This window comes from Rhineura floridana, chromosome 5 (genome assembly GCF_030035675.1).
Source record: "Rhineura floridana isolate rRhiFlo1 chromosome 5, rRhiFlo1.hap2, whole genome shotgun sequence".
NCBI lineage: Eukaryota > Metazoa > Chordata > Lepidosauria > Squamata > Rhineuridae > Rhineura > Rhineura floridana.
The window spans coordinates 96,269,120-96,518,555 of NC_084484.1; the positions used below are offsets into that span (position 1 = coordinate 96,269,120).

Here is a 249,436-nt window from a genome sequence, read left to right on the forward strand (position 1 = left end):
CCCCTGCTCAATGCAGGAATCCAAATCAAAGCATTCCTGACAGATGGCTGTCCAGCTGCCTCTTGAATGCCTCCAGTGACGGAGAGCCCATTACCTCTCTAGGTAATTGGTTCCATTGTCATATGGCTCTTTTTCCAGATGTTCAATCGAAATCTGGCTTCCTGTAACTTGAGCCATTTATTCCGTGTCCTGCACTCTGGGATGATCAAGAAGAGATCCCGGCCCTCCTCTATGTGACAACCTTTCATGTACTTGAAGAGTGGCTGGATGGGAAGGAATAAGCTGAAGCTTATATGTAACTTGTCCCTCGGGTCCTCCTCCGTGCCTGAGGACTGGAAAGTGGCAAATGTAACGCCAATCTTCAAAAAGGGATCCAGAGGGGATCCTGGAAATTACAGGCCAGTTAGCTTAACTTCTGTCCCTGGAAAACTGGTAGAAAGTATTATTAAAGCTAGATTAACCAAGCACATAGAAGAACAAGCCTTGCTGAAGCAGAGCCAGCATGGCTTCTGCAAGGGAAAGTCCTGTCTCAGTAACCTATTAGAATTCTTTGAGAGTGTCAACAAGCATATAGATAGAGGTGATCCAGTGGACATAGTGTACTTAGACTTTCAAAAAGCGTTTGACAAGGTACCTCACCAAAGGCTTCTGAGGAAGCTTAGCAGTCATGGAATAAGAGGAGAGGTCCTCTTGTGGATAAGGAATTGGTTAAGAAGCAGAAAGCAGAGAGTAGGAATAAACGGACAGTTCTCCCAATGGAGGGCTGTAGAAAGTGGAGTCCCTCAAGGATCGGTATTGGGACCTGTACTTTTCAACTTGTTCATTAATGACCTAGAATTAGGAGTGAGCAGTGAAGTGGCCAAGTTTGCTGACGACACTCAATTGTTCAGGGTTGTTAAAACAAAAAGCGATTGCGAAGAGCTCCAAAAAGACCTCTCCAAACTGAGTGAATGGGCGGAAAAATGGCAAATGCAATTCAATATAAACAAGTGTAAAATTATGCATATTGGAGCAAAAAATCTGAATTTCACATATACGCTCATGGGGTCTGAACTGGCGGTGACCGACCAGGAGAGAGACCTCGGGGTTGTAGTGGACAGCACGATGAAAATGTCGACCCAGTGTGCGGCAGCTGTGAAAAAGGCAAATTCCATGCTAGCAATAATTAGGAAAGGTATTGAAAATAAAACAGCCGATATCATAATGCCGTTGTATAAATCTATGGTGCGGCCCCATTTGGAATACTGTGTACAGTTCTGGTCGCCTCATCTCAAAAAGGATATTATAGAGTTGGAAAAGGTTCAGAAGAGGGCAACCAGAATGATCAAGGGGATGGAGCGACTCCCTTACGAGGAAAGGTTGCAGCATTTGGGGCTTTTTAGTTTAGAGAAAAGGCGGGTCAGAGGAGACATGATAGAAGTGTATAAAATTATGCATGGCATTGAGAAAGTGGATAGAGAAAAGTTCTTCTCCCTCTCTCATAATACTAGAACTCGTGGACATTCAAAGAAGCTGAATGTTGGAAGATTCAGGACAGACAAAAGGAAGTACTTCTTTACTCAGCGCATAGTTAAACTATGGAATTTGCTCCCACAAGATGCAGTAATGGCCACCAGCTTGGATGGCTTTAAAAGAAGATTAGACAAATTCATGGAGGACAGGGCTATCAATGGCTACTAGCCATGATGGCTGTGCTGTGCCAGCCTAGTCAGAGGCAGCATGCTTCTGAAAACCAGTTGGCGGAAGCCTCAGGAGGGGAGAGTGTTCTTGCACTCGGGTCCTGCTTGCGGGCTTCCCCCAGGCACCTGGTTGGCCACTGTGAGAACAGGATGCTGGACTAGATGGGCCACTGGCCTGATCCAGCAGGCTCTTCTTATGTTCTTATGTTCTTATGTTCTTAACCCTAACAAAACCGAGGTACTGTTTGTGGGAGACAAGGCAAGGTTGGCTGCTACTGTGGGACCACCATCTCCACCACCCTTCCCTGAGGGACTTCTGCCTGGCAGGACCAGGCCCCAGGTACCCAGCCAGCCAGGACTGATTCTTACCACCTGTCCCTCTTTGGAGGGATACATAAGCCGGCTGGCTGAGGTGGCCTGGGAGACCCAGGCCCTGCAGGAGAAAGAAAGCATCGCCCCAAGGGAAGGAGAGGCTGCTGCTGCTGTGCTGCTCCTTTCTTTTTCTTTTTTTTTCTTTTTTTCTTTTTTCTTTTCTTTTTTTTTTACTTTTTTGTTGGTGTGTTGATGCAATTTGAGATGAATGGGTGCCTGATTATATGAATGTATGTCTGAGTGAGTGTGTATGTTTATATGCTGTATATATGGCTGTATATATACCTGTTTTTATACGTTTAATTGTTGTATATTTTAGTTGTATTATGTGCTTCGGAGAGAGTTTTATCCATCAGGCGGGGAGACTTGAGGGGGCCCCAATTGCCGTAGTGACGGGCAAAGGAAGGTATGGCGCTGTGAGAAGGATGTGCCAGGTAAGGGGAACGCGGTCCAGACATGTTGTGGCTGTGCCTTGTTCCGGTCCTTCCCACACCCGCAAGGTCGTTGGTAGTCCTATCAGCCAATTCTCAGATCTCCAGTTGCTGTTATTAAATGCCAGATCGGTATATAATAAAACCTCCCTCGTCCACGATTTGATTGTGGATGAGGCAGCCGATCTGGCATGTATAACCGAGACCTGGGTGGGTGAGCAGGGAGGAGTTGGTCTCTCTCAGCTCTGCCCACCGGGGTACTTGGTTCAGCATCAAGGTAGATCTGAGGGTCGGGGAGGTGGGGTTGCTGTCATCTATAAGAGTTCCATCTCACTCACCAAGCACCATGTTCATTCAGTTACTGGCCTGGAGTGTTTGCACCTTGTGTTGGGCCAGAGGGACAGGCTGGGAATCCTTTTGGTGTACCGCCCACCTTGCTGCCCAATGGCTTCCCTAACTGAGCTGGCGGAAGTGGTCTCGGATATATTGTTGAGGTCCCCCAGACTAATAGTACTGGGGGATTTCAACATTCATGCCGAGACCACTTTGTCTGGCGCGGCTCAGGACTTCATGGCTTCCATGACAGCCATGGGGCTGTCTCAATATGTTAGTGGTCCAACACATGTATCGGGGCACACTCTAGACCTTGTTTTTGCTACTGAGCATGGGGAAAGTGATCTGGATGTGGGGAGTTTTACAACACTCCCTTTGTCATGGACAGACCACTGCTTGCTGAAGTTTAGACTTTCAGTAACCTCTTCCCTCTGCAAGGGTGGGGGACTTATTAAAATGGTCCGCCCCCGGAGACTAATGGATCCTGAAGGTTTTCAAAGGGCTCTGGGGGATTTTCCAGCTGATAGGACTGGCGCTCCTGCTGAAGCCCTGGTCGCTCTGTGGAATACGGAGATGACCCGGGCTGTAAACACGATCACTCCTGCACGCCCTCTCCTGTGTAGAGCTCATACAGCTCCATGGTATACTCCGGAGCTGAGAGCGATGAAGCAAGATAGGAGGAGGCTTGAGCGGAAATGGAGACGAACTCCCGACGGATACAATTATGCGCTGGTTAGTGCTTCGACTAAGCTCCATGTAGGAGCAGTGAAGGCAGCTAAAAAACATCATTTTGCTGCCACTATTAAATCATCTCTTTGTCGCCCAGCGGAGCTCTTTCGAGTTGTCCGGGGGCTTCTCCATTCAAACCCTCCAGACACGGTGGAATCATCGGAGGCCCGCTGTAATCAGTTTGCCGATCACTTCCAGAATAAGATCTCATGTATCCGCCAGGACCTAGACTCTCAAGTTATAGCAGTAGATCCTAGTAAGATGTCCGGAGCACAGTCTTGTCCTGTTTTGTTGGATGAGCTTCAGTTGGTTCAACTCGAGGACGTGGACAAGGTGCTTGGACAGGTACGTGCAACCACTTTGGTACTGGATCCTTGCCCCTCCTGGCTGATAAAAACTAGCAGGAATGGAACAGGTAGCTGGGCCAAGGAAGTGATAAATGCCTCTTTACGAGAGGGAGTGGTCCCGGGCTGTCTGAAAGAGGCAGTGGTGAGACCACTCCTGAAAAAGCCTTCCTTGGACCCAGACAATTTTAACAGCTACAGGCCAGTGGCGAATGTTCCATTCCTGGGCAAGGTCTTGGAACGGGTGGTTGCTGGCCAGCTCCAGGCGCTATTGGATGAAACTGATTATCTAGATCCATTTCAATCGGGTTTTAGGCCCGGTTTTGGCACTGAGACAGCCTTGGTCGCCCTGTACGATGACCTATGTCGGGAAAGAGACAGAGGGAGTGTAACTCTGTTGATTCTCCTTGATCTCTCAGCGGCTTTTGATACCATCGACCATGGTATCCTTCTGGAGAGGCTCGCGGAGTTGGGAGTTGGAGGTACTGCTTGGCAGTGGTTCCGCTCCTACTTGGCGGGTCGTCTCCAGAAGGTAGTGCTTGGGGAACATTGCTCGACACCGCGGGCTCTCCAATATGGGGTCCCGCAGGGGTCAGTTTTGTCCCCCCTGCTTTTTAATATCTACATGAAGCCGTTGGGAGAGGTCATCAGGAGTTTTGGAGTGTGTTGTCATCAGTATGCTGATGACACGCAGCTCTACTTCTCCTTTTCATCTTCTTCAGGTGAGGCTGTCGATTTGCTGAACCGTTGCCTGGCCTCGACAATGGACTGGATGAGAGTTAACAAACTGAAGCTCAATCCAGACAAGACTGAGATGCTGTTGGTGGACGGGTTCTCTGATCGGATGGTGGATATATACCCTGTCCTGGACGGGGTTACACTCCCCCTAAAGGACCGGGTTCGTAGTCTGGGAGTCTTTTTAGACTTTTCCCTCTCACTTGAGGCTCAAGTAGCCTCGGTGGTTAGGAATGTGTTTTACCAACTTCGGTTGGTAGCCCAGCTACGTCCCTATTTGAGTAAAGAGGACCTTACATCAGTGGTACATGCTCTGGTAACCTCACGTTTGGATTACTGTAATGCGCTTTACGTAGGGCTACCTTTGAAGACAGTTCGGAAGCTACAACTAGTGCAAAATGCGGCGGCCAGATTGCTGACAAGGACCAAGCGGTCCGAGCATATAACACCTGTTCTGGCCAGCTTGCACTGGTTGCCAATATGTTTCCGGGCTAGATTCAAAGTGTTGGTATTAACCTATAAAGCCTTATACGGTGCGGGACCACGATACCTTGCGGAACGCCTCTTCCGATATGAACCGGCCCGTGCACTACGTTCTGCTACGAAGGCCCTCCTCCGGGTTCCAACTCACAGGGAGGCCCGGAGGGTGATGACAAGATCTAGGGCCTTCTCAGTGGTGGCCCCCGAACTATGGAACAGTCTCCCTGAGGAAGTACGCCTGGCGCCGACTCTGCTCTCCTTCCGGCGCCAGGTCAAAACCTTCCTATTCTCTGAAGCATTTTAAGTTACACTGATTTAATTTTAAAAATGTTTATTGTGTTGGATTGTTGCTTGTATTTTAGTATTGTTTTGTTATTTATTGTATTTTTATGCTGTTTTATGTTCACCGCCCAGACAGCTATTGCTAGTCGGGCGGTATATAAATTTAATAAATAAATAAATAAAAAATAAATAAAATTGATCTGGTGCTCAATGGGGTACAATTGCCCCTGAAAGACCAGGTCCACAGCCTGAGATTCATTCTTGACTCCCAGCTGTTCATGGAGGCTCAGGTCTTGGCTGTGAGCCAGGCGGTGCTGTATCGACTCCATCTGATACGGAGGCTGCGCCCCTACCTTCCCAACCATCTGCTCCCATCGGTGGTACATGCCCTGGTCTCCTCTCGCCTAGACTACTGTAATGCGCTCTACATGGGGTTACCCTTGAAAATGGTCTGGCAGCTGCAACTGGTACAGAATGCGGCGCCTCACCTGATTAAAGGCAGCCGACGACGAGATCACATCACTCCAGTGCTGAAGGAGTTGCACTGGTTACTGGTTGTTTTCCAGGCCCAATTCAAGGTGTTGGTTCTGACCTTTAAAACCCTATACGGTTTCGGCCCAGTCTATCTGAAGGAGCACCTCCAACATCGTCAGAGATGCCGCTCAACAAGATCAGCCTCAAAAGGCCTTCTCTCTATCCCACCAGTTAAAACAGCTAGACTGGTGAGAACTAGGGAGAGGGCTTTTTCAATTGTGGCCCTCACTTTGTGGAATTCCCTCCCAAATGATCTCCGCCATGCCCCCTCTATGATGAGCTTCCACCAGGCCTTGAAGACCTGGCTGTTCAGGCAAGCTTTTGGGGTGGGTTAGGTTTTATTATTATTGTTGAGATTTTTAATGTATTTGTATGTTTTTATTTTGCACATTGCCCGGAGTGGCTGGACAGCCAGCCAGATGGGCAACTAATAAATTTAATAAATAAATAAAATAAATAAATGATTACTTCTCCCCTTCTCCTTTCACCCTTAACTTCTTTCTCATTTCTCCCCTGCCCCAAACTGCCATTTTCCCTCCTTTCACATGCACATCTCCCTGTAACAGCCTCCCTTTTTTGCCCTGTTCCTTTCCATTCCCAGTTTATTTATTTATTTAAATTAACCTTTTATCTCTCTTTCTAATTTACTGCAGCATCTCCTCCATCCCTTTCTCTTAGAGGAGGGAGTCCTCCCTTTCTTTGCCCTCTCCGCCCCAAAGTTCTCTTACTCTTAACCAACAATGTATACACACACCATACATTTAAAGCACTTTTCTCTCTCTCAATGATTGGTAGGAACTGAAGTTTACCCCATCACAGAGCTACAATTCCCAGCACCCTTAACAAACTACATTTCCCAGGATTCTTTGGGAGAAGTAATATGCTGTAAATGTATGAGGTATGTGCACAGCCCACCTTTACTCACCATGCAGGGAGTTTCTGATGCTAGGAAAATGCTACAGCACAGCTAGGGGGATGAAGGGATTGTGGCATTGAGGTCCACCTGAAAGTGGACTAAGGTCCACTAGTTTGAGAAATGCTGGTTTAAAGGAGGCAATTTCCAATGGTGGTACCCAGAAAAGTATAGAGGAGTTTGGGGAAGGGCTACAGCTCAATGGTAGAACATGTTGTGCCACCCCAATCTCCAACTGGTGCGAGACTTCCAGAGGTTCCTGTGCTTACGTTTGGTTTCCTTGGAAAGAAGGTCAGCGAAGACTATGGTGTCTTATAGGATATATGGTTTTATTTACACACACTCCAACCTGAGCTTAGGATGGAGGGGTTCACAGCATTAACAGTCCATCAGATCTTGCTTCCCATTGCCCATAGCTTTGGGGGTACAGAAAGTAAGAAAGCTTCTCTGTCTGTCTCCAGTTCCCAGCTTCTGCCCAGCCTAGAATAAAAATCACAGTCCCATAAGCACAACCCCCACCCCCAAACAATGCAGTTGACTGCATGGCTCCTTGTCTTGGGGCTTCATGAAGTTCTCAGTCCAAGCTGATCCCTGTTGCTCCATGAAGGATCTTAACTCTCCAGGAGCACATCTGTTTTCTCATCAACATTCAGCAGACTGTAGCCAATTTCTTCCCACTCTCTGCCCTGGATAGTCTTTAAGCCAGTCTACTTCACCCCTTGCCCCAAACTGCAAATCATAGTCCTGCCACAAGTCCTTATTTGGGCTTCTGCTGGGAGGAAGGGTGGGATATAAACAAATAATAAGTAAATAAATAAATAGAATCTTCTTCAGGACTAGCTGGCCTAATCCACCCAGGTTGGTAGAAAGGTATCTTCCTCTCTGTTACCCCTCACCATCTCCAGGATAAATGATGGGCCCAAACCGAGGTAGGTAACCCTTCCAATGTCTCTTGCTCTCAAAATTCATGGGACTCTGGATAACCGTTCTTGCTGGAGTTTGATTAAAAGCTACACCCACCATAGGAGTTGGACCCCACTTTTAGGCCATCTAATGGCACCCAAGGGGCAAAGTCACTTGGGGATTTTATCTCACTCATTTCTCCAGGCACTGGGAGCTCCTCTTGGACTTGTACTTCCACCTCAGACTTGCACTTCTACCTCCTGCACTTTTCCTTGCACAGCCATTTCTTCAGGTGCTGGCAGCTCCTCTTCCACATGGTTCCTCCTGCACTTTCTCTTCCATAGCTGGTACACACCGGGTGAAGAAATCTATCAACAGCTGCTCTTCTCCAGCCTGTAGTTCATCTTCTTCCAAGGCATATTCCTCTTCATTTACTAACCTGTCCTCCTCCAATTATTGGGGATTTTTTCCCAGCTTTCTGGCATCTGCTCTGCTGGCAGGCTCCTGGACAATCAAGACTTCATCTTCCTCCTCCAGTACTGACTGCAACTCCTCACAGTCCAAGCCCTCCAGCTGTGCATCCACTTTCTGGATCTTTTTAGCCACCCCAGACTAGGTGCTCTGCAACTAGGCTTCCAGCACACTTTTCAACCCCTTGTAGTGGCTGATCAGGCAGGGCTCTCACCTCCTCACAAGGGACCTCCCTTTTCTCTCCAAAGAGGCTTTCCATTCTCTCTGAAAATCATTGCTGGTCTTCCTGTTGCTCTCGCTGCCTTTGCTGCTGGTCCTCCTGGCGCCACAATTTCATCTACTTCAGGAATGCTGCTAGTTCTTCCTCCATTTTGACTCAGGCACACCTCACTCCCAATACTTTCTCCAGGAAACTCAATCCTACTCCTGACACCAGTGTTGTGTGCCACCCTAATCTCCGAGCGGTAAGAGATCTCCAGGGGTCCCTGCACTTACCCAGGATTTGGTTTCCTTGGAAAGAAAGTCAGCGGAGACTATGGTGTCTTATACGATATATGGTTTTTATTTACACACACTCCAACCTGAGCTTATTTATTTATTTAAAATATTTCTATCCCTCCTTTCTACTCTACAATAGGGCACTCAGGGTGGCTTACAAAAATAAAATCAAGACATGTACATAATAAAATTGTAAGCAGTAAAATCACAAAAACATTAAAATAAATTAAAATACATAAAATACAATTAACATACATAAAATACTATCTATCTATCTATACACACACACACACACACACACACACACACACATACACACATACTGGTACTAAAGGGACTACAAAGGTAAAATTTAATGTAAAAGACATAATATCAGTGTCAGGCTCTACTTTCAGTCCCTCCCAAAGGGTCTCTGGAGCAAGATCGTTTTCAGTTTAGGATGGTGGGATTAACAGATTAACAGTCCATTGGATCTTGTTCCCCATTGCCCATGGATTTGGGGGTACAAACAGCAAGCAAGCCTCTCTGTCTATCTCCAGTTCCCAGCTTCTTCCCAGCCTAGAATAAAACACACACAAGCCTCTCCTTGGCTCCAGGAATGGGGGCCTCCAGCCAGGTGATGGGGGGAAGAGGGCCCCCGCTTCTGAAAAGATTTCCAATAGCCACAGGATCTCCTTGGCCACACCCCTTTGGATATGCAGATTTACCATAAATTAATTAACTCACAGGCTACCTTATCAATGGAAACTAGTCTGACCAGTAGAGCAGGTTTCTTGCTTGCATATCCGATATAGTAACTTCAGATACAAGATCATAGGCTGGAAAGGGACTCATAGAAATCATCTATTTCAACCCTCAATCTCTTACCAGTATGCTTTGCATGCAGAAGGTCCTAGGTTCAAGCCCTGGTATCTCCAAGTAGGGTTGGAAGAGACATATGTTTGAAACCCCTGAGAACTGCTGCCAGTTATTGTCAACAATACTGAGCTAAGTGGAGCAATGGTCTGACTCAGTATACAGGCAGCTTCCTAAATTCCTAAAACAGCACTATTCCACCTGTCCACTGGGTTAGTGAGAGCTCAGCCCGGCTTTGAATATCGCAATTTACCTGCCTGCAGTTATTCGTCCCACCCAGCCTGCCTGCTTTAGGATTGCAGCCTTAAAGTCTCATTGATAATAATGGCAAAATTTAGTACGTACTGAACTGGATCATGCTCCTTCCATGAAAGTTAAGTCCAGTTTATTTCCAGTGACTTACCTTCACAGCATTATTGCAGTAATATTTATTGCTAGCATTGCAAGAAAAACATAGACTGATTTCCAAGATTATGTATCTTGGCCCTGTTCCAAGCAGCGTTGGCCTAGCAATTTTTTTCAGGAGATCTGTATGTTGGGGGATGGGGAGGGGGGAGAGATTACAATGGTGTGCAAGTTTCAGCAATATGTTTCATAGGCTGGTGTGTATAGTAAAAGGATGTACAAAGTGTGGTATTGATGCCAAACTAAACAGAGAACCAAGTTCAAAACAAGACCCAAAAGCAACAGTGCAGCCAAAACACAGAAAATAGGATAGGGTGCATGCTTTGAAAAAATGGAAATGGACTGCCTTCCTGACTCATGGCTACCCTCTGAATAGGTTTTCATGGTAAGGGGTATTCAGAGGGGGTTTACCATTGCCTCCCTCTGAGGCTAATCCTCCCCAGCTGGCTAGGGCCTGCTCAGCTTGCCACAGCTGCACAAGCCAGCCACTTCTTTGTCCGCAACTGCCAGCTGGGAGGCAACTGGGCTCCTTGAGACTATGCAGCTTGCCCACAACTGTACAGGTGGTAGGGCACATAACCCCTGAACCACTCACTGTGGGGGTGATCTTTAGCTGGCTCTTGACACCCAGGAGACACGAGCGGGGATTTGAACTCATAGACTCTGAACTCCCAGCCAGGCTCTCCTCCCCACTTTGCTTTAGGCACAACAATTCTCATCGCTATCTCAGAGGCAGACTTATCTCCAAAGAAGGTGTCAATGGCCTCTGTGGCCTTTGGGATGAATAAAAAATGTCCCTTTTATAGAGATACAGAATATGCAACATGCTATCATGTGTGTTACTTGATTCTGTATTTTTGTGGGAGGGGGGTAAATTGCTTTGAGGCCCCTGGGCTGTAAAACAGGATTAAAGTGTGTATGTAAATTATTGCTTAGTGTTCACTGTGACCTCTGTCCTTCTGAAAACATTCATGTCCTTTGGGGGGAGGGTGAAATTTATGCCCGAATGAAAGGATTCTTTTGTTCCGTCATAGCACACAACTTCCAGATAACCAAATCACATGCTACCTTTAGATAATTTTATCAGCCTTCAAACATGGATAATTCTCAATATTTTAAACAATGAGTGACTAATTCTCTAGAGAAACAAGAAGGCAACGGAAGGGGAGAAAAAGCAACTTCTTAGAGAGCCATAGGGCAGTATTCAATTAACTCATATCATCATCGCAAAGATTTCTGTTTGTGCAATGAGACTTCCACCCTCCCCCCCTCACCCTCCCAAAATCTGCTCCAGAGGTTTGGGGGAACCTCTAGAATAGATTTAGAAGCCGCATGGGGGACGTACAGGGAAGAAGTCCTGTTGTGCTAGCAGTAATCTTTGCACTGACAAGATCCTGACATAGTGCCACCTTGGATGCAGCCCATAGTGTTCATATGGCGTTTGTGACCCATTTGTTACACTTCGGAAGAGCAATCCTATCCCCCTTATGGCCATTGTATGGGGATAGAATTGCTTCTACGTCCCCGTTAAGCTTGTGGAAGTCAAAGACATGGTGGCATGCCACCCTGGACTCTTTTAGGAAGAAGGGTGGAATTGAAGTTTAATAAAAATAAATGAATCTACCATTTATGGGACACCTCCAGCATAAGAAGAAAAACTGCAGGGATTAGAAATTAATCAGAACTGTCTGCCTGCTCTCATGCATCAACATTAGTATAATAATGAGCCTGCAAAACAGAATATAAATCAAAATATCCCAACTGGAGCCAATGAGGAGTCCAAATTGACTGCCCCTCCCCAAAAAAGCTTCTGTTTTTACACTAATAGTTCTTTTACAACAGACACTTTTTTGAGATCAGTTTGTTAAGAAACAAGAAAATAAGCCCTTGATAAAGGCATTTTTGGCCAAAACACATTGCACATATTGTACAAATAAAGAACACATCCTTCTTTCTGGCATCTTTGAGATACAGTTTTCTGTTTTTTGCATGTCACTTTTTAGGGTATGAAGAGCTTCACACATCTTATTTATGTCTTCATTGAAGACATAAGTTTCCATTTCCACTTCATTTTCTATTTCCTCCCTTTCTGTAATAGAAGCTTCTCCAGGACTTTGATTTCTTTGGATTCGGCCCCCCTCCATACTAGTGTTTTTTTATGGGTGTATTCTGCAACATTTCATTAATGCAATGATCAATGACCTCAGTGGCTAGGAGTGCCTTTTACCAGCTTCGGCTGGTGAGACAGCTGCGGACGTTTCTGGACTGGGATAGCCTGACCACTGTTGTCTACACACTGGTAACCTCTAGGCTGGATTACTGTAATGCGCTCTATGTGGGGCTGCCCTTGAGGTTGGTCCGGAAGCTGCAGCTGGTGCAAAATGTGGCGGCGAGACTGCTCACTGGGGCAGGGTATCGCCAACATGTCACCCTGCTGCTGAAAGAATTGCACTGGCTGCCCATTAGCTACCGGGCCAAGTTCAAGGTTCTAGTTTTGACGTACAAAGCCCTATACAGCTCAGGACCAGGATATCTGAAAGACCGTCTTACCCCTTACATACCCAGTCAGTCACTGCGCTCTGCAGGTGGGGGCCTCCTGCAGATACTATCTTATCAGGAGGTTCATTCTGCACAATATAGGAAACGGACCTTTAGTGTGGCAGCACCTACCCTGTGGAATTCCGTCCCTTTGAATATTAGGCAGGCGTCATCTCTGCTATCTTATTGGCACCTTTTGAAGACTTTCCTCTTCCAACAAGCCTTTTAAGTTGAGACCTATCTGAGTCTACATCTGTGTCAGAATTGTTTAATATGTTTTTTAATAATGTTTTTAACCCTTTTTTAAAGTTGTTTTTTAAAAAATGTTTTTAACGCTGTTTTGTTTTAATGTATTTTAAGATCTGTTTTTATGATGTTTTAAAGTGTTTTAGTGCTTTGTTTGCCGCCCTGGGCTCCTGCTGGGAGGAAGGGCGGGATACAAATTAAACAAATAAATAAATAAATAAATGATAACTAATTTGAAAATGACATATGCCCAGGTGAAACTAAATGTTTCAGTTAACATGTGAAATTGTGCAGATTTTTGTGAAGTTGCAATAGTTAACAGCACGTGGCACAAAAAGACAGCAGTGGGCCAGACTCAGCTCTATGGCATCTGTAGGGGACATTCCCATGCTGGTCATTTGGGGCGGCCTAATGCTTATTTTGAGGTGCACAGCTATTGTTCCCTTATTCATAACTGCAGACTGCAGTCATTGCGCTTTGAGGTGCTTTGCGCAAAAACACCTTATGCCGCAGGGAATTATGATGCATCTCAAAGGGGATAGTTTCTTAGCGACAGAGATTATTTATTTATTACATTTATACCCTGCCTTTCTTTTTATGATAGAAACTCAAGGTGGCTTACATATGGTTACCAGGCGATCTCCCATCCAGGCACTGGCCAGACCTGACCCTGCTTAACTTCAGCAGGGTGCTGGTCTCATGTGCCTTCAGACCATAGCCTGGGACCAATGTGTGATATTGGGTATTATAACTCACATTTTGTGGTGTAGGGTCAAATAAACTATCTAATTTACTACTCATGCAGCCATTTGTTGAAAAAGGAACTGGGAACTGGGCACCAAATTCAGGATCATAAAAACACATAAGACAGTGATAACGGCAAGGTCACTACCTATTTCCCTACTACTGAGGTATAGATCTTGCAAAAAAAAATCACATTCAACCATATTCAGCACGCTTGATCCCAATTTTGGTCCTGGCTCGTGTACTATGAAAGGCTTGCCTGATGTTAGGTGGAATTATAATATGTAAATACTTGCTTAAAGCGGTGGGAGTGTTCATTTTGACACTCATTAAATTAGGAAGGTGGTGGGTGGATGAATGAAAGAACAAAGAGTTGCCTAACAGAATGGTACTAAGGAATGCTTCTTATATTACAACTCTACAATCACATCCTCATAGGCTAATAATGTGAGAATGGCCACACAGGTATTCTTCTTTTGGCTCAGCATCTGGAAATGAAAGGAAGCAACAGCCAGTTTCCAAGTAGTCTTTTCCACACTTTTTCACTTGTGCTGCAACAACTGATCTGGAGGGCGATATCTGCTTCTGTACAAAGATCACCTTTTGCTAGATTGGGACAAGTGTATTTACTGCCTGCAGTGCACCCCCATTCCTGAAGCAAGCACACACAATCCAGTGAAGTCTGTTAGATGTGCTTTGTTAATAAATACAGGGTTCATCCTCCAAAATGTGCAATTTGTCCTTTTATTTATTTAAATGTAAATGCTTCCTTTTTGTAACTAGGGACTCAAAGCAGATAAAAATAGCAATTTGTACAATAGTAATGCATAAATACAAAAAAACCCACCAATATCTAAAACACGTACATGCCATATTCCCTTTGCATTAATTTGATAGTACACACAACATTTTGTTCTAGAATCAATGGAGACTGAGTACTTGTTTTTTCTATGTAGTCCTCAAACAATCTAGATCTATTGCATATTTTTTGCCCTGAAAAGTGCTTCTTGACAAACTAGTTTCATTCTGAAAAGAAAAGCTCCTTGCAGATTGATTCTGCATTACCCCACAGTGTGTCCATTTAAAAACAGATGAAAACAGATGTGGGCAGCCCTGGCAATGGGAGTGTATCCACACCTGTCCAATTATGTTGGGCATATACCACTTCCTTCTTCATTCACTCAGGCATGTGAAGGGAGAAAAATGGGTGGATTACCTAATCAAGGGGAAGGTTTTCAAATGCATATCAAGTAACCACACCCAGCCTTGTAGACAGCAGGATCTAGAACCAATCAAGATTGAAAGCGGTATGTTGAGGATAAACAATTCCAGATTGAGAAACACTACATTTTTGTAGTGTACATGCAGCCATAGGGAAGGGCAAGATGTTTGCTGGATTTTGAAACTAGAAAGTTGGAAACTTTCTAACCCCGTGCAACTATTGTGGTTAGAGACTGCCATGCAATTACATAATCTGTTACCAGCATCTGGTGTATCTTGGTTTTTGCTTTGTAAAAAAAGCAAGATTGGGCTCTCTTATAACTGCGCAGAAAGACTGAGAACATGTAGTCCATCTGCCTAGGAAAACAAACTCAGAGGTCAAAGGAAGTCTGTAGGACTGCCAAAAGCCAAGGGGAAGGGTTTCAGTGCCTTGCACTGCTCACAGTACAATCCTATACATGTCTACTCAGAAGTGAGTTCACTGGGGCTTACTTCCAGACAAGAAAGCATAGAACTGTAGCCTCGTTGCTCTGTTCCTGTGGCTGCTGTTCTCTAGGCCTTACCACTATGTTTAATCTGTCCACAATCTTTGTTCCTTTTTTGTGTCTGGCAAAAAAAATTGGAAACACTTTGTAAATGTAGATGTTGGAAAGTTCTCCAAAATTAGAAAACATATGCAAATGTTCTTAACATGCACCCTTTATTCTGGTAAGTAGAGTTGATTGATTGATTGATTGACTGATTGCCTGGAAGCTTTAATATAGTCCTGAAAAAATGTAAGGATCTTAGACAAAATAGTTGCCCTACTAGAATGACTTGACAAATTGAGTGCTTGTGCCTGAGAAAAGTTTTCACTGATTGCCTGGAAATGCCTTAAATCTGAGATGGGCCCAGAGGCGGTGACCAGTATGGTGTGATCTTGCCATTGTGCCATGTGATGGGAGTGGACTATTCTGTATATTACCCTTGCGAAGCTAGAAGCTTCTGCAGAATGTGTTATTCATGCCAGTGAGAGGAAACAGCACAGCACCAAAAACCAAAGAAAAGAAAAGAGAGAGACAAGCTTTAATATAGTCCTGAAAAAATGTAAGGATCTTAGACAAAATAGTTGCCCTACTAGAATGACTTGACAAATTGAGTGCTTGTGCCTGAGAAAAGTTTTCACCAAAAAGTGTCGGGCAATTTACTAAGTTCCCCACATTTTTCAGGATAATTTTATTTATTTATTTAACTTACAGACCCACCCTTCCTCCCAAAGAAATCCAAGGTGGCAAACATACAAAGGATAAAACAATTAAAACATCTAAAAAGAATTCCAATACAAATGCAGATGATGAAAGATCTCTACTTGAAAGGCTTGTTGAAAATGGAAGGGTCTTCAGTAGGTGCTGAAAAGACAACAGAGACAGCACCTGGCTAATATTTAAGGGGAGAGAATTCCAAAGGCCGTGACATTAAAAGCCCCATTCCTATATTGTACAGAATTTTAGGCTTGCCCCTTTTTTCCTTTGCTCAGCTCTTCTTCATGGGGCCATGCCATGACATGTATTGCAACACATTTTTCTGCCATTCCTGGTGACAAGTGGTGTGGTGCTGGTATCTAAATGTCATCTTCTCCTCCAGCCCCACTTGATGGGGAAGGGCATGTTCTATATTTGTAGTAGAAGTGTGAAGAAGCCATCCTACAGTTGCCATTTTCCTCTGCCATATAATGAAGATCTTGTGCAGAATATTCGCCATATGTCATCTTCTTCACCTGAGCACACTCAAATAGGCAGAGATTATAAATACAAAGGAACACAAAAATGGGCTTATACTGAGTCAGACCATTGGTCCATCTAGCTCAGTACTGTCTACACTGACTGGCAGTGGCTCTCCAGGGTTTCAGGCAGGAGACATTCAGTGTTTCAGGAAGGATTATAGTTTCCATATTGTGTGAAGTACTAGTTCTCTGTTCGACATTGGTTAGGCCTCATCTTGAGTCCTGCATCTAGTTCTGGACACCGCAATTTAAGAAGGATGCAGACAAACTGGAACATGCTCAGAGGAGGGCAACAAGAATGATCAGGGACCTGGAAACAAAGCCCTATGAGGACAGACCAAAAGAACTGGGCATGTTTAGCCTTGAGAAGAGAAGACTGAGGGGACATATGATAGGACTTTTCAAGTACTTGGAAGGTTGTTACACAGAGGAGGGCCAGGATCTCTTCTTGATCATCTCAGAGTGCAGGACATGGAATAATGAGCTCAAATTACAGGAAGCCTGATTTCAACTGAACATCAGGAAAAAATTCCTAACTGTTAGAGCGGTATGACAATTGAACCAATTATCTAGGGAGGTGGTCGGCTCTCCAACACTAGAGGCATTCAAGAGGCAGCAGGACAGCCACCTGTTGGGTATGCTTTAATTTGGATTTCTGCATTGAGCAGGAGGTTGGACTCGATGGCCTTATAGGCCTCTTCCAACTCTACAATTCTATGATTCCCAATCCTAGGACCTTCAGCATGGAAAGCAGATGCTCTGCCACTGACTTTCACCTCCATCCCCCAAATAAGTAACCGTGTTATATGAAGTTCTCTGATTGGGTATAGGCATGATGGAGATGCAGAGGGAACAAGAAGCAGAAATGTCTCACCTTGTTTCCATATATCTCTATAATGTCCAAGATGGAACTTTCACATCTCTTCTTCACTCTCACACTCAGATGTAAAAGCTCTCTATGTGGGATGGGCTTGCAGATGAGAGTTCAGGTGGGGGTGGGGTGCGAAACTTAACTTAGATGCTATTATTATGAATTGTCACCACAACAAATAGAAGGAATGAACCCCATGAGCTAAAACAAGTGCCAACCTGAGCAGTATTTCTCCCTAAACTAGAAAGAAAGCTGCTCTGAGCTTTTTCCTAAGGTCTTTTTTGTTAACTTGGCAATTTTGTTGTTCTTTCACTCTCTTGTATCTTCATGGGGTAGAGGAATGTAGATGCTGATCCTCACCAGAAGCTGGATTCTCCTCAGATCTCCTGATAAAAATCTTATAGGGATTCCAGCTCTGATCTGAAGATCCAGGGGATTTGTATCATTTTGAAAATATGTAGATAAACTTAAGGCTTGGTTGCTTCCAAAGGCAAACCAACTAGTACTCTTAAGGCTGCAATCCTAACCATGTCTACTCAGAAGTAAGTTCCACTGGATTCAGCAGGACTTAATCCTCGATAAATGGGATTAGGATTGCAGCCTACCACACAAATATCCTACAAAAAAATCCAAATTGTTTTGTCCTTATATAAAATGCATATCAACATATCTTAGGGTAGAGACACTTACTGTTGTGCCAGTTCCAGTGTGTCTCTACCTCTTTTCACAAAACTGGGGCACACAATGCTAATCAAACTCTGCCCCTTTTTACTCTTTGGATCAGCTCCAGTGCATTTTTTTAAAAAAAATCAGTTTAAGGAAGATTTCACAACTAATTGGTAGACTGATACCATTGTGGCCAATGGAAATGCTTTGGTGCAGGCTCAGGCAAAGACAGTCATTGGTCCAATGCTTTGCTGTGGACATTCCTGAAATATCTGAAGGCAGCAGTGGGGAAAGGAGGTGTGGTAAGCAGAGGTCAGAGTTGCTTCAAAACACAGCCAGAAAAACCATTCTGGCTGTTTTTAAAGTGACTAGTGTGCCCATAGCCCTAAACAGAGAAGATTTGTTCCTGTAAAATTAGTGGTTATGGTGAGCAGAGATTGATAGGTTTGGAAGAAAAGCAAAAACTCTGAAACCTGTAGCAAGCATTTCCTCCACATTTTTCACTGAACTTTTTATAGTTCCAGTGAAATGTTATTGGAGTTTGAGAGGAATTTATAGTGCATTTTCATTACCATGTAAAACCTGGACCAATGTTGATGCAAATATTCAGGAAGATGTCCTTCAAAACTTTCTATATCATCACATATTAATTTAATATGTGAAGGATTGTTGTATTCTAGTCCATTGAAACCATTATGGAAATGTTCATCATTAAGTAGCCATATTCCTTGCTAAGATTCTATAGAACTATGGTTTTGCAGGGAAATGTGAGGTGGAATCCACTGAACTTATGTCCCAGAGAGGCTGTAAAATCTTATGTAGGAATGGACAAATCTGTCAATTTCAGTTTCTCTGTTTCTGATCTCAAGTTCTATTTTGCCTAATATGCATATCTGGCAAGTAATTTTACATACTATAATAAATGTTTGTATATTATTTTCATGAATACACACATTATTATGCACAATTTCCCCTAATATAGCATTTTGGTTGGTTTTGGTTGGAGAACTGCATCACAAAATTTGGAGAAGTGTGGATTTTGAAGGATGGCTACTTCTTGATTTATTCACCAAAAACTAACCAAACCAAATTACTGTGAAGGCAGTGAAATGGAGTTTAGGCTTGCTAAGTTTGGAAACCTGGTATCTGAATCAATAACTGCTTGAAATATAAACAGTTTAAGTCTCTTCTTATTTCTGCTTATCAAAGTGAAGTCTCTTCTTATTTCTGCTTTATCAGATGAAGCACTAAATGTTTGCATGGGCTGTAGAAATATGAAGGAAAAATGGAAAAAGCTTGAAAATGTGTATCAGAGAAAATCTAACAATCATGTGATGTTTATAAATTGCTGTACACACTGAGACAATCTGATAGAGAGGATCTGAGTCAACATCTAGAGAGATTTACAATGCTCTGAGAATTAGAAAGAGGTGGAAGATAGTTGGACGAAGATTTACAAAAGGTCATACTCCTGGCCTCTCTAAATCAACGTCATTATATAACGGCTTGCATTCTTCAACAGACAGAACAGAATTTGGATCAGATTATGGCATATTTGAAGGATCAGGACTATAAAGAAAGACAGGAATAAGCTCTGTCTGAAAAAGCAAATTTTACTGTGGGCAGAAACAACAAACAAAGGCAGGATAGAGAGATGAGTCGTGTCCTGAAGCCACAGCAGGACACAGACAAACAAAGGAAGAATTGCTTCAAATGCAAATCTCCTAATCACCTTCAAAGAGATGGTCCTAGAAGGGAAAAAGAAGAAAGAGTTGATTTTAAACAGAAGCATGCTGGGGAGGAAATCAAATAGCCAAACTAAAGCAAAGCATTCCAGTTACTATATATCTGATGGAAAGAATGATGATTATAAAACCAGCAACAGTGGGGCTACCACACATTTAATAAATAATGTTGTTTAAGAACTTTAGGCCACATACACAGAATGTAATTACAGCATCAGGAGACGTTTTCTGTTCTCAAGGAATAGGCTTGGCGGAGCTACTTTGCAAAATACCAGAGGGCGCCAGAGAGCTTGAACTGAAAAATTGCCTATTTGTTCCAGCATTTAAAGATAATTTAATAAGTGCCACTAAAATAATGGAGCTTGGAGGTGAACTGCATTTGTATGACAAAATTTGCCAAGTTTTAGATGAAGGAGCAGTATGTTGTACTGCAAAACTGACAAATGGACTGTTTTGAAACTATGCATGCAAATACAGCCAAAGAAACCTGTGATTCTGCGTGTTTACATGTTTGGCATAGAAGAGTGGGACATGCGAGCTTAGCCAGAATCAATGCTCTAGAGAAGGAAAATTTGGCTAGAGGCATTAAAATTGGACAATGTTTACAGAAAAATGTAAATGTTGTATAAGACAAAAAGTGTGAAACCAAAATTTCCTAAGAAAGGTGGAAGTAAAACTACAAAACCTCTAGAATTAATTCACACTGACCTTTGTGGATCCATCAGAATGCCATCACAGGGTGGAAATTTATACATGCTTACTTTCATAGATCATTACTCAAGGTATACTACAATGTACCTACTGAGAGAGAAAAGTCAAGTACTTCAAAAATTGAAGAACTATGTCAGAATTGTGTCCAACAAATTTGGCAGAAAGCCACAGATTATAAGATCTGACAGTGGAGGAAAGTTTGTGTCCAGAGCTATGCAAGACTTTTTACTTGAAGAAGGCATAGACCACCAGACTACTGTTGTTTATACGCCAGAACAAAATGGGGTCATGGAATGCATGAACCAGTCTCTTGGACAGATGATTTGTTCCTTATTGGAAGATGCACAGTTACCACAAAAGTACTGGGGGAATGCAACTGTTACTGCCACCTATCTATAGAAATGACTTCTGGCAGCTACAACCTACAAAATACCTTTCAAGCTATGGCATGATCGGACACCAAGCACGTCTCATCTTCATGTATTTGGCTGCAAGGCCTTTGTACACATGCCGAAACCAAAGAGGTCAAAATTTGACAACACTGCCAAGGAAGGAATATTCACTGGATATTCTTCAACACAGAAGGAATAACTGAGTCATAGATCCCAAAACTGGCAAAATTGGAGTATACAGAGCTGTCCACTTTGATGAAGGAAAGTGTGCACACCAACCAGAATGGGTGCCACACCAAACAGATGACAGTGAAATGGAAGAAGAAACTGAGCTATTCTTCCACAGCAGAAGAGATCACAATAGTACACCAGCAGAGGAAGATGAGGAGTCTGAGCCAGAAGAGACATCTGAGCCAGAAGGGGAAGTTGTGCCAGCACCTAGATGCTCTGAATGCACCAACAAAGGTGTACCACCAGACAGATTTGCTTACATTGTAAGAGATGACCTTCCAGAGCAAGATACCTGGAAAAAGATTGAAGCCTTACCCAAAGCTGAAGCTGAGAGGTGGAAGCAGCCAGCCAAGGAAAAGCTGGAAGCTCTACATAATAATAATAAAAAAACTTAGACACTGACCAAGCTTCCTCAAGGAAGAAAAGCTGTAGACTGCAAGTGGATATACAAGAAAAAGCCAGATGCTGAAGGAAAAGCTGAGACATACAAGTAAGTCATCAAGAAACGTCTATATATCAGCACCATTACCAGGCTAGATGTGGCGGAAGCAGTGGAATACTTGTGCAGAAAAACCATCTTGCCAACCAAGAAGGACTGGGAAGCAATCCAGAGAGTGGTGAGATATCTGAAGGGCACTGCTACAATGAAACTGAAGTTAGCTGCTACCCGAGATCACAAACTAGTGGGATATGCAGATGCTGACTGGGCTGAAGACTCTACAGATCAAAAATCCACCAGTGGAAACATCTTCTACTATGGAGATTCAGTGTTCAGCTGGGCAAGTAAGAAACAAGAGACTGTAGCACTCTCTTCTACAGAAGCAGAGTATGTGACAGCTTCTGAAGCAAGCAGACAGCTGACATGGCTACTTGAACTGTTCAAAGATTTAGGCATCTCTATTCCTGGGCCTGTCATGATGCATGAAGACAAACAAGGATGCATCAGACTCATGGAGTCAGAAGGGGTCACGAACCAAGCCCATAGACATGAAGCACCATTTCATTAGAGATACCTAGTGCAAGTATTGCCCAACAGAAGACAACTGCAGATCCTCTGGCAAAGGCACTGGGCAAAGTCAGATACTGCAAGCTGAGAGACAAGGTGAACCTCGTGGGCTGAACCAAACACTCGTTGAGAAGGGGAAGTGGAACAAGAGCAACTCCTGTTGGGGTTCTTTTGTTTGTATTCCAGAAGGAAGATAGAGTTAGGGTCCTCCAGCTGGCAGGGCTTGCCTACCTTTACCTTTGCTTTTCTCTACCTAACTTCCTTCCATTGTAAACTGATATGCTCAGGGAAGCTGAGCTGCCCCTCCTTCCTTTATCTTCATCTTCGACTGTCTGAGGAAAGAGGAGACATCTTTGTCTCCTGAGCCATGAGGGCAATACCCAAGTCTGGGCATTGCACCTCCAACTTAGTTGTATGCCTTTCCTGTCTACTATGTATTTCTATAAATAAAGTAGCTTTTCTTATTTTACTAAGTCTTAAGTCTCAGTGATCTAAATGCAGGGTAAAAGCCTGCTACTTTGGTAAATACACACAGGCATACACGCAGCTCAGATGCTGAGTATCTCCCCATCTTTCCATAATACTTCTGATGTCATATGTCAGGTGTGAGACGCATAAGGGCAGGACTTGGCGGAAAGGGCTTTCCAGGCACTCATTGGCAGTGCCTTCAAAGCCCCTTGCTCAGCATTTCCCAAGCATCCAACAACCATCTGAATGGTGGGCTCTTTGGAAGTGCTGTGCAAAATGCTTTGCAATCCTTCTGCTCTATGCTTGGGAAGCACCAAGCACAGGGGTTGTAAAGCACTTTGTGCAGAAATTCCCAAGCACCCCAAAATCAGCTAGTTGTTGGGTGTTTGTGAAGTGCTACATAAAATGTTGCTTTGACAGATGTCAATCACCAGATGTCATTATGACATGAGATGATTGACTGCTGGGTGGTCTCACCCACCAGGCCGGCGCCAGATGGCAGCCAGGTCGGGCCCTTTAAAGGCCACTCCTTAGGGTGGGTGGGTAGTGCTCCCTTCCACAATCTGCAGCAGTGTTGGCTCCCAACCCTGCTGCAGATCACAGAGAGGGAGCTGCCAGGTATCCCCCCGCCTCCAACACCTATTTAGAATCCAATCTGCTTTTGTGATCTTGGTTCATTGATTAAATTTTATGTCCATTTGTGTCCACTGGGTGTCCAAAAGCTAGGATTAGGTGTCCATTTGGACACAGATCTATTACTTTAAAATGCCTTTGTTTATTGCTGGCTGGTATGTACTGCCATGATTGATTGTAATCCAACCTTAACCCCAAACTAGTCAGACCTAAGCAGCACCCAGTCTGAAACCTCACACGCAACAGCGTCATCACATTTACTATGACATGACAACTTTACAGGACTAGAGCGGCTAACAGAGGACAACTTGTGGCATGTTATTTCCATGGATTAATGTTCTAAAATGGTACTTTCATATTACATTCCTTGTATTTGCTATTCTCATACAGCATTTTCCATTCCTTTTGTGTAGTTCATTGTTGGTTTCCCTGTAACTTTTTTTTTAGGGTAGCAAGTCTTGATGCCTGTTTGCAGTATTAGCTGGCAACTGTAAAATTATGACATAACAAATAGTTTCAGTTTACCAAGGGCAGCCAGCTAGGGCCCCCCACAATGTTGAACTGCAATTTCCATCATCCCTGACCATTTGATAGGCTGGCTGGAGCTGATGGGAGTTGTGTCCAATAACATCTGGAGGGTACCACATTGGCTACATTTGCTCTTTACCCTCAGAGACAATCTAGGTTTTTCCATACTGTAGTAAACAATGGAAGATCCTCCATGGCACAAAGTGGTAAGTGGTGGTAACGCAGTCGAAGCTCTGCTCACGGCTGGAGTTCGATTCCAACGAAAGGAGGAAGTCGAATCTCTGGTAAAAGGGGTCGAGGTCCACTCAGCCTTCCATCCATCCGTGGTCAGTAAAATGAGTACCCGGCATATGCTGGGGGGTAAAGAAAGGACGGGGATGGAACTTGCAATCCCACCCCATATATATGGTCTGCCTAGTAAACGTCGTAAGACGTCACCCTAAGAGTCGGAAACGACTCTTACTACAAGTGCGGGGATACCTTTACCTTTACTTTAGTAAACAATGGTGTGTTATTAGATTAGATATACTGTTTATTTACTGGTTTTCTTTTTAATAATAATTTTAGAATCTTAACACTGAAGCACAACACTACCACCACCACCATGTAGACTAGATGTCTCTCATACCAGCTGGATATGCCATTTGGTGGAAATTCATGTCATATATAAATGAAAATGATTTACGTGGACCTCTATCAGTTGCTGCCAGAAACATTTGGTTTTCATAATGAATTGATATAACAACTTGCTGTGATATGTTCTGATTTATAAGATATACTTGCTGTGTATGTTATTGTGATTATAATATGGATAATTAAAATAAAATTTATTTTTTAAAAAATCATACCAGCTGGGTACAATAAAATGCTACATGTCCCTTGCATTAATATGTTGTTGTAAACCGATTTTGTCCAATGTAAAAAGGACGATGTATGGGTGCTTACAGACAGAGCTTGGAAGATTACTTTTAAAAAGTAATAAATTACAGTTACAGTTACATGGCCCCCAAAAGTAGTAATTACCGTTACAATTACAACTGCTCTGAAAGTAACTGATTACTTTACTTTTACTGAAACGTAATTGCTACAATTACATTTTAGCTACTTTTTTTTTAATTGCCTACAAGGTGCTGGCCTTGGCCGCTGCACATCTAAGTAGCCTAAAACAACATTAAAAATGAGCAAGCACACACAGAGGGTAGTAGAATATTTTTTTTATCTGTAAGATTAACAGAATGGCATAACAGCATCTCACATCCCCTCACCCCACCCCCAGCAATGATGATACCTCAACACACATATTTTTGTATATATATATTGCCTCCAGCTCTTTTCTCCTTCCACTCCTGTCAATTTTTAAACAATTGTTTTCTCCATCCCGTCTCGCTATCCACCTCCTCCCTTGTTGCCTTCTGAGCACCCATAGAGCATGAAGGAAGAACAACGCTGCGCAGAAGGCCAATTTGAAGCACATGATTTTTATTCACAAATCAGAGGAGCAGAAGACTTCCCCTGCTCCCCCCAAGTAATGTGCAAAGGTAATGCTGGAAACATTACAATTACTCCTCAAAAGTAATGAAGTTACTACTTGTTCTATTATCAGCAAAATGTAATGAAGTTACCCACTCGTTACTCAAAAAAGTAATAAATTACTTGTAACTAGTTACTTGTAGCTAGTTACTTCCAAGCTCTGCTTCCAGATGAGTGTTTATTGTGGGATTGGGGCTCCTCATGCATGCAAGGTTTTTGTTTTGCAACATTCACATGACATTATTCTTCCCCATTTAATCTAGATTGACCCTTTCAGCAGAAAATTCAGTAAGTTTGAAAATTCAGTAAATTCAGTAAGTAAGAAGTTCAGTAAACTTGAGAGCCAGTGTGATGCCATGGTTAGAGTGCTCACCTAAGATCTGGGAGATTAGGGTTCAAATCCACTTAGCCAAGAAGCTCACCTTGGGCCATCCACTGCGTCTCAGTCAAACCTACCTGTGGGGATCAAATGAGGATGGAGAGAACCATGTACACCAACTTGATCTCCTTGGAGAAAAGATGGGATATAAATGCATTATTATTATTATTATTGTTGTTGTTGTTGTAATAATAAGTAGTAGTAGTAGTAGTAGTAGTAGTAGTAGTAGTAGTAGTAGTAGTAGTAGTAGTAATAGTAATAGTAATAGTAATAGTAATAATTTAAAACAAAACACTCTTGATTTGTTACTAATGCTGTGCAAGTGGTGTTCCAGTAGCACAATAGAACTACCCCCTTCTCTCCCCACACACCCCAGAAATCTTCTCCAGTGGGTCTCACAACCCTGGGGACCAGATTTTGAGGATGTCTGGGGAGTTGCATGGGAGGAGAAGTGGTTGGAGAAGTTTCATTGAGCAAGCAGAAGTCTGTGGTGCCCTTCAGATGTTGTTGGACTACAACTCCCACCATCCCTGACTATTGTTCATGTTGGCTGGGGCTGACAGGAGTTGGCCAACAACATCTGGAGGGCACTATGTTGGGCAGCGCTGTGCTGAGATGTGTGATAAAAACGAACTACCCATATTGACTGGTTCACTGTTTCTAACTATCTGAATAAAATGTAAGTCAGGTTATCTATCTGCATTTTGAACATTTTATTGTAGGAATGGGGTAACTATCTAAAGGCAATCTCATGACCTAGAATCATACCTGCAGTCTATACTTGCTAAAATATCTATTGAGGTACATATAACATCCTGAAATATGTTTCCATAGCATTATACACTTCCAATGCTATAGTTTCACTAGGTATGCATGTGCCAGTTAAACATTGTGTATAGAAATATAATATGTGAACATCAAATTGGTCCTTGGAGGCAACCTAAGAACTACGGAATGGGACCTCAGTGCACTGTAGGAGGGCAAAATTCTTACTTTTGTGTAATTCTGAAAATCTTAGCTTTGTTTTCTCGTCAGTACAATTCTTTCAGAATGAGGTTTAAAATGGCCTGAAATATAGTAGAAGAATCCTGAAATAATTTGAAGCTGCCCTATGTATCTAAACTGTGTGTGTGCTGTGAATATCAGTTGCCTTCATAATAGAACAGATGTCTGATTCTTGTGTTATGAGATGCCTTGTACAACTTCATATACACAACTAGCAATGACTGAGGAGCAGGGTGTGTTACAGGAAGCCCATCTGATTCATAGCTTTGCTGTCTGTGAAATATGGAAAAACCCCACAGCCAAGACACGTCACCAGAGCAGATGTTATTTAGAAGTATATATCTTAACTTCACAGCTTGGAAAAGTTACTTTTTTGAACTACAACTCCCATCAGCCCCAGCCAGCATGGCCACTGGATTGGGCTGATGGGAGTTGTAGTTCAAAAAAGTAACTTTTCCAAGCTCTGCTTAACTTTGCAGAAAGTCTTATTGCATAAGGAAACCTGAGAGACCACAATGCACTGCAAAGACAGGTTGTAAGTCAGGAAAGGTTGACAGAAAAAGGATACTCAGGGCTCATCTACACAAGGTTTGCTGTGTGTCTAGCAGTGGTGTCACTAGCGGGGTGGGGGGAGTGCGGACCGCACCCGGGTGACACCATGAGGGAGGTGACACCCAGAGCCGCCCCATCGCGGGGCAGGGCGCCCACGCCGTTGCCCGGCAAAGGAGCCGAGAAGCGCTCCGGGTTGGCTTTGGAGCAGCCAACTCCTCCTCAGAGGCAGGCAGGCAGATGGGCAAGACCAGGAGCAGCGTCGGTGGGGCGAGGGAGGCACGCCGGCATTCCCAGGCCTGCTTCTCCGGCTGGGTGCCCCTCCAGCACGCACTGTCCCAGGGGCATGGGTGGCTGGCCTTGTATGCACACTCGCTCAGCAGGACATTTGGGGGCTCGCCAAGGAGTTACCGCACCGGGTGACACCAACCCTAGTGATGCCACTGGTGTCTAGTGCTACTTACATCCCCTTTTAATTTGCATAGTTCACATGATGTTACTGGCAAACAGAAGCTATCCCCCCTGTAAATCCGTAGTAACCCAATCTTTGGATAATCCGAAAAGGGTAGGAAAAAACATCTCCACTCTGTATCACTAGGCTTTCAGACACTGTGCTCCTATGCTTTTAGATTTCATTTCATTTCCTGAGGGCTGCTTTCATTTCTTCTGCTGCTTTCTCCCATTCTGCTGGCATTTTTAAGTTGCTGCAAACAACTTTATTTTCTCCCCCCCAACTTATTTATTATTTATTTGTTACATTTACATCCCACCTTTCTTTCACCATGGAACCCAAGGAGTCATACATATGGTTCCCAGGCAGTCTCCCATCCAGACACTGACCAGATCCAGACCTGCTTAGCTTCAGCAAGGTGGCGGCCTCATGTGCCTTCAGACCATAGCCTGGGAACTTGTGCACAAAAGCATAACACTGCTCAAACAAAGATTTGTATTTCAGCAGTATTGTACCAGTGAAAATACAAACAATCACACTTCCAGGTTGTTTTTTTTTTAATGAAACTTACTGGTAGAACAACCTGAGCATGCTCCGTTGCCAGGTAACGAGAGGGAGCGGAAATGTTAAATTAGAGGGCAAGGTCTTTAGAAAACTGTGTGATTGATGCTCCCCCTAGAAAACACCATGTTTGCTGCTGGCATTGAGCCCTTACTCTGGATGGTGCAAACAGAAAACAGATGTAAAACCAGCTTCTTTAGCACAAAGTTATGCTTCTGTGTAGATAAGCCCTCAGTTAAACTGCACAGCAAGTAATGCACACATCTTGACTTGCCACCGAGCACTATTCCCCTGTTCTTCACTCCTGGTGCTCCTAATTCAGTCTTAAAAGCCTCTCTCTCTTTTTGCAATACTGTATGAGTGCACAATAGCAAATACAGGCCCAGCAACAAATGACGTGTCTTGGATTGAGACATTTATTTATTGCCTCAACCTTATGCTCAGGGACCCAGATAATATGTGGTGTTGTGTATGGCAGGCAGGGCTGGCGCCAAAGGGTGGCCAGGCGGGGCCCTGGCAGAGGGCCCCTTGGCCCACAGGGGCCCCTGAAGGGCCCCTCATTAGGGTGGGGGAGTAGCACCCCTTTCGTGATCCACGGCAGAGTCCCTGTCGCGGATCGCAGGGAGGGAGCTGCCCGCCAGCTCGCTCGCTCGCTTGCCAGCCAGCCCGCACTTGCTCACTGGCTTGCCCCCTGTTGTTCGCTTGCCCTCCGCCCACCTGCTTGCCCCACGTGCTCGCCTGCTGGTTCGCCCACTTGCCCTCCCCCTGCCTGCTCACTCACTTGCTGACATCCTGCTCCCTGGCCCGCTCGCTTGCTTGCCCGCCTTCCCTTCCCCCCGCTCGGTAGGTAGGTACATGGGGCGTGCATGTGTACATGCAGGTGCCAGGGCCCAGGGAAGACTGGTGCCCAAGCGCCCCGGCATGCCTGGTGCTGGCCCTGGTGGCAGGCACCAGGAAAGACATCCCATGGCTCTTATTTGAAGCAGCAATAAAATGGGTGCCAGATTGTCTCTGACTCATCTGGGCCTTGCACTGCCAGATGACAGCCTTCCCTGCTATGTGCCTAACATGGACTTATCAACACTATTGTGTAAAGATGTGCATCCATCTTGGAAGAGCAGGATGAGGTTTGTCTGGCACTTTCCTTGTATAGCTTTCATCATATGCTAAAGATGCACCTCTTTACCCTGCCTTTTGGTACCTGAGATATATGTCTTTAGGACCCACCCTATTCTTTTAATTGTAAATTGTTTTAAATGAATTTAATATTATATTTTTATTTAATCTTATTTTTTTATATTGTTGTAAGCTGCCTGGGTGCCTTATGGTGAATGACAAGTAGTAGTAAGTAAATAAGTAAGTAAATGTTTAACAATGGAGCCTATGTTTAACTCTAATCATGATTTATTCTTATTAGATTACGCTTGATTTTTGTTCAAGGCAAATAGAAGGGTTACATCTTGGTTCAGTGGTGGGGAGTGTTTCTCTTTCTGTGTAGTATTTTCATGGTTTAGTATAACCATTATATTTATCTTTCCTTGTTTTGGGAATAATAATAATTTTATTTCAATAATTCCTTTTGTGAAAGTTGAAAGTTTTGTAAAATAATGGGGTTTTATACCCTTGGGAGGCCCACTGTGAACTGTTTACAAGGCACTTTGAGGGTAAAGTTGCTCCCCTCCATAGAAATCTTGATGCCCTATCCACATCTACTGTAGTCCCCAGAGAGATGTCCAGTGCAACATCCACTGCAATTTCTTGGGAACAGTTTTAGTTGATGCGGCCCGATGATGTGGACAAAGTGCTTGTGATGATGCGGCCAGCAATGTATCCTCTTGACTGTTGCCCTTCTTGGCTTATTAAAGCTCGCCCAGGGAGTTTGACCAAATAGATCCAGGGTGTGGTCGAAGTGTTGTTGAAGGAGGGAGTAGCTCCAGCGCCCTAAAAGAGGCAGTCATCTGACTGCTCCTGAAAAAGCCCACCCTATACCCAGAGCTTGGAAAAGTTACTTTTTTGAACTACAACTCCCATCAGCCCAATCCACTGGCCATGCTGGCTGGGGCTGATTGGAGTTGTAGTTCAAAAAAGTAACTATCCCAATCTCTGCCTGTACCCATTGGTTTGTGACAACTACCACCTGGTTGCAAATACCCCCTTTTTAGAGAAGGGGATTGAGATGGTTGTAGCACATTCCAGTCTGGAATCAGGCCTGCTTATGGGACTGAATCAGCCTTGGTCTCCCTTTATCGAGAGAAGGACAGAGGGAGTCTGAACCTTGATATTCTTACTTGATCTCTCTGCACCTTTTGATACTATTGACTATGGTATCCTTCTGAGCCAACTTAGTGAGATGGGTATTGGAGGCACTGTTTTACAGTGGCTCTAATCCTACTTCCAAGGTCATTTTTAGACAATAGCATTGAGTGATTGTCTTTAGCCCCATGGCAGTTGTGCTGTGGGGTGCTGCAGAATACAACTTGTCCCTCATGCTGTTTAACATCTATATGAAGCCCTTGGGAGCGGTCATCAGGAGATATGGGGCAAAATGTCAGCAGTACACTGATTATACCCAGTTATATTTCTCTGTCACATGTGAATTGGGAGAGGCTGTGCAAGCTCTGGACCAGTGCCTGAACTTGGTAGTGGGCTGAATGAATGCCAATAAACTGAGCAAGACAGAGGCGCTGTGGTTTGGCGGTTCCCAAGTTCAGATAATTGGTCAGTTGCCTGCTTTGGATGGGGTCGTACTTCCTCTGAAAGAGCTGGTTCATAGTCTGGAGGTGCTCCTGGATCCATCTTTGTCACTAGAGGCCCAGGTGACCTCAGTGGCTAGGAGTGCCTTTTACCAGCATTGGCTGATAAGACACCTGCAGCCATTTCTGGACCAGGATAGCCTGACCGCTGTTGTCCATGCACTGGTCACCTCCAGGCTAGATTACTGTAAGGCACTCTATGTGGGGCTGCCCTTGAGGTTGATCTGGAAGCTGCAGCTGGTGCAAAATGCGGTGGCATGACTGCTCACTGGGGCAGGGAATTGCCAACATGTCATTCCGCTGTTGAAAGAATTGCACTGGCTGCCCATTAGCTACCGGGCTAAGGTCAAGGTTCTGGTTTTGGTGTACAAAATCCTGTACATCTTGGGACCAGGATACCTGGAAGATCATCTTATTTATTTATTGTATTTATATACCGACCCATAGCTGAAGCTCTCTGGGCGGTTTACAGTAACTAAAAACATTAAAAACAAATATACAAATTTAAAACACATATTTTAAAAACAATTTAAAACACAATTTAAAATTTTTAAACAATTTAAAAACACATGCTAAAATGCCTGGGAGAAGAGGAAAGTCTTGACCTGGTGCCAAAAAGGTAACAGTGTTGGCGCCAAGCGCATCTCGTCAGAGGGATCATTCCATAATTTGGGGGCCACCACTGAGAAGGCCCTCTCCCTTGTTGCCATCCTCCGAGCTTCCCTCGGAGTAGGCACCTGGAGGAGGGCCTTTGATGTTGAGCGTAGTGTATGGGTGGGTTCGTATCGGGAGAGGCATTCCATGAGGTATTGTGGTGTTGTGTTCCCAAGCCGTGTAAGGCTTTATAGGTTAAAACCAGCACCTTGAATCTTGCCCCTTATATACCCAGGAGATTACTATGTTCTGCAGGTGAGGGCCTCTGCAAATACCATCTTATCAGGAGGTCCGTTCTGCACAACATAGGAAGCGGACCTTTAATGTAATGGCACCAACCCTTTGGAATTGCCTCCCCTTAAATATTAGACGGGTGCTATCTCTGTTATGTTTTTGGAGGCTACTGAAGACCTTCCTCTTTCAATAAGCCTTTTAAGTAGAGACCTTATCCCAGTCTGCATCTGTGTTGGAATTTCTTTTTAAGATGTTTTAAAAACTTTTTTAAAAATATATTTTTAAAGATGTTTGGTTTTAACATATTTCAAAGTCTGTTTTTATGATATTTTAGAGCAGTGTTTCCCAACCTGGGGGATAAGACTGGGGAAATGCCACAAATGGAGCTGGGTTGCTCTCTGCAAGATTGTGAGGGTGCTGGGCCTGCCAGGTCTGATGTGGAAGCAGTAAACTGTTGGGGTGTGTTGGGACATTTAATGCTGTACTTCCACTTACGCTAATCTTGTATATCATGTTCATGAAAGCAAATATTACAAAACACCAAAAAGGCTCCAGTGACGTCATTTCAAAGGAAACCAAACAAGGTCAACCCTGAGACACCCCCCCAACATCTCACTGCTTGGAGAAGTGGGGTACCCTTAACAAAATGTAGGCAGTGGTTACCTAACTGCACAGTAAGAAACAATCGGTTTGACACTTTCATTTTTTAAAATGATATTTCATTTCCTGTTACAATTATTGAAATAAAAAAACTTTTTAAACATGCTACACTACTTTTCTTTTTAGTTTCTGCCAATTTGCATTGTAGTGTGTCCCTTAAGTCCTCCTACTGTCAAAATTCTGGTTAAAATACATCTCAGGGCCAAAGCAGATATGCCATTAACAGTGCAACCCTGTGCACGTTTACACTGAAGTAAATCCCACAATAATCAATGGGCTTTGCTTCTTGGAAATAACGTGTAGGATTGCAGGCCTAAATGTGTTACTGCACTGAATGTGCACATAAGAAAAAATGTGAATAGCTGCCATGTGGGGGAGTTGCGAGAAGGATTGGGACCAAATTGGGTGGAAAGGGTAGTTTGTTCTTTTCACCCCTGCTGTGATAAGAATGAAAGTCCTCCACCCAGGGCTGCTATTTGCATTGGAAGGAAAGCTGGTACCATTGGAACTAATAGGGGTTTTCCTCCCAATGCAAATAGCTGCACAGGGAGGGATTTTTGTTAGCATTGGGTGGGGGAGAGAGAGAGAGAGAATCCTTCCTTGCATGCTGTGGTCGTGATCCAGATCAGACCCTCCCCCATAGCAGATATCTATGCTGAAGATTACATCTGTGTTTAGATTAGTCCACCACAGGCAGTTTCATTTTTACTCTAGGATGGAGTGTTTTAAGTAGCAAACAGCTTTCTTTTTTGGGGGTGTGTGTGTCTCAGGTGACCTCTGTATTGAGCATTCATCTTGATTTGCTTATACAACACTATGTCTGGTCTTTATTAAGCATTTGTTCCAATTTGTTCATGTGGAGGCTATATAACAATGTGCATTCGTCCTGATTTGTTTGCGCAGTTTTCATACATCTTACCATTAATCATTCATTCTTCTTGCACTTCTCTGTGCCTTTCTCCATCACTTTCCTAATTGCAAAAAATCTATTTCTTTTTTTAAAGTGGATGAGTTGTGCTAGGTTGACAGAGCACTTTAATCCACTTTAATTCTGCAAAACTAAATTTCTGGTATGCACTTCAATCTCTCCTGCAACATATGGACAGTCTGGAGGTGACCTTAGATGGGTTTCTTTTATGTAGCAGCTTCCCTGGCATAGTCTTTCCAGATTGCACTCTCTCTTGTTCTCCATCATGTTATACTGCCCTTTTTATGTAAAACTTCCATATTTATGAACATCATATGCATTAATAGCAAATTCAGGTGTGAGTTTATGATGACTATGTAGCCAAAATGGGGCTGATGAGAAACAAGACAGAGGCATCCGCCTGATCAGGTGGAATCCTAAGGGCCATAGGGAAGGGCCATGGCTCAGTGACAGAGCATCTACTTTGCACACAGAAGGTCCCAGGTTCGATCCCCAGCATCTCTAGTTAGGGCTAGGAATGTCTCCTGCGTGAAACCCTGGGGAGCTACTACCGGTCAGTGTTAACAGTATTGAGCTAAATGGACCAGTAGCCTGACTCAGTATAAGGCAGCTTCCTATGTTCCTAGGAAATGGGGGAGGAGGACACCAACATTCCAGTGAGGGCTGAAGTTGCTCAGTGGCTAAAGGATGCTAAATGTCTGTTTGGAAGCGGAAGCATGGAAGAATGAAGCGGAGGGGAATGGAGCATCCTGAAAGATGATATGACTAGAACACAGAACAGGAAGCACTCCACACTGCAACATTCTGTTGCAAGGTGTCACTTATCTGTTTTAAATTGACAATGGAATGCAGCACTCTAGGGAGAGGAGATCCTCGTGTCTTCTAATTTCAGCTAGGTTCTTTACAGACCATGCTTACTGAGCTTCTGCTTCTTGTTCTTCTGCTGCAACTTTCCACATCAGAAAAAGTTTTGAAATTAATGCACTCATTTTAATAGTCCAGTATCCTTGCTTGTTGTGGGGCAATGTCAGGATTTTGTGTGTGTGACAAGAACCTTACAATGCAGGAGTGAAACAAATGTGAGGAACAGGTGGCCATCTCTCTCTCTGTGTCTCTGTGTGTGTGTGTGTGTAAGTGAAAGACCCCTTTCTTGGAAAAATTCAAAGTATCCTACTGGAGAAATTGCTTGAACGCTGGCTCCTTTTTCTAATGTGGGTAATAAAGCCATCATGTCAAGATCACATCACAGACACAAATAATGTGAGATTTGGCCTTCAGAAGCGAGCCTTTCAGCACAAAAATTCTCCTTTCGATCCTGGCGCCCTCTGGTGTCTCTTCTGAATATCATTCTTTAATATAACACCTGCTTTATGCATATTATGTTTCCTATTCATGTAGCAACAGTATTAAAATGAGGATTGCAGCTGGGTACAAACAAAAAGGAGAACAGAATTTGAATCTAAAAAACATGAATGTGGGAATCTATTGACCAAAGTGGAGTCTAGCAACATTAGATTCCTTAGCTTCAGGTGCCCCCTAGTGTATGTATAAAAATGTGAAAATGGGCGTTAGGAATTATTAGTGAAGTTCCCATGAAATGATAGGAATCTGAATGGAAATGTAATCATAAAGGTGGATGATAGCTGAGTAGACAGGTAATTCTGTCCCTGGCTTTATTATGCTAATATTTTAGCACTGAAATGCATTGGAATGTGTTGCAATTCTATACACAGCCCTAGAAGGTTCAAAATAAAGCTATGTGAACATAGGGATTTTCCAAATGGTAATTGCATTAGAATGGATTGCAGTTTTGCAGACTACAAGTCTCAGAATAAAATTAGATTTATTGAATAATATTTATAAGCTGCCCAATAACAGCATTTCCAAATGGCCATAGGAAAGCACTGAGACAGTTTGCATTCTGCTAAATGCCTGACCAGCCCGGCACCCCTTCATTCCATTTGTTACAAGACCTTTAAGCTGCCTTTCTCTTCACTAGGTTTGTACAATATCAGAACTTGCTGTCTTAAGCAAGACATTTTCTGGGCACCTTCATACCTCAGTTGGCTGATCTGTATTTCCTTCCCCACATCTGTCAGTCAGTACCCCATAATCTGCAATAAGAGGAATATCTGTTTCTATTCCTGTAGACAGGAAGGAAGTGTTGGGCATATCATACTATTTAGGTAACCCTGAAACTTTGGTGTCTAAGGTGATGCATAAATGTAATAGCAGTTGCTAATGGGCATGTAACAGTAAATGTATTAGACTTTGTAGTCCTGTGCCCATTTACCTGGGAGTTGACCCTATAAAACATAATTGGATGTACTACTGAGTGGCACAAACAGTTGTGTTATGAATTTCATGGGTCTTTATGCCTTTAATCTATATTCAATAATAACAATCAATCTCTGTAAGCTTATTTATTTGTAGACCATCCTTTCTCCAATGGATTGTAGAGTAGTATATTTCAAGTATATTGTGGTGGACAATGATACTGAGAACCTCAGACATTTTTCGTCTCTTAGGGAGCAATCCAAACCCAAGATCCACTGGGATGAGTGGAGTTTGGAATAGGCGGATATCTGTTGAGCCAGCTGAAGTCCCTCATCCTGGCTCAGCTGGGGTTCAACCAAAGCTAGCTGAGTCAAGGGTGGGGTAAGTCCCCCCAAAAGGGGTGTTCTGGGGGTGTGGCAGTAGTGTGGTAGGGGCAGACTTACCCTGATTCCAAACTCTGTTCAGTCCAGTCACATGACTAAAGAGACAAGTAGAAGTTATACTGGCAAAAAAGGTGATATGTCAAACTCTGGCTGTGTACACACTAGTTGCATTTCCATTGGCCACACCTAGAGGGGGAATGGGTTGATCTGCCAATCAGTTGCAAAATCTATTTGAAGCATTTTTTTTTTAAAAAAAAGAAAAATGCTTGAGCTGATCCCACCAGGTTTTACAGCAAAAACAGGCAGGGTTTGACTAGCGTTATGTGTCCCCATTTTCAGAAAAGAGAGGTGGAGATGTACTGGAACCTGCAGAACAGTGAGTCCTTCTATTTTAAAGACTTGTTTTCCCTCTGACATACTTAAGGCAGTTCCAAGGTGACCAAAGCAGTTTCAGTGCCATGGCCAGGCCTGACGCCAGACTGAAACAGACCCAAGCAATCAGTTTCCTCCAAGTATGCTTGAAGCAGAACTGCCACCACCTTCTCAAGCACACTGCCCAAAAAGGGGATACTTGCCACCAGGAGATAGTTGTTTAACTCCTATGTCCAAGGAGGTCTTCTTAATGAGGAGATGCACCACTGCCTTCTTCAGCAAAGCATTAACCACTCCCTGGACACACCCAGTCAGTCCCCTATGGCTAGTTCTCAGCAGCCAGGATGGACAAGGGTCAAGGGGGTAGGTGGTCAGCCACATTTGTTCAAGCAGCTTGTCCATATCCTCAGGCCGCAATAATTGAAACCGATCCAATACAGGTGGAACAGACAGTGTTCTGCACCCCTCCGTCGGACTTGCTCTAACTGTGACATCCAACTCAGTCTGAATCTGATCGATTTTGTCCCTAAAGTGCCTTGCAAAGTTATTACAGCAGGCCTGCAAGGGTGTCAGAACAACACTCTGTTGGCCAGATGACAAAAGCCCATTCACCATTTCTCTGTATAGTTCCAATTTTAGTATATGTGCTGCCAAAACTTGGAAAAGCTCTGCCAGCTGGCTACTTGCAGACACAGTGGTGGCAGAGAAGTCAGCTTTCTTTGCTGCCACCACTGCCATGTGGCAGGCATGACAGTGCAACATGTGACATGTTACCCGTGTTCACTCAGGTTCGGACTGAAGTTTGCACTACCTGCGCTCCAGCCGCTGAGCCTCCTGTTTCATTACATTCAGATCATTGGAATACCAAGGTGATCTACATACTCCAGAGCAATGGTGGGAGCACTCATGAGCGATCATGTTGATGGACCTACACATCTCACCATTCCACAGTGAGACAAGAGCCTCTGCTGGAGCACCAGCCATTCCAGTTGCAAAATCCCCCAGAGCATTCAGGAATCCATTCAACACAAACCTTACCGGGGAATGGTCCATCCATAATAAAAAGGGGTGTGGTCATCCAGGGTCTTGAGGGGTTTCAGACCCTTTACCTTTTTGAAAGCACGGTCCCAGCAGAGTCCCTTTGTCTCCAGCATCCTATGAGCCAGTAAGCAGGAAAAGGGAGTGTGTTGGTCACTGAGAAGTGTCTTTTAACATGCTTCCTTGTCACTTTCTGCTGATTGGAGCTAATCAGAGTGAAAGGAGGTGAGTCAGCCACTGAGAAGGCTCTTCTCAGTAGCTAATACACTCCCCTTTCATGCTCATAGAAGGTTGTATAATCTTAGAATGGGGTGTGACTATGAGGGGGCATGGTTGTGACTATCATAAAGGAATCCTGCACTTCTGAATTTGCCACTACATTTCTGATGACAACGGACTCATAGTGAGTCCCCCAATCAATGGAGTAGTACCAATCCTTTTGGTGGTAAAGACCAGACCTCAAATGGGGAGGAAATGAATCACATCACATGAAGGGAGGAGTCAGAGTTTATTCTGACCATTTTTCCCCCTACTGCACAAGCAGCCAGCACACTGCTTGCCCCCAAACTAATTAGAGCCATAATATACTGTTCTTGTAAGGTCATGAAGATATGAAAGGAACCAGTATTTACCTTCATTTTCTATTTCTTTTTCATTTCTCATCTATTTCATTTTTAGAAACTATCTTGTTGTTGTGATGTGCCTTCAAGTCGTTTACGACTTATGGCGACGCTATGAATCAGTGACCTCCAAGAGCATCTGTCATGAACCACCCTGTTCAGATCTTGTAAGTTCAGGTCTGTGGCTTCCTCTATGGAATCAATCCATCTCTTGTTTGGCCCTCTTTTTCTAATCCCTTCTGTTTTCCCCAGCATTATTATCTTTTCTAATGAATCATTTCTCATTATGTGCCCACAGTATGGTAATCTCAGTTTCATCATTTTAACTTCTAGTGATAGTTCTGGTTTAATCTGTTCTAACACCCAATGATTTGTCTTTTTTGCAGTCCACGGTATGCACAAAGCTCTCTTCCAACACCACATTTCAAATGAGTTGATTTTTCTCTTATCCGCCTTTTTCACTGTCCAGCTTTCACATCCATACATAGAGATCGGGAATACCATAGTCTGAATGATCCTGACTTTGGTGTTCAGTGATACATCTTTGCATTTGAGGACCTTTTCTAGTTCTCTCATAGTGGCCCTCCCCAGTCCTAGCCTTCTTCTGATTTCTTGACTATTGTCTCCATTTTGGTTAATGACTGTATCGAGGTATTGATAATCCTTGACAAGTTCAATGTCCTCATTGTCAACTGTAAAGTTACATAAATCTTCTGTTGTCATTACTGTAGTCTTTTTGATGTTCAGCTGTAGTCCTGCTTTTGTGCTTTCCTCTTTAACTTTCATCAGCATTCGTTTCAAATCATTACTGGTTTTTGCTAGTAGTATGGTATCATCTGCATATCTCAGATTATTGATATTTCTCCCTCCAGTTTTCACACCTCCTTCATCTTGGTCCAATCCTGCTTTCCGTATGGTATGTTCTGTGTACAGATTAAACAAATAGGGTGATAAAATACACTCCTGTCTCACACCCTTTTCTATTGGGAACCAATCGGTTTCTCCATATTCTGTCCTTACAGTAGCCTCTTGTGCAGAGTATAGGTTGCACAATCAGAACAATCAGATGCTGTGGCACCCCCATTTCTTTTAAAGCATTCCATAGTTTTTCATGATCTACACAGTCAAAAGCTTTGCTGTAATCTATAAAGCACAGGGTGATTTTCTTCTGAAATTCCTTCCTTTATTATCCAATGTATGTTTACGATATGATCTCTGGTGCTTCTTCCCTTTCTAAATCCAGCTTGGACGTCTGGCATTTCTCGCTCCATATATGGTAAGAGCCTTTGTTGTAGAATTTTGAACATTCCTTTACTTGCATGGGATATTAAGGCAATAGTCTGATAATTACTGCATTCTCTGGGATCCCCTTTCTTTGGAAGTGGGATATATATTGAACACTTCCAATCTGTGTGCCATTGTTTAGTTTTCCATATTTCTTGAAAAAAAATTGTCAAAATTTAGACAGATTTGGTCTCAGTAGCTTGGAGCTACTCTAATGGTATGACATCTATTCTTGGTGATTTGTTTCTTCCAAGTATTTTAAGAGCAGCTTTCACCTCACATTCTAAAATTTCTGGTCCTTCATCATATGGTTCCTCCATGAATGAATCTGTCATCCTGGTATCTCTTTTATAGAATTCTTCAGTGTATTGCTTTCATCTTCCTTTTATTTCATCTTGGTCAGTCAGTGTGTTCCCCTGTTGATTATTCAACATCCCTACTCTTGGTTTAAATTTCCCTTTCATTTCTCTAATCTTTTGGAATAGGGCTCTTGTTCTTCCCTTTTTGTTGTCCTATTTCTATACAATAACTATAGTAATAGTTTTCTTTGTCCCTACATATTAGTCATTGTATAGTTGCATTTTGGGTTCTGACCGTGTTTCTATCTCCTTTTGCTTTTGCTTTCCTTCTCTCTTTAACAATTTTAAGAGTTTCTTCAGTCATCCATTGAGGTCTTTCTCTCTTTTTAACTAGAGGTATTGTCTTTTTGCATTCTTCCCTGATAATGTCTCTGACTTCAGTCCATAGTTCTTCTGGTTCTCTGTCAACTAAGTTAAAGCCTCAGATCTGTTGCTTATTTGATCTTTATATTCTTCTGGGATGTTATTTAAATTGTATTTTGGCATTATGATTGCTCTGCTGTTCTTCTTTAGCTTTACTCTGATTTTTGATATTGCCAGTTCATGATCTGTACCGCAGTCTGCTCCTGGTCTTGTTTTTGCAGAAAGTATGGAACTTTTCCATCTTCTGTTTCCAATTATATAATCAATTTGATTCCTATTATGATCATCTGGTGATGTCCATGTGTACAGTTGTCTTTTTGGTTGCTCAAAAAATGTGTTGGCAAGAAACAAATTATTGTCTTCACAGAATTCAATAAGTCTTTCTCCTGCTTCATTTAAGTCTCCTAAGCCCCATTTCCCCACAATTCCTAGTTCTTCTCTGCTCCCTACTTTTGCATTCCAGTCCCCCATGATTATCATCATATCTTGTTTTGGTGTGTATCTAGCTTCTTATTAAATCTCATATGAACATCTGCACAAAACTGACTTCACACTGCACAAATGTGTCTAGCTGCACATTAGAATGAACTTTGGGAGGAGGTAGGGGCCGACAAAATGCATTGAACCTAAAGGTTCTTAAAGGTTCATTCACATAACAGTAAACATGGGTTAGGCAGCACCTACCCTGTGCAACTCCCTCCCTTTGAATATTAGGCAGGTGCCATCTCTGCTATCTTTTTGGCGCCTTTTGAAGACTTTTCTTTTTCAACAAGCCTTTTAAGTTGAGAGCTATCCCAGTCTGTGTCTGTGTCAGAATTGCTTAATATGTTTTTAATAATGTTTTAACCCTTTAAAAAAAGTTTTTAAAATGTTTTTAATGCTGTTTTGTCTTAATGTATTTTAAGATTTGTTTTTATGATGTTTTAAAGTGTTTTTAGTGCCTTGTTTGCCACCCTGGGCTCCTGCTGGGAGGAAGGGCGGGATACAATAATAATAATAATAATAATAACAACAACAACAACAACAACAACAATAATAATAACAATAATAATAAAACTGAGCCCATCTATGGTGCTAGAATTGCCATCATTAATGACAGTGTCACAATATTTATCCCATGCCTCACAAACATTAAAGAGAGGTTTGCAGTTATGATCTACTTGAGATCATTCCTGGAACAAAGACAGAACATTTTGCCTGTGTAAAGTTTCATTTACTAAAGCAGGAATCTGTGGCCCTGCTATGCTGGCTGGGGCTGATGGGAGTTGGAGTCCAACGCCTGGAGGACACAGGTCCCCAATTCCTGATTTAAAGTAAGCCCCATGGAATTCAATGGGTCTTGCCCACAAGTAGGGGTGAATAAAATTACTCCAGCCTCCCTCCTCCACCAGCCTGCTGCCTTCCAGATGTTTTGGACTCCAACTCCCATCAGACCCAGCCAGTATGAAGGTTGTATTTACACCCTTATTGTGTTAATTTTATTATGCAATGACTGTACAATGTTACTTCTTCCTTAAAGGTTAATATGTTGCTTAACATAAACATGTGACCTGTCACTTACTGTTAAGGGTTACTTGTTAGGTAAGTTGTCATTGCAGCATTTTAAAAGTTAAAATATGCAGCAGGCCAGCAGGCGTATGACCAAACGGAAATAATATTGCTCAGAGTTTTAGTCTGTTCACCTTTCAAGCTCAATAAACGAAGTCAGCTTTCCTTTTCACGTCAGAACAAACAAACCAATCTCTGTAAACTTTAATCAACTCCCATTTTCATCACTCCTTGAAGCAACTGGAACAGTGTCCTTGTTCACATGCAACTGTGAAATTAAATAACTTTACATTAGCTGCTGAGTAAAATGAAGTCTAAATGCAAAATACTTGTGCAGTTCAAATGTGACATTTTGTATTCTCCTGCAAAGTCATTATCGATTGAAAGGCAGCACACAAGATGGAATAGCCTGTGATCCTCACCCTTAGTTCTCTGCCAAGATAACACAGGTAAAGTGGGGGAAGGTGGCACAAGGAAGTGAGAAGCGCTCTTCCTGCACCTCCAATCCTCTTCTGGATATGACCCTCCCAGCTGTTCTGTCCCATGCCTCCTGCCAGCCTTTTATAGCTATGTAGAATTTTAGTAGATGCCTTATGCTATTCTTCTGCACCCTGTTTAAGAGGCAAAAGACCGTTGATCCATGTTAAATTTAGTGTACCATCTTCATCAAGTCACCTTCCGCACTTGTCTCAATGAACAAAATACAATAAAACAGCTAAAAAACAGTTAGAAACAACACAGAAAGAAGCATCAGACAAATGTAAGAATAATACAAAGTTGAAATGGCAGTGATCTATTCATCCAGCTGAGAAAATTGTGCAATTGGGAAATGTCTACAACTGTGCAGGAGTTTAGAAGATTTATTAGGTGAGGGTTTTCTCCCTTGTGCAGTAGATTTTATTCTGATTCATTCATAAAACTCCACATTTGCAAGATTTCTAGGATTTAAGTCTACAGATAAGCACACATGTAAAAGTCCACTGTGTGTTGGCCATGCTTCATTGTACTCTCAAGGATGCCCTGCAATGGCGGAAGCCATGGGTGACATTGAAGTCAACAGTATCAGAGCAAAGTACAGACTTAGCCACATCGCCATTGTGCCTCCAAATGCAACTTTTAAACAAACAATATGCCTTTCACCCATAGAAATAGGGAATCACTCAGTTTTCTGGAGCAACTGTGCTGTTCAGTAGCATGGGTCCATGTTATTTAAGGCATGTATCACCTTTACATGTGAATCCTCGTATTTATTTCCATCAATTTTAAACATAATTATTATCACATATAGGTGGACCCTCTAGTGTAGTTGTGTTTTTCGTCTGAATTCTGTTGCTTCTTTTACTGCCGCTATAGCAAGCTACCTTAAACAGAGTCAGACCAATCATCCATCTAGCTCAGTGGGTTGTTCCACTACTGGTATATTCATGTGTGGGTTTTTTTTACTTTTTATTTTGTTTAAGTTTTTATACTGGTTTTAACTTTTTATAGATTTTAAGTTGCTTTGATTCACTTTTGTGAAGAAAAGCGACTAACAAATTTAATAAAGAAATAAATCAATTATTTTATACACTGACTGATGAAGGTTTTCAGGCAGGAGTCTTTCCCAGCCCTATCTGGATATGCCAGGGATTGAATATGTGGTCTTCTGCAAATTCTGTGTTACCAGTGATGGCTGATGCCCATTGGGACTGGGAGAGCAGAAAGCAGAGGTGTCAAAAGGACCAGAGCCAATGACAGGCAGAGCAAACTCATTCTAGTTTTGTCCCCATCATCCTACCTGCTAAGTCCTATGAGGGCAACACTGTGACTTAAGGGGGAGAAAGCTGCCAGCCAGGGCCACAGCCATCCCAACAACTGATTGTAAGTAAGAGGTCAGGCAAGTGGGGGCTAGATGAGAACAGATTGAGGTTGGTGGGCAGTGCCCCATTTGCCCTAATAGACCAGCATCCATTGTCTGTCACTAAGCACAACTAATGTGGCAATTCCAAAGCAACAATAAAAGTTAAACTAGAACTCTGACAAACAAAGCTTGCTCCATGATGATAGTCCAACTAACAGAGAATAACTCAACCAGGTATGTGTTTCCAGGATAGAACCATGATAGAGAAGGTGACTCTACATGCTGCTTCTTGTGGCAGCAATGCAGGATTGGATGGTACTGGGCCTAGGAATGGAAACCATTGGCCGGTGCCACTTCAAAAGCATTCTGCCAACTTAACAGGCAGTATTGATTGGAGTTTGTTCTTTGTCCACTATCCACTACTTTTATGGGTCCATTTTTTTCCTCTCAAAAATATTAATATTAATACTGACATTTTGAAAGGAAATACTGAAAAATGAAAGCAGCTTCACCACCTCTGCCGCTTCCACTGTGACTAAGACTGGTCAGTTTTCACATTAGCAAACAGACTGGTGGTTTTCCTTTTGGAAAGGAAGAGAAAAGCAGTTTTCAGTGCCCACCATCCCCCACCTCCTTCTTCGCAAGCCTAGAGTCTTTAACATGGGTGAAACTCCCGAGAACTAGGCTTGGATTTTAATCTCTATTAGAGGCTTGGCTTGCTTCATTCCACTTGGAGCTTGGATTTTTAGTGTGTGTGGGGAGAGAGAGAGACCTGTATTTCTGATTAAAATCAATAAAAGAACAATATATTTGAGGGACTATTGGAGGGGGGAAATCCAGTGTCAAGAGAAAACCATTGAAATTCGGAGCAAACAGGATTGTTCCACAAAGAGAATATGTAGACCATTGAAAAATCAAAAATCAAATCAAATCAAATTAAATCAAAATTCAGCAGAATTCTCACCCATCTTGAAATGAAGAGTAGTGCTGCCAAATTTCATTTATTTCAACCATTTATATACTGCTTAATACCATAGTTGCTACGCAGGGTAGAGTAAGGTTAAACAGATATCATAAAGATAAAATCAGTTAACTATAACATCAGAAAAGTTCCTTAAAATGCCTGCTGAAATAAAAAGATATTCACTAGATTGCAACCCAGACATCTGTCTGATACTTTTAAACCAGCCAACAAAACTAGGAAGTTGATTGCACCCTTATATATGGGCCACCGTATATAGTTGGTGTGATGCAGGCAATTTGGTGGGTAACGAGTTGTGCGGGCCAGCTTTAAAATCCCCACTGAATCCAAGGTGAGGTAGCTGCTTTTTCTCCTGCCTGTTCTGCCTGTCCTCCATCTGCTACAGTGAGCAGGACACCAGGTGTGACACGCTGCAGATGGGGAGGGTGCAGATGAAAGAACAAGGAGAAAAACAAGCTGGAGAACTCATGGCTGTCTCATCTCTCCATTCAGTGGGGAATTGAAAGATGCAGGGCTGTTTCCCAGTAGCAATGTGGCAAACCTAATCATGGGGCTATCTTTAAAAGTAAGATAACGAATAAAGAAAAGTAATAGTCTCTTTTATACACACACACAGAGATTGTGGCTGAATACTAGGAAGGATTTCTGTGGACCAAGTTACATTTTCCTAATCAATAACCTTTGCTAAGAAGTGAAGGTAGTATCAAGAGAACAATCCCGTATCAAAACGATATTCTACCTTCCAAAAATGTTTTGTTTATTCATTCATCTCATTTATACCCTCCTTTCTATAAAAATGTTCATGGCAGCATTATAAACATTTGAAACTCCATTTGAAAAATCACTATACCCCAGCAAAAAATAGAAAACTATTTTGTGTGGGTCAGGGACTACAATGAATCATTCTTTAATAAACTATTTCTGTCCTTACTGTCTTCTCTGGCTTTTCATTTTTTAAAAAAAATCCTTTTTATTAAATAAAAGCCGGTTTGTTTTCACAAAATGTTTGAATAAGCCACATTAGTTATCTCAAAAGCATATAGAGGTCCAAACAGGAAAAGAAACACCAATTTCACATGCAAAAAATTATAGACCAGATTTTTAAAGCATTTATGCATATAGAATATATACTGATTCCTCTTCTTAGTTGTCAAATTGATTGGGTCACCAACAGAAAATCATTGAACTGAATTCTAATACTAGTAACAGGCATCCTCCTTGCTGTACAGCTTTGAAACTATGTATATTGAGGTAAGGGCAAACCTCTGGCAGGCCATAAATTAGCACAGGAAGTGCCATAGTTCGTCCATGGCTCATACATTGTGCAGGCTCTTAACAGTAAGATGAATCCCTTGAGGTGATCCATGGCAACCTGTGAATCAGGTTCTCCGTAAGATGCATGAGTATGAAGCAGACCCTCTCCTTCTATTTCCTCTGTTGCACCTCTTCAGCTAAATTGTTTTGTAGCATACCTGTCTGTTCTTACATACATGTTTTGATTTATCTCAGAGGAGCCTCAAGAGAAGGGAATGCTATCTTTTCAGCTCTGTTGATACTACAAACAATATATGTAAGAGCATGTTATCAGTTTCTAACAACTGTAGCTTGAAAGGTATGCCCTGAAATACATCAAAGCAATTGTTACAATGTTGCATTCTTTGATGATGTTACAAGCTCCTGATTTCGTCAAGTGGTGAGAAGTTCCAGGGGCATTGCTCACCTGGGATTAGTTTCTTCTAGAAGAAGAGATCCATGGAGACATATTGCATTTAGGGGGTAATATCTGAGTTTGTTTTACAAGTATACAGTTTGAGCATAAGTGGAGATAGAGAGTTTAGGTACTTCTACAATCAGCAAATCCACTGCCTCACATCAGATCTTTAGAAAGAGGAATCTCTGTACCCCCAGATACCTTCAGTCTTTTGGCTCAAAGTTCTCTCTTTTACTCTTTTACAGTCTGTTGCAAACTGCAGTTTCTCTGTTTCATTGTAAAAACTGTAAAGATGGAGGAATACAGTTGCTAAATGCACAGAGGTAGGGCCAATGTACATTAATCATTCCACTCCACTTCCATGAATTCAGTATGCAAGGGGGAGATGGGGAGAACACACCTGAGTGAACAAGGCTATGACATGTTGATCCAGCTGGTCCACTAATCATTGGAGCTAGCTTTTTCATGGGTGCTGGGGCTGCAATAGAAAGGCCCTACCCTCCCTGAAAACCTCCTGAGCACACAATGAACATCATGTATGGCCATTTGGAACTTGAACTATTTTGTTTGTATTTACTCTGTTATGGATCCAGTATTACAATATTGCTTTGATTAGATCATGAGTCCTATGATTACAGGAAAATCCAGCTTTCATGGTATTTTCAGAAAACAGGCACCCAGGAAAGCTGCAGAGTACAGACTACAGGAGAGGTGGTTTTCAAAATGAAAGAAAGGACATTCAGCCCTTGACCATCTTGAAAGCAATGTAAGCACACCAAAAAGCTGCACTTCACCCATGAGAAATTCGCTGGCATTGTCTTTCCCATTTCATGATTTTCCAAATGCAGTGTCTTTTCTCATAAAATGGTGGAGAATGGTAAAAAAATCCCACAAAGATGCAGGATAAATTTTTAGCACAACACTAGCATATTCTATCCTATTCAGGAGTTATTTGAATGTACTTTTAGAGAGGAGCTTAAAGTTCTTTATTGGGTAAGGTTTTTTTATTAAAGGTTTTCGGCCCGGTTTTGGCACCGAAACAGCCTTGGTCGCCCTGTATGATGACCTATGTCGGGAGAGGGACAGGGGGAGTGTAACTCTGTTGATTCTCCTTGATCTCTCAGCTGCTTTTGATACCATCGACCATGGTATCCTTCTGGGGAGACTCACGGAGTTGGGAGTTGGAGGTACTGCTTGGCAGTGGCTCCGCTCCTACTTGGTGGACCGCCTCCAGAAGGCAGGGCTTGGGGAGCATTGTTCGATACCCTGGACTCTCCATTGTGGAGTCCCGCAGGGATCGGTTCTGTCCCCTATGCTTTTTAACATCTACATGAAGCCGCTGAGTGTGGTCATCAGGAGTTTTGGAGTGCGTTGTCACCAGTATGCTGATGACACGCAACTCTATTTCTCCTTTTCATCTTCATCAGGTGAGGCTGTTAATGTGCTGAACCATTGCCTGGCCGCGATAATGGACTGGATGAGAGCTAATAAGATGAGGCTCAATCCTGACAAGACTGAGACGCTGTTGGTGAGTGCCTTCTCCGCCCAGATGGTGGATGTTCAACCTGTTCTGGATGGGGTTACACTCCCCCTGAAGGAACAGGTTCGTAGCTTGGGGGTTCTTTTCGATCCATTCCTGTCTCTCGAGGCTCAGGTGGCCTCGGTGGCACGGAATGCGTTCTACCACCTTCGTTTGGTAGCCCAGCTACGCCCCTATCTGGAAAGCGATGACCTCACTTCAGTCGTGCATGCTCTGGTAACCTCTAGATTGGATTACTGCAATGCGCTCTATGTGGGGCTGCCTTTGAAGACAGTTCGGAAACTACAGCTAGTGCAAAACGCAGCTGCTAGACTGTTGACGAGGACCAGGCGGTCCGCACATATAACACCTGTCCTGGCTCGTTTGCACTGGCTACCTATTTGTTTCCGGGCTAAATTCAAAGTGCTAGTTTTGACTTATAAAGCCTTACACGGCGCGGGACCACAATACCTAGCGGAACGCCTCTCCCGATATGAACCTACCTGTTCACTACGTTCAACATCAGAGGCCCTCCTCCGAGTCCCGACCCACAGAGAGGCTCGGAGGGTTGTAACAAGATCCAGGGCCTTTTCAGTAGTGGCCCCCGAATTATGGAACAGTCTCCCCGATGAGGTACGCCTGGCACCTACACTTTTATCTTTTCGGCGCCAGGTTAAAACCTTTTTATTCTCCCAGGCATTTTAACTTAATTTATTTTTTAGCTTTCAATTTATACCAGGCTGTTTTACTGTTTAATATGTATGCTTTTTACTGACCTTTGTAATTTTATTGTATTTTACTCTATGTTGTGCACCGCCCTGAGAGCCTTTTAGCTGTGGGTGGTATAGAAATCGAAATAAATAAAATAAATAAAAATAAATTAATTGTAACAACTTTGTTATAAGAATATTTCAGTAATGTAGTAAGTTGTATTTACAGCTAGAAACCATCTATTGGAAGCACCCTTGTATATTAATTGTTACAGTGATCTAATATTTGCAAAACAAATCACCATATAGAATCTAGAGTTCAAAGTGTAAAACAAGAGAAAAGAAATCCAGACCCCTCTTGGACTTTTTCTCTGATAGTAGTCTCATAATTTGTTGAAAGTAATTAAAAATCAGCCATGTTCACAGAGTACCTGTAAACATGTTATTGACCTTCCCCCAATCTCTGACCTTCATCTTCTGCATTTTAAAAGTAAACAAATGCCTAGCTGACTTTTAATTAACATTGAAAGTCGATTATAATGTCAGGCATGCTCAGAAAGAACCAACTGTCAGTGTTCTAAAAGCCAGACTCACAGCTGTTTGACTTGGCTAATCAGGTGGCCACACCCACACCAGACCTTTATTTCACTTTAGATAGTCATGGCTTCCCCCCAAGACTTCTGGGAAGTGTAGTATGTGAAGGGTACTGAGAGTTGCTAGGAGACTCCTATTCCCCTGACAGAGCTCCAGTGGCCAGAGTGGTTTAACAGTCAGCCGCTCTTCTGGGGATTGTACCTCTGTGAGGGGAATAGGGCCTGTCCTAGCAACTCTTAGCACCCTTCACAAACTACACTTCCCAGGATTCTTTGGGAGAAGCCATGACTATCTAAAGTGAAATAAAGGTCTGGTGTAGATGTGATGAGGGACAGCTTTGGTTTGAATTTGGGTGGGAGACTACATGTGCCTGCTGTAGAATAAAAAGGTGGGGAAAATCCCGAAAAACAGTTATAATATTCACAGTGTTTTCCTCTTGGAAAGGAAAGGGACTTCCCTCTGCCCAGTGCCCACCCACCCATTTTCCTCCCCTTCCCCCTCCTCCACCCTCCCTGCCCCTCCTCCAGGTGGCAACACCTACAATCGGCCCAAGTAACAGAAACAAGACATGTGCTGCACTGATCTTGTTTTAGCAGGGAGGAAGCAACAATATTAAGACAGTTGATATCATTCAGATAATCACCTTAAATATGTTTGATTTACTTTGCAATTTTAGTGACGTTTTCTATAGTAAATCATTTTCTTTTGCTTCTGTTTCTGTGAATATGTGAAGCACAGCAATACTATGCAACATTTACACTAAAAAAACTCCAAAAACAATTGTGGAATAATGGCACTGACTGTTCTACAGAATAGTTTCCAATGGACATGAGGAGCGTCTCAGTTTGCACAAGATAAAACAGTGGGAGGTGAAATATATTCTAGCAAATTTCTAGGTGTGCTCTATGTTTTTAATTGACCATGCCCAGCTTTCCTTTAGTGGAGTATTTTAAGCAGAACAGGGTGAAAACATGCATCTTGGGCAAGCCAAATTTGTTTTTTCCAACAGCTAGATTCATTGCTTAAGTAGCAACAAATTGTTATCAGTCTGATTTTACATCATATGACATTGACCAATAGAAAGGCTTTGAAATGAATAAAAATAAATTTGACACAAATTTCTAGGATACATAATGAGAGAAATATAATTTTCTAGGTTAGATTCTCTGTAGAAACAGTAGCAACGCAGGAAAGAAGCAAAGTAAGAAGAACACCAACAAACATACAAAAATGTAATTCTCCATCTTTGGAGATGGCAGGTGTTGCCACACCATATGCTCAGAGGCACATTTTACTAAATTCTTCCAAGCTACACAGTATTTGTAGGGCAGTACAATATCTCAGAGAGAAGGTCAGGTCTCCTGCTCCTCTGGTGCATTCACTATAGCTGCCCAATTTCCCTGCTTTTGAAAGTTTGATAGAAGTATCTGTTGGCTGTAGATACATTCTTAAACTGCAAGGGGTTTTTTGCCTATTAGTGAATAGACTTTATTTCTTTTTGACTTCTTTGTATTTTGTATCTTTATATTATTATTATTATTATAGAGTCCAATACATATTGTGCATATTGTGGGTCTTTATTATTCTTATAGCTCAGAATTGACAATTCTGTGTGGTGCAATAGCCAGGTGAGGTGAAGTGATGAGCAAGCTATCTGAAGAGCTAGACATTGGCAGAGTGCTGGGGCTGTCTGGACAGCCAGAAGTTCAGATGTACAGGACCTCAACTATATGCCACTCTGAAATGTTCAAATTCCATGCCTGAGTTTGTAGTTTCACTTTGCCTCACTGTTAGGCCAGGCCTGGGATGGTTCTACAAGATCAGCATCCCTAAATAGCCAGTCACTATCAACTCCTGTTGTAGATGCAGCTGCTGCCTCAGGACATTCTACTCTTGTATGTCTAAGCCAGGAGTGGGGAACTGTTTTCAGCTCGAGGGCCACATCTCCTTGTGGGGAACCTTCTGGGGGCCACATGGCAATAATGCATAAGCCAGAGGCAAAAGTGGGCCAAGCAACTGATGTGTCTCTTACCCTTGCAATATAGGCTACATTCGGCAATTCAAAAACTAGTGGTTTCTGTACATACAAATCTCTCTATCCAGGCAAGCAAGAGGCATTATCACAGTTCAAGGACAGATTCTAGCCAGAGAGAAACATTTGAGGAAGGCACAGAGCAAGGCTGACAAGGGTGTAGCCTAGGATGGGGGGAATGGACTAGGGAGAGTCCCGAGGTCAAACAGAGGAGCCTGGAGGGTCTAACCCTTAACATTGTTTTAATACCCTTTGTGGCTTTGTGACAAGAAAGAACTTGAGGATGGCAAAACATGAAGACTGGCTTCACCAGGATGTACAAATTGTTCCAATAGCATCTGCATTCTCTTGAAGAAAAAGCCCCAACAAGGAAGAGTTTTTCCAAGATAAAAGGGATTACATATAACTCCCCTTGACAAAAGAGCTGTGTACTTTATATGCCACATGAATGATATATTTCTTTGAAAAATTCTCTTTCCACCATATTGTGTGTTGGAAAAAAGAGGGAAGGGGAGTTTAAATTCAAAATGAATTTAGTTCAAAATGAGGAAAGGGAAGTTTAAATCTAGAAGCTGTTGAAGGGGAAAAACAATTTTAGATAGTGCCAAGATATACTCCACTGATTTTATTCATTAACCCTTGATATTAGCCTTGGTTTTATATTTCCAGATGTTAAGCAGTCAAAATCCAAAGCCTGTATGAAAGTGTAAGGGCAGTGAGGTGCTGGATCTAAAGTTGGAAGGAAACCAGTTTGGTAGTCTCCTCTCAGGGAGACAGCAGAAATAATAATATACAGTACCCTTTTTTGTGACAGTACTCACCAGTACAATGTACTGGCATCTCTTTTTTTTTGCTGTCCATGCCAGCCATTTTGTGCTGGCACCCATGGTACTTTAATCAAAATATGGGTACCAACATCCTATTTTCTTTTTTTTACCAAAAAAGCACTTATGGTACCTATATGTAATATTTTGCTCAGGTTCTGCTTGCAGGTTTCGCATAGGCCTCTAGTTGGCCACTGAGAGAACAGGATGTTGGACTAGATGGGCCTCTGGTCTGATATACCAGGCTCTTCTTCTGTTCTTGTCACATGTGGCAGGGCATAGATCAGCTTTGGGAGTGGGATTGACTTTCATCTGTAAAATGGTGTTGGAGGAAAGAGTTAATGCCCCCTCCCTTGCAGAGTAGTCCCAATTGCAAGCCCCGCCCCTGTAGCTTCTAAGAGGGATAGCCAAAATCAACCGAGTGTTGTGGCCCTTTAACAATTAACATATTAGTTTTCAAGGTGCCACAAGTTTCTTTTGTTGATTAAGCTTTTTAGAGCTATGAGGGATCAGTCTCTCCACACATATACTGTAGTTTGGCCAGATTCAGTGCCACAAAAGCCATGAACAGGTTTGGGCACTATTGGAATATGAAATTTTAAAAGGGGTAGGCCTAGAACTAGGCATTGTGAGAGCAGGGGCACAGGATATAAATTCAGAAGAGCAAAATTACCACAGGCCAAACCACAAGTGCCAAAGACACTTAAAGAGAGACACTGCTTACAAGTGCCTGTACGCTAATGCTAGGAGCCTCCGAACCAAGATGGGAGAACTGGAGTGCTTGGTCTTAGAGGAGAGCATTGATATAGTGAGCATAATGGAGACCTGGTGGAATGGAGAAAACCAGTGGGATACGGTTATCCCTGGATATAAACTATATTGGAAGGACAGGGAAGGACGTATTGGTGGCGGAGTCGCTCTATACGTGAAAGAAGGCATTGAATCCAGCAAGCTCGAAACCCCAAAAGAGGTGGACTCCTCCCAATGGCGTCACTAGCGGGAGTGCGGGGGGGTGTGGACCTCCGATGCGTGCCCTCCCAGGGGCATGAACGAGGTGGCTGGGTGCACGCACTCGAGGCCAGCCGCCCTGTCAATGCCCCTGGGAGGACGCGTGCCGGAGGGGCACCCAGCCGCAGAAGGCCTGGGGATGCTGGCACGCCTCCCTCACCCCGCCGACGCTACTCTGGCTCCAGCTCTCATCCGCCCGCCCGCCCCCAAGGAGGAGTCGGCGCAGCCTTGCCGGGCAACGGCATGGGGCGGGGTGGCTCTGGGTGTCACCCCCCTCATGGTGACACCCGGGTGCGGGCTGCACCCTCCGCACCCCGGTAGGGACGCCCCTGACTCCTCCACAGAATCGTTGTGGGTGGTGATACCATGCCCCAGGAGGGACTTAATACTGGGAACAATCTATCGTCCCCCTGATCAAAATGCTCAGGGAGACCTTGAGATGAGATATGAAATTGAGGAAGCATCCAAACTAGGAAAGGTGGTAGTAATGGGTGACTTCAACTACCCAGACATAGAATGGCTGCATATGTGTTCCAGTCATGACAAAGAAGCAAAATTTCTAGATATTCTAAATGACTATGCCCTAGACCAGTTGGTCATGGAACCGACCAGAGGGACGGCAACCCTGGACTTAATCCTCAGTGGGGACCGGGACCTGGTACGAGATGTAAGTGTTGTTGAACCGATTGGGAGCAGTGACCACAGTGCTATTAAATTAAACATACATGTAAATGGCCAATTGCCAAGAAAATCCAACACGGTCACATTTGACTTCAAAAGAGGAAACTTCACAAAAATGAGGGGATTGGTAAAAACAAAGCTGAAAAACAAAGTCCAGAGGGTCACATCACTCAAGAATGCTTGGAAGTTGTTTAAAAACACTATATTAGAAGCTCAACTGAAGTGCATACCGCAGATCAGAAAAGGTACCGCCAGGGCCAAGAAGATGCCAGCATGGTGAACGAGCAAAGTCAAGGAAGCTCTTAGAGGCAAAAAGTCTTCCTTCAGAAAATGGAAGTCTCGTCCGAATGAAGAAAATAAAAAGGAACACAAACTCTGGCAAAAGAAATGCAAGGAGACAATAAGGGATGCTAAAAAAGAATTTGAGGAGCACATTGCTAAGAACATAAAAACCAACAACAAAAAATTCTATAAATACATTCAAAGCAGGAGACCATCTAGGGAGGCGATTGGACCCTTGGATGATAAGGGAGTCAACGGTGTACTAAAGAACGATAAGGAGATTGCAGAGAAGCTAAATGAAATCTTTGCATCTGTCTTCACAGTGGAAGATATAGGGCAGATCCCTGAACCTGAACTAACATTTGCAGGAAGGGATTCTGAGGAACTGAGACAAATAGTGGTAACGAGAGAGGAAGTTCTAGGCTTAATGGACAATATAAAAACTGACAAATCACAGGGCCCGGATGGCATCCACCCGAGAGTTCTCAAAGAACTCAAAGGTGAAATTGCTGATCTGCTAACTAAAATATGTAACTTGTCCCTCGGGTCCTCCTCCGTGCCTGAGGACTGGAAAGTGGCAAATGTAACACCAATCTTCAAAAAGGGATCCAGAGGGGATCCCGGAAATTACAGGCCAGTTAGCTTAACTTCTGTCCCTGGAAAACTGGTAGAAAGTATTATTAAAGCTAGATTAACGAAGCACATAGAAGAACAAACCTTGCTGAAGCAGAGCCAGCATGGCTTCTGCAAGGGAAAGTCCTGTCTCAGTAACCTATTAGAATTCTTTGAGAGTGTCAACAAGCATATAGACAGAGGGGATCCAGTGGACATAGTGTACTTAGACTTTCAAAAAGGGTTTGACAAGGTACCTCACCAAAGACTTCTGAGGAAGCTTAGCAGTCATGGAATAAGAGGAGAGGTCCTCTTGTGGATAAGGAATTGGTTAAGAAGCAGAAAGCAGAGAGTAGGAATAAACGGACAGTTCTCCCAATGGAGGGCTGTAGAAAGTGGAGTCCCTCAAGGATCGGTATTGGGACCTGTACTTTTCAACTTGTTCATTAATGACCTAGAATTAGGAGTGAGCAGTGAAGTGGCCAAGTTTGCTGACGACACTAAATTGTTCAGGGTTGTTAAAACAAAGAGGGATTGCGAAGAGCTCCAAAAAGACCTCTCCAAACTGAGTGAATGGGCGGAAAAACGGCAAATGCAATTCAATATAAACAAGTGTAAAATTATGCATATTGGAGCAAAAAATCTTAATTTCACATATATGCTCATGGGGTCTGAACTGGCGGTGACTGACCAGGAGAGAGACCTCGGGGTTGTAGTGGACAGCACGATGAAAATGTCGACCCAGTGTGCGGCAGCTGTGAAAAAGGCAAATTCCATGCTAGCGATAATTAGGAAAGGTATTGAAAATAAAACAGCCGATATCATAATGCCGTTGTATAAATCTATGGTGCGGCCGCATTTGGAATACTGTGTACAGTTCTGGTCGCCTCATCTCAAAAAGGATATTCTAGAGTTGGAAAAGGTTCAGAAGAGGGCAACCAGAATGATCAAGGAGATGGAGCGACTTCCTTACGAGGAAAGGTTGCAGCATTTGGGGCTTTTTAGTTTAGAGAAAAGGTGGGTCAGAGGAGACATGATAGAAGTGTATAAAATTATGCATGGCATTGAGAAAGTGGATAGAGAAAAGTTCTTCTCCCTCTCTCATAATACTAGAACTCGTGGACATTCAAAGAAGCTGAATGTTGGAAGATTCAGGACAGACAAAAGGAAGTACTTCTTTACTCAGCGCATAGTTAAACTATGGAATTTGCTCCCACAAGATGCAGTAATGGCCACCAGCTTGGACGGCTTTAAAAGAAGATTAGACAAATTCATGGAGGACAGGGCTATCAGTGGCTACTAGCCGTGATGGCTGTGCTCTGCCACCCTAGTCAGAGGCAGCATGCTTCTGAAAACCAGTTGGCGGAAGCCTCAGGAGGGGAGAGTGTTCTTGCACTCGGGTCCTGCTTGCGGGCTTCCCCCAGGCACCTGGTTGGCCACTGTGAGAACAGGATGCTGGACTAGATGGGCCACTGGCCTGATCCAGCAGGCTCTTCTTATGTTTTTATGTTCTTATGGGGTTAGTCTGTGTGCTGTGCTGCTATTTATGAACCTGCAGCCCACCCATCTCTCTCACAGCAAAATGCCTCACACTTAGCTAATAGGCACACACACTCCATTACGTGTGGAAGCAGAGATCATTTTCAAAGAGAAGACACTCCTGAATCTACAATGTGATATGCAGGGGGAAACAGCACCACTTTAAAGATTAACAAATATATTAATGGTACAGGACAGAGGTGGCTATCCCTTGGCCCTCCAGGTGTTGTTGGACTCCAGCTCTCATCAGCCCCAGCCAGCATGACCAATGGTCATTTGGTCATGGCCTTTGGAACTCCTTCCATTATATATCAGACAGGCTCCATCTCTCTTGTCTTTTAGGCCCTCGTTGAAGACTTTCCTCTTTCAACAAGCCTTCTGGGTGGAGATTATTATCCTAGTTGGCATCTGGGATAATTCTTGGCGATCACTCGTGACCAGGTAAGATTGTCTTCCAAAATATAGTCTTTAACAGTGGATCCGTCTGAATCTGTATCCACCACTGATGTACCAGACCATGACTAGGGGCTTCTGGATTTCACAGTCCTGCCCCCGTCGCCGTTTGCCAATCGCCATGGGACTTTTGTTATGGAAGATGCCTGTGTGTGAATTTGTTTTATGTGGGAAGATCGGTGCACCACGATCAACACACAATCTTGACAGAAAAAGGCTTTGATCCAATGGCATGGGTACCATGACAATTGGCAGTCCTTTATCTGCTGCAGCCTTCATCTGCCTTCACAGCCGTTGTAACATACATATTGTTATCCTCCGCCTGTTCTGCTGTTGAGGACTTTCTTGGATCGTTCTTTGTCTGGTTCCTCTCCCATGACCTTAACCCCATGGGTGACCCTGCTGGGAGTATGTGACTCCCGACGGCATCACTCACAGGGTTCATTGGAACACGCAAGCCCACTCACCACTACAAGGTGATGATCCAGCGAGAAAATCATTTCGAGATGCCTCATAGGAAGCAATTCATAAAAATAGTAAACAAATAAGGGTAATAATACAGGCATACCCCGCTTAACGTCGCTTCACTTAATGTTGCCTCGCTATAATGTACATGCTCCATACTCCACCATATCCCACTTTAACGTATGTGCTTTGCAATAATGGACACTTAATGGCATGACGCCACTGCCATCTAGTGGCGATTGCAGTGCAGTACATGCATAGATAATTGCTTCACTTTAAGTACATTTTCACTTTACATACACGCTCTGGTCCCATTGCGTATGTTAAAGTGGGGTATGCCTGTAATTGTCTGGGACGATGGGAGTTGTAATCTAACAACATCCACAGGGGGGCACTCTTCCCTACCCTGTCACAGGGTGAGAGCTAACTATGTCCTACTTAGAGTAGGTCTATTGAAATCAATGGACAGGTCCAGTAGGCACATTGAAATAAAAGGTCTTAAATATGACTAACACTGGGTATCACCCATAAGCTTTTGTGAGCTAGAGTCCATTTCATTGGATGCATAAAGAGTTATCCTCAGTGGGCAGAAATATATACATGGGTGATGAAATGCAAGAAGCACAAACTGAAAATTCAATTAAAGCCTAAATGTATGCAAAGTAAGCATTGTGACCATTCATAAAAGCAGTTATGATAATACAATGATCCTACTATTGCTGTGCTAATTGACTTTGATTGGGCATGAATAGGGGCAATGGTTTCCAGTCACAGAATCAAGAAACAAATGATTGTCCTCATTCATGCCTAAAGCCACTCTTTGAGATTCCTCTGTAGGAGAATGGCAGCTTTCAAGTCCTCAGCAGAGTGTCCAGCAAAATGTTCTCTCATTATATTTCCTCTGGGGATGGAAGCTATGAACATAGAGATTCCCCACCAGACACTTCAGTGAAGTAAGGTCTTCCATCATACATGCCTTTACGTGTGTGAGAGTGAGAGAAAGCATCTGTCTGAGACAATGAGTTATCCATACCTTATAATTTTTTACAAGAGTGTGGGCACTTCCAGATTCACTATTTTGTGGTGGGATTCAATCACATACCAGCAAATTCAGATTGCACAGTCAAAGCTGATTTGGAGGTCTTCCACAATAAACCCTTTCCCCCCCAAAACCAGACTTTTTGTGATAAGGAAAGTGAAGGAAAAATGACTGGAAAGTGTGGGATAACATTTCCTTGATGCAACATCATTTAACCTCCCTGCAAACAAATTGGAATGAATATTCAGTAAATAATTGATGATGTTGAATCTCCTCACAAACAAATAAGAATGAATGCTCAATAACAGGTAATCTGGAAGTGACCCATACCTAGTTTCTTGCTTTCACCATGCTGTTATGCTTGCTGTGTACTGTTCCCTAGTGCAGACACTGTTTTGTCCCTTTGCCCTGACCTAGATCAAGAAATACTCTGCACATGCACTATTCGTGGGTGATTTCCAATCAGATGGCTGAGTCTGGTATATTCCTGTCTATATGTTTGGTGTGGGGACAGAGAAGGAACTATAGGCAAGTGCTTGCTAAACTACATGCATCTCCTAGGAAACCATAACTAAGCTATACAAAGTTGCTAATTCAGGAACAGCTTGGAGAGAGTGAGTCATTGTTTGTGCGCAATGGACAACCAAGCAGTCAAACAAGAAATTAACCATCAATAATATCTGTAGGCAAAACAGAGAGTTATATCAGCAGCCTGAAAGAGAATCAAGCCCATAGCTAGATGGTCCCAGTGGGTACACTGACCCACCTGCAGCATTGATTTGTCCCACCTAAGGCACTAAATGCAAACATCAAGCTTTAAAATTTATGATATGAGTGGTATATGAGTGCTTCTATTTCAATAACTAGTTGTTGTCATGTTTTAGACTAGGAAAAACGGGGGGATCATTGGGAGATGGTACCCCTATAGAAGAGAGTCAATCATTGGCAATCACTCATGGCCGAGTAAGATTGTCTTCCAATAGAAGAGAGTGTACTGCTTCCTCAGGTAGATTTTACAAGATTACTGTCACCATAAGAATGCATAAGAGATAATTGAGGCAGTCTGCAAGAGGACCTTTGACTCCATTAACCCTCTCCTAGGGTGGCCACTTACACATGTCCCCCAAAAGAGGACAAAAATTACATATTTAGAAATAATAACTATAATTTAATTAGAAATATAATACATCTCACCATAATGGGGAAGACTATGACCACATGAGCACTGTTACCAGTCAGTCTGCAGTTCAGGTATTGACAGGCAACTTCAAGGCCTCTGCTCTCCCTTCATAGGGTTCTTTATCTGTAAACTTCAAATAGAGGCCTGCCATCTGACAGCCCTTCAAACAGAGGACACTCCTCTGTAAATTAGAGCATGCAGCCACCCTCTCCTCTCTTCTGTTTTCCTGTCCTGTCCAGGCTTCCAATCTTACAGCAGTATTAAGGCTGCAATCCAATACACACCTACTTGGGGGCAAGCCCAGTTGTGTTCAGTGAGACTTAATTCTGAATAGGCATGAGTATATAGGAAGCTGCCTTCTACTGAGGCAGACCATTGGTTCATCTATCTCATTACTGCTGGCAGTTGTTCTCCAGGGTTTCAGACAGGAGTCTCTGCTAGCCGTACCTGGAGATGCCAGGGATTGAACATGGGACCGTAAGCTTGCAAAGCAGATGCTTTATCACTGAGCTCACCTACAACCTTTCCCCTCTCATAGCTCAAGCTGTAGGAACAAGCTGTAAAAAAATCTAATGTAATTCAAATATTTGTGTAAGGCTAACAGCCAATAAGAAACATTCTGTTTTTTTATGAAAAGCCAGATTTACTTTGGCTGCTGTAGGTACACATGTATTGAAATGACCTGTTGAGCTGGATTTACAGCTCATTGTTCCCAATGTGAAGCAAACCTGGTAGACCGTATCAGTGACATTGGCTTCAAGTCTTAGACTAAAATTCCAGTGAAACGGAGTTAGATGAGAACTTGCATCCTCTTGGGCTACCTTTGTCCAGCACTGCTTTAGTTCTGCTATCAATGGTTAGTACTTTTTTGTTCAGTTGACGAGATCAATAATCTAAAGTTGCCTTGCTTTTGAGTGAATAGGGATTTACTTAAGATGGATAAGTTTCTAAAGCAAATAAGAACTGTGTATGACTCATTGTAGCTACGTAAAGCATTCTTAAGCATTTGAGTATGAAAGACACAAGGAGAATGACTCTGCATATCACAGTGATGCTTGCTGTAATAGAGCTTTCTAATAATGGCAGGTCTTTCATGGAGTGAAACATTAATAAGGATAGGTGTTTCTGGTGATCTCTATTCCAGTGATCCCAGTCTGTAAGGTCACCTTGCTGAGAAATCAACTTTTCACAAGAAAATGTGAGTTGCCATTTTATGCAGTGATTTTTCAATTTTTTTGTACACCTGAAAATATATTTTAAAAAGCAAGGAAACAGCAGCATTACTGCTGTATGCATAAATGTGTGTTTAATATGGGTAGGGCTGCTACCTTTTTATGAGTCAGTATTTTTCAACAAATTAATTGTTCAACAAATGCAGCTGTCCCCATCACTGCATCTTTATTGAATCTATTGAATTCCAACTGCTAAAGGCCCTCTTGGTGGTTCCACCACCCTCAGACATTTGGTGGGGTGGTGGCCCAGGAGAGGGCATTCTCTGTGGCAGGCCCTAAGTTGTAGAACTCCATCACCACAGATGTGTGTCTGGCACCTTCACTGTACACTTTTCGTCATATGCTGAAGACACACCTGTTCACCCTGGCTTTTGACACTTGAGATATATAGTCACTAATAGGTAAAAGACCTTGTGGTTTAAGAATGTACCTATAACCAACAGATATTTCTATCAAACTTTTAAAAACAAGGAAATTGAGCAGCTATAGTGAATGCACCAGGGGAGCAGGAGACCTGACCTCCTTTCTGAGATGTACTGCCATACAAATGTGTAAACATGCAAACACAATTTGGCTTGGTCTTTCACAGTCCAATCCACTTCCTCTGCAGCTTGGAAGAATTTGGTAACGTGTGCCTTTGAGGATATAGTGAGTGGTGGCAACACCCACCATCTCCAAGGATGGAGAATTACATTTTTGTATGTTTCTTGGTGTTCTAATTTTGCTTCCTTTCTGTGCTACTGCTGTTTCTACAGAGAATCTAACCAAGAAAATTATATTTCTCTCATTATTCATCCTAGAAATCTGTGTCATTTTTTAATTAATTTCAAAGGCTTTTTATTGGTCAATGTCATATGATGGTGAAGACAGCCTTTTGTGTTTCAAACAGGAGATTATGCTCTGTTTCTATTTTGGGTCCATTAACAGTTGAATCTGAAACTGCAGTTTGACGTAAAATCAGACTGATGACAATTTGTTGCTACTTAAGCAATGAATCTAGCTGTTGGAAAAAACAAACTTGGCTTGCCCAAGATGCATGTTTTCAGCGTGCTATGCTTAACCTACTCCACTTAAGGAAAGGTGGGCATGATCAATTAAAAACCTAGAAGTTTGCTAGAATATATTTCACCTCCCACTGTTTTATCTTGTGCAAACTGAGACACTCCTCATGTCCATTGGAAACTATTCTGTAGAACAGTCAGTGCCATTATTCCACAATTGTTTTTGGAGATTTTTTTAGTGTTGTAAAGTGTTGCTGTACTTCATATATTCACAGAAACTGAAGCAAAAGAAAATGATTTACTATAGGAAACTTCACTAAAACTGCAGAGTAAATCAAACATATTTAAAGTGACTATCTGAACGATATCAACTGTTTTAATATTGTTGCTTCCTCCCTGCTAAAACAAGATCAGCATAGCACATGTCTTGTTCCTGTTATTTGGGTTAATTGCTGGTGTTGCCACCACTCACCATATGCTCAGAGGCACATGTTACCAAATTCTTCCAAGCTACACAGGAAATGGATTGGACTGTGAAAGACCAACCCAAATGGTGTTTGCATTTTGACAAATTTGTAGGGCAGTACAATATCTCAGACAGAAGGTCAGGTCTTCTGCTCCCTGGTGCATTCACTATAGCTGCCCAATTTCCCTGCTTTATAACGTTTGATAGAAATATCTGTTGGCTATAGGTACATTCTTAAACTGCAAGGTTTTTTGCCTATTAGTGAATTTCTCTGCTTTTTAATCCGGGAGGTAAGAAATTGGATCCTGTGCAAGTTTGCTGAGAATGGATTAATCGTTACATGCTTATTGAGTTCAGTGGGATTTACTCCCCTGCAATCATGCTTAGGATAGGTAAAACTGACCACAGGGGATGGGGAGGAGAGAAGGGGGATAGGAGCAGGCAGGAGGGAGAGGACGAGGGCAGGTTTGATCATTTGCATGCTTATTGAGTTCAGTGGGATTTACTCCTGTGCAATCGTGCTTAGGATAGATAAAACTAACTATGGGGAGGGAGGCCTGGAGTGGGCAGGGGAGGAAGAAGAAAGAAGGGGGAAGGAGAGGAAGAAGGGAGGAGGAACAGAGAAGGGAGGGAGGGGAAAGCCAGGTGTGATCATTTGCATGCTTATTGAATTCAGTGGGATTTACTCCCATGCAATCATGGCTAGGATAGGTAAAAGTGACCATGGGGGAGGAGCAGGGGGAGGAGAGAGGAGAGGGAAGAGGGGAGCAGGAGGAGGGGGTGGAAGGAGGGGTAGAGGAAGTGGAAGGAGGGGATTGGAAGGGGGATGGAAGGGGCAAAAGGGAGGTGATGGGAGGGAGGAGGAGGGGAGGGCAGGTTTGATCATTTGCATGCATATGGAGTTCAATGGGATTTACTCCCATGCAATCATGCTTGAAAATGAAATGGATTGCCTTCAAGTCGATTCCAACTTATGGCAACCTTATGAATAGGGTTTTCATGGTATGCGGTATTCAGAGGTGGTTTACCACTGCCTTCCTCTGAGGCTGAGACGCAGTGACTGGCCCAAGGTCACCCAGTGAGCTTCATGCCTGTGTGGGGATTCACACCTTGGTCTCCCAGTTGTAGTCCTGAAAATGAAATGGACTGCCTTCAAGTCAATCCCGACTTATGGCGACCCTATGAATAGGATGTTCATGGTAACCAGTATTCAGAGGGGGTTTACCATTGCCTCCTGAGGCTAGTCCTCCCCAGCTGGCTAGGGCCTGCTCAGCTTGCCACAGCTGCACAAGCCAGCCCCTTCCTTGTCTGCAACTGCCAGCTGGGGGCAACTGGGTTCCTTGGGACTACGCAGCTTGCCCATGGCTGCACAGGTGGCAGGGCACATAACCCCCGAGCCACTCACTGTGGGCTGATCTTTAGCTGGCCCTTTACACCCAGGAGACATGAGCAGGGATTTGAACTCACAGACTCTGGACTCCCAGCCAGGCTCTCCTCCTCACTGTGCTATACCAGTAGTCCTAGGATAGGTAAAACTGACCATAATAATAATAATAAATAATAATAAACTTTATTTCTACCCCACCCTTTTTCCAATAGGACTCAGAGCAGCTTACAACTAAAAACAACACCAATTAAAACATACAGAAGTATACTATTAAAAAAGAATTAAACTATGAGAAAAATTAAAACCATAAAATATAGGTTAAAAACAATGGACAATTTAAAATAATAAAATGATATAATGTAGTCACCAAACCTATGACGCTTAATCCTGGTCGTTCTCTATCCCAAATGCCCGTTGAAATAAAACAGTCTTTACTTGTTGCCGGAAAGATGGCAAGGAGGGAGCTGATTGCACCTCACTCGGAAGGGAGTTCCACAGCCTAGGGGCGGCCACCGAAAAGGCCCTATCTCGTGTCCACGTCATATGTGCTTGCAAAGGTGTGGGGAACACAAGAAGGGCCTCACCTGAAGATCTCAAATCCCGGACAGGTTCTCACCTGAAGATCTCAAATCCCAGACCATGGAGGAGGGGGAAGGGGAGGGCAGAAGGGAGGGGAGGGGAGGGGAAGGAAGAAGAGGGGAAAGGAGGGGATTGGAATGGGGGGAGGAAGGGAGGGGTTAAGGAAAGGGGAGGGAAGGGGCAAGAGGGAGGGGATAAGAGGGAGTAGTAGGGGAGGGCAGGTTTGATCATTTGTATGCTTTTTGAGTTCAGTGGGATTTATTCCTGTTCAATCATGCTTAGGATACCTGAAACTAACATGGGGGAAGAACAGGGAGAGGAGGAGGAGGAGGGCAGGAAGGGGGAGGGCAGGGGAGGAGAGGAGATTAGATGGGTGGGCACTGGGCAGAGGGGAAGCCCCTTTCCTTTCCAAAAGGTAAATATTGTGAACAGTATAATTCTTTTTCAGGATTTTCCCCACCTTTTTATTCTACAGCAGGCACATGTTGCCTCCCAGCCAAGTTTAAACCAAAGCTGTCCCTGGCCACATCCACACCAGACCTTTATTTCTCTTTACACAGACATGGCTTCCACCAGAGAATCCTGGGAAGTGTAGTTAGTGAAGGGTGCTGAGAGTTGCTAGGATATGCCTGTTCCCCTCACAGAGCTTCAATCAGAGCTGCTGACTGTTAAACCTCTCTGGCCACTGGAGCTCTGTCAGGGGAGTAGGAGTCTCCTCTCAGCAACCTTCACACACTACATTTCCCAGGATTCTTTGGGGGAAGCCATGACTGTCTAAAGTGAAATCAAGGTCTGGTGTGGATGTGGACCCCTAATTAGGCAAGCCCAGCAGCTGTGAGTCTGGCTTTTAGTACTCTGACAGTTGGTTCTTACTGAGCATGCCAGGCCTTACCATTGAGTTCAATGCTAAATTTCTTAAAGTAAAAATCAGCCAGGCATTTCTTTTAACTTTTAAAGATGAAGGTCAGAGTATGGGGCAAGATCAGTAATAGGATTACAGGTACTCTATGAACATGGCTGATTTTTAATTAATTTCAACAAATTATGAGACCACTGACAGAAGAAAGTCCAACAGGGGTCTGGTTTCTTTCTCGTTTTACACTTTCAACTCTTGATTCTCTCTGAGAACCCTCCCATGACTATTATTTACATTTTTAAACTGTGCATGTTAAACATATTAACACAATTAAGGCCACATCTAATTTGATCCTTTGAAAAAATAGAAAGCAGCATGTAAACTTTCAAGTTTTAAACACTGTCTCTACTCAGAACAAATTCTGTCTGGCAGAGCTTAATTTAAGAATATGAATCCACACTGACCCTTCAGTCTTCGTCTGAGTTCTCCTCTAGGTGACCCCTCTGAGGGAGATTTGGAGGGTGGCAACAAGAGAGAGGGCCTTTTCAGCTGAGGTCAACCTGGATTATGTCCAGGAATTTGTCTGCTGTTCTATTGTTTATTGATGAAATGTTTTCTGCTCTTGCTGGGTCTGTTCTATGGGTTTTGCAATGAGCATCCGAAGAGCCCTTCTGGATCAGGCCAGTGGCCCATCTAGTCCAGCATCCTGTTCTCACAGTGGCCAACCAGATGCTATGAGAAGCATGCAAAGCAGGACCTGAGCACAAGAGCACTCTCCTCATTTGTGATTCCCAGCAACTGGCAAATGGTTTTATTATAATATATTGTTGTGTTTTTATGTTACGCCTCTGGCTTTTAATTTTCTGTAAGTCACCTAGCAACTTTTTATTTTGTATTAAGTGACTAACGATTATCATCATCATCTGTTGATCCAATCCCTGGTTGTCAGTGGTGGGTGAACTACTGTCGCCTCCTCAGCCCTGCCATTCATGCTATCCAGGGCAAAATGGGGGGCAAGGATAATACCCATTCCCTGCATCAGCTCCCAGGCTGGCACAGTGAAGAGGCTCAGCCCCACCTTCCTATTCCCAAAACACCTGGTTTGAGGGGGGGTTAACTGGTTACTCCTTGTGGGGATGCTGCCAGTGGTAGCTTCTGCCTGCTCATTGTTTGAGTGGTTATACTGGGTGCTCCTTGCCAGCAGCTGATGCTCCACATGCTCCAGGCTGATGGTGGAAGGCCCATCCAGGCTTCACTGCCAGTGAGCGGGTGCCTGCTTTTGGCGCGCACCGGACTGGGTGCTGGGGGGCCCTTGGCGAGCCCCCAAATCTTGTGCTGAGCACACTCGTGCGCACGAGGCCAGCCACCCCCATCCATGCCCCTGGGAGGGCACGCACCGGAGGGGCACCCAGCCGGAGAAGCAGGCCTGGGAATGCCGGTGCACCTCCCTCGCCCCGCCGACGCTGCTCCCGGTCTCGCCTTCCTGCCTGTGTGCCTCCAAGGAGGAGTTGGCTGCTCCGACCGACCCGGAGTGCTTCTCGGCTCCTTTGCCAGGCAACGGCGTGGGGCGGGGCGGCTCTGGGTGTCTCCCCCCTCATGGTGTCACCCAGGTGCAATCCTCACCCCCCCGCACCCCGGTAGAGATGCCCCTGGTGGTAATGGTAGTGGCGGCAGCAGCAGCAGCTTGGAGACTGGGCAGACGGCTGGGCAATCAATGGGTTGGAAGGGGGAAGCTTTTGTGACCCATGGGAGGGGAAAGGAGGAGCTCTGGCAACCCATAGGGGGCAGGGGAAGCTTTAAGGGGTAAAAGGGAGGGGCCATAGCAAGGTCTAAAGGGGAGAAAGAGAGGGATTAGCAGTTGCAGGAGGTGAAAGGGGAAGGTCTAAGGGGTTGCCATGGGGAGGATGTGCTGGTGGTGAGGGGTAAGGGGACTTTAGTGATGATAGGTGGGGTTGGTGAGCAAAACAAGCAGGGGCAGCAGCCCCTAGGGTTTTTGTTTTGAAAAAATAGAATGCTCGCCTTCTAAAAAGCTGAGACTCAACATGTACCTAAAAGTAGGTGCTGCTAGCTTTGCTTTCTTGTATGTGTCAGTCACATGTATTCACCTACTGCCATAGTGACCTGTCCTTGATAACAAACATATGATCATCCTTGTAAACTACTGTGTTCATAGATGACTACTATGCACACTCATACTTGTCGTGCATTCCTGTATCTGTCAACTCAGAAGCAAGCCTTGTTGAGTTCAATAGGGTAAGTGAATTATTATAATCTGTTAGGTTAAGTATTTGGAGCAAGCCCAAACAGGGAGAGCAAGAGCTCTTTAGGGTGTAAAAAAATATAACCTAAGGGAAAGATTATTAAAACATATAGTAAGACTTCTAATTGCTTTTTACCTCTAGGATTAGTTCTGTGTTTTTAAACAAGTGATTACATATATACTCCTATATTCAGGAGAACTCCTGAATGAGGCTTCTGAGAGTAATTGCTACTCTGTGTAGAATGTACTCCAGTGTATATTGTTATAAAATAAAATACAATTTGGTCAGCCTTCAGTTGATTGCTCTTCCATAGTTGAAGATTTAAAGACTGGGGAACCAAGTCACTTCGTATGAAACCTCAAGAAAGGTCAACACCACATTAGTTTCTACCTAAAAGGGTGCAACATACTTCTGAAATGTAAAATAGTTGGGATAATTTGAAAGATTTAAATAAACTTGGCTTCAGCTTTGAATAAAAAGGCCAGAGCAGTTGATGCAGATCAATACAATGCACACTGTAACATTGCACATAAGTGGCTTTAAGACAAAGAAAAGGTCATCTGGTTTCCATAGTAGCTCCATCATAAATACATTGGGCTGTAACAGGGCCATCCATAGGACGGTGAACAGGGGGGGATGCCCTGGGTCCTGCACTTTGGGGGGCTCCATACCTGGCAATGGTAGCTACAGTGGCAACTTCGCTGCCTGGCCCATTCCAATGCTTCCTGCCCACCCAGCAAGGCTTTCCACCTCCCTATAGCAAAGCAGGGAGGTAGGAAGTAGAGGCAGAGGCTTCTGCTAAAACACCCACCAAAAAAAGTAAGGAGGAGTAAAGCAGCAACAAAATAGGTCTGATGGGTGGGCAGGACTTCCCACCTGACATCACAATGACATCAAGTGACTTGTTTTTGCCTGTGTGGTTTAAAATAAAATAATATGGGCAAAGACAGCATTTTGCAAGCACAAATGATCAGGTGACTGTCAGTGCTTGCAAAGTACAGAGCTTTGTAAGTGCCAAGTATCAGCGGCTTGTTGGCATTTGTAAAGCCCAGTGCACAGAGCTTTGCATGGTCTCTGTAAGGGACTTCACAGGTGCTGCTGACCAGTTGAGCACACAAACCCCCTTTTGGCCCAGCAGTGTCTTTACCTGTCCCACACCTCACATTGTATGTAGGGTATGTAAGCATGGCTTGGCCAACATTGGCCTCCCAAATAACTAGACACTCCGCAAACCCTGCTGCTGAAGGCTATATTAAGGACAAGTACACTAGTTTGTGATTTGTGGGTCATTTTGCCTATGATCTAAATCTCCTTTAAACTGGCTGTATGGTTGTACTTATGCCATCTTAAGCCAGGGGTGGGCAGAAGGCAGATCAGAATCCACTAGTAGATCTCTGGGTGACTTGCAGTAAATCAGCAAAGGATTCTGACTCCCAATGGTTTACTGATAACAACAACAAAGCTACTTTTTCCCTAACCTTTTTTTTCCTTCACATACTTTTTCCTACCGCAAATTAAGCTGCTGAAATGAAGCAATCTAGCCAGGATTGGATTTCTATGTGAAAGGACTGTGACTGACCTCACATCAGTTCTGATAAAATCATAGAATCATAGAATAGTAGAGTTGGAAGGGGTCTATAAGGCCATCAAGTCCAACCCCCTGCTCAATTCAGGAATCCAAATAAAGCATTCCTGACAGATGGCTGTACAGCTGCCTCTTGAATGACTCCAGTGTCGGAGAGCCCACTACCTCTATAGGTAATTGGTTCCACTGTCGTATGGCTCTAACAGGAAGTTTTTCCTGATGTCCAGTCGAAATCTGGCTTCCTGCAACTTGAGCCCATTATTCCATGTCCTGCACTCTGGGATGATCGAGAAGAGATCCCGGCCCTCCTCTATTTGACAACCTTTCATGTAGTTGAAGAGTGCTATCATATCTCCCCTCAGTCTTCTCTTCTCCAGGCTAAACATGCCCAGTTCTTTCAGTCTTTCCTCATATTTCATACTGAAAACATATTCTTGGGCTCAGAGGCACCCTATACTTTCATTCCAACTGTATGTCTTTTGCACCTGGCCCTGGTTGTTAGATCTAGTAAAACTCAAGTTCTCAAAATCCTAAAATCAGCCCTCCCCTGTCATAAGCCCCCTGAATCAAAAGTAAGTTCCACTGAAACTAATGGACATCTTGTGTCGGTCCATATGTTTACTTCATTGCACCTACATAGTCATGAATGACACCAAGGGTAAGTCTCTTCTCCTCACATTTTGTATTTTTAAGGTGATCTCATTATTTCATCCAGTTCCTGTTTGGAAATAAGAGCATGAGGCTATCATCATCTTCCACACCCAGCCATGTGAGAGGGAATACAAGATTGTTCCTAGTTTACACTATGTCATTTTGATGTCCCTAATGTGATTTACTTCTTTCCAACCACTGCCAACTCATAAATGTTGAACAAAACAAAAAGATGTCTAAGGAAGGTGAAAAGAGATTTGAGGATGTTACTGTCTTCTTGCTTTTTAATTTTTTTTTATTTATTATTAAATTTGTTAGTCGCCCATCTGGCTGGTTGTCCAGCCACTCTGGGCGACGTACAAGATAAAACAGTATATAAAACAATTAAAATTTAAAAACAGCAGAAAACTAGCCCATCTCAAACGCCCGCCTAAAAAGCCAAGTCTTCAGGGTCCTGCGAAGCTCATTATAGACGGGGCATGGCGTAAATCACTCAGGAGAGAGTTCCAAAGGGTGGGGGCCACTATTGAGAAGGCCCTCTCTCGAGAAATAACCCTTACCACTTATTGTGCCTGTAACTCCCAACCTATTTATTCTAGACATAGTGCATCCTAAACCTATTGCATGTTTACTCAGAAGTCAATCCTATTGTGTTCATACAGTGAGACAAACAGTGGGTTGTAGTCAATTAAGTCCTACTCAGAATAGACCCATTAAAATTAATGAAAATATCCATTCACTTCAATGGGTCTACTCTCAGTAGAATTAGTATTGAATACTACCCAGTGCAAGCCTAAATATGTCTGCTCCTCAGACATAGGTCATTTTGCTTGCAATGGGGCTTACTCCTAGGTAAGTGGGGTTACAACTGCAGCTTTATTCCCAAGGAAAAATGCATAGGATCCATAGCCTTCCCTGGACTTATAGAGCACATCACATAACAGGTATGAGTATAAATGGATAAATAATATCCATACACATATGTACCAGTTTTTGAATCTTTTTTAATGTGCAGTGGTTAAGGCAGTGGACTATGACTTGGGAGCCCAGGGTTCAAATCCCCACACAGCCATGAAGCTCACTGGATGACCTTGGGCCAGTCACTGCCTCGCAGCCTCATGAAAACCCTATTCACAGAGTTGCCATAAGTCGGAATCAACTTGAAGGCAGTACATTTACATCTTGTTTTAAAAATATGTGAAATTATGGGTGTATATCTGTGTAAGCCAAGAATGGAGAACCTGCTGGACTACAACTCCCATCACCCCTGATCATTGGCCATGCTTGCTGAGCTCATGGGAGATGGAGTCCAGCAGCATCTGGAGAGCTACAGGTTCCCTCCCTGATACAAATACAAATTCTTAAAATATGATGATGATGAGATAAGACTATAGGGCCAGCCCAAAACATTTTGCTGCTTGTAGCAAAGGACAAGATGGCACCTCCACCTCCAGTCCATGCACAGAAGCTGACTGAACAGTTTAATCTTACCTCAACAGTGGCAATGCGATAGTGTCCTGCAGTGCAGCTGAGGGCAGCAGGCTAGTTTAAGGAGTATCTGCTAGGTCTGTGGTACACAAAGTTCTGAACTCCAACAGAGGGGGATGGCCATTTGCCTCAACAAGAATGGTTGGGGGAGGGCTGCTGCTGCCTCCCACTATCTGCTGTCTGAGGAGATTGCCTCACTCTGTCTAATGGTAGGGCCAGCCCAGCAAGACAGTCGACATTCTTGAATTCAGTGCCAGTTCAAGAGCATTTTTTTTTAAACTCCAGGTTTTCTCTGGGCACCAAGCAAATTATTTTAAAGGGAACCTATAGGCTTTCTCCCTGGCAGCAAGGCTTACCTTTTAGGAGTTATTTTACTTAGACTATAAGATGCTTGCCTATACAATTCACCACTACATTGATTTATGTGAGACCCCCTCTACCTTGAATTATATGTGTACAGTCATCAAACTATCAGTGCTGGATGAGGGTTGGAGCCATTTGAGAGATAAGGCGAAGTAGCCCTTGTTGCTGTACGACAGAAACCATTGTCTGTATATTGAAAGATACTCCCATACATGCTCAAGAGCACCCTTTTTGGTTTCCCATTACTTGTTTTATATATGCTGAGGGATGAACGATAGCATAAAAAAGAGATTCTAGGAGTGGACCCTAAAGTCCCACTTCCTTGGGCTGCAAGAACAATAACACAACCTTTGTGCTGTAGGAATTATGCTTTCAGACACCACCAGTTCTTAATGAGAAACATAGGGAGTAGCCTTATACTGAGACAGACCTTTGGTCCATCTAGTTGACTACTGTCTGCAGTAGGGATGGGGAGCTCAGGGCAGCCCAGGAACGTGACCCTCCAGTCTTCTCTTTCTGGCCCTTGGGACTCTACCCAGGCCATATTCAGCAATGGTCCTGCTTTGCATCCTCCTGAAGTGTTTTTGCCTGACTGGAATGTATTCTTGAACTCTGAAAATGCTTCTTGCTTGCCGAGAAACAGAAAGAGAGAGAGTGAGAGAGTGTAAAAACTAGGCTACTATACAAAGTTAAAATTCATCTAACCACTTTGCCTCTGACCCCATCCATCACGTGTCATGTGGCTCCGAGAAGGCTGCCCAGATGGGAATGTGGCCCTCAATCTGAAAAAAGTTTCCCCACTTTTGGTAGACACTGATGGGCAGTAGCTCTGCAAGGTTTCAGGCAGGAGATCTGCCCAGCCCTGCCTGGAGATGCTAGTGACTGAACTTGGATATTTCAGAAAGCAAAGCTCTTGCTCTGCGACTGAGCTATAACCCTTCCTGAACTGGAAACAAAAGTTTCTAGGATTCCAGCTTGCCTAGAAATTGCACCTTTTGATTTAGAAGCCCTTTACCATAACCTCAGGGGGGTAGAGGGGGACTAGATGTAGTTAGAAAAATGTATTCTGGACATGCTCAGATGTGCACTTTGCCTTATAATTTCACATTCTGAGCAGAAGTCTGATTATAAATTCTGCACTTAGCAGCACAATCACATATGCATGTTTATGTGGAAGCAGCCCTCACTCAGTGGGGCATACTGCATGCTAAATGAACACCAGGGGTATAGTTGTCCCGGGTCCCGGGGTGTGTGTCTTAGATTCCTTATTTTGGGGGGAGCAGGGTCCCCTCAGGGTCCCTATGTCTCCAACATCCTACAGGCCAATCAGCATAAAAGGGGAGTGTGTTAGCTACTAAGAAGAGTCTTCTAACATACTTTCTTGCCCTTTCTGCTGATTGGAGCCAATCAGAGTGAAAGGAGGTGAGTTGGGGAGGGGAGGAGATTGGGTGGGTGGGCACTGGGCAGAGGGGAAGCCCCTTTCCTTTCCAAAAGGAAAACATTGTGAACATTATCATTGCTTTTCAGGGTTTTCCCCACCTTTTTATTCTACAGCAGGCACAAGTAGCCTTGCACCCAAATGTAAATCAAAGCTGTCCCTGGCCACATCCACACCAGGCCTTTATTTCACTTTGGACAGTTGTGGCTTCTCCCAAAGAATTCTGGGAAGTGTAGTTAGTGAAGGGTGCTGAGAGTTGCTAGGAGATGCCCTGTTCCACTCACAGAGCTTCAATCAGAGTGGTGGACTATTAAACCAGTCCAGCCACTGGAGCTCTGTCAGGGGAATAGGGGTCTCTTCTCAGCACCCTTCACAAACTACACTTCCCAGGATTCTCTGAGGGAAGCCATGAATGTCTCACATGAAATCAAAGTCTGGTGTGGGTGTGGCCCCCTGATTAGGCAAGCCTGGCAGCTGTGAGTCTGGCTTTTAGAACACTGACAGTTGGTTCTTAGTGAGTGGGCCCTACATTATCATTCAGTTTAATGCTAAATTTATTAAATTAATTAAAAATCAGCCAGGCATTTCTTTTAACTTTTAAACTATAGAGAATGAATGTCAGAGTATGAGGCAAGGTTAGTAACAGGATTCCAGGTACTCTGTGAACATGGATGATTTTTAATGAATTTCAACAGATTATGAGAACTCTTGACAGAATATAGTCCAAAAGGGCTCTGGGGTTTTTCTCTCTCTCTAGACTTTGAACTCTCAATTCTTTCTGACTGTTTTGTTTATCGCCATGAAAATTGACAGGGTTGTTAAGCAAGCGTTTCTGAGTTCAGGACTATACGTTTTGTAAGGTTTTGTTTTGAAATGAGCTTATGGGAAGCATCAGAATGGCATGGGGGTATTTTCAATTTAACATTGTGGAATGTCAAAAATCAACGCTGGCTGTAGTATACAGCTACTCTCGCGGCTGTATAATAAGCAAGCCAGCCTCCCTGAGTTCACTGGGGCTGGCTTCTGAGTGTCGGTATCTGGATGTAGCCATTGACAACTTCTGGGCCATGTTTATTTAGAAGTAAGTCCCACTGTGTTCAGTGGGGCTTCCTCTCAGAGGACTGTGCCGGGAATTGCAGCTTAAGCCCTCCCTGCTGTGAGGAAGGAATTTCCACATCGAGTGACACCACCCGGAACGCCGCTGCATAGTCCACCCCCTCCCTCAAGCCCTGCAGGTGAATAACAGGTGGGGATGATGAAGTGATAAAGGGGAGGGCAGGGCGAGCCTACAGGAAACAGCCACCTCCTTTCCTTGCTGCCAGTCCGCTGTCCCTGAGCGGTGGAAGGAAGATCTCCGCTCCTCAAGGCCAGGCAGAGGCGCTTGCCCTGTCTCCTCCGTTCCACGCCTTGCAAGCACTCAGCGGGCACTTCTGCTGTTGTTTCACCTCAGGGAAGGGCGTGCGGCGGGAGTGGTGCCGAGGCAGGTGCCTTGAGGAAAGAAAGGCAAGGAGGGAAAGAGTGTCTCTGGCGGAAGGAAAAAGCTATGCTGCTACGCCTGGGCTGAAACGGAGCATCAACGAGTCTGCGAGACCGGCGAAGGACTACCCCATCCCGTTGCCTCAGGTGAGCCCCAATAAATTGTTGGCCAGGGAGAGACGTGTTGTCTCCAGGACTTGTGTCCGGATCTGTTCGGAATGATGTCGTTGTTCCTTCCTTTGCGGCGCGCTGCCTCTCAGTTCTTAAATGAGACGAAGGTATTTTAAAATATGCTTAAACTATAAGCTGGTAATTGAAGGGGTGTCTTTTTTGATATTAATTTCTGCTGCCGTCTCTGGAGGAAAAAACCCGTTGCAACAGATGTTTGTAGGAAAGGCGGGTTGAAGGTTAGACAAATGCGTGGAAGCTCGGGAGTATCTTTAAAAGCTCAGGAGGCAGTTGCGGTCCTTTGTATGTTTGCCTGAACGACCTTGGGACAATCTCTGTCTTGTTAACGCACCCAAGGATTTCGGCCTAAACATCTCCTGCTTCCTCATTGCTGGGAGAGTAGGACTTAGATTTGGGCTACACAGGTTTTCACTGTGTGTATGTGACTGTATTCTAAAATGGCTGTAGTACTCATTCTGGGGTGTTCCCCAACATGGGATGGATAGAAGCGATCTGCAGAGACTGTTAGAGACATGTACTGATGATGGGGTGCATCTCCAGCAGAGGTGGGTAGACTTTGTGTTTGCAGGATATGCTTCCCCCCCCCGGTGTATATAAAAGACATACGGTTAGAATGAAAGCATTCTAAATGCAGGAATTTGAGCACCAGAAATGAGTTGACTTCATCCCTTCTGCATGAAAATCTACTCCTGGCTACCCCCCCCCCCCATATTTCCTTTCAGCAGTGTAATTTAGGGGGAAAGGGGGTATATTATTGTTAAACAATGGGAAGTCAGAAATCTTTGTTGATCTACTTCCACACATAGGGATCTGTCAGTGGATCCTGGTTCACCTTCTGCCAAGCCCTTTTCTGCAGCGTCTGGCAATCTATTGTACAATGGATTTTCATCCGAGCAATTTTTACTGTTTGTAATTCCATTTTTTATGCTCCCCTTTCCTCAGGGAGTTCAGGGCACCCTGCATGGCTCATCTTTTATCCATTTTACCCTCACAACAACCTTTTGAAGTTGGTTAGACTGAGAGATGGTGATCGTCCAAGATCATCCAATGTTCTTGGTGGCTGAGTGGAAATTTGAACCTAGGTCTCCCTGGTCCTTGTCTGACAGTCTTAACTACAGCACTACATTTCTAGCTCAGTTTTCCTTTGAAGAACTCAAAGCTGCTTAACATGTGGTCCCTAGGAAGATTTTCTCATCAGATCAATTTATGGGACCAAGAGTCTTTACCTTCAGGCAGCAGCAGAACACAACTGTAGAACTGAACTGTCGAACTGAGTCTTTGGAAACAGTGATTTTTTTTAAGAAAAGGCATTTTGCAACTTTATATATCCCTATATGAAACTTTGCACTCATTTGAGAAACAAAAGCTTATAGACTGAAGATGCAAGTAGTTCAGGGTAGCTGGATTGTTGTTGTTATGTGCCTTCAAGTCGATTACGACTTATGGCAACCCTAGCTGGATACTGTATATGAAATATAATGGTCATAAACCTGAGTTCAGTGAATAGCTACTTTTGAAAGTATCTGTTTGATAGTTACTTGCTAGGCAAAATATCACATGGTCCTAGTATAATTTTCTCTCTCTCTGTGTGTGTGTGTGTGTGTGTGTGTGTGTGTGTGTGTGTGTTCTTTCCTTGTAGATTAGAGATCTCATTTAACTGTTTTGCGTTCTGGTACGGCATGGGCACACAGCTGGTATAGCACAGTGGGGAGGAGAGCCTGGTTGGGAGTCCAGAGTCTGTGAGTTCAAATCCCCACTCCTGTCTCCTGGGTGTAAAGGGCCAGCTAAAGATCATCCCCACAGTGAGTGGCTCAGGGGTTACGTGCCCTGCCACCTGTGTAGCTGTGGGCAAGCTGCATAGTCCCAAGGAGCCCGGTTGCCCCCCAGCTGGCAGTTGTGGACAAGGAAGGGGCTGGCTTGTGCAGCTGTGGCAAGCTGGGGAGGACTAGCCTCAGAGGGAGGCAATGGTAACCCCCCCCCTCTGAATACTGCTTACCATGAAAACCCTATTCATAGGGTCGCCAAAAGTCAGATTGACTTGAAGGCAGTCCATGATGATGATGGCATGGGCAGTTTGTGTGGGACTCATTTCCAGTAAGTGATTCAGGTTATGTTCCTCAAACTACCCAAACTAGCATATTTGCATTTAAATGGTTTACTTATATTGACATCAGTGGAACAATGGTTGCTATCCTCCACTTAAAATGCTAGCTTTAAACTTATGGTCTGTGGACAGCCAGGGAAATAGGTTTTAACAGCAAATATAGTTTCAGCTTATATATTGCACTATTTATTTTCATATATAGTCACAGCCAGATTGAGAAATTAAGCTGCAGTATTTACACTTAAATTCAGACATCTGTTTGTCTAAAGTGGTTTAAAGCATTATAGGTAGTTTGAGGATTGGGGCTGTCCATATTGTTAGTCTTAGTTTTTATATGCAACATTTCAATGACTCACTTTAAGAATGTATCAATATCCAGAATTCTTGGGTTTGGCTGAAAAGCCTAATTTGCAAGAAGTGCTTTTGGGGCTCAAATGTACTTTGAGGCACATCTCTGAGATTCTGGAGGATTTGCTTCAGCTGTTTGGTCAGCAATGATAGAAATTCATGTACAGAACTATCTTACTGGTCCTTTCCTTTTTGTTTCATTAGGGGATATGGCATTGCTTCCTAGTATTAAGTGCTAATGAAGAAAAGGTGTTTCATAAAGGTCAGAAGTTCAGGTTTCCCTGGAAGCCAATCTCTTCAGTGAGATAATAGGGTTTTCTCTGGTTTCAAAGGGGAAAAGCACTTGGCACATAAACACTTCATTCTCTAGCTTGATAGGATTACCAACTTTGTCTGGTAGAGTTGTTTCCCTATAAACTGTGACATAAGCAAATTTGCATCAGGTGGAACTTTTTTGCTCTGCATTTGCAACCTGGGAAGAGTGCCACTCTTTGAATATCTGCTCACCATTGCAGCAGTTAAAGGCACAGAAGCTTGACCAGTAGTGTTCTATACTAGGAATTTACAGTTGAAATTCATTACTGAAGTTGTTCTCCAATTCTGGTTGTACCAGTGTAGAATAAATTCAGTTTCTAAACTTGTTTTAATCTCTATGTTCTACTTCCTGTACTTGAGCTGCTATAATGCTATAGACTAAGAAGGGAGAGTTGGGAAACCACCATTCGCAAATGCCCATTCACAAATGCTACAGTCCTAGCCCCTGGGGGCAAGCCCTGCTGAATTCAGTAGGACTTACTTTTGAGTAGATGTGGTTAGGGTTGCTCAAGGTTACTACTGTAAAGCACAATGTTCTCTCCATACCTCATTTCCCCATCCTCAGTACATGTGTGTAGAATGATACTGGCCTACCTTAAGGTTTGTGATTTAGTGCCTTACTGATGTAAGGCATGTGAAGTGCTTTGAATACTTGCTGTGTTTGTTTGCTACATTTTTATATTACTCAATAACCAAAGTTGCCTATAGAGGTTTTTTAAGTATTATTGAACAACCATGTGCTGAGTAAGTCTTTAACTAAGTGATCTTCAGTAGGTAGGGTTGCCAGGTTCTTGGCCTGAGACTGATCCTGTATCTTTAGGAGAAGAGAAAGTCAGCCAAGTGCAGGTGTTCTTGCAACTCTGTAATGGGAAAACCCACAAGGTGGAATTCTCCCTTCCCCCTGCACAACTTTTAAAGATACAGGAGACCTCTTGGTTGCCAGGCCCGGCCTCCAAGAGGTCTTCTGTATCTCTATAAGTTTGGGAGGGGGGGGAGGGAGAATTCCACCTTGTGGTTTTTCCCATTACAGAGTTGCAAGAAGACCTGCACTTGGCTGACCTTCTCTTCTGCTAAAGATACAGGATCAGTCTCAGGCCATGGACTTGGCAACCCTATCAGTAGGTGATACAATGCAAGTTCATAAATAGTTTGCTGTGTGCTTTGAAGATGAAAGCTGATAATGAAAATAGTTGAGGGGAGTGCCAGCACTATTTAGTCAAAATGACATCAGAGAGGCTTAAAAGTGCCCCAGGGTATATTTAACTGTTTTCTCAGCATGATAGCCATGAGGACAGGAAAATGGTTTTTAAAATGAGCAGTTATATGAACTAGTCATGCTTATTTGGATGGGTGATACTGAACTATGTGAAGATCATTATGGTGGTCACAATCTGCTCTTCAGTGGTTTTGTTTTTTGTATCCTCTGTCTTGTGACATATACTGTACAATGATACCTGAATTGTGCTGTTTTACACTGCTAAGAAGCACATGGAAAATATGGAGGAGACATTATGAAATCCTGTCTGCGTGGTAGCACATGTAACAAAATACTGTGTTTGAAGGACTTCTTGATTCTCTTCCTGGTACTGTGCGACATCTGGCACTTCATAAAAAAATCATGCTTCAAGGGAGACAGGTGTCCCACAGATGAGCAGTTAGGGTGGAGAAATAGTAGGATGGTAGAGTTACTATTGAGACTGAGGCTACAGTCTTGTGCACGCTTACCTGGGAGAAAGTTCCCTTCAACTTGAGGCTTTTTAATGAAAAAATATGGTGAAATTGCATAGAATATTTCTACAGAGTGGAAATGACTTCCTCTCATTATAAAATATATTGAGGGAGAAGAAAAGTTCTTTCTTTGCTTTGTTTAAACAAACAACTTGAATAACTTTATATATAAACATATACAAGTATCTATAACATAATGTTTCTAAAACAAAAATTTAAGAAGGTATTATAATCCATGTTTGTCCAGTGTAGGAATATGTCATTCACTGGATATCCATTAATCACTGCTTAGAGGTTTTTTAAAATATTAAGTGGTTTTTAAATGCTTAAATAAATAAAAAAATATAAAGGGTGTTCAGATTTTATTAGTTTGCCATTTAAAATATAAGAAAAATATTAGCCATTTCATTCACTCCTAGACATTTACTAACCATTAATATTCAGAATGTTAGATTGTCTGAATATACTACATTCAAAATAAGTTTGGTGTTCTATTTGTATATCATATTTAATGGAATTCATACTATTGGATTTAAGTTAGAGGTAAAATTGTTGGAGGGGGTGGGGGTGGGGGTGGGGGTGGGTGGGGGTGGGTGGGGGTGGGTGGGGGTGGGTGTGTGGGTGTGTGGGTGTGTGTAGGTGTCATTGTCAGCTTTGGATATATCCCAATGTTTTCATGCTCCTTTTAACTTCCATGGGGACAGGTACTTTACCCCTAGGCTAGCAAACACATTGGAGTCTTCTTCTATCAATGCTCTGTCTGCATTCTGTCTCACAGAATGCAGTAAGAGAACTAATTGGCAGCGGTGCTCTGAGGTTTCAGACAGGATAGAAGTCTTACCCAGCTTTTTCTGGGGATACCAAGGAATGAACCTGAAACCTTTTTGATGCAAAACCTGTGCTCTACCACTGAGTCGCGGAAGCCTCTGTAAAAAAATATTTGCAGCTAAAACAATGTAGAAACCAACTTTGTACAATTATCACTTCTGGTGCTAAAGGAATTTGCATGAGTTTTTTAACTGCACAAAGTACATTTGGATTTGGGGAGCTTGCTCCGCCATATTAAAAGCTATTTCAATAAAACAAATTACATCAACCATTTCGGATTTGCTCTGTTAATCTGGGGCAGTCTCACTACAGCTTGAAAATGCTCTTTGGTGCCTTTCAGAGTGCAAGTCTTCTGTGAAATAGTCATGATATTGGAATTACCCTGGCATATTGTTAACATGGATGAGTCCTTGCAAACTGTTTATATGACTTTAACAGCCACACAGCTTGAAAAGGATATTACCCGATGTGTCTGAATGCTGCTTAGTAATAAAAAAAGGTTGCATTAGTGTTACTTTGATTTTTACTTCCAGGCATGTGATCTTGTACCACTTAATCATTTCACTGGTTTGGCTTTAATTTATACTTCCTTGTATGTACTTTTTAAAATTGCAGTTATATAGTTAGAACTATAAATTACTGACATGAATGCATGTTGCTGACTCAAAAGGAAAGCATCTAGAAAGATTGGGTTTTCAGCAAACAAACTCTTGTTAAGATATGATAAATGATAATAATATGATAAATAAAATAGGTTATGTACATTGTAACGTGAGAAGCTTTTCTAACTGTTGATTTTGGTAGAGAACAGAATGCTTGCATTGTATTGCTTTTTTCTCCTGTAGTGCAATTTAGCTGACATGAGAAGAATACATGGGGATGGATTCAGACTAGCTGTATGATCCTATACTCAGAAGCAAGTCCTATTGAGTTCAATGGGACTTACTCTTACCTAACTGTGTGTAGGATTGAAGCCTAAAATCAATGGGACTAAAACTTCAACTAACAGGCTGTCATCCTGTACACCAGGGCGAAGAACCTTTCTTCTATAAATGGTCACTAACCCATGGAAAAAATCAACTAGAGGCCATAACTGATAGTAGACAGAGCCACTCCTTCTCTATATCATAGAACTATTGAATCTGACCTTCTCTCCAGTTAAAGTAATCCTTAATTTCCCCAACAGAAATGAAAAGAAAAACTATTAACATCTTTAGTAGGGATGGTAATCGTACCAGCCCCCCCATATATATACACATACATGCAGTATTTAATTGTTATACCCATGTTTATACACAAGTGTGTTGTGAGAATTGCCAGAAAAAATGCTTTAGGATAAACTCCATAGTAAAAAATTCTTTAGGGGAAAAAACCCTAGTGTGTGTGCAAGAGAACCCCAAACTGGTCAAAATCTTTAGTGTATATGAATATATTGTCATCCACAACTGAAAACATTTGTAGATATATCTGAGCTGCTTTTTAATGAAAAAAAATATTTTGAAATCTAAAATCATTCTACAAACAGTCTTGACATACATCAAAGCTATGAACAGTCTGGTGTCTGGACTTGCCTCCCTGGTCTCCTTTGGGAAGAATGGTAGGATATAAATTGAATAAAGAAATAATTTTGGCCAATTTTGTGTTGCTTAAGAAATGAGGAGCTGTTTCTCTTACTTAGTTTTGCTATTCTATGGTTTATAGCAGATGTGAGGAATCTTTGGTTCTCCAGATGTTGCTGAACTACAGTTCCCATCATCCCTGGCCATTGGCCATACCTGGTTTATAGAGAACTTATTTTCCATGAAGATATCCCCGGGGAGAAGGTGCCTGACACCTACCTTGCAGCCCTTTGGCACCAGACAAATACCTTTTTATTGTGCCATGTCTATCTTATCTATATAATATCTATCTTAGCTTTGATTTGTTTTTACTTTCTATGACTGTCTCAATGCTGCATTTATATCTTTTTTTTGTCCTTGAATTTTAAATTGAATTTCTGAGCTACTCTGACAGCTTTGTTATAGGTTGGCCTTTAAATGTTGTAAATAAATAAATATTCCATATTGGGTTGATTGGTAAAGTTTTAGAGTATCCTCTGCAAGTGAAGTGTAAGACACACATACAGTGCAATCCTGTAATGTCAACTCAGAAGTAATTCTCATTGAGTTTAATGGGACTTGTAGGATTGTAGCCACAATTACTTGCTTCTAAAGTGCTCTAGCTTTTATAGACATCAGTATGTCTCACTGAATGGACTGTTAAGTCAAGCAAACTTTCTTTTTTTCTGTATGTAGTTGGTAAATCTTCTTAAAATTAAGAGTTTGAAAATTGTGACTTTAGCCTGTGTTATAATTGAAAAACACACATTTTGTCTGTTCATAGGTTTATCAGAAACTTGCCAAAGGTGAATTGTTGGAAATCAAGATGGCATCCAATTCAGTAAGTGAACTGGTTTCAAAGCCAGCTTGCCATTTTGTGATGGCTTGTAAAAAGTGTTTCAAGAAAAAAAGATGATAAACCTTATTAAAAATCAATTTTAGTTTATCCTTACTGAAAAGAAAATCTCCACATCATTCCTTGGACATAAATCTAGGATTTAAAAAAAACATTATGAGTAACTGGAAAACCAGCAGCGAAGTCTGTATTGCATTAGATCTACCAAAGAGCTGTTTGAGCTATGATGGTGAAAACAATTATTTGTGTTTGTTCACCTAAAGTAGCAAAGTCTTTTGGCAAGTAGGCAGGAGTCCACAGTCTTTGGCTGGCTTTGCTGGCCAAGTAAAACACTGTTTGGGACCTGGTTTAGTCCTCGAGCCCCTTCTCTCAAAAGGGGGGGGGGTATTTGAGTCAGTGGAAGTTGTTACATATCATTACATGTAGGGCACTTTTTTGAAAGTGGTTTGTGCTGTATGTATGTGTATAGGATTGGGCTGTTAAATGGTAATGCAGTTTATTCAGTGTAGTAACCTATTCTTATTTACTGTGGAAATAGCATTACTGGTGCCATGCTTTGGAGGGCCCATGGTATAGTGCTAATAGTGGGCCTTCCAACAACCTCCCCAGCCAGAGCAGGCCTAGCTAAGCTTGTGGCAGCCATAGTGGCTACCACATGCTTTTTTGCTGCCACCACTGCTTTAGTGGCAGCACCACTAGCTATTCTCCACCAGCCCCCCAGACATGCTTTACTGGTACATAGGTGGTGGTGCTTTTGAATGGGGTCCAAGTGCAGCTCCTGTGCATGGTGATCACCTGCCATCTTAGGTTACCCAAAATGCAATGTCCTGGTTCACAGATCTATGAAATCTATTTTCATAGATTTTTAGTTCAGAATGTGGCATTTTGGTTAACCTTAAAATGGTGGGTGGTTACTGGAACGAGGAACTGAGCTTGGCTCTTGTTAAAACTTGGCACCAATACCCACCACTGAAAAGCACTGAGGGCCCCTGCAGGGACAATGGTGGTTGTGCCATTGAGGGGGCCATACCCACTTCTCGGCCTAGTTGCTCCAGGCCTACCTGCTCTATTAGAATCACCTTTTCTGTATTAGTCCCATTGACATGAGTGGATTTTTGCAGTGTGAGAGCTAAGGGATTGCAGTGCTTTCTTGAAATTATTTGACTATTTGTGTACTAATATTTCACTCAATTAATGCTGTTTTTTAGAGGCCGCCTCCATATTATGAAAATTATGCCTATCAGCCAGAAAATGCAGGCCTTCCAAGGTACATCAATGGCCATAACATGTATCCACATTATTCACCTCCATATTATCCTCGATCAGTGCCACATTATATCCCAAGAGTTTCTACTCGGCAGTCGACTCCAGTGCCAACAATAGTGCAACCAAAGTCTACAAAAATCTGCATACCAAGTAAACTTTCCTTCTATTTCATATAAAGATTTTCTATAACTAAACCTGATGTGTAGGGTTTTGTTCATATATTTAAAAATCTTTCACATTGTTGTAGTTCCATAGTTGTGCCTTGGCACTGGGGGATGGAAAGGACTTGGAAGTGGATGGTGGTGACTTAATGGTGCTACAAGCTGCTTTCCTTTACATTGGTATGAGTTTATAGCAGTGTTCCTTAACTTTGGGTGGGTCCCCAGATATTGTTGGACTGCAACTACCATGATCCCTTGACCAGTGGCTTAGGTGGCTGGGGATGATGCGAGCAATAGTCCAAGAACATCTGGGGACCCAAGGTTGAAGAACAGTGGGGCTTTGTAGGTTAGGAATAGACTCTCTAGTCTTACTACTTATGCACATTTTCTCTCTATAATTGCAGGACTCAGGAAAGTTGTATTACTCCTTTCAACTGCAATACTGGTAACAGGAATGGTAATTGCAGGTGTTCTCATCTGGTATTTTGGTAAGGATGTGTTTATGCCTATAGGTGTTTCAAAGATCATGCAACATGATTTTTGCCTAGTCACATCTGAATGGTAGTTTGTCTACGTACTAACCACATCATTCTTAAAGTCTGCTTAAATTCATACACTTACGGTGATGCCTTTTAGCCTCCAATAGCATTATTTCATCCTTCTTTCTTTTCTCCCCACCCATATTGTGACACATTATAGGTTTTTAGGTTAAAGTACCAATTTAATCTTAACCGTACCCCCACAGCCATTTTGACAAAAATGTTTAACATTATTGTGTCCAGTGGAGGCTGGTGGCTCCGATGCTCTGAAGTTTGAATTAAAACCTGAAGCAGAGTCACTGTCCCACTGACATCAGAGCCACTAGCCTCCATTGATTGTGTCCTCTTATTTCTGGTGTCTATCAACCAAACGGGTCATCCAAAACTTATTAAAAAACTGAATTCAGCAGCTACCACCTAGTTTTCCCAAGCAGCTAGAACAACAAACTAGCCATCCTTACTAAACAAAACACACACACCCCAAATTCAGAGATGGGGAACTTTTTTCAGCCAAAGGTTCATGAGCAACCATCCAGGGGCTGCATGCCAGTGTTGTGTGAGGCCAGAGGCAGAAGTTGGTATTAGCCACAGATATGTCTCTTGCTTTTGTATAGTAGGGTACATTCCAGCCGTGCGAAAGTCAGGTTTCTATACACCCACATCTACCCAAAGGTTTTATTGCACTGTGCTATTCTAGAAGAAGTGTTAAAATGCATGATTTTGTTTTAATCTAAGAACTAAAACCCAACAAATTTGTCAGTACTGTAAACATTAATGTGTATTTAAGTTGCTTGTTTATAAGATGCTATAGAAGATAGAATATTAAAAATGGTTTTGCTTTTGAACTATGATGCTTTTTTTTGTTGGAGTTGTAGATTCCTAAATATTGTTTCTTTACAGTGACAGACAGTTGTTCTGGGTCCAAGATACAGTGTGGCACTCTGGGAGTATGTGTGTCACCATCTAAGTGGTGTGATGGAGTGAATGATTGCCCTAATGGAGAAGATGAAAATCGTTGTGGTAAGTATTCTTAATGATTTTTTTTTAATTTGAAGGATCTTCTCTAATTCTCTTCTTTATTCCCCCTACCCCACCTTTTAGTCAGACAATCTATAACCAATGGTAGCCAAACGTGTCTACGACTGAATCCTGTGGCTGTTAGAATCTTGCAAGATTACTTACACAGGAGCCTGGCAATTGATTTTCAGTCATTGATTCTGTTGTGATGAAGTTTGTCTCATGCTGCAATTCTCCTGGCACAGTAAAAGTAGAAGTACATTCAGGGAAATATTAGGGGTGTATTTGGTCTGCTGGTTGCGATGAGCCAAAGGTAAAGAAGCAGATACAGGAGTTGCCTGGTAAGGGAAGAACCACAAAGCTGTGTCGTGTTGCCAGGGATTAAGGTGTTTAATGCAAAGGAACAATGTTTTTATTAATGAAGTGACAGATTCCAGAGGGATAGCTGAGATAGTCAGTTGCAGCAAAAACAGACTTGTGGCACTTTAGACAAACAGCAGTGGTCTAAGATTTTATCTATCAAGTGAATTCTCTGCTTGGTAGCAAGCAATATCTTGTACATGACTAACTGTAAATTGAGATTCTCCCAGAGGTAACAGGTAATTGTCTTGTAGTTCAGCAGTTTAGATACTAAACTTGTGTACACAAGCCCTTAGATTGATGGAACAAATGTTAATCAACTATAGATATTAGCTCATGTTCTGAAGCACAGTTAAACACTATGTTTCCCACTGAGGGCCATACTGGAAAGATATCAACTTAATTAATATCAACTTAATCAATTTGGCAGATTCCAAATAATAGGTGGAAGATAATTTACACAAATTCTGCTTAAATTAATGCCTAAAAACTAATTAGCTATAGGATGGGACTTCATGGACTTGTTATGAATTGGAACTTGGACTTCGGTTCCTTGTGTTTACAATTCTTTGGTATTTTTGTCACTGTAATTTCAGTATCACCTGTACAACCATGAGGACTAGAAATATGTTTTAAGACACAGCCTCTTTTAAAAATTCCAGATCTTTTGAGTGCACAGGTGCATGTGTGTGTAATCTGTTTTAAGATGCTACTTATCAGTACCTCTCTTTTTGTTGCCCATGGCAGCTATTTTGATATATATAAAGGCTCAGTGATTGCAGGAGCCCATCCAGAGGAAGCAAACAATAAAATGTAAGCATGATATAGGCATTTAATGTCTTCTGCTTGTTTTTTTAAAAGGCTAAATGGAAGTGTTTGGTCAGTTAACCATTTCTTGTGCCTTGAGTGGAAAAGTATCTGCTTGCTATATTTAAGCCCTTCTTTTGTTGTGGCTGCTCATTTGACTTGGCAGACAAGCTGGGAACAAGCCTCTACATCGTGGATGGGGAGCCTATGGCTGCCCAGATGTTGTTTGGACTCATTTCCCATCCTCTCTGACCATTGACCATACTGGCTGATGCTAGTGGGAGTTGGGAGTTCAACAGCATCTGGATGGCCATAGCTTCTTCCTTGTTCTAACAATTAGATAACTCAGAGCTTGGAAAAGTTACTTTTTTGAACTACAACTCCCATCAGCCCCAGCCAGCATGGACACTGGATTGGGCTGATGGAAGTTGTAGTTCAAAAAAGTAACTTTTCCAAGCTCTGACTACAACAGACATCCACAGAGAGGCTAGTGTTTGCACTCCCAACAACAGTGCCCACCTATCCTTTGATAGTATCTGCCATCTTTTTGAAGAGAGGAGCATCAAACTTGCAGCAACTGCTATATATGTGTTAGCCCTTAATATCCTTATCAAAGTTTTTTATTGATGTTTCTGAAACTTCTGTGTCACTGAAAAAACATTTCTTTTATTGTAGTTAGACTTTATGGGCCAGATTTTCTTCTAGAAGTTTATTCATCTAAAAGCAAAAAATGGTACCCTGTATGCTATGATGATTGGAATGATATACATGGAATGACTGCTTGTGAAGACTTGGGATATAATTCGTAAGTATAGTGGTATTATCATGATAGTAACATAGATTGAAATATAACATTCAATTGAAATAATGTGCAGATAATTCCTCTACATCTCTCTGTTGCACATTTAGCATGCATACATAAAAATGGCTGAACTTTAAATTCCATAACTGTTATATGAATTGTCTTAAGATATCATGGCATGTCTTTGTTATGATCCTTCTTACCTTAAAGCCACAAATAAGGTAAGATTCCCTTGAATGGGAGCTTCTGTAGCTTTTTCAGAAACTCTTATAATCCATCTCATTTCGCCTGCTAGGGGTATTTGTGTGTGTGTTGATTACTGATACTTTGTGTACTAGATTATAGCAGTGTCTGAAGTTACAAAATTTGAATTCTACACTGTGTCAAATCCTTCAATAGGTTTTATAACATTGAATCAAAGTGTTAGGAATATAAATATGGAACCCAGAATTGTTATAATACAGAATTATCTAACACAGTGTAGTACTTAAAGCTGGTGAAGAGGGACCTCATATTTAGTGGCACTGTGAAAATCTGTTTTCTAGATAAAGCTGATTTTTGTGTGTGTGTTTACACATCCTGAAATTGTTTACCGTATATGTTTGAATGTTCACTTCTGTCTTTCACAGGAACACATATTTAAGCAGCCAGGCACTACCATTCATCACTGGATCTAGGAGCTTTATGAGGCTGAATACAAGTGCTGTGAACGTAGACTTGTATAAGAAATTGTACAGCAGGTGGTACATCTATACTTTATCTACTTTTAAAGGTTTGGGTCCCAGAGCCATTACAGTAGTGAACTTAATTATTGTTAGAGTAAATTATTCTTCTATTTTATACCCTTTGCCTTTAAGGTCCCCCCCCCGGCTCCTACTTAGTAGAATGTGAAGACATTAAGCCTATGTTATAGAATCTGAATTCATTCAACATATTCTGTTCAACAAGTCCTGTTCTGTGCATATGAAAGACAAATGTTTGTAGTTCATGAGTACTGTCCTTGTTTTGTATCCAAGTAACTTTTATTCAGAGTAGACACATAGAAATTAAATGGCCATGCCCATTAATTTCAGTGGGTCTACTTGGAATATGACTAACCTTGGAATATGACTAACCTTGGATATAATCCCCTGAGTGATGATGCATCATGAATATGTCCACCTTAGTACTCTGGCATGCCTTGGGTTCTGATAAAACAGCCACCATGTGGACAGTTCTTAAAACTGGGACACATTTAATGAAACAAGTCTTTAACATGCAAGTGTTTTTTCATCACTCTACTGCAAACCTTTTAAAGGTGTGCTCAGTACCCAGTAGCTGCAGCAAAAGTTGTGTGTCAGTCCCCTCCACTACATTCAGTAGGGGGAGGATATGCTTTAGAATCCCATCATTAAGGCTTGGCAATGCTTTTCTCCACTGGTTATTCTGCTATGAATGCTGTGACAGTAGATATCCAGGGGAGAGCTGTGGGGACGGAGGGCCCTAAAACTCATAAGTAGGAGGTTATACATTCTTGTGGTTGGATTAATGATTAATGTCCTCTTCTGCACTTGTGTACTCTATTAGTATGGGAGCTACTTCAATATGGTTTGAAACCATGATACAAGAGTTTGTATGAGGAGCTGATTGTCTGAATCTTTCCTATGCAATTGGTACCCTGCCAGGAAGGAGGCAGCTAATTTGGGTGAAAAAGCTATGTATGCTTTGCTATGTTGATCTGGTTGCATTATTAGTCATGCACCATTGTAGCATAGGATTATGCTGTCCTGAAGTGGCTCTCACGCTGCAGAGTGGGTTCATGTGAAGTATGGGCATTCAAATTCCTACACAATATAAATAAAGTTTCATTTTGTCTCTTTTGTGTTACAGCAGTTGGTGTCCATCTGACCATGTGGTGTCTCTGCGATGCATACGTAAGTGTTGTAACACTACTTAGCTTTTAACTACCTTTATCTGTTCTTATTTGGATTGACATTTTCTGTGTTGTGACTGATTTACAGTATAAGAATCTCATTTTCCCTGATTATAATTTTTGTTGATCTGGCTGCAGATTAAGGAAACAGGATATGATTAAAATGGCCAAATATATTCACTCATTCATTTGAAGATTCTGGGTTCCATTCAAAATAAAATCACTATTTAACTGATATTAAATAGAGATATTCTAATTACTAATGAACTGATATTAAGTCACACTGAATAGGATTACATGCCAGATTGGCTGTGATTTTAAAATGGGGTTAACTCCTAGAAGGAAGGGCGGGATACAAATGTTGTTGTCATTATTGTCATCATGAGAGAGTCATAAACTGAGGCAGAAATGACAATCCCTAAAACATCCTGTGACTTACATTATGAATATTTTTCTTGTGTTCCCCCTAATTTTTACAAGAGTGTGGCATTTCCAGTAAAGTTGCAAATCCTCGAAACAGAATTGTGGGTGGAAGTGCTGCTGGCCTTGGGGATTGGCCATGGCAAGTCAGCCTTCATATTCAAGACACCCATCTATGTGGAGGGTCCATTATCACTCGTGAATGGATAGTAACAGCAGCTCACTGCGTAGAAGGGTGAGTCATGCACAATTTCTGCCAGGATGTTTTCCTAATATTATGTGTCTCTTGGTATATTGCTTTGATGTATAAAGGCTTCAGTTACTAAGATTTTTTAAAATAATATCAGCTACCATTATTGCCCTTCAGTTCTTACAGAGGGAGATATTATTCCTATTGAAATAATATGCAAGAGAGTTGTAGGGAATGCCCAGACAGGATGCTGTCTGCTTGATGTGCCATGGACAACTCTTCTCCTTTTAGTAAAATGTTCTCAATTTTTGGCTGCCTCCCCCTCCTCTTTGCAGAGCCCTGAAACACACAACCATTCCGACCCTACAGAGGCTTAATCCACATGGCATCTACACATAGTTCTTTTGTTATCCGTATAGGGTTCTGACTGGGTATGTTAGCTTCTTGACAGTAGACCTTAGCATCAGGTGTTGATGCTAGAGCAGCACAAATCATGCTAAATGTTTACCTTAATTTTGTTTTCAGGTTACATTCTAATGCATTCTACTGGAGAGTTTATCCTGGGATCTTGACACAGCCAGAAATGCATCCTCCAAAGGGATACAGAGTAGCAAGAATAATTTCTCATCCAAACTATGATTCAACTTCTAAAAATAATGATGTTGCCCTTATGAAGTTACAGTCTCCTCTACTTTTTAGTGGTACATATCTGTTTACCTGTTTATAAATCTTGTATTTTTATTGCATGCTCACTGCAGCTAACAAAATCAATTTTGCTTTGAAGTAATTACACTACATCAATACAAAATTATTATTAGAAAAGTTGGGAACCTATGGGAATAACCTAATAGAAAATTCCATTCCTCTTTTTACAGTTGAGCAGTTGAAGTTTATTAGCTGCAACAGGGATAGCAAAATATTACTGCATTTTAAAATGCAGACATGTCAGTCCATCTAGTATGTTTAAGCACCAAATGGTGAAAGAATGCAACAAAGGTTGCTATATTTTTTGCATATTTACTTGGATTTGTCAAGAATTATCAATACCTTGGCACAGTCGTTAACCAAAATGGAGACAATAGTCAAGAATTCAGAAGAAGGCTAAGACTGGTGAGGGCAGCTATGAGAGAACTAGAAAAGGTCCTCAAATACAAAGATGTATCACTGAACATTAAACTCAGGATCATTCAGATCATGGTATTCCCAATTCTATGTATGGATATGAAAGTTGGACACTGAAAAAAGCAGATAAGAGGAAAAATCAACTCTTTAGAAATGTGGTGTTGGAGGAGAGCTTGGCTCATACCATGGACTGCAAAAAATACAAATCATTGGGTGTTAGAACAAATTAAACCAGAACTATCACTAGAAGCTAAAATGATGAAACTGAGGTTAGAACATAAGAAGAGCCTGCTGGATCAGGCCAGTGGCCCATCTAGTCCAACATCCTGTTCTCACAGTGGCCAACCAGGTGCCTGGGGGAAGCCCGCAAGCAGGACCCGAGTGCAAGAACACTCTCCCCTCCTGAGGCTTCTGGCAACTGGTTTTCAGAAGCATGCTGCCTCTGACTAGGGTGGCAGAGCACAGCCATCGCGGGTAGTACCCATTGATAGACCTGACCTCCATGAATGTGTCTAATCTTCTTTTAAAGCCGTCCAAGCTGGTGGCCATTACTGCATCTTGTTGGGAACAAATTCCATAGTTTAACTATGCGCTGAGTAAAGAAGTACTTCCTTTTGTCTGTCCTGAATCTTCCAACATTCAGCTTCTTTGAATGTCCACGAGTTCTAGTATTATGAGAGAGGGAGAATAACTTTTCTCTATCCACTTTCTCAATGCCGTGCATAATTTTATACACTTCTATCATGTCTCCTCTGACCCGCCTTTTCTCTAAACTAAAAAGCCCCAAATGCTGCAACCTTTCCTCATAAGGGAGTCGCTCCATCCCCTTGATCATTCTGGTTGCCCTCTTCTGAACCTTTTCCAACTCTAGAATATCCTTTTTGAGATGAGGCGACCAGAACTGTACACAGTATTCCAAATGCGGCCGCACCATAGATTTATACAACGGCATTATGATATCGGCTGTTTTATTTGCAATACCTTTCCTAATTATCGCTAGCATGGAATTTGCCTTTTTCACAGCTGCCGCACACTGGGTCGACATTTTCATCGTGCTGTCCACTACAACCCCGAGGTCTCTCTCCTGGTCGGTTACCGCCAGTTCAGACCCCATGAGCGTATATGTGAAATTAAGATTTTTTGCTCCAATATGCATAATTTTACACTAGTTTATATTGAATTGCATTTGCCGTTTTTCCGCCCATTCACTCAGTTAGGAGAGGTCTTTTTGGAGCTCTTCGCAATCCCTTTTTGTTTTAACAACCCTGAACAATTTAGTGTCGTCAGCAAACTTGGCCACTTCACTGCTCACTCCTAATTCTAGGTCGTTAATGAACAAGTTGAAAAGTACAGGTCCCAATACCGATCCTTGAGGGACTCCACTTTCTACAGCCCTCCATTGGGAGAACTGTCTGTTTATTCCTACTCTCTGCTTTCTGCTTCTTAACCAATTCCTTATCCACAAGAGGACCTCTCCTCTTATTCCATGACTGCTAAGCTTCCTCAGAAGTCTTTGGTGAGGTACCTTGTCAAAAGCTTTTTGAAAGTCTAAGTACACTATGTCCACTGGATCACCTCTATCTATATGCTTGTTGACACTCTCAAAGAATTCTAGTAGATTACTGAGACAGGACTTTCCCTTGCAGAAGCCATGCTGGCTCTGCTTCAGCAAGGCTTGTTCTTCTATGTGCTTCGTTAATCTAGCTTTAATAATACTTTCTACCAGTTTTCCAGGGACAGAAGTTAAGCTAACTGGCCTGTAATTTCCGGGATCCCCTCTGGATCCCTTTTTGAAGATTGGCGTTACATTTGCCACTTTCCAGTCCTCAGGCACGGAGGAGGACCCGAGGGACAAGTTACATATTTTAGTTAGCAGATCAGCAATTTCACCTTTGAGTTCTTTGAGAACTCTCGGGTGGATGCCATCCGGGCCCTGTGATTTGTCAGTTTTTATATTGTCCATTAAGCTTAGAACTTCCTCTCTCGTTACCACTATTTGTCTCAGTTCCTCAGAATCCCTTCCTGCAAATGTTAGTTCAGGTTCAGGGATCTGCCCTATATCTTCCACTGTGAAGACAGATGCAAAGAATTCATTTAGCTTCTCTGCAATCTCTTTAGTACACCTTTGACTCCCTTATCATCCAAGGGTCCAATTGCCTCCCTAGATGGTCTCCTGCTTTGAATGTATTTATAGAATTTTTTGTTGTTGGTTTTTATGTTCTTAGCAATGTGCTCCTCAAATTCTTTTTTAGCATCCCTTATTGTCTTCTTGCATTTCTTTTGCCAGAGTTTGTGTTCTTTTTTATTTTCTTCATTCGGACGAGACTTCCATTTTCTGAAGGAAGACTTTTTGCCTCTAAGAGCTTCCTTGACTTTGCTCGTTAACCATGCTGGCATCTTCTTGGCCCTGGCGGTACCTTTTCTGATCTGCGGTATGCACTCCAGTTGAGCTTCTAATATAGTGTTTTTAAACAACTTCCAAGCATTTTTGAGTGATGTGACCCTCTGGACTTTGTTTTTCAGCTTTCTTTTTACCAATCCCCTCATTTTTGTGAAGTTTCCTCTTTTGAAGTCAAATGTGACCGTGTTGGATTTTCTTGGCAATTGGCCAGTTACATGTATGTTTAATTTAATAGCACTGTGGTCACTGTTCCCAATCGGTTCAACAACACTTACATCTCGTACCAGGTCCTGGTCCCCACTGAGGATTAAGTCCAGGGTTGCCGTCCCTCTGGTCGGTTCCATGACCAACTGGTCTAGGGAATAGTCATTTAGAATATCTAGAAACTTTGCTTCTTTGTCATGACTGGAACACATATGTGGCCAGTCTATGTCTGGGTAGTTCACCCATTACTACCACATTTCCTAGTTCGGATGCTTCCTCATTTTCGTATCTCATCTCAAGGTCTCCCTGAGCATTTTGATAAGGGGGACGATAGATCGTTCCCAGTATTAAGTCCCTCCTGGGGCATGGTATCACCACCTACAACGATTGTGTGGAGGAGTCTGCCTCTTTTGGGGTTTCGAGCTTGCTGGATTCAATGCCTTCTTTCATGTATACAGCGACTCCGCCACCAATACGTCCTCCCCTGTCCTTCTGATATAGTTTATATCCAGGGATAACCGTATCCCACTGGTTTTCTCCATTCCACCAGGTCTCCGTTATGCTCACTATATCAATGCTCTTCTCTAAGACCAAGCACTCCAGTTCTCCCATCTTGGTTCGGAGGTTCCTAGCATTAGCGTACAGGCACTTGTAAGCAGTGTCTCTCTTCAAGTGTCTTTGGCACTTGTGGTTTGGCCTGTGGTAATTTTGCTCTTCTGAATTTATATCCTGTGCCCCTGTTCTCACAGTGCCTACTTCTAGGCCTACCCCTTTTAAAATTTAATCATTTCTTTGGTTTTTATCCCGGAGGGAGGTTTATTCCAAACCGGACCTTTCTCAGCTCCTGTCGGGTTTCCCCCCTCAGTCAGTTTAAAAGCTGCTGTGCCACCTTTTTAATTTTAAGTGCCAGCAGTCTGGTTCCATTCTGGTTCAAGTGGAGCCCGTCCCTTTTGTACAGGCCCAGCTTGTCCCAAAATGTTCCCCAGTGCCTAACAAATCCAAACCCTTCCACCTGACACCATCGTCTCATCCACGCATTGAGACTGCAAAGCTGGGCCTGTCTGGCTGGTCCTGCGCGTGGAACCGGTAGCATTTCAGAGAAAGCCACCTTGGAGGTCCTGGCTTTCAGCATCCTACCTAGCAACCTAAATTTTGCTTTCAGGACCTCACGGCTGCATTTCCCCATGTCGTTGGTGCCAACATGCACCACGACCACTGACTCCTCCCCAGCACTGTCTACCAAACTATCTAAACAATGGGCGATATCCACAGCCTTCGCACCAGGCAGGCAAAACACCTTGCGGTCTACAAGCCCATCACACACCCCACTGTCTATGTTCCTAATGATCGAATCACCCACTTTGGACACATAATGAGACACATAATGAGAAGACATGATTAACTAGAAAAGACAATAATGCTGGAAAAAACAGAAGGGAGTAGAAAAAGAGGAAACAAGAGATGGCTTGATTCCATAAAGGAAGCCACAGACCTGAACTTACAAGATCTGAACAGGGTGGTTTATAACAGATGCTCTTGCAGGACACTGATTCATAGGGTTGCCGTAAGTCGTAATCGTCTTGAAGGCATATAACAACAACAAGCCTGTTCATGTTGAACAACAAGCATTATTCATTTTGAAAACTTTATCCCACTTTTTCACAATTGCTATTATGATGGGATCTCAGCAATCCTGCTGACGTTTGGTTATACCATTCTTTTGAAGGCTGCCTCTAGAGCCACATGGTGTTCTCCACAAACCTTCATCTGTTTTAGCCCTTTGGCTCCTCCCAGATTTCCCAAACCTCTGTGTCCTACTTCTTAAATTCCTCTGTGCCCTCTGCCTGTTTCTCTTACCCTAAGCATAACAGTGCTAGCATTGAAAGTGCAGAGCAGCTTCCTTTTATAATCAGTGGGAGTTCTTTGCATTCTGTTTCTAGACTTTAACCTACAACAATTTCCCAGACAGGAATACAAACCAAATTTTTAGGAATAATTTCTACAGGACTACGTGGCTTGTGAGCAGATTAAGAAAATGAACATGCTGTATTAAGCATGGACACATTTGAACTTTTCTCCATCTCTCAACCATATATCATAGCCAAAGCAGCTGAGAATCTTGTAAGCTTGAAAATTTTAGCCACTCCAGTAATTTTCACAGGGAATATTTGACCCTAACTGAGCCCCTTAACTAGCAGAGGGTCTTGTAGTCAGATATGAAAATGGCTTTTAAAAATGTAAAAAAAAATCTTAATGCACAATTAACTAGGGAAAAATTTGCTTCAGCTAAAGAATACGAGTATTTAAAATATTTTTAGGCGTATGTATAATAGAATATATCATGATGGCAGTTTGAAGCTGAGGTTGTGTGGAGAAAGGAAGTGTGATGTGCCAGATGCTGTCCATAAGTGATAGCTATCATAACTCTGCCTCACATACAGGCTATAATGATTAGGCTGTAACACAATGGCACTTGTTTCTGATTCACATGTGGTAACAATCATGCTAAACTGCACCATCATCAATTTTGCAGTGCCAGTTCAGATGAACATTGCCAGTGCCTGAAATTAGCTTGTTGCAAATGCATGATAATGGAATTGGGTGCTCTTTAAATAGTCTGCTGGCATTACCTTATAATAACTTTGGCTAGTGCATATAACCTTTGAGTAAATTGTTTCAACTGGTGTGCTAGAATAAGAAGGTTACCCCTAAGGAAGCCAGCTAGTTCAAATGCATTGGACAGTCTTTTGCTACTTTCAAGCACTAGCTTGAGGCCTGCCTCCTCATTCCTGCTGATGGAAGACATATCTGTCCATACATGTATTAATTTCACTCACTCAAATCAGATGAGAGAGAATAGGGATGAGTGTCCTAGCTTCACCCCTCTTGTTGCACCCTGGGCCTCATTGCCCTCCATAGGTTGGAAGGGAAATGTCTACGTCAGGGAACCTCCTGTGCTCATGTTGACTCTCCCCCTTTACTGCATGCAAAATACTACTGAAAGTTCACAGTATCCCAGATGCCTAGAGTATCTGGTTTTTCATCTTTTCTCTGCCTCTTCTCCAACCTCCTTGTTTGTGGAATGGAATGGTGAAAAAAAAAGTTTTAAGTGACAACAGCAACTGTTCTTATTACTGTTAACTTCTCACCAGATTTAGCTACATCTTCACTTTTGCCAAACCTAAAGCATGTTTCTGATGGATAAAAACTTCTTGTCTTGAAGACTACTGCAATGCGCTCTACATGGGGCTACCCTTGAAAACGGTCCGGAAACTACAACTGATACAGAATGCGGCGGCTCGGTTGCTTATGAACAGCTGTCGCTGTGATCATATGTTAGTAGATCTACACTGGCTACCAGTTATTTACCGGGCCCAATTCAAGGCGTTGGTGTTGACCTTTAAAGCCCTATATGGTTTCGGCCCAGTTTATCTGAAGGAGCGCCTCCAGTATCACCAATTCTGCCGCCTGACGAGATCAGCCACACAAGACCTTCTCTTGGTTCCACCAGTTAAAACAGCGAGACTGGTGCGGACCAGAGAGAGGGCATTTTCGATTGTGGCCCCCACCCTCTGGAATTCCCTTCCTTGCGATCTTCGCTATGCCCCCTCCCTAATAGGTTTCTGCCGGGCCTTGAAAACCTGGCTATTCAGGCAGGCCTATGGGTTCTCTGGGGCGGGTTAGTTATTAATGTTGTTATTAATTGGTAGAGTGGTGTTTAGATGAATGATGGTCTTATTGATTGTATATTGTATTTTATTGTATTAATGTATGTCGCCTAGAGTGGCCATTAATTCGGCCAGATAGGCGACTCATAAATAAAATTTTATTATTATTATTACTCACATACAATGGCTTTTTAAAAACCAAAACCTATGGTTATGCTCAGGGCCAGCACCAGAGGGCGGCCTGGTTGGGCCCTGACCGAGGACCCCTGAAGGGGCCCTCCTTAGGGTTGTTGAGTAGTGGTAGGTTCCACAATCTGCGATGCAGATCGTGGGAGTTCCAAGGCAACCCCCCCCCACTGCCACACAGACCTTCGACAGCTGGCTGCAACATGCTCCGCCTACCTCTTGAAGTAAATGCTGGTCACCAGGGCAGTGCCAGGCATGCCGGGCCTGTTGCACTGTGGGCGCAAGTCTGCCATCAACCAAGCTGGTGGCCAAGGTTTCCTATCTTTGTTGATGGCAGGGATCGCTTGCATGCCATCAACCAAGATAGTGGCAGAGGCATCAGGCCATTAGGGAAACCTCGGCCATCATCTTGGTTGATGGCAGACTTGAGCCCACAGTGGGACGTGCCCCAGCGTGCCTACCGCTGCCCTAGCAACCAACATTTACTTTGACAGGTAGGCACAGCGTGTTGCAGGCAGCTGTCGCATGCCTGCGCAGCAGTGGGGTGTGTGTGTGTCTCAGAGCTCCCTCCCGCGATCCACAGTACTGATTGCAGAAGCCACAGCTACCCACCCACCCTATGGAGGGGTCCTTCAGGGAGAGGTAGGTGGGACGGGCATGCGTGTGGGCGTGTGTGTGCCAGGGCCTGCGGCAGGCTGGTGCCCAAGAGCCCTGGCATGCCTTGCGCCAGCCCTGGTTATACTCTACGAAATGAGGGTGCCAGAAATCAGCATTATGAAAGGCTCCAAATTCTTCCATGTTCAGAAGATTGAGACTGCTGTCTGGGAACTCCCTATCAAACTTTTTATGTTCTGACTCAGTTACTGATTAACAATATGTTCTATGTTCATAGATTTTACAAGTCCAGTTTGTTTGCCCAACCCTGGAATGATGTTTCAGCCTACAAAACCATGTTGGATATCTGGATGGGGAGCAAAACGCCAGGGAGGTAACATCAATTGCCATCAAAGCCTGGGCTTTGTTTTAATTTTGTAACCTTTAAATCAAATGGTTTCCCAGTGGGAAATGTTGTTCTACTTTAGAATTGCTGCTATAAAAATATTAAAATAGCTGACTTTGTTGCAGTGCATGAGCTAATGTGGCCCAGTTGAGTGTCTTTGTGTTGCAACAAGATTTTTAGCCAATTGCTATCTTTTCCAGCCAGTAAAAAATGGGGAAGCAGGATGTGAAGATTGAAAGATACTCTATAAATGTACTGAGCTCTTTAAAGGGCAACCACATCTTTCTGTATATAATTTTTTGTTACTAGCCTGCCATACCTTTTTATCGGGCAAATTGCTTGATAATGGCTAAGAATATCAAGTGACATACATTTCCTGAGCCATCCTTCACTGAGGAAGAGGGGTGTGTGTGTGTCATTCTCTCTGTGTGTGTGTCTCTCTGCCTCCCCCAATCTGTGGTCCTCCAGATGTTGCTGTACTATATATAAGTTGTGTCATCCCTGGCCATTAGCCATGCTGGCTGAAGATGGTGGAAGTTATAGCCCAGAAACATCTGATACTTATAAATTTTGGGGTAAACTAAAGGAAGAAAGAGACTGTAGTCTGATAGTTGGGAGAGTCTGAGGTAGCTGAAGAGACTGGAAGGCATCATGAGGTGCTGAAGTGACCATCCCAGGCTCTGATGTGGGCAGTGGATTTGCTGCTTTTTAAGAGTGCTTCAGCTGTTTATATCCATCTAAGCTCTTCTTGCTTATTCAATATTACATCTAAATGTTATATAACAGCTTAAGTTCCCAGTAGCCTCTCCTGCTAAAGAAAACCAAATGCAAATGTTCACTGCCCCGGGACTGCGCACTGCTCACGGAAATAAGGGAGTGGGTAATTTGTTTTGTATGAGATGTCTTATTTTATGCAGTGTTTAAAAAGACAATTGGAGGCATATTGTGATGGTGCTTTTTATTTCATTGAACTGCATTTTTACTACTAAGCCCATTGCTTAAGTGTCAACATCGTATAGATGAAAATGCTAGTAGCTAGTATTTGAGAGGATCTTAATGTGTAATTCTTGCACTTTTTTTTCATCCTTAGGTAACACTTCAAAAGAACTGAATGCAGCAATTGTACATCTGATAGAGCCATCTATATGTAATGACAAATATATCTATAATGGACTCATTTTGCCTACCATGATCTGTGCTGGCTATCTGCAAGGAATGGTGGATTCTTGCCAGGTAATTTCTCTGTGAAGTGAGAGACAAGCATTTAGCTTCTAGCGTGTGCACTTGGGGTCAATAAAACACAGTGCTAGTCTTAATCTACAAAGTTTAGAACCAGTCTACCTGAGAGATCACCATCTCCCATCCCATATATGCCTACCCACACCTTAAGATCTTCTTCAGAGGCCCTGCTCTGGGTGCCCTCACCAAGTGCAGGGAGGTGGGTTGCTACCAAAAAGAGGAGCCTTTGGTAGTAGGACGTGGACTATGGAACAGTCTTCCCAAAGAGGCTTCCCTGGCACTTTCATTATGATCTTTCAATGTGAAGATCTTTTTATTCAGTCAAGCTTTTGAAGTGTGCTAAATCTGACCTATAAATAATTTTATTCTGATTCTATAGAAGGGAAGATTTTTTGGCTGTCTTCCATTTTTTTAAAAAAAAAATATTATATATTGGGTTGTTATTTTTATTGTAAGCCAGCCAGGGACTGTTTTTTGATAGATGGCAATAGAAATATTAAGTGATGGTGAATAGTTCATTGGAAAAACACATTTGATTGATTTGGAAGCATTTCTCATTTTCTTGGTGAACTACTTTTCCACATATGGGGTGACTATCCCTCACTCCACCCCAATTTTTCCATTCCTACATTTTTCCTGTCTAAAAGCTTTATAGAACCAGAAAGCAATAACTATTAAAGGGTTGCTTACTTTCAGCAGAGTTGGTGTTAGTCAGAAATTGTAGGGCTCCCTGCCAGGCTACATTGGCACCACCGCTGAGAAGGTTGTTATGGCAGATGATGATTTTAAGTACTATACAAAGATTAGAAAATGGCACAGGCCCTTCCATCAGGCTTACAATCTAAGAGACTGAATAGAAAAGGAAAAAGTTATAGAGAAGAGGAAAGCAAGCAAATTCAGGTACCAAAACTTTCCAGTTACGTAACCGCCACTGAAAACACAGTGGGGTATGAGGAGAGACAGGACTTGGTGAAGCAGAGTTGCATAGCATGGAATTTTACGTAGGGCTCTTTACCTGATTTCAAGTGTTGGCACAGACAGAGGAGATAAACTAGATGTACAGGGCCTAGACTGTTAGTGATTTTAAAGATCAAAACAAGTGGCTTGTAGATGGCATGTTGCTAGTGCAAATGCTATGCTGGCTGGGGCTGATGGGAGTTGTAGTTCAAAAAAGTAACTTTTCCAAGCTCTGCTATAAACCCATAGCCACGCTTGACTGCTTCATTAGCAGGCAAGAGTTTCATTTGCAGTAGAGCTGAAACAAGACTTTAAAAGCAGCATTGTTTAGTCACTTTAGTGTGGGTTACAGTAGTAAATCATTACAATTTCCTGATAGTTTTTTCTACTGAAAAGCCTGTAAATGATTAATTGGGTGTAACTGTAGGATATGCTTCCTGTGTTCTCTGTAGCCTCTGCCATATCACACTTTAGATTTTGGGCTTCTAGGGGCAAGGATCTGTAATCTTGTTTGTTATTTTATAAAATGTCATGTGCATTGCTGGTGCTACATTAAATAATAGATATACTCCCTTCATCTGAGGTTGCAGTCACAGCAAGCTGGGGTTAGGACTTGGGCTGTCTACAGATGTAATGAACTGTTGGCATACTAACCCCTCAGTAAGGGGGCACCAATCAATTATCCTATAGCATGCACTTTTTGCTTAAGTTTAGCTAACAGCCTTTCATTGTTAAAATGTCAGCTTCCTTTGAGAGGCAACTACTTAGCTATAGATACATTTGAAATGTTTATAGGATCAAACATTGATGTTCAATCAAACATTGATTGTGAATAAGTTCAAAGCAATGTTTATGGTTTGTATTTTGTTTTAGGGTGACAGTGGTGGTCCATTGGTAACTCTGAAAAATGCATTGTGGTGGTTAGTGGGTGACACAAGTTGGGGAACAGGCTGTGCTAGTAGAAATAAACCTGGAGTTTATGGCAATATGACAATGTTCACAGACTGGATTTACAGAAATATGCAGGTAACTTTCTCTAATATATTATGATAGCACTTTCTGAACTGGGTTTTAATGACTTCCTGTCAAACATGTTGTTATACTGCTGAAATGCCCAGTATAGAGGATTTGGAGCAGAAAAAGAGAGAAGGCTTTCCGAGCTGCTGGTTGGGTAACAGAAAAGCAAAGCAGGGATTGTAGATCCAGTCTCCCACAATTAAGCAAGAGAGCCAGAGATTGGCTCATCTGTAAGGCCCAGAGGGATTGGATGGAGGCTGTTGTCTGTGTTCTGTTACAGATGATGGAAGTCAAACTCTCTTAAATCATGCTGGCTCATGACCAAGAAATGGAAGTCAGGAACTGACTTTATATAGACAAAATGGTTTAATTATACATTTCATTATGAGAGAAATGAAAACTTGGTCCTCCTCCACGTCATGTGGGGTTGGTGAGGTGGCAACATCACTTTTGCGTTCAATGACATCTCTAGCTTGATACACCTAATTGAAGAAAGCTAGGTGGTTCCATGCACTCTGCGGGCATTTCTCCAGTGGCTCCCGCTCCCATGTTGCCCATACTCTTGCTCTGCTGGTATCTTTTTTACTCTGCTCATTAGAGAAAAAGTGGGCTAGATAATATGGTGTTATCTAGAACAGGAGTGGCAAATCTGTGGCCCTCTGGATGTTGACGCTAGCTCACATTAGCCACAGCAAACATGGTCTATAATCGGGAATTGTGAGAGCTGTAGTCTGGAACAATAGGAGCTGTAGTCCTTACAGACCCTCTTGGGTGTTAAGATCACCGGAAGAGGCCCCCTTGGTAGCTCTGCTGCTCTCTGAAATTTGGGTGATGGTGACCCAGGAGAGGCAGCCCCTAAGCTGTGGAATTCCCTCCTTGTAGAGATGTCTCTGGTGCCTTCATTATATATTCATCATATGCTGAAGATGCACCTCGCGGTTGACAACAGTTATTTTTAGGACTGACCTTATTCTTTTGATTATACATTGTTTTAACTGTTTTTAATGTTATACTTCTAAAATGGTTGTAACCTGCCCTGGGACCTCATGGTGATAGGTAAGAAATAACATCTGGAGGGCCAGAAGTTATCCACCCGGGGTCAAGAATGTGTTTGCATGTCTAGATTCTAGTGAGGGAAATAATAGATGGTGAGAGCCTGGCTGAGAGTCCAGAATTTGTGAGTTCAAATCCCCGCTCGTGTCTCTGTGTCAAGGGACAGCTAAAGATCACCCCCCCAGTGAGTGGCTCAGGGGTATGTGCCCTGCCACCTGTGCAGCCATGGGCAAGCTGCATAGTCCCAAGGAGCCGTTGCCCCCCAGCTGGCAGTTGCGGACAAGGAAGGGGCTGGCTTGTGCAGCTGTGGCAAGCTGAGCAGGCCCTAGCCCGCTGGGGAGGGCTAGCCTCAGAGGGAGGCAATGGTAAACCTCCTCTGAATACCAGTTACCATGAAAACCCTATTCATAGCGTAGCCATAAGTCAGGATTGACTTAAAGGCAGCCCATTTCCATAGCAGTGGCATGGGCAGAGGCTTGAGAGGACTGTGGGAGAAAGCAGCCAGGCAGGCAATGTTATTGGGTGCATTGGCATTTTCGTTCTGGAATCATTCCTCCATTTCTGTTTCACTTGGATCTTGAGAAATAGTATTGTTTTAAATACAATTTCTCATATCAAGTTAAATTTTGTGGGAGTTTACTCAGTCAAGATGCAGATGCAGTTCTTGTGTAACAGTCCACCTGTGTGGGGAAGGAATTACAAGGTGTGTTCAGTCACACCCTTTGCTGCTGCCTTTGGTCATTTGCAGGTTACCATGTCCTAAGAACTTAATAGTTCCATAAAATAAACACTCCAGACCTCCTATAGTTTACTTATGATCTTGCATGCAGGGGTGAAGAAAGGGCGAGTCAAGAACCCTGATCTTGTTTGTAGGGTGTGTTAGTCATTGTCCTTACTTGCTTCAGCCTTCACTTTCCCCTTGCTAACAGTCCCTGTAAAAATGAATGAATTTAATGCTTTTAGACAGGGGTTACTAAAACTTTTGTTTTTCCCCAACAGGCAAACAAATGATGATATTCTGCCGTGTACCCCCCATGGAATGAACTGCTGTGTATTGGATTGCTTCAAACAGTGGTGGATCAAATAGCTTTCTTGGCCTTCATAATTCTTGCACTAAGTGCCTTTTTAAAATCACTACTAGGTCCTCAACATTTCATGTATGTGAACGTTTGCCAAAGTATTTGGTGCATTTGCATTGACTGGTTTCGTATCAGACACAGCAGGTTTCACAAGATCCTGTTTTCCTTTAAATGTGGTGCCTCAGATTGCTAACACTCCTTTTTATCAATTACTTGCTGGTGTTTCCTTTATTTCTGAGGATTTCTTAGGTGATCATAAATCATATTGTAAATTAATATTTCTAATTACTGTTTTTTATTACAATCACAGCATTTTGTGACATTTTAATGTTTAATATATCATTGATGTGTGAATATCTGGGCTGCTGGCTAGCCCAGCTTTTCAAGGGTGAAGAAAAAACACATGGTGAATGTCCCAATGTGACATGTGAAAGAGACTTTCTCCAGTATCGATAGAAAATACTTTGCTATCTCCTGTGTTCAGGCATCTGTAATTCCTCATGCTCTTAACAGGTATTATGGTTCTGAAATCAAGTAGATACTCAGTTTTAAATTGAATTCTTCCCCTCCTTCCAATATGTAAATATAATCAAGATTAGTTTGGTTCAGAAAATGGGAAAATCCTGGATTTTGTTACGAGAATATCCCAGGATCATATATCTGATGCAGAAAGAATAAAGCATCTAGCAAGTCACAGCAACAGCTAGGCACAGCTTCAGGTGTAGAGCCTAAGGACAGCAAGTAAAGAGTATTTCTACACTTTTCTGCGTCTTCCCTAAGCAAATAGTAACAGACACTCTTATGAAGCTGTATTATGTACAGTTGACTGCTGTTCCCCCCCCCCAAATGTGCAGTACAGGAAACAAAGGAAAATGAAAATAATCACTTAATTTTATGACTACCTCACTGACAATTTGTGCTAAGCAGGGATTTTTACATTAATGTATTATGTAAGGTTTAAAGTTTTAATACTGAATTCATAAGTAAATATGGAACTATGCAGAAAAACACATTAGTAAACTATAATAATAAAATCTGTCAGTCTTGAAGTTCTTCCTCATCTAATTCCCATGGACTGAAATTACTAATATTGCTGCTATTGAAATGCACTTTAAAAAATGCGCCTGTTGCGAAGCAACTTCCATTTCAGGTTTTGGAGATTCAGTTGTGTAGTAAAGCGCCACTCAAATAATTATTTAAAGCAGATATACTGATGGAGGCTAAGAAATGAATATAAATCATGCTGAACTGTGAAGCTACGTATGTCACTATTTTCAATAGCAAATATTTTGTTTTAGCTTCATAACTGAAACTCACCGGGCATCTTGTATGCAAGTGACTTAAACAATAAACTTTTTACAATATTATGTTTCTTTGGCTAATTCATATTTTTTGTGTTCATTTGATTAAGTGCTCATTTTTGCTAAACGTCCAATTGACACAGGGCTGGGGAACATTTTGGTTCTCCAGATGTAGTTAGACTCAGACTCTCATTATCCATCACCATTGTCCATGCTGATTGGGGCTGATGACGAGTTTGAGTCTAACAGCATCTGGAGGCGTGACTTATGAAATTCTATAGGAAGGTAACTAAACTGTTTCTGTATTGGTAGTGGCAATTGCAATGCAGACTTTTCTCCAAGCCAAGAGCATACCACTAGCAAAGTTAAAAAAAAATTCCATACTGAAGAATGCTATTCTTAATTGGAGTATTTTCAGGGATACGTAATGACTCATTCTTGGCTCTACATAATTTAGCATTGTTCATTCTGGATAAGCAATCTGTAGTCCCTCACATGTTGTTTGACTCTAGCTCCTATCGGTCCCAGCCAGCATGGCTAATGGTCAGTTACAGGAACTGTAGTCCAAAAGATCTGGAGGGATACAGGATGCTTAACAGGGTAGAATGATAAAATGTTTACTGGATCTTGGAAGTTGCATTGCTTCAAGTTAAAAGCAGCAGGCTCATGTATCCCTTGGAACAGGAGCCCACAGCATCACTGCACACCAAGGTTATATCCAGCCTTTGCCAAACAAAGCACTATGCAAGGTTACTCTCCAGTTGAACTTCACTCACCTCAGAGCCCTTTTTCAGCAGATTGTATTATTAAGTGTGGAAGAGTCAGGTCTGACTCTTCAGTTGGGTTTTGGGGGCCCAAGAAAGGCCTTAGGTAATAGACACCAATGACTGGAAAAATAGACAAAAGGTACTGAGAAAGGCTGAGTAGTTATTGCCACTATAAACAAGTCTCTAACAGAATTAGAGATTAGAAGATGAGACCAAATTGCATGTTTTAAAACGGCATGTTTATTTATGCGATTTGTCACCCATCTGGCTGGAGACCCAGCCACTCTGAGCGATGTACAAAGTAAAGGTATATAAACATCACAACATCAAAAAAAAACAAGCAATAAAACTAAAACAACCAGGTAAAAGCTACTACAGTAAGGTTCAATAAGGCTTCTAGCCTGTATAGTCCAAAAGGTGCGTCATTTGCAAAACCGAAAGTGGCACCTCCTCTCACTCTCAGCATCCAGCGTCCAGTGTAGTAAACAGCGAGGGGGCAGCATAAACAGGCCCCACGAAGATGCGACCAACAGGAAAGTTCTCCTTAAGAAGCCAAAGGCAAAGGTGCTGAGAGGCAAACGCGGCCAATACAAGGTTTAAACTGGCCACTTAGATTGAAGAAAAAGCAAGCCCTGTGCCCCTGTGAAATTCACTCCCATGCTGCTCTGTAGCTCGGGAAGCATTATACCTTCCATTATGTGACAGGAACAGATTATATACAATTATTTCTCCTGCTTTTTTATTGTAAGAGAATGTATTCTATTAAAAACAAGGAAAACACAATAATTAACAGGACAGTAGATAACACAGGAACATTGCTGCCCCCAACACCAGATGCAGCTATTACTGAAGAACACTTGGAAAACTAAAAAGTATTTGCCTGCTGTGGAAAAAAACAAGTGGACACTAAGAACCATTACTGATCCTCTGGTTGAGGTGAGGCAATGGAGGTGATCAATGTGTGTGAGAGAGTTCCATGTTAACCAACTCATGGTGTCTGAAATGGCAGCGCCTGACCAGGAACAAGCCCTTAGGGCAGCCTTTCCCAACCAGTGGGCCACCAGATGTTGTTGGACCACAATTCCCATCTTTCCTGACCATTGGTAATGCTGGCTGAAGCTGATGGGAGTTGTGGTCCAATAACACCTGGTGGTCCAGTAACACCTGGTGGCCCACTAGTTGGGAAAGGCTGCCTTAGGGGCACAGTGGATGCTTGAGGGAAGATGCTGACCCAGTGTGTGACAACTGTAGAAAAAGGCAAATTCTATGCTTGGGATCATTAGGAAAGGTATTTCAAATAACACTGCCTATACAATAATACACAAATCTATGGTGTGGCTGCATTTGAAATACTGTGTACAGTTCTGGTCATCTTACTTCAAAGGATATTGTGGCATTGGGAAAGGTTCAGAAAAGGACAACCAAAATGATCAGGGAACAGTTGCAGTATTTGGAGTTTTTAAGTTTAGAAAAATGAGTAAGGGGGCATGATAGAAGTGTTTAAAACTATGCATGGCATGGAAAAAGTAGATGGTTTTTCTCCCTCTCTCATAACATTAGAATTTGTGGACATCCAATGAAGCTGAATGTTCAAAGGTGCAGGACAGACTAAAGTACTTCTTCACACAGCACAGTTAAGCTGTGGAACACGCTCCCACAAGAGGCAGTGATGGCCATGAACTTGGAGGATTTTAAAATTCTTGGAGGATAAGGCTATTACCCATGATGGCTATGCTCTGCCTCTATAATCAGAGGTGGTATGCTTCCAAATACCAGTTGCTGGAAACCACAGGAGGGGAGAGTGCTCTTGCATTAATGGAAAGCCCACAAGCAGGACCTAACCATCTGGTTGGCCAACAGGATGCTGGACCAGATGGGCCACTGGCCTGAGCCAGCAGGCTCTTATGTTCTTAACTTCCTAGCTGCCATCACTCAGTTACTTCATGCAGGCATGGAATTCTGAACAAAATGTAGCCCATGAGCACTGTCCATCACCAGCCTGATGCCTGTTAAAGCAGCTTGGCATATAAGGAGAAATCTTCACCTCCTATTCGTTTTGGGCACATTTGTAAATAAGCTGATGTAGTCACCATAAAATACCCATTTCAGAGAAGGACAAAAAGCAATAATAAAAACTGGGAAGGGCTCTTCATGGTACTTCAACATTACTAGGTCAACCACGGCTATAATCACACCTAAAGCAGCACAGATACCTTACCCCTGAAAAGAGATATCTGCAAAGGGTCAATTAGTTGTAACAATTTATAGTCCAGAGCAGCCTTTCCCAACTAGTGGGCCACCAGATGTTGTTGGACCACAACTCCCATCAGCCTCAGCCAGCATTGCCAATGGTCAGGAAAGATGGGAATTGTGGTCCAACAACATCTGGTGGCCCACTAGTTGGGAAAGGCTGGTCCAGAACGTTTCTTTAGGAGCCATGACTGCCTCTTCCAAGGAAACTAGGATTATCCCTCTTGCAGTAATGCATTCATAATTAGCTGGTCAGTCTCAGCATAGATTTTTTAGACAATGGTTGAACAAACAGACTGGAGGCCTATCGACCACTTTGACTACATCCTCAGCCCACAACAACTGAAATTATTTTGAGAGAACTGGTTATTTCCCCTAATCAGACATTAATGCTCTATTTTCATCAACACAGAGGAGCAGGAATTGGCCAAGTAGCCCCTTCCTTTGCATGAAGAGCATCACTGTCTATAATAATGGAGCCTTCAGCTGTTTGTGCAAAGGGTAGAGACTATTTGGTACATTCCCCATTCCATTAGTTTAAACAGTCCAAACCAATGGCATCTAAATCAAGGTGGATGTAAGGGAATTTGTCCTTGAGATGTTTAACAAATACTAAACTAAAAAGCTCTTCCAGATTGCTTAATGAATTGTAACTGATGAAAAGAACCACATTTTAACAACTGTGATGTAATATACCTATGGTTGTCTAGTTACCTAGCTTTTCATAAAGAGTAGTGCATGTTTTCAGCTAGGAAATTTTGCTAAGTGGTTCCGAGCTTGACTCAGGCGATCAATACGGTCAGTTAGGAACTGCCTCTGTTCAGCAGAATCTTTGCGCTCCTGGAGCAAAACGCTCAATTTTTCTTTTTGCTGCAATAGTTGCAGCATTCCATTTTGCAGATTATCTCCATATTTCTTGAGGATGTAGAACTGGATAATGAGAGGAATTTGAGAACTGAGACGTTGGCCTGCACTCTGAAATGAAAAAGATCACACACAATGCAATTAGTAACTTCCATGTATGTGTTATCCTGCTTCTGAGACAGCAATGAACTGTGTAGTCAGAAAGCAGGTGAGAGTATTGCAGACAGGTGTGGACAACCTGTTTCTCCAGATGCTGCTGAACTAAAACTCCCATCAGCTCCAGCAAGTATGGACAATGGCCAGGGATGATGGGAGTCATAGTTTAACATGCAGAAGACTCCTTACTCCTGACACCACACACTCCTGCTGGAAGGGGGGGGCAGCATAGGGTTGGAAGGAAGTGTGCTGCCCACTAATGGCAAGAAAAAGTCTCATGGCTGAGCAGCATATAACCATCCATCTGCCAGAGATAAAAATTGGATGGCAGGAGCCCCTACAATGGTCTCAGATCTAAAAGGGAAGGAGGGAAAGCTTGCACCCCTTCCTTCAGCCTCACACCCCTCATGGGGGCAGGTGAAGGGACCCCAAGGAAGGTAAGCATTATATCCCTAAGATTCTCAAGATGTTGTGTTGACCATGCTAGTCCTAGCCCTTATGGACCCTTAATAGCATTTGTAAGCAAAGTTCATGATAAATCGCAAATATTTCCCTGTACGCTCTACTGGAATGAATGTGATCTTAAATAACTGTATTCAGTCAGATTTGCTCAGGGGATGTTGTTGGCAATTATGATCAGAGTCAAACAGGTGCAAATGGCATTTGTGACTAAGCTGCAGTCCTAAGGAGTAAACCCCACTGAATTCAATAGGATTTGCTCTGTAACTCACCTTGAAGTATGCCTCTAAATGAAAAGCTGTTTCAGTGATTGCAGTGTCTTCTTGAGAAGTTCCAGAACAAAAAACAACATCCATGGGATGGAGAGACTTTTTTGCATTCGAGGAGCTCATTTCCATTTTTTCCTTTACAGTTCTTAAGTCACACTTGTACATACTGTCCTGGCAGTATAAGATCTGTTCCATTGCAAACTGGATCCTGACTGTAGCTTCTGCTTCCTTTACTTGTTTCTCTTTAATACTTTCAATTCTGTTCTGCGATAGGCAAAAATAAAAGACATTTCTCAGATGAAACAAGGCAGGAATCACATCTGACTACTCCATGCAGAGACATTGGCCATGGTGCTCCTACATGTGTTTTCACCATGACCCCTAATCTCGAACTCCCTTCCCTACCGCACATGCTGACACCTCTCTCAAAACCCACTTATTCTGTAAGCTCTCCCTGATCCAAAAGACTACAGCACATGTAAGCTCATGTGTACCTAACATTTGACTATTCTTGGGGGCAGGGGAGACAATCCAATCAGTTCTGTGGACTGAATTTACTCATACACACTATACAATTCTGTTTCTTTGCATACTAGAGTTTTGCTTTTGTTAGCTGCCTCCAGGGCACCAAAGCTAAACCCTTCCTATGGCTTCTGAGATTATCAGGCACCTCCCAACACTTTCTACAACCAACAATGGTAGATTAAAAATAAAAGAATGCGGAGATTCTCAGAAAAGCATCCTTGCAACAGTTTGACTTGTAGCCTGATAAAAGAGTTAGAGGACAGAAGTACAACAAACACGTCATCCTCCAACACATCACTTTGTCTGTTTCTACTTGAATATAGCCAACAGGATGCTGTTTCAGATGGTGACAAAACACTGCAAGTTTTCCTAATCGGGAGATTTTAACTAATGTCATCTATCTCCATCACTAAGTTGTTGTGTTTTTTCAAAAGCAACGTGGGCTAGCCAGACCTCAGTTACTGAAAAATGTCTGAAGGTTGCAGTCACTGAAGAGAAAGTCACAGAGAAACAGGGCCAAGTCAAGTGGGCGTCTTCATGCAAACTAGGAGCAAAAGGCTTCAAGTGGGAATGGGGGAAATAATCAGGACAACGTAAGAGAGAATAGGGAAAAATCAACAGAAAGAAAACAGACCCTAGAAGCAGCCTTTGTGGTAAGGAAAGTTTATTTAGGTTGGCTATTTATATACCCCACCCCCCAGAATGCACACCTTAATGTGGTGAGGGGGTTTGAGAGTGTTGAAGAAGCTGAGAGCAATGTCAGGAGTCTAGACCAAGAGGCTAGACTCCTAGCAGGGGCACCCAAGGTGGAATGGTCAAAGCTGAGACACCAGACTAAGATTCATCCAAACTCAGAGGAAGGCAATGGTAAACCACCTCTGAATACCTCTTACCACGAAAGCCCTATGAACAGAGTATCCAAAATGCAACACGAGATAGTGCTGAAAGATGAGACCCCCCAGGTCAGAAGACACTCACCGAGCTACTGGGGAAGAACAAAGGACAAGTACGAGTAGTGCTGTGACTAATGATACAGCTGGGTCAAAGCTGAAACGAAGCCCAGAGGCTGATGCGCATGGATGCGAAAGGAGAGTCCGGAGTTGTATGATGTGCACAATAGGAACATGGAATGCGAGAAGCATGAAACAGGGAAAGTTAGAAATTGTAAAGCAAGAAATGGAGCGTATCAACATTATAATACTTGGCATGAGTGAATTAAAATGGATGGGAATGGGACATTTTCAATCAGGCAACTACAAAATATTAAATTAAAAATTAAGATGAAACAGGGTTGCTTTAATAGTGAGAAGTGATGTAGCAAAAGCAATTAGGAGCTACAACGCAAGGTCTGAGCGAGTGATATCAATGAGATTAAATGGGAAACCTATGAACATAACTATCATCCAAGTCTACGCTTCAACAGCAAACACAGAAGAACAGAAATTTGAGAGATTTTATGCAGAAGTACAGGAAGAAATGGTTACAGCAGATGGTAGGATTGTTTTTAGGGTCGCTTCTTTTTGTTGATGATGTTTATGTTGGGAGTAAAGTACCAACGCTTGTATCAAGTAACCTGAATCTGTTGGCTATAGGTAAGTTTTTAAACCGCAAAGTTTTTTGCCTATTAGAGAATATATCTTAAGTTTCTTTATTCGACCAGTCTTATCAGACTATTCATTTTTGCACTCTGCTGTTATATAATACCAAACTCTAATAATTTAGGCTTATGGACAAATGTGAGAAGTTCTACCCCATGAGTTTTGATTTGCATCATAAAGTGTGTTCTTACCTTAGCTTCTATATATAGATAGTGAAAATCTTCAAAATGACGTTTAGCAACCTCTGCAAAACCTTGACGCACTATTTCTGAAGGGAGGGGGAATACAAAGTGATCAGAATCTGTGTAGAAAAATAAGCCCTTGTTTTCCACTACATCTTTTGGAAAACAGGCTGCACCCCCAAACTAGCACCAATCCCATTCATTTTTCCTATAGCCCTTTAACCCTGGAAGTTTTGGAACTCAAGCAGAAGATTATCCCAGAAGCCAGAAGTCTGAATTCAATAAATGGACCTGCCTGTAACTCTGTTCAGTATTTCAACAGCTGGTATTTCCAATCTCATGATATGATTCCTTACAATAATCTCAAATGTTTTGTAATTGACAAATCCTGGAAGCTCTCGGCCACGATACTGATTCTCAAATCTCCACTCCTCAGGTTGTAGGGATTTTTGAACTGCAGAATTAAAAATATATATATACTGTCATATCGATTAATGAAAAACGTAGTAAATCACTCTGGGAACCAATTGGTTGAAAACCTGGATACGTTTAGGTTTATTAAATATATATATATATCTTCACTTCCCACTAAAAAAGTCCCAAAACAATTTACAACCAAATTAAAAAAAAGAATACAATGATAAAAGCACACAAACCTGAAGGTTACCTGGGGGAAAATGAATGCATAAAATAAATAATAAAAATCAGTGGGCCATTATAAGTATTCTTATTAAGGGATATTAATTAGAAAGCCCTGCCTTTTTCAGCTACTCACTGCCACAATAGCACAATAATTTATTTTAAAAACAGCTGGAAGGAAGAGTACCTGATCCACACTGGGATTATGAAATGGAAGGAGGGAAGGTAATTGTTTTTGCCTGTATTGTTTTCCCACTGAAAACTGTCCCCCATCAGCTATTTACCCTAGTAGCAAACACATATGGGCACTATCACGTAGCCTTCCTGGAAACCTAACACATGACAGTAGACTTATTAAAAATTAACTTAACTGAAAAATCAGAATCAGGGAGTGATCTTGATCCAGCACAGGAGTAGCCAACATGGTGCTCTCTAGATGCTGGACTTCAGCTTCCACTGGCCCCAGAATCAAGGTCAATTGTCAGGGATTATGGGAGTTGTAGTCAAACATCATCGGGAAGGGGCCACACTGGCTATCTGTGATCCAGCAGAACAACATCCAGGATCATAATTTATCAGCTAATGAGCCAAGTTCAAGGTCCTGCTTTTCCTGTACAAAGCCCTATGCAGCTTGGAACCAGGATACCTGAAAGATTGTCTTACCCTTATATACCCAGCCGATCACTGCACTCTGCAGGTGAAGGCCCCCTGCAGGTACCATCTTATCAGGAGGTCTATTCCACACAACACAGGAAGTGGCCTTTAGTGTTGTAGCACCAACACTTTGGAATTCCCTCCCCTCAAATATTGGACTGGCACCGTCTCTGTTATCTTTTCAGCGCCTACTGAAGACCTTCCTCTTTCAACAAGACTTTTAACAAGAGACCTTATCCCAGTCTGCATCTGTGTTGGAATTGTTTTTTAAGAAGTTTTTTAAGCTGTTTTGTTTAAACATGTTTTGGAGTGCTTTTAGTGTTTTTGTTGCCCTGGGCTCCTTCTGGGAGGAAAGACAGGATATAAATTTAACAAACAAACAAACAATATTTATTAGGGTGTTCAAACTTCAGCATAAAACCTTTCTTTCTGTACTATGCATTCTAAGGGATTTGTGAGTTCCTAGTAGAACTGGTAGAGGACAAGCTTCAAAAGTAACAAAAGAAGGAGCAGACTCTCCACTGCAGTCTTTATGTAATTTAAAATCTTGTTTAAACCTAATTATGTCTGTACGTTCCTTTACCCCTTCCACCTTAAGAATGATACAATCTGCAGACAAGAATAAGCTGGACTTAATATCTCACCTGAAAACAAAGTTGTTTATGCAGTACTCTTTGTTTTTAATTTCTTCCATGTACTTTTTATTTGTAAGTAACCATGTCTAATAATACTGAAGACACTCAATGTAGAAGGGATGTGTAACGTTATCAAAACAGGAACTATTCTGAGCATGTACTTACTCTTTAAGCCACTGTCAGTGACTATTTGGCCCCATTTCTGAAATTCTTTACGAATTTTGGTGAATAGTCTGGTATCATTTTCAGACACTCTTTCTTCTCCTTGTACTGAACTTGTGATATCTGCATTAAACCACTGGATTTTCTACAAAGACAATTTAAAGAGATGCAGTAGTACTGTTGATCATAACGACAAATTGATTTTTGTGTATTAAATCTGAAACAGATATTGTTTCAGAAATGGTAGTGGCTGCTTTTGTCGCAATGCTAGCAATTCTGAGAATGTTTGGCTAATCTATTTTAGATCTCAATTCCATTTGGACAACAAGTCCATAACGTCACAGTGATCAAGCATATTGACCTCTCCTAGCAGACATGCACACATTCACCCAATCAAGGGTCTAAATACTGATAAAATGTGTTTAGGTTTTCATTATTGTTTTGGTTTATTTACCTGGTTTTAATGTCTGTATTGTTTGTAAGTCACTTTGGGTCACTTGTTGTAAAAACAACAACTAATAAATACAATAAATACCACTACCACAACCGTTTTTTTAAAAAAATTGTTACAATATTTGCCCATACAAAGCAAAGAGAAATGCAATCATTTTGAAACAGAGTGGCTCATATTAAAAAGAACGCATATATCTTAGGTTGCCTCTAGACCCAGTATTTTGTAGGAGGGATTCAACTGCATACTGGAAATTTAGGTTTGTGCAATTAAAGTGGATTAGAGCACTCTGGTGCAACAAATCTACCTTGTAAAAACCCACACTTTTTGAAGTTTGGAAAATAGTGGGAAAATGCACGAAAAAGTGTGGTATAAATGACTGATTAACACTAACACATACAACCACCACGCAAACAAATCAGAATGAATGCTTAATAAAGACCACACAACATCTAATCTCTCTGTAAGCTTTGTGCAAACAAATCAGAATGAATATGTAATAAAAAGGGCACCTGGAGAAGCCCTAAGATTAGTTGAGTATGAACAGTTCCAACACCTTCTCAAGCGCGATTGGTGGGGACGCGAGATAGGGCCTTCTCGGTGGCTGCCCCCAGGTTCTGGAACTCTCTTCCTAAGGAAGCACAAATGGCCCCTTCCTTGTTATCTTTCCGTTGGCAGGCAAAGACTTTTTTATTCCGACAGGCTTTTGGACTAGAAGATCTTTAAGATAGGGCCTCATAAGGTCTGCTGTATTGTTCTATGGTCCTATTCCTAATGTTTTAAATTGTCTTAGTATCCTAAGTGTATGTTTCATGGTTTTAATGTCACAAATAGTTTAATTCTATTTTAATTGTATATTTTTGTATGTTTTTTTACCTATGTGTAGTTTTTATTTGTAAGCCGCCCTGAGTTCCAGTTTGGAAAAAGGGCAGGGTAAAAATAAAGATTCATTCATTCAAAAATACATGAGACTAACACTGCAATCCCATGCATGTCTATTCTGAAGTAAGAACTAATGAGCTCATGAGCTTACTACTAGGTAAATGGGTTTAGGGCTGCAGCCTAACTTTTATTAAATCAATTCTTGTTGGTGCAAGACTATACAAAATGTTCTTCTTATAAATTGTCACACAGATTTTTCCAGAAGGTATAATGGAAAAGTAGCTACATCAGGTATGCAGAGAATGAAGTAGGTCAGAAACTCAAATGATACAATAAATCTTTGATTTATAAGCAAAACATGCTCATGTTGTACAGTTACCTTACATTTGTGGCTGATTAAAGGTTCTGAATCCCTCCAAGACTCACATGCTCTTCCATTAAGAGATGTGGTCTGAATCAAAGATGCAACCTATTAAAACTAGAAAGGTTTAAGTATGAGCACTCATGCATACTCATCGTACTTACATCTGTTAAAAAATACAGCCTCTCGCCATCAGTTCTTGGTGTCCCTTTGCCATACCTCTGTATCTCAGCATTTGTTTTTTGGAGCTGAACGCTTATTTGCTCTTCTAAAGTGGGCAAAGATCTCTTTAAAAAGAAAAGTATATAAAACTGTAAAGAAAACCTCTGGTAATGAGAATTTGAGTGATGTCTCATTGTTATTTTTCAAGTGTCAGACATGGATGGCAACAAGCGAACAGAAAGTCATTTTGTTAACTTACACAAATGTGTTCCACAAGTTCACCTGTAAGTTTCTCAGCCAGTAAGGGGATTGTGGCTTTTTTTTCCTGTAGAAGGATTCTGTAGGAGAACAAGGAAAACATTTGCTAGAAAATATGGAGCTAACAATTGCAATAAAGAGTGAACAGAAGATTCCCTTGCACATAAAGACCTGTCTCCTAGAAGTGAATGGGGCAGCCCATGAGCATGGGTTCTGAATGTATGCTAGCATATTTTCATGTAGCGCCACTGTGAATTTGAAAATGAACATTTGTAATTTACAATCCATTTAAAGTTCAGCTGTGATCTAGCTGTATATTAAGAGTTAGATCTTTTAAAAAATATATTTTATTTCAAAACAAACCCAAATGATTCCCCAGTAAAAGAAGTCCAATAAGTATCATAACCATTCAAATCTGCCTTAATCCCCACCCCTAACAAAACAAAACAGTAGGATGGGATTGCACATGGAAATATCTTAGTACAAATAAAATAAACAGCATCAACACATTCCTGCAAACCTAGTGTGAAAAAAGCTGAAAATTGACATGAAATTCCCAAGGCAAAGGGAAAGATTCTCAGAAACCGATGCACAACTAAAGTGCTTCATCTTATTTACTCCTGATTTTTTAAAAAAAGTCTAATTGTTTAAATCTGAGCCTTTAAAATTTAGTAGCTGTAAGAAAGATCCCTTCTCTGGATGTGCACAGAGGGATTCTCATGAAACATAACATATCCCTGTCCTCCCCCCGCCCCCCAAATACACATGCATAACTGTACAAGCATGCATCACACCTGGTCAGCCTCTAGGATATGGGTCGCCAATGTGCTGCCCATAGCATGGTTCCACCCCACCCCACTAACATTAGGATTAGTCATTTTATAATGGCTGACAGGAATATTTTTTCAAGCCTAATTGTGATTAGGGAGGGCCATTTAAGAGGTTGCAAAAGTTGCAATGCACACATGGTTGCATTAACGCCCACAGCAGTTTCTTCTGTTTGTAAATGTGGCCACCAGCCCAAAAGGGATGGAGACTCCTGGTCTAGGAAATAGGACGCCTGTGTGCACCCCCCAAATCTCCATCCATTCAGCCTGCCTCCCTACATTGGGGAAATCCTGGACTTTCATGTCCACGGGGGGTGGAGAGCTGGATGGGGATATGGGAGCTGTGCAGAGACACCTTATTGCCTGTTACAGCCTGGCATGCTACCTCTGCACATGCTTGAGTGCACATTTCATTGGGGAGGAGGGAAGAAACGGGTCTCTCCACACATAGGCATTGGCCCATAAAGATTATGTTCAATGTTTTCAACTCCTGGCATTCAACAATTCCAGTTGAGATTGGACAGGCCCCCTGTTGAAATTCTCGTGCCTATTAAAGACTTTAAAAAAAATTCCAGCAGTCATTTTAGCTCTATTCTGATTTCATAATTTTAACTGCTTTTTATTTTCTCTGTCTAGAGTTTCTTGTACACCGCTTAGAGACAAGTGCAATTAAGCGGTACATAAATGGACAAAATAAATGAATAAATTACTAATTTAGAGACTGAAACAAACATACACTATCAACAGAAGATCTTCAATCGTAATCATAAGAAAAAAGATTCAACAGTGGAAGCCATTACTAAATAATAGAACTGGCACAGTATGAATACAACTTTATGTGGATCAGGAAAGCTGCAATCAGTGCAGAATGTAGCGGCCAGACTGCTCACAGGTGCACATTACTGGAAATATGTCACTCCTTTGCTGAGAGAACAGCAGTGGCTGCCAATTTGCCACCAGGACAGGTTCAAGTGTTAGGTCCAAAGCACCTTCAGGATTTCTAGATTCCTTATGCTCCACCTGAATCACTGAGACCTTCTAATGGGGCACTTTTGGTGAGTCCCCTCGCCCGAGGTTTAGTTGGCTTTTAGAACTCCTCTGGAACTCCTTGCCAATAGAAGATGGGTGGGAGTCATCCCTGCTTTCTTTAAAAACTATATTGTTCAGAAAAGCCTTTGGAAGTTGATTTTTCGTTTAACATTACAGGTATTTTTACCAATATCATTGTTGTATTATGTTTTTATGTTGTACACTGCCTTGCTAGATTGCCTATAATTTAAAAATAACAAAACCAGCCCTGTCATGTATGTCTACCTAAAGTATTTATGTTTCTCAAAAAACATTCTCTCTTCCTTGATTGCAGAGGCCAGGGCCATGTTGGACTGGATATCTTGCTGCCCACGACATTTCACAATCATATATCCCTTTTTCAAGGGGATGACCTGGTTTCTCAGTATGTTCACAACTGTCCCCTCAGTTCCTTTATCCATCAGGTCAGGCTTTGTCAGGATGCCTAGCATAACATATGAGAAGACAAGTTGAGAAAAACACAGAATATAGCATACAAAATGGTGAAGAAGATACATAATCTGAGAACTGACCAATTATACATGTATAGAAACCAACCGCAAAAAAAAGTTCTGCAGATAATAATGAACTCTCTTGTCCATACTAGAAACAGGAAGAATATTATGCCTTTGAAACAGGGCCAGCCCTACCATTAGGCAGTGAAGCAGCTGCCTCAGGCAGCAGATCACAAGTGTGTGGCAGGAGTCCCCCGCTATTTCACCTGAATCCCCTAAATTAGCCTACTCTGCTCCTCTTAAGCTAGCCTGCTGCCCTCAGGTACAGTGGAGTGTGTGTCTGGGGTGCTTCTGGATTCATCATTGTTGCGAGAGGCCTACGTGACCTCAGTGGCTAGGAGTGCCTTTTATCAGCTGCGCCGTTTCTGGACTGGGATAGCCTGACCGACGTTGTTCATGGACTGGTAACCTCCAGGCTGGATTACTGTAATGCACTCTATGTGAGGCTGCCCTTGAAGTTGGTTTGGAAGCTGCAGCTGGTGCAAAACGCGGCGGCGTGACTGCTCACTGGAGCAGGGTATCACCAACATGTTACCCTGCTGCTGAAAGAATTGCACTGGCTGCCCTTTAGCTACGGGGCCAAGTTCAAGGTTCTGGTTTTAGTGTACAATATGTATACAGACTCCTTCTGGGAGGAAGGGCAGGATATAATAACAACAACAATAATAAAATAAAATAATAATAGGGGGAACAACACAAGACTATACCGGGCCAGGACTCCCTCTTGTGGGGACACAAGAGAGAAGCATGTATCTAGCCTTATGTCAGATGCAGGGCTAAAAAAAAGATGCCCAAGAAACATTTAGAAAATTATGAATTGTATTTGGGACTAACTTCTGAGGAATGGACCTAATTTCATATGATTTGAGAAATGGTATCCACAGGATTGTGCAGCTATATCTATGTATTTTACTTCTATTATATGTTTACATTTTGCATGGGTTAATATAGGAATGGGTTGTCCCATGACAAGGAAAAGGGAAACACAAAATATTATAAAACCTTCTAGTTTTAATGTGGTCTGGAGAAATAATAATGAATAGCTAGTGACTCCAACAAATAGTGCAATAGCCACAAACAATTTATTCAACAACAACAACAACACATAAATACTCGTGTTCGGTGATCCTATTAGAACAATGCAAGATTATCAAAGCTCAGGCGGATTCTTTTGCCTCCTTACCAAGGGTTCTCTCTCCATTCAGATCCACCTCCTGAGCCATTTTCAGTGCCTCTGTTGTGGCAATATCGACATTACTTGGAACCACCACTAAATTTATTGTCTCTTGCTTATCAATAAATGTTTTGATCAGCTTTTTGATCTACAATACAACAAAGACAAACAGAGCTGCTGTACGCTCATTTCATAGGCAGGCAGCAGGCAAGGAACAGAGTAAGGGATGCAGCACACTTATGGAGGAAGCTCTTCTGGCAAGGTACAACCAGATGCTCTGCAAGCAAACTGCTGACCATCTTTCCAGTAGCTTCTTTCTACTTCCCTCCAATGCAACAGGGTGGAGATGAGGATGGCAAAAGTAGCAGGAAATTCCATGCCAAAGCACACAGGTTTCCATTTTTCTAGCGTGCAAGAAGCAGCTGTGGCCTAGGTTCACATGTAATGGATTTGTTTGGCTGGGGCACCTCCAAACTGTCAGTATTTTGTGGGAGGGATTCAAGCACATACTGGGAAGTTTAGGTTTGTACAGGTAAGCATTCTGTCACCCTAGTGGAACAAAATCAATTTAAAAAAGAAACAGGCATTTTGCAGTTAGAAATGTGACAGTGAAATGCACTGAAAAGTGAGGAAAGATGTATAACCAATGCTCAAGTAAATCAGGATGAATGATCAATAAAGACTGGATATCATCTAATTTCCATGTCCATTTTGTGCACATAAATCAGGATGAATACTCAGTAAATAGGTTGCCTGGAGGAGCCCTTGTTTGTTGTTACAGCCAAACTAATACAGGCCAACTAACTGTGGTTTGTTTGTGGCCAACAAATCAGAATATGAAACTGTAGTTTGAACTTGGTTTATATATATTGCCTTGTGTTAACTGTAGTCTCTCTAACCCTAAACCTAGATTAATCCTAATCTATTGATGCCTCACCCCACCCCAAATACTCACCCAGCTACAGCGGAGCAAGGCACAAACACCTAGAGAACAAAACTGACATGAGGCAATACAAGCCTTGGTTACTTTGTTCATCTACAAGGCGGATCCTGGTTTGTTCATCAAACCATGGCTCAGCATCATATGTGATCTGTCCAAATTAACATATCTTGCTCATTAAATCAATACTGCTGCCTCTTACTGGTTTCCCAGCCAAGCCCAGAACACATTTATTGCTTTACCTGATCTCCAATATCTACTGGCTGATTACCCACAGCCACTCTTGCAATTCCTGGTAGATCAATCAGTGTTAGATCTGGAACCTCGGCAGAGCTAATTTCAAGGCTAATTAATTTATGGCTAATGCCCACTCCATCACCAGCAATTATGTTCTGAGCTAGAAAGAAGAAAGTAAGAAAAAGTTCATCATCAACATTTCATATACTCACGATCTAGGACTGGCAAGGCCATTTTTTGTTTTTACAATGCTTGCCAAACATGGCAGGATGCAAAACTTTTTGAAAAATCAGTATTTCCTTATAATTAATGACATTTTAAAAATAGAAAGCTTAATACAGATATGTTCATTAAAAAGTGTTAACAGAACTGTTAATGTTAATTCTTTATTTACTTATTATTTGTAATAGTATGTTTATACAGCCAACTCAAACAAAATATTAGGGCAGTATACAACTATATATGCAATAAAACATCATAAAAAGATCTCATTTATTTAAGTATCACTGCCCTAACCTCTCCATTTACTGTACCTACACATATTTACAGTGCTGTTAACTCAAATTTTCCTGTAAAAATTCATTTCTATTGGTGCAGGATACAGCACAGTGGTAGAGCATACGCTTTGCATAAAGAAAGTCCCAGATTCAGTCCCTGGCACCTCCAGGTAAGGCTGGGTCCCTCCCTGAAACACTGAAGGACACCTGGCAGTCAATGTAGACCTGGGGTCCCCAATGTGGCACCTGTGGGCACCACAGCACACACAGACCCCCCTGAAAGGCCAGCTTCTAAATTTAAAATGTTTTTGAGGGTTTTTTTGCCAGGAGGGAGGGTGGTCGATTGGTTGGGGAGATGCCTGTAGGCACTTGGATAAGGCCAAAATGTCCTGCCCGAAGTCGAGAGATCCAGACTCAGATGCGGCTATGATTTTTTCTCTTTTTATTCAAGTTACAATTGCATCCAAAACAGTGCACCTCATTAACCTAACTATGCTTTCTAGGACCTTTTCCCTGCCTAACTCTGACTAAGCATGACTTCACAGTGCTATGACGTTGACTCAGCACCGAACCCCTCCCCTGTGCCCCCTTAAGTAGGCTTGCCTTTCGCGTGAAGCCATTTGCTCCTCCTTAACAACTGTTGAACCTCCTGCTTCTGCCTTTGGCGCACAAGGGGTGAAGGAGGCTGACTCTCAGCTTCCCCTCCTAGTGATGGGCAGCCAGCTTGCTCGACTGTGGGAACCTGTGGAGTGCCCAGCTGGGAAATATCAGGTGAAACAGGTGGAGCCTCCGCTGCCGGCGCAGGCAAGGGAGGTGTGTGTAACAGAACAGTCATCAAACGGGCAATCTCTGACAGTTCGGGAGCAGGATCGGGGGGGGGGGAGTTGAAGTGTCAGTGACTGGGACTTACACACACTGAGGACCATCTCTGCTGCTTGTCCCCTCCCCCAGCTTGTCTTCCCAGTCCTCAATGTCAGCATCTGGTGCCTTGAAACCTTCCCCTTCAACCTGGGGAACAACACAGAATGTGAGACACATTCCTTGTTCACTTGAACAAAAGGAGAAGACACGTTCCCTTATGCAGACCTGTACAAGTAATGTGGATGGAGAAACCCCAAATACACACTGAAGCTCATTTCCTGGCAAAAATTGCTGGAGGAGGGCAACTGGTGGCTTTCATTTTGCTTTTCTCCAGCAAATTGTCACTGCAGAATGGTGCAGACTTGCTTGGAAAACCTCCCTATGGGGAGAAATCAGCACAACTGCACAGAAGTCAAGCAAGACCCTGCCCCCCAAATCCTATCCATTCAAAATGTTTGAGCAGTGGGATGGAAAATTTTCCAGTGCTTTATTTATGGATATGTTTCCCATTTCATAAGTTCATCAGTGGCAATGAATTGATGCTTTGTTTATTAAATGCAAGTAGAATGAACATGCTATAAATTAGATAACTCTCTATCTGAAAATTTAATTTAATTAGAAATTTTCCCTAGGTTTTTTTGATAACCCCATCACTGGTTTGGAGACTATACATATAATTTGGCTGAATAAATGTTATCATATATAATAGAAGGAAATTAAGAAAGAAAAGAACAATCTATTGAAATTGATTGCATTGGAAACAACCACACTCACCTTTTCTTATTTCTTTTTCTACCTCTGAAGGATATGTGAGTTCCATAGTTTTATCCAGGTAACTAATTTTCCCTTTCCATTTTTCTCTAGAAGACAGTTTTTTCAGTTTGAGTTCTAAAGGACATCTGGTAACAATACCTGTTCATGAAGAGAACCCACTGTATTAAAATAACTGATTACAGTAGGGCCCCACTTTCCAGCATTCCGCTTTCCGGCGTTCCACTGATGCGGCAGCTTTCAATTAGAGGAAATTCCCCATTTTAAAGCCGATTTTGTGGTTTTTCGGCATTTTCGCGCGATGCGACCCATTATAATCAATGGGTTCCGCTTTATGGCGGGGGCCTGGTCCCTAACCCGTCGTATAAGTGGGGCCCTACAGTATTAAGATTCACAGAACCTTCCTAAAGATGGCTGCAAACACGGATTATGATGGAACAACACCAAGTACTAGGGTGAAATCAGCTCCTAAAATGGACCTGCTTAACAATCCGAGCAATGCAGCTAAATATAATTTATCTTAAAATAATTTGTGCTTAATCTTACAGACAAACAGTACCATTTTTGACAGTACCATTTGATAAGACTAGACAAAGATTCTTTAAAAAATCTATTTTAATTTCTCTCAAATTACCAATATCCAATTGGTAACATTGTTTCCTTTGAAGTACATACACAATCAAATTCTCCAAGGTGTTAAAATTATGCATGCAAACGCACTAAAGTGTGGGTCACTTTAGAAAATAAGTGCCTCTCATTTAGAAGAGGGGTCCTAACTAAAAATTTCTAGACTTGCAGACCCACATTGTATCACTGTGAAGTGAAATTTCAAATATTTCCAGAAGGACAAGTCACGTAGAAATTCTCACCGCTGCCCCTAGGAAGAGCGACTCCAGAGAGTGCTTCCAGAACGGAGCTTTTCCCAGAGCTCTGATCTCCAATCACAGCAATTGCTGGCAATGCCAAGTCCTTTTCCACTCCAAGGGCTCTCAGAGAATCAATCAGGTCAATACAAGGACGGATCTTCTCTTCATATTGATCAAATAAAGTGTTTTCTGGTTTCTGGTAAAAACAACAACACTGTTCAGTTCCATTTTAGTATGTGGCTACATTCACACATCATGCAGGCCACAGTTAATGGTTTACTGCTTTGCTCCTCCCTTAGCACAAGTGGGAAAACAAGACACAATCTCTGGGGATTGTGGCTGGTTTCATTCAAACAAATCATGATGAGAATGTCAAGAACAAACTTGGATTCACATTGTGGTTTGCGTGGAGCAAAACAAACCATGACACCCAGTTCAGATGTAACGCTAAGCCAGCAATTGTAGTTTGTTGCACCTGCTTCTGCTAGGGGCAGAGTGAAGTGGGAGCCATCTGTTAATTCATGGTAAACCATTACCTATGGTTTACTGTATTGTGAAATACAGCCACTCTCTCTTTCGTACAGGTAAAATGTTTTAACATAAGGACTAATTCTCATTACTGAAATGTGGGTTTGGTCAAGAAAACTGAGGTCTTTTATCCAGAGCACAAAGGGACAAAGAATGATGATTATGACTACAGCATAGATATAGCACTTCGAACACTCACATACAATATCTGTCATTTATTTTTATTTACTCAAATTGTGCATATACCGGTTTTCTACAATAAAGTAATGTACTAAAGGCTGCACAAACTTCAACACAGAACAAACTCAATAATACTATTCAATAAATTAAAGCTATACCAGTAAAAACAGTGTAAACTAACAGAAAATCCAAACCAAAAGGAACAGACAATACAAATCAGCAACTAGTAACTGATTTAAAATCCTGCATAAAAAGGTTTTGACCTGCCACCTACTAAATGGTGCAAGCTGAGCCTGCCTGGAAGGGGTATTCCATAACCAGGGTGCCATCACTGAAAAGGCCATCTCCCTAGTCACCACCTGCTGAACTCCTGAAGGTGGGGCACCCAGGAGGAGGAGTTCTGCAATCGAGGGAGGCTGAGAGAATAGATGGCCAAAGACCAATTAGTGGCAGCAGCAAAGACTTTGTGGTTCACAGCACAGCTTTTAGCAACTATTTATTTATTTATTTATACCCCACCCTTTTTCCAAGTGGAACTCAGGGCGGCTTACAACAAACATAAATACGTATGATTAAAACATTCCAAATTCTACATTAAAATAAGATTAAACCATTAGCAAGATTAAAACATTTAACATCCACTTAAAATAAATAAAACAAATTAAAAATAGTGCAATTAGGCAATAGACAATGCAGCAACCTCTCAACGAACTGTCCTAACCACCTTTTATTCTAAAAGCCTGTTGGAATAAAAAAGTCTTTGCCTGCCAACGGAAAGACAATAAAGAGGAGGCCATCCTTGCCTCCTTAGCTTCTTTAGCTCCCAGGCTACCAGTTATTAGTCCCATACAAAAATTCCACAATAGGCTTAATGCAGAGGTTGTTGCTGGCTGCTGTGTGCAGGGATCTGGCCTGCAATCCTCCAGACTGATGGCTGCAGTTCTCAACTTGGATGGCACCAGTAGGAGTTGAACAGCAGTTCTCCCTACCACTCACAAAAGCAATTTGTTTATTTATTTGATATGGCCCATTTCCTCCAAGAAGTTCAAGGCAACATGAAAATTCTCCCAGCTTGTTTTATGTCAAAACCACCCTGAGTGGAAGAATAGACTGAAAGGTAACTAAAATGCAACATAAAAAGATCATAAACAAAACCCAAAGAGGCCTGGGTAAAAAAATGAAAAGAGGGGGGTACACTGGTTCCAAGAATGAAGAGCCACTGCAATGGCCTCTGGGGTATGCTGGCCTGAAGGTTAACGTGCTTGTTACTTTGGGCCTGGAAATTGACAATTCCCAAAAAACTTCACTAGTGTATACTAGTCTGGCCTTGTCTGCACAAGCCTTTGGGGCATGTTGTTGGTTTATCTACCTTGCACCACCTGGTCCCCATGGCACTTGGGTCAACAGAAGATCCATACCTGGTGCTGCTTAATTACAGACAGACTCCACTCGAGTATGGTGAAAAGGCACATGCTAAACAACTCTATAAAACAAAACATGTTTACCTGACATTGGACTAAAATGATAACCAAGGAAGATGCCCACTTACTTTGTTTGAATCAAAGATTACAAAATCAGAGACAAGAAAAACACTCTAACAGAGGAATATGGTTACTTCCTCAGGAAGGAAGGAAGGATGGACATTGGTCCCCTCAAAGCCCAGAGTAGGCAAGAGCAATCATACTATTATTTATTTATTTATTAGATTTGTATCCTGCCCTTCCTCCCATTAGGAGCCCAGGGTGGCAATACTATGTGGATACTGAGGAAGGAATCAGAAGCACTTGCTCAAAATAATCCAGATGGATAGTGCAACATTATCTGAAAGGGGAGACAATTCCATCAAACAAGATACCTACAGAAAAGGATGATGGGCAGCCTGCATTTAAAACTGACAGTCTCATAGAAGTCCACATTGCAATATAGTAATTATGGAAGGTTTACTGAAGTGCCCTAAAGAACTGCTACCTCTAATATGTTATAGATTTGTTTTAAATTGCTTTTATGCAATTTAATTATTGTGAGCTGCCCTGGGCTCTCTTTGGGGAGGAAAGGTACATGATACATATATAAGAATAAATAAACAAAGAAAGAGGCTCACAGAGGTATAAGAATTGTAAAGGAAACTTTGTAAATTGAGAGGTTTGCAATTTCTTTGCTGTAATTGTTAGTTATCATTTCACTAAAGAAGGGGGGGAATAGCATTTGGTTTACATGCAGAAGTTCCCAGGTTCAATCCCGGGGATCTCCAGATAGGGTTGGGAGAGACTCGCTGCCTGACACTCTAGAGAGCCACTGCTAGTCAGTGCAGACAGTGCTGAGCGAGATGCATCAAAGGTCTGACGCAGTGTAAGGCAGCTTGCGACCTTCCTAAGGTATGGCATAGTTCCACAGCTATACATACTTCAGATGGATAGCACAACTTGTTTTTAACCTCTGACTTTTATTGATAATTTTAATGTATATTTTATATTTTGCTAGCAGACTCAAACCTAGCATTGTTTGGGAATTCTAAGAAACCCACAAAACTGGGCAGTTTTGAAATCAGTGGTAAAAGTAAGTGCACTTTTGAAAGGTTCAGTCCACCATCTTGATTTAAAATGGTGTCCAGTTGTGTCCAAACGTACACAAAAACCTGCTTCTTGATCTCAAGAACCAGAACCATCATGCAAATTTGGTTGCAATATCTTAAGAGGTGTCCAAATGTATGAGGAACAGATAAAGAATTTTCCAGAGTAGATGAAAACTGCATAGAGGTTTCTACAATTAAGTGCTATACAAATTCTGTTACATGAATAAAAAATAAAAATAGGCTTTAGTTGTACTATGGGGTTAAAATGTACAATGTAGCGACACTCCCAGAAGCCAACAGCAGTTTTGATCCAAGAGAGCACTGCACAAGAAAAAGTGGTGATGGCTCCGGACCAGGCCAGATGCATTGCCGGACCATGAGTGGCACTTACATTCCTAATTGTTTTCAAAGATTTGATGAAGAACTAGTTTCCTTCCAGAAGGAGACAACACACCACGCAGGCTTGTTCTTGTGAGGAGGCTTTCCTATGGCTCAAGGGAACTGGCTGTCTAGAGAAGCAGATTGTCGTTTTCCTTGTGGGTTCTCCTCTTTATCTTCCTTCTCCTGCTAGCCTTGTAACAGATCCTATTCCAACACCTGCTTCCTGAACCCTCACATAGGAGCCTATGCTTGCTGAAAGTGTGTGGGCAATACCTATTAAAATCTCCAAAGCCAAAGGGGTGGCTGAGTCAAGATACTCAGTGGCTGTGGGCAGGGCTCAAGGCTCCTACATAACTTCTTGCAGAAGCAGAATAGAATATGCAAAACAAGAGATACTATGCACACCCACACGATTTACACATTGCAGCTTTTCTTGGCACAGGATTTGGGTTGCCTGGGCACACTTTTGTTTAGTATCAAGTGTGCACAGCCTTGGTTCTAAACTGCAGAATTTCAGTGATCACAAGCTAGATCATAGTTTTCCTACTATAAACTTGACTTACCTTATTGAGTTGTTTTTGTTCTCCCAGTTGATTGATATTCTCTTTTTTTATGGGTAGTGGGTTGAACACAAAACCTTCATTTTTTTGTGGAACAAATACATTTGGCACAACAAAAGATGGCGTAGGTTTCACTTCTTCCGGTAACGGTGGTGGGGAGGTGCCTATAGCCACATTTTGCTGCACATTTGAAATATCCAACGGATTATCTATCTCCTCCTCTGGAGACAGCTTGTTCAAAATTTTCCGGGTACGCCGCTCAGTTGGAGTTTCACGCCAGGAACGGTACTTCGACATTTTGTTCTGTGGTATTTTTCTTTATTGATCCCTGGAATGATATTAGATGTTTTGCTACATCTGCAGTGGCAATAATAAGGTAATAAGAAAAGCTCAAAGCAGTGCTGGGGACTGGAGAGGAACTGTGAATGTGTCTGGGTGAAACTGGGGTATGCAGAAGCTTTTTGTGATCTGGAAGTAGGAAATACATATGAGGGGGATTGTTCCCACGGTTGCCAACTGAACTTGCATTTAAATAAGCAAGAGAGTAGCAAGTTAAAAAAAAAGGTTAACATCTGCATAGCACTTTACATTCCATCTTCATGCAAGATAGAGGTGCATGTGCATGAGATCCTCATCCCACAATAGTTAAATATTCAATATACAACCAGTGCACTCCTATGCAGATTTACTTTGAAGTAAGTCCAACTGTATACCACAGGCTTACTTCCAGGTGAGGCCACAATCCTATGCACACTTAACTAGAAAATGGTATTCTGAGGGAAACTGAGAGAAGATTTCAATCATATGTAGTTTCTGGGGTTTTTAAAGGCTCCTGTACAAGTTGTATCAAATACATCCTAAATGTTGATTTTGCAAGCTTGCATATCCTTTTATTTAAATAAATTAGATCATTTTTAAAAAGGTACAGTACGTATTTTTCTCACCATGAGCTGTTTGCAATTTTGTATTTTTCTTTCTTTCTAGAGAGGTAGTTTAGTTTTTTGCAGCAAAAATAATGGAAGAGTTCTTGCGGCACCATATAGCCAAACAAATGTATTACGGCATATGCTTTCGTGGACTGCAGTCTGCTTCAGCAGATGCATGAAGTGTTATCAGACTTCATGCACTGCAGTCCATGAAAGCTTATGCCACAAAAGAACTCTTTGTTGTATTTATTCAGATAGCGCCTATATTTGGTGCTTTACAGGGCAGCACAGGCAAAAGAGACAGATCTTGCTCCAAGATGCTTACAACGGACCAGTGGGGGAGAGCCACAGAAGGAATGGGAAGGGAAGAGAGGGGCAAGCGTAATGGTGGATGTATATGCACAAATATAGTTACACATGGCTAATGGCTTTGTTTCACTTGCGTTAGAACTAAGCCAAAGACAGTTGCTGATTTAGTAGTAGTTGCTATTATCCTCATTATTATTAATCATTATCATCATCATCAACAACAACTGTTGAGATGCAAACAAAGGACTTCCAGGTTACAGCTCTTAAATTGCTAGCATAAAGTATTAATACACCTTGATATTCAATAAGTCACCTATGTTTATCATCACCACTACCACCACTCTGAAGCAGCAGCAAACAGCAAAGAACTGTCATCTCCACTAACTGCTACTCTCATCAGCTTGGCTGAGCTGCTCCTTCCTGTTTACAGAGGTTTTCAGAACCAAATGTCCTATGAGGAAGAACAGCAGGAACATTTGCTCTGGGGGGTGATACTATCAACTGGGCCCAGTGGAGGCTGGTGGCTCTGATGTGAGTGGGGCAGTGAATCCACTCCAGGTTTTAGTCTTAACTTTCAAGGAGCTGTCCAAGGCACACTGGACAGTTCCTTGAAAGTTTGGACTAAAACCAGGAGCAGATTCATTGCCCCACTGACATCGGAGCCACTAGTCTCCACTGACTGGGCCCCCATGAGTCTCCCACAGCAGGAGTAATGAGAAACTGGCATATATCAGCTAGGCCCCAGAAGGTCAAGGGCCCACCTTGTAAGACCAACAACTTCCGGCTGCATAACTGCCATGTCCAAAACAATCAGATTGCCTGGTTCCCTCTGGAACCTAATGCTTTATTTTAAAAACCTGTTAATGCCCTGCTTTCATTCCAGCTGGGTATTATAAGAACCTCAAATCAGGAAACATTTGATGACCATGTTTGTTTTCCATCTCCCTCCCAGTTTCTTTTTCCTTTTGTGTTGTGTCTTTTTAAATTGTAAGTCTGAGGGCAAGAACTATTTTACTTTTAATGAAACGTAAGCTACTCTGGGAAATGTTCTTGTCGAAGAGGAGAATATAAATGCTTTTAAGGAATGAATGAATAACATGAGTAATTAAAATCGTATAAAATACATAAAATCATGAGTGAATAAAAAGTACAAAATTACAATCAGTATAAATTTCCTATATGAGATCATTTGTTTTCCAACATGAGATAGTGTCAGGCTGCAGGATTGGGACCCTAGCACTTCAGAGAATGAGGAGATCATTTTCCCAGAGTTGGGTGAAGAGGGGGAGGGAGAACTCTCAGAGATAGTGTTGCCCAGCAGCAGCAGAGGCCTTGAAACTCCAACAGACAAAGTTACAGACACTTCTCAGGAATTTCCCATACTCACCCCCCTCACCGAGCCAGAGCAGTTAGACCAAGAAGGAGGGGGAGTTCAACTCCTTCCTCAGCCAGAGAAAAGCCCGCCTGATGGGCATGACGTTCACCCCCCTCTCTCTCCAATACCAGAGATAGAATCTTCAGAAGGGGAGGAGGCAGAACTTCCCCCCTCACCACGAACCCGGAGAAAACAAAAACGAGCCAGGGGAAGAGAGAGGAGGGGCAGGGAAGAAAGCACCCTAAGGCGGAGTGAGAGAATTCGTGCCAGAAAGCCCCCTTAATAAGGATAAGGGGGGGCGGGAATTCCTTTGTTCTGTCAACTCTCTTGCATGTCGCTGGACACATGTATTGTGTTCCTTCATGAGAAGGCGCAGCCTCTGTTTGGATATTACGTTAATAAAGACTGAATTGCTTTCACAACCTGGTCTGGTTACTGAGTCCAGTCCCGGACACGACAGATAGTAGCAGCACAGAAACTGGCCTCTCTTACTGTAACCTGTGGATTCCTGTCTGCCAAAAGATATGTTAAGTAAAACTCGCTGGGTATGTCCAGAATGCTTTGTAAAATTGGGGTAACAAAAGAGTAATGGAGATCCCTATAAAAGGTGCAACACAATAAAACATGACCTATAGTTTCCACTGCCTCCATTCCACATAGATAGACTCTTTCGTGATAAGGTACCCTTCTATATCTTCCCTCCAGGAGGGCTGATGGAAGTACATTGAACCTGGCAGCTGTAAAAGCTCTTCTATATTTCGGGATATTCAAGTTTGTTAAATAATGCATAGGCACCAGTGCTCTCTTGTTATCCCTGAACTCAGCGAGCCTGCCAGCAAAACTCATCTGATTTTGTAGTTCTATATCCCAAATTCGTTGCTGGATAGTAGTTTTTGAATTAGCATATCCAAGAGTGAGAAGAGCATAAGGGGTAAATCCCAGATTTTGCCATTTCTCAAACAGCGTTTCCATCTTGACTGATATACATCAATTAATGTCAAAGGGGCCAAACACACAGGAGAAAAAATCAGCTTCAGCAGTAATGAAGCCTAAGAATCCACGCATGGGCTTCAACAGTAATTAGTCCCGCTTCTAAACGAAGCAACACATTAGAAACACAGCTTGGAACTCTCAAAAACGTAGCCTTTGTGACTTCGAGAGGGGCAAAATTATCATATGCACATAACTGGGTGCCATATAACATCTTTGATATAGCCTTCGCTAAGAACACCTAGAAGGCTGAAGGCACATGTTGGCCCCCCTTTGAAATAAATAAACATTTGATCCTCACCCAAATTCATCTTAAAGAAAGGGGTTTTAAATACTTTCAGAAGTATGTTTGGCATTCTGAAAGTGAGGCAGAACTAGAAATTACACGTTTATGACATGTTAGTATAATATAAGTGGTGTTGAGAGGACAGCTTTGCGCATACCATGGACTGCAAAAAAGACAAATAATTGGGTATTAGAATAAATTAAACCAGAACTATCACTAGAAGCTAAAATGATGAAACTGAGGTTTTCATACTTTGGACACATAATGAGAAGACATGATTAACTACAAAAGACAATAATGCTGGGAAAAACAGAAGGGAGTAGAAAAAGAGGAAGGCCAAACAAGAGATGGATTGATTCCATGAAGGAAGCCACAGACCTGGCCTTACAAGATCTGAACTGGGTGGCTTATAAGAGATGCTATTGGCAGTCGCTGATTCATAGGGTCGCCATAAGTCGTAATTGACTTGAAGGCATTTAACAAAAGCAGCTAAATGACTGGGGAGAAGCAAAGTGGAAGCTGATTTTAATAAAATGGCAATGTTACAAATTTCTTTGTACTATTCTAAACCTGGGGAACTCCTCCCACATTTCTTAAAAGTAACAGCTATGGGTCCATGTGGAAGAGAGGAATTAGATGAAGGCCCTCACACTGAGTGGGGGTTTCACCCCTTTCCCCATGCCATTTTGTCAATTCAACATTTACACATATAGCTGCTGTTTGCCCTACATATGGCAGCATTGATGGAGGGAACACTTTTAACTAAAAGAACTGTGGGGAAGAATATCCAACTCTTCTCCAAAGCTATAGTCTTTATCAAATTGAACCCACAGCTAGGGTTGCCAGGTTCAGGGCCTGAGACTGATCCTGTATCTTTAGGAGAAGAGAACGTCAGCCAGGTGCAGGTGTTCTTGCAACCCTGTAATGGGAAAAACCACCAGGTGGAATTCTCCCTTCCCCCTGCACACCTGTTAAAGATACAGAAGACCTCTTGGAGGCAAGCAAGTTGTAGTTCAAAAAAGTAACTTCTCCAAGCTCTGTGTTAAGACCATAGCCTGGGACCAGATAGAGAGGCTTGGTGGGCCACATTTGACCCTCAGGCCTGACGTGCCCCACCTGTCTTTAATAATAAGCTTCAGAGGACTGGAGAATTACAAAATAGACAAGGAGCTGACAGTTGGAAATTGATAAACAGTGCACATCAGCTTAATAAATAGGGCTCCTGCTGGGAGGAAGGACAGGATACAAATCAAATAATAAATAAATAAATTGTTTTAAACAAAGATTAAAGGGACAGTAGAGAAGGAGAGCCAGAATGGAATTCTGGAACATTCATCCACCCCTGATGGTTTCTGTCTCAACTCTTCCTGATGCCAAAAGGGACATCAAGTTTTGTATCAGCGTGGAACAGGACTGGCTCCACCCACACAGCTCCACAACAATGAAACAGGCCTAGCCACAGCCTAGGCACACAAAGCCATAATTAGTTCGTATAGAAGGCGGAAACTCTTTAAGAGATTTGTGGCTGCAAAGGAGAACAAAAGTCTTGCCTCTGAAAATTCCCGGGCTGCGACGGCTCTTTGAGAATGAGACTCGAGGGCAGCACAACTGCGGCTTATGCTAAACATTTATAGAAAGCCTGGCGACGGAGGAGGTGGTCTCGGGAGTGGAATGACTCACAATTTTGCACCTCGGGCTGTCGTCTGGAGCAGCTAGCTCGTTCCTTTTGCGGTATCTTGTTAAGCAAAGGCTGCAATCCCAATTTCACTTACTGGGGAATCAGCCCCGCGGTATTCAACAGGAATTGCTTCTGAGCAGACGTGAGTTAGGACTGCGTTTTAAATCCTTAATACCGGCTGGGAAAGCCCAAGCTTGTGTGAAGACAGAGCGCCCAAATCGCAGGTGCAATGATACGAACCAGTTCAATCGAGCCCTTTCCCTCGGGACTCTTTCCCTCCTCCTTCCACACCCACCATTGTCCAGCGATGCTCAACCGGAACCAAACCAGCAGAGCCCACAGAAGGCGGCCTTCCACGCCCGCGCGCCCGTTTCTCACCTAGTGGGATTTAACTGGCGGTGTTCCAGGACGGATGCAACCAGCATTTTGACTCTTCGGCTGCGCACCGGTCCATACCTTTCAAACAAGTTCAAAGCACATCCGCACCCCTAAGAATCACAGGGCTGTAGTTTTCCCCTCACAGACAGCTAATTCCCAGGAGGACCCTTAACATTCAAACCGTTCACAGGATTTTTTTTTTGGTGGGGGGACATGTGGTTAAATGGTGTAACATAAGAAAAGGAAGCCGGAGGCGTGCCGATATCGCTTGGTGGTGTTTTGGTTTCAAATTAAAGCCTCCATCCAGTCTTTTTTGGAAGCTTTTGCGTATAACTCGGGTAACGTTAAAGAGCGAAAAGGAAGGGGGGGGAGAGACTCTTACCTTCCCAGAGCCTCGAGCGAAGATCTGCCCGATCTGCCCTGCAGGCGGATCTCTTATGCCTGGCTTTTACTGGCAGTTCCCCACCCTAATATCCAAGAAAACGAAACCGAACAAACGAGGTTTTCTGCCTTCTGCTCTGATGCTGCCTCATCACTTGCTCCGCCTCGTTCGCAGACGAACATCGGGGAAATGAAACTGAAGAAAAGCTGGTTAGAAGTGAAAGGGCCCCCCGAGGGGAATTATGCCTGTTCCCGTGATTCCCGTGTCCCCGAAAAGCGAGTGGAGAGGAAGGCTGTTGCACTGTGGCCCTACTTGTGGGCTACTGTAGGCATCTGGTTGGCCACTGTGAGAACAAGATGGTGGACTAGATGGGCCTTTGGCCTGATCCAGCAAAGCTCTGTTCCATACTTTTCCTGTATTTGTATCTTCTCATCTGCCCACCTGTTTTGTAGTTTTGGGGTATAAAAGCCCCTGCCCAACGTAAGTCTGGAGGGAAATGTGTTGTAGGACGGAAAGCTCTTACGTGGCTGATCTGGAAGGAAAGCTAATGAAGAAACCCCAGAAACATTGCAGAGCTGGGCCTGGCAACCAAGAGGTCTTCTGTATCTTTAAAAGTTGTGCAGGGGGAAGGGAGAATTCCACCTTGTGGTTTTTCCCATTACAGGGTTGCAAGAACACCTGCACTTGGCTGACTTTCTCTTCTTCTAAAGATACAAGATCAGTCTCAGCCCAACAACCTGGCAACCCTAGTGACAGCCCTTGTAAAAGGGATAAAAAATATGCACTCCAACCACTGTATATTTTTAAGCTTAACAAATCCACAATTTTAATACGGTTTTGGTTAAATAGATGCAAGGGCGTGGTTAAATGCATGGGGTTGGATGCGGACCAAACTTCGTTGCACTTCATTCCCATTGAAATCAATGGGACTTAGGACATGACTAACTTGCTCCATTTTTTTCAGTGGGACCTAAGTTCAACTTGCTTCGTCTGACTCCAACCCAGCTACAATGAGAGAGTGTGAACATTTGCCTATCATTTTGCTTCCAGTACTTTGAATTTCTTCCTTCTATTCCATCTCTCCCTCTCCCACTCTCACATAAGCACACTACTCTCACTTTTCCCTCTCTAGCCCCATTCAGATGACACAGTCAGGGTGAGGGGAGCTATTAATACATCCAGTTGTAGGTGCCCTGCATGGGAGGAGGGATTCTGTCTATAATGTGCCCTGCTTTTCCCACTGGCACTCATGGTGATATGGGGTGGGAAATTATTTTTTGCTATAGTTTTCATGTGGAACATTTCCAGTTTTAGAAATGCAGTGTTTCATAAAACTAATTAGTAACAATGTATGACTACAACTACAAGTCAAATTGGGCAGTTGGAGTGACCATAATACTGGTCCAATCTAAAATCAAAGTTGTAATTCATTCCCCCACCCCCCGTGACTCCCCGGAGAAAGCACATCATCTTTATGTGAATGGCTCTTCTTCAGGCATGCTGAAATGACTATGTTAACAGATTTCCGTGCATTCACATCCTTCATTTCAAAGTGCACACTATTGACTTTTCCCATCTTAAAATCTTTACAAGCATTCCAATACAAAAAGTTTCGAAGTACAACTCTGAATTCATTTCAATATAATATTTCCATCCAAGTACCCCTAAGTACACTTTGTTTAACTCCCCCCACCCCAATAAAATACTTCAGTTTCACTACTATTAGAAAAACGTTTCATATATTTATACAGCATATAACGTTAATATGACATACTGTTTTTACATTTTGTTTACTAAATTAACATCAAGCTTTCTAAATCAATCTCGAATTTGGGCAGTAGAATTTTTTCCCTACACCACTGTTCACTCGGTCTGATAGCTATAAACAGGGCTTCTAAACAGGGCTTCTCTCTCTCTCTCTCTCTCTCTCTCTCTCTCTCACTCACTCACTCACTCACTCACTCACTCACTCACTCACTCACTCACTCACTCACTCACTCACACACACACACACACACACACAGACAGACAGACAGACAAACAGACAGACAGAGAGGGGATAACAATCTTATTGACTGTCTCTTGAACTGACCTGTTTCATTCCTTTTTTGCTCCCCATAATCACCACACTACCCTTGAATGTTGTTTTGGGGTTTTAAAAAATGTTCTGAGCAGTTTTAATGTACATAAAAGATTTTGTCTCAGCCTCCGAACGAAACAAGGGCTAAATTAAATCAATTTAAGCTATAACGTCCACAACAGCTGGCAACATTTGAAACCATGCAGCTTGCAATCACATCAAGGTGGGGTGGGTTTTTTGGGTGGAATCTTTTGGAGGCTAAGGAGGCAAATTGGTAAAACATTATCTGTTTTCTGCATCAGTGTGGTACCTCAGTTGTGATACCTAGCAGAACAGCCAAAGCTATTTTTTTGACTTTGCCAAAGTCAAGTTCAGAGAGCAGGGACTAATAAAACCTCTGGGGAACTCCAAAGCTTGCTAAAGCTTGTTAAAGACTGATCACTGACTGGTTTTGGAGGAGAGGAGTAGGGATTAACTTTGCCTGGAAAAAATGTTACTATCTTTTGCCACTCCTTTATCTGAAACCATTCCAAGATAAATAATGTTGTGAACAATAGAAAAGACACACATTTTTAACACTACAATAAATGATTCATTTCCCCCATGCAGGGCTAAAAAAAAATGGAAATGGACTGCCTTCAAGTCGATCCCAACTTATGGCGACCCTATGAATAGAGTTCATGGTAAGCGATATTCAGAGGGGGTTTACCATTGCCTTCCTCTGAGGCTGAGAGGCAGTGACTGGCCCAAGGTCACCCAGTGAGCTTCGTGGCTGTGTGGGGATTCAAACCCTGGTCTCCCAGGTCGTAGTCCAGGGTTGTATTCAACTAACCTTTGCTCAGAGCAGACCCATTAACACTAATAACTTAAGTTAGTTGTGGCCATTAATTTCAGTGGGTCTTCTCTAAGTAAAAGATCCTCCGTGGCGCAGAGTGGTAAGCAGTGGTAACGCAGCCGAAGCTCTGCTCACGGCCGGAGTTCAATTCCAATGGAAGGAGGAAGTCAAATCTCCGGTAAAAGGGGTCGAGGTCCACTCAGTCTTCCATCCATCCGTGGTCAGTAAAATGAGTACCCGGCATATGCTGCGGGGTAAAGAAAGGTCGCGGAAGGAACTGGCAATCCCACCCCATATATATGGTCTGCCTAGTAAACGTCGAAGAGTCGGAAATAACTCGCACTATAAGTGCAGGGACACCTTTCCCTTTTACTCTAAGTAAAAGCTGAATACAACTCATGGCTAATGAATCATACTTTGATTAACTATGGGTAGAAATGCTTAGTTCATGTCTTCATACATATAGCAAGCAGCAGTTAGGATTGCAGCAGCTAAAGAGACTTGATGCAGAAGTGATTATGGCTGGACAAGATTTTTAAATGCAGAGTTGAAAACACAAGTCTTCAGTAGCAAATATGCTTAAGAGTTCCACATCAATGTGCTTAGGTCAGGATTTTTATAAGGAAGTGTAGGATAAGTACAGAAATGAGGAACTAAACAGGAGTGCATGTGTACTGTGTTGGAAGGTAAGATTAGCTAGTATGTTCTTACCTGGAACATCAAACAAATAAACTGGATGTGAGTATATGACCCAGGAGAAGACAAAGATTGAGGGAGTCAATCAGAAACAGACACCCACAATATGAATGAAGATAGTGGAAAAAGGATAGAAACATGGTACAGAGGAGGAAGTGCGTGGGGGGGGGCAGGGGAAGACCTGGGATGGAGGAACAAGACTAGAGTAACTAAGGCTGCAATCCAGTACACACTTACCTGAGAGTAAGTCCCATGGAACCCAATGCAGCTTACTTCTGAGTAGACATGTATTGGATTGCAGCCTAAGTAAGAGAAGGGAGAAGAACTGCACCCAGGGATCAGACCTATATGTGAGGCACTCAGAGATCATCTGTGCTTGCAAGGTAAGAAACCATTATGTGTAAGAAAAATGGAAATTGACTGCCTTCAAGTCAACGTATGGCAACGTTTTGGCAAGGATTTTCATCGTAAGCGGTATTCAGAAGTGGTTTACCATTGCCTTTTTTTTATAATAATTTTTTTATTATTCAAATTTTTATAAAAACAAATACAAATACAACAAAAACAATACAACAGAAAAAAAATAAAATAAAAAGAAAAACTTGACTTCCGATTTGTTACAGATCAGCTATAAGTATATAATGTATATCAAACCTGTCTCCTAGAACATACGAAATTCACTTTTTTCCAAAGTCTATCTTAATTAATCGTCAAATCCCATTATCATCATTTCATTTTTGAGGCTGAGAGGCAGTGACTGGCCCAAGGTCACCCAGTGAGTGTGTAAGAAGCAATAGCTTCGTATGTGTTTTTTGTGTGTGTGTGTTTTGTTGTAGTTAAACTTTAAAATCATTTGAACTTGTCTGATCTATCACTGCTTGTTTCAGGGAATAGGAAGACTCAGATCTTTAAAGAGGGTGGCAGAATCCCTGTTGAAGACTGTTGGGGCCATCCATGTTCTAAGATTTCTTACAAAAACATTCCTATCCCCAATAACATTATTAATCGTTGCTTTAACATCTGCATTGCAGCATCCAAAACCTTAAGAATATAGTATCAGTAATGGGATGATGATGATGATGATAATAATAATAATAATAATAATAATAATAATAATAATAATAGAAGATTTATGAATTTTGCTTGGGTTTAGTCAAGGTGGCCTCATTCATATCTCTATATAATCATATTTATGCATGATATGCATATATGAAACATGAGGAAAACATTCAAATAGATTGGGTACATGGTGAGGTATAGTTTTTAGGGCTCTGCTGTCCAATTAATTTAAAGAACAAAGAGACTTGTGGTACCTTAAAGACTAACACAATTATGGCATAAGCTTTCATAAGACTTAAAGTTGAACAGTTTCCAGCTGTTAAACTTGAAATGGTATTTTCTACTGCTTCGGCAAAGTGGTGGCGGAGTAGGCACTCTTTGGAACCACCGAAGCCAAATGGCCTCACTCTGTAAGGACCCTTTGTTCCCCAGGGTCCTTCATCAGAGTGAGGCATTGTCAGCTGTGAGGCCCTGAGAGCCTTGGTATATCTGTATTGCTGTAGCTCCGTCTCAGGCAGCAAAACACCTTGTGCTGGCCCTGATTCAACATGCAAGTAGACTTCCACTTGTGCAACCCTCCTTTCTTAATCCTTCTCTTCAATGTGATGTTCCTCTATTAGTGTATATATGGTAAGTGCTGTTTGTATAGGAGATACATGGTAAGTGGAATGAAAGAGGAGGGAGGAGTGAATGGGAAGTAGAATGCTGGATGATTGGCTGAATGTTTAAAATGGCTGACAGTATAAATAGAAGGATGTCAGGTAAATCTGGGTGGATGTGAGGTGGAAGGTGGACGTTGTGGGTTGTTTTGGTGGGTTTTTGAGAGGAGATTGTGTGGAGAGTTGGTGGATGTGAGGAGAGGGTGGAGTTCGGATTAATACTAAGACCAGTACCTCAGGAATAGATGAAACCATATGCTTAAGTGCCTTTATAAAGAAATCTTGTTATCTTTGTTATTTAATAAATATATTTGGTTTACCAAAGGTCTGATCCTTGGCTGGGGTTTCACAGACCCGAAGGGAGGGTACGGTAACTACCAAGGCTGAAGAGTGACAAATGGTGGCAGCGGGGAAGGGAAGAATAACACCACAAGTATTCAGAGCAAACCAGAATTATCTGCATTGATACAAAGGGAGTGGGACAGCTTAAGCACTCAGTCACAGAGGTAACCTGATAGAGAGACTCAGGCAGAGTCTCTGGGAATACTGGTTATAGGACGTGACTGGTGGTGCTGCCTAGCAGGGGGATCTGTTGAGATCTGTGCTAGAGCGGGGAGAGAAACCATAAAAAAGGACAGTCCGGACTGGTGGAGTCCCTGGTGGTGCCTAGTGACAGGCAGTAACCACGAGCAGGTAGGAACCTGACAGGGAGAGCCGGGGAAGGACCGTCACACTGGCCCTGATTCAACATGCAAGTAGACTTCCACTTGTGCAACCCTCCTTTCTTAATCCTTCTCTTCAACTGCAGCTCCAAAGAAAACCACTCTTGACGGTCAGGAGACTTTCAGGAATGGTGTGGAATATCACAAGGTTATCACCTTTCATAAGAAAAGGTACCATCTTCTGCAGGGGCAGGGTTAGGATTAAAGACAATGTCTGCGGTCCCTCCCACAACCACACTGAATGATGGTTGCTTCAATACTCTTTGCTGCCCTTGGCTTCTCCTGGGAGGAAGGGCGGGATATAAATCAAATCATAAATAAATAAATAAAAATCTGATTTTTCATTCATTCATTGCGATCTGTTGCATTTTGTTGAGAGCAATCAGTGCCATGTCATATGACCATTTTGTTTACAGGTTGAAGTCAAAATGAAGTTGTCTTCCTGACAATATGTCTGAAAGGTGGATATGTCATACAAATAGACAGAGCTCACCCTGAAAAATTTCAGTTTGTTTCTGATCCATAGGTGATCTGCTAAGAAAAATAAATGCAATATGAATGTGCACACACAGTGCAACTGTGGATGCACTTTGGCTCAATACAACATCATGATTTTGTGAACTGTTATTTATGTGTGTGTGTGGTGACATTTGTTGGTGGGTGTTCCCTTTTGCCAGACTACCTCACTTCGGATTTGTACTCATCTTGGGAGACCTAAGCTGTCTTCTTTCTCGGGACCTTAACTGTTTGAGGTTTTGAGTTTCCCCTTTTTAAGCAGATGGTGGATAATGCTATGGCAGTCAATGGTTATAAATGCACCATTGGATCTTGGATCTTCTGGACATTTTTTGGGGGGTGGGGACAACTACATACATTGGGTGTTAATGTTTTTTTTACTTGGGAAGTTTTGTGTAAGGGCAGTCTTCTGAAAGGCCTTTTTTTAAAAACAACAACACCCCACCTTTAAAAAAGCCCAGTCCACATACTGGGTTTAGTGGCTACACTAGAGTGAGATGATTTGTATTCCCATCACAGGAGATTAGGAAGAACAAAATACATAATTTAAAGTGAAGTGAAGGAGTTCCATCTGGGTAAGGGAGGAAGAGCTAGTCTACCAGCTAGCCCATTTCTGGTAGCAGTTGACTTGGCCACAGTGACACATGCTTTGGTGTTATAGAATCAGAATCACAGAATACTAGAGTTGGAAGGGGCCTATAAGGCCATCAAGTCCAACCCCCTGCTCAATGCAGGAATCCAAATCAAAGCATTCCTGACAGATGGCTGTCCAGCTGCTTCTTGAATGCCTCCCGTGTCAGAGAGCCCACTACCTCTCTAGGTAATTGGTTCCATTGTTGTATGGCTCTAACAGTTAGGAAGGTTTACCTGATGTCCAGTCGAAATCTGGCTTCCTGCAACTTGAGCGCATTATTCCGTGTCCTACATTTTGGGACAAACGAGAAGAGATCCTGGCCCTCCTGTGTGTGACAACCTTTCATGTACTTGAAAAGTGCTATCATTGGATCCATTCCAGTCGGGCTTCAGGACTGGACATGGAACTGAAACAGCCTTGGTCGCTCTGGTGGATGATTTGAGGAGGGCGTTGGACAGAGGTGAACACACATTACTTGTCCACCTGGACCTCTCAGCGGCTTTTGATGCCGTTGACCACGGTATCCTCCTGGATCGCCTGAGCGGAATGGGAATAGGAGGCACTGTTTTACAGTGGTTCCATTCCTATCTCTCTGATAGGCACCAGCGGGTGGCATTGGGAGATGAGGCTTCAGACCCTTGACCTCTCAATTGTGGTGTGCCACAGGGTTCTATCCTGTCTCCCATGCTATTCAACATCTATATAAAGCCGCTGGGGGGCATCATCAGGAGATTTGGGCTGCAGTGCCACCAATATGCGGATGACACTCAGCTCTATCTTTCATTTAAGTCCTCACAAGAGATGGCTGTGGATACCATTTCCAAGTGCCTGGAGGCCGTAAGTGAATGGATGGGAGGAAACAGGCTGAAGCTGAAACCCCGACAAGACCGAGGTACTGCTTGTGGGAGATAGAAGGAAGTTGGGTGATTTTGACCTGGTGTTGAATGGGGTAAGATTGCCCCTGAAGAACCAGGTTCGCAGCCTCAGTGTTGTTCTTGATTCCCAGCTGTCCATGGAGGCTCAGGTCGTGGCGGTGAGCCGGGCAGCTTGGTATCAATTACATTTGATACAAAGGCTGCGACCCTACCTCCCTGTCCATCTGCTCCCACAGGTGGTACATGCCCTGGTCTCCTCTCGCTTAGACTATTGTAATGCGCTCTACATGGGGCTACCCTTGAAGACGGTCCGGAAATTACAGCTGGTACAGAACGCGGCAGCACGTCTGATCAAGAACAGCCACCGCCGAGACCATATCACTCCAGTACTTAAAGATCTGCACTGGCTACCAGTTGTTTACTGGGCCCAATTCAAGGTGTTGGTTTTAACCTTTAAAGCCCTACACGGTTTTGGTCCAGTTTATCTAAAGGAACGCCTTCAGCATCACCAGATAGGCCGCCAAACGAGATCAGCCTCCCAAGACCTTCTCTCGGTCCCACCAGTCAAAACAGCTAAGCTGGTGCGGACCAGAGAGAGGGCATTTTCAATTGTGGCCCCCGCCCTCTGGAACTCTCTGCCTTATAATAATAATAATAATAATAAAATTTTATTTAGCAGACGCCCATCTGTCCGACTGAACGGACACTCTGGGCGACGTACAATATAAAATACAATATAAAATACAATCTCCTTATATACATAATCATCACATTATTAATGTCATAACATCTCATCTAAAGACCATCTTACGCTAATACAGTGTAAAACCTAACCCACCCCAGAGATCCCATAGGCCTGCCTGAAGAGCCAGGTCTTCAAGGCTCGGCCAAAAGTCAACAGAGAGGGGGCATGCCAAAGGTCAAAGGGAAGTAAGTTCCAGAGGGTGGGGGCCACGATCGAAAAAGCCCTCTCCCTGGTCCGCACCAACCTAGTTGTCTTAGTCGGTGGGACCGAGAGAAGGTCCTGTGAGGCTGATCTTGTTTGGCGGCATATTTGGTGATACTGGAGGCGCTCCTTCAGATAAACTGGGCCGGAACCGTATAGGGTTTTAATGGTTAAAACCAACACCTTGAATTGGGCCCGGTATACAACTGGCAACCAGTGTAATTCAATCAGCACTGGGGTGATATGATCGCGGCCGCGGGTCTGCTTTATTAAGCGTGCCGCCACATTTTGTACCAGCTGAAGTTTCCGGACCGTCTTCAAGGGTAACCCCACGTAGAGCGCATTACAGTAGTCTAATCGAGAGGAGATCAGGGCATGTATCACTCGTGGGAGCAGATGTATGGGAAGATAGGGTCGCAGCCTATCTCTGCCATGCCACCTCCCTGACAGGCTTCCGCCGAGAACTGAAAACTTGGTTTTTTAGGCAGGCATTCGAGACCTCTGTCTAATTTAGTTTAAATTTTTGTATGATGGGGGTAGGTTTGGATTGAGTATACTTATTGTTGTTTTGTATTATATGTTATATTTTACTCTATGTTATATTTTAGTCTATGTATGCCGCCTAGAGTGGCCATTAATTCGGCCAGATAGGCGGCCTAGAAATAAAATTTTATTATTATTATTATTATTATCATATCTCCCCTCAGTCTTCTCTCCTCCAGGCTAAACATGCCCAGTTCTTTAAGTCTTTCCTCATAGGGCTTTGTTTCCAGTCCCCTGATCATCCTTGCTGCTCTCCTCTGAACCTGTCCCAGTTTGTCTGCATCCTTCTTGAAGTGTGGAGACCAGAACTGGGCATAGTATTCAAGATGAAGCCTAACCAGTGCTGAATAGAGGGGAACTAATAGTTCACATGATTTTGAAACAATATTTCTGTTAATGCAGCCTAATATAGCATTTGCCTTTTTTGCAGCCACGTCACATTGTTGGCTCATATTCAGCTTGTGATCAATGACAATTCCAAGATCCTTCTCACATGTCATATTGCTGAGCCAAGTATCTCCCATCTTATAATTGCATTTGGTTTCTTTTTCCTAAGTATAGAACTTTGCATTTATCCCTGTTGAATTTCATTCTGTTGTTTTCAGCCCAATGCTCCAGCCTTTCAAGGTCCCTTTGAATTTTGTTTTTGTCTTCCTTGGTATTAGCTGTGCCCTCCAATTTTGTATCATCTGCAAATTTGATAAGTATGCTCTGTACCTCCTCTTCCATGTCATTAATAAAAAAGTTGAAGAGCACTCGTCCCAGGACCAAGCCCTGTGGTGCCCCACTTGTTACTTCCACCCAGTTTGAGAAGGAACCATTGATAAGCACTCTTTGAGTTTGATTCTGGATCCAACTGTGGATCCACCTAATAGTTGTTCCATGCAGCCCACATTTAGCTAGCTTGCTAATCAGAATATCTTGGGGCACTTTGGAAAAAGCTTTGCTGAAATCGAGATATATTATGTCTACAGCATTCCCACAGTCTACAAGGGAGGTTACCGAATCAAAAAACGAGATAAGATTAGTTTGGCAGGATTTGTTCTTCATAAATCCATGTTGGCTCCTAGTAATCACTGCATTGTTTTCAAGGTGCTTACAGATTGACTGCTTTATAATCTGCTCCAGAATTTTTCCAGGGATTGATGTTAGGCTGACTGGTCTGTAGTTCCCCAGTTCCTCCTTTTTGAAGATAGGGACAACATTAGCTCTCCTCCAGTCATTTGGCACTTCGTAAAATTAATAGACAGCGGTTCTGAGAGTTCTTCAGCCAGTTCCTTCAGTACTCTAGGATGCAGTTTATCGGGCCCTGCCGATTTGAACTCATTCAAAGTGATTAGGTATTCCTTGTCTATCAATCTCAAGTTCCAATCCTGCCCCTTCTACTTCGTGTTTCCTGGGAGGGTCATAGACCTTTTTTGGGGAGAAGACTGAGCCAAAGTAGGAATCGAGCACTTCTGCCTTTTCTTTGTCATCTGTTATCATTTTGCCATCCTCACTGAGTAGCTATGCCACCATTTCTTTTCTCTGTCTTTTACTATGGATGTACCTGAACATAGCTTTTTTGTTGCTTTTAGCATCCCTCGCTAACCTCAGCTCATTCTCAGCTTTAGCCTTCCTGACACCATCCCTGCAATTCTGTGATAGCTGCCTGTACTCTTCCTTTGTAGCCTGGCCTTCTTTCCACTTCCTGTATGCGTCCTTTTTTGTTTTCAGGTCAGCTTGTTTCAGGTCATTGAAGCTTGATTGCTGTAATGCACTCTTGGTGGAGCTGCCTTTCAAAAAGTTTGGAAATTGCAGTTGGTTCAAAATGCAGCAACCAGAATGTTAACTGGATCATCATGGCATGGGAATCGTTATCATCCCTGTGCTTTATTGACTCCACACACTCCCAGTTTGTTTCTGGGTCCAATTCAAAGTGCTAGTTTTTACCTTTAAAGCCCTAAATAGCTTGGACCAATGTACCTGAGGGACAGCTTATGCCCATATGTACCTGCCTATGATTTAAGGTCATCTGGCTCTGATCTCTTCTGGATGCCTGGAATGAAAGATGTTAGTCTGGCAGGCATGCGGGAGACAACCTTTTCAGCTGTGGCCCCCAGGCTTTGGAATACCCTACCCCAAGAAGTCTGCTCTGCTCCCGCCGATGGTGTTCCGGAGACTTCAGAAAACCATATTGTTCTGGGGGATTGAAGATATAGCCCTTTCTAGTTTTACCTTTTTAATCTCCTTTTGATATCACTCTCCTTGAATTACTAACTGTATTTTATGTATTTTTATCTATTTTAATGTTTTTTGCGTTTTTATTTACTGTGTATGATGGCATTGTGAGCCCCCAAGTGCACCATTACAGGTTACAAGGGTGGGATATACATACTATTATTATTATAATGAAGTTATTTAGTTACTAGAAACCTTCGTGGAGTGAGGGAGTTAAAATGCAGGATGAGTGATTTCTTTGGCCATTGGTAGACGCTCTGGAGGGTACCAACATGAATTACAGTGGAGTTGCAGTGGACTTGCATGCAATCAACAAGACATTTATTTTTATTTTTAATGCATCAGTTTTGTGCAGATCTGATTCTTCACAAAAGTATGTAGTTTTTAAATGACTCATGAGGAAATAATCTGTCAGGCCAGCCCAAGGAAGCTAAAGGAACTGGGTGGATTCCACCCTCCTCTCCCTTCTGTTCTGTGTATGTGCGTGCTTGCACAGACTGGGAGGAGGAGATGGAGGGCAAACATCTTCATCATTACTACCACTACTACTACCACCAGCAGCACCCTTCTCTCTTTTCGTAACTCTCCCCCCCCAATACAGAACTCTCTAGTTTGCCAATTGTGAAACATGCTGGAAACATTTGTTTGCGCATGTTTCCTGTTGAATTTTATATATATGTACATTTGCAGAGTTGTGAAAAAGCTGATGGACGTAATGGGGAGTGGAGAACTAGTAATTGCCAGGAGGGCATGTGATGTTCCTGTATTAATGTATATATGGTAAGTGCTGTTTGTATAGAAGATACATGGTAAGTGGAATGAAAGAGGAGGGGGGAGTAAATGAGCAGTAGAATGCTGGATGATTGGCTGAGTGTTTGGATGGCTGAGAGTATAAATGGAAGGATGACAGTTGAATCTTGGTGGACGTTAGTGGGTTGTTTGAGAAGTGTTTGGTGGTGTTTGGAGGTGGATGTCAGGAGCGTGTGGAGAAAGAGAGAGTGGGAGTTCTAGTTCAGGATAAGTCAAGTATCACAGAAATAGATGAAACCATATGCTTAAGTACCATTAGAAAAGTAATCTTGTTATCTCTGTTATTTAATAAAAACTATATTTGGTTTACCGAAGGCCTGATCCTTGGCTGGGGTTTCACAGACCAGAAGGGAGGGTAAGGTAATGACCAAGGCTGAAGGGAAACAGTAACAAATGGTGGCAGCGGTGAAAAGGAGATTATAACATTCATAAGTATCTAGAGCAACCCTGAGTTATGAGTTATCTGCAGTGACACAAGGGGGTTGGGGACAGCTTAAGCACGCAGTCACAGAGGTAACCTGATTGAGAGAGACTCAGGCAGAGTCTCTGGGGATACTGGTTATAGGACGTGACTGGTGGTGCTGCCTAGCAGGGGGATCTGGTGAGGTCTATGCTAGAGCGGAGAAACCATAAAAAAGGACAGTCCGGACTGGTGGAGTCCCTGGTGGTGCCTAGTGACAGGCAGTAGCCACAAGCAGGTAGGAACCTGACAGGGAGAGCCAGGGAACGGCGTCACAGGGCACAGCTATGGGCAAACATTCTATCAAACACAACCCCCTACTGTAGATGGGAAATATTAATATAGGGGCAAATGTAGTACTCATGTATGCACAAATGCACACAGAAAAAATGGATCTGTATAACCTCCTAGCATGGACACAGGCTTACAAAGGAACATAAGGAGGAATTGGCATCATGACAACAATAATGTTGTTTGCAAAAAAAGAAAGAAAAAAGATCAGTGATACAAACTATTACTGAATGGAGGCAGAAAATGTGGGAGTCTGTCTCAATGGCCAAGTTAACTCATTTTGTTTGAGAAAAAGACACAAATTTGCAACAAATTAGCAGCCATTTATTGAATATAGCAAGGATTTAGGGTTAATTAAAATATATTGTAGGTTTATGCTGTTTTGCAGTCATGTTTGGCAAGGATAGTTAAATTATTATTTAATCCGTTCTTGAAATGTTGTGATATAGATTCTTGTCTCCCATTTCTTTTTCACTTTGGTTAATTTCTTTTGAAACAGAATTAAAGTTTGTATTCAATTCTGACGATTTATGCAATTATAATTCTGCAGAGGCTTTGTTTAAATTTAGACACCTCACCCCCTTTTCTTGACTTATAAGCACTTGAAACTTAAAAAAAATAGAAGCAGTATTGATCCATTAGAAAAATTCCAAAATCCAGTTAACAAATACCTTTATACTTAGGACCAACCAAACAAGTAACAAACTAGTGAGCAAACTTTCATGTTCTCAGGAACTCTTCTAGTGCCATGTCTGCTCAGAAGCAAGTCCTATTGACTTCAATGGGGCTTACTCCTAGCTCGGTGTGTATAGGGTTGCAGCCTTCAGGTAAGATCTTTGCAAAAATAGTGCGTAGAGGGGAAATGCTGGCATGCTGCTGAAGCCACAAAAACAGCATTGCCACTTCAGATTTTCATTCTGTTCCATTCCCCCACGGTACATCTAAACAGTGCATGCTCCTCAATGTATGTTCTTAGATTCAGATGGATTATCATTTTCAATGTGGAAACTATTTATCCGTTTTAAATTTTAAGCATTTGTATGACATCACTCCAAATAATCAGTAATTATAATACATATGGAAAAATAAACATAAAAATATCAAACAATGAATATGGGGAAAAGTAATACTTTTGAGATCAGCTCAGTGATGACAACTTTATTTTAAAATGTAAGCTCATTTTTTCCATAACAAATTTATTTTATTTATTTATTAAATTTATATACCGCCCCATAGCCGAAGCTCCCTGGGCGGTTCACAACAGACAATATCAAAATACAATAAAACACATATTTAAAACAATTCAAACAGCATTAAAATGGGCTTCCTTAAAAAATTATAAATTTAAAACATTTATAACATGGATATACATGAAGAGAGGAAATAGTAATTACTTCTATGTCTGTAAAATGCATTGTACATTGCTGTCTTTTCTAGTAACAAAATGTAGTTTTGAATGTATTCTTTATGTCTTGATATTTATGATACTAAGGGCTAATTTAGTATTTTTAAAATCAATTATTGACTGGGAGTACATATTGGAATAAATATTTACTCAAACGCTGAGTGGGATCTCTTCCACCTGCAACACCTCTTGTTTAAATCGGGAATTTTGCTAAGCGCTGTCGAGCTTTGGTGAGACGCTTAATTTTTTCCTTTAGAGTGTTCCTCACATTGGTAGTATCATTGCTTTCTTGAAGGAGAATGCCAAACTGTTCTTTATTTTGCAAGAGCTGCATCATTGCGTCCCGTATATTCTCGGCATAATCCTGGAGAATATATGTCTGAATGATCATTGGAATTTGGGTACCCAGACGGATTCCTGCACTCTGAAAATAGAATGATAAATGTTGTGGTTTTTAAAAGATTGCATCAAAGACAAACAAACCTAGGAAGAAAGCATCGCCAAGGGACTACCTACAAGGTCATCCATTTAAATATGGGTGCTTGGTCAAAGAAAAAAAAGGCTAACTTCCAAACACAATTTAAAAAGAAGCAGCAGCAAATAGCAGCAGCAGCAGAATAATAATAATAAACTTTATTTCTACCCCGCCCTTTTTCCAATAGGACTCAGAGCGGCTTACAACTAAAAACAACACAATTAAAACATACAGAAATATACAATTAAAATAGAATTAAACTATGAGAAAAATTAAAACCATAAAACATACGTTAAAAACAGCAGGCAATTTAAAATAACAATACCATATAATGTAGTCACCAATCCTAGGACACTTAATCCTAGTCGTTCTCTATCCCAAATGCCCGTTGAAATAAAACAGTCTTTACTTGTCGCCGGAAAGACGGCAACGAGGGAGCTAATCGCACCTCACTCGGGAGGGAGTTCCATAGCCTAGGGGCGGCCACCGAAAAGGCCCTATCTCAGAAATTGAGATTGTCCCATCTCAGAAATGCGGCCCAGAAGGATACCATGATTGATGGTATCGAAAGCCGCTGAGAGGTTCAGTAGAACCAACAGGGACACACTCCCCCTGTCCAGTTCTCTGCATAGGTCATCCACCAAGGCAACCAAAACCGTCTCCGTCCCATAGCCAGGCCTGAAACCAGATTGAAATGGATCCAGATAATCCATATCATCCAAGAATCTCTGGAGTTGGGTGACCACCACACGCTCTATTATCTTGCCTAGAAATGGAGTATTGGAGACTGGCCGGTAGTTACCCAGTACAGAGGGATCCAGGGAGGGCTTTTTCAGCAGTGGTCTTATAACTGCCTCCTTTAAGCATGATGGAATTCTGCCTTGTTGTAGAGAGGCATTAACCACTCCCCTGACCCAAACGACTAGTCCCCCTCTGGTACTTTTAATGAGCCAGGAAGGGCAAGGGTCCAGTGAACAAGTGGTGGCACGTGCCGCTCCAAGGATCTTGTCCACATCCTCGGGCAAAACAAGTTGAAAAGAATCCATTTTAATTGGACAAACAGGCGCCAAAGTTACATCCTCAGAGACTGTATCAATATTAGCATCCAAGTCGGAGCGAATCTGAGTGACTTTGTCTGCAAAGTGCTGTGCATATTCTTGACAGCGGTCTGAGTATTATTGACAGCAGAATGAGTATTATTTACTTCCATCCAAAGCCTAGAGGCAAGCAGACTGAAGAAAAAGAAGTAGTAGGGCCAGAAAAAAATATTTCAGTTTATACCCTGCTTCCCGATCTGGCATGTATAACCGAGACCTGGGTGGGTGAGCTCGAGGGAGTCAGTCTCTCCCAGCTATGTCCACCAGGGTAGACCTGAGGGTCAGGGAGGGGGGGTTGCTGTGGTCTATAGGAGCTCCATCTTCCTCTGCAGGCACCCTGCCCATGTGACTACTGGTCTGGAGTGTTTGCACCTTATGTTGGGTCAGCAGGACAGACTGGGGATTCTGTTGGTGTACCGCCCACCCCGCTGCCCAACAGACTCCCTAGCTGAGCTGACGGAGGTGGTTTCGGGTGTACTGTTGAGATCCCCCAGACTGTTGGTTCTGGGGGATGTCAACATTCATGCCAAGGCCACCTTATCCGGGGCGGCTCAGGATTTCATGGTCTCCATGACAACCATGGGACTGTCACAATATGCCATTGGCCCAACACATGTAGCAGGACATACACTAGATTTGATTTTTGCATCTGGACAGGTGATCTGAATGGACAGATCACTGCATGCTGAAGTTTAGACTTACAGCGGCTTTTCCCCTCTGCAAGGGTGGGGGACCTATTAAGTTGGTCTGCCCCCAGAGACTAATGGATCCGGATAGTTTCCAAAGGGCTCTGGGGAGTTTTCCGGCTGATAGGGCTGGTGCTCCTGTCGAAACCCTGGTTGAACTGTGGAATACAGAAATGACCCGGGTGGTTGACATGATTGCTCCTGAGCACCCTCTCCTGTGTAGAGCTCATATGGCTCCATAGTATACCCCAGAGCTGAGAGCGATGAAACAATATAGGAGACGGCTTGAGTGCAGATAGAGACAAGCTCCTAGTGGATGCAATTATACACTGGTAAGCTCTTCAGAATTGTCCGGGGGCTATTACACTCTGGCCCCAGGGACATGGTAGAACCATCTGAGGCCCACTGTAATGAATTTGCTAGGCATTTCCAGGATAAAAACTTTAGCATCCGCCAGGACTTAGACTCCAGTGTTTTAGCAGGTGAATCAAGCGAGGTATCCAGAGCACAGCCTTGTCCCGATTTCTTGGATGAGTTTCAGTTGGTGCAGCTTGAGGACGTTGACAAGGTGCTTGGACAGGTTCGTGCAACCACTTCTGTGCTGGATCCTTGCCCTTCTTGGCTAATAAAAGCTAGCAGTGATGGAAGAGCCGGCTGGGCCAGGGAAGTGATTAATGCCTCTCTGCGAGAGGGGGTGGTCCCTGGCTGCCTGAAGAGGCCCTCCCTGGACCCAGAAAATCTTAATAACTATAGGCTGGTAGCAAATGTTCCATTCCTGGGCAAGGTCCTGGAACAAGTGGTTGCAGGCCAGCTCCAGACACTTGGATGAGACCGATTATCTGGATCTATTTCAGTCAGGTTTCAGGCCTGGTTTTGGCAGGGAAACAGCCTTGATCGCCCTGTATGATGACCTTTGTCGGGAGAGAGACAGGGGGAGTGTGACACTGTTGATTCTCCTTGATCTCTCAGTGGCTTTCGATACCATCGACCATGGTATCCTTCTGGGGAGACTGGCTGAGTTGGGAGTGGGAGGTACTGCATTGCGGTGGTTCCACTCCTACTTGGCAGGTAGCCTCCAGAAAGTGGTGCTTGGGGAACATTACTCGGCATCCTGGACTCTCCAGTATGGGGTTCCACAGGGGTCAGTTCTGTCCCCCATGCTGTTCAACATCTACATGAAACCGTTGGGTGCGGTCATCCGGAGCTTTGGAGTGCATTGCCATCAGTATGCTGATGACACACAGCTCTATTTCTCCTTTTCATCTTCTTCAGGTGAGGCTGTCAATGTGCTGAACCAGTGCCTGGCTGTGACAATGGATTGGATGAGGGCTAATAAACTGAGGCTCAATCCAGACAAGACTGAGATGCTGTTAGTGGGTGGTTCTCTGACCAGATGGTGGATGTCCAACCTGTTCTGGATGGGGTTGCACTCCCCCTGAAGGAGCAGGTTTGTAGCTTGGGGGTTCTCCTAGAACCATCTCTGTCACTTGAGGCTCAGGTAGCCTCGGTGGCACAGAGTGCTTCTATCAACTTTGGTTGGTGGCCCAGCTACGTCCCTATCTGGACAGGGATAACCTGGCTTCAATTGTCCATGCTCTGGTAACCTCCAAATTAGATTACTGCAACCCACTCTACGTGGGGCTCTCTTTGAAGACGGTTCGGAAACTGCAGCTTGTGCAAAATGCAGTGGCCAGATTGGTAACAGGGACCAGACAGTCCGAACATATAAAACCGATTCTGGCCCGCTTGTATTGGCTGCCTGTATGTTTCCGAGCTCGATTCAAGGTGCTGGTTTTGACCTATAAAGTCTTACACGGCTTGGGACCACAATACCTGATGGAACGCCTCTCCCGATACAAACCCACCCGTACACTACGGTCAAGATCAAAGGCCCTCCTCCGGGTGCCTACTCCAAGGGGAGCTCGGAGGGTGGCAACAAGGGAGAGGGCCTTCTCAGTGGTGGCCCCCAAATTATGGAATGATTTCTGTGACGAGGTGCGCCTGGCGCCAACACTGTTATCTTTTCGGCGCCAGGTCAAGACTTTCCTCTTCTCCCAGGCATTTTAGCATGTGTTTTTAAATTGTTTTTATATTGTTTTGAATTTTTAAAATTGTGTTTTAAATTGTTTTTAAAATATGTGTTTTAAATTGTATATTTGTTTTGATGTTTCTGATTGCTGTAAACAGCCCAGAGAGCTTCAGCTATGGGGCAGTATACAAATACAATAAATAAATAAATAAATAAATGCCCTTGAAGCAGTCTGATTTGCATTTCATGGTAAACCATGACAAGGCACAGGAGTTAAGAACCTCCAGATGTTGCTGAACTGCAACTTCCATCAGCCCCAGCATGCATGGCCAGGGATGACAGGAGTTGTAGTTCCGGGTTCAGAAAACACACTAACCCAAACTATGGCTTAGTTTAGTGCAATACAGCAGCAGGAGGAGCAAAGTGGTTACAAACTCCTCTCTGGGAGCTCATGGGTTCATGGCACACTACACCATGGTTTGGCGATGTGCCAGCCAGGTCTGTATTGAAACAGGCTGCAAGGTGAGAATAACGATATGAAACCCTAGCACCTTTTTGTGGAGGCAGTCAGTTGTAAATCCAGAAAGTTGAAACATTGCACAGGCTGCCAATGGTCACTGCACTGGAATTTCCAAAATTCCAAACCAAGGAAGACAAAATATCAAACTGTGTGGAGCTAAGTTGGGGGAGGGGAGAGGAGCCGACAATTTCTCTAATAAATGACAGTGCATCCATAGGACTTTAGTGACGGACAGGTTGTGTGGAAAATAATAATAAAAGTGCTTTAGTAAAGAAAGTTATCTTTTCTCCCATGTACATAAATGTTCCGTCTCTAATATGGACTGCTAGGAATGGATAGGGCAGAAAGGAGAGGCTCCATACATGGTTCTTGTGTTACCTGCTGCTTCTTAAAAGTTGGTGGGCCAAATGGTTCTGCGGGCTAAACCACTCCCCCATTCAGCACTAGCAATCAACTAATGGAGGAGGGATAATGGTGCCTTATTTATTTCACAAACTGGACTAGTTCCCTTGTTTTTGGACCTAGGCAACAGGCCAAAGAATTTCATTGTTTCCCATGCTTCCTTTTTTCCCCCATCACAATTCTAAGGAGAAACAACCAGGTAGAAGGTGTGTGTGTACTTCTACACTTTGGGAAGTGTACATCTTTTGAACTATAGATGGCTATCAGTGCTATTATGTGACATTTCTTTTAAGAGCAATCTACTCCAAAGCAGTAACTTAAAAACCAGACATTCAAAGGAATGGATAAGGGTGTATCAATCCAGGTAAAAAGACTATTCAGATCAAAGTTTTGGGTATTCTACTTTTTTAAAAAAACCTATATTTTATTACTAGGGTTGTTCCACATTGTAATGGGAGACCGATGTAAAACAAACAAGAAAAACAGTTTAAACTCACTTTGAAGTAGGCATTCAAATGGTAAGTCATTTCCTCCAAGGAGCATTGCTTTGCAGGAACACACATTGCACAAGGAACAATGTGATGTCTCTGTGGTCCAACACTTATTGCACTTCCAGTTTCATTAGCTTTTGCTCTAATACCACTTAAATCTGCACTATAAATATCATCCTGGGAGTACACAATATTTTCCAGTTTAAACTGAGCACCGATCATAGATTCTGCTTTCTCTTCTTGCTCCAGTTTGATATCTTCAATATTGTTCTACATAAGGAAATAAATGGTGTGGGTTTTTTTGTTTCTTTTGCTCCACAGGAATTAATTCTGAGAACCCCTTGCACACAGTGCCCAATACTTGGACTGAGAGCAGTTTCCCAATGTCTCAGGCACAGGAATTCCCAGAGATCTTTTTCACTGGAGATTCCAAGGACTGAGCTATAGCCCTTTTTTGAGCATTGGTATCATGCATGAAGATAAATCAGGTGTGTTACGAAGTGCTGTCATACACTGGAATGAACAGGAGCTGGGCAAGACCATGGCTCCTGTGCAAAGATCTACAATGCATCAACACTGCTATTGGTTAAAAACAACAACAACAATTAACAACAGTTACATTTTGAGAGAAACCACAGAAGACCATGTTAAAACCTTGCACAGACGTATTGGTAGATAATACTTCCCACACACTTTTTAAAAAGAAAGCTGCCATTCTCTGATCCCCAGTAACTATACTACCTATTTCCTAGTAGTTAAAATAAATCCTCAAACTCTTTTTATTTTGTTAAAAAATAATTAAATCTGGTACCCAGGCAGGTCCTGCATGTATGTACCTGACAGCAGGGCACACAGAAAATATTCTGTTCATTTGAAGCCCACGTCTATAGCATGTGTTGACAAGTCCTCTGCCAGCAAGTCATACAATACACACCTATTACAGATTGTATTACAGATCACAACCCATCCTACAACTATGCCACAGTCCGAAAGCAGGAAATACCCTAAGGAAGAGCAGATAACTCAAGAAAGCGAATCAAATCACAGACTATGGGTCAAGTCACATGTGTGTATTATATGGCCAAGGAATTTTAGCATGCAAGAATCATAGAATAGTAGAGTTGGAAGGGGCCTATAAGGCCATCAAGTCCAACCCCCCACGCACAATTAGAACAATTAGTCATTCAGGCACGCACACACACAGCGCAAGACTGCATGGACAAGACATGCATCATCATCAATATTTATTAGTCACTTTCCTTACAAATGTGGCCCAAAGCGACATACAACAATAATAAAACACTAAAACCTATTGTAAGAAACCAATTAAGCACACACACATACGTACACACAAGTGATTCTGGCCCTTTCCTGGAAAGATCTGCTGCTTACTGCTCCAGCACTCCATGTGACCTGTTCTCTTTCTTGGGTGGTAGACGGGCGGTAGTGGCCACGGTTACTGTAAAAGAGTTAGTCTGGCCAGAACTGAGGGGGACAGGGAGAAACTGGCAAAGTCAGCTTATTCTGGGCATGATCATGGGTAACTGGGGATGCTGGAGGAACTCTGTTTCTGTGAATTTCAGAGGAAACTAACTTGATCTGCACCTCTGAGATAATTTGTGGATTGAATTTTCTGGTAAGAATTCTGGGCTCAAAAACCTATTAAGAGAAGCTGCTGCCTGCTGCTGCTGTCCTGAGTGAGGATGTCCCTTCCCCAAGGGAATATGTCAGCTGTTCAGCACACATTTCTGATGAATTATTTTAGAATCATGCATTTGTATTGAACTGAATTAATTGTTCATTGGATTGGTTTGGTTTTGCTCTATTGATATGTTTTGGTTGTGTTTAAAACAACTTTTTAAATTATTGTTTCTTAATTCCTCCATCCAGCATAAACAGAAACTAAAAATAGATAAACCATAACAAGAAAAAACAAATCAATATCTTAGGCATGTGCCTCCTACCAAGTAATCAGTTATACAAAATGTAAATTTAAGCCATCCAGAATCAATGAGAGAAGTACACGTAATATTAAATTACTCAGACACAGAGCAATAATCAGGAGTATTGCCGAATATGCCATGCCTAAATTGCCGGTTGTGTGGTAAATATACATTTGCTGGCCCATTTTTGATATGATTATATTGAAAGAAATGTTATTTTTTAAATGTTTTGTTATTGTTGTGGGCTACCTTGAGCTCAGCTTGGTTGTTTGAAAAGTGGCATGCAAATATTAAATGAATTCAAATTGTAAAAACATATCAAAATATGTGGACTTAATTTTTTTTTGCCGATTAATAAAAAAATGGAATGGAACAGACTTATGAATGACCACATGAGAAATTGACACAGACCAGAAACAGACTGATTCATCTTTCCATCCCTACGTGCCACTGCTGTGTTCTCTTGTTCATGGGTAGTTGCTACCCACTCCCTGTTTCTCAAGGGTGGGGCATCTCAGGCCTGTGGGGTGCATGCAGCTCTTCAGACCTCTCTATCTGACCCTTGGAACTCTCCCCAGGCCAACCCCTCCCTGGCCTGCTTCATACCTGAGTGTTTTTGCCTGGTTGGAATGCATTCTTCAACTCTTAGAGTGTCTTTTGTTTGTCTGGATGGAGGATCCACAGGGGTGTGTGGGTATCTGTAGAAACTAGCCTCCCTTACAGAGATAAGCTTAACTTTCATCACTCAATTTACTTTTGCTTCTTCCCCATCCACAACTTGTGTTTTGCCTGGTCAGGCTGGAAAAGGTTAGCCACCCCTCTTATATCTCCATGATCCTTTTTCCTGGTTCTTATCTACCATAGCACCAATTTCAGTGAAAGGTGGTGGCATTTATGATTTTGCAAAGAGGCAGCCCACTTGCACACAAACCATCATTTTCCTGTGCCCAGTTTTCCCATAGCAGGCACCCACAACAGATTTAAAAGAAAGTAAAACACAGTAGTTGGAGAGGGAAAAGCTAGTTATCCCTCTTTCTTTCCTGGCAACAAAATCCTGAAAAAATTCTCGCCGCTCTGTTTTCCCCATCCCTAAGCTGGTTGGCAACCCTAGACCAGTACTGCTAACACCAGATAATGGCAAGCACAATCATAGGACCTCCCGAATCTTATGGATTTATTACAGGTTCCTTTATTGTCTGGAAAAGTTCTTACTCATGGTTATGATGTCCAATCACATCTCCTCTTACCTGTGCAACTCTGAGAAGATGGTAGAAACTACCGAAGTGTTGGCAGGCGGTTAGAACAAACATTTCCCGCACAAGTTCTAGAAAATAGAGGGAATCAATTAATGGCAGAAATCTAAGAGAAGAATAGTGATATAATTCCTAAGCAACGGACCAAAGTAAATAATAAACTGTCCATCAGCTGGAGGGTTCAGCATTAGGGAAACAGGGCCCCTGCGCTAGGATCTTTATATCCCCTCCCCTCCATTCCTCCCCAAAACTATTCAAAACAGTTATATTGCACAACATGGGGAAGGAGTGACCTGGACACCCCTAACACCACCTTCTTCTACTAAGGCAAATTAGAGGGCATGTAGATTAGCATGTCTCTATGTTGAGAGAGACAGAAAAACCGGGAAAATCAAATGTACAAAATCAATGGGACCTAGGAAGCACTGTGTTAGGATTATGACCAGAATCTGACTTTCACAAAGCCAACAAAACATTTAGGCTGCAATCCTATATCTACTTACCTGGGGATATGCCCCACTAAGCTCAATGGAACTTATGGCTGAGTAGACATGTATAGGATTGCACTATGAAAGTTGGAACTTTTAATAGTAAACAAACTAACAATTTGTTTATCCACAAGCAGCAGCAGCAGTAGTAGTTATTATTATTATTTATATCCTGCCCTTTCTCCCAAAAGGGAGCCCAAGGCAGCAAACAACAGGTGATAAAATATTAAAATAAAAATAATAAAAAAACAACCTTTAAAAACAATTCCAAAATAGATGCAGACTGGGATAAAGGTCTCTACTTAAAAGGCTTGTTGAAAGAGGAAGATCTTTAGTAGGCGCTGATAAGATAACAGAGATGGTGCCTGTCTAATATTTAAGGGGAGAGAATTCCAAAGGGTAGGTGCCACAACACTGCTTCCTACGTTGTGTGTAATGGACCTCCTGATAAGATGGTATCTGCAGAACGTCTTCACCTGCAGAGCGCAGTGATCAATTGGGTATATACAAACTGAGATGATCTTTCAGGTATCCTGGTCTCAAGCTATATATGACTTTATATACCAAAACCAGCATCCTGAACTTAGACCGGTAGCTAATTGGCAGTCAGTGCAATTCTTTCAGCAGTGGTATAACATGTTGGTGATATCCTGCCCCAGTGAACAGTCACGCTGTCACATTTTGCACCAGCTGCAGCTTCCAGACCAATCTCAAGGGCAGCCCCACATACAGCAAATTACAATAATGCAGCCTGAAGGTTACCAGCACACAGATGGCAATGATTAGCTAAAGCTGGTAAAAGGCAGTCCTAGCCATTGAGGTTACTTGGACCTCTAGCAACAAAGATGGATCAAAGAGCAGATTATGAACTTGTTCTTTCAGAGGAAATATGACCCCATCAAAAGCTGACAATTGACCAGTTATCTGAATTAGGGAACTGTCATGAACCTGCATATGTTCATGAGTTATTAAAAATATTATATGTAATATCTTGGCTCAAGCAAAGGACTCTGGGAGTTTCAACGGTTAAAAAAGACAGGCCTCTGAAAGAGTAAAATGTTACATTTCGGTTTCCAGCTGAAGACGGTTAAGGGAAGCCTAAACAAGAAGCACCTGGCTATCTGTGCTGATTAGCAAGTGCCTGGCACTCAAGGCCATTTTGGCCTGTGAAGTTTGAAACACCGTTTGGGAGGGGGGCCTGGAAGGCGCGCAAAGTGGAGAAACATCTAGAAAGGGATTACATCAGAAAACTCCTGATTGGTTAATTAATCTTGGACCGTTGGGATTCTTTTCCTTAAGTATAGGGCTTGAGACCCATAGCCTTTGTTCCCTCAGGAAGGTTCTGAAAGGTTCCTTCTGAGTGTTGCCTATGGGAGGTAACCTATGCAGGGTTCCATTGCTTTGTGAATGATGCCAATCTCTCTTAGGAGAGACGCCACTTCAACCATCTACCTCATGTGTAAGTATTAGGTTAGCAAGGTTGTTATTTTCTAGTTGTGTGTATGAACTCTCTTGTGTGTACCTAAACCTCTGTTTGGGGTGTATGGTCTTAAAGGATTATTTGCTGCTATATTTTATGTGCACTTATATATTTTTGAATAAAGCTACTTCTATTTAACCTGGTGTGTTCATTGAGAGAAAGGGTGGTTCTGAATTCAGCACCTTGACCAACTCTGCTACGCAACTACCCAAGAGGGAAAAGGAGTAAAAGCTTAATCTAATCTGTGGGGTTTAACCAGAGGTTTCCTGACAAGGAGTGTAACTTGGCTCTTGTCTTATAGGACCTTGGTTTACCTATTGTCTGGGCTCAGAGTTCCCCTAGCTCTGAGTGGAACCAGTAACAGGGGTGGTGGCAGCCTACTTTCTACCTTGCAGGGTTGGTGTTGGTTTACACAGCCTTGGCAAGGGTGAAAGTTGACAGCTGGTTTCCAGATCAATTGCCCTAAGGGTGGGAATTGGGTCTGAAGCATGACTTCTGGTGCCTTGAGGGGCTCAGGGGCATGACAGGAACCACCTATTCACAGCACCTTGGTTCTGCTAGGATTCAGGCTTGGTTTGTTGGTCCTCACCAGCCCACCACTGAGTCCAGGCACCAGTCCAGGGCTTGCATGACCTCTCCGATTCAGATGTTTCTGAGAAATAGAGTTGGGTATCACCAGCATACTGCTGACACCTTGCCCCAAATCTCCTGATGACAGCTCCCAAGGGCTTCATATAGACGTTAAACAGCATTGGGGACAAGATGGTACCCTGCAGCACCACACTACTGCCAGGGGGCTGAAAGACAATAACCCAATACTTTATCTCAAACCAACCCTGGAGAAAGCAATCAGAACCACTGTAAAACAGTGCCTCCAATACTTGTTTCACCAAGTTGATTCAGAAGGATACCATGGTCAATGGTATCAAAAGCTGCTAAGAATTCAAATATGAATAACAGGGTTGCACTCCTCCTGTCCCTTCTCCTGATAAAGGACATCCATCAGGGCAACCAAGGCCAATTCCTTGGCCTGAACCTTAGCCATAACCTGGCCTGAACTCAGATTGGAATGGGTCAAGATAATCTGTTTCATCCAGGAGAACTTGCAATTCCTGCGCCACAACCCTCTTGATCACCTTCCCTAAAAAGGCTGTATTTGCAGAAGTTGTCACAAACCAATGGGCTTATTTAGGAGCGGTTGGATCACTGCCTCTTTCAGGGTGGCTAGGTCCTCTCCCTTCCATAGAGGCACTGACCATGCCTTGGATCCACTTGGTCATAGTTCTTCAGCAAGCTTTAAGCTATGAAGGGCAAGGGTCAAGAAGACATGTTGTTGGCTGTATCACTGCAAGAACCTTGTCCAAGTCATCAGGCCACATCAACTGAAACTGATCCCAAGAAGTTGCAGCAGTCATTGCACTGGATACCTCACTGGGGACAACAGTGAATGTGTATGCAGCAACACGATTGCTACAGAAGCAAGCAACTTTACCTTCAAAGTGCCTTGTAAACAATTCACAGTGGGTTTCTTAAGGGTCTAAAACTCCATTTCTTGGAGTAGATATCAACAGATCCCGGACAATACAACAAACCTCCACTGGATGGCTACTTGAGGATGCAACAGAGGCAGAGAAGAGGGCCTTCTTTGCCACACTCACCACCACACAGTAGGCATGGTTATGTTGTGTTACTTATGAATGGTCAGTCTCACAGCACATCTTTTGCCACTTGACTCTAGCTGTCATCCGGCCTGTTTCATTGTCCTTAGTTCACTGTTGAACCAAGGTGAAAACCAGGCTCCATAATGCCAGAGAGAGTGCTCATGGGCAACCGTGTCTAGAGTCTGACATGTCTCATTGTTCCACAGTGTGATAAGAGCTTCAAAGGGTCACCTGTTCTATCCAGAGGAAACTCCCCCAGAGCATTCAGGAATCCAATGGATTCCATTAGTCTCCAGGGGTGGACCATGTGAAGCTGTCAATCACCACTGCAGAAGGGAGGATTGGAGCCATAAGTCCAAACTTCACCAGGAAATGGTCTGACCATGACAATGGGGTGGCATCCAACCCCCCAATCTCCAGGACAGCCCTTCCTGCATCTGGAGCAAAAAACAAATCAAGGGTGTGCCCTGCCCTATACATCAGGCCAGAGATAACTTGAGACAGCCTCATGGTTGTCATGTGATGAGTTTACAAAGCACTTTACGGAGAAAATAGATCGTATTAAGAGTGCTATTCTGTGCGCTGTGTACACAGTGAGCGAGCCAGAGGCGGCCCGTGGTGCTCCGGTGGTGTGGGATCGGTTCCACCTTCTTCCTTCTGATGAAGTGGACAGGTGCTTTCAACCTTAAAGCCAACCACTTGCTTACTCGACCCTTGCCCGTCGTGGCTCATTATGAGCTGCAAGGACAGACTGGGCGAGGGGATCAAGATGGTGGTAAATACATCCCTGGAAGAGGGAGTAATGCCATCAGCTCTCAAGGAGGCAGTAATAAAACCAATTCTAAAGAAGCCCTCCTTGGATCCCCAAGATCCGAACAACTTTCGTCCATTCTCATATCTGCCATTCCTGGGCAAGGCGGTTGAGTGGGTGGCAGCAAAGTAGTTGCAAGTGCATTTGGAGGAAGCGGATTATCTGGATCCATTTCAATCAGGCTTCAGGCCTGGACATGGGACTGAAGCGGCCTTGGTCGCCTTGGTGGATGATATGAGGAGGGCATTGGATAGAGGTGGGTGCACCATCCTTGTCCTCCTGGATCTCTCAGCGGCTTTTGATACCGTTGACCATGGTATCCTTCTGGACCGTCTGAAGAGGTTAGGCATAAGGGGCACTGTATTGCAGTGGTTCCGTTCCTTCCTCTCTGGTAAGTACCAGAGAGTGGCATTGGGGGATGAGGTTTTGGATCCTTCGCCTCTCACCTGTGGGGTGCCACAGGGCTCCATCCTCGCCCCAATGCTGTTCAACATCTATATAAAGCCGCTGGGGGCTATCATCAGAAGAATTGGGCTGCAGTGTCACCAGTATGCTGATGACATGCAGTTCTATCTCTCATTCAAATCTTCACCGAGTTTAGCTGTAGAAACCCTATCCAAATGCCTGGAGTTGGTGAGTGGCTGGATGGGAAGGAATAAGCTGAAGCTGAACCCTGACAAAACCAAGGTACTGTTTGTGGGAGACAACGGAAGGTTGGGGGATGTTGACCTGGTGCTCAATGGGGTACAATTGCCCCTGAAAGACCAGGTCTGCAGCCTGGGGGTCATTCTTCTCATCCATGGAGGTTCAGGTCTCGGCTGTGAGCCGGGCAGCGCTGTATCGACTCCATCTGATACGGAGGCTGCGCCCCTACCTTCCCAACCATCTGCTCCCATCTGTGGTACATGCCCTGGTCTCCTCTCGCCTGGACTACTGTAATGTGCTCTACGTGGGGTTACCCTTGAAAACGGTCTGGAAGCTGCAACTGGTACAGAATGTGGCGGCTCGTCTGATTAAAGGCAGCCACCGGCAAGATCACATCACTCCAGTGCTGAAGGAGTTGCACTGGTTACTGGTTGTTTTCCAGGCCCAATTCATGGTGTTGGTTCTGACCTTTAAAACCCTATACGGTTTCGGCCCAGTCTATCTGAAGGAGAGCCTCCAACATCATCAAAGATGCCGCTCAACAAGATCAGCCTCAAAAGGCCTTCTCTCTATCCCACCAGTTAAAACAGCTAGACTGGTGAGAACTAGGGAGAGGGCTTTTTCAATTGTGGCCCCCACTTTGTGGAATTCCCTCCCAAATGATCTCCGCCATGCCCCCTCTATGATGAGCTTCCGCCGGGCCTTGAAGACCTGGTTCTTCAGGCAGGCTTTTGGGGTGGGTTAGGCTTTATTATTATTGTTGAGATTTTAAATGTTTTAATGTATTTGTATGTTTTTATTTTGCATGTCGCCCAGAGTGGGCAGCCAGCCAGATGGGCAACAAATAAATTTAATAAATAAATAAATAAAAATGGAGGCCATGAAGTCCCAAGCAGGAACACTAGAGGCAGCTTCAGCATGGATATTGAAATCACCCAATGCTATCATTCTAGACCCTCCCCATTATCCAACATCCTCTAGATTGGGATAAAGAAAAAAATAGAAGTGGGTAGTGCCCTTCCTCTTGGAACTCCCAAAGGACATCCTCATGGAATGATTCCCTTTGGTGTTATCGCTTCAGTGGCAACCCCGCCAGTGAAAGACCCACCACCCAAGGACTGCTGGACTTTTAGACCTCCTGACCCAGCCAGGAGGTGATGCTAGAGGCTTCAAGACTGAATGCAGCCTCTCTCTGGACTCTGGTTCAGGCAGGGAGTCCCAGTCCCAGCAGCACTTACCAGGGACCTCAGCTGTCTCTTTTTTTTTTCAATTAATTTTTATTCAAATTTTCAAAACCAAAACAATACAAAAAGAAAAAACACAAATCAATAACTAATACAATAAAAAAAGAAAAAATATTAAAATATTGACTTCCGATTTTTTGTAGTTCAGCTATAAGTCTATAATATATAACAAGCCTGTCTCTTAATAGATTATAAAATCACCTTCCTCCAGCGGTTATCTTAATTGGTATCAAATCTCATTAACATCATATCATTTTATTCTTCCACAAAAAGTCAAAGAGAAGTTTCCAATCCTTGAGATATATGTCCATCAATTTTTTTTCTAGATAAACATGTCAATTAATCCAACTCATCAAGTCTACTAAGTCCAGTAATTTCAAATCGCTCTTCTTCCATTATCCTTGTTGGTTCCATCTTCCATCTTCCATCTTTACGCACCCAATAATCTTGCTGTCATAGTCATATAATAAGAGTCTGATAGGAATTTCCTTTATCACAGATATTTCCTTGCCATCAATTCCGAACGTATCACTGAAGTATTGTTGCAAAGCCGCATCTCTGTTCCTCTTTTTTACAGAATACACTAGCACATCTCTTGAAGATTTTTCCATTGACACAAAACAGGGATTAATTCTGTTAACTTTCTCCATTTCAAGTTCCATCAAATCCTTCCAGTCCAGGAATTTTTTCGAACCAATAATATCTTTATCTCCAATCTCTTCATCAATTCCTTCAGGGACAGCGCTGAGTTCCAAACCGTAATATTTGTCTCCAGGATCCATCACAGCCAGGAAATCCAAATCTTTTTCCAGGTCCATATTTAATCCAATCTCCACAGTTTGAACCTTGCCTTTAATTTTTCTTTCATCCTTTTTTGGTTTTCCAGATCTATCTTTATTCTCCTTTCTCATAGAATCCTGAATTTCTTTCAGCTCCTGTCTCATTTCGTCAAATTCAATTCTCAACGCTTGACTATTATTTCTCAGTTCTTGTTTTATTGACTTAATCCCATTCATTATTTTCTGAAACATATCTAAAGATAAAGTCCCTTCTTGTACATCCATGATCTTCTTAATTGTCATTCTTAAAACCAAAGGAACAAAACTCTTTCAATTTTCAATGTCCCAAGCAAAGAGCAATTTATTTTTTTATCCAGTTACAAAGGAGTTAATCTTTCAAACCAACTGACGTCACACTCTAGACAGCCCTTATCTCTTATATGCCCAGAAGTGCAAAAACAGCTTTAGTTCACAGCGTCCAAATAACTAATAGCAGAAAGAATGAGCAGATTCGTCAAAAAAAAAAAGGGGGGGGGGAAAGTAGACCAGAAAAAATAGTCCCAGACATATATTACACAAAAGTCTTATAAATCAAAAAGATTTTTCTTTTCTCTTCCAATCAGAAACCCCTCATCCGTTGTAATCTTTATAATGCTAATTTCCATGTCATCTTTTTGCAATAAAAAAAGATAGGCTATTTTTATTTTCTTCCCCCTTAGTTCCGTGAGTAAAAGAGAAAGTTTTGACTCACCCAGGTTTTCTTAATTGCTGGTTCTTTGACAAATCTCTTTAGCTGTATAGATAACAAAATAATGAGCGTAGACAGGAGAATGCTTGCCTGTTAGACCGTTTTTCTTTGAAGAAAAAAAACGGCTCACTTATTCAGCTGAGCTAGCTAGAAATCCTAGCTCCGTCCGAGCTGCTGGAAGACCTTCTTTCACAGACAATTCTGACGAATTCCAGTCTCCAACAAACACAACAAAGCTGTGTGGGAAATCTCACGTTTCTTCCTTATCCGGAAGAAATTATCCCCAGTCAAAAAAACCCCTTCTGACTGGATTTAAAACTGAAAAAGTTTCATCCAAGACGGGAGCCCGTCTCAGAGGCTGCACAGGCGGAGGGATCCTCCTGGGAAGTCGGGACCTCAGCTGTCTCAAGAGACAGCACCCCAGGGGAATAAGCAAATCACCCAAATGCTCAAGTGTTCACTCCCATGGCAAGTCTTCTCCAATCTCCCAGTGCTGTAGCTGTTAAGTAGTACTTAAATTGTTCTTCATTATCTTTCATTTGTTAAAATATCTACAATAATTATGTGTCTTAAATGTTAAAACTATTCTGTTTTAAAACTGCCATTTGTGTATTAAATATACAACATTCAGAAATGGTACATTCCAGATGAAATTATATTCTCAGAATCACACATGAAGCCCTTTACATAAAACAGATATTAGGAACAGGACACAAGTTACTGCTGTAAAACGTACCTGTTACTTCCTTCAACATATCAGTTGCTGGTATTTTCAGCATCATAATTTGCTGTCTTACAATGGCCTCAAATGTCTTGTAATTGACAAACCCTGGGAGTTCTTTGCCACGATATTTATTTTCAAAGCTCTGAACTTCTTCCTTCATAATGTCTCTTACTGCAACATTAAAAAAACTGCATTAATTTTTCACCCTCATGTCCCAAGGCCCCAGGTCAAGTTAATCACCATAATAGCTCCATGAAAACTGTACAACATTCAGAGATCATCGTAAGTTGTCTTAGGGGGTTGTATCCAATCATAGTTTTGCCTTCGCAAAAAATGCTTCAACTTCCACATTGAGGCACTTGATGGTCACCAATCCCATTCCTAACCCACTTAAGCTCCCATCGCCCCAGAAGTGCTCCTGAGGATTGGGGGACCCTCCAAAACAGAATGCGACATAGACAACTGTGACCCCAACACAATCTAAATAAACCTGGAAATAATTCAGGTTGGCCAGAACCTCTTCATGCTGAGTGTGTGTGCATGCTTAAATGGCTGGTAGATCACTAGGCATGCACAGAAGCTGACCAGACTGCTAGATGAATCTTACTTCAATACTGATAATGGGACAGTGTTGTCCACCACAACTGAGGGCAGTAGGCTACCTTAGGGAGTGCCAGCCAGGTCATGCGGCACTGCTCTGTCCTCCTACAGCTGGTGGGCCTGCTGCCATTCCCTCCTTGCAAAAAAAATTAATAATCCCAGCATCCACCACCTGAGGAGGTTGCTTCACTTGACCCAATGGTAGGGTAAGTCCTGCTTGCAGCCAACTTGTATGATAAATGTAAGAGCATGTTTAGAGTGGAATTGAACCAGACTAAGGCTGTGTACACAAGGCAGTTAAAATGGAGTCAATGCATCCCATGCATGGATATTTTTTGCATTGTTCAGATGAGGTTTTCCCCCTCCAAGTGGCAGCCCATACTTTCCCCCCATTTAATTTGGATATTCCTGATCCACAGATAATGTGGTATGGAAAAAAGATCCAACATTAAATTGCATGTTACCCAACTGTGAACATACTGAAGCACATTGTGTGGGCAGGGTTTTTTTTACTTGTGTGATGATGTTTTGCTGGATACCATCTATCACCACATCCCCTACTTTTGTTGGCGAGACACTCCTCAGTGGACTACTTGATGGGGCCAGTGTGATACTTAAAAAAATTAATAAATGCTGTTTTGTGCAAGTCTAGTATATCAGAAAACATATCTAATAATAATAAAAATAATAAATGACTGCACACAGATAAACAAATACCTGCACACATGCCCAAAATGGACCTTAGGTTTCCAGAACTTAGGCAGGGTTGAGGGGAGGAGATAACACCATGCAGTGCATCGCTTCAAGCACTGCCCACTAATGTGGATGGAAAACACTGAGACAAAGTTCAATTGAAGGCGCTCATGTGTGGATGAACATGCACAAAAGTGGACAAAGAAAAATTGGATGTATGCAACCCATGTGTGCATTAACACTGATATGTACACAGCCAATATGAGGATTCGGGTTAAAACTAGGTATTATCCACCAATAGAGGAAAATGCAAGAACACTGAAACTGGATTTACCATTTAGTGCATTGTTGTTAACCTCACATTGCCATTCATTAAAGAAACATCGCACTTTCGTGAACAATCTTTTTTCTTTCTTGTGCATTAAAACTTCTTCTCCTTGCACTTTATTTAAGATGTCTTGATTAAAAAGCTTGATTTTCTGTAAAGAGAAGTATATATATATATATATATATATATACACACACACACACACACACACAAATGTGTCCATCCAGCTACAATATGCATCCTTTGAAAACGAAATGAAGCAATTTCAAGCCACTAAAAAGAGTGGGGTGTGGGAATGAAAGGAGAGTAGAGGACTCAAGACTGCAAGCAGTCTCTCCATTAGGTTTTGGGCTTGAGGTTTAAACTTTATGGCTTATATAAACAGTGTACAATTCAGAAGAAAATTATTCAGAAGTCAAGTGGTTAGTGTACAGGCTAAGCACCACCACTCACATGGCAGAGTATCATTCTTAAATCACCACAAAGATAATAGTGGCCAGACCACATAAAAATAAACTAAATAATCTTAAAGTGGCAGCCAATCCCTATACAGTAGGGCCCCGCTTATACGGTGGGTTCTGTTCCGGACCCCTGCCGTAAAGCGGAACCCCATTGACTTTAATGGGCCGCGTTGCGCGAAAACGACGCGAAAACGGCGCAAAACGCAAAAGGGAAAAAAACCTTTTAAAATTGAAAATGAAAGGCATCGCATCAGTGGAACGCCGTAAAGCGGGGCCCTACTGTATTAAGTAAAGTGCATCCTTCAAATGGATGATATAGGGTGAAGGAAAATGCTCAGGGAGACCTTGAGATGAGATATGAAATTGAGGAAGCATCCAAACTAGGAAATGTGGTAGTAATGGGTGACTTCAACTACCCGGACATAGACTGGCTGCATATGTGTTCCAGTCATGACAAAGAAGCAAAGTTTCTAGATATTCTAAATGACTATTCCCTAGACCAGTTGGTCATGGAACCGACCAGAGGGACGGCAACCCTGGACTTAATCCTCAGTGGGGACCGGGACCTGGTGCAAGATGTAAGTGTTGTTGAACCGATTGGGAGCAGTGACCACAGTGCTATTAAATTAAACATACATGCAACTGGCCAATTGCCAAGAAAATCCAACACGGTCACATTTGACTTCAAAAGAGGAAACTTCACAAAAATGAGGGGATTGGTAAAAAGAAAGCTGAAAAACAAAGTCCAGAGGGTCACATCACTCGAAAATGCTTGGAAGTTGTTTAAAAACACTATATTAGAAGCTCAACTGGAGTGCCTACCGCAGATCAGAAAAGGTACCGCCAGGGCCAAGAAGATGCCAGCATGGTTAACGAGCAAAGTCAAGGAAGCTCTTAGAGGCAAAAAGTCTTCCTTCAAAAAATGGAAGTCTTGTCCAAATGAAGAAAATAAAAAAGAACACAAACTCTGGCAAAAGAAATGCAAGAAGACAATAAGGGATGCTAAAAAAGAATTTGAGGAGCACATCGCTAAGAACATAAAAACCAACAACAAAAAATTCTATAAATACATTCAAAGCAGGAGACCATCTAGGGAGACAATTGGACCCTTGGATGATAAGGGAGTCAAAGGTGTACTAAAGAACGATAAGGAGATTGCAGAGAAGCTAAATGAATTCTTTGCATCTGTCTTCACAGTGGAAGATATAGGGCAGATCCCTGAACCTGAACTAACATTTGCAGGAAGGGATTCTGAGGAACTGAGACAAATAGTGGTAACGAGAGAGGAAGTTCTAAGCTTAATGGACAATATAAAAACTGACAAATCACCGGGCCCGGATGGCATCCACCCGAGAGTTCTCAAAGAACTCAAAGGTGAAATTGCTGATCTGCTAACTAAAATATGTAACTTGTCCCTTGGGTCCTCCTCCGTGCCTGAGGACTGGAAAGTGGCAAATGTAACGCCAATCTTCAAAAAGGGATCCAGAGGGGATCCCAGAAATTACAGGCCAGTTAGCTTAACTTCTGTCCCTGGAAAACTGGTAGAAAGTATTATTAAAGCTAGATTAACTAAGCACATAGAAGAACAAGCCTTGCTGAAGCAGAGTCAGCATGGCTTCTGCAAGGGAAAGTCCTGTCTCAGTAACCTATTAGAATTCTTTGAGAGTGTCAACAAGCATATAGATAGAGGTGATCCAGTGGACACAGTGTACTTAGACTTTCAAAAAGCGTTTGACAAGGTACCTCACCAAAGGCTTCTGAGGAAGCTTAGCAGTCATGGAATAAGAGGAGAGGTCCTCTTGTGGATAAGAAATTGGTTAAGAAGCAGAAAGCAGAGAGTAGGAATAAACGGACAGTTCTCCCAGTGGAGGGCTGTAGAAAGCGGAGTCCCTCAAGGATCGGTATTGGGACCTGTACTTTTCAACTTGTTCATTAATGACCTAGAATTAGGAGTGAGCAGTGAAGTAGCCAAGTTTGCTGATGACACTAAATTGTTCAGGGTTGTTACAACAAAAAGGGATTGCGAAGAGCTCCAAAAAGACCTCTCCAAACTGACTGAATGGGCAGAAAAATGGCAAATGCAATTCAATATAAAGAAGTGTAAAATTATGCATATTGGAGCAAAAAATCTTAATTTCACATATACGCTCATGGGGTCTGAACTGGCGGTGACCGACCAGGAGAGAGACCTCGGGGTTGTAGTGGACAGCACAATGAAAATGTCGACCCAGTGTGCGGCAGCTGTGAAAAAGGCAAATTCCATGCTAGCAATAATTAGGAAAGGTATTGAAAATAAAACAGCCAATAATGCCATTGTATAAATCTATGGTGCGGCCGCATTTGGAATACTGTGTACAGTTCTGGTCGCCTCATCTCAAAAAGGATATTATAGAGTTGGAAAAGGTTCAGAAGAGGGCAACCAGAATGATCAAGGGGATGGAGCGACTCCCTTACGAGGAAAGGTTGCAGCATTTGGGGCTTTTTAGTTTAGAGAAAAGGCGGGTCAGAGGAGACATGATAGAAGTGTATAAAATTATGCATGGCACTGAGAAAGTGGATAGAGAAAAGTTCTTCTCCCTCTCTCATAATACTAGAACTCGTGGACATTCAAAGAAGCTGAATGTTGGAAGATTCAGGACAGACAAAAGGAAGTACTTCTTTACTCAGCGCATAGTTAAACTATGGAATTTGCTCCCACAGGATGCAGTAATGGCCACCAGCTTGGACGGCTTTAAAAGAAGATTAGACAAATTCATGGAGGACAGGGCTATCAATGGCTACTAGCCATGATGGCTGTGCTCTGCCACCCTAGTCAGAGGCAGCATGCTTCTGAAAACCAGTTGCCGGAAGCCTCAGGAGGGGAGAGTGTTCTTGCACTCGGGTCCTGCTTGCGGGCTTCCCCCAGGCACCTGGTTGGCCACTGTGAGAACAGGATGCTGGACTAGATGGGCCACTGGCCTGATCCAGCAGGCTCTTCTTATGTTCTTATGTTAAGGAGACTTAATATCTAAAGAGCAGTCACAGTGTTATTATCACATGGCATTAAGCCTGGCTTTCTACCAGTTTTGCAATGTACATAGCCTTCAGCTCTTAGGCTGTGAACACACTAACTCACTTGTAGTACAAGAATGTAGTTTTCTTAATCTGGAATCATTTACACTCATCTTCCACATGTTTATTTCAATCTAGATTAGGGATGGGATTTGTTAGCTGGTGCTGCTTTGAAAGCATTCCATCAACAGGCAGTATTGATTCCAGTTCATTCTTTGTCTGCCTTCTGCTGCTTTTACTGGTCTTATTTTCCCCCTTTTCTAAAATATTGATATTAATATTGACATTTTCTTCCAAAAATATTGATATTAATATTGATGTTTTCTTTCAAAATATTGATATTTTGAAAGGAAACATCGATAAACGAAAGAAAATACCAGTATTTTGAAAGAAAGAAAACATTGATAAACTGAAAGAAAATATTGATAAAGGAAAGGAAACCAGTTATGCTGCCACCTCCTTCTCCGCTGTGACTGAGGCTGGTCAGTTTTTATGTTAACAAGCAGAGACTGGCTGAGGAGGAAAACAGCTTTTAGTGTCCCCCCAATCTCCTCCTAGAGTCAACATGATTGAGACTTGGCTTTTTTCCTCCCATTTGGAGCTTGAAGTGGGGTGTGTGTGGCAGAGATAGAGAGAGAGAAAGCGAGCACTATAATGCTGTGCTGTGAGTAAAAACAGTACAAGAACAATATATTCAAGGGGGGGAAACCATTGTCAGGGCAAAGCCACTGAAGTTCAGAGCAGACAGGATCACTTCACAAAGTTGGAGAATCTGCAAACCAATTCCGGTGCTAAATCTGAATTCAGCTGAATTCTTGCCCATCCCTAAGCTAGATTGATTCTAGATCTTGTTGTCCACAAGGCTGGGTGTGGAGACTTGATATGCATTTGAAAACTAGGTTATCCACGCCTTTCCCTTCCCACATATGCCCCAGGTTAATGAAGAAGGAAGTGGCAATTGTGATCTTGGTATATACACCCACCCACAACATCAGTGGGCAGGAATGGATACATACACACCCTTGCCAGGACCACCTACGTCTGTGTTAATCTACTTTGAAATGGACACATTGTGGGGTAATATAGAATCAATCTGCAATGAGCTTTTATTTTCAAAATGAAACCAGTTTCTCAAGCAGTGCTTTTCAGGGACAAAAACCCCTGCAATAAATGTAGATTGTGTGAGGACAACGTAGAAAAAAAAAGTCTCAGTCTCCATTGATTCTAAGACTAAAGTGTTGTGTGTGCGCAGCCTTAGACTCAAGAGGAAGAGAAAGAACTATTTGCCTATCCTATGAGGACAGGAAGTTCCTCTTCCTCAAAACATACCCACAAGACAACTAATCAAATAAGCACAACTTTCTTTCACATGACATTCTAAGTAGCAGCAAACCGTGAAGTGTAGGAAGAAAGACTTTGAAGTATATAACCATGGTATTTTCTGCACACAAAGGTAAAAAGCCCCCACAACAAAAGAGAGGATCTGGAGCAGGTGTAGGTGACACGGTGCCTTCCAGATGTTTTTGGACTACAACTCCATCCCTGGGTACTGGCCATGCTGGTTGGAGCTGATGGGTAAACATCTGGGAGGGCAGCATGTTGAGAAAGGATGAGGGCTGCTAGCAACAAATATGAAAAGATGGATTAGATATACTAAAATAAGATAAAGCATGTAAAAAGGTCCATGGAACTTAGTATTGGATCACAGCTTTTAGTGTTGATGAAGGATACAGCTCTCACAAACCTTCTAATGCAGGGATGTTGCCGGACTACAACTCCCATCACTCTTGCCCATTTGCCAGGAATGCAACAATATCTGGAGAGCTACATGTTCCCCACCCCGTTTTCCTAATAGACAGTTTGTGTTTATTTGATCTTTTATTTCCAACATTCTTCTTAAACATATGGAATCACAGCAAAAATTGGGAATGCCTATCAGTGTTCAAGGCCTAAACCTCTTCTACCAAAATTACATATTGCTTTCTAGATAATTCAATTTCAGTTTCCTGAGGAAACACGTCATATTTTCAGGCATTCTAGAAATAAAACTCGAACCCACATATAATGACTGCACAACCTACTTGTACAAGGAACAGCAACTGCTCTTCTAAGTTTTTGGGCACAGCTTGGCCATATTCCTGCAGCTTCTGATTTGCTACCCGAAGTTTGTCCTTTATTTGTTTTTCTAAAGTTGGTAATGTTTTCTGGGAGAACGAGAAAAGAGGCACCAGTGAGGAAAGTATTCAACCTTAATCCCATGCAACACTATGTTTCAACACCTCTTACAAGAGTGAATTCACAGATTCATTTCCTAGTCTATCCACGGAGATCAACGTTACTGCAAAGGCTTAACACTGGTGAGACAGAGAAACCAACAATTTCCTTTAAGGTCAGTAGTTGCTGGGGGGGACGACAACGATGACAATGCCAGTAGTTGCCAAAGCATGCCAGGAAAATTTGTTCACAAAGGCTGTCCCTATGTTCTGAACACACATTTTATATAAATAAAGGTCATTAGAGTACTGATACATGCATTTGTATGCAACATGTAATTAGGGTTAAGGTTCTTGGACTGAAATGACAGGTGACATGAACAATGGCATGTAGTTGTAAAAAACAGTTCCCTGCTGTTTTTTAAGGCAGAAATCTTGAATGAAGAACAAACGGTGAAAGACCCTTTCCCCTCCAGCCTTTTTTCCATTAAAAACATATTCATTTAATAGAACTTGTATACCACGTAACTGCAAATAAAATCTCTAATTGGTTTCTAAAGAATATAAAATATACATGAAAATTGTCAATGTTAGGAGTTTTTAAAAAAAAAAATCAAAATATGAATAAAATCAACAGTTAAAAATATAGTACATTATAAGCTAAAATAACATATTAAAATACTGCTCAACTGGTGGTTCCATAGATCTGGGTAGGCTTGCCTGAACAAGACATTTATTAGCTGGCACCAAAAGGAGTAAAGTGAAGTCCCCTGCCTATTGTCAGTGGGCAGGGAGTTCCAGAGTATAGGAACTACCACTACTATAGATCAAATCCTTCCAAGTGTGAACAAATGTTATATGGCACTTGTAAAAATGCCAGTGCCTCAGATCAAAGCAAACTGGCAGCCAGTGGAGATCTTTCATCGGGGGTGTTATCTACTGACAGAGTCTCTCTTCTGTCAGCAACTGTGCTGCCGCATTCTGTACTAAATGCAGTATGTCTCTTTGAGCTGTTCCCCTCCCCAGGGAAAAATATATGAGAAAAGCAGCTTGGTATGGGCATTTTAAACAGAACAACAACTGGGAAAAGATAAAACTCCTCCTCAACCTATCATTAGTCCCTGTAGTAAAAACACAAAGTTGGGCAGCTTCAGCCCATGGCCAAATGACATATGGCCAAGGAACTTCATGAACAGATCCCCCCATGTCTTTTTAGGAAAAGAAAAAGTAGCCTAGGGTGAGGGACTGATTTGGATGGATTTCTGCCACAGTGCAGTGAGTTTATCTCTTTTCTCCTGTGCTGATTCCAGGCATAATATGAGTGCTTATTCACCCCTTTGCACCTAATAGCAGCGACAAGAAAAGCAACTGTATTGAGGAATTGTGTGTGTGTGTATGTTCACATGCGAAGGTTTAACCCCTTCCCTTGTCACAACCCTAATCCAAATCACTTCTCCCTCCCACCCCCCACCCCAGCTGCCTTTGAAAATAAAAACAACCAACCGAAACAGAAGATCCTCAATTGTTACAGTATTCATGTTTTGTACAAAACAGTTGTTATTGCTGTGTTGGTCCCAGAGAAGACAAGTCACTTAGAATGATTTCAAATCATTAACAAAATTAGTTTTAAATGAATCAGTATTCCCTTACCCTAATATGCTCTATCAGTTCCTGCGTAAGCCTTTCTGCCAAAAGTGGAATGGTAGCTCTACGTTCCTCCAAAAGAGATCTAACAGGGAAGAGAGTGAATAATCAAATATAAACGTATGACTTAAGTATAATTTGCATCTAGATAGACAACAGGCAGGCAAGCAGGCAGTTCCCCATATTCCTTCGATTTGAGTTAGTTTAAACAATATCTTTGGGACAATCTGGCCCAGCATGTGAAGTGGAACAAGGGTGTGGTTAATCCTCCCCTGTCCAAACATGTCCACATTGGGCCTATGTGTGTAACATCCAATGCATGTAGGCCTCAGTTTTGTGGTCAACTCCACAATATTTTCCATGGAATCAGTGGCATGATTGAGGCATATGTGTTTAAGCCAGCTTTGAATGTGCTGTCCTCATACAGACAGCAGAAACAAGAACGGTTGGCATGCCTTCGCTCTGGGCTCAGGATCAGTGTGAAGATGATGGTCTAGTTTGCCTGTCACTCCAAGTAAAGCCATGGCTTTGTGAGAACGTGCGAGGGTGTGGGCTCCCAGAGATCACAGTTGCTTTGCTCGTCTCCAGTTGCTCTGCTGCTGTGCCATGGCTGAACTAGGCCATGGTATGTCTTAAGCATGTCATCCGAATCTGGGCTTGTAGTTTAGCTCTCCTGGACAAACCATGAGGTGTAAACTATTTGGACAGGCCTTGGGTTATTACAGCTCATGGTTAGTCTGAAGAGACCTAAACCATGAACTCAGATTCAGACAACATTCTAAGCCAGGTGTGGGGACCCTTGCCAAACTACAATTCACATCATCCTGGCCATTGGCTATGTTTACTGGGGCTGATGGGAGTTGTAGTTTGGCAACATCTGGATGACCAAAGGTTCCTCACACCTGCTCTAAGCCAAACCATGGTTCAGCAGAACAGCTGGCTTCCAAAGAACTGTATGGGAAAAAAGGAAGCAGATTGCAATAGGGGACACAGCCGAGTGAGTACAAAACCTGCCCATCACTCCAGACACTGCAAGTGAGGTTAAGCCATATCTTGGTGGTTTCTCCGATTACGGAGACTGGAAGGTTTGGAATTCTCTATCCTACTTCTAACCCACCATCACACTTCACCAGCTTTTAGAAAGTGGGGTGCATTGTGCAATCATTTCCCACCACACTCTTGTGAAATGTGAAAGAGCGTCCAAGGAAAAAGGAATGCATATTCACTGCCTGAGTAATTGAGGAAGAATGTGTATGGGGAAGTGCATACAAATGTACACATACACCCCTGCATATTCTGCCTCAAACTAGCATGGAACTCCATGCAGCTAAGAGTTGGATTAGGATGAGTGTTCCCACTTTGTACATGTAGGAAAATTTCTCCCCTTTCCAAAACAGCAGCAGGTTGGCAGAGACATGCCTGTCAACAGATTTATAAAAATACATGAAAAAGTGGAAGACAGGTTTTGGTGGTTTTTTTGGGGGGTGGGGGAAATGCTCCCCTGAAATTGTCTTTTTCATAGTGAAAGCAAAACAAATTTTTCCTTTGCCAGCTGGTAAACATACAGTGCTTCCTCCCTTCTTCTCTAGCCGCACTTCATCTACATCAAAATGTTCAAGATCTAATTGCTCATTTGTTCCACATTATTGCTATGCACTGCAGCCTGATATGCTTGAAACCAATACATTTGTTGCATACATTCACTTAATATGGCCTTACATTTCAACAAAGAAAAAACAAAATGAACATTTTCCTATTTTCTTAAAAAGTTTACCTGAAAAAATCATGCTCTTCAAAAACTTCTCTCTCTTTCTGGATTGCATCTGCCAAACTCACTTTGTCGTTGATATCGCTCTGTCCACGACATTTAACTATCATATATCCTTTTCTCAGGGGAACGCTTTGATTTCGGACTATGTCCACTACCTCTGTTTCCGTTCCCTTGTCAACCAAGTCAGGCTTGGTCAGGATGGCTGTGAAATAATGGATGCATAGGAAGGAAAAGATTACTTTATCGAGAAAAGGCAGGACATATTCTGACCCAGGTCATTCCTGACAGGTCACTGACCCAGGTCATTACTGAACCATGTGATATATGGGAAGTCTCTAATCTATCTTGAAAGCAAGTTATAGAGCAAAATGTGCAGGTACACTTCCAAAGCGATTTATGTGAAATGAGCCAGCCTGGCTGCTCCAGGCCTATCAGTGTTATTGGCCAATGAATGAAATCAGAGTTGTGACTGATAAGTGAGCTGTTTGGACATCAGGCAACAGGAGTGCTAAAGACCTACTGTTTTGCCTTCCCTTTTGTGTCATTTTTTCTAGTTCTTGGATTCTCCACAGTTTGCCCTTCCTTTTTCTCTAGCATCCATGATGAATCTTTCCTACGCTGGGTTTGCCTGAGATCAAGTAATGCCTACAAGTTATTTTCTGCAAATACTACTACACAGTAAGTGTGGGTAAATGTTAAAAAACCCTCTTCCCCAAATGTGAAAATCTGCAAAGATGCTTAGGCATGTCTTCTGCTTTGCAGGAGTTGAAAACCAGGGACTCATTAAGAATTCACTGTATAGTTCACTTACAGTACAATGGTATACAGTCTACACAGACACAAGTCTCTTTGTGTTTAATGGGGCTTACTTCCAGGCAAGTGGGGACAGAATGGCAGCCTAGGTTCTGGTTTAAGATTGACATTGGGAGAAAAACAGGGTTCTTATGCCTTTAACAGCTTTATGGCAGGCAGAAATTCAGCAAGTCAAGCCTTTTCTAGTATGAAAATTAGATTATGGGAAAAGCTTCACCATGACTACTCTCTAATTTTATGTCATGTCACGCCCCCCCCATGGCAGCCATTTTGTGACTGGTGCCCCCAGCATTTTCTCAAAATTTGAAATGTGCCCTCTTGTCCAGAAAAGGTTGGCGACCCCTGGGCTAGAACAACACGTGCATATTCATAGAACATACAGTTGATAAATCACACTTTGATATAATAGAAGGAGGGTTAATATGAGGGCTAACACAAAATCACAGCAAAAAATGGCTAGAAACCACACAAAAAACCCAGAAGTGATGCTTGGCATGTTTTTTAGAAGTGAATCTGATCAACACAAACAGGGTTGAAAGATTCCTACAGTAATAACCTATTTTTCCCTGCAAATAAAACAAATCAAAACACCTTCAAGTGTTACTTACTTACCAAGTGTTCTCTCCCCCATAGGGTCCACTTCTTGAGCCATTTTCAGTGCCTCTGTAGTTGCAATGTCTACGTTACTTGGCACTACCACCAAATTGATGGTTTCTTCTTTGTTAATATACGTTTTAATTAACTTCATTATCTGTAACAAAATTCAGACAACAGCTATGCCATGCTATATGCTTACCTGATAATTAAGTAAGGAGAGCCAATGATAATTTTGTACAAAATAGAAACAATAAAACAAGCTTTGAGCCAAGGCAGTGGATTTATAAACACAATTGCTGTACTGCACTAACTGAGGAATGGAGAACCTATGCCCTTCAGACAGTGTTGGACTTCAGCTCCCATGAGCCCCAGCCAGCACATGCAGGAGTCAGGGATGATGGGAGCTGGAGTCCAACAACATATGGAAGGTACCAGATTTCCCATCACTGTGTTATGTTATTTACATTCCATCTTTTATCAACCATTTCAAGGCAATTTACAAAAATTAGAAGTAAAACAACAACAGACAATACAATACAATACAAGCAGCAAATAAAGTGCCAGATATGATTCACCAGTGCACGTGCACCAAGCTGGCCTGCCCACTGCCTCATCCCTCTTCTTCCTGGTAGGCAGTGGGGACTCAGGTGTTGACAGGTCAGGTCATTGCCGCTGCTGCACCACATTGTTGGCTACTGCTCCCAGCATTTCATAGCTGGAGCACCACTACTGTAAAAACCTTCTCTCTTGTAGTTGCAAGCCTTGCCTCCAGTGGGGTGGCATTTGGAGAAGGCCATCCGCTGATGACTTTAGCATGTGGGCATGTCGATATTGGAGGAAACCCTCCCATGTCTTAATGTACCCACTCCACTGAGGGCTTATCCACACAGGAGCATTACTTTCTACTAATGCTATTTCTATTTGCACCATCTGCAGTGAGCACTCAATGCTAGTTCCAAACACAGTCTTTTCAATTCACACCAGCAGTTCTACCTCTATGAAGGATCAATTGTGCAGTTTCCTAATGACTACGCTCTCCAATTTTACATTTCCACTCCCTTTGCTATGGAACAACAGCTGCAGTAGATTCCTTAAAAAAACCAGGGGGGGGGAAACAAAAATGGTGGGCAAAAGTGGAGTGGAGAAAGAATACCCCTCCATTTACACTCCATGGGCAGAGGACCCAAAATTAGCATAAACACTCTAGATCAGGAGTTCTGAAACTACTGTACCTCGTCTGAATTGCCAATGGTCTTTATGGGCAAATGAATTGATTTTATTCCTGTTTCAGCAATTGTAATATGCTGTGCCAGATGATCTATGACTTTTAAATTTATCTGTATTGCTCTATTTCTGCTTTGAGTTCTTATATATTAATATTTTTTCAGTTTTCATCTACACAAAAGCTACTTAAGTACCCCAGCAAGCTGACTGAAGGGCTAGTCTCCTAACGCATCACAATACAACCACCTGCCTTTAGATATATTAAATCAGTTACCCAGCATGGTAATTACAAAGAAAGGAATTGGACAAGTTTATTTTGAGTTGATACAGCTGGAACTACCAACCTTTGTTTGAGCAGTATTACAGTTTTGCACATAAGTTAGGGGGAAAAGGGAAAAAAACCCACCTCCCACTCTTTTTAGGTGTCTGCAAATAAGGGAAAAATAGATGACGCCACCTATGCAAGAACAGCTGAAAGTACAAAGCTTTGATTGAGCAGTATTACAAATCTGCACACAAGTTGGGGGGAAAAAATTAAAGGCACCATTGATCTGCCAAGAAGAGAGGCTGCTTGTTGCAGTAACTAGCTGTAGAACACTGTCAGTAGTCTGCTCCCTGTGGCTGTTTGCAGCAATATAAAAAAGGCCAGCAGAACCGAAGAGAGCAGCCGGAAGTTGCTCATCAACCCACAGGAAACAAAATGAAAGAATGGAGGATATAGTGGGTGTGGAAAGAGGTCTTTGAAAAGGTAATGATTGACACACTCACCTGAAAACATCGAAGCAAAGCATCTGCAACCACTAGCGGAGTGGAGTGGAGACATTCCCCCCCCCTTTTTGTATTATTGAATTGAAACTTTATTTTTACCCCGCCCTTTTTCCAAACTGGAACTCAGGGCGGCTTACAATAGAACTACATGTAGTTAAAAACATAGAAAAACATACAATTAAAATACAATAAACTATGCACAACTTAAAACTGTAAAAAAAACTTAAAAATCTAAAAACAATTTAAAATAATACAAATAATAATATAAAACAAGGAAACAAGCCTTGTAAAGCCCAATCCTAAAAACCTTCTATCCCAAAAGCCTGTCGGGAGGATGGCAAGGAGGGGGCCATTCGTGCCTCCCTAGGAAGGGAGTTCCAGAACCTAGGAGCAGCCACCGAGAAGGCCCTATCTCGTGTCCCCACCAATCACACTTGCGAGGGTGTTGGGACTGAGAGAAGGGCCTCTCCTGAAGATCTCAGGGCTCAGGCAGGCTCGTATAGGGAGATACGGTCTGACAAATAGCCTGGACCTGGGCCGTACAGAGCTTTAAAGGTCAAAACCAGCACTTTGAATTGTGACCAGAGCCAGTGGAGCTGTAGTAACAAAGGAGTTGTATGGTCCCTGTAACCAGCCCCTGTTAATACTCTGGCTGCAGCTCTTTGTACCAGTTTAAGTTTCCGAACAGTCTTCAAAGGCAGCCCCACGTAGAGTGCGTTACAGTAGTCTAAATGGGATGTAACTAAGGCATGCATCACCATAATCAAATCAGGCATTTCCAGGAACGGGCGCAGCTAGCGCACTAGTCTTAACTGGCCAAAGGCACTCCTGGCCACGTCCGAGACCTGGGCCTCCAAGTTCAGAGCTGAGTCCAGAAGCACACCCAAACTGCGAACCTGTGTCTTCAGGGGGAGTGTAACCCCATCCAGCACAGGCTGAATCCCTATTCCCTGATCTGCCCTTCGACTGACCAGGAGCACCTCTGTCTTGTCTGGATTTAGTTCAATTTGTTCGCCCTCATCCAGTCCATTAATGATGCCAGGCACTGGTTCAGGACCAGGACAGCTTCCTTGGGTTTAGGTAGAAAGGAAAAATAGAGTTGGGTGTCATCTGCATACTGATGGCACCGAACCCCAAACCCCTGGACAACCTGTCCCAGCGGTTTCATATAGATGTTGAATAACATGGGGGACAAAACTGAACCCTGAGGGACCCCATAGGTCAACGGCCAAGGAGTTGAACAGGAGTCCCCCAGCACCACCTTCTGAGTTCGTCCCTCCAGAAAGAAATGGAGCCATCGTAACACGGTGCCCCCAAGTCCCATCCCAGCAAGGCGGTCCAGAAGGATACCATGGTCGATGGTATCGAAAGCTGCTGAGAGGTCCAGTAGAACTAACAGGGACACGCTGCCCCTATCCAGCTCTCTGCAAAGGTCATCCACCAAGGTGACCAAAGCTGTCTCTGTCACGTAACCAGGCCTGAAACCAGACTGAAATGGATCCAGATAATCCGTTTCATCCAAGAATCTCTGGAGCTGGGTGGCCACCACATGCTCTATTACCTTGCCCAAAAATGGAATGTTGGAGACTGGCCGATAATTTCCCATTATAGAGGGATCCAGGGAGGGCTTTTTCAACAAAGGCCGCACAACTGCCTCTTTTAGGCACAATGGAATTCTGCCTTGTTGTAAAGAGGCATTAACCACTCCCCTCACCCACTTGGCCAGTCCCCCTCTGGCACTTTTGATGAGCCAGGAAGGGCAAGGATCCAGCAGACATGTGGTGGCTCTCGCCTCTCCAAGGATCTTGTCCACATCCTCGGGCTGTACAAATTGAAAGGAATCCATTATTATTGGACAAGCAGGAGCCAAAGTTACATCCCCTGAGACTGTATCAATTTTAGGGTCCAAGTCGGAGCGAATCTGAGCGACTTTATCTGCAAAGTGCCATGCAAATTCTTGACAGCGGGCTGTTGAGTGGTCTATATTACCCTTCTGGGGGCCAGAGTTTAAAAGATCCCTGACCACTCGAAACAGCTCCGCTGGACGGCTCCCAGCGGACCCAATGGTGGCAGAAAAGTTTCTTCTTAACCCACACTGCCACGGAGTAGGCCTTCAGATAGGCTCTAACCCATGTTCGGTCAGACTCGCACCAAGTCTTCCGCCAACGTCGCTCAAGTCCCCGTCTTATTTGTTTCATTGCCGCCAGCTCCCTGGCAGACCAGGAAGCTAGTTTGGCTCCACTCTGTAAGAGGGGACGCTCAGGAGCGATCGTGTCCACCGCCCTGGTCATTTCCCCATTCCAGAGGTCAACCAGGGCTTCAACAGAATCACCTGCCGTGGTGACAGGAAAATCCCCAAGAGCCATCAGAAAACCATCCGGATCCATCAGCCTCCTGGGGCGGACCATCCTAATCGGTTCCCCACCCCTGCAGAGGTTCTGAGTCCCAGTGAGTCTAAACCCAACCAGGTAATGATCTGTCCATAGAAAGTTCCTCCACACCAAGATCACCATCATCCCATCCAACACAGAAAACAAGGTCCAAAGTGTGACCAGCGACATGAGTAGGGCCAGATAATACTTGGGACAGACCCATGGTTGCCATGGAGGCCATGAAATCCTGAGCCACTCCCGACAGAGCAGTCTCGGCATGGATGTTGAAGTCACTGAATACCACAAGCCGAGGGGACTCCAACACCAACCCCGAGACTACACCAGCTAGCTCAGGAAGGGAGACTGTTGAGCAGCGGGGTGGGCGGTACACCAACAGAATTCCTATTCTGTCCTGGCCACCCAACTTCAAATATACACATTCGAACCCCGAAGAGGATTGGGTTAGTACATATTTACAGGAGGAAAACTGTGTGATAACTTCTGTTTGCCAATAACATCATGTTAATGATGCAAATTAAGAGAAGTGAGTAGCAGCAAACACACAGTAAACCACTATATAGATAAGCCCTGATTTTCAGAATCCTACCAGTCTCAAACATAAGCTTATTTTTACCTGCTGTCCAATGTCACGTGGCTGATCACCCACAGCCACCCTTGTAATCCCTGGCAGATCAATCAGAGTCAGGTCCGGAACATCTGGGGAGCTTATTTCCAAGCTAATTAAGCTGTCGCTAATGCCCGTATCTGAGCCAGTCATTGCCTTCTGGGCTATAGTACATAAGGAAAAACAGTAAGAGGTGAGATTACAGGAAGCATTTTGGACCATTTGTTCCAACAGACCAAGAAGTGAACAATCTAGCATAGATTTTTTTTCTCTAATTGTCACAACAATCCAAAGAAGCATGCATGTCCAAATAGAACTTTGTTTTCTGAACAGTACCCCAAAGCAATCCCCAAACAGAAGTCACTCAAGGCAGCTCTAAAAGAAGACTGATATGTGATGTGCAAAGTAGTAGGGAAGACTTCTTTATATATAAAGAAAACGTAGATTAGAAGAACTCGCATGTGCTCAGTGTCCATAGTCAGATGGACAACGAAAATGCAACCCACAAGTATAATCCATTACAGACTATTACATCTGTATTGGTGCTAACTATATTTCTACTAACCAGCATTGCCTTAGAACTAGCAGTAACCAATACTAGCAGTAACCATGATTATTATTTATATATTTATTTATTATTGAATTTATATGCTGCCATTCCTCTGAAAGGTTAGTGATAATACAGGCATAATTTTTATTTTAAGTTATCTTGAGTTCAATTTGATCAGCCAAACAAATAAATAATGCTATGCCAGGGTTAAACTGTGGAAGGGAGGTGAAACTAATGAGGAAAGGTGAGAAAGAAGGGAGAAGAATTCATTGCTTTAACCATAGCATGCTTCTAACCATGGTGAGGAGATCAGGGACATTACATCTGCATGGAGCCCTGGACATTTCTAATTTCTGAATTTAAAATGATCTCAGCAGACTAGAAATGTGCTATTTTTCTATTAAAGAAAGAAGCTAAAGCTCTCTAATTTCTAGCAAATGGATAAAATCCTACAGTTTATGGCATTTTAGAGGACATAGTAATCAGTATGCTAATGACACGTAACACTGTTTCTTTTTTTCATCAAACCCAGGTGAGGCACTGGAGGTGCTAAAAAAGGGACTGAATGAGGAACAGTAAACTGAAACTCAATCCAAGTAAGATGGAGGTATTATTATCCATCTCAATCTTTATAGAGGCACAAATGTCCTCTGTGGTTTGAAGCGCCCTATACAAACTTAGACTGGTTCACTCTATCTGGATAGAGATAGCCTAACCTTCCTTTTAGATTACTGTAATGCTCTACATGTGGGGATGCCTTTCAAGATAGTCTTTGAAACTGCACTTAGCATGGAATTTGGCTGCTAGAGTACTAAATGTGACCGGTCATGAGGAGCATATTATGCCAGTACTATATCATCTTGACTGGCTCTCAGTCTGTTTCCCAGCACAATTTGAAGTGCTGATTTTAACTTTTAAAGTCATACATGGCCTGGGGCCTTGGTATCTGAAGGATCACATCTTTCCATATGTGTCTATCTGTGCACTTGTGTTTATGCTATGTGCCTTCAAGTCGATTACGACTTATGGGGACCCTATGAATCAGTGACCTCCAAGAGCATCTGTTATAAACCACCCTGTTCAGATCTTGTAAGTTCACATTTGTGGCTTCCTTTATGGAATCAAGCCATCTCTTGTTTGGTCTTCCTCTTTTTCTACTCCCTTCTGTTTTTCCCAGCATGATTGTCTTTTCTAGTGAATCAGGTCTTCTCATGATGTGTCCAAAGTAGGATAACCTCAGTTTCATCATATTAGCTTCTAGTGATAGTTCTGGTTTAATTTGTGCTAACACCCAATGATTTGTCTTTTTTGCAGTCCATGGTATGCGCAAAGCTCTCCTCCAGCACCACATTTCAAATGAGTTGATTTTTCTCTTATCCGTTTTTTTCACTGTCCAACTTTCATATCCATACATGGAGATCAGGAATACCATGATCTGAATGATCCTGACTTTAGTGTTCAGTGATACATCTTTGCATTTGAGGACCTTTTCTAGTTCTCTCATACCTACCCTGCCCAGTCCTAGCTGCATTCTGATTTCTTGACTGTTGTCTCCATTTTGGTTAATGACTGTGCTGAGGTATTGATAATCTTTGACAAGTTCAGTGTCCTCATTGTCAACTTTAAAGTTACATAAATCTTTGTTTGTCATTACTTTAGTCTTCTTGACGTTCAGCTGTAGTCCTGCTTTTGTGCACTTAGATCATCAGTATTATCAGAGGATATTCTCAGAGCTCTCTCACATGCTGATACGGCAGGTGACTGTAAGACAAAGGGCCTTCTCAGCAGGGGCTCCAGGTCTGTGAAACACCCTCCTCAGAGAGGGTTGCCTGGTACCTTTCTTTTTGGCACCAGGCAAAGACCTTTTTATTATCGTAGAATTTTAAAATCTGATATTTTAAAGACTATACAAATGTCTTAATTTGCTTTGCTCTTTGGAAGTTTTGAAATTTGTATTTGCTGCTTAGTATAATATTTTAGTTTCTCTCTCCGGTATTAATGTTTTAATGCAATTTAACTTAACTGTATTTTATATCAATCTCATTTCAAATATTTTTGTACATCATCCAGAAGATAACAGTTCCTGGAAAACTAAGACACAGAGTAAATAAAATAACCATACATTCTTCTGGAACCCCAGATATGGCTCACTGATGATGGAGTTAAGCAGTTAATTGTGCTCAGTTTTCTACATTCGCTTATACTAAACAACTGTACTTGATGCTAACCAAGATGAAGTTCCATAAGTGGTACATGACATTTTCAAAGAAAAAGAGAACTCTTTGCAATTAACACATTTTAAACTCTTGAAATGCATAATAAAATTATGAAATAACAAAACACAATTATACAAATATCCAGGCACAAAAGAAAGCAAAGATAAACATTTCAAATTTCTGCTTGATGCCAGGAGAGGCACTGAAAAACATCAGAGCAGGCCTCTATTTTATGTGTAGCCCCTCTTCCAACCCTAACAACAATTTTAATAGTTTTTTGGCTGCCCACTAGAGGGTAAAATGAATTAAAATAAAATAAAATTTAGATAGCAATCCTATGTACAGTGATATGAAAGTAAGCCCCCCTGAACACAGTGGCACTTGCTTTTGCGTTAACATCCAGGAGTTTGCACTGTAAGCATCAGTTACCTCTTTGGATTTGACGTTACACCTCTGACGGGCTAGTCAGTTCTTCCACTGTGTTCAGATATGTAATTTTGCCTTTCCATTCCTTTGTGTGCTGTGTTCTTTTCAGCTTAAGATCTAGGGGACATCTAGTAACTATACCTATGAAGTTAAAAACCAAGCATGAAGTTAAGTCTTGTAGAAAGAAAGGATGAAGATTATGAAGGAGAAAGAAGTCCTATGGTCTGTCCACAGAAAGTCTGGTTATACCAGCAGGCAGAACACTAGGAACATAAGAGGAGCTCTGCTGGATCAGATCAAAGGCCCAGCTAGTCTAGCATCCTATTCTCACAGTGGCCAACCAGATGCTTATAGGAGCCCACAAGCAGGACCTGAGTGCAACTGTCCTCTAGCCACTTGTGATTCCCAACAACTGATATTCAAGGGCATACTGACTTCGTTTCCAGGCCCAATTCAAAGTACTGGTTCTGACCTTTGTACCTGACCAATGTACCTGAGGGGCCGCTTACACCCATATCTACCTGCCCGTGGTTTAAGATTGGCCACCTCTGGTCTCCTCTGTGTGCCCGGAATGAAAGATGTCAGACTGGCAAGCATGCAGGAGAGAGTCTTTATTAGATGTGGCCCCAAAGTTCTGGAATACCCTACCCCAAGAAGCCCACTCAGCTCCCCACTGATGGTTTCCGGAGGCTTCTGAAAACCATCTTGTTCCAGAGAGCCTTTGGGAGGGACTGAAGGTAGAGCCTGAAACTGATTTTATTTCTCCCCTTTTTAGTTTTTACTTCTTTAGTTCCTTTTACTATCACTCCCCTATATTTCTTAACTGCATTTTATGTATTTTTAATCTATTTAATGTATTTGTGATTTTATTGTGTATGTCCCATTCGGAGCCAAAGAATGCAGGTGCACACGGGTTTTCTCTTTTTATTAACATTACATCAATCTGAAAAGCCTTACGACTCATTCAACTAACTACACTTTTTAGGAACTATTTCCCTGACTGACGCTGTCTAAGCTTCCCACCAGCCACAGATATTGACTCAGCACCCCCTCCTTGTCACCACCCACTTAAGTAGGTTTCTCTTTTGCGCACAAACGTTCGCTTGTTCAAACTGCCGGCCGTTGCTCTTTGCACCTCTGGATTCTACGAGAGCGGGGGGAGAGGAGCTGGACTTCGACTTCCCTCTCCAACTGAGGGGGGCTGGTAGCCTGCTCAGGCATGGGAATCTGCTGGGTGCCCGGCTGGGAATCTACCAGTTGGTCCGGTGGTTCCTGCGCCACTGGAAAAGGAGGCAGGCTCTTGCCAGCAACCTCTGACAGCTCTCTCTGTGCTTCCATAGGGAGAGTGGGAAGTTGGGGACACTGCAAGCCCTTCTCCCTCAAATCCACAGTCAAGTCCTCCAAGTCAGAGTCCTCCTGGGTCACAAAAGTATACGATTTTATTGTGAGCTGCCCTGAGTGCCAAATTGTAGGGTACAAGGGCAGAATAGAAATATGTTAAATAAATACACAATAAACAGGGAAAGAAGAACATAGCCATCACGGCTAGTAGCCATTGACTGCCTTATCCTCCTTCAACATTGTTGAAGTCTTTGACCATGCTAGGTTAGTAAGTGGGGCATCCCAATGGGACCATGTGTTACTGGTCCTGAAAGCTCTGCACTGGCTGCCAGTGAGCTACTGAATCCAATTCAAGGTGTTAATACTAGCAAACAAAGCCTTATATGGCTTAGGACCCAAGTTATCTAAAGGAGAAACTTATCCATTTCAACCATCTCAGGCCCTATGATCAGCAGGGGAGGCCCTTTTGCAGGTGCCACCTCTGGTTGCTGTCCAGTCGGCACTGACCCATGACAGGGCCTACTCAGTGGCAGCTCACTGTATGTGGAATGCACTCTCTGGTGAGGTGTGTCTGTCTGTCATTATTGACTTTTAGGAGAAATTTAAAAACATTCCTATTTACCCAGGCATTTGATGGCTGAAAGATACTGGCCATGGCAACCTTGAAATTAGCAACTGTGAGGGTATGAGATTACCTTTAAATTGTTTTTAGGTGTTCTAAATGTTTTCGATGCCTTTTAAAATTGTTTTTAAATCTTTTAAATAAGTTTCATTTCATTTTAAATTGTATTGTTTTAACTTTTTGATGTTTGCCACCCTGGGCTTCTTTGGGAGAAGTGGCAGGATGGAAATTTAATAAATAAATAAAAATTAACAAAGGAAAATTAACAAAGAAACTGCTTTACAAGCAGTTTTACAAAACTATAATGTACAAACACCAAAACAAGAGAAAAGATAGTGAATGATGTAAGACTAAAAACTGATAAAAAGGCAAATAAAAAGCAGTTTCAAACCCATTTCATGGGACATTAAGATTATTTATAGGACATGGAAAAATAAAAAAGGAGTTCAAAAGTAACAAAATAGGTGCAAGGGAAACCTCCCTGGGAAGGACATTTCATAAGCAGGATGCCATCACCAAGAAAGCCCTCTCTTGTCACCATCACCTGACTTCTGGGAGCACCCAAAAAAATTCTGAAGATGGTCTTCATATACACACAGATAATTACATCACATTGAGTCATGGGAATGTTGGTCATTTCAAAGAGGAAAAGCTGTAGGGGATTTCTTACCGCTGCCCCTAGGAAGAGCGACTCCAGAGAGTGCTTCTAGAACTGAGCTTTTCCCATAGCTCTGATCTCCAATCACAGCAATTGCTGGCAATGCCAAATCTTTTTCGACTCCAAGGGCTCTCAGAGAATCAATGAGGTCAATACATGGATGGACTTTCTCTTCATACTGGATGCTCAAGGCGCTTTCCACTTTCTGAAAGAAAAAACAAAAAGGCATCTGTAACCAAAGCTGAAGATAGCTCTTATTCCCAATGAAGTGTTTTCACCAATAAATGTTATTGACATACAGTGCTAACGGCAGCTGTTTTCTTAACACACTGTAAGCCTCACAGGTACCTTCAACCTGCTTATATTTGCACATACATGCAATAAGAGAGCTTCGGCTATGGGGCGGTATACAAGTATAATAAATAAATAAAATAAATAAATAATATCTGTGCAGTTTTTACACTTCCTTGTCATGCATATTACCATAAGAACTGTACACTTCTGAGCCCAATTCAAAGAGCTGGTTTTGTCCTATAAATCTCTTATCGCTCAGGGTCCCAGCATCTGCTGGAATGCTTCTCCTGATATGAACCTACCTGGACCCTTGTATCTTCTTCTGAGGCCCTTCTTCAGGTCCCTCCTCTGAGGGAGGCTCAGAAGGTGGTGACAAGAGAGAGGGCCTTTTCAGTTTTGGCTCCCCATCTGTGGAATACACTCCCCAGTGAGGTCCGCCTGGTGCCCTCACTGGCATCTCTTTGGCGCCAGGTAAAGACTTGCTTTTCCCCCCAGGCATTTGATAGACATGATGCTGTTTGTTATTAGCGTGCTGCCAAAGCTTCCAGTGGCTGTATGGGGTTGTTGCTGTTGTTTTGTTTTTACAATATGATAATTTGTTTTTGTTTTTAATATTGTGCAAGTCACTTGGAGATCTTTGGGTATCAAGAGACTAATATATCTAATAAATTATAATATTAATAATAGCCAAAGAGCTGGATTGGGCCAAAGACCCATCTAGTCTAGCCTGCCGTTCTCACAATGGCCAACAAGATGGGAAACCTGCAAGTAGGACCTCAACCCAACCACACTCTTCCCATTTACGATTCCCAGAAACTGGTGTTCAAAGGCATACTGCCTCTGACAGTGAAGGCAGAACATAGCCATTGTGGCTTGTAACCACTGATAGCCTTACCCTCCATGAACTTGTCTAATCCTCTTGTAAAGCCTTCCAAGTTGGTGATTGTTACCACATCTTGTGGGGGCAAATTCCATATTTTAACTACGTGCAGTGTGAAAAAGAACTTCCTTTGATCCCATCCTGAATCTTCCATGTTCAGCTTCATTGGATGAACCCCAGGTTCTACTATTATGGGAGGCATGCAGGCCTTAAGTATTTTTGCTTTCCTTGCACCCAGGACACTTAATGGGGCATCAAGGTATGGCTCAGTGTATTTAAAAGGTATCCTTTGAAATTTAAAAATGAATTTGCTCTTACCGATGTATAGCTGTGCATGTCTGCTAGTACTTCTGCATGTTTATTGTTCAGTGGAGATGGGTCATTTTGCTTTTCACTCTCGACTGGCATTTTGCTATCTAAGTATCAAAATATTTTCCTAGAATGAAAAGAACATTGTTAGGCCACAGGAAACATATTTGGTCTTAATAAGAAAGAAATTAAAAATAATTTTGGTTCGTTCTGCTGTGTGAGTTACTTTCTGAGAGCGGTTCAAGGCCCAGCATATTCGGTGGGAGAAAATTGGTCTTGTGCCATCACAGCTGATTCACCCTGTCTCCCAGACCAGAGTCAGTAGTTCGTATTTCCAGTATTAACCGGTTGGAAAACTATCCATGCTAATAACTACAGCGTATAAAAAAGGATATATGTAACTTTATTAAGCTTTAATATCTCTTGTTTTCTGGATACACTCTAAAGAACTACAAACACTGGTAGTAGGCTTATTAACTGAAGCAAAATGTGCATGTGTGTGGGGGGGAATCTGCAGTTTCATTAATATCTGAATGGCTTTTAAAAATGGCATTCAAACATGAATATCCTGTGTGTGGTTACAGTTCCTATGTATCATTAAGATGACATTCAAATATGAATATGCTGTGTGTGACTACAGTTCCTATGTATCATTAAGACAAATGAAGGCTTAGCATGGATGAGCAAACATGTGGGTTCCCTGTGAGAGGATTGCAGCTGTTGCGCTTCTCTCCAATTCCTGCTGTTGCCATACTCCCTCAAGCTAAACCTTGGTTAGTGGGCTTATGGTTTGTTCCACTCAAAACAAAACACAAGCTCTACCAAGGTTTGTTCTTGGTTTACAGCTTGCAATTTGTCTGGAGGAGACAAACCACACTACATTAAACCATGGTTTAGACCTGGGTAGCACAGCAGCAGCAGGACAGAGGGAGGAGCAAAGCAGCCACAACCTTACCTCAAGGAACCTGCATGTCTGTACTAGCCACAGTTTGGCTTTGTATTACATGCAAATCGAGCCTTTATGGGAGATGTGCAATTGTCTCCCATTCCAGGTAGTGAACCACCATTCCAGGTAGTTTTGCAGTGAGCTCAGCAATCCATACCCAACATCTTAAGGGCTCCATTGAGCTGTGTTTGCAAATCCCTAGCAACTGATTCTACAGTGGTGCCAATAGGAACTCTACCCTCACCCCCACCCAGCTCATAGCTGTAAGATCTGGTGTCCATTTTGACTGCAGTGCAGGAGTGAAGAATCTGCCCCTCCTCCCTGTGTGCCATCTTTCCAGTCAGAACTGGACTCTTCCATGCCTGTAATTTGTTAAGGAAAACCAAGATGTAGCTGCATGCTACATATGAATTACATGTCTAGTTTGGCTCTCAGTTCCTTATTTGTAAAACAGGAATATGTTTGATCAATGCATTATTTCTCTATAATGCATAATAATTTAAAATTATTTTTCAACCTATAACGCAAATGCGGATTGCATACTCTCCTCGACCCAGCATTTTTAGCTATTTACAGCCAAAAGGAAACACCTCAAAGCAAAAAGGGGTTTAGCCAATATAAACTGCATTTAAATACATTTAAAACTTGACACACAGAGTCTCTCTTTGAATAATAAACCATAAGGCTAGGAAGTCAACCAAGTGATGTGGTTAACTTATGAGTGTTAAGATTACAAAATGCACGTCAGACCATACAAGCAGGAATGCAGACAACCATCACAACATAGGCTGTTTTTTTGAAATGGTCACACACATTTCCCAAACCGTCTGCCACCTCTTCTAAATTTATTTGACCTTTGACAGCCCTTCTCTCTACCACCTTAACAGTATGTTGCAGAAGTGGCACAAGCAGAGATCCTTGTACACAGCAGCATGCATATAGGCTTGGGAGAGGCATACTGGATTGTGATGCTAATTCCAAGTACTGACATTAGAAGAGGAAGAGAACAGGATTTCTCAGATTGTCTCCCATTTCCCCCTACAACTCCCCTCCACTATGCACAAGGAAATATAAGAACAAAGCCGTGGCTCTCTCTGAGCTTTCCCCAAACTGCACATAGATCAGGGGTAGCCAATGAGATGCCCTCCAGATGTCGCTGGACAACCGCTCCCATCTGACCCAGCCAGCATGACCCTGGGTCAAGAATGATGTGGTCCAATAACATCTGGAGGGCACCACTTTGGCTAACCCTGAACAGATGATGGGTCAAGTGAGCCACATTCCCTACTCCCCTCACAATCCAGTGGGACTCCTCTACCTGCAGGCATTTAATCCACCTTGGAGGAAGGAGTCACCTATTTCAGGATCCTATTACTCCCTGGAACTTTTGCATCTCCTCCTTCCAGGCTTCCTCTCCCCTTCCCAAATGGAAATCTAACTGGTAGACTGAACTGAAGCAAGGCTCTTACCTCTCCTTCTCGGAGTTCAAAGAAAATGCTGCTTTCCAGATGCACTTGGGGTTTAAGGTTTCAGATATGCAGTACACAGCATTAACTCCTCCTCTGTTCAGTTCCTCTGTTCAGGGAAATCGAAAGTTTAAAAGAGTATCTGATGAATGAAATATTTTTGTCAAGTTCACGTCATTCAGACAGAGGAAAGCATGGATGCATGAACTGTCGAGGCTCTATTACTATGGTTACAGTTCCCTTTCCCTGCTGCGAGCAGAGAAACGATACCAAAACACGATGCTTGCTCAAGAGGAAAAGAAACTCTCCTCATTCTCAGATTGTTATAGCCTCCTTATAATATTCTTGAGTTGGTTTCATCTGAAGCTGATTATCATCATGTTAGAATGACCAGCCATCTGCTCCTTTTGCATTTGATTTTCTGTAAGGTATTAGTACTGTAATGATTACACATTTGTTTAGCAATTCATTCTGCTGTTTCAACACTGCTCAAATGTTGAAGTACAAAATAAATGTTAACAACTGAAATCTAGGAAAAAAGTTGCAGTAAAAACAAAATACTAATGGAAGCATTATTTCAGTAATCCTTACACCAACCCCACAAGGTTTCAAAGTAAACTGGGGTCCAGAACAGTGGTAATGTAAAATTAGGGGCTCTTTGGGCAGGGGAATAACAGGGGAAAAGTCATGGGCAGGAAATGGGTTCCTTCTTTCTAATGTAAATCATGGCCTCTCCAAGGCATTATGTGAAGGAAATATAACTTCGTTACACTTTTATTGTAATACGCAGTAGCTTGCCCCTCACAGGCCACCATTAATAATGGCAGAGGCAAGATCTGAGCCAGGAACGTCCTTGGAAATAACTCCTATGCTATGCTGAACCTCAGTAAGAAGTATGCTGTTATGGGTTTGGGGGTTGAGACAGATGATTTCTATGAGTCCCATTCCAGCCCCTGATTTGGAACCCTGCACCTGGAGGTGTGCTCTGCAGCTGAGATACCTGCTCTGCTGGTCAGATGAGTCTCCTTTGTTAGTCTAATACAGTGGCCAGGTGGACTAATGGGTCTTATCAAGTGCCCATTGACTGGTAAATTGGCCAGGGAAATCCTATTATTATAAAAACTCTTCAGGAGAGCCTTACCCCTTCCCTCCTGAGGCCAAAGGAGATGCTTGTGTTTTTAGTTGAGTCTGAGGAAAGGCTGGGAACTGGAGACAGCCAGAGAGGCTGGTTCCCTGCACCATGGCTTTAGGATGCCTCCTGTAAGCCTGATGAAAAAGAAAGATCTATTGGGCTGCTGATGCTTTGAACCTCTCCATCTTAAGCTCAGGTTGGATGTGTGTAAATAAAAACCATATTTCTTAAAGACACCACAGTGTCCGCTGACCTTCTTTCCAAGGAAACCAAACCCTGGGCAAGCACAGGAACCACTGGAGATCTCTCACTGCTCAGAGATTGGGGTGGAGTACAACAATACTTTAAAAGCTCGCTTGAAGAAGAAGAAAAAGCTTTCCACTTACATCTAAGAGTCTGCAAACTCAGGGGCTGTGGAGGCTTTGGGTAGAGAGCATGCCATAGATTTGGAGCCACCACTAAAAAAGTCTTGCATATTCTGCAACTGCACACACATCCCTTATCAAACAATCTCCTCTTGATAAATGTAAATAATACGTGGATTTGTATGGATAGAAGCATTTCCTAAGATATGAGTAATTCAAACTGTTCAAGGTTTTCACACCAACATTTTGAATTGGGTCCAGAAGCTAAATAGAGCTAGTGCAGTTTATGAAAAACCAGCTGAGAAGTGGGTGCCAAACTGGCTACAATACTGATAGGTTGAATATGCTCTCCTTTTTTCACCCTTGATGGTGGTGGCAGAGAAAAAGAACCCTACCATTTAGATCCATGTAGATCCTCATAGAAGTTACCAGAGTGGGATCAAAAGAGACAGAAGTGGCTACGATGTGTTAACGGCAGCCCAGTAGCCCATTTATGTCAGAAAAAGTTACTTCTTGCAGGGGAGATAGGGAACAGAGAAGCCCTATGAAGAGAGACTGAAAGAACTGGGCATGCTTAGCCTTGAGAAGAGAAGACTGAGGGGAGATAAAATAGCACTGTTCAAGTACTTGAAAGGTTTCCTCACAGAGGGCCAGGATCTCTTCTCGATCATCCCAGAGTGCAGGACATGGAATAATGAGCTTAAGTTACAGGAAGCCAGATTTTGACTGAACACCAGGAAACACTTCCTAACTGTTAGAGGAGTATGACAATGGAACCAATTACCTAGGGAGGTGGTGGGCTCTCCAACGCTGGAGGCATTCAAGAGGCAGCTGGACAGCCATCTGTCAGGAATGCTTTAATTTGGATTCCTGCATTGAGCAGGGGGTTGGACTCGATGGCCTTATAGGCCTCTTCCAACTCTAAGATCCTATGATTCTATGAAGGGGGTGGAGGATCTTCACCCTTTTCCTACCCACCGTTTCCTCATTCCAAATCTCCCACCCATCCCGTAGCTTTCTGCCCTCTCTCCCCTTCAGGTTTTAAATGCATATAAAGTCATCTTAGTGTTGGTAGAGAATGAGATCTACTCTGTTGTACACACTCTTCCCAATTTGGGATCCTAAGATATCACATGATACAAGTACCCCACTTTGCCAGCAGAGGAAGTGATCATATTAAAGAGAGTAAAGCCAGTTTGATCATATTTAACTTCACACTTCATTAATTCCTCAACCTTTTAAGCTTCAGTAGGGACCATTTCATCATGTTACCATTCCTGTGTCCATTAACAGTTGGCTACAGAGCATGCAGTAGACTGTAAATTCAATCCACAGCAGCTTGCTAAACTCAGAATGTTTCCCACACAACTGTCATATTTTAGATATAATATACTACACCGCTGAGTTTAAAAATGAAATCCTTTTATTGCGTCCAGATAATTAAAGTAATAAATACATATACATTCAAGTATAAAACTGTGAAACCATGAAACTATCAACTTCATGATTAGATATGGCTGAACATGTTTCATTGAAATAAATTCAAGGAGTGGGGATAGGCATGGGATTCTTTTACAAGCTTCATTGCCAACTTCGATCTTTGGGTGCTAGGTTTGGTTACTCATCTCTATCAATACCCAAACCAATGTGGGGCATTTTACTGCTTGCAATGCTCCTGTGATATTAGGGTCTTTCCAATGCATAGAAAATCAAGTCTTTAATTATTCATATTCCATAAACAAGAACTGACCGCAAGAACCAGTGTGCCATTGAAACCAAAGTTTCAAATTAATTTTGAGCTGGCTCACACACCATACTGAACCAAACTATGGCTTAGTGTGAACCCATGAGCTCCCAGAGAGGAGGCTGCAGCCACTTTGCTCCTCCTTTGGTACTGCTGCTATGAGTTAAGCCATCATTTTTTGACTTAGTGTGTTGTCCAAACCTGAGCTTGTGATCTATTTCACTCCAGTCATGCCACAGGCTGTTTTGGGTTTACAGCTTAGATTAACCATGAGCCTAGGTTTGGATAACATGCTAAGTCAAACCATGGCTTAACTCATGGCACAAGGATCAGGGGACAACCAATGCAGCTGCGATCTCTCTGAGATTGGCTTAATGTTACGTGCAAACCAGCTCATAGTCTTTTGTAAAATTTAGGCCATTTTCATCCATAACTGTAGGGATTCCATTGTTCAGCAAACAAATCCTTCAGAGATCATGTGACAAATATGGGGTGTACCACTTTGCCGATACAGCTTAACTTTAGAATTGAGCCTGTTCGTTTTTTGGAATGCAGCCTTCTATCTGGACTTCAGCTGGCCAGCCACCATATCGGTTCTTTTTCTTGTCAGAATGGTTGACCTGTTTAAGAGACACATCACATGCAATTCAGTTTATGATTTCAAAATAATCTAATTGTGAAAATGCATCTATGATTTGCCATACAACAGAAAAGAATGTGGCTTTGAATCAACAGGAAGAAGGGACACCTTAGAACACATGAAGGAATCAAATTCACCCTGGTCTCATCACCACGAAGTTCTTGGAGAAAAGGGAATGCAAAAGCAGACTTAACTAGATCAGTTTATTTGAATTGCATTGTTTTCTGCCCTGTCTAAAGGGATCAGAGTGTGCTGCAAACTGGGATACAAAAGCCAGAGTTCAGATACTGTTTTAGCACAACTCCCTTCCACTTATGACTGTGTTTATTCAGGTCAAAATGATATAGTGTCATATCTGTATAGGTGCCATCAGAAAGGACAGCCCCATGTCTAATTCCTCTCAGTCTTCCCTCTATAATATTGTTATAGGCTTGTGGGGTGGGTTTCGATGATATCTGTGAGACCCTTTCTAGTTTATAATTGTGTGCCAGTAAGAGATGCAAAGGAAGACACCTGCTCCACTGGTCAGACTAGTCTCCTTTGTGAATCTAACAGAGTGGCCAGGTGAGCTAATGGCTCTGTTGAGTGCCCATTAACAGATGAACAGATTTTGGGCCAGAGAGATCCTGTTGTTATCTTCTCAGGAGAGAGGCCCTCCCCTACCTCCCTCCCATCCTGAAGCCAAGGAGATGCTTGTGTTATTTGGGCTAGTGGGGAAAAAGGGCTGGGAACTGGAGACAGAAAGGCTTGCTTGCTCTCTGTACCCCCAAAGCTATGGGCAATGGGCAGCAAGATCTGATGGACTGTTACTGCTGTGACCCCTCCAACTTAAGCTCAGGTTGGAATGTGTGTAAATAAAAACCATATATCCTATAAGACACCACAGTCTCTGCCGGCTTTCTTTCCAAGGAAACCAAACCCTGGGTAAGGACAGCAACCCCTGGAAGTCACACACAGCTCAGAGACTGGGGTGGGGTGCAACAATCTCTACTACAATGTATCTATATTTTGACATCACATCATCATGATGCATTTTCTTATCCCTGCCAGTGGTAGCTGCTTATGTGGAGTGATTGTTGGGAAAACAGATGATAATCATTATGCCAGGTCATGGGGATGGTGAACCAAGTTATGGACATGTTTACTTAAATCAGGGACTGCCAATCTTTTCGGGCCCATTTGGACATTTGCGATGATACCCATGACAGTTTCTCAAAATGGCTTCTCTGGTGAGTGTGGTTAGTCATAAAGGCCAAGAAACTGAGTACAAGGCAGAGGATGGGCCTCAGCCCTAAATGCCAAACTATGTATTAAACCCGTATAGTTCAATACAATATTTACTGGTGAAGCTCAGATTAGTAACTTTCCCAAGAAACTGAGTGCACACTTTTATGTCTGAATAGGCCTACACAGGATTACTCTGCATATTCCATCCGCCTCTCTCTGTCACTAGGGTGGCCAGATCCAAAGGAGGACAAGGCTCCTGCACCTTTGACAGTTGTGCAGAAGAGGGAATTTAAGAAAGTGTAGCAGTAAAGCAACAACAATACGCATCCCAAAATAAAATATAAAAGGAAGAAAGAGAAGAAAAAGGATACAGAATAGGGATGGAATCAACACTCCCCAACCATAAAACATTAAGGCTGCAATCCAACACATGTCTACTTACAAGTAAGCTCCATTGGGTTCAATGGGCTTACTCCCAGGTAAGTGTGTATTGGATGGCGGCCTAAATCACAGATTGGAAGTGTAGAAAACTAAAAGGTATTTTTGGCAACAGCTGCAGACATACTGCAACATCGAGCTCCAACCTTGGTGGTGCAAATTCTCCAATACTGTTTCATTTTTCAGGTCATATATTACAGGACTAGGACTGAACTCTAGAGAGCCTCATTATTGGTTTCATGCTTAAATTAACCCTGATGAGGTCTTAAACTATCCTGGAAAAGTGGACCTCTGACTCAGGAGCCCTGCTCCTAATTTAGCAAGTTGATATTGTTGTAACAATCCTTTTTGAGGGAAAAACCTCCCTTATCCTGTGAGGGATCAGTAACTAGCCACTGCAAATAACATCCATTTAACAAGGACTGAAATAACAGCAGTTTATTTTCTCTGAGCAAAAAGCCCTAGTCCTCAAAGTTGGGACTGAAGTTCCAAACAAAAGATACAAGTAACTTTTATACTTTTTCACAAAATAAGTGTTACATAGTGGTTTTGCATAGTAAGCAAGTTACATGGTTTCTGTGTTACCCTGGCCGCGGGCTATCTGAATTTAAGGATCGATCCAAGAATCCATCAGACAGATTCAAAGGTCTACTTTCCAGGAGGCTTTATTAAAAGGGTATATAACAGGCATGCCTTACCCAGTGGAGCAGACCCAAGGTCCCTCACAGGACGCTGAAGGTCTGAACCCCGAACTGGGCTACGCAGGCATCTTTTATAGGGGAAATATTGGCAAGGCAAACATGATGAGGGCATAGAGCATAAATCAAATCATGACATCTTGACAGAAGTACATCATTAATCAAGCTATATCAGTTTAGGCATCAAAGCTATCTATGATTAATAGAGTTTATGCCACCGTCTTTGTAATATCACAGCCCCTTGATCTGGGGTGTTGAGGCACTTGATGGATCATCTGATCCACGTGTGAAGGCACTGTACTAGGTGTCAAGGTTGTTAATTAATTGCCCTGTCTACGTGCGAGAGCACTGTTCTAGCATAGACTGGCCATCTTGACCTCTCTATGCTACTCTTTCCACAGCACGTGCCCTACTGTAATCAGCACGTGCAGCCCATCCTTGGCGCATGCGGCTCATTAGAGCTATCTGGACCAGTGCCAAGGCTACTGTACATCAAACGGTCCTTTCCCTCCCCACCAGCCTCCTTGATAAGACACAGCTGAGCACAGATTGTTTAGGCATTGACCGTGCCTTGACCCAATCTCTAATGAGCTAAACTTCTTGCAGGTGTTCAAAGCTACAGAAAACAGCATTATAAGCTTAACTATTAAATCTTAACCGCCTAAAGGCACTTGTACATATTAAAGCAATAAGGCTACTTTGCCTATGCATCTTCTACAGAGTACACTGGCTATGTGATGTGTTTGCTTCAGCCTAATGGCTACAGCAAGATGGGGTAAGTTTGGTTCACTTTACCTCAATATTTATTATTATTATCATTAAATTTATTTATACCCCACCTTTTGGCCAAAGGCCCTCAAGGCGGCTTACAAAGAACAATAAATACAAGTATAAAAATACATCAATAACAGCAATACAATTTACAAAAATTAAACTAAATAACAAATAATATTATTAAGAAAAAAATGTCCAAAATTTTTTTTGAACAAGTCAATTTAAAATGGATCACTCTCTGTCTTTGGCAGCACACAATATTCCATGTTTATTTATTCAGGAGAAGAACAGAGAAGGCACACAAGAGAGTCACAATACTTCACTACAAGGTCACTGGCAATCTCAGACATCTTTCAGTCACAGTCCCTATCAGATGCACTAGTAGCAAACTCGGGTAGTCAAGTACCTACCAGTTTGGAAGCAAAAACAAAAAAACAAAAACCAGAATCACCCAGAAATAAGTTAGCAGCGTCTTTAAGCTTGGAAGACTCCCTAGTACACAAATATATGTTGCAAATTTTGGGTTTACTGAAATCATACATGTGTATTTTATTCACCAAAATAATAATTAAAAAAAGAAGAAAATCCAAAACACAGCCCAACAAAGAGAGAGCATGCTCAACAGTCTCCAGGAGCAATGGAATGTTGAATGTTTTAGCTGGAAAAGAAAAACATAACATGGCGATGGGGGCAGGTGGAAGAGAAGAATAGTGAACTGGCAGCCTTGATTCCCTAGTTAGATTATAGCATTTGGCCCTCTAAACAGGAGCACTCCAGTTAGGGGTGTGCCATACATTGTTTGAAGGCCCATATCTTTAAAGTAAGGGTCTGCTTCACGGAGGCCAGGATTGGAAAAGCTGTGTGTTGTCTTCCAGTTTCCTATCTCTGCAAGATTACGGCTTTTCTGGAGTAGAATGCTATGAGGAAAGAAGCTGCCACAGGAATAAACACTGCATGCCCCTTTGAACAAGTGAAGCATTTTGTGTGCATAGAGTTCATGGCGACTAGCCAGGATTATATTATAAGGACATATGGGATGAAGATAGTGAAGCAAACAGTATGAATTCAAAAAGTAAGTCATTACTTTTTCTCTCCTAATTTTTTTTGCTAAACAAATCTTGCCTATAACTATTTGTTAAATCAAAGGATTCTCTCTTTATAAAATAAAAAAGGAATAGAAAAATGAGCTTAATCATGGACTTTAAGAATTAATATTTTGGTAGTTTTTGCCATATCTTAATTCTATTCAGTTTCCACAGCAAGATATACTCATCAGCAGAAAGATTAAAATGGTAAAATAAGCTATTTGCAATTCCATTTTAAAACATTCAGAAAAAAAATGATGCTGAAACTAAACAGCCCCGTTAAGCGCAATGAAACAAGCTGGACGACAGCTGGAGCGCAAGTGGCGAAAGACGTGCTGTGATGAATTCTTACAAAAAAAAAATTTAAAGATGTTTTAAAGTTTTTTTAAAAGATATATTGTTTTTAAGGTGTTTTATAGATGTTTTTGGCATTCTGTCACTTGTTTGCTATGTGCTATGAGGCTGATCGTGCACGAGTAAATTAACTAATATGAGGGAAAGAAAAGGAAGACAACTGAAGAATTCATTTACTGAAAATCTAAGTTTGTTATGTATTGGCAGTGATGTTGGGCGGAAATATTTCCAGTACTTTATTTTTCAGTTTCATCAATTCATTAATAAAATGAATGGATGCACACTGCAAATAAATATTAGACAAGGTTGGCAGATTCAAAGTTTTTAGCTTTGTTTAACAAACAAAATAAACATGCCAAATTGAATCATTCTGTAGGGCATCAGCAGGCCTGGCACTAGCACATGGCCAGGTTGGGCACTGGCCTGAGGGCCCGGGATTTCACACAGGGCCCCAGGGGACTCTCCCGGAATAAGCATAGGCCAGCAGCGGGCAGCTCAACAGCAACAAAGTCTCTCCTGCTCAGCTGCACCACTGCTGTGCAAAGATAAGCAGCAGGCCAGTTGCTAAGGAGATGTCCCGGTCTGTCCTGAGTTTCATGCATGGGAGAAGGGGCGCTGCTTACTGGCCTCTAGCAGCAGACAAAGACAATGCAGAGGGGAGGAAACTGCTGGAAAACCATCTCTGTTCTAATATCTACTCAGAAGTAATCCCTGTTGAATTCAGAAAGGCTTCCTACTAGGTAAACATAGTTATTTATTATTTGATTATTTGATTTATATCCCGCCCTTCCTCCCAGCAGGAGCCAGGGCAGCAACAAAAGCACTACAAACTTTAAAACATCATAAAAACAAACATTATTAAAACAAAATATCTTTAAAAACGTTTCTTAAAAAAAGCTTTCAAAACATCTTCTAAGATTAAAAACATTTTTAAAAAGGTTTAAGAACATATTAAAACGCATATTAAAAAGCAGTCCAATACATGTCTACTCAGAAGTAAGCTCCAATGGGTTCAGTGGGGCTTACTCCCAGATAAGTGTGTACTGAATTGCAGCATAAGAGTGAGATGCGGTGCTTGGAAGGAAGGTAAGAAGGATACCTGGTTTTCTTAGACATTATTGTAATCCAATAATGTCTGCTCAAGTAAGCTGCATTGGATTCAGTGGGAATTACTCCCAGGTAAGTGTGCACTGGATTGCAGCCTTAATTACAGAACGATTACTGCCTCCTCACCCTCTCATTCCCTTTGCCCACTGATCTGATAGTGGCTATGTGTGTGCATGTGAATGCGTGTTAAGACCATTCCTCTACTTTTATAGGCAAGCTTTTATTTGGAAGTGTTTTTTTCAAAGATTTTTGAAAATGACAGATTATAGATTCAACCCCCCTACACACACTTTTTTGTCTGTGGAAACATTAAAGTAGAGAAGTCAACAGAAACTGATAATGATAATTGTTTCTTGCGCACTATGTGGAAGATGCCAGGCTCTGATATTATTTCTATAATCTGCCTATCATTAACATGGTAAATCAGAATAAATTCTTAGGAGCTAAGGCCTGCAAAATAGGTAAATTTACCACAACAACGTAAAATAAATCAAAATTTAGTATTTTTATTTTATAAGATTTACAAGCTTACAATATTGGCCAAGATTTCTTTTATTTATTTGTTTATTATTTGATTTATATCCTGCCCTTCCTCCCAGCAGGAGCCCAGGGCGGTGAACAAAAGCACTAAAAACTTTAAAACATCATAAAAACAAACTTTAAAACACCTTAAAATAAAACATCTTTAAAAATGTTTCCTTAAAAAAAGCTTTCACAACATCTTCTAAGATTAAAAACATTTTTAAAAAGGTTTAAAAACATATTAAAAAGCAATTTGTACACACACGCAGACTGGGATAGGTCTCAGCTTAAAAGACTTGTTGAAAGAGGAAGGTCTTCAACAGGCATCAAAAAGATAACAGAGATGGCGCCTGTCTAATATTTAAGGGGAGGGAATTTCACAGGATAGGTGCCGCCACACTAAAGGTCCGTTTCCTATGTTGTGCAGAACGGACCTCCTGATAAGATGGTATCTGCCCTCACCTGCAAAGCGCAGTGATCGACTGGTTATATGAGGGATAAGACGGTCTTTCAGATATCCTAGTCCCAAGCTGTATAGGGCTTTGTACACCAAAACTAGAACCTTGAACTTGGCCTGGTAGCAAATGGGCAGCCAGTGCAATTCTTTTAGCAGCAGGGTGACATGTTGGCGATACCTTGCCCCAGTGAGCAGTCTTGCTGCCGCATTTTGCACCAGTTGCAGCTTCCAGACCAACCTCAAGGGCAGCCCCACATAGAGCGCATTACAGTAATCCAGCCTGGAGGTTACCAGTGTTTGGACAACAGTGGTTAGGCTATCCTGGTCCAGAAACGGCTGCAGCTGTCTTACCAGCTTAAGCTGGTAAAAGGCACTCCTAGCTACTGAGGTCACCTGGGCCTCTAGTGACAAAGATGAATCCAGGAGTACCCCCAGACTACGAACCAGCTTTTTCAGAGGGAGTACGACCCCATCCAAAGCAGGCAACTGACCAATTATCCGAACTCAGGAACCACCAACCCATAGCACTTCCATCTTGCTAGGATTCAGACTCAGTTTTTTGACCCTCATCCAGCCCACCACCGAGTCCAGGCAGCGGTCCAGGGCTTGCAAGGCTTCTCCCAATTCAGATGTTAGAGAGAAATAGAGCTGGGTATCGTCAGCATACTGCTGACACCTCGCCCCAAATCTCCTGATGACCACTCCCAAGGGTTTCATATAGATGTTATACAGCATCAGGGACAAGATGGTACCCTGAGGCACCCCACAGCACAACTGCCAGGGGGCTGAAAGACAGTCACCCAACAACCTTGGAGATAGGATCGGAACCACTGTAAAACAGTGCCTGCACAGTGCCAAGTTGGCCCAGAAGGATACCATGGTCAATGGTATCAAAAGCCGCTGAGAGATCAAGTAAGAATAACAGGATCGCACTCCCCCTGTCCCTCTCCCAATAAAGGTCATCCATCAGGGTGACCAAGGCCGATTCAGTCCCATAACCAGGCCTGAACCAAGACTGGGATGGGTCAAGATAATCTGTTTCATCCAAGAGTACTTGCAGTTGCTGCACCACAACCCTCTCAATCACCTTCCCTAAGAAGGGCGTATTTGCAACCGGTCAGTAGTTGTCACAAACCAATGGGTCCAGGGTGGGCTTTTTCAAGAGCAGTTGGATCACTGCCTCTTTCAAGGCAGCTGGAACCACTCTGTCCCACAATTATGCATTGACCACCCGCTGGATCCTCTCGATCAACCCCCTCGGCCAGCTTTAATAAAGCCAAGAACGGCAAGAGTCGAAGGACACGTTGCTGGCCACATCAACGCTAGCACCTTGTCTACGTCATCAGGCTGCATCAAATGAAACCGTTTCTAAGAAGTTGCAGCAGACGTTGCACTGGACACCTCATTGGGGACTACAGTAGATGTGGAGGGGGCATCAAGACTGCTACGGAGGCGAGCAACTTTACCCTCAAAGTGCCTTGCAAACAATTCACAGTGGGTCTTCAAAGGTGTTTTTTTTTAAGAATTCCAACACAGATGCAGGACTGGAATTTATAACATTTTGTTATGCAAGCTGATATAAACAGTTAGATTATCACTTCCTTGTCTTCTGTGTTATTTATTTTTAACATAACCAAACAGTTGACTAATGGCAATTTTTAATCTGTTATAGCTTTGTTATGATGTCCAGAAGGCTGTCATCTTGGGGCATGACCAGAATATATGGAACACATTGGTGTTTAAAGCTCTGCATCTCCAACAAGTATTATTACCATCCATATACATTTGATTTGGGGCTTCTTAATTTAAACAAGTCTTATTACCTTTTCCCTTTGTATGCTATCTGGCAGCTCAAAACCTTTTGCAGCTATGAAGGCCCAGCTTGACCTGAATCGCAAATTCCGTATTTCTTTACTTCCTAGATCTGCTATTGCCTTTTTTGCATCCTCCGTTAACCTGTGTGAGAGAGAAGGGATTAATTCAATTTTGTACCTTTGTCTACTCATATTAGTTAATTTAGCCCATATGGTTGAATCTAGACGCTCAGAACATGGCCTTCTAATAAGTGTGTTCTTGATTTTTTCCATTTATTTTATTCCTTTGACTACTCATCTTTGCTAAAAGCAAAAGTCTAGATAGGATATATTTCTTCCAAAATTCTTATTCAGATTTGTTTCTTGTTAAAATACTTTCTTCTGACATATATAAATAAAGATTAAGGACACAATGCTAAGACTCTACTTAATTCGGTGGACTTTCGCCTAAGTATATATGCACAGGACTGGAGCCTATATGAGTTCTACTATGATCCTTGTCACCTACTGCTTGCATAATGCTGTCATCTACATAGCTGTGCATACTACGGAGCATCATTAGTTTTATTTATTCTGTTAATGCTTCCCTTAGAATACACAAGAAAATAAACAATCTGCAGGCATTCCCTTAGCAGTCAAGGATCCAAAAACCAACTTTAGGCATCAAGCTTCTGCTTCAAGCAATATGTACAAACACAGAACAAATTCTCCTGTCTTCTTGCTTTAAAACTGTGCAAATGGGCAAAGCTAACGATAACACAACAGAATGATAGAACTTGGAGTATTAAATCTATTCATATCGGAGTTCTGCAGGTGACACTGGCTGAAGTGTAAATGAAATTTACCAGGTAGTTACTTGGATCATTTAGTATTTTAGAGCTGTAAACATCTGTTTGAGGAAATTATGTTGAAGAAGCCAGTGCTTAGAACGTTCCCCCCAAATTTGACATGTACACAAGCCCAAGTGGCCTCCAAAGGGTCCATGTATGTCTACAGGTAAAACTCTCAGTGTATTTGGTAAAATGGGTGGTAAAACTTGATCACAGCTTCATACATTTTGCTACCTTATTTCTAAAAATTTGAAAAGTGGAATCACCGACTATATTAAGAACCATGTGTCTGTTGGCTTACTTTGTGCTTCCATCATCATGGGTCACCATTAGGAGCAGTGATCTCTGTGGGGCATTTCTGATGAAATTAGTCATTGGTCCAGAAAATTCTGTTGGGGAGCAGGGAGAGAATAAAAACTCCAATATAAATATGTTATTTTCCCTCAAATACCACATCTCATTCCTGCTATTCAGCTTTGCTCTTCTGTACAGAACAAAGCAAGGAAGTTTATCGTTCTTTTCTGACAAGAGTTTTGGATCCAAGAGATCTTTGAGGAGAGTTTCACTCATGGATGGAGCAGGGTGGTCTTGGCTCCTGCAAACAGAAAAAAGGGGATTTTCCCATCTCCTTGCATCCCTCTCTCCCAAAACTCTGCCCCCAATCCAAGGTCCACTGAAGGCAAGGAGAAGGCAGTTAGGGTGAGAGCTGTCAGGAAAGATTGAGCCATATGCCCATGATTCAATCATCCTGTTGCACACATGCTCTTGACAAGGGGCGTTCTAACCTCTGATACCGTACAAGTGCCATAACTATTATTTGTACACAGGAATGATAGCAGACATGCTGATTTTTATTTATTTATTTGTTAAATTTTTATACCGCCCCACTAGCATAGCTCTCTCGGCGGTGTACAACAGAAAGTATATACAATAAAATCACATAAATCAGTACAAAAACATATATATAAAAATCCACAAATCTAAAACCAAATTGAACATATTAAACTAAAATGCCTGAGCAAAGAGAAAGGTTTTAACTTGGTGCCAAAAAGATAGCAATGTCGGCGCCAAGTGCACCTCAACAGGAAGACTATTCCACAATTCAGGGGCCACCACTGAGAAGGCCCTGGTTCTTGTAGCCATCCTCCGAGCCTCTCTATGAGTCGGAACTCGGAGGAGGGCCTTCGATGTTGAACGTAGTATACGGGCAGGTTCATATTGGGAGAGGCATTCCAGGAGGTATTGTGGTCCCGCACCGTATAAGGCTTTATAGGTTAAAACCAGCACTTTGAATCTGGCCCGGAAACATATAGGTAGCCAGTGCAAGCGGGCCAGAACAGGTGTTATATGTTCAGACTGCCTGGTCCTCGTTATCAGCCTGGCCGCCGCGTTTTGCACAAGCTGTAGTTTCCGAACCGTCTTCAAAGGCAGCCCTACGTAGAGCACATTGCAGTAATCCAATTGAGAGGTTACCAGAGCATGGACAACTGAGGTGAGGTCCTCCCTGTCCAGATAGGGACGTAGCTGGGCTACCAACCGAAGTTGGTAGAACGCATTCCGTGCCACCGAGGCTACTTGAGCCTCGAGTGACAGGGAAGGATCTAAGAGTACTCCCAGACTACGAACCCGCTCCTTCAGGGGGAGCGTAACCCCGTCCAGAACAGGGTGCATATCCACCACCTGATCAGGGAAATCACCCACTAACAGCATCTCAGTCTTGTCTGGATTGAGACTCAGTTTATTAGCTCTCATCCAGTCCATTATCGCAGCCAGGCAACAGTTCAGCACATTGACAGCCTCACCTGAAGAAGATGAAAAGGAGAAATAGAGCTGCGTGTCATCAGCATACTGGTGGCAACGCACTCCAAAACTCCTGATGACCGCACTCAGCGGCTTCATGTAGATGTTAAAAAGCATGGGGGACAGAACTGACCCCTGCGGGACTCCACATTGGAGAGCCCACGGTGTCGAGCAATGTTCCCCAAGCACTACCTTCTGGAGACGACCCGCCAGGTAGGAGCAGAACCACTGCCAAGCAGTGCCCCCAACTCCCAACTCCACGAGCCTCTCCAGAAGGATACCATGGTCGATGGTATCAAAAGCCGCTGAGAGATCAAGGAGAATCAACAGAGTTACACTCCCTCCGTCCCTCTCCCCACTTAAGTCATCGTACAGGGCGACCAAGGCTGTCTCGGTGCTAAAACCCGATTGAAATGGATCTAGATAATCGGTTTCATCCAATAGCGCCCGGAGCTGGGCAGCAACCACTCATTCCAAGATCTTGCCCAGGAATGGAACATTCGCTACTGGTCTGTAGCTATTAAGGTCTTCTGGGTCCAAGGAAGGTTTTTTCAGAAGTGGTCTCACTACTGCCTCTTTCAGACAGCTAGGGACCACTCCCTCTCGTAAAGAGGCGTTTATCACTTCCCTGGCCCAGCCAGCTGTTCCATCCCTGCTAGTTTTTATTAGCCAGGAGGGGCAAGGATCTAGTACAGAAGTGGTTGCACGCACCTGTCCAAGTACCTTGTCCACGTCCTCGAGCTGAACCAACTGAAACTCATCCAATAAAACATGACAAGACTGTGCTCCGGACACCTCATTAGGATCAACTGCTGTAAACTGGGAGTCCAAGTCCCGATGGATGCATAAGATCTTATTCTGGAAGGGCCCAGCAAATTCATTACAGCGGGCTACCGACTGCACTATCATGTCCTCAGGGCCAGAATGAAGTAGCCCTCGGACAACTCTAAAAAGCTCCGCTGGGCGGCAAAGAGATGACTTAATAGTGGCAGCAAAGTATTGTTTTTTCGCCACCCTCACCGCTCCTAAATACAAATTAGTAGAGGCACTCACCAGTGCATAATTACATCCCTCAGGAGTTCGCCTCCACCTCCACTCAAGCCGCCTCCTATCCTGTTTCATCGCTCTCAGCTCCGGAGTATACCATGGAGCTGTATGAGCTCTACACAGGAGAGGGCGCGCAGGAGCAATCGTGTCAACAGCCCGGGTCATCTCCGTATTTCACAGTTCAACCAGGGCTTCGACAGGAGCGCCAGTCTTATCAGCCGGAAACTCCCCCAGAGCCCTTTGAAAACCTTCAGGATTCATTAGGCTCCTGGGGCAGACCAATTTAATAGGTCCCTCACCCTTGCGGAGGGGAAAAGCTGCTGTAAGTCTAAACTTCAACAAGCGGTGATCTGTCCATGACAAAGGGAGAGATGTAAAACTCCCCACGTCCAGATCACCATCCCCATGTCCAGTAGCAAAAATAAGATCTAGAGTATGTCCCGACACATGTGTTGGGCCACTAACATATTGGGACAGCCCCATGGTTGTCATGGAGACCATGAAGTCCTGAGCCGCCCCAGATAAAGTAGCCTCGGCATGGATGTTGACATCCCCCAGTACCAATAGTCTGGGGGATCTCAGCAATACCTCCGAGACCACTTCCGTCAGCTCAGTTAGGGAAGTCATTGGGCAGCAAGGTGGGCGGTACACCAACAATATTCCCAGTCTGTCCCTTTGACCCATCACAAGGTACAGACACTCCAGACCCGTTGCTACATGGACATGGTGCCTGATGAGAGAGATGGAACTCTGATAGACCACAGCAACCCCACCTCCCCGACCCTCAGATCTACCATGATGCTGAACCGAATAACCCGGTGGGCAGAGCTGGGAAAGACTAGCCCCTCCCTGCTCACCCACCCAGGTCTCGGTAATGCATGCCAGATAGGCTGCCTCATCCACAATCAAATCATGGACGAGGGAGATTTTATTGTGTACCGATCTGGCATTTAAAAGCAGCAACTGGAGATCCGAGAGTTGGCTGAGAGGACAACCAACAACCCTACGGATGTGAGAAGGACCGGAACAAGGCACAGCCACTACTTGTCTGGGCCGCGTTCCCCTTACCTGGCACGTCCTTCTCACAGCGCCATACCTCCCTCTGCCCGTCACTACATTAACTGGGGCCCCCTCAAGTCCTCCCGTTTGTTGTAAAAGGCTCTTCCCCAGACACAATGATGATAGGATTGCCTCTTACCTCCTTCCCACATGTCAAAATATTTTGCATCAACAAGCTTTCCAGTGTTATCTAGAAGAAAGAAAAGGCATTTTTTAAACGCTGGGGGGAAATGCACAATAAAAAAAAAGTTTTCTGTTAATTTCCAAAAGCTCCAAAATTAAAACATTTAATTTAGAAACATTTAGGGTGTAAGCACAAACACCATATGCCATGTGTGCAGTTCATACATCAATGTGTAGGCCCTTGCAAAAGGTATCAGAGTGGATGGTTAAAAACAAAGGGATTTCAATTATAGTATCGTTAAGTTTCTTTTTAAAAAGTACCTTGATCTAAAATAAAATGTGACTTTAAACAGCAAAAACAGGTTAAAGTCTACATTAGACCAAAACCGAACCCATGGCTCTTTATAAAACACATTGAGTGGTATTCAATGAGCACATCCCATCAGCACAAGGTTTTCCACTTGTGCAATGGGACTTTCTCCTCTTTCCTCTCTGCCCCTTACCATGCCCCCTGCGCCTTCCCCAAATCTGCTCCAGAGCATTAGGGAAACCCCTGGAAAAGATTTAAGGGGGGCAGAGGAGGAGGAGGAGGAGAGAACATTCAACTGCACAAGCGGAAAACCTTGCGTAGACAAAACATTCATATAGCACTATGTTGGAAAGAATCCACTGAATTACAAGCTGCTTTGTATGCAGAAGAAAGAACATTGAGAAAACACATCTAACTTTTGAGGTTAAGCATTATAACTGCTACATTACAAGTCAGGTGTTACTGTGGTAAATTATGTATTTGTATTAGGGCAATCCCCCAACTAAAGGAATCGTAGCCAGCCAGTTGTATGGGTTTTAGTCAATCTAATGTGCATATGAATAAACATAGACATTCTGAAGCAACAAACAACCATAATGGTTTTTAGATTATGCACACATGTCCTGCTCTGTTATACAGGAAAGAGAATGCCTCTTTCACAAAAAGGCAGTATGCTTCTCAATACCAGTTGCTGGAAACTGCAGGAGGGGAGAATGCTCTTGTACTCGGTTCCTGCTTGTGTGCTTTCCATAGGTATCTGGTTGGCCACTGTGAGAACAGCATGCTAGCCTAGATGGACCACTGGCCTGATCCTGCAGGCTCTTCTTATGTTCTTATGATTTCCAGAGGGGTAGCCATATTAGTTTGCTGCAGCAAAATGAGTCTTGCAGCGCTTTAAAGAGTAATATATTGGTTATGGCACAAGCTTTTGTGGACTACAGTCTACTTCTCAGATGCATGAAGTGCTAACCTGAGTTACAGGTGCAAGTGTGTGTGTATATATCTATATCTCTGTATCTATATCTATATACACACACACACAACAGGAGATGGGGTGGATTGTAAACAGTGAGGTCAGAGGGAAATGAAATTCAGAAAGTTCAGATGCAAGCCTCATAATAGAAGATTCAGATATGGGAATACAGTTGGCATCTTGGTTTGGCACAGGGTCTGGTTCCTGTGTCTATATCTCTGCTATATGGTTTGTTGTTGAAAGAGGTGTGGGAAAAAAATCTGGAAAAAATAAACTTTTCCCCCCTGATTTTTTCCATTTTTTTCCTGGGCCTTCTTTAGTTGTTGCTTTCTGTTGTGGTGCTTTGTGTAACCAAGAACAGGCCTAGTTTCCAAGGCCTGAGAGAGGCAAGTGTCATTGTTCAGGATGTTCTATAGATCACTAATGATGCATCTGAGTGGTTTTAGCTGTTATTTTCTCTTCTATGTATGTCCTGCAGTACATTATTCCTGAGTACCTGTCTGGCCTTATTGATTTCCCCCCCCCCCCACTTTGTTGGGTGGATATTGTAGTCTGAGGAATGCTTGATGTAAATTCTAAGGTTGTGTCTGTCTGATGAGCCTGAACAGATGCAGTTGTGTCGTAGGGTCTGGCTGTAGACAACGGATTTTGTGGTGAGTTCTGGGTGGAAGCTGGAAGCATGTAAGTACATGTAGTGGTCAACAAGTTTCTGATATAAAGTGGTGCTTATATGTCCATACTGTAATCGCACAGTATTGTTCAGAATGTCAACTCCTTGTGTGAACTGGCCTGGGCTCAGGTTGACAATGGAGTGAAAGTTATTGAGTGGAACTGTGCAAGTGCCTCCTGTCCACACATCTAAGTGATAAAGGTGTCATTAATGCATCTCAGGCAGAGGAGAGGCTTTTGGGGAAAGAGATGAGAAAGTGTTGTTCTTCTAAGTCACCCATGAAGATGTTGGGCATACTGTGGAGTCATGCAAGTGCCCATGACAGCACCATACATCTGAAGATGCACATTCTTCCCAAAGATGAAATTACTGTGGGCAAGTACAAAATAGCAGAATTTGGTGGTGAGATGTGCCCTATCAGGGATGATATTATTGATGGCTTATAGTCCATCTTAGTAGGGTGTAAGGAATCTCAGCATTCACGGTAGTTAGCATGGTGTTTTCTGAGAGATTGTCAATGCATTGCAGTTTCCTCAGAAAGTCAGTAGTATCCCATATGTAACTTGGAGTACTGGTGGCATTTGGTCTGAGAACGGACTCTTAAAGAGATGTCCTCCAATATCCAAGGTCCCAAACTGCAGTTTTTGCTTCTCCCACCAAACTACTGTGGTGAAAAGGTGCCACATGTCCATCCAATCTGACTGGAATGTATTCAATATTATAATGGTTTATAAAATGTATACTCTGTGCGTGACCGAATGTTCTCAGGAAGATTCACAACAGTAACATAACCACCAGTAAATAATTGCAATTTATACCACTATAAGGCAAAGATCTACCCAAAGTAATAAATAAACTCTATAAAAAGCTCATCTCCCTAATCAACAACAACATCAATAATAATAAAATAATAAATGTCCTTAAAGAGCACTTTTGTTGGGTGCTTAAACGCTTTTCAGACAATAGCTCAAGAATCCTTAAGACAACCAGGGCAGATAGGCCAAGATAAGGCCACCAAGTGAGTTAATGGCAGAGACAAGATTTCAGCTGGAGATTTCTCAGTGCACAGCTCTGTATCTTAGCCACTTAGACATAACATTTTTTAAAAAAAACAAACACGAACAGGATTGTCCTTTTCTACTCACAGTCCACAATGGCAATATTTATTCCTCTTCCAGCATTTTTATTTTCTTGGCTTATGAGGCTGAAATTGAAACACAAAACATCAATCTAGGAAACATGCCATATAGTTTTTTTCCCTTTCTTCTTTCATTATGAGATATATGGTTCAACAGAAGAAGGTGTTACGCTCTAGAGTCGGGAACCTTTGGCCCTCCAGATGTTGCTGAACTACAACTCCCATCATCCATGGCCATGCTTGCTGGGGTTGATGGGAATTGTAGTTCAGGAACATCTGGAGGGCCACAGGTTCCTCGCACCTGCTCTAGAACTTTATAAAGTATAAAAACTTTATAAAGCATTGACAACTTTTTCCAGAAAAAGTTGCATAAAAAACAAAGCAGCTTCTAGCAGGAAAATTCCCGATACCTGCTATACAACAACAAATAAATGACTGAAAGTGAAGAAGATGTGGTCATGGACTGCACATGATGGAATTAGTCTTTTACAACACAATCCTATTCAACTCTACTCAGAGGTAAGTCCCATTGTTTTTAAGAGGACTTACTTCCAGGTGAAGTGTGCATAGGACTGGAACCTTAATGCACTAATGGAAGAAAATGACTTGCTTTTGCTGCAATATGACAGAAAGCCATGTAATCACCCATGGAACATGTGTACTAGTTGTGTAAACTAGCTTTAATCTAATTTTACTCTCATTGTATCCTGCTCTATGGGAAATGTAGTTTTGTGAAGGTTCTGAAAATCCTGTGCATATGAAGTGCCTTGTACAGAAGGAGACCATTGCCCCATGTAGTTTATGGTTTTCTGTTCCAATTCTCCAAAGGCCCAGCAAGATGTCTTTTTCAACTGAGGCCAGATTAAGGTGTTTGGGGCCCCTGGTGAATTCCTAGAAAAGCTCCCCCATCCTCAAAAAAGGAATACATAGAATTAAAACAGTATCAAATTTAATGTTATTTATTTAAACATGCTTGGATTCTGAAAAACACATAGATGGAGAGGCAAGGCATGCAATGGTTGAAACGATAATAAATGGAAAGAGGCAAGAGGGCCCCTTACAGGCAAAGGCCCTGGTGCAATTTCTCCAATTGCACTTTATAATCCAGCCTTGTTCTCAGTTCTGCTACATAAGAATGTTTTAACTAGACATACCAGGTAGGGTTGCCAGGCTCAGGGCCTGAGAATGATTCTGTATCTTTAAGAGAAGAGAAAATTCAGCCAAGTGCAGGTTTTCTTGCAACACTGTAATGGGAAAAACTACAAGGTGAAATTCTTCCTTCCCCCTCCACTTTTAAAGATACAGAAGACCTCTTGATTGCTGTATCTTTAAAGGTTATGCAGGGGGAAGGGAGGATTTCACCTTGTGGTTTTTCCCATTACAGTGTTGCAAGAAAACCTGCACTTGGCTGAATTTTCTCTTCTCTTAAAGATACAGAACCATTTTCAGGCCCTCAGCCTGGCAACCCTAATATCAGGAGATACAGTAGGGCCCCTCATATGGCAGGTTAGGTTCCAGACTCCCACCAGAAAGCGAAAACCGCCAAAAAGCGGATCAGCTGTAGTGCGGGGGTCTGGAACCTAACCCGCTAATCGCACCCGAGGAGAAGATCAGATCTTCCCCTCCTCAGGCGCGATCAGCTGGAGTGCGGGAAGCTCCACCCCCCCCAGCTGATCGCCTCGCTGGCACTGTATTAACGGAATGCTGAAAAGCAGGGCGCCGAGAAGCGGGGCCCTACTGTAAATGAAAATTGAACTTGGGGAATCATGTATGCAAGTCATGAGCACTATGCTCTACCATCAGTCTACAGCCCCTCCCTAGCTCTAATTCTGTTAGAGTTCCCTATCTTCTTATAGAACAACATTGGGATTTCTTAAAGAAGATCTAATTCCTTTAAGTTGGCAGGTCCAATGTGCTCTATTGTAGCATTTTGCTTTTGGAAACCAAAATAAAAACCCAGAAAATTAACATGTTCCAATTTCAAAATCCATTCTAATTGCTCTATTGTTGTTTACAGAATTAGTAAAAAATGGCTGTTGATTCCAGGAGTACTGGAGTCCTGTGTCAACACTGGACAGTTCCATATACCCACATAGGCTCAGGTTGCTGGTGTCAAGATTGCTTGGGTTCTAAGGCAAGGTGGTTCTGTGGCAAGGAATTGTGGGGAAAACATCGTGCCTGAATTAGGGCCTCTGAGAGGCCATGAGACAGTCAGTTCTCACAGCTGAACTCTTATTGGTAGTTCAAGACCACACGCCTGGGAAGGTTGGAGAGTGTGTGACCATTAGGCATGAAAACTCCAGAAGATTTCATCGTCAGAAATCTCTGACTGGCTAATTAATTCCTAGCTGTTGCTGGGCTTTTCCCCATAAGAACAGAATCAAGACCTTAGGTCTTTGTTCTCCAGTGTTCATTGGTGTTACATGATAATAATAATAATAATAATAATAATAATAATAATAATAATAATAATAATAATAATAAAATTTTATTTTTAGGCCACCTATCTGGCCGAATGAACGGCCACTCTAGGCGGCGTACATAATTAAATTAAAATACAACATATAATACAGTTTTAACATATAATACCGTTGTAATCCACCAACTTACATCTATACACTGTAAACTAAAACTATCTTGGAGTCCTGTATGCCCGCTGAAACAACCAAGTTTTTAGTCCTTGGCGAAAACTTACCAGGGAGGGGGCATGGCGAAGATCATATGGTAGAGAATTCCAGAGGGTGGGGGCCACAACTGTAAATGCCCTCTTGGGGTTCCATCTGCTATCCAGGCTATACATCTCTGGAGAGATGTGGAACTATGATGTTACTCTGCTGGTTTATCAATCTTGTGTGAGTATTGAATAGGCTAGACAGCTTTGTTATTTTTATTTGTGATTTGAACTCTCTCTGTATTTTACCTAGCCCTTGGGGACGTTTGGTTTAAGGAATTATTTTACTGCCATACTTTTTGCACTTATGTTTTATTCTAATAAAGCTACCTCTTATTTACTGGTGTGTGTCCATTTCAGGGGGAATTGGCTCTGAATCCAGCACCTTGGCCAATTAGCCATAGACTACAGTATAATTGAGTATTTTGTCTCAAGGCTCCAAGATGAGGAGTGCACCTTTGGGTCTTGTCCTTTGGAATCCTTGGCAGGTCTATTTCTGGCACTTTGGGTTTCCCCTTGGCCCAGAGTGGGTGACCAGGTTTAAGGAGTGGTGGCAGTCTACCTACATTGCAGGGTTGTTGTGGGCTTACTCCTCCCTGGTAAGGGAGGCATGGGTTGTGCCTGGCCAGGATCAATTACCCTGGGTTTGGGAATTGAGTCCTGGTGAGAACTGGCAGTAGTTCTTGACAGCTGCAGCTTCCGATTCTTCATTAATACATTTAATAAAATTGAACCAAGTTGAATAAAACATGCCTTTTTTGACAAAAGTCTATACAAACTAACCTTCTGGGTCAGTTTTTTTAATAAGGCTAAAAAACCAGATCTTGCTATATTAATACTCAAGGGAACATTTTCCAAATACTTTTAGAATCTTATTACAGTCTAGCCACCAATAAGAAGAAACTCTTTATTTTTGCAATCAACATTTGGCCTATTCCACACATTTAAATTGGCCAAAGATGGAATAGGAAGGATAGTTTGATGTGTAATATGCTGAATTTCCTCAAAGACCTGGAACAAGAATACTGCCACCAGAGGGCATTCCCAACAAGGCAGAATTATGTAGCCCTTGAGGCTGCACACTCCCAGCAGCATAAGGAAGACATTTGTGCTATATATGATAACTTAACAGGTACCAAATGCCACCAAAAGACAGTTTTAAGAGTTGTTTCTTTAGCCAGAGCTTAAATGGAATGCAATAGCTTAGTTTCCCAAGTTTTTGACCAGGTGTTATTCTCAAGCTGATAACTAATTTCCTGTTCCCAATATTCCTTCAGCTTCTAGTGTGTGCCCATGTCCAAGGAAATTAACTGATGATATATTCTTGCAATCACTCCCTTAGCATCAATTATCTAAGAGAGTATCATGTTCAAACCCAGTGAGGATTCTAGTGGCCTCTAATTTTATATTCTGTCTAGTGGTGAAGGATGTACTAGAAAGATGTAATAAAGTTGTTTTATAGAAATCCAGTTGTGGTCTAGAGGCCCTAAAGAATCATGAATAGTCCCTTCCCCTTTAACCACACTACTGAAATAAAAATAAGGGAATCTATACAATCCTATCTCATCCCAGCCCTTGAAGTATCATAATCTATTTTGATTATAAAATTGAGGGTGAAAAAGTATAGGAGTAAAATATATTTTTTTCCTGATCTTTCCAAATTCTTAGAGTTCTTTTAAGGAAGGAACTACCCAATCTAAGCTTTTAAGATGCTTGGCTAGAAAAGGCACAATATCTGATGGTATACCTTGAAAGGAAGTTCCTTCAATCTGGAGCCACAGTTTCAAGACATCTTTATTTAAAATGGGATAAACTGTCTTAATTGGCTAGCTTCAAAATAAAGGTTAAGACTGGGTATTCCACCCAAATGCCACTTAACACTAGTGTATACATATACGCTTTCCAAATTCTGGACCTGTTAGCATTAAAAATAAGTTTTAGATATAGTCTGCCAAAGATACATAGTCTTTTTTGGAACACCGATAAGTAAAAGCTGAAAAAAGAATAGCAGTGTTGGTAGATTACACATTTTCAATGCTCCCAGTCTGCCCAAGTGCTCTACTATAGTTGAATTGCAAAGATGGCCATAAATATGGATGGGTACTCACAGCTGATCTTCAAAGCAGATCTTTGCAAATGTCTTCAGACCACCTCCACTGAGTATGCGATAAGCATAGCTCCCAGGCAAACAGGGAGACCAGTGGTCACATTTCAGTCTTTTTGGGGGTGGTGCTATAAAGAACATTAGAAAGGGAGCCTTTGAATAGTGGGGCAACCATCATTCATCACTGAAAATTAGTAGTTACAGATGACAGTTTAATTCATTACATCAAGATATGATCAAGTAGCTTTACTATTATAGTTCCTTTGAACAGCCTCAACAGGTAATGATTTTGGAATTGACAGCTAGGCTGTGAGCATACTAGTTCCTACAGCAAAGTGTTTCCATTGGCCACACCAGGAAGGTGACGAGTTGAACTGCCGATCAGTTGCAAAATCTGTTTGAAGCTGAATTTTTTAAAAAACGCACTCGAGCTGATCCAACCAGGTTTTACAGTGAAAAGGGGTGGGTTTGACTAGAGTTGTGCGCCCCCATTTTCAGAAAACAGAGGTATAGATGCACTGGAACTGGACAAACAGTAAGTGTGTCTCTATCCCTAGTTACCAATCACAAGATAAAAGTAAAGTGGTCCCAGGCTATGGTCTGAGGGCACATGAGGCCAGCACCCTGCTGAAGTTAAGCAGGGTCAGGTCTGGCCAGTGCCTGGATGGGAGACTGCCTGGGAACCATATGTAAGCTGCCTTGGGTTTCTATCATGAAAAGAAAGGCTGGGTATAAATGTAATAAATAAATAATAACAAAGAAGAACTTTGTTTAAAACTGACCCAGTGGCCTCACAACTCTTCCACACCACACATTTAACTCAATATTATACCACTTTAAACAGTTATGGCTTCTCCCAAAGAATCTTGGGAACTGCAGTTTGCTAAGGATGCTGAAAGTTGTTAAGAGACCACTCACAGAGTTACAATTCCCAGCACCCTCAAAAAAACCTACAGTTCCCAGGATTCTTTGGGGGAAGTCATGATTGTTAAAGTGGTATGAGAGGGGTTTAAATCTATAGTGTGGATAGTATTTCTATTAAAAAGTTTGCACACTTTCAAAGTATTGCATATAAAAAAGGAATTAGCTCACTGCTTTTATCCTTTTCCTTTACTAATCATCAATCTACTTTCCCTTCCACCATCCATTCTTCCCTTACTATTAACTCCACATTCATATGTGTAGTGGAGAGCCAGTGTGGTGTAGTGGTTAAGGTGCTGGATTATGACCTGGGAGACCAGGGTTTGAATCCCACACAGCCATGAAGCTCACTGGGTGACCTTGGGCCAGTCACTGCCTCTCAGCCTCAGAAGAAGGCAATGGTAATCCCCCTCTGAATTCCGTTTACCATGAAAACCCTATTCATAGGGTCACCATAAGTCAGAATCAACTAGAAGGCAGTCCATTTCCATTTTTTTATATGTGTAGTATAGATTTTAAAAACTTGTATCTGTTGTTGTTGACACATTCTTTATTGAATCATTCATTTGTAAAGTTTCTTATCCACCCTACCCCATATGGTCCCATGATGGGTTACACAATACAGTATACAGTCACAAAAACAGATAAAGCTATTACAGTTATAGAAACAAGCAAAAACATTCCACATGGAACAGAACAGCATAAATCCAGCGAACAAGGTAGGTCCCACAAAACAAAATACCTTAACTATCAAAAGAAAGGGCATCTTTTGTCTATTATGTATATTTTCCTGCATGAGGAATATTGGGGCCAAAATGTTGGAGCCCCAGTCCTCGGAACACACCCTGCTCCAGGCTGTGCCCCCTATTTATTTATTTTTGTTTATTTAAAAGTATTTCTAAGCTGTTTATTAATCCCCACGCAGCATACAATAGTAACAAAGACAATACAACAATATCATTACATCAGTAAAACAGAATTATAAAAATACATAAAAAACAGGAACATAAATAAAAAATAGATAAAAACAGGAATCCCAAGGCACTGTACTACTGGAACAGAGTTCTGCTTAGGGTGAGAGAGGAAGGGAGACTAGGAGAATGTGGTCCTGTTCCCCCACCATACCTGTAAGAGATAATATATTAAACAGCAGGTATTTGTGAATGTGTGTGTGTGTGTGGGGGGGGGTCCCAACAAAAGTAATCCCTGCTTTAAAGCTGTCATTGAATCTAGGAGGAAAGCTCACACTGATGTCCCTCCTGAGGCTAACAGCAGCCTCAGGGGCAGAGGAGGTGATTTGTAAGGATTAGAGATGTGAAGGCCCAGAACCCCCTCCCCCCCAAAAAATCAGGAAAAAACAATCCCCCCAATTTTTCAGAAAAATAAGCAAAACAAAATGGGACCCCGCCCCATTTTTTCCAGTTTTTTTCCCCAGGCCTTCACATCTCTAGTCAGGATCTTTGGTAGGTAACAAAAGGGTTAAAAAGCACCCTTTCTGTGTGCTGTGGACCCAATCCTGACCAACCGTGCAACTGCTATATAATCAACAATAAATTCACTGTTGGCCTATAGAATCCCAGGATATTGTACCAGTGTGAACATAATTCAGGTTAGAGGCTGACAGGAGAAAGAAGGCCAGGAGGAGGAAACTACTGAAGATGACAGCAAAACAGAGCATGCTCCTTGTAACTAGCTACTGTTGGGTGTCCTACTTTAATACTGTGGCTCTTCTTGCCTGGAGCTACTTTTGCAACCATCCAGAACAGGTGTATCCCTCTCATTTTCTTGGTACACTGTGTGCCATGACTTCATGGTGCCTCTTAGCCAGAAATGAAGCAGTCTAGTACTGCAGCCGTTTTTTTAAAAAAAAAGTTGTTTTATTTATAGCGATACTTGGTGCCAGCTCCAGATTGCAGAACCATAAAGTTGGAAGGCACCCAACGGGTGAGGCAGTCCTGCACAACCCACCTTTATTTTCACCTCTGTTTATCTGTCAACTGAAATTTCTTTACTTCCTTCTAGCTCTAGGATGTTCTGAATTTCTGCATGTTAGTTTGCTTTTAACAAAAAAATTAAATTCTGTACACACTGCAATATAAGACTTCCTTAGTATAATATGGTATTTAAACATAGTTTAAGAAAAGTCTAGATTGTAGCGTACATGATTGTACTGACCAGGAAATACATTTCAGGGAAAAGGAACAGAAAACAAACAAGATGAAACACGTACAACAAAAGACAGGAAAGAGGAAATGAAATAAAACCATAACTTACAAATTGAAATCTTAAAACAAAATGAGAAAAGTCTCACCTCTATTTAATCCCAGATAACAGCTTGCATAGTAGGCATTTGCTATCTTTATGGGCCCCTCAGCAAGAAAGCCCTTGGTTCAAAAACTGCTTCAGTGATGAATTCACCAAGTGACTCTCTGGCTCATTGCAGACATCAAGCAAAACCATTTTGAGGTTCCAAACATGTGCTCAAACCATTGGTGTTCTTTCAGTTTGGGAAAGAGTCCTGCCTGAAGCCCTAGTGAGCTAGATGTGGTATAAAGCAGCTTCCTATGTTCCTAGTTTCCATCTGCAACACACCCTTTTTGATAGTACGGTGACCTCTGAGGAACGACAGCCTTAATTATGGTTTCTCAATTCAGATATCACATCAAACCATCAGTAGTAAAAAGTGTGTTAGACAGCATAGATAACAAAAAACATCTGACTGACTTTGCACTCTGCAAGCCCACCGTCAATCAGCTTGCAGAGGCCTGATGCTTGGTTCTGGACATCTTCAGTAGAAGAAAATAAGAACCATTTTATGAAAGAAATCAGTTTATCCTTAAAGATGGGGCAGCTTTGTTGGACTCTGACCTGGGAGACCACGGTTCAAAATCCCCACTCAGCCACGAAGCTTACTTCGTGCCTTTGGGCCAGTCACTGTATGCCTAACCTACCTCACAGGGGAGAGGGGAGTATCATGTACATCACTTTTGAATTCCTTAGAGGAAAGGTGGAATATAAATTAAATATAATAAAAATTAAAAATAAATAAAGCAGACCTGCTGGATCATGCCCAAGCCCATCTAGTTCAGCATCCTGTTCTCTTTTGGACAACAAGATGCCTATGCAAAGCCTGCAAGCAGGACCTCTGAAACAGCCATTAGAAGAGGAAAGGCAACATAAAGTACACAAAATACTATACCCATTCAAGTAAAGCTAGTCACCTATACATCCTCCCTTATTAATCAGTCAAGGACAACAGTCTTTCTTTTGTTTGTGCCTGGGAAGCAAGCAGCCTCCCAGGTTTAAAGAAATATATAATCTGGCTGAGATATCACGTTTGGCATCACTACTGGTTAAGATGACTTTTCACATGGAGAGCCCTTTCTTTTAAAGAAGAAAAATCTGCTTCACTGCTTTACTTAGCAGTTAAAGTTCCAACATAACAAAATAAATACAGGCCACAATCCAGATCGCCCACCTTATCACACTCACTGTTTCACAGCCAATTATTTGGAACATGGGTAGGGAAAGACTGAACTCAGTGTCAGGTCACATGCTTCCTTTAACTACATCAGAGATATAGGGAGGAGATGTGGGTTGGCAGTGGCCACACATTTTTGGTAGAGGCAGAGCACTCTACCTGAGAAGGCAGTCATTATTTTGCAAAATGGAACTTAAACAATAGGCAGTGTAGCTTAGAATGTTAAAACATGTTCAGGATAACATGGTCACATACCCTTGATTTTTGGTTTTTCTGCAATGTTCTGAAGACTGTCAAAAGTTGATGCCAGAGAGTCTTCAGGTATCATATATGCCAATAGGGATCCTAAGTACCAGGCACATACAGATGCAAAGATAAACCCTCCTAACTTCATAAAATCTGAAAAAAGAAACAAAAGTTTTCATGAGGCAGACAAGAAAATCTAAAATATGGACAGAGTGGAAAGCGGAAAATGCCCAGCTCATCAAACCATTACACAAATTAAATTTATGTCAATGGTGGTGCATTGATTCCAGAAGAGAGAAGATTCAAAGTAGACTAAAGTATATTATTTTATTGAGACAACCTTTGAGCAGCTGGATTATATGCATGTGTTTTTTTAAGAAGCAGGTCCCACCAAATTTAGTTACCTTATTCTCAAATAAAAATACCTAAAATGTCAGCTTTAGATATTAAAAGGCAAAAAACAAAAACAATAAAACCTCACTGTCATTGAAACTACATTATAAGGCTGTTTGCTTCAGAACACCAGAAATATTTTTATTCCAGTATCAATCAATACAGTAGGGCCCTGCTTTACAGCACTTCACTAATGTGGCGGTCTCAATTAGACGCAATTAGACTAAAGCCCCACTCATACGGCGCTTGTTCTGCTTTTACGATGGTTTTTGGGCATCGTGCGCCATTCTATTCAATGAGTTCCGCTTTTTGGCAGTTTTCGCTTTTCGGCGGGGGTCCAGAATGTAACCCGCCATATGAGTGGGGCCCTACAGTATTGGAAATTTGACATACGCCTTATTACTTCAGGTTGCTTTATGCAAAACAATTAATATATGAAATAACTAAATCCCTGATGCAGATGTTAAATAACACAGGGGAAAAGATCCCTGCAGGACAATGACCAAAGTCCTTAACAGGAGTCCCAACCTCAGCACTACCTTTTAAACCAGAGGTGGGGAACCTCTGACCTGTGGGCCAAATTTGCCTTGGGATGAGTCCCAATTTGTCCCTAGAGGTCGTTTTCCCTAAACCATGCCCACCTGCTCCACACCTGATGTCATATGTGATGTCAGGTGTAGGGCAAGTAGAGATGCGACTAGATAAGCTACGCAATCAGTTCCACGTGGAACTCTAACACACAGCCAATCCCTATGCTGGTTTTGGGGCCTAAAGTGCTTTACAAACCCTGTGCTCAGTGCTTCCTAAGCCTTCGAGTCTGGGGTTGGCAAAGGCCCTTGTGTTGAGGTTTCCAAGCACCTGACAACCAGCTTGCTGTTGGGTACTTGGGAAGCGCTGCACAAAGGACTTTAACAGATGGGTGAGACAACCCACGTGTCAATCACCTGCTGTCATTGGGTTATCAGATGACTGACAGGTGGGTTGTATCACTCACCTGTTAGAGTTGGGTCAAGACAGATAATGATCTGGCCCATAGGGCCAAAAAGTTCCCCAAATGATTTAAATTGATTCTCCAGGAAGAACTGGAGCCATTATAAGATGGTTTCTCCTAAGTCCATCCCAGTCAGACAGTGCAGAAAGATTCAATGGTCAATAGTATTGAACACCACTGGGAAATTCAATAGTACTAACAGAGACATACTCCTCTTGTCCAGTTTCCAGTCTACCAAGGTGACCAAAGCTAACTTGGTCCAAACCAGGCCTGACACTCTATTAAAATGGGTGTAGATTAAGTGTGGGGGACCTTTGGCTCTCCAGATGTTGCTGAACTACAACTCCCATCCACCCCAACAAACACGACCAATGGCCAGGGATGATGGAAACAGTTGTTCATCAAGGTCTGGAGAGCCCAAGGTTCCTCACACCTGGTCTAGATAATCCATTTAATCCTAGAATCTTAAAGCTTAGGTTCCACTACATGTTTGAAAACATTGCCCAAGAATTACAATTTAGAAATAATTCAACAAGGTAGGATCCAGTGAGGGTGTTTTTTTTCCAACAAATGTCTCATAAAAGCCATCTTAAGGAACTAAATCTTCCTCTAAGGAGGAAATGAGCACTCTCCTCACCCACTCAAACAAGCCTCCTCTGGTTGTTTTAATCAGCCAGAGTAGGCAAAGATCAACCGTGCATTTGATTGGTGTCTAACTACCAAGAATCTTGTCCATATCCCCAGGACATTTGTACAAATTGAGACATATCACAACTGGACATGCAGGTGCCAAATGTACATTCTTAGAATCAGCTATAAACATGGCATTTATGTTGGAGCAGATGTGAGCAACTTTATCTGAAAGCAAAACTCTCGCATTGGGATCATCATCTTCTGGTCTCCTTGGCCCTTCATGCAGGAAACCTTTAACTACTCAAAATTCCACTGGATGACATTGTGAGGATACAATGGTGGCAAAAAGTACCCTCCCCATCATAGCACAGACCCTAATATGGACCTCCAGCCTCACTACTCAGTCAGATTCAGCCCAAATCTTCTTCCATTGTTGCTCTGCCTTTTTAATTGTCCAGAGCTCATAGAGGGTTCATCTGGCTCCATTAGAAGGGAAAGGACACTCCAGAGCAATTGTGTCAATATCCACATACCCATTCAGAACAAAAACAGATCCAAAGCATGGCCTGCTATGTGAGAGGGGCCAGATATCATCTGAGACAGCTCCATGGTCACCCTGGAGGCCATGAAGTTCCCCAGCATCACCAGTCCATGCGCTCGAACAGTATTTGTTCTCTCCCATGCTTTTTTGGACGCCTAAACTTGGCATTCTCTACTTCACTTCTATTCAGTCTGTCTTTTCTAATTCACCATTCTAATGCATTCCTGCAAAGATGCCTTCAAAGAGAACAGTGGGCACCTACATTTCTTTTGGTATTTGTGTTAAGTCTTTAATAACAGTTTGCAGAAGACTGAGTGGAAGGTTATGACTTCTATATTTACACAGCTTCTAAAGGCATGGGGATCTTCCTGGAGAATGACAAGTGACATGACAGGGTTTATAAAAGTATGTATGGGATGGGCCTGATGGTGATCAAAGAACTTGCAAAGCTCTGAAGCAGAGAGAAAATACTACAGCAAATGCCCTTCCCATAAACAAAGATCAACAGTCATAATTTTACCCTGAAATGCAAGAGAAAAATCTTTTCATCCTGTGAAGCATCAGCTCCTTTATACTACATGCATGAACATGGACTGTGGTGTCCTTCTAAAGGCAATGATGTTGGCTGAGCAACATCTGTTTGGAATGCTTCCTCCTTTTTACTTCGTAATATTGATTCTGTAGGGCAGGACTGGGGAACCTTAGGCAGGGGCTGAATGTCACCCTCCAGGCCTCTTTGTCTAGTCCTCAGGACTCTGCCCAGGTCGCACGCCTCCCGGGTCCTGCTGTGCACCTTTCTCAAGTGTATTTGCCTAGAGCAGCCTTTCCCAACCAGTGTGCCTCCAGATGTTGTTGGACCACAATTCCCATCTTTCCTGACCATTGGCAATGCTGGCTGAGTTGTGGTCCAACAGCATCTGGAGGCACACTGGTTGGGAAAGGCTGGCCTAGAGGAATGTGTCTTTGAACTCTGATAATGCTTCTTGCTTACCTAAATGGAGCATAGAGAGAGGTGCGTGGGTATGTATAGAAAGAAACCTATTGTACAAAGGTAAAATGCCATAGGGACATGTCACAAAGCGACTAAGAATTTGGACCTTGAACATTATTAATCTCCAATAGGCAATGACTCTGGAAATGTTCACTGCATATTTACAGCCTTTCAACATTCAGGTTTTCTTAAATAGTTTCCCAATGCATACTGATCACAAGTTGAATTTCAACTGTACTAGCAAATACCTTTGTTGGGCCTCCTTTTCTTCATATTCCTTTGTATAGGACATATAGGACATACAAGCTATCACTAGCACCATCAGTTTAATCTTCCAACATCTACAGGGTAAATGCCAGCTTTCCACAGACTTGATTACATGATAGGCATTTACCCACTATGGAGAGTTTCAGGGTGGTCACCAGTTTCTTCTGAACTCCGCAGATGGTGTTCTAGATAGTGTCAAATTGTAAGGCCTATCAAAGGCCTGTACAGTTATTAGAAGATACAAACAAGCACTGGGAAAGCTGGTGTGAAGCTGCAAAGTTTTAAAAAATGTACAAGCAAGAATACACACCACTTTACCGTTTCTTCTTTTAAATTAAGAAACAGCAAGAGTCAAACCCCTGCTCCCCTCCTCCATAAGAGATTGTGGAAGAAAGTGAATCCTTTTTACTTCCCCACCAAAAGCCCCTGGACCTATTCATCTGCAATTTGGCAGGCTTAATTCACTCTGGAGGGGGTCCGGTGCCTGTAAATTTCATCCACTTTGGCCAAAAGGGGGAAAAGTTACATCTATTTTTAGATTTTCCATTATACTGAAGGGCACTTTGTTTTGCACAAAGAGGTTTAGGAGATGAATTAGGGACTGAAGGGAAAAGCGCACGGAGCGACACAAACAGGTTGCAGTTTTTAAGAATGCACAGATGCAAGGAGACTCTTGGAGGTTTGACACACACCCTTATAAAATAATAAATAAATAATAAAATATTCTTGCTTAGAGGATATTTTGTTCTGCAGTGGGTGGATAGCTGAAGGATTAGGAGAGTTGAAAACTGCAACACAAATTATTGCCAAGAGAAATCCAGGAAATAAAAATAGAGTAATACTATACAATACATCCATATAATCTCTGTTCTGTGGTATGGAATGATATTACTGTTGAATAATTCTTCAGACATTTGGCTCCCAAATTGCAATACAGGCCTCCCTAAGAAGGCATAGGAGATTGTGAGGAGACATAAGCATAGAAAGAGACTAAAGTAGAACTTACGGATATTGGGGGGGGTGGAATACAGAGGTGGGAAAATATAGAAAAGTGCAATCCTAACTATGTGTAGTCAGAATTAATTGCTATTGAATTCAGTGGGGCTTACTGTCATGTAAATGGGGTTAAGACTACAGCCTTATTTACTTACATGTTTTAGTGATCTTCCGGATCTTTGACACTTTTTTTGCTATTATTGTTGTTACTTTGGTTTTATTTTGATGCAATTTTTAATTTTTTTCTGGTTTCTGTTCATGTTGCATTTTAAATTTTTGAGGCAGGGATGGGGAACCTGTGTCACACCAGATGCTGTTGCACTCCAACTCCTGTCAGCCACAGCCAGCACAGCCAATAGTCGGGGATGATGGGAGTTACAATCCAACAACATCTGAAGGGACACAGTTTTCCTCCCTATTTTATGGTTGTTTTCCCCCTGTACACTGCCAAGAGAACTTTGCACTCATGGGTCATATAAAACATTGCAAGCACAAACAAATAAATAGGTGTCTCTTGAAGACCTTTTTAGCTAGACATATCCAGGCAACCATTTAATTTTTTTTTATCAGCCAGTCATTTTCATATTCATGTTTTACTGTTTTAATGGTGTTTTATATTTTACTGCATCTATTGCTGTATAGCACTTTGTTATATTTGTTGTTCTGTGCCTCCAAGTTGATTATGACTTATAGCGACCCTATGAATCAGTGACCTCTGTCGTGAACCGCCCTGTTCAGATCTTGTAAGTTCAGGTCAGTGGCTTCCTTTATGGAATCAATCCATCTCTTGTTTGGCCTTCCTCTTTTTCTACTCCCTGCTGTTTTTCCCAGCATTATTGTCTTTTCTAATGAATCATGTCTTCTCATGATGTGTCCAAAGTATGATAACCTCAGTTTCATCATTTTAGCTTCTAGTGACAGTTCTGGTCAATTAATTTCTTCTAACACCCAATTATTGGTCTTTTTCACAGTCCATGGTATGCACAAAGCTCTCCTCCAACACCACATTTCAAATGAGTTGGTTTTTTTCTTATCCGCTTTTTTCACTGTCCAACTTTCACATCCATACACAGAAATCGGGAATGCCATGGTCTGAATTATCCTGACTTTGGTGTTCAGTGATACATCTTTGTATTTGAGGACCTTTTCTAGTTCTCTCACAGCTGCCCTCCCCAGTCCTAGCCTTCTTCTGATTTCTTGACTATTGTCTCCATTTTGGTTAATGACTGTGCCAAGGTATTGATAATCCTTGACAAGTTCAGTGTCCTCATTGTCATATAGCAGTATATAAATACATTTATATAAGTAAATATTATCACACACACATATCACCCAATTTTATTCTCATTACAACTTTAAGAGACAGCTAGGTTAAGACAGTGCAAACAAGCTATGGAAACCAAGATAACTAGTCCCCTAGTCCAAGCTTAAACACTCTATCCACTATACAAAAAAAAATATTAAAAAAAATTGCTCTCAATTTTTTTAAATCTTTTTTTTAAAAAACAAAACCTTATTTTGCCCAGGACCAAACTGGGCAAAAATGTACCTCTGTTGATGATGGGTAAATCAAGTATGCTGTTCCTGTAGGCCATCCATTAGCAATTCATAACCTCTTCTTAAGCTCACTGGGTGACCTTGGGCAAGTCACTGCCCCTTAGCCTCAGAGGAAGGCAATGGTAAACCACCTCTGAATACCGCTTACCATGAAAACCCTATTCATAGGGTCGCCATTAGTCAGAATTGACTTGAAGGCAGTCCATTACCACTTTTTAAGGGTCCTATGCACATATACATTTAATTCCTAACGCAAGGATTTCCATAGCTGCCCTTGAATATGGTTCGGAAACTGCAGCTCGTGCAAAATGCGGCGGCCAGACTGATAACTGGGACCAGGCGGTCCGAACATATAACACCGATTCTGGCCCGCCTGCACTGGTTGCCTATATGTTTCCGGGCTTGATTCAAGGTGCTGGTTTTAATCTATAAAGCTTTGTACGGCATGGGACCACAATACCTGATGGAACGCCTCTCCCGATATGAACCTACCCGCACACTGCGCTCAACATCGAAGGCCCTCCTCCGGGTGCCTACCCAGAAAGAAGCCCGGAAGGTGACAACAAGAAAAAGGGCCTTCTCAGTGGTGGCCCCCAAACTCTGGAATATTCTTCCTGATAAGATACGCCTGGCGCCAACATTATTATCCTTTCGGCATCAGATAAAAACCTTCCTCTTCTCCCAGGCATTTTCAGCATTTTAGTAGTATTTAATATGCATTTTAGTGTGTGTTTAATTATGTTTTAATTCTTGATATTTTTAACTTATTTTTAAATTGCTTAATATGAGGTTTTAATTGTATGTCAGATGTTTTTTACCTGTTGTAAACCACCCAGAGAGCTTCGGCTATGGGGCGGTATATAAATTGAATAAATAAATAAATAAATAAATAAATAAATAAATAAATAAATAAATAAATAAATAAATAGTGGTAGTAGCAGTAGTGTCTTGCACCAAAAAAGAAAGCAGTCTTGGGCCAACTTAAAGAGTTGGCACAAGTTTTCGTGGACTACAGTCCACTTCATCAGATGCATGCAGTGTTATTCTGAGTGGGCAGATACATATTTATTTTATTATTTATTAATTAAATTTATATCCTGCCCTTCCTCCTAGTAGGAGATCAGGGTGGCAAACAAAACACTAAAAACACTCTGAAACATCATAAAAACAGACTTTAAAATATATTAAAATTAAACATCTTTAAAACATGTTTAAGCAAAACATATTTAAAAACATATTTTTTTAAAAAAAGCATTAAAAACGTCTTAAAAAGCAATTCCACACAGATGCAGACCAGAGATGGTGCCTGTCTAATATTTGAGGGGAAGGAATTCCAAAGGGTAGGCACCACTACTCTAAAGATCTGCTTCCTATATTGTGCAGAAAGGACCTCCTGATAAGATGGTATCTGCAGGAGGCCCTCGCCTGTAGAGCATAGTGATCTACTGGGTATATAAGGAATAAGACGGTCTTTCAGATATCCTGGTCCCAAGCTGTATAGGGCTTTGTACACCAAAACTAGAAACTTGAACTTGGCTCAGAAGCTAATAGGCAGCCAGTGTAATTCTTTCAGCGGCAGGGTGACATGTTGGCGATGCTCTGCCCCAGTGAGCAATTTCATCACTGCATTTTGCACCAGCTGCAGCTTCCAGACCAACCTCAAGGGCAGCCCCACATAAAGCGCATTACAGTAATCCAGCCTGGAGGTTACCAGTGTATGGACAACAGTGGTCAGGCTATCCTGGTCCAGAAACAGCTGCAGGTGTCTTACCAGCCAAAGATGGTAAAAGGCACTTCTAGCCGCTGAGGTCACCCAGGCCTCTAGTGAGAAAGATGGATCCAAGAGCACCCCCAGACTACAAACCTGCTCTTTCAGAGGGAGTACAATCCCATCCAAAGCAGGTAACTGACCAATTATCCAAACTTGGGAACTACCAACCACAGCACCTCCATCTTGCTCAGGCTCAATTTATTGGCTCTCATCCTGCTCACCACTGAGTCCAGGCAGCTGTCAAGGGCTTTTACAGTCTCTCCCAATTCAGATGCTACAGAGAAACAGAGCTGAGTATGAGCCAGTGTGGTGTAGTGGTTAAAGTGTTGGACTATGACCTAGGAGACCAGGGTTCAAATCCCCACATAGCCATGAAGCTCACTGGGTGACCTTGGGCCAGTCACTGCCTCTCAGCCTCATGAAAACCATATAGGGTTGCCATAAGTCGGAATTGACTTGAGAGCAGTACATTTACATTTTTATGATTAGTGTACTGCTGACACCTTGCCCCAAATCTCCTTTTGACTGCTCCCAAGGGCTTCATATAGATGTTAAACAGCATTGGGGACAAGTTGGTACTCTGCGGCACCCCCCACAACACGACTGCCAGGGGGATGAAAAACAATCACATGATACTGTTCTCTGAAAACAACCCTGGAGATAAGATCGGAACCACAGTGCTTTAATATATCGGATGAAGGGAACAATCGACCACGAAAACATGTGCCATAACCAATTTGTTAGTCTTTAGGTTGCCAGAAGACTCTGTTACTATGATAAAAGTTTTAGCATAAGGGACATAATGCAACCTTAAATGAAGACCATGAAGGCACACGTGGAGGGAGGAGGGACCTGGCAGCTCTCCTAGCACGAACTTCCCCATGCATCTACTTTCTGACAGAAAAGATCATTCTATCTCACAGGGGTTGTTGGGTTTAATTTCTAAACTTTAGGAGTGACACGTCTTCCATCTCAGATCCCTCCCCCCAGATCCCTGGTGAGCAGGAACAGCTCAGCACCGAGGGGAAAGTACTTTGCACGTGCTCAGAGAGTACTTCAAATCAGTTCTGGCTCACGCGAAAAGTCCCATGATCAAAGCAGAGTTACCCTCAACAGCACAGCAACAACAGAAGGAGCTAGATCGTGTTTTAAAAAAGAATAGAAAGGGCAAGAGTTTAGGGATTAGAGACAAAAGCTTCAAGCTACTCACTGTTGCAGCCCGCCCGCACCATCATCTTTCAGTCTTACTGGGACTTTGTTTTGCTAAAGCCGTCCCCACCCCTACCCCTCTTTCAGTCTACATAGGCAATGACGGACAAGGAAATATGCCGGGCTATTTGCACTCTGCTCTTTGCTGTGGGAGATTATTCCCTGTTCTGGCTGGGAGGAGGAAGCGGGAAGTTGTTCGCTGCACTTGCCGCGGCCTTGGCCCGCTCCACATTACCCGCCTGGAGACCTGCTGGATAGGCGCTGTCCTCCGCCAGGGGGCAAAACGGGGAGGGGCATCGCGGCGAAAAGGAGTCGCCGGAAAGTTGCGCAACCAGGTGGATCGAGGGCTTAGTGCCGCTGAACGCTTCCTGACGAGCTCGTAGAGAGGCGCTGACAGAAGAGTTAAGCCGCATCTAGTTTACCTGGAAAACAGGCTTTTAGAGTAGGCTTAGCGAACAGGCAGAGAAAACCGAAGCGTGTTTATGAGGCGGTAGACTACCACTGTGTTCAACGGTGCTTACTCCCACATAAGGGTGCCTAGAATTGCAGCCTCTACAATTCAGCCAGACACTTGTCTACTCAGACATAAGCCCCACTGAGTTCAGTTGGACTTACTATCTGCTAAGTGTTTTAGAATTGTAGAAGCTTATCTGGATCCTTGGGGTTGGGCTATTATTGGCTTTTTAACCCTTTCCTTAAGGCCCACAGGAGACGCCTCCCCTTTATCCTTCAGTATTACAGTATATATTCTGAGAGCCAGTGGTGTAGTGCAGACTTCGAATCCCCACATAGCCATGAAGCTCACTGGGTGACTTTGGGCCAGCCTCAGCCTCAGCGACAATGGTAAACCCCTCTGAATATCTCTTACCATGAAAATCCTATTCAGAGGAACACCATAAGTCGGAATTGACTTGAAGGCAGTCCATTATTTATTCTGCTTATTAATTGTGTGTGATATAAGGCATCTCCAAGTGATGTACAAAATGTAAGGAGCATAAAGACTAACAGAAGGAGGTGGTTGTTGTTTATATGCCTTCAAGTCAATTTCGACTTATGGCGACCCAATGAATCAGTGACCTCCAAGAGCATCTGTTGTGAACCACCCTGTTCAGATCTTGCAAGTTTAGGTCTGTGGCTTTCTTTATGGAATCAATCCATCTCCTATTTGGCCTTCCTTTTTCCACTCCCTTCTGTTTTTCCCGGCATTATTGTCTTTCTAGTGACTCATGTCTTCTCATTATGTGTCCAAAGTATGATAACCTCAGTTTCATCATTTTAGCTTCTAGTGATAGTTCTGGTTTAATTTGTTCTAACACCCAATTATTGGTCTTTTTCCCAGTCCATGGTATGGAAAAGAACAAAATGTTTCAAGAACCTATAAACTACCCAGTAAAACAGCAGCCTAAATATATCAGCAATAGGCAGCAAAATCATAACAATCCATCCAGTGCCTGGGAGCAGAAATTGCATCCTTTAGGTGCCAGGTAAAAACGTAACTATGGCATGAGGTGTCCCTCACCAGGGAGAGCATTCTGCAAGTGAGGAGTTGCAAATGAAAGGCCCTTTCCCTTGTCACCACCCTCCAAAGCTTCCTCAGAGGGTCAGCTGAAGGAGGACCCCGTGAAGACAGAAGCTTGGCATCAGGAGAGTGGTCCAACATATATTGACTCCCCCCTTTAAAAAACAAACCCTAGAACTGTTACATTCTTCTCTTTTGAACATTAAGATTAATAATACTCTGATCCAAGAGGAAGGAGGTCACTATATTTTCTGCATTTCCTTTCCTTTTGGAGTATCTGTTTACAGCATCTATACATACACACACATAGAGAACAGTAACTCAGGATATCATTGGCTGTATCTGATGAAGTGGACTCTGGTCCACAAGGGCAGATCTAACCACAATAAGACATACTCTGGTCATGTCCAGACTAGACTACTATAGTGCACTCTACATAGGGCTATTTTTAAAAGCATCCTGGAAGCTTCAGCTTGTTCACAATGTGGCTGTCAGAGTCCTGATGGCGGTTCAGTGGTCAGCTTCAAGAACATCTGTATGATACCAGCTACACTGGCTTTTTAGAGTATTTCCTGACAAACGTTTATGCCATAAGATATGTGTTGACCTTTTCAGATGTTACAAGACTATTGCTTTTGTTACAACAGCGTTCACCTCTGGAAATTATTACATTAAGAAGGTTCCTCCCATCCTTGACACAATTGATATGAACCCTGCCTTATCCCGACAGCTTGTGGGAAATGTGTTTAAAATCAGATTAAAAGATTGCAAAACTTACCCAAAGAAGCAACTTATTAGTGCTTGTGTGGAGGCAGCATCTGCACACCCATGTGTAGTCCAGTGGAATATTATAGCGAAATTGGAGGAGAGGGGATGAACTTCGCAGCCTTCTCCCCTTAAAAAAGTGTAACCTTCAGTGGTTTTTTAAAAAGTGTTTAAACTGCTGCAGTGGAAGTTACTCCTCCCTTCTGTTGATAACTTTGTCAGCTGGTTTGGATTTCCTGCCAAAACAACCATAGAAAGAGTACATACACCATCTCTTGTCGTTTTGGCCAGGCTCTGACCTCACTCCTAGTCCCCAAACAGTGCTCCGTTGACTTGCATCTAGGCACATTATGCTTTTTCAAAAAAATCAAAATCAAAAAGGTAGCTCTTAATGTAATTAGATAATATTCAATAACTCTTAACATTATCATCAGGGCTGATCTAAGTCATTTTGCTGCCTGAAGCAAAAAAGATTATCCTTCTGTATTCAGAAGCTAATCAGACTGACAGCTGAATCTTATTTCAACTCTGGTGATAGGACAGCAGCCACCCAAGGGCAACAGGCTAGCTTAGGGAGCACAGGACAGGCCACATACCTGGCTCTCAGCTCTATCCAACCCTTTATGATTGGCTGCCTCATTTTGCCTAATGTAGGGCCAACCCTGATTAAAGTAATCATTTTTTCCTTTTAATAACTGCACAAAATTTTGCTAGCATTCCCAAGTCATTTTTGTGTTTATCCTTCCAGAGTTTTGTATACATGTGCTATATATTTCTTTTCAATTTCACTGGTAAATCTCGCCTTTCCCCCCATTTTGAATTACCAATAAACCTGCTGCAATAAGCCTATTATCTACCATTTTTCAGCTTTTAGTTGCAGTCACATTATCAAGCTTACTCAAGAGCAGAACAGTAGTTTTTATTGATAGTATAACACAAAATACAGAGTATAAACTATTAACTGCTTGTGTTCAATATTTCCTGCCAGTCCCACCACATATGTATGGCATTAGGCCTGTTTGGGCAGCTTAATTTTGCAATACTTTGCATTAGGATTGCAGTTAAGTTTCCAGTTTGAAAGATTGTATAAGAGCACCACCTTGTGAATGACAGAATGCATTCTGCCTTTCGATATACCAAGCAAGTACCTGGACAAATCTTTACATTTTGTGTCCTAAACTGTTATTGGGGAAATGGGGGTGCTTTGTATTTTTTATGAGTTCCATGTGGTTTTGTAGTATGATGTCTTGATATTAAAATGTATTTGTTTTATGTTTTTAAATATGTTGTAAGTTGCTTGGATACTTTTGTGTAACAAGCAACAAATAAATCTAATAAGCAACACAATGATTTTAAAAACTTGATTATCAGAATTACAGTAGGGCCCCACTCATATGGCAGGTTACATTCCAGATCTCCACCTAAAAGCGAAACCCGCCTAAAAGCAGAACTCCATCAATAAAATGGCACCTGACGCCCAAAAAACACCATAAAAGCAGAACAAATGCCGTATGAGTGGGGCCTTACTCGAATTGGTGGGGGTCACGCCTTGCCAGACCAGGTACTCAGCCAGCTGCGGCTGATTTTTTCCACCTGTCCCTTCTCTGGAGGGCATACATAAGCCAGCTGGCTGAGATGGCTCCTGCTTTGTCTGCCTTTTTCTGGGTCTTCAGTTATGTGCCTGGGAGAGAGGACTCAGAGCCAAGTGGGGAGATTTGAGGGGCCCCCAATTAGTGTAGTGACGGGTAGAGGGAGATATAGCATTGTGAGAAGGACTTGCCAGGTAAGGGAATGCGGCCCAGGCAGTTAATGGCTGTGCCTTGTTCCGGTCCTCCCCACTCCCGCAGTTTTGTTGGTTGCCCTATCAGCCAGCTCTCAGGCCTCCAGATGCTGCTGCTAAATGCCAGATCGGTGCATAGTAAGATCTCCCTCGTTCATGATTTACTTGTGGATGAGAAAGCCGATCTGGCATGTATAGCCGAGACCTGGGTGGGTGAGCAGGGGGGAGTCAGTCTCTCCCAGCTATGTCCACTAGGGTACCTGGTCCAGCATCAGGGTAGACCTGAGGGTTGGGGAGGGGGGGTTGCTGTGGTCTATAGGAGCTCCATCTTCCTCTGCAAGCACCCTGTCCATGTGACTACTGGTCTGGAGTGTTTGCACCTTAAGTTGGGTCAGCGGGACAGACTGGGAATTCTGTTGGTGTACTGCCCACCCCACTGCCCACCCCTCTGCCCAACAGACTCCCTAGCTGAGCTGATGGAGGTGGTCTCGGGTGTACTGTTGAGATGCCCCAGACTGTTGGTTCTGGTGGATGTCAACATCCATGCTGAGGCCACCTTATCTGGGGCGGCTCAGGATTTCATGGTCTCCATGACAACCATGGGACTGTCCCAATATGCCATTGCCCCAACACATGTAGCAGGGCATACTCTAGATTTGGTTTTTGCATCTGGACATGAAGTTGGTGATCTGAATGTGGGGGGCCTTACATCAGTCCCTCTGTCATGGACAGATCACTGCTTGCTGAACTTACAGCGGCTCTTCCACTCTGCAAGGGTGGGGGACCTATTAAGTTGGTCCGCCCCCAGAGACTAATGGATCCAGATGGTTTCCAAAGGGCTCTGGGGAGTTTTCTGGCTGATAGGGCTGGCTCTCCTGTCGAAACCCTGGTTGAACTGTGGAATACAGAAATGACCCGGGCGGTTGACATGATTGCTCCTGAGCACCCTCTCCTGTGTAGAGCTCGTACGGCTCCATGGTACACCCCAGAGCTGAGAGCGATGAAACAATATAGGAGACGGCTTGAGTGCAGATGGAGGCGAACTCCTAGTGGATGCAATTATACACTGGTAAGTGCCTATTGTAAGCTGTATTTAGGGGCAGTGAGGGCAGCAAAAAACCAATATTTTGCTGCCACTATCAAATCATCAATTTGTGGTGGTTCCACTCCTACTTGGCCGCCTCCAGAAGGTGGTGCTTGGAGAACATTACTCGGCACCCTGGACTCTCCAGTATGGGGTTCCGCAGGGGTCAGTTCTGTCCCCCATGCTGTTCAACATCTACATGAAACCATTGGGTGCGGTCATCCGGAGCTTTGGAGTGCATTGCCATCAGTATGCTGATGACATGCAGCTCTATTTCTCCTTTTCATCTTCTTCAGGTGAGGCTGTCAATGTGCTGAACCGGTGCCTGGCTGCGACCATGGACTGGATGAGGGCTAATAAACTGAGGCTCAATCCAAACAAGACTGAGATGCTGCTAGTGGGTGGTTCTCCTGACCAGATGGTGGATGTCCAACCTGTCCTGGATGGGGTTGCACTCCCCCTGAAGGAGCAGGTTCATAGCTTGGGGGTTCTCCTAGAACCATCTCTGTCACTTGAGGCTCAGGTAGCCTCGGTGGCACACAGTGCCTTCTACCAACTTCGGTTGGTGGCCCAACTACGTCCCTATGTGGACAGGGATAACCTGGCTTCAGTTGTCCATGCTCTGGTAACCTCCAAGCTAGATTACTGCAATGCACTCTATGTGGGGCTGCCTTTGAAGACAGTTCGGAAACTACAGCTTGTGCAAAATGCAGCAGCCATATTGGTAACAGGGACCAGACGGTCTGAACATATAAAACTGATTCTGGCCTGCTTGCATTGGCTGCCTGTATGTTTCCGAGCTCAATTCCAGGTGCTGGTTTTGACCTATAAAGCCTTACACGGCTTGGGACCACAATACCTGACGGAACGCCTCTCCCGATACGAACCCACCCATACACTATGTTCAAGATCAAAGGCCCTCCTCCGGGTGCCTACTCCAAGGGAAGCTTGGAGGGTGGCAACAAGGGAGAGGGCCTTCTCAGTGGCGGCCCCCAAATTATGGAATGAAATTCCTGACGAGGTTCGCCTGGCGCCATCACTGTTATCTTTTCGGTGCCAGGTCAAGACTTTCCTCTTCTCCCAGACATTTTAGTATGTGTTTTAAATTGTTTTTATATTGTTTTAAATTTTAAAATTTTGTTTTAAATTGTTTTTAAAATATGTTTTAAATTGTATATTTGTTTTAATGTTTTTGATTGCTGTAAACCGCCCAGAGAGCTTCGGCTATGGGGCGGTATACAAGTGCAATAAATTAATTAATTAATAAATAAATTGAAAGCCGCCGTATTAGCAGGGCTGCTGAAAAGCAGGGCCCTACTGTACAACTCTTTCACTTTTGGTCAAGCTCTACAAAGCTGGGAAATAAAGGCAAAGATGATGTCTTAACATTCATCCCCCATGATAAAAAAAATGTTATGCAATGTCACAAGTTGAACCTGGTCTTTCAGACCCAAATGCACCTGGGGAGAATGCAGTGCTTGGGTCCAGCAAATATGCCCCCCCATGTTGTTCTGGTCCTGTATTATCTGAGCCTTACTGTGTCACTAGAGAAAGGGATTCCCAAACAGTGGTCCATGGACCACCAGTGGTTTGCAAGCTTCATCCAGGTTGGTTCCTGCATGTCCACATTCAATATTGATTTTTAATTGTATTTTTATGACTTGTTTCTTACATTGCATCTTGCAATTATATTACACTGTATTTTACCATTAAAATTCTATGAGATGCAAATTATAATACTAAAAATTTGGTTTCATTTATAAAATTAAAGATTTTGAAACTGCATTACAGTTGCTAGGATAGGCAGAAAAATCAGTGCCAAGACCAATAGCAATCCTCATGTGGTTGGGGAGGGGAGGTATGGGAACCACTGCACTAGAGAAAGTCTTCCTATTTGGATTTATTCCCATTTCATTTTTAAGTATACAAAGGATAACAGATAAGGTTGTGTTGTAAGATTGAGAGTACTCCCACGTACACACACACACACACTCCGGCATGTGGAATCAAATTAAAGTCAGGTTAGTATGTTTCTTCCTGAGTTTTTTAGTCCAACTTTTTATTAAAAAAAAAAGAAATTGCAGCTGGTACAGAATGCGGCAGCACACTTGATAAAGCAGAGCTGTCGCCGGGATCATATCACCCCAGTGTTGGTAGACCTACACTGGTTACCAGTTGTTTACCGGGCCCAATTCAAGGTGTTGGTATTGACCTTTAAAACCCTATACGGTTTCGGCCCAGTTTATCTGAAGGAACGCCTCCAGTATCACCAATTATGCCACCAAACAAGATCAGCCTCACAAGACCTTCTCTCGGTCCCACCGGTTAAAACAGCTAGGCTGGTGCGGACCAGAGAGAGGGCATTTTCGATCGTGGCCCCCACCCTCTGGAACTCGCTTCCTTTTGACCTTCGACATGCCTCCTCCCTGATCGGTTTTCACCGAGCCTTAAAGACCTGGCTATTCAGGCAGGCCTATGGAGTTTCTGGGGCGGACTAGTTTTATGGTGTATTAATCGAAGAATGGTTTTAGATGAATTGATGTTATGACTTGTTGATTTGTATATTGATTTATGTATTTTGCATTGTTGTACATCGCCCAGAGTGTCCGTTAACTCGGACAGATAGGCGACTAACAAATAAAATTTTATTATTATTATTATTATAAATATATATAGCTCAAAAATATATTTGGCCTTGGGTCAAACTAGCCTTCATTTACTCTTAGGAAATGTGGAATGGGATTTAAACAACATGAAGCCAGGATTTCACCCAGTAACCTCTTCTACTGAAACCAAATTGCAAATCGCTAATTACATTTTTTTAAAATAGGTAATAGTTCAGTAGTTTTAGAACTCTTACTCCATGTTAATTGTTTGCATTGCTGTCTGTGCTCTCCATTCCTCCAACTCTTACCACTCTAGGTGAAGTGTGGGTTTCTCATTCCAATGACACTGCCCATTATCCCTTGCTGCCCATTCTCAACCTGAATCCTCATTCCCAACTGTAACCAAGCATTACGCACATATAGAAGCATTTGCTCACATTCTTCTCTCCTTCAGTTTCCTCATTATTTTAAACTGCAAGCTCCTTGTGGGCAAGAACCTGTCTATGTTGCCTATGTATGGCAACTCATGGTATAAACACCAAAAGCATAAAGCACATACACACACACTAAAGAGGTTAGATTTGTTTATTAATTTAAACCAGCAGGAAAAAATATTTTAATATAGTGCATATCTGAGAACAAAAAAGTTTAGAAATACAAAAGAACATGTGAAAAATCTAGTAGTGACTAACAAATTTCCCTGCATCTCATATTAAAATTTGTTAGTTACACAAGATTTGGGCCCCTTATATTTTATTATCATCACTTCTAAATTTTTCTAAGTATTGGACAGAAATGGAAAGACACTTCCTGCCCGCAGGTTCACAATCTAATAGACACAATACAAAAGGAATGCAAGAGGGAAGTTCCAAGTATCATTTCTTAAAATTACGTCATTTCATCAGGCTCATCGGATCTGGATAGATGGGCCTCCCTGTGTTTCCCTTAAGCTCTGCAGTTCCAGAGCAACAGATTTTTATCTATCAAAAAGTTAGTTATGTGCCAAGATTAAAAAAGATATTAAGTAACCTGAGCAACTGTACCAACTTCTCAATAATTGTTGAGGGCTACTTCAGACAATTGTAAAAGGTCAAGTTGTATAACAAATTATACACATCACACATTGTTGGCTGATCCTCTTTCCTAACGTCTTACAGATTTTCTTGTTGCTAAAATATTAACATGCTTCTAATGCCTGTTTTCAGTATGGTCCTCTGCAATACTGAAGTAAGATTATTATTACAAGGCCATTGGTTAATCCTCCATTAAAGACAAGATAAAAAAGTACAGTTCTCACCAGCAAACTAATATTGTTGGATTCTTTTGGCTCCAACCTTTGGGGGTTATCACATGATTCACAAGATGGCCCCTTTCCCTGTATCATTTCTTAGGTTGTTTCAGTTCAACACAAGATGTACTTTAACACAACAACCCATTAATAACATATTTTAGAAAATATGAATGCAATAAGCACTTAAAAATATTTGAAACCAGTGTTGGTTTTCCATTTGGGGGGATGGAGCTCCATTTGGGCTCCTGCTGGAAAGAAGGGTAGGATATCAAATAATAAATAAATACATTTTGAAAATACATTTTTCTTCACTGGAAAGCTTTAACACAACATGTCTCTTGAACAACTGCATGGTCAGTTACCTTTACTTCATGAGACTGAAAGATTTGTAATCTGGTGTAACAGAAACTGATGAGATAATTATCCCCAGCAAGAATCAATATCTAAGCCTATTCAAACTTGCTGCTAGTGGCAGGAGTTTCATAAGAACATAAGAGCCTGCTGGATCAGGCTAGTGGCCCATCTAGACCAGCATTTTGTTCTCACAGTTGCCCAAGGGAAGCCCACAAACAGGACCTCAGTGCAAGAGCACTCTCCCCTCCTGAGGCTTCCGGCAACTGGTTTTCAGAAGCATGCTGCCTCTGACTATGGAGACAGAGCACAGCAATTATGGCTACATCTTTGCATTTGAGGATATTTTCTAGTTCTTTCATAGCTGCTCCCCTCCCCAGTCCTAGCCTTCTTCTGATTTCTTATTGCCTCCATTTTGGTTAATGACTGTGCCAAGGCATTGATAATCCTTGACAACGTTAAAGTTACATATATCTTCTGTTGTCATTACTTTAGTCTTCTTGACGTTCAGCTGTAGTCCTGCTTTTGTGCTTTCCTCTTTAACTTTCATATTGATAGCCTTATTCTCCATGAATTTATCTATTTTTCTAAAGCCATCCCAGTTGGTGGCCATCACTGCCTCTTGCGGGAGCAAATTCCATAGTAACTATGCGCTGTGTGAAGTACTTTCTCTTTTCTGTCCTGAATCTTCCAACATTCAACTTCATTGGATGTCCACAAGTTCTAGTGTTCTGAGAGGGAGAAAAACTTTTCTCTATCCACTTTCCCTATGCTATGCATAATTTTATACACTCCTATTGTGTGACCTCTGACTCACCTTTTCTCTAAACTAAAAAGCCACAGATGCTGCAGTCTTTCCTCATAGGTGAGTCATATTTTGTCTTGTGGCATAAATATAATTTTGACAAATCAAGCCATTTAGAGCAGCCTTCCCCAACCTTGTGCCCTCCAGACATTTTGGATTCCAACTCTTGTCCCCCCAAATTTGGTCATGCTGGCTGAGCTGATGGGAGTTGCAATCCAAAACATCTGGACAGCACCAGGATAGGAAAGACAGATTTAGAAAATAATTTGAGAATCATTATTTAGATACTTTATATTCTGTCCCAATTTTAGTAAACAGATTATCCTTCTGCAAGATTACATGGGGTGGAATCCAGTCCCTTGCACACCTCTGGAGGGTCCCTGGAGGGGCTGGAGGGAAGGAAAAGAGAGGAAAGTGAAGTTCTGTTACACGCTTGGAAGTCAGTTCCTTTCATGCACCGACAGCGTTAGATACTATCCATGCAAATTTAGATGGAAAAAATGATCACATAGGTGACCCCTTTATGTATTGGTAAGCCCTCCCGTACATGTGTTTCCACATGGCCATATTTACACTAAACCAGCCTTTCCCAACTAGTGGGCCACCAGATGTTGTTGGACCACAACTCCCATCAGCCAGCATTGCCAATGGTCAGGAAAGATAGGAATTGCGGTCCAACAACATCTGGTGGCCCACTGGTTGGGAAAGGCTGCACTAAACCAAGTGTAAGTGAGGGTGGTTAGTTTCTCAGAATTCAATTTAAGTCTGCATGTATACAATAAAGCCTCACCAGATGACAACCACTTTTATTTTCAAATTTGGAGAATTCTTATAGGCATTCAAGAATATGGGTGACAATAAATGCAAATGTTTTGCACATTCCCTGCCAGTGTGCTAACATTAATTATTTATTTTACTTATTTTATTTGGTTGCATTTATATACCGCCCTTAGCAAATAGCTCTCAGGGCGGTAAACAGCATAAGGTAAAATACATACATGGCAATAATAAAATCACAAAAACATATATGACATAAAAACAAATACAGTTAAACAGAAAATAAAAATAAAGACATTAGTATACAAGATTAAAAAGCTAAAAAGATTAAAGTGATTAAAATGCCTGGGAGCTTAAAAAGGTCTTTACCTGGCGCCGAAAAGATAATAGTGTAGGCGCCAGGTGTACCTCTTCGGGGAGGCTATTCCACAACTCAGGGGCCACCACAGAAAAGGCCCTAGATCTAGTAACCACCCTCCGGGCTTCACAATGAGTTGGTACCCGGAGGAGGGCCTTCGATGACGAACGAAGCGAACGGGTAGGTTCATAGTGGGAGAGGCGTTCCGCCAGGTATTGCGGTCCCACGCCATGTAAGGCTTTATAGGTCATAACCAACACCTTGAATCTCGCCCGGAAGCAAATAGGTAGCCAGTGCAGGCGAGCCAGAACAGGAGTTATATGCGAAGACCGACTGGTCCTCGTCAATAATCTAGCTGCCGCATTCTGCACTAGCTGAAGCTTCCGAACTGTCTTCAAGGGCAGCCCAATGTAGAGTGCATTACAGTAATCCAATCTCGAAGTTACCAGAGCATGGACAACTGAGGCGAGGTCGTCGCCATCCAGATAGGGGTGTAGTTGGGCTACCAAACGGAGATGGTAAAACGCATTCCATGCCACCGAGGCCACTTGAGCCTCAAGAGACAAGGAAGGGTCAAAAAGAACCCCCAAACTACGGACCTGTTCTTTCAGGGGGAATGTAACCCCAACCAGAACAGGATGCACATCCACCATCTGAGCGGGGAAGGTGTTCACCAACAGTGTCTCAGTCTTGTCTGGATTGAGTCTCAGTTTATTAGCTCTCATCCAGTCCATTATCGCGGTCAGGCAACGGTTCAGCACATCAACAGACTCACCTGAAGAAGATGAAAAGGAGAAATAGAGTTGCGTGTCATTACGCACTCCAAAACTCCTGATGACCGCACCCAGAGGCTGCATGTAGATGTTAAAAAGCATGGGGGACAAAACCGACCCCTGAGGGACTCCACAATGGAGAGTCCAGGGTGTTGAGTAATGTTCCCCAAGCACTACCTTCTGGCGACGATCCGCGAAGTAGGAGCGGAACCACTGCCAAGCAGTACCCCCAACTCCGCGAGTCTCCCCAGAAGGATACCATGGTCGATGGTATCAAACGCCACTGAGAGATCAAGGAGAATCAACAAAGTCACATTCCCCCTGTCCCTCTCCCGACAAAGGTCATCATACAGGGCGACCAAGGCTGTTTCAGTGCCAAAACCGGGCCTAAAACCGGATTGAAACGGATCCAGATAATCGGTTTCATCCAAGAGCACCTGGAGCTGGCTAGCAACCACCCGCTCCAAAACCTTGCCCAAAAAGGGGACATTCGCTACCGGTCTGTAGTTGTTCAAATTATCCAGGTCCAGGGAAGGTTTCTTTAATAGAGGTCTCACTATTGCCTCCTTGAGGCTACTTGGGACTACTCCCTCTCTCAAGGAGGCATTAACCACTTCCCTGGCCCAGCCGGTGGTTCCAGCCCTGCTAGCTTTCACTAGCCAAGATGGGCAAGGGTCCAGAACAGACGTGGTTGCCCGGACCATTCCAAGCACCTTGTCCACTTCCTCGAGCTGCACCAACTGAAACTCATCCAATAATAAAGAACAAGGCCGTGCTCCAGACAATTCATTGGATTCATCTGTCACAACATCAGAGTCTAAGTCCCTACGAATGCAAGCAATCTTGCTTTGAAAGTGCCCAGCAATTTCGTTGCAGCGGGCTTCAGATGTTTCTATAGTATCGGGCGGGCCAGAATGTAAAAGCCCCCGCACAACTTTAAAAAGCTCCGCTGGGCGGCATAAAGATGACCTAATAGAGGCAGCGAAGTAAAGTTTTTTCGCTGTCCTTACCGCTTTCATATACAACTTATTGGTGGCACTTACCAAAGCATGGTTACAATCGTTGGGAGTTCGCCTCCATCTGCACTCCAGCCTCCTCCTCTCTTGCTTCTCAGCGCCGGGGTATACCACGGAGCTGTATGAGCTCTACATCGGAGGGGGCGCGCAGGAGCGATCGTGTCAACAGCCCGAGTCATCTCTGTATTCCACAGTGCGACCAGGGCCTCGACAGGAGCACCAGTCTTATCAGCCGGAAAATCTCCCAGGGCCCTCTGAAAACCAAGAGGATCCATCAGACTGCGGGAGCGGACCAACCTAATAGGTCCTCCACCTTTGCGGAGGGGAAGAGCTACTGTAAGCCTAAATCTCAACAAGCGGTGATCTGTCCATGACAATGGGGTAGATGAAAAACATCCCACCTCCAGATCACCATCTCCGTGACCAGTGGCAAAGATCAAATCAAGAGTATGTCCCGACACATGCGTTGGGCCAGCAGAAAATTGAGACAGCCCCATTGTTGTCATGGAGGCAATGAAGTCCTGAGCTGCACCAGATAAGACAGCCTCGGCATGGACATTGAAATCCCCCAGTACCAAAAGTCTAGGGGATCTCAATAGTACCTCCGAGACTATCTCCGTCAGCTCAGCTAAGGAAGCTGATGGGCAGCAAGGTGGACGGTACACCAACAGTATTCCTAGTCTGTCTCCCTGGCCCAATACAAGGTGGAGACACTCTAGACCAGTCGCCACCTGGACAGGATGCTTAGTGAGAGGAAAAGTACTCCTATAGACCACAGCAACTCCCCCTCCCCGGCCCTCAGATCTACCACAGTGCTGAACCGCATACCCGGGTGGGCAAAGCTGGGAAAGAGCAACTCCTCCCTGATCACCCACCTAGGTCTCGGTTATACACGCCAGGTCGGCACCCTCGTCCAGAATTAAATCATGGACGAGGGAGGTTTTATTATATACCGACCTGGCATTCAAGAGCAGCACTTGGAGATCCGAGAGCTGGCTGATAGGACAACCGGCAATCCTGTGGGTAAGAGGAGAACCGGAACAAGGCACAGACACAACTTGTCTGGGACGAGTTCCCCTTACCTGGCCAGTTCTCCTCCTAACACCATACCTCCCATTACCCGTCACTACGTTAATTGGGCCCCCCGAAAGTCCCCCCACGAAGGATGTAATCCTTGCTCCCAGGCACATAGTAAAAATACACGAATACACATACACAAAACAATCATACAAAACATTCACACCACACTAATCCACACACACAATACACACAGAACGACAGCCAACATTAAAATTAATCCTCTTCAACCAACAAGCAGCATAGCAAAACACTTCAATAGCAGCAGCAAACGGCACCACGACCACACAAGCAGCACCGTGCCCGGGCACCCCAACAATGGCAAGACCAGCATACAAGCAGGCAAGCAGCAGCACCGTGGCGATGACAAGGCCACAAACGACGGCACCCAGGCAGCCGCACAGTCTGCAGCGGCGGCCACAGCAACGGCCACACCCACACGCAAGCGGGGAAGCGACGGCGTTGGCGATGCAAGGCCAAAGAACGGTCCTCCAGTCGGCAACGGCGGCCGCAGCGAGGTGGCACCCGCATGTAAACAGGCAGGAGGCGATGAACGGCGGCAGCAGAAGGCCACGAAATGGAACCCCGGGCAATGGCGGCACTCTCACTACCGCCGAGCCAGAGCTCCATGCCCGGCTGCTCTCCACGGCAATCTTCCTTCGGTTGCTGGGCCGCACCCAGAGCCTGGCTGCCCTCCGCAGCGCTCCCACCGCCGCCGGGCCGATGTCCCCCACGGCTCTTCTATGCTGCCACCCCGACTGTTCTCCTGGCGCCTCACACCGAGTCCAGGGCCCGGCTGTTTTCTGCAGCGCTCTCACCACCGCCAGGCCGTTACTCTCTACAGCCCTCCACACCACAGGCAGGGGGAGCAGGCTAGGCGCTCTCCCACCACCACCTGGCTGATGTTCTGGCCGTCCGTCACACTGCTCCCTCACTGCCACCAAAACCAGACCCTAAGGTAAGGGGGATGGCCATAAAGGGAGGTGGGCTTCTCAGCTCAACACTACTCCCCTCTTATAGTCCCAAAAGGTGTTAAAGGGGGATAAACTTGATGTTAAAAAAGCGGCTTACAGAGCTCTAAGTAGAAGGCAAATAGAGTGTTGTAGTTCTCTCTCTCCTCCCAACTGTTCTTAATGCTGATCTGTAGGCTAGAGGCTGCTGCTGGGCTGCTGGGTGTGAGAGGCAACCAAACGCTGCAACTCTCTTAGAAGGAATGTAGTTAGACTTGTTAGTTTAATTAACATTTCATGCCAACTAACATCTTTATATGTGCTAGTTGTGTACAACTGTTTCTGTGAAAGGACAAACACCTCTTTAAGAAGATGGAATTAATCTACCCGGTCCTAAATATGGAGTGGGGAAAATTCAACAAAAAAGGAGGAGTGGGATGTAACTAGCCAAATTTGAATTTCAAGTAGATTCCAGAGAGGTAGGAGACTCTAGATTACCTTTTAGGCAGTCTAACAGAAATCAAGAAACATTTAAACATGTTTTACAAGTCTGTGATTAAGACTCTGGGCATATTTCACCCCTACAAAATATTACTGATGTTTTACATTACCTGAAACTGCCCACATTACAACCTTTTTCTAAATTACAGTTACAACATTACACAGGGTGATTAAACCTCTTGGCTGCCAGGAACTGCTGGGATCTGTATGTAGCTGCCCTCTGTGGTAAGTCATTGAACTGCAGCTGGCAGCATTCTTCGTGAAGAACCTTTTGTACTGACTCCACCCACCAAGGCTGGTCAGTGGATCCAGATTAAAAAAGACTTCCTGTTCCAGATTACTCTTGCTTGCATTACAAGGCCTTTCCCAGCTCTGGTGTGTTCCTGTATCCTGACATGTCCTCTGACCCTGGTTTACTCATCCATTTTTAGTCCTAATTTATTCCTTCATTCTGCCTTGCTCATTGGTTCTGATCACTAATCTGTTTTATGGCTCCTTACTCCTGGCTGCTAACTTATACTAAGGGTACTGTCAATTGCCAGTATTGACATTGACCTAGACTGCATTACATATCTTTTACTCTACCTGTTCTACTTTAGTACAAGTTTCCCATTCTAAACTTTAAAGCCTGAATATTAGAAATCTGACATGCAAATTTCTAATATATTGGAAAGGGGTCACTAGGATGAGTTTTCCAGATAATGCCTAGACAGCCCAGATTATGAACACAGGCAATAAATAAAGCAACAGAAAAATGATTTAGTTTACAATCCATGTAGGAATGATAAATATCTACTGCAGAAGGATCCTAACAGAAAATGTTTCACACTGAGTTTCAGTTCACTGTGCGTTATATAGCATGGAAAGCAAATGCTTATATTGACAGTACTGTATCTGTTCTCTTTGCTAATCAAGCCATTTAAGGTGGTCCAAAGTCAACCACAGAGTTTCTTCCAAAAGCATTCTCAATAGTCTCACAAGATATAGATGTTGCTGAACAAAACCATTTCAGATTGGAGGTGGAGAAAGCAGATATCTGAATGCTCTCCACAGCAAAACATTTGTATAAAACCTCTTTGCACACCTGTGCCAGAGAAGGTTCTAATTTAGGCTGCATTCAGACAGTTTATTCCATTTTCCCAACACTTCCTTATCTGATTTTACTCATTTTATTTGATCTTTTCCATGATGTAAAAGTTACTTCAGGAAATCTAACAGAAATGGAAGTTTAGTTTGCCACTCCATTAACCCAGAAATTCACAGGAGAAAAGTGATGAAATTTGTGGTGGAATGCCAGCATACAGTTCTTTCCTGCCATTTTCATGGGTTAATCATGGGGGAGCAGAAATGCACATGTGCAAAAAAAGTGGGGGAGTAGCAACATGTCCAATGTTGTTGATTGTTATGTCACACCATGCCCACCATTGTGAATAAAATTT

The 249,436-nt window shown here is 42.6% G+C and overlaps 5 protein-coding genes and 1 long non-coding RNA gene across 18 annotated transcripts; 2 read left to right on the forward strand and 4 right to left on the reverse strand.

Moving 5' to 3' along the window:
• Positions 1–59,860: 59,860 nt before the first annotated feature.
• TMPRSS2 (transmembrane serine protease 2) lies at positions 59,861–104,661 on the forward strand. 5 transcript variants are annotated; one of them, XM_061627600.1, is made up of 15 exons: positions 59,861–60,001; positions 73,903–74,075; positions 81,823–81,879; positions 83,103–83,310; positions 83,726–83,809; positions 84,761–84,880; positions 86,720–86,849; positions 87,476–87,618; positions 88,716–88,759; positions 89,241–89,413; positions 89,894–90,069; positions 97,842–97,937; positions 99,040–99,182; positions 101,019–101,171; positions 103,215–104,661. In XM_061627600.1, exons 3-15 carry the CDS (start codon positions 81,865–81,867, stop codon positions 103,224–103,226), a joined length of 1,497 nt encoding a protein of 498 aa, XP_061483584.1. In that variant the 5' UTR covers positions 59,861–60,001; positions 73,903–74,075; positions 81,823–81,864; the 3' UTR covers positions 103,227–104,661. The 5 variants fall into 5 exon arrangements, with proteins under 5 accessions (XP_061483584.1, XP_061483581.1, XP_061483582.1 ...); XM_061627601.1 differs by lacking the exon at positions 59,861–60,001 and adding an exon at positions 73,542–73,687; XM_061627597.1 differs by lacking the exon at positions 73,903–74,075.
• A 927-nt stretch (positions 104,662–105,588) lies between these two features.
• On the reverse strand, positions 105,589–137,217 carry LOC133385152 (interferon-induced GTP-binding protein Mx2-like). 6 transcript variants are annotated; one of them, XR_009762787.1, is made up of 15 exons: positions 134,171–134,482; positions 127,850–128,174; positions 123,629–123,821; positions 122,763–122,900; positions 120,636–120,790; positions 119,463–119,601; positions 118,011–118,209; positions 115,871–115,949; positions 115,614–115,736; positions 113,759–113,900; positions 111,961–112,119; positions 111,675–111,751; positions 109,364–109,624; positions 107,785–108,587; positions 105,589–107,641 (listed from the first exon to the last, which is right to left on the reverse strand). XR_009762787.1 is itself a non-coding variant. In XM_061627604.1 (14 exons), exons 2-14 carry the CDS (start codon positions 128,141–128,143, stop codon positions 108,357–108,359), a joined length of 2,190 nt encoding a protein of 729 aa, XP_061483588.1. In that variant the 5' UTR covers positions 128,144–128,174; positions 137,083–137,217; the 3' UTR covers positions 105,589–108,356. The 6 variants fall into 6 exon arrangements, 5 of the variants coding, with proteins under 5 accessions (XP_061483588.1, XP_061483586.1, XP_061483590.1 ...); XM_061627604.1 differs by lacking the exon at positions 134,171–134,482 and adding an exon at positions 137,083–137,217 and having other exon boundaries at positions 105,589–108,587; XM_061627602.1 differs by having other exon boundaries at positions 105,589–108,587.
• Positions 137,218–148,679: 11,462 nt separating this feature from the next.
• Positions 148,680–193,748, reverse strand: LOC133385154 (interferon-induced GTP-binding protein Mx1-like). Of its 3 annotated transcripts, XM_061627607.1 has the most exons (13): positions 193,269–193,748; positions 190,863–190,980; positions 189,383–189,575; positions 183,567–183,721; positions 178,584–178,722; positions 177,162–177,360; positions 175,394–175,472; positions 173,612–173,734; positions 168,025–168,169; positions 166,410–166,568; positions 157,812–157,888; positions 154,628–154,891; positions 148,680–149,345 (listed from the first exon to the last, which is right to left on the reverse strand). In XM_061627607.1, the coding sequence occupies exons 2-13, from the start codon at positions 190,950–190,952 to the stop codon at positions 149,115–149,117; spliced, it is 1,854 nt and encodes a 617-aa protein (XP_061483591.1). In that variant the 5' UTR covers positions 190,953–190,980; positions 193,269–193,748; the 3' UTR covers positions 148,680–149,114. The 3 variants fall into 3 exon arrangements, with proteins under 3 accessions (XP_061483591.1, XP_061483592.1, XP_061483594.1); XM_061627608.1 differs by lacking the exons at positions 189,383–189,575; positions 190,863–190,980; positions 193,269–193,748 and adding an exon at positions 186,753–186,835; XM_061627610.1 differs by lacking the exons at positions 189,383–189,575; positions 190,863–190,980; positions 193,269–193,748 and adding an exon at positions 185,618–185,654.
• LOC133385155 (uncharacterized) lies at positions 164,352–166,195 on the reverse strand. The gene is made up of 2 exons (XM_061627611.1): positions 165,677–166,195; positions 164,352–165,229 (listed from the first exon to the last, which is right to left on the reverse strand). Exon 2 carries the CDS (start codon positions 165,226–165,228, stop codon positions 164,542–164,544), a length of 687 nt encoding a protein of 228 aa, XP_061483595.1. The 5' UTR covers position 165,229; positions 165,677–166,195; the 3' UTR covers positions 164,352–164,541.
• A 2,419-nt stretch (positions 193,749–196,167) lies between the features above and the next one.
• Positions 196,168–235,090, reverse strand: FAM3B (FAM3 metabolism regulating signaling molecule B). Of its 2 annotated transcripts, none has more exons than XM_061629463.1 (8): positions 234,642–235,090; positions 223,005–223,148; positions 218,352–218,475; positions 213,580–213,638; positions 210,498–210,548; positions 206,754–206,841; positions 205,632–205,764; positions 196,168–197,126 (listed from the first exon to the last, which is right to left on the reverse strand). In XM_061629463.1, the coding sequence occupies exons 2-8, from the start codon at positions 223,141–223,143 to the stop codon at positions 197,028–197,030; spliced, it is 693 nt and encodes a 230-aa protein (XP_061485447.1). In that variant the 5' UTR covers positions 223,144–223,148; positions 234,642–235,090; the 3' UTR covers positions 196,168–197,027. The 2 variants fall into 2 exon arrangements, with proteins under 2 accessions (XP_061485447.1, XP_061485446.1); XM_061629462.1 differs by lacking the exon at positions 234,642–235,090 and adding an exon at positions 232,346–232,634.
• LOC133385879 (uncharacterized) lies at positions 200,141–206,027 on the forward strand. The gene is made up of 3 exons (XR_009762993.1): positions 200,141–200,284; positions 201,159–201,355; positions 205,481–206,027. It is a non-coding gene; the product is annotated as an uncharacterized LOC133385879 (long non-coding RNA).
• Positions 235,091–249,436: the final 14,346 nt, after the last annotated feature.

Coding starts and splice junctions, on each gene's coding strand:
- LOC133385155 (XM_061627611.1), bottom strand. CDS start 165,228: ATGACAATTAAGAAGATCATGGATGTACAAGAAGGGACTTTATCTTTA.
- FAM3B (XM_061629462.1), bottom strand. CDS start 232,370: ATGATGGTGCGGGCGGGCTGCAACA. Junction 213,639..218,351: donor ATCTGCTTTGAAGATCAGCT/GTGAGTACCCAT, acceptor TTTCAATTTCAG/CCTCATAAGCCAAGAAAATA. Junction 206,842..210,497: donor TTTTGACATGTGGGAAGGAG/GTAAGAGGCAAT, acceptor GCTCCCCAACAG/AATTTTCTGGACCAATGACT.
- TMPRSS2 (XM_061627597.1), top strand. Junction 90,070..97,841: donor GTCTCCTCTACTTTTTAGTG/GTACATATCTGT, acceptor CTATGTTCATAG/ATTTTACAAGTCCAGTTTGT. Junction 97,938..99,039: donor GGGAGCAAAACGCCAGGGAG/GTAACATCAATT, acceptor TTTCATCCTTAG/GTAACACTTCAAAAGAACTG.
- LOC133385152 (XM_061627604.1), bottom strand. CDS start 128,143: ATGTCGAAGTACCGTTCCTGGCGTGAAACTCCAACTGAGCGGCGTACC. Junction 122,901..123,628: donor CGCTCTTCCTAGGGGCAGCG/GTGAGAATTTCT, acceptor CTTCATGAACAG/GTATTGTTACCAGATGTCCT. Junction 115,737..115,870: donor AACTTGTGGAACACATTTGT/GTAAGTTAACAA, acceptor TTCTTTTTAAAG/AGATCTTTGCCCACTTTAGA.
- LOC133385154 (XM_061627607.1), bottom strand. CDS start 190,952: ATGCCAGTCGAGAGTGAAAAGCAAAATGACCCATCTCCACTGAACAAT. Junction 175,473..177,161: donor GAAGAGCATGATTTTTTCAG/GTAAACTTTTTA, acceptor CTTCCCTGTTAG/ATCTCTTTTGGAGGAACGTA. Junction 173,735..175,393: donor AACTGATAGAGCATATTAGG/GTAAGGGAATAC, acceptor TCGTTCTCCCAG/AAAACATTACCAACTTTAGA.